The sequence below is a fragment of the Cryptomeria japonica genome, chromosome 11 (genome assembly GCF_030272615.1).
Source record: "Cryptomeria japonica chromosome 11, Sugi_1.0, whole genome shotgun sequence".
Lineage (NCBI taxonomy): Eukaryota > Viridiplantae > Streptophyta > Pinopsida > Cupressales > Cupressaceae > Cryptomeria > Cryptomeria japonica.
In genome coordinates, this window is record NC_081415.1 from 238827228 (window position 1) to 239115585 (window position 288358).

General features: G+C 36.3%; 1 protein-coding gene across 9 annotated transcripts; it reads right to left on the reverse strand.

Moving 5' to 3' along the window:
* Window positions 1–92127: 92127 nt before the first annotated feature.
* LOC131064013 (pentatricopeptide repeat-containing protein At5g67570, chloroplastic) lies at window positions 92128–215423 on the reverse strand. Of its 9 annotated transcripts, XR_009359360.1 has the most exons (11): window positions 214234–215423; window positions 187751–187942; window positions 182740–182821; window positions 182453–182644; window positions 182047–182160; window positions 162975–163068; window positions 162709–162866; window positions 153854–154285; window positions 110793–111025; window positions 110542–110694; window positions 101437–101570 (listed from the first exon to the last, which is right to left on the reverse strand). XR_009359360.1 is itself a non-coding variant. In XM_057998033.2 (10 exons), the coding sequence occupies exons 1-9, from the start codon at window positions 215169–215171 to the stop codon at window positions 100894–100896; spliced, it is 2244 nt and encodes a 747-aa protein (XP_057854016.1). In that variant the 5' UTR covers window positions 215172–215423; the 3' UTR covers window positions 100342–100577; window positions 100850–100893. The 9 variants fall into 9 exon arrangements, 4 of the variants coding, with proteins under 4 accessions (XP_057854016.1, XP_057854013.1, XP_057854011.1 ...); XR_009359357.1 differs by lacking the exons at window positions 101437–101570; window positions 110542–110694; window positions 110793–111025 and adding exons at window positions 92128–92672; window positions 100453–100577; XR_009359359.1 differs by lacking the exons at window positions 101437–101570; window positions 110542–110694; window positions 110793–111025 and adding exons at window positions 93601–93969; window positions 100453–100577.
* Between the last annotated feature and the right edge of the window lie 72935 nt (window positions 215424–288358).

The following is a 288358-nucleotide window of genomic DNA, read 5'->3' on the forward strand; positions in this document are numbered from 1 at the left end:
TGCAGATTAAGTTGGCTTCAATCTTGAACAAAACATAGCACCATACCAAAAGATTATAATCACACACTTCCTAAAGGTCTTCCCAATCACTGAGATCACAAAAGCAATCACCAAAAATACCACAATCATCATAAATCATTCCGGACCAGCACATTACCGAAATGCCCCATTTTACCGATTAATTGCCTACTAATTACCACCAACTTTCGGATAAGATGAATCATGACTGCCAGATCGAATCACCACGAAGAGTTGCCATCAATGGCAACCCTGAACAAACAATCAACCACCAGAAGTCACCTGAAATCACCAGATCAATGTCAATTGCCAACACCACATACATCACTTCTACATTGGGTAAGTTTTGTTCATGGTCACATATTAGATCTCTAATTTATAGAAATGATCTTTGATTGTGGATTCAATCATGATGTTTATATAACTTTTGTACTTGTAAATAAAGTTTTTCTTGGTGTTTGTACCTACAATGGAGCAACTAGGTGAAATTGATGAACGTCGTTTGGAGCTTGTTGAGTGAGGAACTTCTCCTTGGTCAAGCCCTTAAATTCGATTTAATAATTTAAAGAGATTTTGAAGTCAACAAGCAATAGTGCAAATGAAAATTTGCAATATGTAAAAGGGTGAGACAATGAACTAGTATGAAACTAAGGTTTGACAAAAATGTCAAGGCAATATAATAGCTAATGCAAAACATGTAATAACAAAGGTAAAATTGATTATGAGATGTACAATACTAGTAGGGAGTGAATATCAATGTCTAACCTATTTTAATCTACGATAATGAGTAATTCTAGATGATGGATAATAGCCTAGGGGTGAAGTCTTTTATACATTATTACCTAGGCAACCAATTCAAAAAGTTTGGTACAAGAATCGACACATAATCACTAGTTGAAACTAAGTCTACTTGAATTTAGGATGAAACACGAGTTTTGAACATGAAGATCAGATTTACACTACAAATATGATCTATGCTATATTAATCTTGACGTACTCAACCTAGAAAAAACAAATATTCAAAAAGTCAAAAATTGTCTAATAATTATATTTTATTTTCAAAAATCAATTGTAAAAACAACATCAAATCTATCAAAACCATAGAGTATATCTATACACTCAAAACACTTTAGATATTAATATAAAGTAAAAGGCAATAATACTATCATATAAAATTTTCAACTTTACAAATATAAATTTAAAAATATTTGTGCGAGGTGTGGCTTGACTCAATCACGACTAAATTATTTTTTCACTACATACAAAGGATACCTAATTTTCTTGAATTTGCTACATATTTCGTATTCAAATATCTAACCAGATGGCTTTTTCTTTTAAAGTTGAGATGTACGGCGCATTTTAAAATTTAAATTTCACACCGCCTAAAACTTTAAAGTCCTTTTCAAAGTTCAAAAGTCCCCCTCCGTGTGGTTGTGGCTCACGTGCAAGTCTATGTTAGAATTAGTCAAATAAGGAACTTATTAATTATAGTATTTAAAAAATAAATCAATATAGATTATTTTGGTTTCTTAGATGTAATTAAAATTATTTTATTTTGTTTTAATTAAATTTTTTTTTTTAGGTTGTTTTCTGTTTTGTAGGTGTTTATAAAAAATATTTTATTTCAATTAATATTAAAGAGTGGTTCTTTTCAGAAAAAGTAGATGGCGAAAGAAAAATAATGATAATGATTGAATAATGACAATTTTCGTAAGTCAACTTTTAAAGGATCAGTTGAGATGGTCAAGAGCCACAAAATAGTCTTCAAAGATTTTTTATACAAAATATTATCATGTGGGGCTTGTTGTTAGACTTGTTGGAGCAATCGTCTTTGCTTGAAAGTTGTTTGCTCCTTTATATTTTTTAAGAATCTCATAATTGATATTGAGGGTGTCAAATTAAAGAATGATAATGTTGGGAACATGTCAAATTGGAAAATTGATTGGTAGATATTGGCTAGCACTATCTTGACCTAAGGCCACAAGACCTAGTTGCAATAATTGATATATCTTTACAACTTTGAAGAGTCGATCTTATGAGTATGATAGGTGAAAGGAGACAGAGGAAAAAGTATAAGGAATTATACAAAAACGTATTTAGCATCAAAATGAAGAAATTTTTTCCCTAGTTTTTTAATTTCTTACACAAGGATTTTTTGTTGTGCTTGGGATAAATTGACATTTTTCGCATCAAATTTTGAATGTCTAGAAATTTAAACTTACCAAAATTTGTCTTAGAATTCACATCACCATTGAATCAAAATGAGAATCATTTATTAAGACGATCATTACACACCAACCAAATATTAGTTTTAGTTTCAAACCTTGTGTCGTAATGTGATTTATCCTTTGCATAACGCAACATTTGTGACACATATCACATAAGATTTTGTGACAAGGGATGTGCGTTTGGTAGAGGAAAAATTATAAAGAATTATACAAAAACATATTTAGCATTAAAATGAAGAAATTTTTTCCCTTATTTTTTCATTTCTAACACAAGGATTTTTCCTTGTGCCTGGGATAAATTGACATTTTTCACATCAAATCTTCAATGTCTAGAAATCTTAAACCTACCAAAATTTGTGTTAGCATTTGCATCATCATTGAATCAAAATGAGAATCATATATTAAGTTGATCATTATACACAAACCAAATATTAGTTTTAATTTCAAACCTTGTGTCATAATTTGATTTAACCTTTTCTTAAGGCATTATGTGTATCAAATATTACATTAGATTTTGTGACAAGGGACATGTGCATTTGCATGAGGCTTACACTAATATTCACATGAGGTTAATTTTGTCATTTATATATTAGTATTTGCATCTCTCTCTCTCTCTCTCTCACACACACACACACACACACACATCTCTCTCTCTCTCTCTCTCTCACACACACACACACACACACACACACACACACACACACACACACACACACACACACAGACACAGACACACACACACACACACACACACACACACACACACACACACACACACACACACACACACACACACACACACACACACACACACACATATATCAGACATTTTCTACATAATATATTTTTACACATTTATGTCACAATAAAAATATTATAAATGCATATTAAAATCAATGACATTATTTTAATGATAAAGAACAATTTAGTTTTTTACCATCATATTCGTTAATATTTTATCATTTTCTTCCCTTTTTAGTTACAATTGATGATAATAAAGTCGATAATGACAATAACTTTGTCAATAAATCAATAAGCATTCATAAGCTATCAACAAGTTGTAAAATAAACATAACATAAAACATTAATATTTAAGTTGATATATTGATTGATGAGGTAAATATTTAAATTAAGAAAATAGAAATGGAGAAAAAATAAACCAAATTGTATCACAATAATAATTACATCAACACTAACTATTTTACACATATAAATCAATGAATCAATATGTTTTATTAATATCAATAATCATCATGTTCATCCTCACAACTATCATCCTTACCATTATGGTAACAATATTTTTCATCATGATTATTTTCCTATAAAAGATTGTAAGGTCAAATTATAAAATTAGTGTTACAAAAAGTACAAATTTAAATATGCAAAACACTAATGACACTAGGGAAGATGAAGAAAATTTATGTAAACTTAATAATTTATAAAAGGCTTATTCCAGTTAGACAAGTTGAAATGTTAAAATTTGAAAGATTCATAATGGATTCTTGTCTTTAGATCTTAGGAGACATGCAAAAAATGTACAAATTTTAAAATTTGAATTAAATAAATTACCATATTCAACTCTAGATGTAGTGTACCAAATAAAAAAGGCCATGCGCAAGTCTTAGACAAATTTAGCAAAGAAATATTCTTGAATTGTGAATTCAAAGTCAACCCAAAAAATATAGTAAAATTATATGAAAAATTATAAAAGATCAATTATAGTTTCTTTTTCTTGAGATAAAAAATCTCATTACAAGAACATATAAGTAATACCATTGTATCAAATTGAAATGAAATTTATTCTTAACTAAAAATAAACATTCTTGCATATGGTAAAATATATTAGAAATATCTAGAAATTATGTGCATTCCTATTGTTTGTTCTTTTTCTTGCTACCTTTGATTCCAAGAGATAACTCGTACCTTGAACTAGGGATCAAACTGATCCTAGAAAATATTTACCTTATGATTAAAGCAATGACAAGGAAAAGCCAATAAGACAAGACTGGATTTAGTTTTCTACACTTTGAGCTCCATAGGACTTAGGATGGCAATCCTAATGAGGGTTTGAAAGGAGGATGAAAGTAATTTATGAATAATACTATAATGATAAAACCAAGTTCAATTGACATAATTCTTGATACAATTAATTAACAATAATAAAATCATATTGTGTTGGTTTCATATTTATTCATAGCTACAAACCCTAAAATTATGGGTGATTGACACAGTTGCATGTGTATGAAAAAATTATTTTATGTTGAGTAGGTGTAGACACGATCCTTTGTACCTTTACCAACATTGTGAATTAATAATTTATATATATAAAAAAAATTCATTATAATTAGGTAAAGGGATGATATATTTGCAAGGTGTAAAACATAACCCTTTTTACTTTCCATCTATAGGAAGACAAGTAAACCACTTATAACTTACACACTTGAAATATACTCATTATTTTTATAATTGAGTTGCTAGATTAGATGTAGTATACCTAAGACCAACACATAATCCTAGAAACATAGTCAAGCCAACATAAATGCAACAATATAATAAATCCAAGTTGGATGAATTTATATTCTACCTTGCAACCTTGTTGTAACTTTTATCCCACCTTTACCTTTAGATTATGAATATGAATTTTATTCTTAGTTATCCTATCTAAACTTTCATACCCCAAATATTGGATTGAAATTATTTTTGTCGTAAACAATAGGTCAACATAATTTATTATTGCATTTTATGTAAAACTGAGGAAGAATCTATTGACCATCTTTTCATCCATTGCCCCCTTCGTTGGACACTTGTGGACCATTACTCTAAAAAAATGTGGTATTCAATGGGTTTTTCAGGATAACATCCATTAGTTTGTTACTGGATGGACACCTCCCTCCCACCACCCCCTATTTCTTCAGCTATGGAGGCAAATCCCTCCCCAATTCTGCTAGGGTGTCTGGAAAGAAAGAAATAAAAGAATCTTTAGAGAAGTTGAATCCCCCCGGATAAAGTCTTTTACAATTGTTTCAAAATGCTTATGGATAATATATCAGTGACTAGGTGGAACCCCCCCCCCAATCCTCTCAACTTGACTGATAAAAAAAATGTTGAACTATGGAAGCTCCCCACAGAGTTTAAAGTCTTCAACAACAGAGAAAAAATCAACAGAAAAAAAGACCAAATGGTTAGCCCCAAACCCCTCTTGGCACAAACTGAATTTTGATGGGTCAGCCCAAAATACCTGCCAAGTGGGAGGTGGAGTCATCCATGACTATCAGGAGAATACTGTTGCAGCCTATGTAGGTAGCCTGAAGAACCATATTGTCACTCAAGCTAAGGGAATGGCTCTCCTTTGGGGTCCGAGATTTGCTACTGCTATTGGTATTAAACAAATGGAAATTGAAGGTGAATCTAAAGTTATTGTGGAAGTTGTTAGTGGTAGATTTGTTGCTGCTTGGAAAGTGGATTCTATTTGAGGGATGTAGAATGTTTTTGGCTAACTTTGACTATTTTGCCATCTGCCATATCTTTAGAGAAAGGAACACGACTGTTGACTCTATGGCTATGGTGGGTAAGCTGCAAAACAACTTACGATGCTGGAGGAACACTGATTTGTTGCCAATGATCACTAAGGAGATCTTGGAGAAAGAAAAAACCAAGTTTAATGATGAACCCGTATAATTATCATCAGATGAAGAGAACCAATTTTCAAATTTTGAATTTGGAGGGGAAACCCACCCATCATGGGTTGGGCTTGCCACATAGCTACATATGGCCTTGTCATCAGCTACAAGGGGGGTTAGATAATAATGATATTTATCAATGTAGTACCGATATCGGGAAGGGCAATTTTCTAATTATCATCCGAACGAATATCATTGGCGGAGATAAAGGCAACAACTGGGCTCGACCAACTCACATTGGTTGGATTGATTGTTCACATGAGTGTAACAAATTTTGTGATGGCAAAATTTGTTTAAACACTACTTGCAATAATCGCAACATTTATTGCATGATTTTATTACAAAGCTGGCTAATTTTTCTTCTCGACTCTGCCTCTACTCTGGTTCGGCCCTGTTTCTTTACTACCCTGTTTTTCATTTTCTATCCTAAGCTAGAAGAAACAACCATGGGAAGTGACAAACTAAAACTGGAACCCAATGAAACAGATGAATTTAAAGCCAAGTCGACGGTGTGGTTTGTTTGCTCAAAAGGCAAGATAGATTAATTTATGGAGAGCATGAAAGGAGATGATGAGAGACTGTCTAAACAGATCATTGCCTCCTGGGGGCATAGAAGGGTTACCATGGGTGTTATTTCATTCTAAATCAACAAAGAGGTCATTTCTCAGTCGATGGGTCTATCCACGGAGGGTAGGAAATGGAAGAAACAAAGCCGCATTTCAGACACCACCAACCTGAACCAGTTTTTCCATGATGGGGAGAACCCTGTGAAAAGGGTGGGCGAATTCAACTAGGAAGAGCTTTTGCTGCCTTGGGATGAGGTTTTATACATCATAATAAAATATTTCACCCTTGAAGGATGGTATGGGGTCTTCTACTATTATCACCTTCCTTTCCTTAATCATCTTAGGAATAAAGATCTTATCTCCGTTCCTTTTTTTCTGCTGCACTCTATGGACTCTAATGTAAAAGATATTGCGGAAGAAAAGAAGAAAGGCAAGGACTTTCCTATTCTGCACCAAGGCCTTATCCTTCGCCTCTACAATTTCCACCTGGCCCTTTGCCCCCCTCGCACTATTTCTGTCCAGAATGTGCCTGAAAACCAACCCCTAGCTATTACTGCTGATAAACCTGACATAATCCCTCCTCGACTGCCTGAACTTGGCTCCTATAGTAAGAAGAATAAAAAGCACCATTCTGAGGATGCTAAACCCCTTAAGAAAGTTAGAATTCAGGAAATTGACTCTGATGTGGAGATTACGGATGAGGCTAACACTCCCTGCCACTCTGTGAGATTGACCTCCAAACCCCTTAACAAATCCTTAAGGGACCCCTCCTCATCCCATGAAACTAGGAATTCCATCCCTTCTGACAATGTGGCCCTGTTTCTATCCACCTTGACCCCCCACTTTGTCAGCTCCACCCATGCTTCTGAGAGTCCTAAAAATTCCATGAGTTTGGATGTTGGCCCCAAATCCCAGACCAAAGATTCATCCCCTACTCTCAGGTTTGATAAGATGATGGTGGTGGAGGAAGTGAGCAACATAAAGGAGGAAGAGGAATGCAAACTGATGGACTTGGGTAAGAAAGTGGAGGGTATGTTTGAAAAATTGCAGGAAATCACTAGCAGAATGGAGGCCATTGAGAACAAGTTTCAGGACATCTCCAAGTTTTCTCTAAATGTTATGCACTGCTGGACGACCACTCTATGTCTTTTGCAGGAAAGTACAATCAAATGTAAAGGAAAGGAGGACAAAGACTACATGGACCTCTTCAAATACCTCACCAAGGAATGGGCTCGGAAGCTCCTCCCCAAGAGGAGCCATGGAAAAAAGAAATAGATGTTTTCTATAGTTTGGGTTTCTGGTTTTTCATTTGGCCCTAGTGGCCTATCGGCTTATAGTTTTAGTTTCTGGTTATGCTTGGACTTAACTATCTGTTGCCCTGTGTGGCATACTTTAATTAAGACTTTTATTTTCCTGGTTAATATGCGTAGAATGATTAAATTTTTTGATAGAGGAAAGTTTAGGGTGTTGTGATTTTGTTGCTGCTTCGCTGACAGTTGGCTTGCCACTGTTTTTCTTTTTCTGTACCTGGGTCAGCCCCCTTGTTTTGGCTTCTTTTAATATAAAAAATATAATTTATTATTGAATTCTTTAAATGATAAATTGACTAATCATAATCATAAATATAGTTCAAATGTGTACCTAAAACGTTTCTATGGGTTCTTGAAGTATGCAAATGAAATTGGAGAGAAATTGCATGATAAGAACAAGAAATTTCCTAATAATTGTTTTACCAATGGACAATACAATGCTAAATTGTAACAAATAACATTTGAAATTTTATTTTCTAGAGGTATTTATTATAATTCTTAGAGACTAGTCTATGATATTCACCTACATACAAACCCTAATTGGTGTGGAGATTGGTGCAATACTCATAATAGACTAAACCTTTAAAATTCCTAGAGATTCACTTTTGTATCTAATAGAGAAACCTAGATTGGATCTAGAGATGAATTTTTGGGATAGGTTGAGCCATTTTATTTTGCACCAAATGGGCATAAAAGAATATGCCATAGAATATTTCTTATAGGAGAAATAATGAATAGGAAAATTACCAACCATCTTGTAGCTTCACCATATAGGGATTTAGTCAAACAACTTTTCCAAATGCTTTCATCAATAAACTATAAATTCTCCATGAAATTTGAGAATGCTTGAATGTGGTGACCTCCTCATCAAACCACATATGAATCTAATTATAAATTTTTTTTATCATAAACTTGAAATCATAAGTAATCCAAGACAACTCCAATTTCTTATATTATAACATAATATGAGTATTTGAGGGCTTATGCTCATGACTTATGAAGGTTGTAAACTATGACTAAGGAATTGATACATTAGAATCATGAAATTTAGTTGTATGAGAATATTTTTAACCATGAATCCCTTTGTATCTGATGCAAGAGCATCCCCGGTTCACAACAATATTGCATCAACCAAAAACATTTTCCTTTCTATTTTGTTTTCTGTTTGCAATTTGCACTCAGATATTTTGGATGAAGCAAATGTTGAAAGATATCAGAGTTATTCATGATGAGCCTACTCTTATATATTGTGATAATTTCAGTGCTATAAACATGTCAAAGAATCTAGTGCAACATTCAAAGACTAAGCATATATCAATCAAATATAGTTACTTGAGAGAGCAAGTCAGTGAAGAGAAGGTGAAGCTAGAATATGTATCTACAAAGGAAAAAATTGATGATATTTTCACTAAGCCTTTGCTTGCAGATACATTTATCTACTTGAGAGACAAGTTAGGGGTATCCACCCCTCCTGATGAGAACTAGATGCATTGAGTTGCGTCTATCCAGTGGATTTTAGAGCCTTATTCTTTTATCCAGATTGATGAGTTGGTGATGCTCCTTTGTTGGAGTAGTATATGTTTTGGGAGAGATTTCTGAGATTTCTAGTTATGTGTATTAGGGGGGGAGAGTTTCATTTTTTGTTTTGGAGATCTTTGAAATTTTTGTCAAAGGGGGAGAGAGATCATGTGAAAAAATTCTTTATCTATCTTGATCTTAGGGGGAGTTTGTTGGTGATATCTTCTTTCTTTGCATTGACTGTTTTTTACATTCATATGTTGTCATCAATGCCAAAGGGGGAGATTGTTGGATATGTTTTGTCATTCTATATCCACTACCACAAATATAGAATCATTCCCTCTCGGTGTCTTAGGCAATCCAAGTACAAAATCCATACTTATATCCTCCCAAGGTCTTACTGGTACTGTCAAAGGTTTAGACAATCCCACATTCTGACTACTACCTTTTGCAACTTGACAAACTCTACAACACTACACATATCTCTTAACATCTTTTTGAATCTGGGGCCAAAAGTAATGCTCATTCACCAATGCAACTATTTTGTCAATGCTAAAATGTTCGACTAAACCTCCACTATGTTTCTCTTTTATCAGGTTCTCTCTCATGGAACTCTTAGGTATGCACAACTGAATTCCCCTGAATAACATCCCATCCTGAATGAAATAATCCAATCATTTTCTCCTATCAACCATAACCGGTTCTCTACATTCTTTCCAAGGATCTATAAAATCCGAGTCTTCATCATACAAGGTCTTCAAATATTCAAAACCTAATACTGTCACTCTCATCTCTATTAGAAAATTCCTTCTCCTACTCAATACATCAATGACTTTATTAGATTTCCCACTTCTATTCTTCAACACAAAGGTATAACTCCACAAGAATTCTACCCATCTCATATGTCTCTGATTCAACTTACTCTGATTCTTCAAATATTGCAAAGCTTGATGATCTGTATACAACACAAACTCCTTAGGCAACAAGTAATGTCTCCCCTTCTTCAAGGCTTGAACTATGGCATAAAATTCTTGATCATATACTGAATATCTCTTCTGGGTATCATTAAATTTCTCACTGAAATAGCTACTACTCTCCCTTCTTGACTCAAGACTGCTCCTATTGTTGTTCCACTTGCATCACAATCCACTTGAAATACCTTATTGAAATCTGGTAAATCTAAAAAAGGTTGCTTAGTCCCTTTCTGCTTCAACAAATCAAAACTTTTGTTTGCTCCGGTGGTCCACTTGAATTCCTTCCGATATCCTCTCATGGTCTCAGTTATAGGGTTACAAACTGAACTGAAATTTTTGATAAACTTCCAATAAAAACTAGCCAATCCATGAAATGATCTTACCTCTCCAATTCTTTCTGGTGTAGGCCACTCAACAATGGCTTTCACTTTCTCAGGGTCCATCTTCAAACCATCCTTAGAAATCACAAATCCTAAATAGACTAACTCATCCTTTATGAAAGTACACTTCTTGATATTGATCAACAACTTTTCTTATCTCAACCTCTGCAAAACTTGTCTTAACTACAACAAATGCTCCTCTTTTGTTTTACTGAAATTCAAAATGTCATCCAAATACACAATAACAAACTTACACAAGAATTTCTTCAATACCTCATTCATCAGCCTCATGAAAGTACTTGGTGTATTAGTCAACCCAAAAGGCATCACCAACCATTCATGTAGTCCTTCATTTGTCTTAAATGTTGTCTTTCACTCATTGCCTTCTCTAATCCTAATGTGATGATATCCACTCTTCAAATCTATCTTTGTAAATTATTTTTCTCCACTCAAACAATCCATTATGCCATCCATTCTAGGCAAAGGAAACCATTATTTCACTGTGATCTTATTTATTGCTCTTGAATCGATACACATCCTCCATTCTCCATTCTTCTTAGGTTCTAATACTATTGGTACTGCACAAGGGCTCAAACTCTCCCTGATCAAACCTTTCTTCAATAGCTCCTACACTTGTCTATTCAGTTATTCATTCTCTATCGGTGGCAACCAGTGTGAATCTTTGTTAGTCAAACTAGATCCCAAAACCAAGTCCATGCAATGACTAATACTTCTAACAAGTGGAAATCCATCAGGTACATTATCTGAAATGATGTCCTCATATTCTGTCAACAAATCTCTTATCTATTCCGGGTGCTCTCCTTATGGTTCCGGTCTCTCCATCTTCTTAAGAATTAAGGCAAAATACACATTCTCATGTCTCAGTCCATCCATGAATTTTCTTCCATCTACTAAACAGATTCTAGCATTCATGCAAATGTCATTCTTCAAAGGTGCCTCAAAAGGTAACAAGGTTTGCTTCATCCCATTGGCCACAATAGTGTAAGTATTCTTCCTCCCATCATGTATTGCCTGTCTATCAAACTGCCAAGGTCTTACCAACAAAAGATGACAAATATCCATAGGCATAATATCACATAGAACTTCATCATGATAGTTCCCAATTTTTAATTTTACCACACGCTGTTCACTTACTAACAACTTATGTTCATCTTGAATCCATTCTATCTGATAAGGCTTAGGGTGTTTCAATCTCTCCAATTTCAACTTATTCACCATCTCTTCTGAAACAAGATTATTTGAACTACCACTATCAATAACAACTTTACAATACTTACCAGATACCTTACATTTGGTTTTGAACAGATTCTTCCTCTGCAAGGGCTCTTCATCTCCTCCAGTATGACACAAAGCTCTCCTCATCATCAACAATTCTCCATCTTCTGGTTTATTGTTTGATCCGGTGGGGTTTTCTTCCACCACTGTTGCTCTTCCGGTAGCCTATGTCTTTTTACATTCGAATGGACGATGTACTTCTCCTCCACACTTAAAGCGAGTTCCTCTAAATGTCCTCTTATAATGTCTTCCAAAGTTCTCATTCTGGTAACCATCTGGTTCTCTCCTTCGGTAAAAGTTTCTATCACCCTTCCGGTATGAATTGTTTTTGGTTGATGCAAGATTGTTGTGACATTTGGTATGTTGTAACCTAGTTGTTACTGGTTGAGTGTAATCAAATTTCATGTAATAAAACTATTTGTTCTACATTGCCTCCATCATATCTGTGTGTTTTTGTTGTGTTTACTCTTGCTGACCGGTCCAGACTGATCTCCTTGAGGTCCCTCCTCATCGGTGACTACTTCAGTATCCTTCTTCCATTAATTCATCAACCAAGTTGCAATTGAATTCAAAACTTTCTTCATTCTTGGATGTTTCATCTTCAATTTTTTACTCTATATCATACTCTTTTTCTTTAATTTAAAAGACTTATTTAGTCTCACTTTTTTCTTGGAGTTCTTTAGGAATTTAATTATTCTCTAGTCACTTGACTATATTTTCAAAAATTCCCTTGTCATGGTAGTTGCTTTCATTGATAAAAAAATTATTTATAGTTATCAATGCATTTCATTAATAAAATTTAAAAGGTTATTCATCTCTAGCCATAGTATATGTTGTTGGAGTGATGTAGGAAATTAATCCCTAAAAAATAAACTCATCTCTTCATTGAATGCAGCTAAATATAATAGAATATGTATCAAATCATTCGACCTAACATTTTTTAAGAATATTTCTCATAGTATTTATAAACCCCATATTAAAAATAGAAACAAATTCTTCCTAATTCTTTTGAACATGAAAAAGTTCATTGATCAATGAATTGACATATACTCTTTCACCAATCTGATCAATAAACAAAAGTTTCAATTCTCACCATGAAATGATGGAGAGTACTCATAATTTAGAGAGCCAATCCCTTGCATATTATTTTAGGGACAACTTAAATAGATTAATTATGAAAACCTGACTCAATCTCATAGTCTCATATTATATCACTGAATGCCTATAAGTGCTTGTTTTTTTATTTGGAAAATTTACATTGAACCTAGGCAAGTAGTCCTTGACTTCATAAGGAATGGAATTAGGATAATTTATAATACCATTGAAATAAAATATTCTATATATTTCAATAGATAAGGCCTTTCTTTGTAGTCATGAATTATGACTTTGTATACCATGGATCATGACATTTGAATGTAGGGTATGTGCAGGATCATGGGGGGCCAAAAAGTGGCAATGTGAAAAAAATCCATTTTTCATTACCAAAAAATTGTGAAAATTTGTGTTGACATTTTAGTTGGTTTGGGTGATTGTACATGTAGCAATGAAAAACACCTAGGTGAAACAAATATTGGATCAGGTATTAGATATTTGATCTCAAATTGGATTTCGGATTCCAAATTGGATATAAGATATCTGATACCAAATTTGATATTTGTTTATTGAATGATGATCCAAAAAATAAAATATGAATATATATATATATATATATATATATATATATATATATATATATATATATATATATATATATATATATATATATATATATATATATATATATATATATATATATATATATATATATATATATATATATATATATATATATACAAATTTCTCAAAAAAAACTATTTTTTTTGGCTCTTTTTTGGCAAATGCCTATTAGGGTTACTTTTGATTTGGGCGAAATTGTGGCAAAATCTAGTTGTGGAGGCTCAGGTATGAATGTGAGTACTCACCTTCTGTCTACCTCCTCTTGCATGGGCTCAGTGTTGGGTGGTGGTATGTTGTAGGTTATGGATGTGAATCAATTGGGAAATAGAGCTTTATTCTCCCCAACTCATAATTTTGTATCCCATTGCGAGCTATTCACTAGCGTTTGTGCCATTGATCTAGTTGTAAGGGTTGTCTCACTTGCTTCAATGTCAGTCTCTCCTCATAATGAATTATCAACACATTATTCGAAGGATCCCTCTATCGTGTAGTCCAACAATGCTTGGAAGGATGTCAAGACTCTTTCTCCCTACTTGGGGTTGGGAACCCTAATTAAAATCCTTGTCATCGGAGTTTTGCAAAACTTTCTGAGTAGCAATCGATTGAAAGATCATTGGATTTCAAGTAGATATGAACCATGAAACTCATATGGGGCCTCCCTACTTGGGGGATTTCTTAGCTTTCCTTTCACTGTATGACATTCAACTTCAATTCTTGAGGTATGTTTGGATAAATTTTCTCATGATAGAGAAGTATATCTCCAAGACCATGCCATTATCTACAGGTTTATGAAGATCTAGCCAAAGATTTATGATCTTTATTTGTGGATTAGCACAAATTAGAAAGAGTATAGGGAAGATGAAATCAGAGTCTACCCTTGTGCAAAAGGGTTCTTTATTTTGGAATTTGAATCTCTAGATGACAAAGAGTTAATACTCAATGTTGGACCCTAGTTCTTCCAGGGTGATTTCTTATATATGAAGCCTTGGCGTCCTTCCTTTGACTAATGAATATAGACCTTGAATCAAAAGATCTATCTTCTAGGCACAATCTATCCATCTGATTCTCCGATTGAATTCTAATTTATTTCATTCTAAAGCATGATTACAAATATATATATATCAATCTAAAGGATCTAGTCAGCCCAACAGGGATGAAAACCCGAAGAACAAGACCTAACGTGAAAAATAAACAAGGTCGGCCTCCGCCAAGAGATTCCTCTGGAAAATCCAAAGGATGAAACATATATCATGGGAAAAGGTCGGCCACATACCAAGGAACATCGAAATCAACGCTCAAGGCTCTGCAAACTTTGGAATGGGTTCCTATAGATCACCAGAATAGGTCTCAGGTAACCGGTAACAAAGGAACAACCGATAACAAGAAACTGTCATGGAAACTGGTAGAGATATCTTGTCGATAAGTGATCCAAATGAGATGTGGTCTGAAAGAAAGAAAGATGATCAAGTCTTCAAGTATAATCCAACTCCATAGGATCCGGTGAGGCAAAACCGGGACACACAGAAAGGAAAACTAAAACTGCAAACACAAAACAAAATAGAAAGGATAGTGGATATTTGTTGCAGTGGTAGTGGATATGGAATGACAAACCATATCCAACAATCTCCCCCTTTGGCATTGATGACAACATATGAATGTAAAAAACAGTCAATGCAAAATGATCAACAGTCAATGCCAAAATGATCAATTATCAATGATAGTGGATATTTGTGGTAGTGGTAGTGGTAGTGGATATAGAATGACAAACCATATCCAACAATCTCCCCCTTTGGCATTGATGGCAACATATGAATGTAAAAAATAGTCAATGCAAAGAAAGAAGATATCACCAACAAACTCCCCCTAAGATCAAGATAGATAAAGAATTTTTTCACATGATCTCTCTTCCCCTTTGACAACAATTTCAAAGATCTCCAAAACAAAAAACCAAACTCTCCCCCCGTAAAACACATAACTAGAAATCTCATAAATCTCTCCCAAAACACATACTACTCCAACAAAGGAGCATCACCAACTCATCAATCTGGATAAAAGAACAAGTCTCTGAAATCCACTGGATCGATGCAACTCAGTGCATCTAGTTCTCATCAGGAGGGGTGGATACCCCTAACTTGTCTCTCAAGTAGATAAATTTATCTGCAGGCAAAGGCTTAGTGAAAATATCATTAATTTGTTCATTTGTAGATACATATTCTAGCTTCACCTTCTCTCAAGAACATGTTCCTTTGTTGTACAACATAAATCAAAGCATTAAGTTTTTTTTTTGTTTAGTTAGTTCTTGTTGTTTTAGGGTAGTAATTTGAAAGCCAATTATTTATGGCCTTGCAACTCAAGTGACAATTTTCAAGACTTTACTTACCATTGACACCTTCTCAATCAATAAAAATAAGTTATTTTTCCTTCACAAAAGTTATTTTATTGTGTGTTATGTAATGTCCCTCCCTGTTTTGCTTCAGATACATTCTACTTTGATTTATTGGACTATGTTTGACTCATTTTGTGTGGTTCATTTCACTGATGTATGGGAATGGTTGCATTCACGTGATCCTTGTTGATAGGCTATGTTATGTTGCTTATGTATTTCAGGACATGACTATTGCTATATTTTATTGAGTTGGAAATTGATGTTAGAATTGAGATACTTATGACATGGATTCTATTTTGAGTTGGAAATTGATTTTAGAATTGATGGTAGAGTGGTTGGATTGTGATGAGCACATCGGGGATATATTCAGTTTGGTGGAAATGGTTTCGTTCGGTCATTCGATATGTTCAGATTGGTGGAATTGGTTTGGTTCGATCATTCATGTGTGTGTCGCATTCAGATGGTTCGGGATTTGGTGATCCAAAAGCTATCATATGTTCTAGTAAGCCTTTTGGTTACTGATAAGGGTTCTACTGACAAAGATTTGTTGAAGATCTTTTGATGGATTTGATAAGTTGTGTTGGTGCAGCTTCTAGAAGGTTCTTAGGATACTGATGGTTATCGTGTTCATGTTCCAGTTGATCGGTGGTGTTGCATTTAGTACCAAACCTATTCTATGCTATTTTGTTAGGGTATGGACCAATTTATGTAACGTGTTGATGCTCTCGATGTGTTGCCGGTTGGATTTATTGTTTGGTTAATGTTGTTTTGGTCTTAGGATGACTTGTGTTATCATTGGTTTGCGGGTTTATGTAATGGATTTATTGTATTATCTCTTAGGTGGCCGACCTAATTGTTTAGGTCTCGGGTTAGTATAAATATGATGTAAGATCTCTTTGTAGACCATGGGATGGATGGTGATGCAATTATCTGTGTGTGAATAAGGTTGTAATCATATACAGAGGATTTGGTCGATCATAGGTGATCGAATTGGGTTTGTGTAAGAGGTTTAAGACCTCCGGTATTGAGCTTAACCAGAACTGCACTCAAGCATAGGAGATGCTACTCTAGCAGTTCAATCTTCATTTTGGATTGTAGTCTGAAGTTTTCTGTAGTCAGTGAGACTCCTTTTATGATGAGAAGTGCACTCTAGGTTGTTGGCCTTCTTGCATTTGCAAGCCCCTTATATGTAATATTTGTTCATCTGATCAGTGGATAGTTATTGTGGGTCTCGAATCCCACCATGGTTTTTCCTCATTAAGGTTTTCCACGTATAAATCTGTGGTGTTATGGTGTTCATCTTTGTGGTTGCATTATTACTTATTGTTATTTGCTTTTATGTTTACTAGTTGCTAAGTTGTTGTGTTAATAAGGTTAAAATTAATCATTCTGGGAGAGCACTGATTCACCCCCTCCCCCCCCCCTCCCCCCTCTCAGTGTTCTTGGATTCCAATAAGGAATGATTTTGTATTACTCACTTGTGAGCTCCATATCATGTCATGATTTCCTATCACTAGTTGGGGATTATAAATTTATATGCATACATGTATGTTTGTATACAACATGTTTTGGTGCAGGATTGTAGGTACTAGACATCGAATCCACTTGGTTCCACGGGTCTGAGCATGTCTTTATAATTCCCAATGGTGGTAAAAAGGAGATAGTGCAAGACCCAAAATATACCTAACCCTATCCATTGTCCTAATTTGGGGACAATTATCTAATTTTCATGTATCCCATCAAATTTGTCATGTGCACAATATTTGATTACCCTGTTGCTAGTAATAAGTCTTGTTTAGATGTTAGCACTGTTTCATAACTTGTTTGAGTGTGATGCATTTTATGTAATTATTAATATTAATTATAGTTTATGTGTTGTAAATTAAATTAATAATTAATTAATGATTATTATGGCTTTAAATGTAATTTTGATTTATTGTTAGATAATATTTAATAAATGATTTAAGATTGATTGTTTATTGTTTAATTTATTTATTGTTTATTATTTATTATTTATTATTTCTTGCTATGGTTTATTGTTTTTGATATTAGAAGCAACCAAAAAACAAGGGGGCTGACCCATAGGAACAACAAGGAGAACAGTGGCAGAACCACTATCCGCATATAAACAATAGAGTTACAACCCTTTACCTCTATCAAAAACTATGATCATTCCATGTAAGTTTAGTAGATATAAAGCAGTAATAAACAAAGTTTTAGACATATGCCACAGAGGGCAATAAACATAGAAATTTAAATAAAAACATAGGCTAACACTATCAGCTCGCAGACTACTAAGAGTAGACAAAAAACCATCTTTCCACTGCATACAGAGAAATCATTTCTTTTTCCCATGGCTCCTCTTAGGGAGGAGCTTTCTTGCCCATTCCTTGGTGAGGAATTTGAACAGGTTCTTGTAGTCCTCATCGTCCTTGTCTTTACTCTTGGAAGCACTTTCTTGCATGAGGCACAAAGTGGTAGTCGAGCAAAGCATCACATTCAACACGAATTTAGATTCATCATGCATTTTGGAATCCGCCGCCTCCAGTCTGCTGGTGATATCCCGCACATTATCAGCTTTATTGTTATTATTTATATATTGTTTATTATTTATTGGCTATTATTTATTGTTTATTATTATTCATTATTTATGATTTATGATTTATTAATTATTGTTTATTGTTTAATTTTGTATCATTTAATAATAGTTTATTGTTTATTAGTTATTATTTATTATTTATTGTGCAAGTGGTTATTTTGTTATTTATTTGTCTTGCTTTGAGGTGGAACTAATTGTTCTTTCTAGGAGGAGACTAGTTGTCTTATTTTGTGGATAATTATATTTTAATTATTTATTTACTTATTTATTCTATTTCCGATTTTTTTGAGGAATTAACTTTTTATAGAAGATTTGTGATTTATTATTTGTTAATATTATTTTATTATTTAATTGTTTATTTATTTAATATTTTTAGGTTTAGGGTTTTTTTTTCTTTTCTTTTGTGCTTTATTTAGGAAATTGTGTTTTATTGATTAAAGTTGTTTGAGAGGTGATGATTATGATTATTTTCTTTTTCAAGTTTTGGAGAGAAGAATTTAGGGAGAAATTTGAGGATGAGAATTTGTGGTTAAAGATTTTCTTTGAAGCGTGATTGGAATTTCTTGAGCCTGATTACTGATTTGAGAAGATTTGTGTTTACAGAATTTGTCATTGACATTCTCTCCTCTTTTTATTTCACAGGTTTTCAAGTAGGTATTCTTTTTACTCTCAATTTATGTAATTTGATTTTAAATGATTATTAGGGGGAATTGGGGTTTGATTGAATTATAATTGTTGTATGTGGTTGTGTTATAATTGTTGTCTGCAAGATTTGGGTTTGCATGATGTTATAATTTAGTTTTGCAATTATGTTTGATTTTGAGCCTATGTTGGTTCTTTTATTTGTGGATTGAATTTCTGCTAGAACCCTAGGTGATTGGTTTAGCTAGGTACACATAGGGGGGGTGGCTCACTATGGGGGTTAGGGCTCGGAAGTGGCTGTTAGGGTGACTCATAGGTGAGTTTCGTAATAAGTGATAACATTAAAAAAATTTAGGTTGGTTTACACACTAAAAGATAATTATGTTCCCCACTCATGCCTCATGTGGTCGTATAGGCAGAGGGTGAGAATGGGAAGGTTTGTCCGTCTGTTGAGATGTGGAGCGGGCAAGCCTAGTCGTTTGTTGAGATGTTGAGCTGACTAGATCGTGCATTGCCCTTTCCTCATGAAAGGGATGTATGGTTCCGCATGAGTTGTTCAGACTATGTGATGAAACTCTTCCCTTTGTGTGTCCTAGTTTCCTATTGTGTTAGTCTTGTGTGAAAACCTCTGGGAGTTTCTTTAGATGCCTTTGATGGTCTTGTGTTCTGGTATTTTCTGTCTTTTGAAAGTGTGCATGTTATATTTATTTTTCCTAGCTTGTTACTTTGTGTTTGGGGCCTTGTGTCTATCTCCTAGCATGGGGGTGGGCCCACGGGTTCCACATGGTTGGGTGGTGATGCTCTTTCCACCCAATGGGAATAATTCAGAGGACTTGCATGTGAGAAACCAAGTGGACCTATACCGTATGTTTTAGAGTCTTCACATATTGGATTATGAGATGATCTACCTTTATGATGTAAATTGTAATGTATCTTCCAAAATGTTGTAAGAGACATGTAATTTGCATAATTGTAATTGTATTAAAAAGTTGTTGATGATATTTCAAAAGAAAAGGATGGAAAATATTCATGTGTGTCAATGAATGTTTTGCATGTTATGGGTTTATGTGTTTTGCATGTGTTCATACTATTAATATATTCTTATCATAGGAATCTTTATTTTGGTTTTTTAAAATGAGCATAGAATAGATAATTATTTGTTAAGTTAGAAATTTAATTTTTTTTTAAAAATTGTTTATTATGTAAAATTGCATTACTAGTTGTTTAATTTTTAGCTCCCAAGCAGGGGTGTTACATGTTATTAGATGATTGATGTATTTTCCTTGTGATCTATATAAACATATTTGAAACTATCTCATTATCAACATCTTTAAGTAGAAAAATATATGTTTTGCATAGGTTATAGGTTGTGTAAATCATATTAACAGTCAAATTTGTGAACAAATGCTACATTTTCCTTCTAATATAGTGAATATCATGAACTTCTAATTAAGTTCTAATACATGGGCATATAAAACCTTTGAGTTGTGCATAAACTAGCCTTATCACTAGCTAGTTATGTGTATAAAACAATAGTGTAGGTTTGAAATTATTCTGGTGCATCACCCTATGTAGTCTTACGTTTCATTCCAAGTCATCTATTCCTCTTTTCCTAGTAACTAAAGTAGAATAGGTGAGCTCCAAGGGAGCCAAACCTCTTTGGAGATTGGTGTCAATCATCAAAGTCCACACTCTGTGAGACTATCCCTTATTTCACCAGGTTGCTAAATTGAGAGCTCAATAAGGGTGAAAACCTCAACGATCATAGTAATATATACATATATATGTATGTTAGTTTACATGTACATATTTGTGCAAAATAAACATACACATATGTATATGTGCATATACACACACAACATACTAAAAATATATAAAATCTTAAAAAATATTGTGACTAATCATCATAAAAATAAATAATTTCATCTAGTCTAAAATCAAAATTTTCTTTCTTTTCCAAGCATGAAAAATGGTAAAATATCTAAAATTCTCCTTTAAGGAAATTTAAGCAAATCCTTTAAATTTTCTAATATTTGAATGGAGTAAAAATTTAAAATTCTAATAATTCCATTTTGTTTCCAATGAGTCCAACACCACATTTTTAAATAGAATTGGAGAAATAGGATTTTATAAGTTTTTTTCCATAGTCATAGCTCCATTTTAACCATTTTAAAGAAATCAAATGATATGAATTTATGATATGAAATCAAGTTCTCCATTTTATATCAAGGAGGCCATATACAACTACCTAATATTGTAATGCCCCTCTAGTTGCTCTTATTTATTCCTACTTCTGATGTGGATTTGACTGTGCATAGGATTCTTCCATTTTCATTTTGGATGTAACTCGTTATGTGTTGCTTTGATCTTATTATGAATGATTCATTTGTTGTAGTGTATGACCTTGAGTGCTTATTTTATGCCTTGTTTGATATGTGTTTCATGAATGTTTTGGACCTATGACGTGTTGAATTGCATTAATGTGATTTGTGATTACGTTATTGCATTGAGATGCTTGATGATCTATTGTGCCTTTGATAATTATGATGGACTGATGTAGTGATTTAGAACTACCTTATGTGAGATGTTGATATGGATGCCGATTGATTAATAATTGGAATGTAATAAGTGATTCTAACTTGATCGATTGAAATAAAAAATAAAAAATAATGTTTATATTACTTTATTTCGTTAAAAAGATTAAATGCTTATTGACATAATCAGTGATATTCATGTTAGATTCAATAAATGGTTATGAAGAAGATGATGTTATAATGCTAACTGTTCGGAGAATAATTACATGTCTATTGATGCAATGCAATAATATCGATGTTGCAATTTAATATAGTAATTAGATGAGATTATTTTTTATTGTTCTTTAATTGATGATTAGATGTGAAAGGGATGATATTACATCATTTGAATATATCAGAATGCATAAAATGTTAAAATCCCCTTTCAATGATTTTAGTTACTTTGATTATTTTATACATATATATGGATATGCATGAGCAAGTACACTTGACATGTGAATATTGTAGTGACTACATGTACATAGCATCAAATCCACTTGACTCTACAGGTTTAAGTGTGCCCATATCCTCGACAATGGTTATAGGAGATAACACACTGGCCATTAATGTTGCCTAACCGTAGCCATCGTTCCTAATTTGGACAAATTTCCTTAATTTATATGTTTATACCTCCTATTACCATTTTGGTAATGTCCAGTTACCCCAATGCATATTTGTGAATGACCAATAAAGACTGTTTGTGCACAGTCGGACATATGTGAATTGTTGTCAATTATAGTGCATATATTAATGACATTTTAATATTACTATGTTGATTTAATATTTAATTGTAAAATATGCCTTACGAATATTCATTTTAATTGACATTTACCTAATTGAACGTATGAATGAGTTTTTGGGCTTAAATTTGAACTTCTGGAGATTTTTAATTTAATTCTTGATTTAATTTATGTTGATATGTTTAATAGTTATTTGATATTTTTGGAATATTTTTACAGGGCTTATTTATGCTCATTTCATTGTGCAATTTATTGGGGTGAGTTTATGAATGTGGGAATTGGAGTTTTATTTATTTATTTATTTATTTTATCATTTTAATTTCATAAAGCCAATTGGATTTTATATGTAAAAAGTGTTGATTTTGCACACTTAGTTATTTTTCTCTCATTTTGGCTCTCAACAAAAAAAACCCTACACTTGGGATTTTAAATTGATGATGGGGGGAGATTTTCTTAATGGATTTATTATGGGTAGAGACTCAAAATATTTGCGTTAGTGAGCTCTACAAGCTATCCGATTTCCATGGTCTATTTTAGTGTGTTTAGCTTCATTTTAAATTTTCAAGATTTCTTCCATTTGAAGGTAAGTTTCTTAATATTCTCCATTATTTCTCAATTTGAGAGTTTGATTCTTGTTGCAAATGGGGTGTAGATATATTTAGAACATTTCTATGATTCAAATTTAGTCCATTGTTGAGCATTTAAATTTATTGTTTAAATTTTGAAATTTTGAAAACTATGGTTGAAATGGGAAAACTCCACCCAAATTTTTATGGATCAATGAAATGTGAATTTTATTGCGTTTTTGGAGACTTTTGTAGTTATATAGATCATTGAGTTTTTCTAGATTTTTGATTGGTTGAGTTTAAATTTTGAATCTTTTTGGAAGTCCAGCAATGATGGATAGACTCCATGTATAGTTTTAGTCCAAAATGTGATTTGATAAAAAGTTGGAATTTGTGGTTTGAAATATGATTTTATTTTATGGAATTATGATATTATAAAAGTAAATTTTATTATTGGATCAATTCAGATCTGTTTTCTTGACATTATGACTAATTGAGTATATTATGGATATATGTGAAAATAGCAATATAAATATGGTTATTTGATGTGCATTGAGGATTTTTGGGCTCTTGTATGTTGGTATCTTATCATTTGGTTTCATGTATGGATTTCTTGAGCCTAGGGTAGGTAGTAGAGTCAATGACAGGAGTGGCTCCCAACGTGCCCCCGACCCAAAGTGGCTTGCTAGATCTAAATAACAACATGGGGAGTTACTTAATGTAGTACCCCTGCCCTATTCAGATTCTAATCTCGGTTTGACCTTGGTTAGTTTACCATGTTATGATGTTATAGTCAGATGTTATGATTATTGTGCGTACCTATTAATGTGGTCTTCACATCAATTTGTATGTAAGTTTATTAGTTCTCCCGATTCGTGTTATTAATCTCGAGATACCACTTTCATTATATATATGTCTAAGGATTTGAAAATGATTTTTTATCTCAGAGAATTCTGAGTCTGAGACTGCAGATTTGGGGTTTGTTTTTTTAATTTTAATATATTAAACTATATATATATATATATATATATATATATATATATATATATTTGTTTGGGGCTTTGGGGGGAGAGCCATTGTCTCAACCCATGGCTGGGGAGAGCCGTGGCTTCCCCAAGCCATGGGGAGAGCCATGGCGTGGAGACCATGTCATGGTCCCCACAGCCCTTCCCAAAGGGAAAGGGAACCACGTGGTTCCCACATGGTGGGGCCCGTGAGTTTCCCAAAGGGGTTTTTTTTTAAAATATTAAAATTTCTTTTTTTTATTTGTTAAAAGTTCTTTTTTAGTTAATAAATTTTATTTTATTAAAAAAAGTTTTTAATATAGTTTTTAATTATTAATTATTATTTAATATATATTTTATTAATCTAGGATTAATATATATATTAATTAATACTTAATTTATAAATTTTATTATTAATTATTAATTGTATATATTTTATTAATCATGAATTAATATATATATGAATTGATATTTAATTTTGTATTTTTCTACATGTATGCAAGGAAGTATCGGTTTAGTTAGGAAATGAGTATCAATTTAAATTTTCCTTTGTAATGTATATTTCCATTTTTGGAAAGTGTATATTTTTGTTGCAAGAGATGTGATTAGATTATTGCGTTTGACCAAGACTGAAAATGATGTTTTATTTTTGAAAATGAATATCATATTTTTATGCAATTAATGAATAAATAATTTTATATCATTGTGTATATTGCATACATTATAATTATTATCATGTGAATTGGGTTTGAAAACTCAAGATGAAGTATTTAAATTATTGTATGATGCAATTGAACTTTAGTGAGTTAGTAAACCATGAACGACCTGTACCTAGACAAGGTAGACAAACTGTAATCAAACTTAGATCCTTTAGAAAACTGGATCGATTGTTGTGTGTAAACAATAGGAAAGAAGATTGTCTTTTCCAATCTATGCCTATGCATGTTTAATTTTTTGTATTCACATTTTCTTAAGAAATGACAAGTCTTTGATTTTGTTTTGTTGGACACTGTCGTATGATTGATTTGGGTACCTACTTATGTCCTTGATCTTGAGTTTTGACTATTTTCTTGTGATGGTGTTGTAACCAGTCATGTCCTTTATGTAGGTGTTGAATGTTGATTTGTGGTTGACCATAGTTGGTCAGGTCTCTAGTTAGAGTACCGTTAGTCAGTGCACCTCGTATGAAGTTTTGTTTAACCAAGTGGGTGTTCCTACCGTATTGAACTCTGTTTTCTTGACCTTGTGTACTCCTTGGTTTAGGAGTTCGTTTGAGTAGAGTCTAATGTCATTTGGGAAAATGACTTTTGATTGTGGGTTGTGCCCAAAGTGGTTGTTGGGTAACCCATCAAAAGTTTGTCTAAATAAGTGATAACCTAATAGCATATTAGAGAGTTTAGTTATTGAAAACACTAAGTAAGTTAATTGTGCCTCACGTATGGGATGAGTGCTAGTACAGACTCGACATGTAGTGAGAAGGCCTGAAATGGCAAACCATCAACCTTGTCTTCACGAAAGGAAGTGTTGGGTCCACATGAGGCTTGGATGGGCCAGAGGTTCATAATAGGTTGCTAGGGTAACCCAGTGGATGGGGCCGGAACCTACGAAGACCTATCATGGTAACCACACCAAGTTATGTGATGACACTTATCCCTTATGTTCGCTAGTGTGTTGTTGTGTCGTCTTTGATAGGAGCATTGTTGAGGAGTCATCCTGTTGTTTGTGCCCTTGTGAGAAACTGATATTCACATTAGACCATGGTTTGCTTATGATGGGTTGTGAAGATTTGGTTTTGTGGATGCTCCAGTTGATCTTGTATTTGCTTCTTATCATGTTCAGTTGGATCCTTTCTTATTCAGAGATCATTCATGTATTTATTTGACCGATGTGGTCATATGTATTATTGGTTTATGTACGCCTTGATGGCAGGATGTAATGATGTGAACCTTATGTATTCTTCACCCTTTTATTATATCAGAGGGGTCTTCCAGTTGAGCAGACCCGGAGATGTAGCCCACTAGGGGTGAACTCCGATATCATTTCGGTGTTATGTGATGTTTATGTTATTATGTTTCCTTTTTAATCTAGCATGTATGGATGACATTATGTTAGAATGTATAATGTGGATTAGATGAAGTTAATCTTAAATGCATGTATATAGGCATCTTATTAAATGCAGTAATTTGGATTATGAAAGAATGTAGATTTGAATAATGGAATGTATTTAGTTATTGATAATGCAATTAAGTATGCATGGAAAGTATTCATTAGTTTATGATGAAATTAAAGTATGTTATGAAATTAGATGCATGGCATATGTTTTAATGAAAAGTTTGAATGTAATGTATGGTTTAATTTTATTGGATGAACTTAATCTTGTTATCTATACCTTTAACCTCAATGGATGAACTTCATCATGTTATCTATATTTTTATCTTCCAAAAGAATTTATCCTTGTTTAAGTATTATCATGTCATTAAGTTAATAAACTTAATTGGATTAATTAGCGTGAGTCGAGTTAAGTGTCGAATTAAGTAATCACTTTGGGGAACTCTTTAGGTGTTATTTAAGTCTTCTGTTGTGTTATCTGAGCTTATGATATCTCATTGTATCATTGTGTTGTGTTTAATTTAAAAAAAAATTATTTGTACTCTATTCTTGTGTTTTGGCTTTATCCCTTCGAGTTTTCCTGGCGGGGCATTAGATTTGGTATCAGAGCCAGGTTGCAAACACTGGGATCTCTGGTGTTGCTTGTGCCCTTAATTGGTGTGAGGTGTATTGACCTTATGTTGTATGCTTGTCCTCTTTTGTATGTGCATGATTGAGGCATATGATCTTTAAGATCTTAAGGACTCGTGTTATGTTCTTTTGCATATTCTTTTGAGCAAATCTTAATTGTGTGTAATGTGTGTGTTCACACCTTGCTTTCACCTTCTTGATGTTGGTGTTTTTTGAGTGATTATATGTGCTTTGTTTGCTTAATGGGTATCTTGGTCTATGATTACTCTTACTCTGAAAGAGAGTCGTATGTACTTTCCTTATTGATTGTTGTGCTCTTTAGACTAATCCATTGGGTTGGTCAGTGCTTGTTTTGGATCTGAAAGTACGAAATGTGCTTGTTTTAAGATTATGATCTAGCTTAGTGTTGTCCACTTGAAGGACTTGTATGGTAAATGTTGAATGCTTATTTTGTAGCAAATTGAATGATTACCACCCTTCCTACTCTTTCTCTCTAAAAATTAAAATGTTTGTTATACGTGTATTTATCTCTTATGTGAGTTTTCTTATTGCGAGAGAAAGGTTGTGACTTCTTGAACACTTGTGTGAGCCCAATGATGCTTCTGTGCTTCTAGATAATATAAAAGGGCTATGGGTTTAAAAGTTCATTTTGATTATTGGGAGAAAATTGTATGTTTACATTAAAAGAATTCTCCATGTGTATTGTAGGAGTAACATAATTAAATTCTATCTTAAGTAATGTGCATTAATGTGCAAATAGTTGTTATGCGAAACTGCCTGGTGTATAAAAGATGTATAAAAGGGAACATGTTATAGTGGCTAAGAGTGTATTAATGTGTTCCATGAAAGATTGTTTTATGTGTTTCATTATATCGATTTGATTGAGGACCTATTTTAACAATGCTACATTGAACTTTCTTTTGGATATATATAATTGCCTTATTATGATTAGAAAGTGAAAATGAAAAGCTTGTTTGGTGTGCACGCATTAGTATGTATTATTTAGTTGATAACTGCTCTTTTACCTTCTTATCATACCTTGAATTTTCAATAAAAGGTTGCAGATTATGATATGTTTTGTATTAATTAAAATATTGTCTGTCTTGTTCTTTGTTGTTTGGGAAACTAGGACATTCTGTTGCAACCATAATAATTGGAAATTTCATGTTAGGCCGATTGGCATTCTTCTAAAATGATAGTGAAATGAAAACCATACAATTAAGATGATAGGCTTATAGTGAGAAATTTTATAATGTTGTGTGATCTTGTTAAATCTCGTGCTTATGTAAGAAATGGTTTGACTATCAAACTCTCTTTCCCTTCTCTTTGCCTAGATTTTAAGATTTTTAGAAATGCTACTAAAGAATGCATTGATTTAAATAGAATATTTATTAAGCATGTGAAATTGTAATTTTGCATTTTGGCTTCATGTTGAAAGATGGAAGTCTTACGCTTTGGAAAGAAAATTTGCATGGTTAGTGATGTGGATATGAATGCTTAGTGGAATTAGTGAAATATATAGGAATGAGGTTACTTCCTTATGTAATTTTGAATTGTTAAGAATTTCAATACTTATACCTAGAATAAATTTTGTTCAGTTATTCATGTGGTAAGCATAATTAAAACCTTCCCTGAGTAGATGATAGTGTACTGAAAAGTACTCCCCGTAAATGTGACTAAACTAGTACTGGTGCTTTCTTTTTGTATTGTAAGAAACCCGTGCTTGCTATATGTGCCCATGGGTTGGTGAAGTAATCAACCATGGAGGATATGTTTGCTTATGAGTATGGGAAACCATACTGTTTATATGATGTTTCTTATTCGTTACCCTACTGAGTACCAAACCCTAGGTTGTTGGTAATTCAGTATGTTAAGGGGTAGTATTGGAAGTCATCGTTCCTTGAATAGTATGGATCGACGTACGAGTAATGTTGGCGCGAAGCGACTTTAGCTTCTCTATTTCGAGGAAAAATATAGTTATACAATGAAATTGCATTAAAGGTGTACTCAATACTTTCCCTTTTTGATGAACCAATTTATAAGGTTTATGTGTGCTAGCCTATTCCCCTCTTTTATTTGAGCATTTTGATGGCAATTCTTGAGCATAGTGATGGTGTCTTTTGGAGGATCCTTTTCCTTGTCTTCATGAAAGGTAAGTTTATCCACATGAGTTGCCGGTTAGTAGGTGTTGGTAGACATGTGGGTGGACCTTAGCCATGTATACCGCTAGCTACGGCAAGTATCCTGAGAGATACGTCACTATGCGAGACGTGACCTGCACGTGCCTTTTCTGTGTGGTACACTACCATGCGGGATACGTCCATTGTGTGTCTTCTCTGCTTGGAGAATCCATGCCGCGTGACGACGTGATGCGGGGTGATTTCGAGGTGCACACTAGCATGTTGTGTGGTTGTGTGACTAAGCCACACCACATGATGAGCTACTGCAATAGCTAGATGATTATTCCTTTCTTCCTCGTTGGTGGCTAGATGCTAGTCACATAGTGATGTTATGTGCAGTTGTGATACTCTTATTTATTTCTTTGTGGACCAACAATTTATTCTATTTTGACTTTGAAAGTTTAGCCACGATCTTGAAATCTTTTGCTTACTTGATTTGGTGTTGCAAATTCCAGATTATTTTCTTGCCTTACTGTTGAAATTGATGGTTTATTATCTCTATTCATCTGTACTTTGGTGGCTGAACTAGTTTATCCTTTTTGTTTTTGTATGTTGGTCTTGTGTTGAAATGTGAAATTCCTCTCGAAGGACGTATGAGATGGTCTTGGTTGAGTGTGTATGAGGAAGTAGACTTAGGGAACCTTGAGGATGGGGGTATGTGAGGCTACGATGCAGCTAGGATTCACTACCTACCTATGTGTGGTGATTATCTCTTAGAGGCTAACCACCTTACTCAACAAGGGATGTTCACGAAGGTCTTGTATGGAAGGTAGCACCACTATGGTGTGCCCTAGAACCATCAAGCCCTTGAGTGAGATGTTGGATTTTTTTTATCATGTTCATTATTTTGAGATCAGGCATAGAGAGGTTGATCATGCATTTTAGCTATGACCGAGCATTATACATGCTCACATGTTGCCTTTTGAGTTGTGCATTCCAGTTATGTGGATGGTTATTATGTGTAATCATGGAGTAAATTGTGTTAACTTGTCACTATGTTATGGGACATAGTCATTGGAAAGGTTTTTATATGCTTAGCAAGTGTAAACAATTGTGTACTATATGTTGCTCTTATTTATTGAAAGTTAACTTGGTTGTAGAATTTGAATTTTGAAGCTAGTTCTATGCAATAAAATTTTATGATGAGGATGGATTGGTAAAAGAAATTGATCACAATGGCATGTTTACTTGTCATATTTGGTAGATGAGTATGGTAATTGTTGTTTATCTCTTTTAATGTTTTAATCTGGTGTGATGAAAGGAAGAAAATTCTTATTTCTCTGCTATGATTGTAGATAGGTTCTAGAATGTTATAAGAAAGGTATGGATTTAGATGTATCTTACCAATGGATAATGGCATTCGTAGAGGATATAACAATAGTGTTTCATTTATTTGTGAAAAGATTCCTATGGACAATTTGATATTTGTTAAATGAGTTTCAAGGTTGATGCATGCGGCATGTTTTCCATCTAGCCTTATGACTTCCAGGAGTAAGTCAGAACCTAGGGGGAGAATGTAGTACCCCTGCCCTAATCAGATTCTAATCTTGGTTTGACCTTGGTTAGTTTACCATGTTATGATGTTATAGTCAGATGTTATGATTATTGTACGTACTTGTTAATGTGCTTTTCGCATCAATTCTTATGTAACCTCATTAATTCTCCTGATTCGTGTTATTAATCTCGGGCTAACACTTTCATTATATATATGTCCGAGGATTTGAAAATGAAATTTTTTTCTCAGAGAATTCTGAGTTTGATACTGCACATTTGGGGTTTGTTTTTTAATTTTAATATATTAAACAATATATATATATATATATATGTATATATATATATATATAAATAATAAACATTGGTATTTGTTTGGGGCTTTGGGGGGAGAGCCATGGTCTCGACCCATGGATGGGGAGAGTCGTGGCTTCCCCAAACCATGGGGAGAGCCATGATGTGGAGACCATGTCATGGTCCTCACAGCCCTTCCCAAAGGGAAAGGGAACCACGTGGTGGGGCTCGTGGGTTTCCCAAAGGGTTTTTTATAAAAAAAAATATTAAAGTTTCTTTTTTTATTATTTGTTAAAAAGGATTTTTTTTAGTTAATAAATTTTATTTTATTAAAAAAGAAAGTTTTTAATATAGTTTTTTATTTTTATTTTTTTTGATAAGTGCTATCTATTATGGGGATAACACCCTATATTGATAATAAACAGTATTACATATGCATCGGGCCCCTAAAAAGGATATGTCCCAAACTATAAAAACAAGAAATAGTCAGCATCCAGGCACAACCAATGCCACTACACAAGCCTCAAGAATAGTTGCAATGTGATCAACAAAAGTTGCCACCTTTTCAATATTGTTGTCTGACAATCAACCCAGATCCTCAGTCATCATCCTTCGAAATGGGCCCAATTCGCCAGAGGAGATCCCTGTTAGGATTAATGAGAGTTCCAAAGATACTGAGAGGGGAGGGTGAATCAATATCTAACCGGTTAACATAATATTTAACCTTATTAAGCATTTTGCATTCCAAAACAATGTACCGGTCAATAAGAATTAATGCAGTAAATAGGAACAATAAAGACAACATAGCAAACACACCATAACACAAGATGTTTAACGAGGAAACCCGGTGTGGGAAAAACCTCGGTGGGATTAGTGACCCACAATATTCACTCACTGGCCAATGAATAAATATTACTTACAATGAGGGGTCTGCACATGCAGGAAGACCAACTACCTAGAGCTCACTGCTCAATCTACAAAATAGAAGTCTCAATGACTTACAAAATGGATTATAAAAATACAATACAATGTACTATTTCAAATCAACATCAATTATGTCAGGTTCAGTACTGGTTTAAGCTCATACCTTAACCATAAACCTTATACAAAATCTGCCTCATGCATCCGCATATATATCATCCTTCTCTCATTCTTATTACCTTATTATATCATTACAAGATCTCATACATATATGAGTCTATTAAAATATACCATGTCGTCTTTACAAAAGATAATTACAATCAAACAAAAGTTTATTCCTGTCGGCTGGGGTGTCGTTATGCATTGTTACCATTGTCGGTGAAGTGTCTGCTGGTGTATGTAGATATCTATGTCGGTGCCTACCGGTGGTTTACCAGATGAATTCCAGAAGGTTGCCACAGGGTTTCCATCAATGACAATACTATCAATTCTTATTAGAGTGTAGAATACCAACAATCTCCCCCTTTGGCATTGATGGCAACACTCATGAGAAAAATCCAAAAACTGTTCCAAAAAGTGAAGTCCAAAGATTTACCCAAAAATATGTGCTCCCCCTGAGCAGATGATCTCCTCTGAATGATCATTTTTCTCTATCAACTACTCCCCCTTTGACATCAATGACAAAGGTTGTCAAAAATTGTCAAATGAGTGCAAAATTTCACCTTAAGGTTTGTAACTGGTTGGTTACAATCTGAAATATGTCTACCAAAACCAAGTTTAAACTCTACATGAATCTATTGTTTTCATTCATGGTTGCCTCAGTTTGTTGGATCGTGTTGGTGAGATGATGCATATGCTCTTCCGGTAATTTTTTCCCTTGAATTAGTGCCTTAGAGATCTCATTTCTCAGAGGGATAAGGTTATCCAATTTAGGACTAAGTTTATACTTAAGCTCTTTGGCATTTTCTTTGATCCTTGCTTTTCCCTTCTCAAATTTCTCCAACTTTTCCTCAAATCCTGCTATTTCTTCCTCAATAACTAATATAGGCTCGGATGAACCAATAATGTTATCAACTATATCATCTATCTCCTTTTGTACTCTTCTTATTTCCTTTTCAATGTCTTGTGTCAACATATGTGGCTTGCATGTTTCCCTGTATAGTTCCTTATATTCCAAAATTGTTGTATTTAGTGAATTATCCAAAGGAGGTATAACCTATTTCTATTTCTTCTTGGGTGTTAACTTCTTTGCCGGTTGCCTTACCGCCTTTTGTTTCTTTCTCAAGGTTCTTGTTTTCTTGGGTGGAGGAGAGGGTACCAGTGAGGGTTTTCTCTTCCTATCAACTCTCTTGAATTTCGCAAGTATCTCACTATCAGATGATGTGCCAATCGGTGAAATGTGTGCCTCTGGTTGCAGTCCTTCCAGTTCACTTGACTTTATACTAGTAAGGTTCATAACATTTTTTTTATTTCCTTTACCTGTTTAGAAGCATCTCTTATATACTTTTCTCTTCTCTTCCTTTGTTTCATTGTTTGTACACCACTTTCAATTGTTTTAGCACTACCAAAAAATTCTTCTGATGGTTCTCTAGGTGAATCTAACAAAGCTTTCACATAAGTTTCAACAATGTTCAGATCTACCTCATAACCCATTTCTGTTACCCATAGAGTTCTAGGTAATACAACTTCCACCCATGTTTCATCTTTCTTAATTACAAAACGAATTTCCTTATCATATTTATCTACTACACTCTATGGTAGTCTCTCTCTGGTTTTCATTTTGGTTTGGAAAGCTTTGAAATATTCAGTTATGTTGTTTTCCTTAGCAATACCCATGCCAATGAAAGATTCTTGCAATTGTTTTCCTACCAGTATGTCATATCCAAAATCTTTTTGTCCTATACCAGGAATTTCCTTTGTAAAACAAAATATTAAGCATACTAAGAGATTGCCAGAATGAAATGTCCCTTTCTTATCACCTTTTATCTTCTTCAAGTTATCAATTAGTTCATCCTTCAGCCATTCACACACATCTATTTTTGCATCATTATTGACCATTTCATAAGCACTATTAATACAAAGACTAGAAACTGAATTAAGTTTATTTGCATGTGTAGTCTTGTAACCTAAAATCATACTTATGAATCTCACATTGATATCCCTGATGTCATTTAGTCTCAGAGATCTACTATCAGATGTTGCTTCGGTTAAGGTCATGAATTTGTTGTTAGGTACCTTCTTTTTTTTGTCTGGTCTGCTATCGGTTGAGGGTAGACCTGTCACTGCCCCAATTGCTTGCCAGGTGAATTTGCAGACTGAATCTAACCAAAGAAATTCTCCATGTGCCCTACTTAGGACAATTCTCACAACTTCCTCTAGAAATTCAGGGATGTTCAAGATTTCCACAAAGCCTAAAGTCTCAATAATTTTGTGCTTAGGTTTTACAATGCCATTTTCATCACAAATTACGGTTCTAAACATCTTTAACAACTCCTTAGAACCTAATTCTTCAATATTGCAGTGAATATAAATCCTAGGGTCTTCAACATAAGCTACACCTTTAGGAATCTTTGAAAATGCGCCTATGAAATCATCTTGCTTATCTATCTCAGGAATAATTTTGAATAAGGGCCTAGGGCATTTTATATTTTCCACAACAGTAGGGTTTGCAATAAATTCGGGAGAAGAAGAGGAATCCATTTGAAAAATACCTTAAGCCGCCTGATAATGTCCGAATGCTTGAAAGAAATAACTTCACACATTTGCCTTGAATGCCTTTGCTCAGATTTCACACTCTCTGCTAATTTGAATGCTCAGTGAATCAAAAATGAAGGAAAATCTATGATTTATAATGAAATTTCTTTCAACAACCACATTAAATGCTCGCCAATCAAGTGAAGCTTAACACATCTGCTGGTAAAGAAGAGATTTATCTTCTTACCACTGACCGAGGGTAAACTGCATGGTATTCAATTTGCTGCAATACCCCCAAAGGGTTACTTGTCAGTGGGATGAAGAATCTCCTACCAGTGGAGTAATACCCTATTCTACCAGTGAAGGAAGAGTCTCATCAACATTCTGATCTGTCTTTCTAATCCATTGTTTTGAAAATTCTTGCTTTACCTCATCTACTTTCTCTTTGCCTTTCAAACTGGATCCTTTATTATTTGTCAGTAAAGTCTTGCTTCTACAAAATTTTACAATATGTCCAATTTTGTTACAAGCATAACAAGTCACATTATTCTTCTAAATAGCCTTTCCATATCCTATGTCGGTTTGTGTTAGGCATTGATTAGATAAGTGCCCAAATCTTCCACAAACATAACATCTTACATTCATTATGCAGTTTTCTGAATTATGACCAACTTTGTTGCATTTGGAACATTGACCGGTGGGTGCATTAATGTTCTGATTGTTTCTAGATCTACACTGATTTTCTCTATGACCATACTTGTTACAATTAAAACATTTCCCATTAAATTTGTAAGCATTAGGTTATCTTACCAGTTTACTGTGATGATGATTGTTTGCAGTACCAGAACTTTCTCCAGCTTCAAATCCAAGTGCATTAGTATCTCCATTAGGTTTCTGACTTTTCAACATATCATCAAGTTCCTCTGAACTTTTCTTGTATTTCTCTTTATGTTTATTTGCAATAGCCAACTCATTTTCCATAATTCTCATTTGTCTCATAAGTTCAGTTTTATCATATTGCATGTGAATCAGATATGTCTTCAACATATCATTTTCATGACCAAGTATTAGATTTTCATTTCCAGCATCATTGAGTCTCCTAGTCAAGTCATCTTCATTCTTCTTCTTGTCTTCAATGTCTTTACAAAATCTCATAGTCATATCTTGCATCTCATTCTTCATGTTATTGTTTTCTTGCCTCAACTTGTTCAAAAGCTCATTGAGAGTTTCCTTTTCATCATTATCACTCTGCATCTTATCATGAAGTTCTTTTCTTTTATTATGGGCTATAGTAAGATTCTCCTGAAGTCCTTGAATGAATTCTTGTGCAGTCCTCAGATCATCTTCAAGTTTGATATTCTTTAACTTCTCTGAATCATAGTCTACAAGAGCTCCTTCCAACTGTTTCCTTAAGTTCTCCATGTGTACCGGTGTCAAAATCTTCCTCAAGCTGTTAGGCTTTTGAAAATAAAGGACCAAGATCTAATACCAATTGTTAGGATTAATGATAGTCCCAAAGATACTGAGAGAGGGGGTGAATCAATATCTAACCGATTAACATAATATTTAACCTTATTAAGTATTTTTCATTCCAAAACAGTGTACCGGTAAATAAGAATTAATGCAGTAAATAGGAACAATAAAGACAACATAGGAAACACACCATAACACAAGATGTTTAACGAGGAAACCCGATGTGGGAAAAACCTCGGTGGGATTAGTGACCCACAATATTCACTCACTGGCCAATGAATAAATATTACTTACAATGAGGGGCCTGCACATGCAGGAAGGCCAATTGCCTAGAGCTCACTGCTCAATCTAAAAAATAGAAGTCTCACTGACTTACAAAATGGATTATAAAAATCCAATACAATGTACTGTTTCAAATCAGCATCAACTATGCTAGGTTCAGTACCGGTTTAAGCTCATACTATAACCATAAACCTTATACAAAATCTGCCTTATGTATTCGCATATATATCATCCTTCTCTCATTCTTATTACCTTATTACATCATTACAAGATCTCATACATATATGTCTATTACAATATATCATGTCGGATTTACAAAATATAATTACAATTAACAAAAAGTTTATTCCTGTCGGCTGGCGTGCCGGTATGCATTGTTGCCACTGCCAGTGAAGTTTCTGTTGGTGTATGTAGATGTCTATGCTGGTGTCAGTGCCTACCAGTGGTTAACCAGATGAATTCCAGAAAGTTGCCACAGGGTTGCCATCAATGACAACACCATCAATTCTCATTAGTGTAGAATGCCAACAACCCCTACACAAAATACATCCCAAACATTGCCCATAAAATTTTCCTTCTTCGATTATAATTCTCTCGCAGCAACCTGAGTCTCATCATTTGAGTCTAAAACATCCACATCGGAGAGGAAGCACACAGGGTTGAAGAAAGGGCCCAATATGCTCGCCCACTCCTCTTCCAGCTCCATGACAATGTTGCCTACTGCGTTGGCATCTACATCCCTGACAAACCCATCCATTTTCTCAATGCATGCCTCCTTGGAAGGAAGAGTGCCCACTAACAGGCATAGAATGGTCTCATAGATGAATCCATCGCACCAATGTCTTTCTCTGTTGAGTGCCTCCTCAATAATCGCAACGATTGTTGCCTACCCTTCGACATCAATGTCAAACAGGTGGTCAAATTGCTCTGCCAAAGACTCCTCACGATATATACAACTCAGCCTGAACTGATGAACCATGATTCTGTGGAAACTGAGAAGAAGCTTCCTCAAACACAAAACCAATCGTTGCAAATTACTAATCCAAAAACTGCCCTGTGAATCCTCCATACTTCCTAAAATATCCGGTTGGGAAATAAATTTGAGGTTTCTGCCAGAACAAAATCCAAGCAAATTTGCCTCTATTGTTTAAGAAAAGAACAAATAATTACCCCATATCTAGACTCACCTGGATTCCCTTTGCAAGCCCCATCAAAATTCATTTTCAAAAACCTAGAGGGAGGAGGAGTCCACTTAATATTTTTTCTACAAAATTTCGAGTCAGAGAATTTGTAGTCACCGTTCTTCGACAATATCTAATTGTTTTCCATCACCATATCCCATTTTGTATATGTTTTATAAGTTCTACCAAGGGTCTTGACATTAACCACTTCTTCAATGGCATGCTTGATCTTTGGAATGAGGACATCAACTTCCAAAGCCTCATCATTAAAAATATGGTGGTTTCTCTACTTCCAAAGATGCCATGTCAACATAGATGGACTCACAATCCAAAGAATACCCCATTTGGAAGACTTTGCCAAATTTGGCCAAGAATAAAGGAAGTATTTTAGCGACTTATTCCTGACTAAATGACACTGCAAACAATCAAGGAGCCAGTCCCAACACCGCTTTACGTAGGGGCACCAAAAAAGTAAATTCTCGACCGTCTCTCCATCCTCCTTACATAACGTGCAGACGCTGGGTCTTGAGATGCCAATCAACTTTAGTCTCTCCTATATAAGAATACGTATGTGCAACACGATCCACAAAAAAAGCACCTACCTTAGGTAGAACATTTTATGCCAACACAAAGCCCCGGGCCACTCAATGTCTTTCTCTCCATGTCTTTGTAATTAGTAACCTAGTTGCACTTTGTACATTCTTGATTTGGCCACACACCACAACAAATTGTCCTCTTCACAATTGTAGTGAATCTTTTTCTTACTGCAAAGTAATTCCTCCAATTTCTTCCAGTTTTCCTGATTCCATTCTCCCACCTCTTTCCAGTTTATCAGAGAGGTAGAACTAGGCACGTGTTGCATATAGTCTGCAACAAATGGGCTGACTGAGGCTTCCACCTAATTGATCCAATCTTGGTCCTCAAAAGCCTCAGTCAAGGGGGGATCTCCATTCCACGAGTCTCTCCAAAACCTTGCCTTTTTTCCATTGCCAATTTTCCAAGTCCAATGCTTTGTAATAATTCTCCTACTTTCCCAAATAAATCGCCAAACAGGGGATCCTCCATCTGATTTTTCCAAAGTGAAAATTCTTTCTGGGTTTGGGGAATCAAGATATTTTCTAGATAATATTTTGCAACAAATTTTCTGAGGTGCATGTACATTTTCCATGCCAACTTGGCACCAAGTGTCAAATTATGCAAATTCATCTTCCTCAGACCAACCCCTCCCTCATCTTTGATTAAGTAAGTTGTTTCCCAATTAATAAAAGGGATTTTATTCTTATCTTTAGACCCTTCCCACAAGAATTTTTTAAGTAATCCATCTAGATAATTTGCTGCTTTGGAGGATAATATGAAAAATGACATATAATAAATAGGTACAGCCGACAATACTGACTTGATCATTTGGATCTTTCCAACCTGTGTAAGCCATTTGTCTTTCCACATTGCCACTTTGGTGTGACATTTATTGAACACCTCCTCCAAAATCTTATTCTGGGATCTCCCTGCAGATAGTTGCACTCCAAGATATTTGATGGGGAACTCACCAATCTAAAAACCCAATATGTTTGTGATCTTTAGTTGATTTCTCTTGCTAATATTGATGAATTAGACCACAGATTTAGTTTTGTTCATGCTTTTCCCTGAACCAATCTCATACTCCTCCAAGATGGATTTGATTGTCTTTGCTTCCCTCTTCGTGGCTTCTCCAAAAAGAATAGTGTCATCAGTGAATTGGGAATGAGATATAAGATTTAGGTCTTCATGAATTGAAATGCCTCTCCATCTACCCAAAGCTACTAACTTTTTTATATTTCTACCAAGACCTTCTGCCATCAGAACAAATAGGAAGGGTGACAGGGGGTCTCCTTGTCTTAACCTGTCAGTAGCACAAAAAAAGTCATACACCGAGACATTAATAATGATCAAATAGCATATGGAAGAAACACAGTGTTTAATACAATTTATCCAACCTCTTTCAAAACCAATTTTCTCTAGAATAGAAAACAAAAAGGGCTAAATTACTCAGTCATAAGCTTTGCTAACATCAAGCTTCACAATCATTTTGTGCTTCGTGACTCTACTCATGGTATGGATGGTCCCTGCTGCAGTTATAATGCTATCTACGATCTCCCTCCCCGAGATGAAGCCATGTTGTTCAAGATAAATCAATTTATCCAGAATAATCTTCAATTTATTGACCATAGTCTTGGATATGATTTTGTATAGAGAATTGCACAATGAAATTGGTCTGTAATCGGCCATAGTCTCGCAAGTCTTCTTTTTGGGAATTAATGCGATCATAGTATTGTTGATTTCTTTGATAAACTTACCTTTCTTGAGAAATTCTTCAACAACCTTCTAGATGTCTTCTCCCATGAAACACCAACACTTCTGAAAAGAATCCATGATCACCCCGTTCGGGCTTGGTGCCTTGTGGGGATGAAGCCAAAAGTGGCATCCTTGATTTCTTTGATCGTGAATGGGCGCATCAGATATTTGTTGTCCTCCAGAGTTACTTTTGTATCAATAACCTCCAATAGGTTTGAGAAACCACCATGTGTCTGACCATCCACCAATACCAAAATTTGTTTAAAATATTCAACTGCAACTTCCTCAATCTCCTCTTTCTTTGAGGTTTGCATCCCATTCGAATTCTTGATGGAATCAATTTTTTTTTACCGCGTTTGGCCTTACCGATGCGTGAAAAAACTTGGTGTTCGCATCCTGCACTAATCTAGAGTTCCCTTGATTTTTCTCGCCAATAGATTTCCTCTCAAAGCAAAATTTCAGCAAGATCATTTTTTAGCTTTTTTTTTCCTGTTAAGAAGTTGTCTTCCAACATGCCATTAACAATAATTGAACTATTCAGGTTGTCAAGCTCCTCCTCTATTATGATATTCTCAGAAAATATGTTTTTGAAAGAGCTCACATTCCAAAGTTTTATTTTATCTTTGATAAACTTCATCCGCTGAGAGAAACAAAAGCTGGGTGTGCCGACAAAAATATTACTCTCCATCCACCACTTCTCCAGATTTTTGTGAAAATTAGGATCCCTCCACAACATGCTTAAAAACTTAAAATTCCCTTTGACCTTGGCTTCAGAGACGTTGGAACAAATCTGAACCAGGAAGTGATCAGAGAGGGAAAAAGGCAAGATACTTGATTCCAAGTTAAAAGAAGATTCAACCCAGAACAGTCCTACAAAAAATCTATCAAGCCTCTCTAAAATGCTTGTAAACTTTTCTCTTCTATTGGTCCAAGTAAAACATCCATTTTTTGGGACTACATCAAAAAGATGATTGTTGGAAATAAAGTCCCTGAAATCTTGCATGATTTGATTGGATATTCTTAAGCCGCCCTTCTTTTCATCAATATCAAGCAATGCATTGAAATCCCCCGCTACCATCGCTTTCTCCCAATCTGTAGTTTTGATTTGCTCCGTGATTTCAGTCCATACTTTGAGTTTTTCCTCTATTTTGGTAGGCCCATACACATTAAACCATGGAAATTCGATGTCTTCTAATAAAAATTTGACCCAACAGAAGATCCAATTCTTAGATTTTTGAATCAATTTAATTAAAACTTTATCAGGGTCCCATAAAGTTGCCAAACCGCTCGCAGAACCTTTGGCTTCCTGAAAAAAACCATCCCAATTTTTGCATGAAAGAAGAAATTTTGAAGCTTTTTCCATATTTAGCTTGGTCTCCTATAATAGAATAACTTCACTCAATATTCTAGCCAAAGTGTTTGACCAAGCGACTTTTGTCAGGGGCCGAAAGTCTCCTCACATTCCAAGTAGATATTTTAATTTCGCACCAAGGGAGAGTCCATCTCCCTTGGCTTTTTTCATGAAATCCAATACACTAATAATCCCTTTCTCATTGGCCTTGTCTTCTCTCTTCTGGTGATTGTTTTTCCTACCTCTATCACCTTTAGCCTTACCCAGCAAAATGTTTGTTGATTGACTAATGCTTCTGGGATCGATGTTGTCCAATTCATTATCCAAATGAAACTCATCCTCCGATTCCAAGTCATAGTTTATTTTGTTATCTGAAAAACCTTTGTGATTGATATGATCTAGTCTAAAAAGGAGACAATCTAACATTTTCCTCTTTTACATCTCCCGAGCGTGCACCAGTGCAACTTGGGGATGGCGATTTAGATGCCAGAATTGGAATTTTGTCAACTTCATCACCTTTGTTTGCATTTGTAACCGTTAACTGCCTGTTCAACTTCGTAACCCACTTCTTGGCATTCCTTGCGGGTTTGACAAAGACTCTGGAATCTACGCTTTGATGGTTCTTTAAACTACATCTCTCACAAGTTAGATGATATGCTTCAACTTCCACTTGTTGCATCCAAACATTGTTCCCTAACAAAAGTGATAGATTAGAAGGAATCTTTTTCACAACCGCTATCTTAAGCCTTGCATAGAAGTATGAATCACTTTCCATAATTTCATTATCAATATCAATCAGCATGCCCAACAATCTTCCAATTTTTTCAAGGCATGAATCATTCCAATATTCTAAAGGAAGATTGTATAGACGAATCCATACAGGATGATTGTATACTGCCAAGGGTAAAGGATTAAAATTGGGTTGCCAAGGCTGCAAATATAATAGACTCTCCTCCACAAACCAATTTTTTTGAATCAAAATTTTGTTTCTCATTCTTCATCCGTAAAGATTACAATGAAAAAACATTTAGGCATGAATTTGATAACAACTTTGGAATCCCAATTTCTATACATCCATTCTTTAATTTTATTTCTGTTGAATCTGATTCCAATGAACTTGTCAATAATTGCGTGTTTTGCCCATAGATCCAACTCTTCTTCAACTTTATTTGAAATGTCTCTTTCCACATCTACCGCTCTCACCTTTGGTGGCACTTCTTTTTTACCCATATTACTAGGATTCGAAGGTTCTCTCCAGCCATCCTTGTTTGATTTTCTGCCATTTTGAAAATGATGTTGAAACCCTCAAAACCTGCTCCTCACCATCTCTTATTTTATGTAAAAGATGTTGAAAGTATTGCTAACAGTTTTTGGATTTGATTGTGTTAGCAATATTCAAAATTTTAATATAGCTTTTTATTATTAATTATTATTTAATAAATATTTTATTAATCTAGGATTAATATATATTAATTAATACTTAATTTGTAAATTTTATTATTAATTATTAATTATATATATTTTATTAATCGCGGATATATATATATATATATATATATATATATTAATTAATATTTTTTGCATTTTTCTATATGTATGCAAGAAAGTATCAGTTTAGTTAGGAAATGACTATCGATTTTAATTTTTCTTTGTAATGTATATTTTCATTTTTGGAAAGTGTGTATATTTGTGTTGCAAGAGATGAGATTATTGCGTTCGACCAAGGATGAAAATGATGTTTCATTTTTTAAAAATGAATATCATATTTTTATGTGATTAATGAATAATTGATTTTATATCATTGTGTATACTGCATACATTATAATTATTATCATGTGAATTGGGTTTGAAAACTCACGATGAAGTATATAAATTATTGTATGATGTAATTGAAATTTAGTGAGTTAGTAAACCATGAACAACTCGTACCTAGACAAGGTAGACAAACTGCAATCAAACTTAGATCCTTTAGAAAACTGGATCGATTGTTGTGTGTAAACAATAGGAAGGAAGATTCTTTTTTCCAATCTATGCCTATGCATGTTTAATTTTCTGTATTCGTATTTGCTTAAGAAATGGAAAGTCTTTGATTTTGTTTTGTTGGACACTATTGTATGATTTATTTGGGTACCTTCTTATGTCTTTGATCTTGATTTTTGAAGTCTCTAGTTTGACCAAGTGGGTGTTCCTCATATGAAGTCTTGTCTCTAGTTAGAGTACCGTCATTCAGTGCACCTCGTATGAAGTCTTGTTTGACCAAGTGGGTGTTCCTACCGTATTGAACTCCATTTGCTTGACCTTGTGTATTCCTTGGTTTAGTAGTTCGTTTGAGTATAGTCTATTGTCATTTGGGAAAGTGGCTTTCAATTGGGGGTCGCGCCCAAAGTGGTTGTTGGGTAACCCATCAAAATTTTGTCTAAATAAGTGATAACCTAATAGCATATTAGAGAGTTTAGTTATTGAAAACACTAAGTAATTTAATTGTGCCTCACGTATGGGATGAGTGCTAGTACAAACTCGACATGCAATGAAAAGGCCTGAAATGGTAAACCATCAACCTTGTCTTCACGAAAGGAAGTGTTGGGTCCACATGAGGCTTGGATGGGTCGGAGGTTTGGATTAGGTTTCTAGGGTAACCTAGTAGATGGGGCCGGAACCTACGAAGACTTGCCATGGTAACCATACCAAGTTATGTGATGACAATTATCCCTTATGTTCGCTAGTGTGTTGTTATGTCGTCTTTGATAGGAGCATTGTTGAGGAGTCATCTTGTTATTTGTGCCCTTATGAGAAACTGATATTCACGTTAGACCATGGTTTTCTTATGATGGGTTGCGAAGATTTAGTTTTATGGATGCTCCAGTTGATCTTGTATTTGCTTCTTATCATGTTCAGTTGGATCCTTTCCTATTCAGGGATCATTCATGTATTTATTTGACCGATGTGGTTGTATGTATTATTGGTTTATGTACACCTTGATGGGAGGATGTAATGATGTGAACCTTATGTATTGTTCACCCTTTTATTATATCAGAGGGGTCTTGCAGTTGAGCAGACCCAGAGTTGTAGCCCACTAGGGGTGAACTTTGATATCATTTCGGTGTTATGTGATGTTTATGTTCTTATGTTTCCTTTTTAATTTAGCATGTATGGATGACATTATGTTAGAATGTATAATGTGGATTGGATGAAGTTAATCTTAAATGCATGTAAATAGTCATCTTATTAAATGCAGTAATTTGGATTATGAAAGAATGTAGATTTGAATAATGGAATGTACTCAGTTATTGATAGTGCAATTAAGTATGCATGGAAAGTATTCATTAGTTTATGATGAAATTAAAATACGTTATAAAATTAGATACATGGCATATGTTTTAATGAAAAGTTTGAACGTAATGGATGGTTTAATTTTATTGGATGAACTTAATCATGTTATCTATATCTTTAACCTCATTGGATGAACCTCATCACATTATCTATATTTTTATCTTCCGAAAGAATTTATCTTTGTTTAAGTATTATCATGTCATTAAGTTAATAAACTTAATTGGATTAATTAGCATGAGTTGTGTTAAGTGTTGAATTAACTAATCACGTTGGGGAACTCTTTAGGTGTTATTTAAGTCTTCCGTTGTGTTATCTGAGCTTATGATATCTCATTGTATCACTGTGTTGTGTTTACTTTAAAAAAAAATTATTTATACTCTATTCTTTTGTTTTGGCTTTATCCCTTCAGTGTTTCCTGGCGGGGCATTACACTTAATCAAGTGAAAATATTCATTAAAAACTTGGGATGTGTTAGAACATTAAATAAGATAATTTGTGCCCCTTACTTGCCTCGAGTTCTAGTACAAGGCTAAGAAAGTATTGGGAAGGCATGCCTGCACATGTAGGTGTTGGATCTCACTCAGAGTGGCATGCCCACACATGTGGCACCAAATATTGTATGATCACCATTCTCGTCTGTATGAGAGAATGCTCAGTATTGTGTGAGCCATCTCTTTGAGCTACACAATGACACTCCCCTCTCTTGTTCTCTATACACCTAACCCTGTAGATATGAGTAGTACCCAAAAAATAATATGCCTTCCATGTTGTTTATGCTTATTGATGGATTCATGTGATCTCCTTATATGTTGCATATTTGGCCTTATTATCTCTTGGATGATTTATTGATGAGTAGACTCATTCTTGATGCTTTGATTTTGCTCCTTGTTGAAAACATGTTTTTATACATGAGATTGGTTAATTGAGATTATGACTTTATCATCTTTTACCTTGATATTGAATTATGCTTCTTGCATTTGTGATGTGCTTCATGTTTATTGTTGCTCCATGTTTGCACTTGTATGAACTTATTACTCTCCTTGCATGCTTGTATGATTGCCTAGGTCATGTGACCATCTCCACAAACACATGGGGTAGACCTACGAGTTTAACATGATCAAGTGGTGTTGCCAACCATCATTGGGGATCAAAGGACTTAGAGCTGTTGAATATACCAACACACAAGACAACTGAGAGGGGGGGGGGGGTGAATCGATTGTATAAAATCTTAAAACTTATTTCCCAAATTAGATCTGCAACAATTCAAATTTAACATATAATCCATAGAAAGATATGTACTTGAAATATCAAACACACCATGCACAATGAGACACCAAATTTTATGTGGAAAACCCTATTAGGGGAAAAACCATGGAGAAGATATTCTCAATATATAAACACCCATTAGGGTGACATTGATTAAGGTGATTTTTACAAAGAAAGGCTCACTGCCAAAGGGCTCACTTCTGGAGAGAAAGAAAGAAGTGGCTCACTATAGGAGGGACCATTGCCAAAATGGAGAAGAATAAAAGAAAAATAATTCACCACAAATTCACTTATGCAATTGTAAGATTTGTAGATACCTTCATCTCATTGCTTCTAGTAGCTAAGACATGAAAGCTCACATAACTCAACACTTTTTGCCAGCTCAATGTTTGTCAACTTATTAGGAAGATAGATCATCTTTCATACACCTTCATCATATTTATTTCTTTCACCCGTATACACACATCCACACACACACATGCCATTTATAATATCCAAGCATCACTATACATATCTTCCTCTCATATGCAATAACTTCCAATGTTGTCTAAGCAACTTAACCGAACACAATTCAAATTAGGTCAATAATAAACATTCTCGTGGCAGAGAAGAATATAAAGTGGACCACAACACATATTAATCATGACCAAAATAATTATCAAACATGTTATACAAAAGTCCATGATCATCGGAGCAACAATATGAAGTGTAAACACCTAAGGTCGGCCAAACCTAGAGTAAACACCATCAACCTTGAAAATCATTCTTTTGAAGCCCAAGAACATGTGCCAACTAAATAGAATGAAGCTAAGGAAATTATCATTCTAACTAAAAAAATGCAATGCCATAAACCATAATGTGGAGAAATGCAGAGCATGCATTTCATACAAAAACACTATTAAACACTGTCAACCAAACTGGTAAACACAATTTCCTCATCATAGAAATCCGGAGCACCAAATCCAAAATATAGCATCTCCAAAGATATCTTAACCACATATCTAAACTGCAAGAATAGATATGTAACATAGAAGATTTGCAGAGCAAATTACCCCACACAACTACATAGAAAGCTCAGTATCACTAACACCAAGCAGGCACTAATAACAACCAAAACATGTTGACATCAAAATAAAGGTACATTGGCATTAATGAAAAAACATAAGAAACTCATTTTAATTACTTTCAATAGTCTCCCCCTTTGTCATTGATGGCAACACATCATCAACAACAACAACAACTCTCATTCTCTCCCCCTTTGTTGTCAAGGATAAAACCCAGATACAAAAATGTTAGCCCATTCTGCTCAATTCTTCAAAACTTACAACTCCACCAACCTCCCCCTAAGAGTTATCACAAACTCATTAGTCCAAAACAGTAATGTTCATGAAGTTCACTGGACTAATGCATCTCTATATGCATCTAGTTCAAAAAAGGAGGGGCAATGACCCCCAATTTCTTCCAAAGATATTCAAAAGTATCTTTAGCAAGAGGTTTTGTGAATATATTAGCAATTTGTTCCCTTGTAGGCACATAATCAAGTTTCACTTCAATCTCAAAAGCTTTCTCCCTTAAGAAGTGGTACCAAATTGAAATGTGTTTTGCTCTTGAATACAGTACCAAATTCTTAGAAATGTTTATTGCACTGGTATTGTCACAAAGATAGAGATAGGTTCATCAAGTAATATTCTAATGTCCTTCAACGTTTGTTTCATCCATAATACCTAAGTACAACAAGTAGTAGCAACAATATACTCAACTTCAGTAGTAGATAAAGATACTGAATCCTATTTCTTACTTGACCAAGCAACCAACCGAGGTCCAAGGAAAAATGCACGTCCACTAGTACTTTTCCTTTCATCCACACAACTATCCCAATCTACATATGTGTAAGCAATCCGAGTGAATTTATATCTTTAAGGGTACCATAGACGATAGTCTTTTGTTCATTTCAGGTATTTGAAAATTCTTTCACAACAACAACATGTTTCTCTAGGATCTTGCTGAAATCTAGCCACAAGACATACTGCATGCATCATATTTGGTCTAGTAGTAGTCAGATATAACAAACTTCCAAACATTGATCTATATATGTTATGATCAATTTTCGGCGATTCAACATCTTTTCTCAACTTACAACTAGTAGCCATAGGAGTACATACAGGCTTAGCATTTTCTATTCCAAACTTCTTCAACATTTCTTTATCATACTTAGATTGTGAAATAAATATACCATCATCTTTCTAATTAACTTGTAAACCAAGAAAGAAATTCATCTCCCCAATCATAAACATTTCAAACTCTTCTTACATCTCATCAGAAATTTTTTTACACATACCATCATTTCCTCCAAAGATTATATCATCCACACAAACAACTACAATCAAGATGTCATTTTTTACAACCTTAATATAGAGTTTGTTGTCAGTAGTACCTTTTTGAAATATTTGCTTCAGCAAATACCCATCAAGCCTTGCATAGTAAGCTCTTAGAGCTTGCTTTAGTCCATACAATGTCCTCTTTAGTTTGTAGGCCATATCCAAAGTATCTAATAGATTGAATCATTTCATTTGGTCAATGTATACTTCCTCTTTCAGTTATCCATTCATAAATGTAAAGTTCACATCCATTTTATAGACCTTGAAATCCTTGTGTGATGCAAAAGACAAAAACATTCTGATAGCTTCCATTCTTCTTACAGGAGTATAAGTCTTCTTAAAATCTATTCCTTCTACACATGAGTAGACTTTACATACAAGTCTTTCTTTGTTTCTCACAATGTGACCATCCTCATCCAGTTTGTTCCAAAATACCCATTTAGTTCCTATCACATTCTTGTCAATTGGTCTTGGGAAAAGTTCCCATCTGATTCTTCTTAGTTTTTTCCAGTTTGTCTTCCATAGATTTCATCTACATCTGATCATTGCAAGCATCCTGTCGGAATTAGGGATCACTGAGAAGGGGGGTGAATCAGTGATATACCGGTTATAAGATTTTCAAACTTAACTTTAGACCACCGAAAGCATACACTTGAAATTGAAACGCAGAAACTTAAAACAATCAACCACAAAATCATAACACCAAATTTTTACATGGAAACCCAAATGGGAAAAACCACGATGGGAATTGGACCCACAATATTATTCCACTATGGCCAGTAGCAAAACAATATTACAAAATGGGAATGCACGGGCATTCAGACACACTACCTAAAGATCACTGCTCAAATACAATAAGGGCTACAACCCCAGAAGACTCACTACCTTACTGATTAATTACAATGATGAATTACATAAAAATGAACTCTAAGATAGCATCTACAATGGTTGGTTGAGTTCCAATTAAGTGCCAAATATACTGACTAGATCACCTTTGTTGATCTGCTTCTGCCCTATTCACTATCTCAGTCAACTACCAGATCAAGAATGTGCACATGAAATTGTGCCAAAATGGATTCTCGATAACCACTCACTCACATACAATCATACAATACACCAAAAAGACCATCTACACCGGTCTTATATATCTGCAATCACAAAATAGGTCATTTACCATGTCGGCCTACTAGTGTAACGTGTAGTCTCATGTTAGCTTGACCATATCATAAAAGATAAATACGGATCACCAAAACAATAATAAAATGATATTTCTATGTCATCCTAATCATGCCAAACATGATTAAATGCACCACAATCACCGGAAAGCTTCCAGACCCAAAACTGCTATGTTCGTCCTGAAATATCGGTTAGTTGGATATCGGTTGACATCTGCTTCTAGTTAAGATGAATTATGGCTACTGGATCGAATTTCCATGAAGAATTTCCATAAATGACAACCATAAACCAATAATGAACCATCAAAAACCACTAGATGAGTGTCAATTGCCAACACATCCTTCACTATTTTCGGTTCTATTTTTAAAATTAAGCATAATTTTACCCGTTCTTCAGCAGCTTTACTTCTAGTGATAACACCTCTATTCTTGTCTCTGATTATCTATTTCTCTAAGTGATTCTTTTGCACATATCTCAGAGTCTTAGGAGCAATTTTTGGAGCATCTTCCTTATAATCTTGTACTTTTTTTCTTTTGCCTTTTCTTCTTTTGGTTTTCTACTAGAGTCATCAGATTCATATCCTATTTCTCTAACTGTACTTTTCAAAGTGTCTTCATCAACTTTCACATTTTGTCTTTCAACAATTATTCTCAGTCTTTTGTTATAACATCTGTAAGCTTTGCTTTCAGTAGAGTAGCCAGGAAAAATTCCTTCATCAGCTCTTGTGTCAAACTTTCCTAAATTTTCTTCATCTCTCTAGATATAGTATTTACTTTCAAATACTCTGAAATATTTCACAAATGGAGTCCTTCCATACCAAAGTTCATAAGATGTCTTCCCATGATTCCTTCTAATTTGTACTTTGTTAAGAGTGTATATTGCAATGAGTATTGCTTCTTTCCAGTAGATATTTGGTAAACTTGATTCATTCATCATTGTTCAAGCACCCTTTTGAAGTGTTATGTTCATTCTTTCAAAGTTACATCATTCTGCTAAGGTGTCCTAGGAGTAGACTGTTGGTATTATGGATGACTTTCTCATGTGTTGCATTGGTTTTGTCATTGATGTCAACACTTGTCTTCTTGGAGGTTTACATTATGTTCATCGGTATGGTTAATGGCTTATGGACAGTCACCGATATGTGTTCACCAGCAGGTTATATTATTCATTGACAACGACGATGACTTGTTATCATTTGGTTATGTCGAAGACATGGATTGGAAGTTTGGTTTTTGTGTTTTTCTTATTGGTCTAATCGGGTTGACATATTTGCCTTTTCCGACAAATAGGTCTAGGTTATGGACCGGTACATGTTATCTATTCCAGATCAACATGACATGTCATGGACATTATTTATTTATTGGTTATTGTGGTGAATGTATTGAGCCGACATGTTGTATCACATCAAGACATATTTGTAATTTATTTAATTGTAATATCTTTAGTGAGCCGACCTATTCATTTGGACTTAGGTTTTGTATATATGATTGTAAGATCTTATTGAATATCCTCATGTCACGAGTGAGTGTGGATATTGAAGAGCGAAAATAAGTAGATCCTTGTGTGAATCACGTAGACATTATTCGAAGGTTGAAAGAAGGTTGTGAAGGTGTTTTGACACTCATGCTCAGAGCTTAACCGGTATTGAATCCAGCATTGGAGATGCTATTTTGAGCAGTACATTATCATTAGATTTAACCATCCAATTCTGTAGTCAGTGTGACTCCTATTTTGTGATTGAGCATTGAAATCTAAGCAGTTGGCCTTTCTGCATGTGCAGACCCCATTTTGTATACATATACTATTTGCAGTAGTATCATCTGATTGTGGGTAAGGTTTCCCACCACGATTTTTCTCTTACTAGGTTTCCACGTCAAAATCTTTTTGTTATGTGTTGTGGATGTTGTTTCTCTTTATGTTTCATGCATTAAGTTAAACTGGTACTGCTATATCTGTTAATATGTTTTACGACACTTAAGTTTGGTTTACTGACATTAAGGTTAAATTGGAATAACTTGCATTTGGATTACAATTTATTGACAACTGGTTCACAACTGATTCACCCCCCCTCTCAGTTGTCCTTCCTGGGACCTAACAATTGGTATCAGAGCCAAGTCCTCTTTTTGTAGAAGTCTAACAGCTTGAGGAGATCCTATGGCAATAAATATTTTCAGGAAGGACAATCTAAAGTTTTATGGAACTAACTATGGCATATGGAAGATCATAATGGAAACACATCTAAACTAAATTGGAAGAGATATATGGGATGTTACAAAGAATGGCTATGTTGCTCCTATTCTGAATCAACCTCATCCACCAACATTGGCTAAGGACATGGACAATGATCACAAAGCAAGAGAAGCACTTTTGAGTGCATTATTAGATCAACAAATCATGGGATTATCAGACTGATCTACTGCTAAAGCTATTTGGGATAAACTAGAGACACTGAATGAAGGAGATACTACTGTCAAAATTGCAAAACTGGAATGTTACTGGGTCAAGTATGAAAAATTGAAAATGGAAGAAGATGAAAGAATTTATGCATTTATGGAAAGAGTTAATGAAATTGTTTTAGGAATACAATGTTGTGGAGGATCCTTAAGTGAAGATGAAATTGTATCTAAACTTTTAAGAGAATTTCTAGCGGCTTACAAAATGAAAGTAACTGCTATTAATGAAATGAGAACAATACCTAATACTTCAGTTTCTAGAGATACTTTGGTTGGAAAACTTTCAACATTTGAACTTGAGGAATTTGGTCTTGTTGCTATTGTAAAAACTGATTTAGCTTTCAAAGCATCATCATCATCAACATCATCATCATCTAACAAAACTAATTGGAAAGCACTTTATGCAAAAGAACTTGAAGATATGAGGAGAGAAAATGAAGAGCTTGAAGAACTTGAAGCATTATTTATAAGGAAAATGCCTAAAGGTCCAGCAGGAAGTAAGTATGAAGGTAAAGGACCTTTCAAATGTTTTAATTGCAATAAAGTTGGTCATATGACATCTAGATGTCCTGATAGACATGCAAGACTAAGGGAAGAAGCAAAAAGATCATATAAACATAACCCTGAATATCAAAGATATAGATTCAAGAAAAACAGAGATAAATCATGTTACTATGAAGATGAAGGTGTTACAGATGACTCAGATGAAGATCCAATAGATAACAGATGGGCTTTTGTTACAATAAAGGAAGATCAACCGACACCAATTGTCAAACTAGTAGAGCAGGCAATGGCAGCAAAAATTGAAGAAAAAGATGAATGTATTATAGATTCCGGATGCTCACATCATATGATTGGTGATAAAAGAAAATTCTTATCATTTCAAGAAATTCATGGAGGTCTAGTAAGGTTTGGAGATGATAAAGCTTGTTTAATCAAAGGAAAAGGCACTAAATATTTGGATGGTAAGCATAATACTGACAATGTTTATTATGTAGAAGGTTTAAAGCATAATCTTTTGAGTGTTGGTCAGTTAGTGGAAAAATGATTTTAGTTACAGTTCAAGAATGGGAAATGCAAAATCATAAACAGAACTGGATTGGAGATGGCAACTTGTAATCAGACTAAAGGTTATATCTTTCACTTGAATACCAGTGATAAAACATGTTTGATTGCACATATTGATGAAAGTTGGTTATAGCATAAACGAATCTGTCGTGTAAATTTTGATTGCATTGTAAAGATCAGTTCAACTAAGGCATTAAGGGATTTACCTAGGATTGTGAAACCTCATAATCCAGTATGTAAGTAATGCCAAATGGGAAAGCAAGTTAGAACAACATTTAAGAGCATTACTAAGAAATCAAATAATATTATTGATTTAATTCATGCTGATTTGTGTAGTCCTGTAAGAACAAGAAGTCTGCAAGGAGATATATATGTTATGCTAATAATTGATGATTATTCTAGAATATGTTGGGTTACTTTTCTCAAGGAGAAATTAGAATCTTTTGGAAGATTCAAGATATTCAAAGAAATGGTAGAGAATGAAACCTGCAAGAAAATCAAATTTTTGAGATTAGATCAAGGAGAAGAATTTACATCTAGGGAATTTAATGCATTCTATGAAGTGAATGGAATCAAAAGACAACTATCAGCACCTCAGACACCCCAGTAGAATGGAGTTGTGGAAAGGAAGAACAAAACTATTTTGGATGCATCAAGAACAATGTCAATGGAAGAAAATATACCTCATGTGTACTGGAGAGAAGCAGTGAATACAACAATTTATACTTTCAACATAGTTCACATCAAAAGTGAAACTGGTAAGACCCCTTATGAACTATGGTTTGGTCATATTCCTACTCTTAAATATTTCAGAATATTTGGAAGAAAATGTTATATTAGAAGAGATGAGTATATTGACACATTTGATCCTAGAAGTGATGAAGGAATATTTTTTGGTTATTCATCTAAAAGAAAGGCATATAGATGTTATAATAAAAGGTTACAAAAAATCATTGAGAGTACTAATGTGAAGATAGATGAACACTTTAGAGGAGATTCAAGATCTGTAGAACCGGTAGTTGAAATGATCATAGATCAACTGACACAGACTACACCGGTATAGAATGAATTCCTAGTCACACCGACATCATCAGAAAACTCAACAGTGACTGAAGAACAACAACCTTTGAATGTTAATCAGAACAAACCTAGGTATGTAAGATTGAATGATTCAGAGAATCAGATAATTGGAAACAAGAATCAAGGTGTTATGACTAGAGGAAGATTGACAAATCAAGAGGTATGTTTAATTTCTCAAATTGAACCACCATATATTATTGAAGCATGTAAGGATGAACTTTGGATAAAAGCAATGGAAGATGAATTAGAACAAATTGAAAAGAATAATACGTGGACATTGGTTCCCTAGACTAAAGACAAAAATGTAACTGGAACTAAATGGGTATACAGGAATAAACTTAATGAAGATGGAGAAGTTATCAGAAACAAAGCAAGATTAGTTTGTAAAGGTTATTAATAGAAAGAAGGAATAAATTATAATGAAACCTTTGCACCGGTAGCCAGAATTGAGGCAGTTAGACTATTTCTTGCATTTGCAGCTCATAAGAACTATAAAGTTTATCAAATGGATGTAAAATGCGCATTTTTGAATGGAGATCTTGAGGAGGAAGTTTACTTTGAACAACCTGATGGATTTTCTTTGACAAATAATAAGGATATGGTTTGTAGGTTAAGAAAAAATTTATATGGATTGAAGCAAGCTCCTAGAGCTTGGTATGCTAGATTGGATAAATATATTTTGAAGCTTGGTTACACAAAAGGTAATACTAACAACAATTTGTATTAAAAACTTACCAATGATGATATTTTGGTTATTAAAGTCTTTGTAGATGATATCATTTTTGGAGGTGAAGATGGATTATGTAAGGACTTTGCTAATCAGATTAAAAAAAAATTGAAATGTCTATGATTGGAGAGATAAAATTCTTTTTTAGGTTTGCAAAGTTCACAAATAGATAAAGATATATTCATATGTCAAACAAAGTACTTGAAGGAAATTTTGAAGAAATTTGGTATGGAAAATTCCAAACTGGTAAGTACTCCTATGACTACAACTGATAAATTGACATTGAAAGATGATTCAACTCCTATTAATCCAACAAGGTACAAATCTATGATTGGAGGTTTACTGTATTTGACACAAACAAGACCTGATATAATGAATGCAGTATGTATTATTTCAAGATTTCAAAGAAATCCTAAAGAAAATCATGAATCAACAATTAAAAGGATTTTCCAGTACCTACAAGGCACAACAAATATTGGTTTATGGTATCCTAAAGATGAAAATTTTGATTCATGTGCATACATTCATGCAAATTGGGCAGAAGATTTAGATGACAGAAAGAGTACCACTGGCGGTGCATTATTTCTTGGTAGCAGATTGATTTCATGGATCAGTAAGAAGCAGACTTGTACATCATTATCAACAACATAATCAGAATATGTTGCGGCAACAACTAATTGTATTCAGGTATTATGGATTAAGCAAATGTTGAAGGATATAAAGGTAAAATGCAAAGAACCAATAATTATTTATTGTGATAATTCAATAGAAATTGATATATTAAAGAATCCGGTATTTCACTCTAAGACAAAGCATGTTTCTATTAAGTATAATTTTCTAAAAAATAATGTTGAAGCAAATGAAGTGAAATTGGTTTATGTGAATACTAAAGAGCAAATTGCAGATATCTTTACAAAGTCTTTGCCTAAGGAAACATTTGAATATCTCAGAGAGAAGCTTGGGTAATTTCCCCATCAAAAGAGACTTAAATGTTGAAGATTGGCATCAAACTGGCAAGAACTAACAGAAAAATATTTTTTCGGCTTTGATGGAGGAGAGCTACTTCTCAAGGGGAGTAGTTGGCAAAATGTTTAGTTTTGAATTTTTAACTTCTTTGGCATTTGATGTTAAAGGGGGAGAGATATCTATGGAAAAACATTATTCCTTGAGGGAGAGATTATTCATTGAGGGAGGGATATACTCTTTGGATATATGCATTTTGGTTTTGGTTTCTATTTCTATTACAAAAATTTGTATTGATCTATCTTTGGGAGATTGATTGGTTTACTAGTTTTGGCATTCTGTTTTTGGCACTTAGATGTTTTTCCATCTAGTGTTGCCATCAATGCCAATGAGGGAGATTGTTGGTATTATGGATGAATTTTTCATGTGTTGTATTGGTTTTGTCATTGATGTTAACACTTCTCTTCTTGGAGGTTTACATTATGTTCACTGGTATGGTTAATGGCTTATGCACAATCACCAATATGTGTTCACTGGTAACGATGATGACTTATTATCATCTGGAGATCATTTGGTTATGTCAAAGATATGGATTGGAAGTTTGGTTTTGTTGTTTTGCTTATTGGTCTAATCAGGTTGACAGATTCGCCTTTACTGACATATAGGTCTAGGTTATGGACAGGTACATGTTATCTATTCCAGATCAACATGACACGTCATGGATATTGTTTATTGTTTGGTTATTGTGGTAAATGTATTGAGCCAATATGTTGTATCATATCAAGACATATTTGTAATTGATTTAATTGTAATATCTTTAGTGAGCTGACCTATTCATTTGGTCTTAGGTTTTGTGTATATGATTTTAAGTTCTTATTGAAGATCATCATGTCATGAGTGAGTGTGGATATTGAAGAGCAAAAATAAGCAGATCCTTGTGCGAATCACGCAAACATTATTCAAAGGTTGAAGGAAGGTTATGAAGGTGTTTTGACACTCATGTTTAGAGCTTAACCGGTATTGAATCCAACATTGGAGATGCTATTTTGAGCAGTACATTATCATTGGATTTAACCATCCAATTGTGTAGTCAGTGTGAGTCCTATTTTGTGATTGAGCTATGAGCTCTAGGCAGTTGGCCTTTTTGCATGTACAGACCCCATTTTGTATGCATATACTATCTATAGTAGTATCATCTGATTGTGGGTAAGGTTTCCCACCGTGGTTTTTCCCTTACCAGGTTTCCACGTCAAAATATCTATGTTATGTGTTGCGGATGTTGTTTCTCTTTATGTTTCATGCATTAAGTTAAACCAGTGTTGCTATATTTGTTAATCTATTTTACCTGCACTTAAGTTTGGTTTACCGATATTAAGGTTAAATTGAAAGAACTTGCATTTGGATTACAATTAATTGACAACTAGTTCACAACTGATTCACCCCCCCTTCTCAGTTGTCCTTCTCGGGACCTAACATAGACAAGTGTTTCCTTATCCCATGATTCTCACAAAATTTATTGAACTCATCAGAAGTAAACTCTCCACCTTTGTCAGATCTCAAGCACTTGATTCTTCTATCTATCTCATTCTCAACCATTACCTTGAATTTCTTAAACTTTTCTAGAGCTTCATATTTTTCTCTTAAGAAAGTAACCCAAGTCATTCTAGAGTAATCATTAATTAAAAGCATGAAATAATTGTTACCTTGTTGGCTTCTAGTTCTATTCAGTCCACAAAGATCAATGTGCACTAATTCCAACAGTCCAATAGAAGATTGCTATTTAACATTGAAAGTTCTCCTTGTTTGTTTTCCAGCTTGACATTCCTTGCAAATAGTATTAGCAAGTTTTTTGATCCTCGGTAAATCTATCACATCTTGAATTGAATTGATCCTCACCAGATTGTCAAAATTAATGTGACACATCCTCTGATATCATAGCCAACTTTCAAAAATCTACACCATCAAGCAATTTCCACGAACAATATTCAACCGCTATACATTTTCATTTGTCCTCTTCCCAACTGCAATCAGAGTTTCAAATATTTTTTTGATCTCACATCCATCATCCTGAAAAACAAGATTATATCCATTTCCACACATTTGACCAACACTCAAAAGTTTATGATTTCGGCCTTTAACATAGAAAACATTGTCAGTATTGTATATCCCATCAAAGCTAATTGAACCAATTTCAACTATCCTAGTTGTCTAATAATCTCCAAATCTAACAACTCCTCCATAAAATTTCTCAAGCTTTACAGACTTACTCTTATCACCAGGCATATGATTTGAACATCCACTATCAATAATCCACTCATCCTTATCTCTTCTAGCATGAAAAATATATACAACAGTACCTTCTATTTTTGTAGTATCTTCCAAATCTCTTTCCATTTCAACTTTAGTAGAGTTAGTAGAACATGAATCTTCCTTTAAAACCAAGAACAAACATTCACTGTCCTCTTCATAATCAGATTCATCATAAAAAATGTTAGCATCTTCTTTAACATAATAAGCTTTCTTATTGATTTTTCCTTTGAATTCCTTATTCTTTGGATTTACAATTCCTTTAGGACATCTATAAGCATAATGACCAATCTTTCCACAACTAAAACATTTAAAGGGCAATTTACCTTTGTACTTTTTGGTTCCTTTCTTCATCCTTCTAACAGAGTTCTCTTTAGTCTCATCAAATTTCTCTTCATTAGATTCCTCATCTCTTTTAGATCTAGTGGCCTTGAATGTTGTTTCTATTCTCATTCTAGTAGTACCAAATTCTCTCATCTCAAAATAAATAAAGGAGTGATATAAGTATTCTCTAGTGTACTCATTCTTATTCTGATATTCTTCTATTGTAGAAACTTTAGAGTTATAAGGTTTAGTAAGAGTTCTCAATAACTTTTTCACAACTTCTTCTTCCGATAAGTCACCTGCAAGACCTTTAATCTCATTTACAACATCATCTATCTTCTAAAGGTAGCTAGTTATATTGTCTTCTTCTTCCATCTGCATGCATTCATACTTAATCTTAGAATTCTCCAACTTAGCTTCTTTAATAGTATCATCACCTTCATAAGTCTTTTCTAATTTATCCCAAACTTCAAAAGAAGATCCCAAATATACAACATTTATCAATTTTGGTTTAGAAAGAGTACTAAAGATAGCATACCTTGCCTTTTCATTGTCTTCAAAATCTTCAATCTCATCCAGAGTGTTCACCCTAGTTTTCGGTTTAACTTACTTCTTTGTAATAGACTTACATACTTCATATCCAAGAGAAATTAAGAAACCTTGCATCTTCACTTTCCAGAAAGCATAGTCAGATCCATCAAACATAGGGATTATCAATTTGTGCACCATCAGGGTCTTGTTAAGAAGTTAAGCTATTCTCCAAGGAATCAAACCTTTGATACCAATTATTTAATATAAAAACACACAAGAAAATTGAGAGGGGCGAATCAGTTATGTAAAATCTTAAACTTATTTCTAAAATCAGATTTGCAACAATTCAACTTTAACATGAAAAAGAATAAAAGAGAAAGAATCCACCACAAATGCACTTCTAAAATTGCAAGATCTGTAGATATCTACAACTTATTGCTTCCAGTAGCTAACACATGAAAGATCACACAACTCAACACTTTTGAGCAACTCAACACTGTGTCAGCCTGTCAGGAAGATAGATCCTCTTTCATACAACTTCATCACATCTCACTTTCTTTCTTCCATATACACACATCCACACACACACACCATTTATAATATCCAAGCAACACTATATATATCATCCTCTCATATGAAAAAACTCTGAAGGTCGGCTACGCAACTTAATTAAACACAATTCAAGTTAGGTCGACACTAAACATTCCTGTGGCAGAGAAGATTGTAAAGTGGACCACAACACATCTTAATTAGGACCAAAATAATTAAAAAATACGTTATACAAAAGTCCATAATCATCAGAGCAACAATATGAAGTGTAAATAGTCGAGGTCGGCCAAACCTAGAGTAAACACCATCAACCTTGAAAATCATGCTTTGGAAGCCTAAGAACATGTGTCAATTGAATAGAATGAAGCTGGGGATATTATCATCCTAACTCCAAAAATGCAATGCCATAAACCATAACGTGAAGAAATGCAGAGCATACATCTCATATGGAAACACAATCAAACATTGTCAACCAAACTGGTAAAAATAACTTCCTCCTCATATAAATCCAGACCACCAAATCTAGAATATAACATCTCCGAACATATCTTAACAACATGTCCAAACTGCAAAATAGATATGCAACATAGAAGATATGCAGAGCAAATTACCCAACACAACTACACAGAAAGATGAGTAACACTTACACCAAGCAATAAATAATGACAACCAAAGCATGTTGACATAAAAAACAAAGTTTGTTGACAAAAATGACAACACATAAGTAGCTCATTCTGATTAACCTTTCAACAAGAGCGTGAGTGACTTGAAGAGTTCTTCCTCATACCTCAACACTTGTTCTTTCTACTTCTTCACCTTCTTGTTATTTGTAATCATTGTAATCTGTATCAACCATTGTAATCTTCTATGACATGCATTTAGAACACTCCAAGAGGAGATTGTTTTAATTGAGACATTATGTTATGGATTAGTATTGATTTATGTGCTCCAGTGTTGGAATCTGGCATGACCTATGATCTTGTATGTTATTCATTTCTTGATGCATTATGGTTAAATGTTGTAGGAACTCTTCCATTGGTGCTTTAAAATGACCATAGATGTGTCTCTTATAGTTTGACAGGTTGATTTAGTCATCTCGTAGTTTGGTCTTGGGTTTCTTGGTTAGTATTGTATGTGTTTCTTAGGTAGCAATGCCAAGGAACCCTTAGAGGTGACTTGAGTTAATTGAATGGAATTTGAGAGTTTATCCTTTCATATGTGCGCAATTGGTTAATGACTAGTTGACCTTATCATGAGTTTGAACATTACACTTATACATGTTATGCATGATGACTCCTTATTACTTCAAAAAACAAATTCCATGCATTTCATGTGTATTTAGTTCTTATTCTCTAGGGTTTCTTGGCAGGGCATTATAATATAAACACGAAAATGTATTAAATCCATTTATAAATAATTTTAAAATTAAATACAAAGGAGAAAATATACCTCCCAATACACACATATGCAAGAGGATGGATCATGGTGGAAACAAACACATTAAACACACTCTCTTTCCCAAGCCAAGAAATCTCCCTTCCAAAAATATCCTCTCTTACCTTTCATACTTCCAATTTTCCATTGTATCCATGGAGCAAAGATGGATTTCTGGAGAAAAAATTGCAAAAATGTAAAAGTGAATGAAAATACAAGTCATTTTTTGCTTTTATTTCCAAAAAAATTTCACCTTTTTCTGTTATTTCATTTTCAAGTCATTCAATTTTTCTAATTTTCTTTTCTTTTTGTTTAAAATAAAGTTTCAATAACAATTAATAATCCTTAATACATTCAATAAAATAAGTAGCTAGTTTAATTTAATTGATATTTCAAAATTAACTAGGAGTTAAACTTAATTAAATTAAATAATATACAACAACAATTAATCCATATAGCTAATAGTTTCCATTCAAAGGTAATTAAATTCATTATTTAAATTTATTTTTTCAAATATGTTGAAATACTACAAGCCTTCTCAAAATTAATAATTAACATATACAAACATGGTAGACATGCATTTTGTGTTGGATATATTGTTGCAAAGTGTGCACCCTTGGTCTCCTTGTGTTGTGCAATGCCACACTCAAGTTTGTAACATGGCTTAACCGCCTCCTATGGATTCTATAACTCTAGTGGTTGTATCGGGCATTAACATGTCAATCTTTTGGTGCAATGACAACCACACTTGTAACAAGTTCTATCAGAGCTTGGTCATAGGTTCAAACCCCTTGCTTGCACTGGGGGGGATTGTTGCAAGGTGTGCACCCTTGGTCTCCTTGTGTTGTGCAATGCAGCGCTCGGGTTTGTGACATGGCTTAACCACCTCCTATGGATTCTATACACAAACTTTATGGGTTTGTATAACAAGAAAAATCCAAAATTACCATTGATTAAGATTTAGGTTCATGGAGGGATTCACAAAACTCATCTCACACTCGAATAAAGTGAGATAGAAGTTGACTCACAAGTTTAACCCAATAATAACTATCTACAATATATAACCATTATTAGGGAATAACCTTAAACTTGCACTCTCAGGTCAAACATTTTGTGTACCTACTTCACATAATAATAGTTCAAGAAACATAATCCACCCCAATGTATTGTAAATCACAACATGATGTCAAATCAACACCTCTACTATTAATTATCTATGACTAGCATAATAAAATTAAGACGCATAATAAACACTTGTTTAATAATTAATAATCAGTATAAGTATCTGGTAGAATACTGAGAGGGGGGGTGAATCAATAAATTGAAAAACTGACACAAAGTTCCCAAACTCAAACTCAGTCACACAAAGTAAACATATCTCAATCAAGATCAATATTCATAAGAATACTTGACATCAACTGGTTTAACTGTTATGACAACTTAACAGTAAACAACTTCAATCTTGTAAACATCAGCAATGCTTAGTAATAACTCAACATATTCATCTCTAAATGCTTCTAGTTATCATGCCTTATCAGAAGTTAACCAAATCAACAAATAAGATCATAACCACAAAAACATTCACCACTTGACACAAATGTTTATACATGAAAAACCCAACTAGGTAAAAACCATGGTGAGATGAGACTCACAAGGATAGGTATTTGAACTCTTCTGAAGTTCGCCCTGTTAGGAGCCAAGCCTGTTAAAGCTTTACAATAAGTCCTGTTAAGAACTAATTCCAGTTAGGAATCACCCGGTTAAGGGATTTACAAATGTGCCCTGATGAAAAGCACAATACCCTGTTAGGAGTAACCTCTCTCAAGTATTTATTAATCCAAGCTAATGGACCACCTTGTTAGAGGATTTAATAAGTAACCAAGCTTGTTAGAGCTTACCCGGTTAAGGGATTTCACTTCTACTGTAATTGTTAGAAAACAACAGGTTTTCTTGATCTGTCTGAGTAGCACTACATTTGCTTGATCAGATCCTTCTAAACTTCAGTCTGCCTTCACTCAAAGTGCAAATCCATTCACTGGTTAGGCAACTACACACTCAACAGGTTTCTATCAATATTGCCAACAACCTTTACAAACAACTTCATCGATATTAAATACAAATCAATTAGGTCGATAACACAACAAAAACTTAATTCTCATCATCGAGATTACAAACAAGTTGATACAATCTTGACCATTAGAAATCATGACAATCTCTTCACATTCTTCAAGAAAATTCCAACTACTCCATGATCATTGCTTCATCGAACTTTGTAACTCATCACGCGTTGTGCATTAGATGCAGTCCACTTTGCTCCTTCCCTAGACAAAAATAAACACACCAAAACAATTTGAACTTATCCTCATACAATGAACATACATGTCTCCATCATTACTGCTCATTAGATAATAAACCAACAAACTTAATCAGTTAGGGTTTAGCAACTGATAGGGTTTACCAGTTACATTGCATAGAAAGATTTAACCCATTACACTAGTTTACCAGTTCAACTTATAAACTTTACATACCAGTTTACAACATCTTCCATAAAGCTCTTCTTATTGGTTACTAGCCAATATCAAAAACAACAATATCAACAATAACATGAATACCATTACCGATTCAATTGACATAAATGACAACATATCATTAATGCAATCTCTATGCAAAATGCCAACAATCTCAAAATGCCAACACATATGGTATAGTGTTTTGACAACCTTTTTATGGACACTACAAGATATCGTAGATCTAATTATAACTTTATACTAGGAGGAAGGTTGATGCTTCATTTGAAATCAATTTCAACCTTCTCTCAAGATATTTTTGATCAAACGTTTATTTTAGGGGTTGTCTTAATATCATACAAATCTAGTTCCATATTCTAGAGCCCTATATTAGCCATGATAAGAACAACAATGCCCATACCAAATCACTTAAATTATATAATTGATAATCATGAAATTGAGTTCTTTCCTCAATATTAAAATAGTGTGTGGATATGAATTTTTTATTTACTAATACATATCATCAAATTTTGATTTGGTAAACACAAGCAAATATATAAAGGTATGCATAAGGAACTTAGCAACCTAGTTGAAAAAATCCTTCAAATAAATTTTCCAATATTTATAATACTTGATTAAATATTATGATTAATACATATTCATAATACTTGATTACATATTATGATTACATCCCAATAATGCCTTTATAAGTAGCTATAGGAATGAATATTTCAAAAATAAATACTATTTTTGGAAAGCAACAGTATTGATCTATAGAAATAATTTTGAAGATTTTCTTCTATGTAAGCACTTAAATGAACTCCTCTCATGGTGACTAGTCATAAACTCCATGCTCTACTAGCTTTGTCAGAATGTAATCGAACTCCCAATATTTCCATACATTTCCATTACAAGAAAATGTGTACAAAAGGGCCACATGTTTTCTTTCTTTCCTTCTTCCTTTACTTTTATTTTTTCTCCTTTTTCCTTTAGCTTCTCCATGCCTTCACCTATTTCTCTCACTCAATTTGTACTACAAAGTTCTACATAGCACATGTTATTTGCTAAAATGCTATTTTTTATGTCTCTCCCCATCTGCCTCATTTTATTTATCAAATATATATTTATTTTATTTTATTCATTTATCACATCCCTATCTTGGTGATGTTAATGAGCTCAATTATAGATAAGTTAATTTATTAAATATTTTAAATTTATACTTTGCCTATAGTGATGGATGTGACACTACACCCCAAGTACATGTGGTGGAAGAGATTATTTCTTTCATCATTGACATATACTTTCCTCCCTAAGGTTTTGTGTCACAAAAATTATTAATATGTTCAAGGCAATCAAGGTATGAAGTCAATTCTCTAAAAGCCTAAGGTTTTTGTAACAAGGGATTTATCACGTGATTGTTCCAAAGATAGATTGATATGGGCCACTATTGAAGAGGCCTAAGGTGTGGAAACACTCAAATTTTTTACCTTATGAGAAGTAGGATGCAAGTCAAAAGGAAGTAGAGGAATAGAATACACTTCCTACATTAATATATAATAAGAATTATATACAAGTATATTTAATATTTATAATTATAGAGAATAATACATAGGAAAATATACAATAACATGAGTCTTACATGGATAAAACCATTAAAAAAGAATTCCCCACAATTTGGAAAGAAGACCAATTGTGTTATTTCAGAAATAATGGTTACAATACAATATCCAAGCTATGCCTACAAAAGTATCACCAATTTATAAATCTAAATTAATTTTAGCAACACCCATTCAAAGACACCTTTTGACTTGTCATTATGTTGTTCAAGGTTTCAACGGAATTCCCCACTAACTGTGTTCTTACACACATTACAAAATATGTAATAGATAGATAATAATGTCAACACAAAATGGGACACACCATTTTTTTAGTATTGTGAAAAAAATAGATAAGTATAATTAATTAATAAATTGGAATATTAGTTTGCAAGGTTAATACACCTTTTCCAACATTATCCCAATTTTCAAATACCTTGTCAAATATTAAAGGGGAATTCCAACACTAAAACCTAATTGCTAGGTCTTAAAAGGCCCTTAGACTTTCTGTACCATCTAAACTTCTTCGTGCTCATAATATTTGTTAATGCATCTACAAAATTACACAAAGTCTCAATTTTTTATATCATCACCCTCTCATCCTCTACCACATGAAAAAAACTTGACATCAATGTGTTTACTCACATGAAAAGTTGAGTTCTTTATGAAACCTATGGCAAGTTTTTATTATCATAGATAACTATAATACTCTTTTTTTTAGCCCCACATCTAAATACAATCTCGCAAACTAAATAGCTTCCTTACAAGAATGCATAGATGCAATACACTTAGCTTCTATATTGGACAAAGTAACCATAGGCTACCACTTACTCATCCAACTAATAACACCACTAAACAAAGTGAAAATACAACTACTAGTGGATCTCTTTTATCATTTACTACCCAATCTAAACCCATGAAATAACAAAAATCAAATTAGAGCCAATCCCCTATAGTATCACCATGATAACAAATAGACTGATTAGTGTAGGAGTTGATTGTGAACTTTCCACGCCCTAGGATAACCTAAAAAAGAAAAACAACCTTCCATAAGAGAGAATGACAATAATAGCTTGTTTGATTATGGATACAAGATTCAATTAACTAAATATGAAATAAACATATGATACCTTGCTTATAAAGACAAGGTTGAGAGATAGGATTAGACAATATTATGGCATGTGTCTTCATCTTATGCAATGAGACAACTAACTTGATAATTGTTAAATGACCTAGGACTCAAGAATTAAATGTTAAATGATACGATAAGATCTTATGACAACTAAGACTTATAGAAATATTCCCTAGGACCTAAGTAATATTAACGTGCTAATAGGATATACTAGTGAAATAATTAGGTAAAATACCTTATTCACACTAGCACACCCCTTAAGTACAACTTGGAGAGAAGTATATTATTATGCAACCAATGCATAGATGAAGATAATCATGTATCTCGACAACTAGGCCATGTTAGGTACCCATTTACAATGCAATCTCTCACAAATAGAGGAAATGAGAAAAATCAGTGGGACAAAACTAACCTCCAAAAAGAGAAAAGATACAAACAAGTGATGAAAGATGGAATCAATGATATCGTAAAGGATTACGTCCATCACAAATATACAATTAATTATCCATCCATAGGAAGGAATGAAACTTTATAGCCCTCCACAATGGTATAAAATTATTGTAAAGAAACACTAGGAGCTCATCTTGGAGAAAATTTTGGAACCTTAATACAAGCACAAAAACAAGATGATTCTGATGCAAAGAAACACTATAAAATATCAATGGAGCAACTATAAAAATTGATTGAAGCAACAAAAAAAATGTGATTGACTATCTTGCTAGAATGGAACATTAGAAAAATCTCTATAGAGAAACCTAGAATATAATTGAAGCAATGGGAGATTGATTTATGATTTGGAGTTGGAGTGAAGTAATTTGATCAAAATATCACCTTCCCAAATGCCAACATGTCTAATTAATCCTCCAAGATACCTTAAGGCAAAAAATGAACAATATACATCGGGATTGAATCTAGAAAAAGTGCATAGATGGCTTGAAAGAGCTCCATAATAATTTTCAAACACCACAATAATTGCAAAGGTTATGATCTTGGGAGACAAAAATGGTGATAAGAGTGCAAGCAAAAAATATCAGCACAAACATTTAGAAAAAAAAACCTACTCCACTAGAAATTACATTCAACCAACTTTGTGATAATATCTCATTTAAAAAAAATAGACATCAAGGAAAACATATATGATGATTATCCCAATCTTGGTAAAGTTTCAAGAAAAGGAAATCTATTAGCACCCAAGGGCCTAAGACCCTAGGTACCCATAGGGAAATCGTTATTTCCATTAGAAAAAAAAGGTTGACACCTATGATGATGGAGGAAGAAGTAGTGGCAGGGTGGCAACTCTTGAACGTCCCCTATTGGGAAATAAGTGATTGGTGTTGTTAGTGTGACCTTTATTATGGGGACTAGGTGTTGTGATTTTAAAATTAGTGAATAAATAAAAAATGAAATTTTAATTAAAAACACTGATTGTCATACCTTAGAATGCAGACTAATGCACAATGATGCAAGCCTACACAAAATATTGTACAAAAATTATACATTGGGGGAATATTCACCTACAAATATTGAGTATGCCAATGATTGTGTCTTCTAACACCTCATATGGTCCATATTGTACGGATCCATACTATATGGATTCTATATGGATGAAAAGTGATGGTAATGAAAAATATTTCATTTGAGGACCGAGGACAAAAGCCTCCTATTTAAATGATTTAAAAACCAATCTTAGAGTTTGCAGGCCTTTCAAATGCAATGGTAGGGCTTATTTTTCCTAGAGTGCTCTAAAAATTCACCCACCTCCTAGATGTAATAACCATCACCCACATTAAAACCCTCATATATCTAACCTTGTATTTTTTATTTTGAAAAAATTAAAGTCAAATTTGACTTTCTCTAAGACCCTAGATTCAATCCTGAGGTCCTTTTTTCCCCAAAATGCACCCAACAAGAAAATCAAGACGATTTTTCTCCCTTATATCTAGGAAAGAATTAACATGGCTAGAGCTTTGAAACCATGTAGGAGTTGATTGTGAACTCCCCACACCACAATACCACTTGAAAAACAAAAACAACCTTCCACAAGAGAGAATGACAATAATAGCTTGCTTGATTATCAATGCAAGAGCATGCATGGTGTAAGGGCAATCTTGTATCACCAAAAAAAAATTAATTCAAATTTTCTAATGTTTTTGTTGAGTAGTTTTGTAGGATGAATAAATTTGTAATAAAAGACCAATATTTAGTAAATATTTTTGGGCATATTTAATGGGCAAGTTTAGGTAGGAGATTCAAATTTTCATTTTGGCATATTTAACTTCAAATTTGGAACATTCCTTTTTGGGTGTGGGAAATGAAAGTTAAAACTTGCATTTACCCATAGATACTTTTCTTAATGTTAAATATTTAAAAATGGGTGCCCAAGAATGAGTAATTGAGTAGTTTCTATTTCAGGGTCCTATTGGGTGGAGTTGATGGTATTGTGAATTGATATTCTTGGTGAGTATGGAGGTGGAGTTGTTAAGGCATATAATGACATTAAATACAATTTATAAAGTGATAATATGATTCCCTGTTGGTTTTGGTGTATCCTTTTGGAATGTTACCAAACCACAATTCAAGGTAACTCATGTGGAATTTGGCAACTACAAGTTTCAATTTTTCATCTCTAGACTTAGAATTTTGTAGGGTTGGAAGGTGAAGAAGGAGGGAGATGAAGATAACTCATATTGGGAGAGTTTTTGTTATTGTAATATCTTCTTGTAGGTTGTGAAGACATTGTAATCATATTTTATTGTGTTGAATGTGAAGCCAACGGGCGTAGATTTGTAATTAAACTCTGATTTAGTTTTCAATCAATTTATCTATATTTTTCGTTTGCATATCCAAGATCTAATTTATTTATTATTTTTATTATTTATGTTAGTTATATTACAAGGGAGAGAGACCCCTTTGCATAAATTATGGATGCATATTGAATTGATCGAATATGAAAAGCACATATGATGCTTTGCTTACAAAGACAAGGTTAAGAGATAAGACTAGACGAGATTATGACATGTGTCTCAGTCCTATGCAATGAGAAAAATAAAATGATAATAATTAATGACCTAGGACTAAAAAATTAATTTCCAAAAGATAAGATAAGATCTTATGACAATTAAGACTTCTAAAAATATTCTTTAGGACCTAAGTAAACTTAACATGTGAATATGACCTACTAATGAAATAGTTAGTAAAATACCTTATTTAAAACAACATTTGGAGGTACCCAAAAAATATCTAAAGACCCTCTTTACTACATCCTAGTGAAATCATCTAGGATTAGCCCATGAAATGCCTAAGGAATACCACAATTTGGGAAATGCCTAGTAAACTATATACCATGAAATATATTAAACTCCTAATAACACTAACATAAGGCACATAAGTCATGTCCTCCATCTCATAGGTGAAAATTCATTACTATTCTTGGGGCCAATTAGACCTCGGAGCTCACCAACTCTACAAACAACCTTGTCCTTATCATGCATTAAAATCCTAATCTTGTCAACCAAAGAAATGACTTGTCCTTATTGACTAGCCACATAAGTAGTCAAGGGATCAAAGGACTGAGATATATTGGCCAATTGCTTCTCATGCTCCTTAATTTGTTTCTCAATATCCTTAGTAAATTTAGTAATCATTGTTTCCATCTTAGGGCCGATTAGACCTCGATGCTCACCAACTCTACAAACAACCTTGTCCTTATCATGCATTAAAATCCTAATCTTGTCAACCAAAGAAATGACTTGTCCTTATTGACTAGCTACATAAGTAGTCAAGAGATCAAAGGACTGAGATATATTGGCCAATTGCTTCTCATGCTCCTTAATTTGTTTCTCAATATCCTTAGTAAATTTAGACAATGACAAACATGATTTGTAGACACTGCGTCCTTTAGACAAGGCATCTTGAATACTCTTAACACAAGTGTCTAACAAAAAATCTATCATTTGTAATCATTCCCTTGAACTTATTGAATCTATTTGCATCAAACTCATTTTGAACCTTGACCTCATCTGAATTCTCAAGAGATTCAAAATGAGTACTTACGAATTTTATTAGATTCTTCAGCTGGCCGAAGGGAGTATTAGATGAGTCTTTGACAAATGTAAGCATTATCTTCTCCAGACACTGGATGCAAGACTAAGCAACTCATTGTCCTCAATGTGGGATTTCAACATCTCCTCCCTTGCTTTGGCCTGAGAAAATTATGCTAGTTGCAATTTCTAAATGGGGGATAGAGTGGCCAAATTGATAGGACCTTGAACTAATTCTGGATCAAATAGTTCCTTATTGTCCTTCTCCAAAAAATCCTTCACTACCCATGCAGTGTCTCTTGCTTCTAAAATAGGTTCTTTGGCCTCAACCTCCTTCTCTGCTTCTTCATTTGATGGGACTTCATTATTCACATATGTCTTAGCTTGATCTGGAGCATTCTAAGTATCCTCAAATGTATCTTCTTTGAAGGATTCCTCACCACTTTTGTTCAGATTACCTTCTTTCGGAGCAGAAGGGACATTCACCTTAACCTGCTCAACCTTTGAATGAAGTTCTTGAGCTTCCAGAATAGATGAGTCACTACCACCATGAGCTTCTCCTAAAACAACCTCAAATTGGTTCCTAAGAAGGACTGACTTCAAGATCTTCTTCGTTTATTTGATCACTTCTTCAGTCTTCCCAATCATAAGCTTGGTAATCCTTGTTTTGCTTCTAAATTCCTTCTTGGCTTCTTGGAATATCTTATTCATTTCTTCCAGAGATATTACCAGACATAAATTGACTAAGATAAAATCTCTTAGTCTATCATCCTTAACTTGAAAACTAACTCTTTTCATTTCCAAAACATCATATAGACTTGTAGGAATTTCTAACATTATCTCTACAAGAGCCCCATTGAATTTTTCAAATATTTGATAGTGGCTTCTTCAAGAATTCTCTAATCGGCATCATCAAACTTATCATAGAATTCAGAGAGTGGTTTCAAGTTACCTTGCACCGTCAAATCTTTCTCCACATCTCTAATTGCTACACTGGATTTGTCAAAGTTATTCCTCATCTTCTTGCTTATTTTCTCTCCACCAGAGTGCTTGTCCTTAGAGATTTTTGATGTTTTGGTGCCCTTGGACTTCATCTTCTTCACATCTTCATCATAATCATTCTCTTCATCATCATCAATGGAAACATACACCCTTGTGCTCTTATCTTTCTTCCTCTTTTCTTCTTTGTCGGGTAATTTTGCTTCAGATTTCATAGAGTTGGCTAGCTTTTGGGAACCAGAGGAGGGTGCAGAGCTTCTAGATTGTCTTGATTTGATAGAGACTTCCAAACTATTTTTCTCAACCTTGACTTGTTTATCCTCTGCAACTTGCATTGTCCTGTTCCTTGCCTCTCTGACTGCTTTAGCAGTAATGCCAATGCTTTCTGCATATTTCTGTACCTCCTTTCTTACTTTTCTCACAATTTTTGGCTTCTTGAACTGCCTATGCAATTTTAAATCCTTCTCAACGAATGTGCCAAACCTCTCGTCTGAAGCATCAATAGGCTTACTCAACATATATTGAGAATACAACTCCAATATCTTCTCATCTACCTCATACCCCATGAGCATGATCCATATTGTCCTTGGATCCACTGCTTCCATTAGACATTGATCAATCTCTACCATGAAGCATATTGTATCCTTGTATTTCTCCAAAATAGATTTAGGGATCCTTTCCCTAGCCTGCATCATACTCTGGAAGTTATTGAAGTATCCCAAAGTGTAGTTCTCCATGACTTGCTATCATTAATGTTATATAAAATATCTTTGATTTGGACTACCATCGGTCTGTCACTAGCCCATTCTACATTACCAATACCCAGAATCTCATTCATTAAATAAAATAATAGACATAGGATCAAGGTGCCATATTTGAATATATTATTCTTGTCCTTCTTAATTGAAGTTTGATTCTTCATCAACTGGCTCTAGAGTAGCTCACACAGATCATACTCCTTATTCTCCTTTACCATTTGATATGTAGCATAGATAGTAGTATCGGATACCAAATTCTCTTGACTTGAGTGATAGACCTTGTAACCGATAACCATTGAAGAAAATTTCACATCTGACTCAATAATATCATTGATTGTCATGGCCCTTTTGTCAAACTTGGAACCGGTTGCATCAATAACCATCTGATTCTTCATAGATCTTAGTGCAGGTAGACCACTGGATGAGCTTAAACTTGTTACAATCCTGATTACATCCTTCGTGATCTTAAACAGTTGGTTCAACCACATGAATTCATCATGAATTCTGCTTAATACATACCAGACCTACTCATTTTCTTTGAACACGGTAAATTTGATGTGCAAAGTTCTTTTCCTCCAGAACCTTAAATTCATGTTTGATCTTGAAATTATCTCCTAAAATATGATTGGAGTACAAATTTAGCAACTGGGATCCTCCTAACTCCTCAATATTTGCAGAAATGTATGCCCTAATATCCTCAACATGAAGAACATTGTATGCAACAGATGAAAATGCACCTATCGGATCATTTTCTATGGATTTGAAAGGGTGATTTTTGAATTTTGGGCGATATCTCTTAGTGATATCAACTACCAAAGGTGTATCCATTTCTAGAAATATCAAATTCCCAAACTTCATAAGAAAATACCTTTCTTGCCATATTAGGGTTTCACGTGGAATTACCTTCACACTTCGATCAAACATCAATCTTCTTGTAGAGCTCTCTTATCCTCTACTCCTGGCATGCAATGTGACAATTAAGGGAAAAAGTTACCTTTTACCATTCACAAACATAACTTTTTGATGCAATACATGCACTTGCCCTAAACCTTTCGGATACCCTGTTTTCACATACTGCTCCAGAAAAATTCTCCTGCGGATCTTCAATATTGCTCAATCTCTTTCGGAGATCCTTCCAAAACATTTGCAATACCAAAATACAACTTTTGACAATTTGTCGCATTCCAGCACCAACTTCTGGCAGGGGAGAATAGGATCTTCTTGAAAAATCCCCCTAGGGCAGTAGCCTTAAATCAATTCCCAAAGGAATTTCTAGCACCGGATTCGGGTGCGAACCCATTCCCTGCATCTGTCTCTCTTCTTTACCCTTGTCTTCTTCATTTGATTTTTGATCTCCTCCACTTTCACTTTTCCTTTATCATCAGTCTCCACATTCTTATTCTTGTCTGTTGGATTATTCCTATTCACATTCTTGCTTCTGCAGAATCTTGCAATGTGATCGGATTTGTTGCAATGGTAGCACAAAATATTTTGTTAATGCATGATAGCTTCGGTAAGATAAATGATTGAATGAGAGATAAATGAAGTCTCTCATTCAATCATTTATCCTATCGATAAATTATGATGAAAAACTTCAAGCTATTAATCCTTCATTTGATAACCATTCTTCATTTATGTATATGATCAATCTACTTAGTTCGATCAAATGCTTAACTATCGATAATCATCCTATAGCATAGAATCCTGATTAATATCGGTTATATTATTTAACAGTGAATAATAATGATTATCAGATTAACTAAACACCGATTGGTATTGGGTGGCAATGTTAGCTTGCACCGATTGATATTGGGTTAAGTATGCACCAATTGATATCACCGTGGCAAGGTAAATACGCACCGATTGGTATCGGGCTGTTAAGTTAAGCATACACTAATTGGTATTAGTTGTTAATTTAAGCATAAATCAATTGGTATCGGTTTGTTAAATATGCACCGTTTGTAATTACTGCGATAAGCCAAGGGGAACGATCAAGTAATGTCTTGATTGGTCATGTCTAAAAGACATGACGGTCAAGGCATTGCTTGATCGTACCCAGCTCTCGTATACATATCAATTGGCATTTGTGAGAAGGACATCGAAATCAATAAATGCTCCTCTCACCTGCCATACAAAAGAAGATAATCAGATTTATCATATAAATAGATAATACATAGAACAAGAAAATATACACTAGAATATAACTTGCATATTGAATTGAGAATTGAACATCATTTACACATTTCTCTATCCAAACTTGTTATTTCCTTGATTTTCTCTTGATCTTAACTGATTAGAAATGTGTCCAAACCTACCACATTCATAACACCTAATATTCCTTCTATTGAAAGAGTTATTCATCATACTTGTGCTTTCATTTGATTTATGAAAATACTTATTGCAATTGAAACACTGACTGAAGAAAGATGAACCATTTTGATTTATTCTACTTCTGCATTGACTATCCTTATGACCAAATTTATTGCAAAAAAAGCAATTACCATTGAAATTTTGAGCATTAGGTTGTCTTACCAGAGACTTTTTAGCTTTTTCTTTTTGATATTCTGACTTAGGATTACTTTGACTAGATCTAGAGCTTTCACCTTTCTTAGATCCAAGCCCTCGCTTGTCATCTTCATTCTTCTGGCTTTGAAGCAGCATATAAAGTTTAGCTGAGCTAATCTTGAACTTTTCTTTGTACTCATTTGCAGTAGCAAGTTCATCCCTAAGAATGACAATATGCCTTTCAAGCTCTTCTTCATTGTTTTTGGATTGTTATTGCTCAAGCTTTATCCAATCATTCTCACAATTAAGTCTACAACATTCATCAGATCTATATTTCAAGGACTGATTAAGATTCTCTTCATTCTTCTTTCTTCCCTCAATATCCTTGGTTAACCCGATCACTATAGATTCCATCTCATGCTTTAGGACAACATTGTCTTTTGCAAGCTTCTCACATTCTTCTGTCTTCTCCTTCAAGGCTTGACTCAAGTGATCATCATCTATGCTTTGGCTTTCTTTTTGCTTTAGTTGATCACATACTTCCTTTCTCTTTTCCCTGGAATTATTTAGTTTCTCTTTCAATGACTGAATGAAATTTCCAGCATCCTTAAGATTTGATTTCAATTCCCGGACTTCATCTTTGGATTGATCAAGATTGTCAAGTGCAACTAGAATCTATTGATGAAGACCACCAGAATGCATTGAATCACCTTCATAGATCTTCCTCAAGTTGTTATATTTCTTGTGAGGAACTAGGCTCTAATACCGATTGTTGGAATCAAGGAACACTGAGAGGGGGGTGAATCGGTGTTCTGCAAACTTTAACTTTATAAATTTTCTTTTTCAACCACTTAATACATTGAACCAAAATAAAGATGCAAGAACACAAATCAATCAACCACAACACCATAACAAATGATTTTATACGTGGAAAACCTAGTCAAGGGAAAAACCACGGTGGGTTGGATGAGAGTGACAAATGAGTATACTCAAATATAAAGTTTTACAATGAGAATGCACATGTATTCAGGCACACTGCCTAGAGCTCACTACTCAAGAAAGAGAGGTTCACTACCTATAAATGGATTACAACAGATCACTAAAGTACATGAACTAAATAATAGCATCTAAAAATGTCTAATTATAGTTCTGGTTAAGCATATTTTACAAACTTTTTCACACTCTTCCTTATATTGCTCTGATCCATTGTTTTGCAATAATCCGGAGCACAAATCTCTAACCTGCACACGTGAAACTACGCATAATCAATCACCAACACTTTTTGCATACCCGCTGATAACCAAAATTATCATAACAATTGATCTCATATACCCGCAACGAGAAATTAATTCAACTGCATGTTGGCTCAAGAAAACTTAGCATATAATGAAACATGTATGGACTGTCGACTGAATTCAAACTCCAATGCTTATGCACACCTAAATAATTGTCCACACACTTCCCAAATGTCAGCCAAACTTCCAAGAATACAAAATCAATCACTAAAAACTACTCCATCAATTTCACACACCGATCAACTATACAAGTTGGCTAGATATTTACTGTCAGACCAAAAAGCGGTACTCAGGAACTTGTACCATAAACACCAATCACCATCGGAGACCAAAACTTTGGAGTAAGGGTAGTCTAGACATCTATCTACCTTCCTTCAAATCCGCAACACAAAATATTAACTTGAAAATAAATTTGGACCAAAATACTGAAGATTGTCGGATACTCTATTCTAGCTTACCGGACTTGAACTAATCTTCAATTTGCCTTCCGGTACGATCAAATCACACAATGCAGATGAGATTACTAACTTGGGTTCCATTAATGACAACACCTGATGACATGTGCAGTGTCTCTTGCCAACACAAGCTAAAGGCAATTTTGACCTGTAAACAAAGAGTGATGACAATGAAAAATTCATAGTGAAAAGAAGATTACACTCTTCATATCATGATAGAGGGGTATTCATTGTAACTTTGGCACAAACTTAAATATGAAAAATGAACATATCACAATTCAATATTGTACAATCCTTTGTCAAAGGGAGGAAAATCCTTTGTTAAGTTTAATGTTGCAAAGACAGTACTGAGCAATGGTAATGGGTTTGTTAGGAGTGATTTCTAATGACTTGTGAAGTCAAAAGAGAATAACAATAGTATTCATAGAAATTTTAAAAGGAAAGAGAAATAAATGAAAGGATTTCAATATTGTCAAATTGATGTGATGCCAAGGTATCGCCAAGCTATTAGCATAGAAAGAGTGACATTGTATTTGAAAGGATATTTCAAGGAATGGCATATTTGTCCTTGTTGGTGAAAAATTGTAAGAATTAGTCCTTAAGATTAAAAATTTGAGTGCTAAAATGTGATTAGTCCCTTTCAATATGAACAAGCATGCACAATCCAATGACCTTGACAATAATATAGTGACGGTCAATAGAACTATCACAGTAGTAATAATTTAGTCATGTGAAGTTTATGATAGAAAGAAGGGGAATATAGATCTTAAATCTATGAAACATGTAGGGACGGTCTAGAGGATGTTGATAAGAGTCTTGGAGGATAGTGGTTTAGGGTTTATTGGAGCAATACACTATAAAAGGATAAAAGAGAGACCTTGAACATGGTAGTTCATCAAAAAGAAAGAAGAAGCTACAAATATTGCACAAATTGAAATGATGAAAGAGGATTCTTCAAAGTTGTTGAAGACATGTTTGATGGTGGTGAAAGAGTTTGTACAAATCTTTTAGGAATCATTTTTTGGATAGCTCTCGAGATTAGAACTTTTTCTTAATAGAAGAAGAAGATGTAAGGCTATAGAAGATAAGTGGATAGTCACAGGGTGAGAATATGGGCATAAAAGAGTGGTTTGGATCTTTTGAGGGGTTGAAATATATGCATAGAAATGATTGATATCACCGTTCTTTTTTACTAAGCCATTCATATATTTCAATTAAAGGTTGTTACAATGTTTAGAACAACCTTTGGGGTCCTCAAGGAAGTAGACAAGATGTTTGATATTTAATTTGAGATTTAGATAAGATCCATCATGGTTCAAATACAATTTGACCATCATTCATTGCTTCTTCTTTTGCAACTATACCTTATAGGATAGCATGTGGGATTCCATGTGAAATGGATCTATATTCTCAAAGATATTTTCATCCAACACATGCTGAGAATGTCATTGGAAATTGTGAGGCCAAGAGATTAAGAATGGTGAAACTAAGAAAAGAATTGAAACCCATGAAGATAGGGCAACCAAGTTAGAAATGAAATAAGGATGACAATGGGTAGTTAAGAAATATGTCTACAATAAACAAGGTAGTCATGGTTGGAAGATGAAGACAAAGGATCCATATTAAGTGACATTAATGAAAATATTTTTTCACAATGTGATAGTAATTGTGAGGATAGAGTTTATGAATGATAAGAGGATAGAGGCTGGGCATTAAGAGAGTTGTAATAGCTACAAAAGTGTTTACACAAGTGTTTCTTATGAAACCTATACAAAATATTGTGCCTTCTTCAAGCTTCTCACCATGTGTCCTATGAGATTGGATATTGATTTGGGACTTTAAAAGCGAATAATGAAAATTGAGTTCAATTGAGTATATATAGATATAAAGCATGAATATAGGAGCTTGGAGAGAAAATGTACCCAGTAGTTTGGAAAACCTTGAAGCCAGTTTAACTAGTCACTAGTTTGTTGTGTATCTAAAACAACAATATATGTTTGAAATTAGTCTGGTACATCGCCCTAGTAGAAGTAGCTTTATTTCATGTTACTTTGTATCATTTTCCCAATATGCAATAATATCTCAAGCTAGAATAGGTGATATCTTAGGGAACCAACCCTTTATAAAGGTCGGTATCAATCATCAAAGCCAACACTCAATGAGACCATCCCATGTTTCACTAGGTTGTTTCAAGTTGAGATCTCAGTAAGGATGTAATATTTCACTACATTTGTTCTCAAAATTCTAATCTCCCTACCAATCTAGTATTCTACAAGAGCCTACAGGAATTGGGGGAGTGTTGAGAGATCGTAATGGTAGGTTTGTTTCATCGGCGACACTCCCTTTGGGAACACAGACAAACCACTTTGCGGAAGAAAATGTAGCATACATTAGTTTGAAAATGGCTCAAGCCCAAGGATTCAAGAAATTTTGGATAGAGGGTGATTCCCTAAACACTATCAATTGTCTCAAGTAGATTCAATGCCTGAGTTGGACTATCCAAGGGTTGATTATAAACTGCATTTCTATTATTGATTATTTTGATGAAAGTTATATCACTCACATCTACCAAAAGTGTAACTCTATAGCAATTTTTTTTGCCAACCTAAGAGTCATAATGGGTTCTATTCAAAATTGGGGTCCTAACAATCCCCTACCCCTTGATGTTAAAGAAATTATAAGCCATGAAATTCTCAATTACTAAGGTGGTAGTTCCTTATATTTTCATTATGAACCTTTGTCATTTCATAATCAATGTCACAGAGATTTTGGGTCAAGTTTTGGGCCTGATTCTATTTTGGTTCACCATCCTCTATGTTCATTCAGCTTTGTTCTATTTCTACTAATCTTTATTCAAGTAGGCTTGGCTCGCGCACTGTTTCTTAGTGTAGTAAGAGCATGGGAGGTGAAAGAAGCCATCCAGAGTCAAGCTCATGTGACAAATGGAAGAATGATTCCTACGTTTGGGATAAATTGAGTGAAGGGAGAGTTATTTAATGGAGAAGCTCCATGGTGTAGACCCCCAAGCAACTACAGATTTTGTGAAAGGCTGGAAGAACAAGATTATACACGTCTACAAGATGGAATTGGAAATCACTGGAGATTTTATAGCTCAAATTATGTTTACTTGTTGATGGGAGGAATTTTTCTAGGGACCACAAAGCCTTTGAAGCAACCATGAATTAATTCTTCAAAAAGAATGAGAAAGACAAGCTTGTGAGGACTAGGTCTGGAGGCTATGATAGAAGTTCTATCAAACCCTTTTCGGCCAAAGTTGCACATGTCATTACAAGGTAATTTACTCTGGATGAAAGATTTACAAGTCTACTTGGTTATCATTTTATATTATTAACCGACTCCTTTTGCAAGCAAGTTGTCTCATTTCCTTTCTATTTGGCATCTTCTCTTAAAGTTGGAATTAGGGAGCATAAAAGGAATGCTAGGATTTATGTGTTACATGAGGATTTAATTTTGTTGATTATGGAATATAAGTCTATCTCTGTGTCGGTTGATCCTAAACAAACTAAGTCACGCAAGAAATATAATCCTATTTGGGTTCATAGCTTAGGCATGAGTATGAGTGTAGAGGAAAAGGCCTTTGATGATGAAGAGGAGTTGGTTGCAGGTGATTATGGGGAGTTTTAGCATTCCTTTCCCAAGAAAACCCCTAAAAAATGAACTAGAGCCCAAATTTAGTGGTCTAATGGTTGTTTTACTAGCAATGATGGGGATGAGAATGTTTCATCTACGAAGAAAAAGAGAAAATATAGTAAAGGAAAAGTTTCTAGTAAGATTAAGAAAGGGTTCATTAAGAAAGGAAAGGAGATTTTGAAAGAGAAACATAGAACTAATGAGTACAAAGATCTTGACAAGGAAGAGGGGAAGAATGAGATGGAAGGGTTGAATGCTAATCATCCTTATGAGAGTCATGAGACAACAGAGGATGATATCTTTGGCTTCAACAATATGGAACATATTGATGATGTCATTAGTCTTTCTAAAGATGGAGATATGGAGTAGCTTAGCCCACCTCAATGGTTCTTTGCTGAAATTAACCTTATTAATGTAAAATTACACTCTTCAAAACATTTTGGACAAAGTTGAAGGTGAGGTGGATCATGAGAAGAGCAATGATGATAACTCTAAAATGTAGTCCATGTTGGAGGAGGTGCAAAAGGATGTGAATATTATGAGAAGTGATTATGAAGGTAGAGTTATAATGCTTGAGGACACTATCGATAAAGTGCATTATAAACTTGAAATTGTGGTGAAAGTTATCCAAATGAACATCCAAAATAGTGTTGAAGGTCTATGTATTCCTAACAACCATGTTAAGAATCTGAAGACTGTGGAGTGGGATAGGAAAGGTACTTTCATTGGTATTAATATTGTTGATACTAATAAAGAAAGGAAAAGTGACACTGCTAGTATTGATGTTAGTAAAGATAAAGGTAAAAATATTTGTTCTCAGGTGCAAGGGACTTACACCATAACTCATAACCAATCGAAACCAATGAAGGATCACAATCAGGTTATTTATGAGGTGGTCAATCTTCATGACTGCTTGATCCAAAAATATTGAAGTTGCTCATATTTGGAAGGAATTACAATAGTGTTTTTTGGTTCCTTGTCTTTGTATTGTTTTATGTTGTTTTGCTAATCATTGACTATTGGTTCCCTATTGATTATCTTTTAGGCAACATTTTGATATAAAGGGTTTTATGTAGCATTATCTTTTAGGATCCCCTTCAAAACCCGTTTTACCTTTAATCATTTATTTTTTTCCTACAAGAGCCTTAAACTCTCTAGAAAAGTTATAGACTTTAGAATTACTTCTAAGGAAATACATCCATGTTCTAGAATAGCCATCTATAAAAATGCATAATACAAACATTTAGAATGTCATAACCCTCTTTTTGGACCTTGATACTACTACTACTACTACTACGACTACGACTACTACTACGACTACGACTACTACTACGACTACTACTACTATATTAATTTTATGACTAATGTTAGAAAGAAAAGATAAATTGAAATGAGGTTGAAGTTTTTAAATAAAAAAGAATTTAAGTGGTGACACACACATGAGGTCATAATTTATTTGAAAATTGCTTATTTTCTCAATATCCTAATTGCGCACATGGTGTAGGAGAAATAAGAAGATTCTAGAAAAGAAATTTAAAAATTTAAAATATTAAGGAGTAAATGTTATATTTAGAAAATATATGACATGGGAGTTACAAAATTATTCTATGACAAGAATAATTCTATTCATGGCATTTTTATGACAAAAGAGTTACAAAATGTATTTTTGGGGGAGAATTCAAATTTGAATTTTGAATGAATGGTCAAATGTAACCCCCACCATGACAACAATCATTTGTGCATGAAATTAAATTAGAAATTATTTTCTCAATATGCTATTTAGCACATGTTGTCAGAGGAAATGAGAAGGTTCTAGAAGAGAATTTCAAATTCAATTTTTGCATGTAACCCCCACTATGACAATTAATCATTTTGCATGAAATTATTTTGGGAAAAGAATATGGAAGTCAATTAATTTCTTTTGTAGTGGCAAAATGACTCTCTTTTCTATATATTGAATTCTAAATTTTCGAAAAAGGGGGATTCCATTGTTTTTGTGATAAAATAGTCTTTGAAATTCTTATAAGTTTAACTTCAATATCATGTTAGTGGTAGGAGAAATTTCGTAAAAGTATTATAAGATTTTTAGAGGTTTTGGAGAAGGCAAGGAATGAAGGAGAATAGCAGGGAAAACAAGGAGCAAAATCAACAACAAGGGGTTTTCATTCATCTTTTAGAAATCAAGTTACCCTCTTCCTTGCATGTTTTTTTTTTATCAAGAAAACAAAAGAGTAAAGAGGGGAGGGTTTTTTTTTTTTGCATGCTATAATTTCTTGGGGAAAAATCAAGAGGATTAAATTATTTTAAAAGATTTAGTTATTCCGTTTAATTTGGAAGAAGATGAGTTGAGTAGAATAGTCATTTCTTTTCTCGAAAAAAAAGAAAGAGTAATCTTATTTTGTTTCAGATTTTTGATAGAAAAATAGATGTTCATATGTTTATGCCTTATCAATGCATGCATATAACTTCCTTCTTTCCAATTATTAAATTAGTATTTAACTCTTTTAAAAAGAAAAAAAAAGGGTATAATCAAATATACACTTAATAATTATATTCATATTTGTGAGAAAACCCCCTTTCCTTCATTAACCAATTATTTGCTATTTAAAGGTTTTAAAAATATGAATATATATATAAATACATATTTATGTTGGTTCAGAATATATGAATAAAAGTAAATTAAAAAAAATAAAAATTGTTAAATTAAATTTATATTCTAAAACTGGTTTGTAGATTCAAATTTATTTAATATATATTTAAGAATGTTCTGAATATTAAGATATTTAGATATAACAATTACCAAAAACAGAGACTCCATATTAAGCTAGTATCAGAGCGTACAATGATATATTAACAATGCATCTTTATTCCAATCTTGAAACGTTTTCCTAATTTTCTTTTCTGGAGACCATATGTCTTGGAACAACCTGTCATGGAATTTACCAGCCTTGCCAGATGTTTCCACTTTTGCATACATACCTATTGGGTAAATTCTAATGCTAAAATTTGATAACTCATTATCATTAAGCTCTAAAGGATGACCGCACCCCGATTTGTAGCTCCCATTTTGGCTCAGGTAGTGGGGCGACTGGCAAAGAAAGCGCTTTTACATCTTTAAAACGTATGTTTGAAAGTTTCAAAAGACTTTTCAATTAATCCTTTTTCACGAAATTGCAATCGATGGATCAATATGAGATGATATTCCTGTCGGCATTTTGTCAAACAATTATGGTGCTTCATTCCCCATTGTTATGTTTTAATGGACATCGATTTATTATTGCTGATTATCTAAAACCCTGCACATTACAGTAGCACAAGCCTAATTTTCAGAATCGCTTCATTCAACATCACCAGTAATTTTCAGAATGTCTTCCCAAAATTGAGTGTTATTTAATCACTAAGAAATGAATGAATCATAGTGAATAAGTTTCCTTATATCTTAAGTTTCGTTATGTCTTTATGGTCGGTAAGTAATAAAATTATTTCAATTAAAAGAACTAGATTTCCAATTTAATAATGATAGTAGCCAAAATTTTGACTTTTAAATTATCCCTATCTACTAATAAAATTAAACTGTAGGATCCTCATGGGAGGTGGAGCACTTTGCTAATTATGGGAAAGGCTAAGAATCATGCCACGTTTTCCTTTTGCCTTTCATATTAATTTTAAGACTAGACTTTAAGTTTGATTCCTTAGATCAGAAGGAAAGGTACATCTAATATATATATATATATATATTAAACAAAAATTGCCAACTGTAGGTATTCCTTAAAGGGGAAAGAAAAGAAACATAGTAAGCAAATAAAGATAGCAGTTTAAATCTTAAGTTGAGGGGAGTAGGACCCACCCAAAAGAAGAATTCTAATTTATGAAAACTTAACCCTTTTCTTATGAGAGTAAAGGTAATAATATATAAAATGAGGATAAGGGCTTAATAATAATTTTCCTTGAAAATTAGTATTTTTAAGTATCAAATAGATAATTTTCAAATTATCTTAGATTTTTATTTTTATTTTGTTTGAAAAGTAGTGTACTTATTTTATAGAGGTTTTGTTATTAATAGAAGTGGAAGAAATTAAATTTTGTTTTCTTAAATTTTTGAATATGCATATAGATAGATAGATATCTAGAAGCATATATTTAATGTTATTAATATGTATCAATGATTATGAATTTTGAAAAAGTAAATTTGAAATGACAGAAATATGTTTTCTTTTTTTTATTATTAGAAAATAAAAAATAAAAATGAATTGTAAAATGTGGACCATCCTATTTTACTTTCATCTTCTCTGTTTGTAACAATCGTAGAAAATATGGGTTAACATTACTTCAAGTGGAAGGAATAGTAAGTTATCTCTTTATAATCTTGCAAAGGATGAGGAAGGAATAGTAAGTTATCTCTTTATAATCTTTCAAAGGATTTGTATTTAGTTCAAGAGAACAACTAGAAGTAGATTGTTTAGAACTATTTAGGATCCTTATTTATATTGGATAATCAGCAAGTAAATAGACTCCCTTCTAATCTTATTTTCAACATTGGTAATCAAGATTATTGTTAAATAGTTTCCCTTCAAATAAGGAGTATTAAATAATTTATTTCACTCTATTTCTTTCAAGCAATTTAGTGACCTTCAAGTATTAGGATTCATATTTAAAGTAAGGTTATCATTGTAGAAAATAATTAAAGATAAAATTTATGTTACTTCAAATGGAAGAATTAGTTGGTTTAACAATAATGTGGTTATTCTCAAGGTTATTATTAAATAGATTTTCTCTTCAAACAAGTAAGTGTTAAATTCATTCCAAGTCTTGTTGTTTAATTGCTTAATTTTCTTTCAAGAAATTTAGTAGCTTTCGAGCATCATAGTTTACAAGTGATTAGTAATTTCATGTATCTAGATAAAGTGTTAGAATTTTAATTATTATCATAAGTTTTCTTTTAAGAAAATACTATTTCCAAAGTGGATGATTTGTTTAGCATGTATTACTTATATCTTAGTTTTTATTTTCAAGCAGTATTTCCTCGCATATATTATGTACCTTTCATAGTTGTTCTAGAATAATATTTATCTATGATTTCATGAATTTGTAGTTAAATTATTAGATAGACAACTAAACAAGAGGAGTCGAAACCAAAACCTTAGCATCGTTCGGTATCTATGGTGCCTCTAGGTCACGCTTACGGGTAATGTCGTCGTGTTGAACTACTGCACTTAATGCCTAATAAAGCTGCAACAATGATGTCTGTGGCATCACCCCTATAAATCGTCGAGAAGAAATAAGGATCATTTGGAAGTTAAAATACAAGGGGCGGGTAATCCCCCTTGGATCGATAATCTAAAAGGATAATTTTTAAAATAAATATTTTACATCCGCTCAGTTAAACCTTAGAAAACCCCATTAGGGCTTGGTGGTGTGTGGTGATTTAGAATTTATCTATCTTGATGATTTTTTTAGGATCATGATAACGGTTCAAGGGTGATGTTTTTAATAGAAAATAGGTCTTATTTATTTTTAGGACACAAGCAGAAGGCTACCTTGAGCCTTTTTGCTATAGAGCTACCATCGTGGGTAGCAACCGCAGAGAAACTGTCTGGGACATTGACCCTAAAAAGGGTTGCATACCCACCAAACAGTTTACATTAAACCATAGTTAGAAACCAGAACTACATACTTTACACCTTGATCCCGTGCCGAAACGGGTATGTAGGTAGTCTAGGGACAAAGTTGTCCCTTGTACTCGGGTGTTCGGGGATGGGGATTAAGATTTGGTTATGGGTGAGTAGTTGGTTCTTGAAGCTCCTTGGTCTTTTAATCAAATGGTGCAAATACTAATTGAAAGGTTAAAATTAATTCAATGCATACTCAGAAGGAATCTCGTATGGATTCGCTTGACTTCCTGAGGCTTTAGGCCAAATTTCAAGGTGGAACTCAAGCTTGTTTATGTAATTATTTTAATACTCCTAAGGACGGCGACCTCGATGCACTCCTAGTAGGGGAGTGTAGTCTTTAGAGAGTGGCTCATAACCCGGATGGTCCTGATGAGTCTAAAGTCTCTGGCCAGAGCATATCCTATACTTATGAATAGATGCCTATCCCAGATTGGATAGATGAAACCTTTTGTCCCGTATGGACAGATGCCTAACCCATATGGTTAGATGCCCATCTCGGTTGGATGGATGCCTATCTCGTTTGGATAGATGTACTTGAGTATGTGATTGAATAAAAAATAAATAAGTATAAGTAAGAATAAGAAATCAATATTTTTATATATTAAACAAAAAAAATCAGTTGAGTTTTTGGATTAAGTTAAGTGGGTTATTACATAGAAATGGAAGGAACATTAACAAAACCACATACATAAAAATACATTAGATCCAACACATTATAATATTTGTGAGAAATCAAGTAAAACGAAATGCAATTTGTTTATTGTAGATGCAAAGTTCACAAAAATCAAACTCAAGCATAATCAATTAACCCCTCTACATGATTTTTATTTTTCAAGGTCATTAGACTCTTTTCATCTAGTTTTCTTGATAGGTAGTTTGGTCTTTGGAGTAAGAACTCTCTTAAATACTTAGAAAGCACAATCATTGGGAATTGATAGAACACTCATCTTTGTTGATTCTAATGATGAAGATGTAGATTCTACACAACTCTTCACTACAAGAACAAAAGAAATTTTGCATTGAACTATGATGGATCTTGTTGAAAGCAAGTTCCCACATGATCACCCTTGATTATCACCACATCTCCTTGCACAATCTTACACCCTCCATTAGAGAAAACAACCCACACACCCATATCACTAAATTTTCTCATTGACAATAAGTTTTGTGTCAAACCAAGGATATATACTACAACATTGATCCCCTTCACATGTTCATCAAGAAATTGGATCAAGAATCTTCCACACCCAATAATATTTAAACAAGATTCATCTCTAAATCACACATTCCTACCATCACATTCTTCTTAATTTGAAAAATTAACTCTCAGTTTGAGATCATGTGAAAGGAATTTCTTGAGTCTATCAACCAAACACCTTTTGATGTATGTGTTGCCAAGGATATAACAAAACATCACTATCATCTTGAGAACACTTTTTGTACTCATTATAAAAATAATCTCTTTTTATTTTCCTCATCCTTGCAATATTTTCTTAAATACCTACATTTGTCACAATCTTAACACTTAGCCTAGGTTTTTTGAAGAGATTTAGATATACCACAAGATTTGAGAATAGACTTGTCTCTTTTATCCTTCTTTCTTTTTTCTTTGAATCTTCCAAAAATAGTTAGTGTCTCCTTAATTGATTTGGAATTTTTTCTTTGCATCTCTTGTAAAAGTAATAATACTACTTTCATCACCAAGTGATCACATGAATCTAGTAAAGAACATAAATATGTCATGCAACATTTCTTCTCCATCTTCACTCCAAGTGTGCAACTAGGTCATGACCATATTGAAAGCATTTAGGAGCTTAACTATACAACCACCATCATCCATATTGAGGGTATACTTCTTTATCAATTAAGTTTATTTACCAATAATTTAGCATAATGCATCCTTCCCAACTTCTTCCAAAGAGCCAATTCAATGAATTCTTCATGTACATTCAATAGTATGAAGTCTACCAGACGAACCCTAACGAGGCCCTTTTCTTTTATATCCAATATGACATATCTTCATGTTTCATTGCAAATGGTTTGGATCTAGATAGTATAACCCATAAATCATATCTAAGAGTATATCCTTGATCCTAAGCTTCCAAAGTTCAAAAGTAGTGCTCGTGAACTTATCCATCTCGATCCTCAATGTGCTTTTTATTTTTCTTGCACAAATATCTCCTATGTGAAATCCACTCAATCTAAGATTAGCTCAAAAATCGTTCTCTCACCTAAAATATGTGGTGATCAAACTACGATACAAGATGAAAGGAATCAAAAGTGTGAAATATGATTTGTATACTAATTTATGAGAGTTATTTGCAAATGAATTTAATTTTTAAAATTACAAAAAGAATTCACAAGAAAAAATACCATTACACAAGGCTTATACGGGGCAAACCTTTTCACGACAAAACCCACTCCAAAAGCAAGATCAATTATACTATTTAGCAACATTAGTTATGATATAATATGCAAGTTATGCCTTTATAAGAGCATCACCAACATGGAAATGTAGAGTAACTCCAACAATATAACACTTGAAAAATAACCATATAATCCATTATATATTGCATCCTTTAGTAACAAGAAAATGTACAAATATCAAATCAAAAGCCAAGAGTTGTTTTCCAAAACTATGAGGTCAAAAGTAGAACTTAAATGAGTCAATTCCAATACCCAGGTCGATCATAATCTTCTAGACTAATTTTAGAAGATGTTCTTATAGTTATCATAATTTGTTGTAAAACCTATCATATGTAATTGCAATGTTCTTGCAAGATATTAGCTCAAATGCATAATTTTTTTTTTGTGATTACTCAAATCATAGTTCTTTCTAATTATCAAGTTCCCAATATGGGCAAGGTGACATAATACAAAGACTAGAATGAGGACAATAAATCAAACTAAAAGATATTGACAACTAGCTAATCAATTTACAATAGAAGTAAAGCATAGAACCAATCAATGCCAAAATGCTACAATACAAAGAAAATCAATCACAAAATGGTAAATATTGGTTCACAAATTCCAATCAAGCCAAATCGGTTGGATACAAAGGAAAATGTGTCAATGCCAAAATGGTAACTATATCACTCAATTTCGATAAACACAAAGCTAATGAAAAATGATATGAAATTAAAATGGATCTAGGTGATAAATCAACAAGGATATTTCATAATGAAAGCAGAAATTTGATAGTGAACCATCTAGTATCTTCTTACAACATCAAATGCTAATTGTAACTAGCAATGATAAGCATTAATAAATCTTCTAAAACCAAATTTGAGTCTTATGTCAAATAATAATCCAACATTCTAAATGTTGACATCTCATCAAATATTTGGAAAATAAACTACAAGAAATGTAAAATAAACCAAAAGACGCATTGAATAAAAGAAGATAATTGTCACATAAATCCATTGGTTGTGATTTGAGTAAAAGATGCAAATTTTTAGTATAAAATGATGTTGTACACCTAGATGGTCGATGTATTGATTGCAAAATAATTTCTAAAGCATTATGGGTAAAAGTACAAAGCACTATCATACTTTTGTAAAGGAAATGGCAAACATTGACCTAACTTTTTAACTTGAATCGATAAATATATATATATTAAATTTAATATGATGTACACTAATAAAATGTGTATTTTTAAACCGATAAAAAAAATGTGTAGTTTTTATTTTAGTTTATACTTGTATTTTTAAAAAAAAATATTATAATATAGCTTTTTATGAAATTGACACTAATTTAATTGCTTATAAAATGTTGAAAAATGAAGTTACATGGAAAGTCACTCTTTGAATAGTAAAAAAAGTCTTTCAATTTTTTTGTGTATTTATAACCTGAAAGTTCAATGCATAGATTTTATTTTTTTCTAATTTTGACAAATTTATTTTTTAAATAAATATTAAAATGTGTATTAAAAATATTTTTTCCATTGACATCACCTTTTTATTTAACAATTTATCTAAAATAGAAAAAAATATATACTATCTTGACATGGAATCTTTTATCTACTGCATCATATTTTTTTCATTTTTTAATGTATTTAAGTATTTTTACTTTACAAGATAACAAACCTTATATTCTAGTTTTATTAACCTACTTTTAGTTAAATAAAAAATAAAATGTGAATAATAATTAAACAATCAAAAACTATTTTTGAAAACTACACTTATAGATCTACTGAAAAGGTATTTTTATATTTCAAAAAAAAGTTATTTATGTGAGTAAGAGTTATTGAAACATCAAGTTTTTTGAATTGTTTTATTTTATTTTGGTAAATTAGCTTCAAAGTGGTGCTACATATGCATTTAGTGAACAATTTTGATTGGAAAAGTTGTAGACATATCTAACAACTTAAATGAATCTAGTTAGCTCATATGTTGGACCAAACTTGATTTTTAGAACTACTTAAATTCACTTGTGTCGATAAGTTGGTGTAAGAGACACAACTTTGTACTTTAACCCTTACGTTATAACTCAAATTGATTGTATAGATTCCTCTATAGCTCTCCACAAGTTGATGACTCATGCACAATGAGATGATTGTTCTTGTAGGCTCTAAAAGGTTTATAATAATAAAAAAACAATATTTTACTTTTTCTAAATTGTAATTCACCTCACTTACATGTTAGGTTAAATAGTATAGTATATTTTGGACATTGTTATGCTAGAATCTTGGAAATATAAAAAAAATGTTATACATTTGATTGCTTGACAAATGCTAACATTGAAATAAATTTCTTATTGCACATTGTTTTGTCATTCAAGATATAATCTTCAACTCAATAATGAAATCATCACCATATATGACTATTAGAAAAGTGGGAGAAAAAATAAACAATACCAATATGGATATAGCAAGTGTTGAAAACCAAAGCAGTAGTAAAATAGTTATGACTACCTCATACAAGTCATAACATATACAACATTTAACACTTGTAGGATTGAACACAATTCATTAGCATAATTGTTTATCAATTCTAGCATGTGCCACTATCAATCAAGAGGTAAATGCCTATCATTTATTATCTAGTAAATTGAGTAACGACAAGGTACAAAAACATTACAACTAAAATTGTAAAAATAAATCAAACAAAAACAATGATAATGTTTAGTAATGATTGATCTTGATCCATTTGTATAACAACATTCATTATTGAAGAATGATAGTCCATGGAAAAGAGAAACATATACACATGCTACATTATTTTGACCAATATTTACAAGATTGGGATTCTCCTATATTGATAACAAGAAGAGTTCACAAAAGTGCATGATATAAAAGCTGACAATGTCAATCTTAACAAGAGAGAATCTCAATAAATTTAACCTAAAAATATAACCTTCACAAATAGTTGAAAACTTACAAATAGTTGTGAAGTCAAGGAAAATATCTAACACATACCAATATAACAAAGTTGTGTTTCATATTAATATATAATAAACCTTCACAAATAAATTTCCATCGAACAAAAACTTGACACTAAAATTATAAGATCTAGAGAAGCCTTTTAATCCATGTTAGTCCCAAAGACATGATAAAATCAACAATGGGACTTTGACCATATTTGGAAGTTCCTTAAATGTTATCTCCTTCCTTTTAGATTGATATTTGAGCTCCAAGATATGATATTTTTGGAAAATTTACCCCAGGGAATATATTCACCAAACTCACAAAATTGTGTCTCACCTAAGTTAACATAAAAATCATCACAAAACTCATGTTCACCTATGACTACATTGAGTTGATTAATCTTGTTTTTGCTAGGGATGATAACTCCATTAGCTATTATGATATCAAATTCATCAAACTTTATAATGAAGTAATCTCTTAATCATTAAACCCTTATCAATAAAATTATGGGTAGCCCCACTATTAATGAGTGCTATGATTCTACACCTTGTTTATTGCTATATCTAATAAAATAAATACACAAATTAATAATAAAGATGACAATGCATACTAGATAGAGTAAAATATATCTTTATTTAAACATGAAATTATTACAAGAGAAGACTGGAGATAATCAACCAAGGATCGAAGCTGGTCTGACTAGATCATACTACTTTCCTTGACAATACACAATATATGTAAAGGACCCAACAATTGCCAAGAGGAACACAATCATCAACCAACTGACACATACAACTACCCAATGCTCATAACTACCTGAGACTAACACACACTTAATATGAACAATTAATACATAATCAGATAACCAATATTATTGAAACATAATAATAGACATTGTATGCTAAGTACACACCTACATAAGACTCATTGAAAACTAGAAGGATAATACCATAACGTTGTTGAGAGAGAAGTGTACCACTCTTAGTGTCACCATCTTCAAGATTCAAATACCGTTTTTTCTCTCTGGGTAGACTTTTAGGCTCTTTTATTTCTTCCGTCTCATCAAAAGCTACCTCAATATAATGTATTTTTCCCTTGCTAAGATAGTTGTGACTTAATACCCAAGGTTCTTTGTAGTGGAAATAGAAATTCTTCCTTTTGAGATCATTCTTGGATTCATCTTCTTTATTTGTTCTAAGTGGGAGGCTCTTTTGAGGTTGGACATGAAAATATCCTTTATGAAGTGTTAAATTTGATTATTCTAGAGATGGTGCCTTATATTGAAACTAATTCTTGGATATCAAAGTCTTCAAGTCAACATCCCTCTTAATACCATCTTGTAAGGATAGAGGATCAAAAGATTTAACTAAATCTCTAAAACATTTAGATAAATCTTCTGTGAAAAGCATAGTCAGTCTTCTCTCATTGATGTCATGAACCATTATAAAAAGGTTTTGAAAATGAGCAACATAACTCTCCATAGGTCTATATTGTTTGGGTTGTGCCAACTCTCAAAAATGCACTTCAAGTTCTTTTCTATCAAATATTTAAATTAACCTTTTTTAAAATTCCTCATAGGAGTTTATGAGGTTACCTTTCCATAATTATCCCACCGGAACCACCATTCATATGCTACATCTTTGAGATGAAGAGCATTAAACCTAATGGCTTCATCTTCCAACATTGGCTTGCATGACAAACAAGTGTCCAACTTCTATATCCAATTTTGAGTTGTACATTTGTTGGATCTATCAAAATTGAAAAGTGTCAACATTTTCAGAACATGTTGAAAATCCTTCTAATTTGCTTGTGGCATCGATTCAAGTCTTGGGCCATTTCTCGACTTCTTTATATTCATGAAAATTGTGAGTGACATCTCATTTTGGATTTCAACTAGAAGATTTCTAAATTGTACATAGCAAGTAGTGATTGCATCTATCACCAAATTCTGAACCTCCACTTCAAGAATCGCTTCCACCCTACAAAGGAAAGTTGGTTAGAAAGGTCTTGCAATTGAACCAATAATGATTCTTTGACTGCTATTGAGAATGTTAGTGTGATTGTTGACCTCTAATTGCACCCTCCACTATTCTAATTTATAGATACATTCATATTATTATGCATGATATGAAGCAATTCAACCAATAAATTTGTGAAGCACTCTTTCCCTTGAACAAATTTGTTGAACTAAGGTTCAGCGAAATCATCTTCTATCATAGTTCTCCTCTCTATCCATCATATGAAACTATATTGTCTCAATTTCTAAAGATGAAAAATCTACTTCTAGATTTTCTAGAAATTTGATTGATTTCCCTTTGATAATATCTTTATAACCAACTTTCTGGTGTAGGCAAGGTAAGAGCATACAAAGATGAGAATGAAAACAATAAAATTAAACTGAAAGATTTTAGTAGCTAACCGACCAATTTACAATACAAAGTGAAACAAAGTCATATAATCAATCAATATCAAAATGAAAGATAATGATATACAAATTCTGATCAAGCCAAATGGGCTGAATATAAACAGATAAGTGTCACTGCCAAACTGGTAGACCATAGCATTCGATTCTGATATACAACAAGCTAACAAACACTAATAAAAAATTAACATGGATATAAATTGGCCAGGATCTTTTACAATGAAAGAAAGGATTTGGCAGTGAACCATCCAACAAATGATAATTGCGATAAATAAGCATTAACAAATCTTTTAAAACCAAATATGATTGTTATGTCAAACAGTAATCCAACATTCTGAATATTGACATTTTGTCAAACAACTGGAAATAAATTACAAGGTAAAATTATCCAAAAGATGCACCGAACAAAAGGAGAATATTTCAATATAAATCCATTATTTATTGTTAGATTAAATGATGTAAAATATCAATATGGAACAATTTTGGACACCTAGGTGGCTAATGTATCTGTTGCAAGATAATCTCTAAAACACAATGTTACAACCCAAATTGACAGTATGGATTTCTCTGAAGTTCTCCACAAAATAAGCAACTCATGCACAATGGGATGATTGTTGTTGTAAACTATATGAATGGTTTGCGACGGTAAATAAACAATATTTTACTTCTTCCAAACTAAAATTCACCTCACTTGTATGTCAGGCTAAAGGTAAATAGTACAATATTTATTGGATATTATTATGGTAGAATCTTGGAAGTATCACAACCGCTATAAATTTGATTGCTTGGAAAATGATAAATTAAAATAAACTGCTTATTGCAAATTGTTCGGTGGTTCAAGCAGCACTCTCCAGCTCAACAATGAAATTAGCACCATATATGACTATTAGAAAGGGAGTGGCAAAAACAAATGATACCAATATGAATATAGCTAGTAATGAAAACCAAACTGACAGTAGAAAGGTTGCGACTATCCTTAGACAAGTCACGACATGTGCAATGTTTAATAGGCTTTAGGAATATACATGATTCATTAGCATAATTGTTTATCAAATCTAACATGTGATGCTAACAAGCTAAAGGTCAATGCCTATCATTTACTATGTTTAATACACTAGAAGTGATGGCAAGGCACAAAAATATTATCACTAATAAGAAATAATTAAACAACAATGATAATGTTTAGTAGCAATTCGACTGATATTGATCCATTTGTATAACAATATTCATTGTTGCTGAATGACAATCCATGGAAATGAGAACCAAATACAACAGAGTTGATGCTACAATATTTTCTTTGACATTTAAATGGAATACAATTCTAGAAGCCAATAGCCAAGAGTGTTCGCACATTATGCATGAAGATCTAAAAGACTGGGATTCTCCTATATTGATGACAAGAAGAGTAAAGAAAAGCACATGACAAAAAAGCCAACAACGTTAATCTTATCAAGATGGAATCACAATAAATTTAACCTGCAAATAAAATCTTCATAAGCAGTTACACACTTACAAACAATTGTGAAGTCAAGGAAAATATTTGACTAACACCAATATAATAAAATTGTGTTTCAGATTGATATATTATAAATCTTCACAAATAAATTTTCTAAAATGGAAAATTCACACTAAAACTACAAAATCCAGAGATTTTATAATATGCCTACAAACTAAGTAAAAGAAGCCAATAATGAAACCCAAAAATCTTCAACAAACTTGAATCAATCACCCAAATCTAAAACTCTCAAACACCCAAAACTAAAATTCTCAAACCAAAATAACACTGAAAACTGAAAATATGGATCAGCTATAGCACAAAGGCAATTCCAATGGGGAACTACACAAGGTTTTTGTCCTCGTGTGAAAAAGGAACTCACATATATTTGCTATGAAACAAATTCACAAAATGAGCAAGCAACCATTTTTTGAGACAAAACCTCCTATAGCTTTTTGAGGGAAAATTATATTTTATTTTTACTTTCCCCTAAAAATGATAAAATAAGGTGTCTGTTGTCACAAAAGTTGAACCCGCTTGATGAACAACCTTGATCATCAACCTTGTGCAACGTGGAAACAACCTCCCAAGTATGGGACTTGCAGAAGTGAGGTTGAGTCTTCGGAGAAGGCCGGCTTCCTTTCCAATCTAAGATGCAAGTGTTGGACCAACCCAACACACATAAATCCTAATCTATGATCTGACGAAAAGGGAGAAAGAGGGGATGCTTGAAAGGGGGGAAATAAGGTTTGCACCTAGATGGAAATGATCTTCCCTGCCTGTAGTTGCACGAAACACAAATAAAACTGTCGAAGGCATGCACATATTTCTATCCTAATTAGCCTCCTAAGTGCGAGTGAAGATTGGAATTCTATGAGATGAGGAGAGGAACTGAGCTCGGTTCACGATCAACATCCATAGAGTGATCAACACAAACACCTACAGCTAAGGAAAACAAACAAGAATGCATTCAAACAAAGAAGTAAAACATTACACAGGTTGTAAGAGCTGAAAGGAGGCAAGACAGGTGAATTTTATTCATACGAAGGCAAAGCAAATTTTTACAAGTGCAGAGAAGCGTAAGTTTTTTGCGGAAGAAAAGAAAGAAGATCCCTGAACAGGGCTACAAAATTGCCTTTAAAGCTCAAGCATAACTCAAATCGAGTTGTAGTTAAGAAACCCTAACCCTGGGCAAGGTTAGGCTACAAAATATTTGAGAGGAGGAAGATCAAATCAAGGACGATCTGATGGCATGTTGAATTTGGCTTTGAGAGCATCCTCTACCTCTGGAAAAGCAAAAATTTCCCTGCAAGAAAGGTATCTATGCGATTGAATACACTCTGATAGCGTGCAGGGAACAAAAGTCTTCAAACCGCATTGAATGAGCATGGGCAGCATTTGGAATCGACTGCAGGACTCACCTTTGGAGTAATGCTGAAAGAAATCCGGTGGTTGGATGAAATCTGATCCGAAATCAGGCGTCGACTAGGTAGAAAAGGGGCCTTGACCATTGGGTCAACAACCACCTTGCACAGAGGTTTAAATGCCAACGGCCCTTGCAAGTTTGAAAATCGGTTGTCGATTGGAGAGATTTGCGTGAATATGGACACACGAGATCTCTCCACATAGCGCCCCAAAGGGCTCAATCGTTCTTTAAAACATGGTAGTCCAATCGGGCCACTAAGTGAAAATCCACGTCCGCACGCATGCCAGTGGCGGGTCGAGCTCGCTTGTATATGTCACTACTGTATCATCATCGCCCGCCACCCTGCGAAGCAGAAAGCATTTTCCGGAAGACCATGCGAAGAAGTGGGCGAAGCCAAAACCTTCCTTTCGCATGCCCACAAAACAACGCTAGCGGCTAGTAAGAATCATGCAGGGAGGCGGCAGAAAGAGAAACAGTTCCCGCACACCCGCAAAACAGAACTGAGGGAGCAAAAGGACCCTACGGGGGTGCAGGAGCCAAAAGCCTTATCGCCAGCCGGTAAGAAAGAACGCAGAGACCGGCCTGCCAATGATAGGGAACCCTCCAGCTGGTAGCCCTAAGTGAAAGTGACCACCCCGGACGGTCAACTCAGAAACAAAACTAGGACCCCGAAAAGAATGTAAAGGCAAAAAGGCCCCTTTGCACTTTGCTAACATGATACGCATAACACGCAGGTTAACTAGGTGCGCACAACATGAAGGTTATGCGAAAATTTAGATTTCTCAGATAGGTTATAACCATGGCAAGGGTTGATAGAAAAAGGTCAACAGTGTCCTTTTTGTAGTCACCTTTAGGACCTTGTGTCTAGCAAACACACTTTCATCATTTTCTTATAACGAAATTTTTAAATAATTAAATATGAGTCATCTTTTAATATAAAATTACTTTTCAACAACTTAATTTAATTATTTCCATAGTTTCAAAAAAGAGGACATAACAATAACTCCCCAATTTGGGCACCCTATTTTGGCATATTCTGTAATGTCCCCTTCTCATTGACGACCTTCCAGTGGTCCATTAGCCTATTCCTGAGACCCGTAGGCTAGGTGGAATGAAGAATGAGGGTCCAACATTGATAAAACGAGGACTTCATATTTTTAGTAAGTCAGGGAATGGCCATTCTGGTGATATTGTCCTACTGAGATCTCCATGCTTTGCCTCTGGACGCGAAGATCATGCTTTCGGAGCATTAATTCTTGACTTACTATTTTTAGTAAGTGGCAGTGTGGCATAATTCTATTTTTGGCAGTGGACAGGGTTCTGATTCTGCAGTAGTTATGTGGTCGTCCTGGCTCAGTTTCATCCTAGTTTTGATAATAATCAGTACGGGAGTCATATGTGATATAATTAAATATTATTTCCTTATCCTAAGGTTTAATATTTAATTAATCTGTTTAATTGCTACTGATTATCAAATTTGGGATTAATGTCTATATTTTTCCTAAGTTTTTGGCGAATTTCATGTTTATTAAAGAGATGTCGAAATATTTGAGAGGGATATTATTTTTATGACTTATCTCTAAATTTTGCCAAAGTGTAACGTGGGTCCAAGCCTTAATCGTGAGGTTTGACTTGTGGGAAATGGCACCACACTTGGGTCCACATGTAGTGGAATGAAATGCAAATGAAAGGCGTTGAAATTGAAGGAATTTGCATTTGAGTTTGAGGTGTGTGAAGTTATAAATATGAGACTTGGGCTCCCATTTGGATCATCTTGAAAAATTGTAATGTTATGCTGCCCATTTGGCGACAGAACTTGAGGTTTCGGAGTGCGTCTCCCTAGTGCTACCCGGTTTCATACTTGAAATACAGTACCTAGCTGTGCATTGTGTTCTCTTACATTCTCAGAGTTGGCCGTAGACATTTTTGATGCTGAAGTGATTCTGGAGATTGCTGATTTTGCCTGTGGCTGAAGCACATTTTCAATCACACCTCTCTGCTGGAGCGACTGATGGTTATGGGTATCAGCTCTATCCTCCTTCCCAGCAATGGCAATTCATTTTGTGGGTTTTTAGCAATTTTCATTAAGCAATGAATTTCCTAGACAAAATCGAACTTCCTAGGCATCGCGTGGGTTTTTATACTTGCATTGGGATGCGTGCCAAATAAATATGGGGTTGTTTGGATTGGTTGCTGTTGTGAGTGATATATTGTGGGTTTGGGACTGATTTGAGTTGATTCGGGTGAAAAATGAGGGAGTTATGAGCATTTTGGTGTTTCCATAGGCTGCTGATTTGTACTTTCAGCCTGTAGATTGGTTGTAACAGAAATTTATATTCTTGCTGTAGAAATCTGCATTACTCTTCTCATCTTATCTCTATTTTGTAAGGTTGTTTCAATAGTACTGATCATCCATTCTTGCTGTTTTTATTTGTAATCCCCACTGCATAAGTGGAAGAGGCTGGCTTGCCGCCTTCTTGCTTGTAATTCAGTTTATGTACTCAGTCCTCCCACTGAATAAGTGGTCGAGTGATAAGTTTTAATACAATGGTCCTCCCGCTGAAATATGCGGTAGAGTGATTGAGTTTCAGTTCCTTGTTATTTTCCCTTGGCTGATTTACGGCCAAGAGTTTGGTTTCTATCCTACTGGATAAGCATAAGGGGCTGGCTTGCCGCCCGGGCATTGTAATTTTCAGTTTGTTTTATGGTGCTAACGATCCCCGAAACACCGTATGCTCTCACCCTACCATTTTGGGCTCTCAGTGAACAAAAGGTGGAAGGGTTTCCTTTCAGCAGTTTGGATTATTTCTCTAACCTTAACGGGTTGATGTGTTTGCTTGTAACTCTTACTGTTAAAAACAAAAAAAAAATTACTGGGATATTACATATTCAAACCATTTTGGCATATTTTGGTCACCCTATCTTGGCATATTCATATTTGCCTGCATTGATCTGCAACTGTCCATTTTTTACTCCTTGAGCTTTCTATCATCCAGATGATGGATCACAAAGTGTGATTTGAAATGTTGATGCAAATAAACACGCAATCAAAACCAAAAGCGAGCACATTGAATATTCAAACCATTCAAAAATGTCTTTTGAATTGTTGTAATGTTAGTCAAGATTGCAATGTAACTCCTTTATAATATGCTCTTGTGCACTTTTCAAAATATCCTACACATGGCAAACAATGCCAAAACAAAATGGGATGCTCGATTTCCCAATATTAGTCCAAAATGATAAATAAATGCAAAAAAATATAATAAATTGAAACATTAGGATACAAGGTTAAACATTTTTTTCTAGCACAAGTCATCAAGATTGTTTGGTGATTTGTTAATGGTCATTATAGTTTGATGTTTTTGACGGTATATAATGATTAGAAGAAATGAGTTCTATCAATGAGGGGCCATCTTGCATTAGGTTTCCTATTTTCAGCTATTGCTATTATTGAAAGATCATTAGTTGAGATGATCTCCTAGAAAATCTATTCATAAACATTTTATTTCAATCTTTATTGTTTTTAGATTATGTATTTTGGAACACTTGTATTTTTAGCTTACTTGGATCACAAGTGAACTATTTTAGAAATTCCAATATATTATTTATTGCATGCAAAGTATTGTAAACACTTATAAGTTGTTAATACAATGAATGCCATTTTTTCTGGTTTTTCCCAAACAGTTTTCCAGGGAAAAATTTCCTGTTATATTGTAAGTGTGCCATTACTTCTTTCAGCTGCACTTAAAATTCTGTCAACATAGCTTCTCCTATCTAGGTTTATCAGTATTTTTCTCTTCAAGAAATTGTTAGAATTTATAGTGTTTTCAAGTGGAATGGCACACTATTCCAAAAAGGCAAAGAGTACAGGATAAAGGTGGCATGCTGATCACTGAAATAAAAAAGGTTACTACTGTTTCAGGTGCATGGTGGATGTGAGATTTGTTGAGTCAACTTTTCATCAAGGGTACACCACTCATATGCAATCTCATACAAGTAATGATCTCGGTGTTTTCCTGTTAATCGAGCAGAGAATATAGTTGGAGGATGGATGAAGCAAGTGTTTTCACTTACTAGTATTTCTACAGTTATTGTGTATTCTCTTCTCTATAGCATGTAATTCTTCTGATAGGGTATTCTGAATCTTTCTAGTTTTCTTTCTCTTTGGTTTCTTCACTGTTTTGCATCATGGCTTCTTACCAATGTACTAGCCTTTGGGCATTTTGATGAATAAGCCTAATTATCTTGATTAATGCTAATGTTATCCTTCCAATAAAGTAAACTTATACAGGAACTTTGCAAGAAAAGCCAGAACAGAAGTCACTATTAGAAAAGATTCATAGCTGAAAGACTACTACATTCAGGAGTTGCATTGTTTAATGAAAAATTGCACATCAAAAGTCATAGAGCTCTTACCAGATTCATTAGCATGAACCTTAGATCATTACATTATGGAACTCCAAGCTGTACTTTCAAAACATACCCAGCAAATGGAAGAGCATCAAGGTCAAATAAAAAAGTATGTAGCAAGCAAAGGAAAGCTGCAACAGAAAAATAGAGAAATTAGACTACATCGTTGTAAGGACCTTTTAGAGACAGAAGTACTAAATGGAGCATCAATGATTTTAATTTTTCTTATAATCCAGCAAAATTTGATATAATATACAAAAATAATTACATGAAATGCTTACAATGAAGCTAGCTTGCTTAAACAGAAATGAATCAAGCTCACCTTGATATAATATACAAAAATAATTACATGAAATGCTTATAACAAAGCTGGCTTGCTTAGACAGAAATGAATCAAGCTCACCTCTGCATGCAAACTCATCTCCACGTCCTCTCAGTGATTCTTCCTCATTTTATTTGAGAAAAACAATTGCACTTTGATACATCAATCTGTGTAAATGGAAATGAGTAAGTTGCTATTACAGACTTTCAACTAAGCTTGTAAATCTATTGTACACAATCTATTCATCACTCCAATCCTGCAAGACAGAAACATGTCTTGTGGGCCGCTCTTAGATCTTGAAAATCTGCACTAGCAATCCGAAATTAATAGAAATAAACTGGGATCTCATTTCCCCAAGAGATCATCTGAGATCTTATCTTCGCAGAAATCAACTTCAATCTTTCTTTACAACTCAAACTGACTCTCAATTTGTTGTAGCAATGGTTTTGATCTGGATTGTAGAATCTTATTGTGTCCATTGCTCATTCATAAGCTGAAGAGATTTTATAAAAGTTTTATAAAAGAGATTAGTCTGATCATATACTCCACTGGAACTACTCAACTCATTTAATAAGCCTTGCAGATTGTTTTTCCTGATACGATCAGAATTTTTCTCAAATAATTCTATCCATTCACTTTTTCTTATATTCAATTTTGAATATGCCATTCTGCTTAGATATGTCAAAGTCTTGGCATAGTCTCCGACCTGTAGGTTTTGACAGATCAATTCTTTGTACACGGAGACATGAGGGGTTCTTCCTAATTCAAACAATTGCTCATAGACATCCTTCAACAAATGCACCTGGATGTACAGGCCACAAATATGGAATGATACAAAGAAAGGAATTAGTGTAGGTAAGAGAAGAAAAAATTTAATGATTATTGAAAGCATACAGCATCCATTTTGGACATTTGGAATTTCAAAATGCAACATTGCACAATTAAATTGACACTCCATCAGATGTAAAAATGATTATGTAATTAAATTTCTACACCCATTCGGCATATTAATTGCACTAATGGGTGATCACAAGATAGAAAGGAAAACGTGCATTGTATTAAAAGATACAACAAGATTAATATGTGAAGTAATACTAGATGAAAAAGGAAAACATACATTGTATTAAAAGAGGCAGCAAGCTTATAAGTGAAGCACTACTAAATGTTACGAGTCAGATTATTAACCAAGTGTGAGAACAATTTTTGCTTTGATTAAAGATATTATTTAAATAAAATGGCAATGCAAAAACTGGGCTGAGAATGCATCTAGAAACGATAGAGGACAAAACAAGATATCACTAATTTATAGTAAAAGAAGAGAGCATAAATCATAACCTGATCAGACCTTATCATGTACAACATAACATATTACTTATACAGGTAAACAATAATTCCCTACCCCTCCCCATTACCTCCTTATCCAAGTAAAAGAGGAACAGCCATTAAAAGTAAAAATGTGATAAATGAAACAAAAACAAAGCTATAAAACACCTATCGGTACACTTAAAATAAGACAGAATAAACCTGGATACATTTAGCGACATATCCAAGCAAACACATACATTCTTGCAGTGATGCAAGTCAGCCCTAAAATGGAAGAAAAGCAGTAAAGTCAATCAACAACAAAGTAACCAACAAGTTGTCAATTTCTGTCCAGAGATGCAGCAATAAATTATTACTGTTAGACAACTTTATAAATAATTGTTCATTTCAATTATCCAACCAAACTAAACACAAGAAATAATTGATAAATACAATTCATTATTGGTTACACTGTTTATTTCATCATCATTCAATCTATCCAATCACCAATTAGGCTTGTCATTGGTTTGATAAGGAATCATTTTTCTTGTCATTATATCCACTATGGTTCTTAATCTAAAACAGAGGACACAGCCTTTTATTGCTATCTTACTACACACTTCAGTAATAGTAAATATCCAAATTGTCTTACACATTGCATGGATTACAAATTTACCCCCAATGGTATAGTCTCATCGCTCGTGAATTGCACCAAAATCTTACTTCAGAAGTGGGTTACACCAAGGTAACAGTATTACTTAGTTGTGTATTACCTCAAACAGCCTTACAACAATGGTCAGATCGACCTTGATGGTAAGTGTTAGCAAGGGATTGGCTAGAGCCAAAACAGTCATAGAGATCCTATGCAAACCACCACAAAGAGGTTGCGGAGCTCCTAGTTGAATAGACATCCTCCAAGATACTAGTAGAATATAAGGAACACATCCCACCAAATAGATATTTGTATAAGGAAAGATACAATGTAATAGATATAGAAATGTAGATAGAGATAGTTGTAAGATAAGGAATAGCAAGTAATAAGTAGAACAAGGAATTGTAAGGACAGAACATACAGTATATGTACATGATGGGCAAGCTATATATATATATATCGTTACATCTGATATGCATTATTGTTTATGACAAGTAGTTTTTTGTTTATATTTCATTTTTGTTAACTAGTTTCTCACAGTCTGGACTAACACATTATCCCTCTCATATTACTAAATCTTGGATATAAATACAACACAGATAAATTACTTGGGGCTCATTACTTCGATCTATGTTCCCCCATTTTCTTGCTAACATTAGTTTTGTTGCCAAGACAGGTAGTTTGTATAGAGAGTAAGGAGAAAATCTAATTTCAATTTGGACAGGAGAATTAGAGGAGGAGATGAAATTTTTCTTATAACCTGCAACACTATCTCCTATCTCCTTCATGTTAGCCTTGTGAGAGAGGGCTAGGCATCAAGGGGATGGAGAATGGAAAGTGGGGAGGGTCTCTGAAAGGAATCCCTGAAAGAATGTGAACTATAGGAAGAATTTACAAAGTAACTACCATGGGATAAGATAAAGGAGTATGTAACACCAAAGCAAAAACATTCATGGCAAAAGGAGACAATAAGAAAGCAAAAGAGGTTAGAGAAGGAATTGAGTTGACAAATAGAGTTGATATGGCAACCTAAAATAGCAAGGAAAGAGGCAGAATATTTAGAGAGAAGAAAGACATTATAGAAGATTAGAAAACGTGGAGAAGGATTGAGTGCACCAATGTGGATGCTACTGAGCACACCAAGGTGGGTGTTGCCAAAAAAGGGAAAGAGAAAGATATTGAAAAGTAAGAATGGAAAACTATGGAACAACTGAATTCATATTGGGAAAAAAAAATTAACAGATTTGGAGAAAAGTATAGAAGAATATGGGAAGACAAAAAAGTTAGTGGTAGAGGACTGTGGGAGCATTGAGGCTCTGACCCTACCACATCTCTCAAAAAATCCAATGATCATGCCAGAACTACCAAACATCACAATCAAGTTGGATGATAGATTTCTTGAATTCCTAAAAACTTCGGAGAAGATTCTATCCATTGAAGAAGAATATTTGAAAGAATTAGTTAACAAAAGTGTAAAGAAGTTAAGGAAAGAAGATATAGAAAAAGATAACAAAGCCATGTTTAACTTGGGAAAATAATTGTCAACATTAAGTAATGAGATATCATTTACAAATAAGAAAACATCACCAGAAATGAAGAGATGTTATGAAGAGCCACAACCCTTGGACCAGGACCCATCCCTTGTGCCCTATAAAACAAGAAGGGTATTGATTGAAGAGATGCCGCAAAAAGAAAAAAGTAGCCTGCAACAGCAAGATATAGTAGATTGGGAAAATGTTTTGGGGAAAGAGCATTTTGAAATCAAGTAAGAAAGAGATAAAGATAGAGAAAACAAGCTTGCAATGGTAAGAAGTATAAAGTAGGAGAAGAAAGAACCTTAGCCAATCCACAAACTAGAACAACGGAAGGACAAACATAGAATGGAGCCATCAATCAAGCTTCGAGTATTTGGAAAAGGTACTCCGGAAGCGGCAGAGCATATATACCTTTTAGAATCATTATGGCAAAGAAAGGACATTGAGGAAGATAAGATAACTATTGGACATTGTAGCATCCTTGAGGAGAAATATATTAGACTGGTACAGAAAAACATATCCTAAACATGATAAGGATTGGGAAGAAGTCAATAAAGACTTTCTAGCAAACTTTGACACACTAGAAAAAACATTTGAGAGTGTAAGAAAAAGGAGAGAGTTGGTACAAAGGAAAGGAGAATCAGTAAAAGAATATAATAGGAGGTTTAAAGTAGTATCCCACAAATTGGAGGAACCATTAATGGAGAAGCAAAAGGTAGAATGGTTCATCTCCAAATTACGAAAAGATATTAGAGTAGCCTTGGATGGAAGGATATTTGACACATGTTTAGATGTGGCAACCTTGGCCTATCGCATTGAGGTGCAACCATGGAGGAAAGCCAATAAGTAGAAAGAAAGTGAGGTGATAAAGAAGTTACAATTGGCAATTGAATAACTCAACTTACACCAAGATATAATGGCAAAAGAAGGCACCAATAAGGCAAAACAAAACACATGGTACTCTTACTGTTCATGAGAGGGCCACTTAAGAAATGATTGCCCAAGGCACAAGGAGAAAAAAGGGTAGAAGCAATAAATGTAGAGCTTCAAACATTACCACAGAAGCTCCAATTAGTGTTTTGTGGAATATGCATAGAATGGGATGAACATAAGATAGACAATTGTCCATACAAAGCATTCCACTTAAGAAATGCAGAAGATCATTTAGACCCTAGATGTCCCTTAAACCAAGGATATGATAGAGAAGTAGATCGAAACATGGCCTATGTCAAGGGACTTGCAGAGCGACCCTTGTATGCACATGATGCAAGATGTAGATAGCCACCATGGAGAAACAATAGAAATGCCAATGCATTGCAAAATACCACTTTACAAAATTACTGGGAGGACAATAGACAATTCAATTAAAAAGGAGGAGGACGTCAAGGACATGGAAGAGGCAATTGCAAAAGACATGATGCTTATTGTTACAAATGCGGTAAAATTGGCCACTATGCCACAAAATGTTGGTCTAATAAAAGGAAGAGTTGTGCATTCTGCAGTAATGAAGATCATGATTTATACAATTATTAAAGAGAACAATACTTTTAGAATGCTCCACCTAAAATATAAAAGTGATGAGCTACAATGGCTGAAAAGAGGAGCAAGAGTTATTGGGAGAATACCTCTACAAGGTACTAGAGGATGCCAAAGAGTTGACAATTGGTCCTCAAATGCATTCGTTAATCGAGAGTATTTAGGAAAAGAATATCAAAAGGAAATTAAACCTCAAAAAAATAGAAAATCAAATAATCAGAAGAGCAAAGTTGTGATACTCACCCACCGAGAGACTAAGACCACTAAGACCAACAAGAAGATGAATAAGGAGTTTTATGAAGAATCAAGTCTGGAAGAAAATGACTGTGATTACTTCCAGCCCACCAAGCAACAACATGATAGAGCAGTGTAAAGCACCAAACAATCCATTACACAGTAGCAGAACGAAGAAATTGGTTGCTTTTCAAAATAAGTGCTTAGATTGAAGAAATTGGCTTCCCTAGCACAACAAAAGGATTTGCTGCTCAAATTGAAGCAACTAGGCAAATATTGGAATAAATAGACACCCAATCAATTGCAAATTCACAAACTAAAAAAAGACCAGGATTGGATGAATGGACCCCTAATGATATCTGCACATCTAAATCATCACAAAGTAAAACATGTTATGGTAGACTTAGGTGCAGATATTAACATCATACTAGCAACAACTTGGAAACACTTGGGAAAACCTAAACTAGTGAGAACTCCATTCAATATCAGTTTAGTAGTTGAATTTGGAATGTACAGTGGGTACATGGAAGAATGAAGGTTAATGTGCAAGGCATAAAACAAATAGTGGAATTTGAAGTAGTGGAGATGAAAGAACCTTTTAACACATTTTGGAAATTATTAGGTCTGAAATGGTTTGTAAATGTAAATGGAATAGTAGATTCCAAAAAAGAAGAGATTTCATTTGCAAATGACACTAAGGTCATCCACATTCCCTTAGAACATGATGAAGATAGTTCATATGTAGAAGAAATTGCTCAAGAAGAAGGTAAAGAAGATAACTCAAGAATGATACACTCAATTTCTAAATTGCCTATGGCAGATGAAGAGGTAGAAGAACCAAATAGTGAAGGGGGGATAGAACTAGAAAATGAAGATACAAGTACAAATAGTGATAAAGTACTTAGTGCATGGATGTAGGAGGAACAAGAGTTAACATCTCAAAAGGAATATGGGTTCCGAAGAGCCTTTATGATACAAAAACAAACCAAAAACACACTGCATATTACCACACAAAGCTAAGTCACCACGTTCGAACTTGAATTCGAGTTCGGCAACCATAAAATTCGGATGAAGTTAGGCACGGTCCAAAAATTTGAAAAAAAAATTGGCATTAAATTCACCTTATATAATTTTTAAAAAATATAAAATTATATAAGTAAATATATCCAATAAATTATCAAATAGTTTAAGATTGCAAAATAGATTTGAAATCATCATAAAAACTAAAGATATCACATTTATAAAATATAAACCATAAGAAACATGTGAAATCACAATTGCTGAGATGTTTTATTGTCAAAAAGATACAATCAAAAGTCGAGACTTTATAACTTCAAAAGAGTTACAAGTCATCAAGAGTGTGAAGATGTTTTTTAGTCAAAAAGGTACAATCAAAAGTCAAGATTATAGAACTTCAAAAAAAATCCAAGTCATCAAGAGCACATGGTTGAGATGTCATCTTGAGCTCCTTCTATTCCAAACAACCCTTCTCCTTTCTTGTATTTCCAACATTGGTCTCGGATTAGAGTTGCAGTTGTTCGGTCTCGTTAAAACTTGCTAATGGCTTCATAAAGCCCTACCATAATTTCAAAATCACCTTGTCTATCAATATGAAATAACTTAGGCTCCAAGTAGCAAGCTACTGCACGTAAAGTTGTGTGCATCATTTTCCATCTAGAATCAATTGTCTCCCATATCTCCATGTACTCTACTTCTATAGTATTTAGGGCTCTCTAAATAGATTCCTTATAACGGTCCATGCTTTCATAATGCATGTCAAGGCAAGGAGTGTCACTATCCACCATGCAAAGAACATCAATAATCGCCTCACATATATTCAAAACATTTGCTCCACTTTCCCAAAAGTTGTTGTTTAAAATGATTTGCTCTATGTTCTTTCCCTTGGCACTTTCAGAAAGCGTTGAACTTTCCCACTCATTGGAACAAACAACTGATCTCAAAGTTCCTTTCTCTTCAACAAATCTTTTCAAAGTGATATAAAATGAAGCAAACCTTGTGTCACGAGGCCTCAAAAATTCCCTAGATGCATGTTGCCTGTAAAGATTCAATGTGAGACAATGATTTATGATGAAATTTGCAACTACTCTCCCTCGATGAATTTGTTCATGTATCCATGGGAATTTAGCCAAGTCATGAAGCAACAAATCTAGACAATGGACTCCAATATATTTGTGGGTACTTCTTTACAATCAACCTCCCAACTCCCACACAATTTGTTGCATTATTAGTAACCACTTGAACCACATTTTCCACCCCTACTTCAAGATGGCTTCCTCTAATATCTGAAAAATATACTCTGAAGTTTTCTTTTGGTTCATGTTGTCAATCACTTTCAAAAACACAACACCTTCAAGGCAAGCTACTAAAACATTAATCAATGAACTTTGACATCAAAGAAACGAGACTTGGACTCGGCTCAGACTCGGGACTCGGTGTCAGACTCGGCTGGACTCGGGAAAGTGAAAAACTCAAGAAATTTAGAGATTTTTAAAGATTTAAAACTTGTTTCAGACACCCTTTATTGAATACACCTTAAAGACACAAAAACATCATCAAACTTGGCTCATTTGATTACATACACAAGTATACATCAATCACATAAGCATAAATGCAAATTGTAGCTGAAGAAAATAACAAACATAGATATATAAATATTGTCAAATGTATACAATATTACAAAACTCATGGAATAAAAAATCCATGTCATCATATGATCGTCATCAAATGTTTCATACAAATACCAAAGGTAAACAGTAAATACTAAATACAACTACAAGTGTACAAGCCTATGGCTCAGAGGGTCGTGCACCCTCTCGCCCTGGCCCCCTATGAAGGCGTTTAAAGTAGGTCATGGATGATTCAGCAGCCATAGTCGCTCCCTGTGACACCATGCCATACTCACCAACATCAGGAACAACTGTGTCACTCTGAGTCTCAGTATTTCCTGTCTCTGCTCGTGCTCTCTGCTCCTCTGCCATGGCTACAACCTCAGCCTCTATATCTACCTGGTCGATCCAATCAATGTCATCATCACTAAAGACAGTTGTAGGAGTCCCAGGAGTTGTCTGATTCTCATTGGCCCACTTTGCTTCAAGATCAACCTCATCTAGAATGATAGGAGAGATGTCAATTAATGTATTCTTTCTCATTCTCAGGCGGAGGTTGTAGTGAACAAAGATGAGATCATTCATCTTCTCCACAGATAATCTATTGCGCCTCTTGGAGTGTATGTGCTCAAACATACTCCAATTGTGCTCACAACCTGATGCACTGCATGGTTGGCTCAAGATGCGAATGGCCAACTTCTGAATATTTGGTGTCTCTGGGCCAAAAAAGCTCCACCAATGATCTGAGTTTGAAATGAGAAAAATAAATAAAATCAGTCTCACTCATGAACTCATTTAACAAGTTACAATATAGTATTGAATAAAACTAAAATTAAGCCTTACAATTTATTTTTACTTGGCATCATAGTTGTCCTGCCATTTTTGGCGACAGGACGAGAGAAGGTCTCCCCTTGTGCACCTGAGAACAACTGTAGCTCTCAAAACAGGTCTATTTGAGAAGTACCAGCAGGTCCCATCTTCTCCATGATTGCGTATAGCCCACTAAGGACCTCCACATCAGCCTTGAAAGAAGGGATAAAACGGAATGCCGGATTCAGATAACAGGCTGCCACATGGATGGGCCTATGAAGTTGATGATGTCATCTCCTATCAATGATCTCCCAAATGGGACCATACTTGCTCTCATCTCCTCCATAGACGAATCTGATGGCCACCTTCGCCCTATCCATGCCCTCATATATATAGCCCATTGCGGGCTTATCTCCATCCGCAACTCGCAACAAAACCACCAAGGGCTTAACAAATTGCAAAATTGAAAATATTTTGTAATTTAGAAAAATGAGCAAATAAGAGAATACATATAATAAGTTATAAAACATGAAGTTAAAATTTAAATTGTAGAATTTATAAAAAAATTACCTTCACTATCTCATCACAAGGGACCCAAAAGCCTTGCTCATCAAAAATGAAGTTTGCCATATCTTTCCCTGTAGGGGTGGTAGCATAGGATGAGGAAGACCACTCCTCACCAACAATCATACGTCTCAAGGCAGACTTAGACCTAAGCATGGACTGCAATGTGAGGAAGTTTGTGGCAAATCTTGTGATTCCTGGACGAGCTAACTCCTTCTGCTCTGTGTATTGTCTCATAAGAGCCAACACCCATGAATGATTATATACAAATATACATACATTTCTTGCCCTTTCTACACATCTCTTGACCCATGGGATTTTTCCAATATCCTCCAACATGAGGTCAATGCAATGAGCAGCACATGGAGTCCAAACTATAGATGGGTGCCTCTCCATCAATAGTCTACTTGCAGCAACATAATTTGTTGCATTGTAAATTGTAATTAACGGAGGTACAAACTACAAGATAGTAATTAATTTGCAAACAAAATTAGTTTGTAATCAAAAGTTTACCCGCAACAACATAATTTGCTGCATTGTCGGTCACCACCTATACCACGTTCTCCTCACCCACATCTTCAATCACCTCCTCTATCTGCTCACATAGGTAGGTGGCATTCTTGCAATGGGCGGAGGCATCAATGGACTTGATGAAAACGGTGCCCCCTGAAATAAAAAAATAAAGCTAGGTCAATGATCATTCAATAAACCATTAGATAAAACATAAAAAATTAAAGACTATGAAACTAAAATTAATCAATCACCTGCGGAAGAAACAAGAAAATTAAGGAGAGTTCTATTTCTCCTATCCGTCCAACCATCAGTCATGATGGTGCAACCTTTAGTGCTCCATATTTGGCGTTGTTCATCTAAATCCTTCTTCACATCATCCACCATTTGAGACAAAATGGGTCCCCTCAAATCACTCTCACTAGGGGCTTTGAACCCCGCCCCGCATATGGTAATGGCATCAACCATTTGTTGCCTATAAAGAGACCTGTCGCAAAGAAACTCAATGAGATAAGTTAAGTATAAAAATTCAATGAGATAAGTTAAGTATAAAAATTAAAACAATCAAAGTTATCAAACATAAAAGTTAGTAAAACATTCACCTGGCTACAAAGAATGGAATACAGTTGTAGCTCCAAAACCTGCCAACTGCCATTTTAGCAACATCATGGACCTCCTTGTTCCAACCCATGCCCTCAAGCGACAGTTGGGACCCAGGAGTAGTGCGAGGCACAAAGAAGGAATCCAACCTAGATTTACGAATCCTAGGTCCAATGGTAACACTCCCACTACAACTACTAGTGCTAGGAGCATGAGAAGTGGCGGTGGCACTGCCACTTATAGAAGTAGAAGCAGAAACGGAAGCACCAGCAGTAGCAAACTGAGTGGGACGATATGGAGGTAAGGAAGAAGGGCCTCCAACACAACCTAACTGTGTCCCTCTTCCTAAAACTGTCTCTCTCCCAATGGCCGCTTGATCCTCCTTTTGTTTCTTTTTCCTTTCAATCTCCTCAACCATTACATAACATTCACGTACGGCCTCAGGGACTGCTTTTAGGCATGGTTCGGCATCATGTCCACGCACACCAACAATATGGTATTTCAGCCTATATATACCTCCATGGAATATTGTTTTGTAAAACATACATTTTGTTTGCCCCTTTCCTTGCCCTGGAAAATCCTCATGATATTTCCAAGCAGGGTCCTTTCTAATGGGGGGTCTAGAAGTTGAAGTAGACATTTTAGGATAGTTTTGTGAAACTTGAAGTTGAGGCAAATAATAAAGTGAAGTTTGCTGCAATAAAACATTACAAATACAAAATAAAATTAATACATATTACATACATTCAAAAAACTAAAGTAGGGTTTGTCAAACCCTACTTTTAAAAAAAAGAAATTTACAAACCCTTCATAGTACAACACTACAACTACATACTACATGCTACATACAAACATACAAAAGATTTTGAAAGAAAATGTAAAACTTTCAAAATAAATGAATAGAAAATGGAATTTTTGCATACAAGAAACAAACTAATCTTCAAAAAAACAATCTTACCTCTTACAACAAGCTTGAAATGAGCTGCAAAGTCTTCCTATCCAACTCTTGATGCACCAAATCGAAACACAATGCAGCTCCAAGGTGACAAATTGAAGAAAACTTGAGCTTCCTCCTTGCTGGTTTTTCTTCTATGCACCCTTGTTTTTCTTCCCAACTCACTTTACTCCTTTTTTTGCAAGTGAATGAAATGAAAGTCACTTTTAGGGATAGAAGATAATTAACAAAAAAAATGGGACTTAAAAAACATTGCAAAATAATTTTTTTTTGTGTTTTTCTTTTGGCTTGATGTCGGCTGAGTCTGGGGCTCGGGACTCGCCGAGTTTGGCGAGTTTGGGCCAAACTCGCCAACTCGGCGAGTCTAGCGAGTTACTCGCTAGACTCGGACGAGTCCGAGTCCCTGGGACTCGCCGGGCTTGACTCGTACTCGAATCGCCGAGTCTGGGCGAGTCCCGTTTCTATGTTTGACATATATCTGACCATCCATCACTCAATATAGTGCAACCTATCGACTTCCAAGAGGCTTTGACCTCTGCTAATTTTGTTCTCACTCTATCTTTTAACCTCTCTAAAAGAGTTGTCCTAAAAGCCTTTGAACCTAGAGTTGTGTACCCTTTGCCAAATTCTGCAACTTTTTGAATTGCATTATGAAAATGAAGATTTCTTGCCACATTGAATGGAATGGCACTTAAATAAAACATATCAGCTAATGCATCATCCACCTATTGTTTTTCTATTGGTTCCAAAAGTTGTTCAATGTTCCACTTTCTTTTGATGCACCTATAGCCTTGAGTGAACTGGTAGAAAACATAATAGAGGTGAATTTGGACACATCCTCTTCAATTCTTTGTTTTTTTTTGTGTCTTCTTCATCATTCCTACAATTGAAGAGGATTGTTCTCTCTAAAGCACTCTTATTTCTGCAGTCACTTTTGGACATGCTTTAACACCTCCCCCTGAATCCCCAATAACACCAAGCAAGTGGTCCCTTGCCCTTGTTAAACTTCCAATAAAATCTTTCTCATACTTGGTACAATGGAGATCAGCACCATTGCGGGTCACATATTTCCATACTTCTGAATCTAATTTTTTTGGACCCATTAAATTATGATGTGCATAGTCAACAAAAAAAAAATATTTAATATTTAAATCATAAACTACATTTATTTAAAAAGCATTAAAATAAAATATATGAAATTTATATTTTTAACTTTAAAAATCAAAATAAATAATACATTCTATTTTAATAAACATTAAAAAAAATCGATACATTTTTATTTTTAAATTAAAAAGCAAAATAAATACTGATATTATTTTAAAATACTTTACATTTATATACGTATATAATTTTTTTACATTTTTAACTCTAAAAATACAAAAAGAATTTACGAATTTCTATTTTTAAAAACTAATCTTCAAAAACAAAATAAAATTTCTAAACAAGTATTTAAACAGTAAAATTCATTTAAACATGAATATAAATTTTTAACCTTTTTAATTCTAAAAAAAATTTTAAATACTATTTTTTTTTAAAAACTGATCTTTAAAACAAAATGAAATTTACTAATTTATAGTTTATTAAATAGTAAAATAAAATATTTTAATTTTTTTCACTTTACAAAACAAAATTGTAACGCCCCCACCAAGGAACCCCAGAGGACCAAACTAATCTAACTTGAAAAGAGGTGAAATAATTTTTTTTTTAAACATTTAATGTGAACTCTAATGCAATGTTCTAACAAGAAACAACTTTAAAACTCAATTTGCACAAGTGGAAGAATAATTCTAGACTATCCTCTAAGGTTCCTCAACAATGTTACTTTAACAACCCATAAAACATAAAGAAAACTAAATCTAATCATAGATAACATTTTAATCCATTCCTTGAGCATTAATAAGAAAACTAACACAATTAAAGATTCATAAGCATATAACTTTACTGAATTGAGAAAACTAGTTACAATCAATAAACTTCAAGACTGAGTTCATTTTAATACCCAATTCCAAATGTTCCTACAATCCATAAAATTATAAATGATCACCATATACTTAAATCAAACGTCACAATTACTAACATGAATTCTACAAAGTCCTACCACATAAATTACATCACAATTTCATCATTATTACATCATGATTACATCCTATTTACATCATCCGCCTAGAAGGCGTGTCCATAATTCAATTACATTTGATACAACAATATAAGAGAATGAAAGGATCTTCACTTATCCACTAAGCTAACCACATCCAAGAGGAGCAACTGCAGAATGAAGCAACACCAAACCATACAATGAATAGGTCCAAATACCCGATGGAAGAAGGCAACTTCCACCCGACCATGTGGACCCCGAAGGACCACCCCCCCCATGCTAGGAGATAGACATATGGCCCACATTCACACAAGCAAGGGATAAACAAAACAAGGCCACTACTTACATCCACAAGATAGTAACCACAAACACAAAAAACAAAGTTAAACAATCACAAGGACAACTCTAGAGGGTTTACAAGCAACAACACAAGGGTAACACACTAGTGCTCACAAGGGAAGAATGTCATCACATGGCCCCTCCTTGGGTACACATGCGATATCGACAACCTTTCATGAGGACAAGGTGGTTGACTATGCCAGCTCCAAACATACTATGGACAGACAAGCAATGTCAGCTCCAAACGTACTATGGACGGACGAGCAATGCCAACTCCAAACGTCACATAGACGAACAAGCAATGCTAGCTCCAAACGTCACATAGATGGACAAACATCTTCTCAAACCCTTCCAGAGCCTATACAAGCACTCGGGACATGGGCGAGGAAACTTAATTATCTTGATTAATGTGTAATAATACCCAAACCCCTATGTTTATTAATTCAGGTTATCTCTTATTAACTCAATTCTCTCGATGGGTTACCTTGGCGATCACTTAGGATCCTAACCCCCATGGAGAGTCACTCTCCCTTATGACACTATGCCTACCCAAACCCGATCCAAGTAAAAGATGAAACATGGGTCATCACCAAATGAAGAACATAATATATTTTCAATGAGTCTCATAGCAAAAAATTGAGACACCATTACATCCATAAGCTTAAAGCACAATATCTTCCATCAACGAACACAACAGGGCTCAACCTCTTAAGGGAAGCTATATCATAATACCAAAAGACGGATAAGGCACCATAGACATCCATAAATAAAGCCCATACAAAATTCTAAACATAATGTTATTGACAATAGGAACTAAGCTCATAACTCAACCTTTGGAGGCTCCAAAAGATATTCGGGCCAAAATAACATGAAAGGTGTGAACCCTAGCACCTAATGGTTTAGACCACTCTTACTCCTATAGGTCAAGGGTTTGCTTTGGCAACCCTTGACCTATTGTTGCAACTTCCATCCAGATCAACAATCCTCTGCCCAATCCTAGCTCCAGTCTCCTCCCCTTTTCTTCCATTTTCTTTCCCGAACAATGCCCCCCTTCACAGAAAGTTTTCGAGAGATAAAAACCTTCCCCAACCATTCCAAACATGAACGTTATTCACAATTTACCTCTTAACAATAGTTTAGCATAGTTAATTATTTAAATTGTATTTATTTATTGACTTTGATTAATTTTAATTATAACTAGATTAAATTAATAAAAATACAGTTGTAAAGTTTATAATTAAACATTTTCATTCATATATATTATATTATTATTTTAAATAAAATTCAATTTATCAGGTTAACATTTGTAATTAATAATAAAGGCATGACAACCAGTCCTTCGCGCAACCACGCACACATACTCATACAAGGTTATCAGAATTTGCCTTAATGGCAAACCAATTAGAGAGATACAAGACTTAGATCATTGCCCTAATAAAGAGCGAGGGTTTAAGGTTTGGGTAAACGGGCCAATATGATATCTCCCACAACCTCCATTGGGATTATGTAGGCACGCTCAAACCTATGGAACCAGGTGGAGTCGATGCCTCGTACCTACAACCTTGCATCACAGACAAATGCATATACACGAAAAATATATATACACCTAACATATACACACACATTGGTGAAGAGGAATTGTGACATCCTATGTCTCCCCTACGAGAGTGATAGTACATCATCCCCTCGAACCACAATCAAGATCAAACACATAAAACATAATTCAAGTCATAATGCATCTCATAGGCTGAGTAGATGTGTTAGTACATGGGTCAATACCCATAAATCATATATATCATCTAATCATCACTCAATCATAATACACAATCAACACCCATGGCATAAACATCAATAATAACCAACTTAGCATCTTCTCATAAGAGCAATCACCATAGCATGAAATATCATCTAGGCCATATATGAAACTAAATAAATCATCATGAGTCCAACTAAATAGAAACAATGTCTAAACAAGGGAGGGGTATCACAAAAAAATAAAAAAATAAAATAAAATAAAATAATATTAAATTAAATATACTATAGTCTATTAGTTTTGACCTCAAGCATGGAGCTTAAATTTGAAATTCTCCCGGAAGATGTCTTGGAAATTTGCAATTTTTTAACTTTTTCAACACTTAACCAAATTTTATAGAGTTTTGAACCTTTTCAACACTTAGGCATTCCATATGCTTGGGCAAACTTGATGTTGGGTCCAAGAATTTTTTTTATTCCCAAGGCGGAATTAACATTTGGACAAGGAATTTTGACTATCCTTGGGCAAACTTGGCACTTGATTTCAACTTTTCTTTCATCTTTCTTGAACGGATTTGCTTCTTGCTTGAGGAATTTCCTTGACACTGAGCCAAACTTTCTTCCAAGGCATCAACACTTAACCAATTTTCTAAATTTTCTCCCCAAGGCACTTAGTCAATTTTTTTATTTTTCCTTGGGCAAACTATATCTTGTTTTTTGTTTTGACATCTAACAGCCAAAATTCTGAATTTCCTTTCTCAACACTTTTTGCTTTATTTCACTTTTCTTTTCTTTCAATATTTTGCCAAATTTTCAAACTCTCTTCCTTCCATGACTTAGGTGAATTCTTTTGTGCATTTTCTTTTTGTTTTAATTCTCCTTGTCACCAACACTTAGGCGAATTCTTTGTGCTTTAATTCTTTTATCTCCAACTCTTAAGCAAATTTTGTTCTTGCCTTAAGCAAATTTTGTTCTTGCCTTTCTCCCTTGCTTTTCTTGTTTTAATTCATCTTAACCAAATTTCCTTCTCATGTTGGGCGAATTTCTTGCTTTTCTTCATTGCTTAATCCATTTCACCATCAAGAATTTATTTTCTTCATCTAGGGCAGACTTTGCACATGACTAGGAACTATTTCTCACATGGTAGGGCGGACTTGGTGTGAGCATAAGGAACTTATCACTATCCATGGGCGGACTTGGTCTTAAGATAGGGAACATTATCGAGGGGCGGCAGACTTGGTTAGCCAAAATTTCTGACTTTTTCCCTTCAAAGTGCCAACACTTAATCATCTTCTCACCCACTCCTTTGGACGGACTTTGCTAGATGCCAAGGAACTTTTACCTAGCAGAGGGCGGACTTTGTAGTTGGAAAGGGAAGTTTTTCATGCCTTGGAGCGGACTTTGCTTGTGGTTGAGGAAGATTTCACCTTGCTTGGGCAGACTTGGGCATGAGACAAGGAAGATTTCTACCTCCTAAGGTGCACTTTGCTGGTTGACAGGGAACTTTTCTCATCTGGAGGGCGGACTTCACATGCCCTTGGAAATTTTGATGCTTCCCCAAGACAGACTTGGTGTCTAGCCTGGAATTTCTTATATGGATAGGCAATTTTAGTGATTTGAACAAGGAAATCCACAATCCAAGTTCCAGACTTAGTCAATTTTCATGTGATCTACAATTAGCCTTTTGGAAATTTTCCTTTAGATTCGAATTCTCGATGAATCTTCTTGACTTGACTCTTTCCTTGACTTTGAAACCACCTATGATCCCGAAAAAAGAAAAAAAAAGCAACTCCCTATTTTTTGAAAAAAGCAAACCGAAAAAGAAGGTTCTTGGATTGGCCCCAAAATGCCAAAAACAAAACTTTCTAAATTTAGAAAGAAGCAAAAAGCAAAATTTCCGAAAAATAGGATGTCGTTAGAATTGACCCCAAGAAATTGTGATTCTACTCCTTCGACCTATCTGAGTCCATCCGTAGCATCAGAACACTCTTTCAACCATTCTTTCTCCGCACTGATTTTGGTGACTCTTTCAAATTTTGAAACCCTGACTCATTTGCAGAGACGAGAAATCGAAGACAAAATGCTAAAACACCAAAACCCTAACCTAAAAAGAAAAAAAAGGGGGTCCCCATTTGCAATGGGGTGATGCGTGAAAATGTCACAAGAAGATTGTAACAACCTCATTTAATAATTTATCAAAGTTACCCCGAGTTTCCGGGACGGGGACGACAGGGGACGGCCGGACGCGTTTCCGGGACGGCAAATTTTTTTACCAAATTTGGGGATGGCAGGGGACGGCAAAGGGGACGGCTATATAAAATATAGGAAAAATTTAAAATATAAAGGAAAATTTCAAAATTCTAAATGTTCATATGAAAACATGGATAAAGCATGCATACATACATTATATTCATATGAAAACAATAAAACATGGATATAGCATGTGTATGATACTATGAAAAGTTGAAAACATTTTCGAATGTAAATTCTGAACATACAACATTGTTAATACTCAATAGACAATATGCAATTATGCATTCATAAATCAGAATTTCAATTCATTCACATTGTCAATATGCATATCAATAGACTCGGAGGTTAAATTTTCCCTACTTCTATCGACGCAATTTCCCCCCATATTTTTCAACGGGGGTTTGGGGGCAGCGCCCCCAAGTTGGGGTCAGCAATACAAGGCGAGGTCGAGGGGCAGCGCCCCGCGAGGCCAAAAAAACTTATTCTTTAATAAAGGCGTTGGGTGTTATTTTTCTATTGACTCGTCGAGTTTGGAGATTTTCTAATCTCTGTGTCAAAATGCCCAAAGGCTACACTACTGCCATATAGTTTCATTGTCAAAATTATGAATTAAATTAATAAATTTAAAATTTAATTAATGTTATCTTTTAATTTTTTTTATTTTTAATAACAATTTGAATTAATAAGGGGCCTCTATTAGAAAATTTAAATAAAAAATTAAAAATACAACTTTTTAAATTTTTTTAATATTTTTTAAGTGCCTTAGAATGGGGGACGTCTGGCCGTCCCCGGGACAGACTGGGGACGTCCCAGCCGTCCCCAGCCGTACCCGGGACATACGGACATCCCCCAGAGCTAGGGCAGGCGTCCCCTCATTTCAGGGACGTCCCCTCAAAAAACAGGGCAATTTGGGGATGGGGGGAAACGTCCCCTGGCCGTCCCCAAGTCCCCGAAACGTCCCCGGGACGAGGACAGGGGTTTTTAGGTCGGGGACGCATCGCCGGGTAACTCTGTAATTTATACCAAATCCTAACAACCCACTAAAAGACGAAAAGATCACCACTCCCGAGGTACTAAAAGAAGAAAAGGTCACCAGCTAGAGAAGTAACTAACTTTTGGCTTTGGCTTTGTATTTTTATTTTATTTTAGCCAAAAATTTAAATATTTATTTTTACAATAAAAATTCTTCTCCAATCAATTAATTCTCCCATATATCTTTGCTAGTTGTACATTCTTCTTGCACATATTCTTGGAATTTTAATAGGACTAGCCCTAGTTCTTGTTCAAGAGGCATGGAAGTGGTATTGAACCTATACCGATTAACCTCTATCTTGCTGTCCACCTTCATCATCTTCTTATTCCAATCTATTTTCCTGGTATCATACTCATTCATTACAACAACCAATCTACTAGCAGTTTCCATGTCACCTTCAAGGAATGGGACATTTTTATGTAGAAGCTGTTTTTTTCCAAAGATTTATAAGTGTCAATATTCATCTTTGGATTTTTATCACCTATCATACTCCCCAATTGTATGGAACAGCTTTCTCTGACATATGCAATGGCATCTTCACACTCCTCCCATTCACTTCTAATAGTGACAACAATGTACCTTTTGAACATTAATGCCTAATACCATTCCTTGATGGTGCTTAACTCATATGGCTCTATAATCTGCCTGCCAGTAGGAATCCTAGTGAAGGTCTTGACAAAAGCATGCAAAAGAGGAAGTGCACTATTGATTGATTTGTTGATGTTTGCAAAGTGATCTCTAAAACTTTCTATTGATTGGAGATGCTGGTCCATTCCTAGTTGTAGTACCATCAACTCCTTGAGCACGTCACTTCCTTTTGTGGTCAATTTTTCAGACCATGCTTTTGTTACTTTGGCACAAGATCTGATCTCTTCAAACTCAGTTGTTGTCCATTGTGCAAGTATAGTAGGAGGGACCTAGGACTCTTCTACTTGTTGCAACAGTCTGAGCAAGTGCTCTATGTACCTCTCAACTTGTTCAGCTCTAACCTTATACATTTCCTTTTCTTTTGTTTCTTTCGTTGATCTCCTGAGTATTGCATCCAAAGAATCACGAAGTTCTTCAACCTCTTGTTTCATTGCCAACTTCCCCATGCTAAATGATACTAATTTGTAATCTACAGAGGTGACCTCTTTACTTGACTTATCTATAGGTGGAACAGCTATGTGTACAACCAAATTTTGTTCTTCATCCCTGGTGATTTGAGAATAGGTTTTCGGCTTCATCCTTTCTTTTGTCTTGGGCTGTCCTACCCTTGCGAATAGATCATCGAGGCTCAGGGACGTGTTGTGCATTGCACACGCTCCCTGTCGCCGACAAGGTCCCCCTTCCCTTTTTTTTGAGCCTTTCGTCTTCGCCCTGTTGAGTTTCGTGCAAAGTGTCTTGCATCCTTTCGAGCGAGTCCGCGACCGGTCCGTGAAGTGATGATGTTGAGAGAAAAGAGTCGATGATTCCATTAGGCTAGCCTAGCCCTTGGGCACGAATACCAAGAGATTGTTCAAAATTGTGAAATCACCTTGGATAGGCGTAAGATGATAGAGGTTGGCGAAGCCCGCCAAGCAAAGAACAGCACGTTTGAAGGTCGCATGACGACCCAAAATTGTCATTTTTCGCGTAAGAGCGATGAGATAGATTACATGAGGTTTGTTTTTACGGAGTTTATGGGATTTGAACAAACGACGATTTTTTGACAGCCGGAGAAGGAGCGAATTTCGTTGCAAGATGCCAAAGTTTGCAAAATCACCCAGGGGGCCGAATTTCGGACCCTGGGGTTAAAATGAGAGAAATTCATAAAGTTTGCAAAAATCGCCCAAGGGGCCAAATTTCGGACCCTGGGGCCAAAATTTCAAAAAAGCTCTGAAAATTTGCAAAATGTGCCAGAGGTCCAAAAAATCCTTTAAGTTTGCAAAATGTGCCAGAGGTCCGAAAAATACTTTAAATTTGCAAAATGTGCCAGAGGTCCAAAAAATACTTTAAGTTTGCAAAATGTGCCAAAGGTCTGAAATTTGATAAGTTTGCAAACTGTGCCAAAGATCCGAAATTTGATAAGCTTGCAAAAAAGCGTGAAAGGTCCGAAATATGATAAGTTTGCAAAATCGTTGAAAGCTCCGAAAACTGGCAAAAGCGTTCAAAGGTCCGAAATTTCATTTAAAGTTGCCAAAATCACCTTATGGGCCGAATTTTGAACCCTAAGGGCAAAATGGGAGAATTTGTAAAACTGGCAAAAAAGTTCAAAGATCCGAAGTTTGTGTGAAAATCGCCAAAACGTCTGAAAAGTCCGAAAAGATAAAGCGCCGAAGTTCTCCAAGGTAAAAACGCAGTTTAGGTTTCAAAATCCTCCATTCCACCGAAGTCGCGAGCTAGAGGATAGACGCAAAGAAGCAAGGGTCAATTTTGGCGAAAACTCCAAATGGTCCGAAGTTGGCCATCAATATCAAAATCGCGACGCATAGGGCAAAAATGAGGAATTTGAAATTGGTAAAATCCTCCATTCCTCCGAAGATCACAGCGTAGAAAGTGCAGTAAACCTCATAACGCAAAGGCATCCGAAGTTTGCGATTTGGGAGACAAAGTGTGAAGTTTTAAAGTCTGCTAAACCCCCCCCCCATGCCATGTGAAAATTTTCAAAACCCTCATAGCTCCGAAAATCGCATTTTAAGGTAAAGTGCGAAGTGTTTAATTTGGCAAAGCGCCTGAGTGCCGAGAATCGCAATTTAGAGTGAATGCAAAAAATTGATTAAAGTTTTAAATGGTCTCCAGACTCTCCGATTCATCGAAGTTTGCCAGTCGCAGCCCCTATTCAGAATCACGTTCAACTAAATCGCCTAAAGTGAAAATCGCCTAGTTTAAAACTCACCATTGCAAATTCTTTTCCAACCACAGACGCGAAAATTTGAATCAGAGAAATAACCGTTGGAATTCAAAATTTACAAAACTATCCATTCGTTCTTGCACAGCAAATCGGGCAGTTTCTCGCCGTCCATTTTCACCAGGTAAGTACACTCTACCTCTCTTGATCGTCTGAAATATTTATAAATTGGATGCATGCCTGTGCAAAAGTGATTAAAATGCTTAAATCTTCAAATTCGTATCTTTTTTTCGATTATTAAAGCGTCATGCAAAGTAGTCGAAATTAGAATTTGCTCCTAAGGATCAGCTAGAAGTTGCATTTTCAAACTTAGGAGAATTTTTCGAGCTTTGTCCCTTTTGAAAATTATTCCACAAAATGCTTAAATATAACTTCGCAATCATAGCAATATCACTATGTTTCCAATCTAAATTTTGAATTGATCCTTGAATGCTGGCGTATTCTCTATCTAACCCGCCTTACTTCTTTTATATCGCCCCATAATCCGCGTCCGGCTGTGCAGGATAAATGCCTAAATCGGCGGTGGAATCATCAAAAACGCCCGCTACAGCCAAGACATCGCGAGCATCCAAATTAGATATCCCACGCAAAGTTGAAAGGATGAAGTATCAGTATCAAAGAGGGGGATTGAGGGAGTCAAAAGTTCAAAGCGTCTGGGACAATGTCGGTGATACCGACCTAGGCCATATTGATATCCAAGACTTCAGGAATCGGGTCTTCTCCCCTAACGCATATGGCAAGCCCAGACAGATGGTGGAAAGCGGCATCGCCCAAGCGGCGGGATTTCGTCCAGCAGTACAAAACTATGAGTTAGTGGTAGAGGCTGCCCGACATTATCAGCCAGGTTCCAAATTGGTGCTCCTCAAGAATATGACCCTCACCAACTTCACTCCTGAGGCCATTGGCGACGCATTCGACATTCCCTTCCCAAACAATCCCCCGGCCACGACTATAGACGAAGCACAGGGGGCATATGATATGAATCCGGCCAGATGCAGAACAATGATCAACGAAGAGTGGTACAAGGAGAGAAGGCCTCCAAGTGCCAGAATTGGGAAAAAGACCCCAAGAAGTTACTTTCACAATGAGCATGGGGATATGGTCACATTACTCAGCAGGGTTATGGGACTTTCTAAATCCAACTACTTTGAAGAGTGGATGTTTTATTTCACAGAGCAAGTCTTCGCTGGGAAGTCTAAGTTTGACTGGGCCCAGATTATAAGCGACAACATCCACACTCAACTAATTGAGCTCGAGAGCAAAAAGTACTTCACTATGACCTCCTACTTGGTCTACATGTTCACCAAGAACCAGCCACTGCCGGGTTTGATAATGAAAGGTGAAATTGGGAATGGGCCTGGTCAGGTAAAGGTCTATGATTGTTACCCACAGCTTCACTATCACGATATAGCTCAGAGAGAAAAGAACCGCCCAACTTATGCAGTTGGCCAGTATGAGCGAGTCAATGACGCCTTCACGATGTGCCTGGTCAGGCTAATGCAGGGAGGATTACACATAAGGCTCTCAGAGCAAGCTACTATTCTAGTACAGAGATACGGAGCCTGGTTCATCCAGTTCCCAAGGTTCTCCTATATCCGAATAGCAGGCTTTGATGGTGCCCCTCTCCGACTTCCACGATACCCAACCAACAAGATAGTTCTTATGGAGGTCGCAAGGTAGTCAGGTCTGGCCGACATCTTACTCAAAGACAGCAAGCAGGCTGGATTCGCGTTCCCCATGATTATAGGCAACCAGGATGTCCATCTGAAGACCCCCACCCTAGCAGAGGAATCCTTCGCAGAGCTGGCCTCCTATGGCCTACAAGAGCATTTTCCAAGGAAATGCTTTGATCACGATAATCTGGCAAAGAGAGCCTATGGCAGGCAGTACAGAGCAAAGGAATCAATTGAAGATTATTGGAAAAACTACTTTGATGACTATGAGGTCCGGAGGTGTGAATATTCGAGGCTAAGTGTGCAGCAAATGCAACTCTTTGAATACCATCGGGTCCCAGATCAACTCACAGATTCGGGGAATTGTCTGCAAGTCCGGGGATTTGAGGCAGTGAGACATCTTCTGCCAGGCGTTGATTGGTCGCAGGACCCTATCATTGATTTTGAGGCAGTCATGGCAGCCCCAGCAAGATATACAGATCTATGGCTGCATCAGCAGATTAAAAGGCTAATTCATGAGGGAGTCCAGTTCACTTACCACTTAATGAGCAGCCTCGATTCTCAATCTTCCGAAGATGAGGGAACTTCCAGTGCACCCAGAGAAGAAATTGAGAAACCTGAAAAGAGAAAGAAGGCTAAGGCTTGCAGAGGAACTCGGACATCCAAGAGAACAAGAAGGGAAAAGATTCCCATTAGGAGGCCAGAGGTCCCTTCATCGTCAAAGGACCCCAGTTCGTCCGACGATGTAGTAGAATTGGATTATATACCTGCTCCTCCTTCCCAGAGTGACATCGATGCATTTGGAGTTGATGATCCCCCCACACCCGACATGCTAGAAGCCAAGCTAATAGCTATTGAACTAGTCGAGCCGGTTAACCAAATTGAGGAAGGAGAAATTGCATCCATCCAGGAGATCAAAGTGCATGAACCCACCCAACAGAGTCGCCATGAACTGCTGCTCCATAACACTGCCAAAGATGACTCTACCGTTGAAGGAGAGCAAAAGACAGAGGAGACCCGCAAGCTTGAAAAGACTGAAGAGCTACCATCACACGAAGGCATCAGACAATTGTTCAGCGAAGTAGGAGAAAAATCTACTGCAAGCAAAGAGCTTGACACCTCCTCCACCCCTCCGGTAACAGAACAACTACGAATTTGCAATGAGTCGGCTGAAAACATCAAAGAACAAAATGCAAACTTAACCATATCATCAGCCCAGACAGTACCTCAAGAATGGTTGATTGCCAGAGCTCAGCGCAAGGCTGCCACCAAACCACCTATTGATTTGGAGGACATCTTCTCATGCATGGACCAAGTTAAAGCTAAGGGAAAGAAAAAGCCCAAGGCATATTCTAGAATGACTAAAGATGATCAAAGGAACCGCACTCTTCACATTGCCACCCTGCCTGTAGACAAGCCAGCAGATCAAATTACACTGGCAGATTATAGCATCATGACTATCCCCATCGGACGAGCCATTGAGGAACAAGAAAAGGAGGAATTCAAGGATTCAGTACAAAACATGCTCAGGCAACTTGAAGAGATAACAGCTAAAAAGGACATGTATCGAGCTCGTGCTAAGCAGGCCGAGGGATACATCGATCAACTCCTGAGACCATTACACAATGCTTTCGAATCCCACATTCCCCCGACAACATTGGCACAAAGGACCACAACAAAATTTGAAGGAGTATGGGACACTGCAAGGGCCGTTAAGGAATGGATACAAGGCATAAAAGGGAGGGGAGACTGAATCCTCGAAGAAGTAAAAGAGATGGCTCACCATCGAGAGACCACCCTGGTCCGACTATTAGAGGTGAAGAGGGAATCCCTTAGAATGCATGAAGTGGCTGCCACTACCCTTCCCCTCATGAGAGCTCTCTTCTGGACCCATGCACAGATTCCTACATTACCCACCATCCTAGATCCTCATAACATCAGCACTCTTAAGGAATGGTACTGGACTATCACCATGAAGAATGACATGAGAAATCATTGATAAAGAACACGATGCGTGCAAGACAATTCTAAACACCATGCAAGAACTCGGCAAAATGATCCTCCAATCAATGGTCTCGGGATGGCAAAATGCCCTGTCCGATAAAGTGATACGACCAGACTAGGAAGAAAGACTAGGGACGGATAGGATCACCTATTCCGTTAAGGACCTAAGTTTTGCTGGTCAATTCCAGTCAGACATGTTGTGCTTCGAGCGTAATCGTTCCAGCTGGAAAGATGGTTTGAAGCATGTGGACCAATGTCTCGAGGGCATGCAATATAAAATTCGTCATCCTCCTATGCCTCCATTCAATCTGCTATTCCAATTATGCATCAGGTTCCAGGAGTATGTTCGTGAGGAGCCTGCGGCAGGTCGTGATCTTTGGCAGGAATATTTGCATAGTGAAGATGAGTTCTTGGAAAAGGAATCTACAAATGGAAAAGAGAAAGTGTTTTTTCCTTTTAAATCTTGAAAATGCACTTTTTGGCCAAAAGGTCATGTTTGACTTTTTGGATTATTTTTGGATATGTTCTAATTACCTTTTTGGGTAGTTATTACTCCCTTTGGGGTGGTTGTTGATATTTGCCTCCCATTTATGGGTATGGGCAGCCATATTTTATGGATGAATTTGGGCCACTTGTTTAGATAAGATCTTGGCCATTCATCCATTTTTGAAGCCTATTTAAGGGACTGGTTTTCCCTCATTTTATAAGAAGTTCTTGGATTGTTGCGAAAGCTCTGACACAAATTACAGGATTTAATGCAAAGTTAAGACTGTTTTCAAGTTTCCTTGTGAGTGCATGGTCTCCTTCTTCATTAATTTAGAATTTTTCAGTTATGCTTCTTTCCTTCATATAGCATTTTCTAAGTAGACATCTGATAGAATCCTCGTTGTTCATACCATTAGGGAATGGCTGATTGTCTTTCCTTCTACATGGTTAATCTGAACCTTTCACATGCTTAGTTCGGTTATTAAATGCTCACTGAATGAATGTAAAAGTTCTAATGTTGTATTTGATAGTATGAAAATCCTACTTTCCTTTGAAGATCGTACTAGATTGATGCAAGTATTGTGCTTAAATCGTTGGTAATGCTTAATTTAGTTATTTGGAGGTGTCTGTCTGTTTACTGAATCTACTATCTTAGTTAAAATTTATATTTTTATGTATCTCTCTTTCCCTATCCTTCCCTTTTTCCCCTTTTTAATCAAGAGAATCTGCAGTCCTTTTGAAGACAGTATCAACCCAACTCGAACCATTTGATAAGCAAGACCATTAAAGTTTTGGGGAACTCATCCAGCAATCGCCTATCTCACCGTAAGTCCCCCTTGTGTTTCTAGCATAAACACATCAAACCACTAAGCAATCCTGCAGTCAAGACCTGACAAACGAAACCTTGAGGTTGTCCCCTTTGATCAAAAGTAGAAAATAGCACTAGGGATTTCCTTATCTAAAGAGAGGATAGGATACTCAGCAAGTTTATTCTATTCTGCGTTGGCCGTATGGAGTTTGCAGCAATGCGATTTCAGACACGTCAACAGGACGATGTCTCTTCCATTGTTTCATCTTTCATTTTGGTCTACAACCAAGTAGGGGGTGTTAATTGTCTAGTGGTAACCTAACCTTCCTTTCCTTGCTCCTTTGAGACTACAACTGATCCTATGATTACATTTTCTTCTTTATGAATAGGAGGCTAATTTTTAGTAATACCCTGATCTTTTCTTTCAATTAAACTTTCATCACCCTTGTCCAATGGCCTTTGATGTATTTTGGTTTCTTGTTGCTCCACTTCTTTATTTATTTCTTCTTTTCTATTATTTGATCCCATGAGTGGAATTTCTCCTTCCTCGGTCTCATTAGCAAGGTCTTCCTGATCAATAATTTGTACTTCATTATGTTGGAGATCTAGCTCTTCCAAATTGATCACCTCTACGAAAATTGTTTCCATTTACTGTGTAGTGTGAGTGGACATATGCTCAGTATCCACTATAGTTTCCATAAAAGGAGAATCATCCTCGAATGTGGTTGCAGCTGAGGGCCTCCTTATTTTCAACTTCTCACTAGTATGACTATCAGGTGGTGATACCTTTCTTTTTTCTGGACTTTTCAATAGGTCTTTGTTCTATTACAACTTTCTTTCTCTTCTTTGGGAATTCCTCCTCATTGTCCTCTCTTTCCTCGTCTTCTTGAACTGCAGCCCCTGCTTCTTCGTCACTCTCCAAAGAATGCGACTCAAGATCTCTCATTAAGTCATATGTGAATTTCACTCCCTCAAGCCGTAATTTCTTTATTTGTTGGTGTATTGATGCATCTATTATTTCTTGCGTCCTCCCATTATCACATCCAAGCTTTACCGGATCTTGTGACCAATCGATTGAGGATAGTGTCCTATCCTTGATGGACTCATGCACATGATGCTACAAGCAATCCTCGTCATCGTCTACTTCGTCAAGCACCTGAGAAAACTCATATATCCTTATTTGGTTAATATTCAATCGGGAGCATTCTCTTCTTCGAACTTTAAACTCATCACTACAACAAGCCCAATAATGTTCTATATTAGCCTTATGCCTGTTATGCCTCCCATATGCTCTTTGTCCCAATCCGGTGGGATCATAGCCTCTTCTATTTGTGTGCTACTACAGACCATATGATGCTAGCTCTTTTGCTGATTTTTCTGCTTGGGCGAAGGTTTGTACAAAAACATCCCTTTATCCAATCATCATCAAATAAGAAAACCCTACGACATTTCTATCTCTCAACAACTTAGCTGCTACACCCACTTGCCTGGTTACATCCAAGAGGACTAACGTATCAAAAGGATACTTGGGCAGCCTGCATGGGGAGCCCTCAAATCAAGAAATCCTCAAATAAGAGACCCTGGAGACTAAATAAACCATGCCCCATAGTTTGACCAACGTGATTGCCTACTTTGACAACCTGTACTACAACCCCTCTTGCATAATCCCGATAATGCCCATGGTGAAAGCGTCATTCACTCTTTCATATTGTCCTATTGAATAAGTTGCATTGTCTCACTCCCTCTGACCAACGTTTTGAAAACGAAGTTGGGGATAGCATTCATGCACCTTGATTTGTCCTCATCCATTTCCCACTTCACCCAAGCTAATTAGCCCTTTATACCTGAATTGTTGGGCAAACATATAGATCACATAGGATGACATGGTGAATGTCTTTCCCTCAAATAAGTGAACAAGTTGTTCATGATTGTTATCATTTATAATTTGAGCCCTATTTATCATGACCTTTTCTCCAAAGATTTCTTTTGTCTAATAGAACATCCACTCTTTGAACACCTTTGATTGTGGCAGCCCCATCACCCTGCTGAGGAGAGTGACCATGTCTCCAAATTCTTCATTGAAATCACTCCTAAAGATCTTCTTCAATATCTTGGAATGATGAGGCCTATTGTCCTTATACCAATTGTCATTCATTTTGCTCTTACATTTGCTTGGATCCTGATTAAAAAGCCCTTGTGCCTCCTCCATGTGTACGGTCCTCATATGCCCATAAATTGGAATGCCGAATGCCTCTGCAATAGCCTGGGGTGTGAAATCAGCTATGGTCATTTCATTAGCAAAAACTATTCTTGAGTTTATGTAATGTTTACTGCATTCCACAATCAGCTCATAGTTCTGAATGGCCTGAGGAAATCCAACAGCCTGTGCAATGCCATTCTGAATCATCATTTGTGCTCTCCATTTGGGTTGGAACCGTACATCCTCTCCTTTAATTGTTGAATGTCCACATGCCCAAAATCAATATCTCCCACATTTTCCCACTTGCTTTGGATCTTCGATTCTCGCAGCACTCCCTGGTATACATAGTTCATCTTGCTTACTTTGTGATGATCCTCTGCTTTGGGTGCCTTAGGTGCCTTGGATGTGCTTGCTGCCTTCATCTCCTTAGGAGGTATCTACCCTGCACGCATAGACACGAATTACAATTGATTTTTCTTGGGAGTAGGCATGGGTTTAGTCGCCAATGATGTAAACATATATATTGCGTAGGCCATGTATTGCATCTTAACATGGAAAGATTTTACTTTTGATTAGACTTTCATCTAATTTGTCTCTTTCAGTTGATTCCAGGTGCTTAGATCGATACAAGGAAACAAATTCAAACACTTGCTCAATAATTTCAAGCAAAACATAACCTTTTGGCATCAAATTCCAAGTTAGGAAAAATCTTCGATTAAACAAATTTTGGTTTTGATGCACATTGTGAATTTGGGAAAAGCCAACTTTTAGGGTAAAATTCGGTGGTAAGAAGGATTTCTAAATTAAGCTAACCCCTGATTTGGTGTGCCAATACCAAATTTGAAATTGCTAGCGTGATTTCCTTGTGGATCATCATACTTTCTCAGATTGATTTTGACCTGGGCAAAGCATTTGAACAAAGTTTTGGAGGGAATGTATGACTACGTTTTTTTATCCAAGGGTTTTGTAAAACAATTATCAGCAGCATCACAAAAAGAAATCCTTAAAACCTCATACCAACTCCATGATTAATTTGCAAAGATAGCAAGGAAGGAAATGAACCTAATAATAGCATTATTAATTTTCAAATGATGAAAACCTGTTGAGTCCAAGGGGTTGGGCTTAGTTGGTTAAAGCATTGAGTTCTCAATGTGGAGACCCAAGTTCAACTCCCATGAGGGACACCTTTGTGTAGAATTCTAAGTTGTGACTCTTGGTCTTCCATTGTTGTTTAAAGTGGATTTCTAAGTTGTGACCCTTGGTCTTCCAATTGTTGTTTCTAGTTTGGTGCTCAAATGAGCTTTGTGATTCTATGATACTTAATACCAAAAAAAAAAAAACTTGTTGTCTTTGTATCCTTGCACAACATTTTCATTTCTTCCATGCACGGTATGTCTTTCTCCTAGCACGATTTGTCTTTCACCTTACATGATGTCTTTCCCCTTTCCTTGCGTGATGGTTCTTTCCTCTGTGCAATGTGCGGGAACACGTGATAATGGTCTTATGAATTTCACTTAATCCTACTTTATACTCGCCAAACCCTTGCAAAATGATAGAGTCGTTTTGGGAAGTTCCATTGATTAAATTCAAAGTTCAGTATTTGGAATGTTTTAGGATTAAAATTAATCTTTTTTTGCATGTGAATATCGAACTTAAATCATTGCTTTTGAAAGCTCATTTAAAACTTACTTTTATCCTCTTTTTGGAAAAGTCGGGCAAGAATTTGGTAGTAGGAAGGGATTTAGGATTATAGCTAATCCTATTTTGTTGACAAATACCGAGTTTTGTCATTGTGCCAAAAGGTTCACTTAAAATTTGTTTTTAATCTCCTTTTGGCATAATTTCGGTTACAAACTCGATGTTTGGAACTGTTTTCGAACTAAGCTTATTCCAACTAGGGGTGCAAGTACTGAATTTGAATCATTAGCATTGAAAATATGTTTATAATTCGCCTTATGGAGCTTTTTAGGAAGGTTGGGGCCAAACTCGGTATTGGGAAGGCTTTTCGAAATAAGGCAAATTCGGATTTTTTATGCAAATACCAAGTTTGAAGTTATTGGTCAAAACTTCTGTGATAGGAAGGTTTTTCTGAATAAAGACTTAATCCTATTTTGAATGCAAACACCAAATTTGGAGGTGAAAGGCAGATTTAGTCAATTTTGGATTGCAAAGGGTAGTTCCTTGCCCAAGTTTTGAATAAACATTTGATTCATGCTTGCTAAACTCTACTTGAAACTTCCCTTTGATGTATTTTTCCATCCTAGTCTTTGTTTGAAAGCCCCTGATTCATGTTCCATATTGTTCACTCGCTATCCACCAAACGCTACTCACTCCCGGCTGACTCATCTGAGCCAGTCACCTTGACCTAAGCAAATGCAAATTAAGACACTTCCTCCTTCATTTAAAAAAAACCATGATGCAAAACTCTGACTCAAAACCGACAACAACAAAAGCGAAAGGGGGTCCCTGTCACAGACGGAGTTTGTGTGCAAGGCACAACAATTGGTAACATCAAATAACACGCTGGATAAGACAAACACCCACCGAGAAGGTCAGAGCCAACTCCAATGCAAGAGAGCTCTAAAATTGGGACATTACATAGAATGAGCATAAAACTTTGGACCGTTTTCATCAATGGCCAACTATGTTACTGCATATAATTGTAGAGCAAAAGCATACAATTGGAGTGAGAGAATACAATTGTAGAATGAAAAAGTGTGTTACTGCATACATTTGTAGAATGAACATCTACAACTATAGTATGAAAGCACTTAATTGAATAATAATTATCAATTTAGTGGGAGATTATATACTTATTATTGAAAAGACTACATGGTGACTCATAAAAATGTGTCATTGGACAAGCGAATATAAAAAGGGGGAAAAAATTATACAAAAGTAAAGGAGCAAGTTGTGTAGTATTTTGGTAGTATCTTGAGACTTTTATCAGCACTACTAAATGGAGATCAATAAAGTACTCTCATATAATTATGATGGGAAACATGGGGCCCTTATGACTGCTAAAAGTGAGAAAAGTAGCTCCAATATAATCATTGGTTTTGAAACAAATGACTATTGACGTGGAACATGAATCTTTGATTGACTTGGGGATGATAAGAATGAGCCTTGGAATGGGCATTTTCTTTTTATGTATTATTAATATAAGTTGCATGAAACTATTTAATCATGACCAAAAGGAACCTTTTTGACAGAAATTTTAGTTTATGCTAGCATGGGCAAAATTTGGAGTTGCCTATGTCCTTACAATTGATGAGTCTCAAAACGATGCCCATAGAGGTTTGATCCTTAAAACTAATTTTGGGGAAATTCTATACATTTAATTCAGAAAACTAGAAGAATAAGAAAAATGCATGTCCAAAAAAACATTTAATATTGTATATCATGTCTGAGGGATTGTGATGTAATGGTGATAGTGAGCTCTTGTAAGAGCGTGACCCAAGTCCAAATCCCTTTTACCACAAAAAGGTAGTCCATATATGCAACAAAAATGTGGCAGGATTGTGTTGTGTCAATTGAGGGGTAAATTCTAGTGTGACCAATTTTGACAAATTTTATGAATATAGTTTGGACCACAGCAACGAGACTCGTTGGACTCACCAAGACTCAACAAATCCAAGGTGAGCCAAGCTAGCCAAGTCTGGGAGACTTAGCCTCCAAGTCCAACTAGAAGTTTTATTGTATTCCGATCGCACAAATTTCTAAATGACACTACCAGTTTACTAAAGAACAATTTATGTAGTTCCAAATTTATAGATTTAAGCAAACATAGATGTGCATTGAACAGAATTTCTCATAACCATCTTACTTAAGATTTTATCAACAATCTGAACATCATATTTCAAGAATCCTGATTCCTTACTACAACAAAATACCAAGGACAAGAATACAAACTTCTGAGCTTTGTTTGCAATCTGAAAGACTTGACAAGTTATATCATGGCATGATGGAATATGCACTATCTTAAGATAGACTCTTTTGAACAAACTGCAACTTGCAATCCAGACTTTGAGTTTGTTGCTCTGCTCTCCTTCTAATATGGGAATTCTCCATATCAAGTGATGAACTAGTACCGTAATATCCTTCTCAAGTGTTCGTTGTGGTGTACCCAATATCGGGTCCAAATATATAATTGTTGAACGCGATAACCAATGAGGAGATATAATCCACACACAATCACACATCCACAACTAAACTTAACTGAAACAGAAACCCACACCAAAGAAATCCACGTTCAATCCTTGAATGCTCATGAAGAAGGGAATTTAATCCACATCTAGTGTAAAGTCCTTCCGCTAAAACTCTATCAATGCTCCAACATACTTCAAATGCGTCTAGCACACACTACTGTTCAAGAGAGGAATGTTGATAACTTCACTCCATAATGACTGGTGATATCTCAAGCCCAATTATAGTGACCAAAAACGGCGCATATACAGGAAGGAGGAATTGCTTCATTGTTTCTCACAATTACAACAAACTCCAAACCGGATGCACCTGATATCTCTTCCTTGCACGAACACATCATTCAACATACTCAACCAACTCTGCAAGCATCTACGACTACAATGAGAATGGTGAACAACTAACCTACACTCAATAAATAAAATATATATAAGTTGTCTTTGTTCAATTATCAAGAATCGCTAGCTTCATAAGCAATGCCAATACAAACTCCGAGTTCCATACTATTGTTCACCGGTACGAATAAAGAAATCATTGAATTTCCTCCACACTTTAGATGAATACTAAACCATTCTCCAAATAATGCTACCAACCCAAAACGATCTCATTGTTTTGATTCTGATTAATAACAACCACCCAATTTCTTGACTAATTTTCCAATTAAGAATGTGAACACAAAAAATAATGATCTCCACAATTTGCCAAGGAAAATAGGCAGCCAACAATTAATTTGCCAAAATAATTAAATTAGCTCCATGATTTCTGTACAACCCTGTATTATGTTTATTCACCAAATCCTAACAATATTATTCTCTCTATACTACAAATTTGTCTCTAATGGAGACTACAAAAATCTGTACTTCATTGAAACCCAAATTTGAATACCGTCACGAATCCACCTCTAGATTCAGGTTGGGTTTTCGTCTAGCCCTGCAAGTGCGAGGGTTTCCATCCTCCCAATCTATGAAATTCAAAGCTCTCAATATCCACCAATAAAATATTTCCCATATGATATCCTCTTCTCATCCCCACCACCTTTTTAGAAATTATTTTGAACAACTACTTTTGGCAACTACCAATAATAATTATTCCATATTTTAGCCATAAAGTGATTTTATCAATATTTTACTCTCAAACAAAAATCACTTTATTTAAATAATTATTAATTAAATATTAATTGTCTTAAATAATTGAAGACAAATTAATAAATAAATAGATTAATTATTTAAACTCAGCCACCAAAAAGGAACATACAGAGTCTTTCTCAGGCTCATCAAGTTTATAGACTCACCGGACTCACAGAGTCTTAGCGAGTCCTAACTCAGAGACTCGGCAATTTTAATTTTTAAAGAAATTACAAAATTTCAATGCCTGTTTGGTTTATGATGTTGGGTGAAAATTTTGTACACCTGGGAAATGTACAAAATTATGGTTTCAGCCATAGTGTGTGAGTATAAAACTCTCCTAATTTAGGGAAGGTTCCCCCTATCTAAAAACTAAACTAATCTAATATGGGTGATACAACAGTCTTTCTTCTTCTTTCAAGAAAAAACATATTATTTTCTCTTCACAGAAAAGTAACCGCAATTGTAAATGAATAATCAGCAACACTTATAAATAAAATGAGAGAGAGGAAATGAAGTTTCCTGAAAGCACAAACACTTCCGTCACTTCCTTCGAGATGGGAAAACGATATCAAACACAAAGTTTTGAATATCTGAAATCCTATCTACCCTTTTATGATAATAAGAACAAGTACAAGGTACAGCAGCACAAAGTCTAAATATCAATTTCTACTCTAATTTCTTTCAAGAACAAGTGTAGACACAAAGTCCTACAACCTTCCTTGATAAGAACTCTACTTTAATCTATATTAACCTCCAATGTTTGCAGCACAAAGTCTGCAAAACAAATTTGATTAAGCTCTCCAGAATCACATGCAAGAAGTGCAATAATGAACACAAAACTCAAGAGATTCAGCACAAAGTCTAAATCCTTGAATGATTTTCATCTATTCCTTTCAACTTCAACTTACACAAAAAGCACAAAGTCTTTCTTGCTGTAAATTTTGGCAAAGTTTACTTGCTTGCTTTCCAAAAGATAAAGATTACAATAGACCCCCTCAAGTATTAATAGGAGAGGAGCCTTGAGAAAAAGGTGGGAGGATCCCAACTAACTTGAGAAATTCTCTCAACCACCATGACTTATTCCAACTACAGTCCTAATCTAACTCAATTTGTAGTTGCCTTACATGCAATTATATTTTACAAAAGTGCAAGTAAAAGTGACACTGGCAATTACAAAACTTGTTTTTACATGTAACTTGTCAAAACAAAATTACAAATACACAATTGAAACTATTCTATGCGTCCGAAGACACAACTCTAACTACATCATCCTCTGTTTTGAAAATCTTCATGCTGCTACAAGACACTTTGTGATCGAAGTAAATGACATCTTAAACTGGAACAAGAACTTGCACCCTTGATAGTCTTTGTGTCTTTAACCAGCGAACTTCAACCTTTCACATGTTTGGGGTAGTACCATTTCTATAAGAGGGAAAGGGTTGCCTTCCTCTTTTCATGTTATGACCATCTCTGTCTTGAAAGCATTCTATAATTTGCATCCATGAATTGTTGTTGTATCTCTTCTTTTGTTCATTGATGAAGAACCCATAACACCTTATTCAAGATGATATTGTTATAAAACAATGCCCATGCCTTGATTTGTTGGTTTGATAATGTTGTGCATTGCACACGCTCCCTGTCGCCGACAAGGTCCCCTTCTTTTTTTGGTCTTTTCGCCTTCGCCCTGTTGAGTTCTGCGTAGGGTGTCTCGCGTCTTTTTTTGAGCGTGCCCGTAATCAATCCAAAAGATGATGATGTCATGAGCGTAAGCCTGGGAATCCGCAGGGTGAGTTTAACGTTTTGGGCTTTAAAATTCCAAGAGATCGCTTAAACTTGTAAAATCGCCTAAGTTAGGTAACGAATGGCAGAAGCTTGCAAAATCCCCCAAATATAATGTAGCGTCTAAAGGTCACAAAAGGACCCAAAGTGTCGATTTTCGCCAAAAGGAGATTGAAAAGAGGAAAAATATTAGAAGTGTCAAAACTTTTCAAAATACTCCAAAATCCTGAAATTTGCACTAAGGAGGAGAAATGTCAAAGTTTTGAAACTTTGCAAAAAGTCTGAAAATCTCGAAATTCTCTAAGGAGAAAAAATTGTCATAGTGTCAAAACTTCGCAAAAGGCTCTAAAATCGCGAAGTTCATGAAGTTTGCAAAGTGGCCAAAATCTCCGAAGTTTGCAAAGGCCACTAAATCACCGAAGTTCACACTATAGGGTGAAATGTCAAGAGTTTTAAAGTTTGCATAAAACCTGCCAAAACCCCAATTTTTGCTAGCTAAAGGTAAATTGCAAAAGTTTTAGAGTTTGAAAAGAGCCTCTAATTGCCGAAGTCTGCAACTAAGGCGAATTGCGAAATGTTTTAAAGTTTCCAAAAGACTCTATTTCGCCGAGTTTTCAAAAGAGGAAAATCGCGATTTTTTTATAAATCCTTGCAAAGAGACCACGCATCCACAGGAGAATCGCGAAAAGATTTTAAGTTAAATGTTTGCAAACTATCCTAAATTGCCGAAGTTCGGCATCCATAGAAAGATCGCGGAGTTTTTAAGTCTGTATAAAACCTTGCAATCGCTTTCAATCCGCCGAAGTTTGCATGAAGCGAAAATCGCGAACCTATAAACCCTTGCGAAGATCATTCCCCCCCCCCCCATTTTCAACGTCATAGGTAAAATCGCAGGAGTTTGAAGTTTACGGAGAGAGCTATATCGCCCAAGTTTGGCGGCATAAGGAAAACGGCAGAGGTTGAATAGTTTGTTGAAGAAGAACAAAACGCCCAAGCTTGGCATCCAAGGGAAGAACGCAGAAGTTACAGTTTGAAAAACCATCCCATTTCGCCGAAGTTCGGCAATAGCGCAGAGCGAAAGGGCATTAAACATTGCAATCCCTCCAAAAACTCCCGAAGCTTAGCAATATCGCGCGATTTAAGAGGGTTTTCAAAAGATCATAAACCCAAGACGTCATAGGGAAAACGGAGGAGTATAAATAGTTTGTTGAAGGAGAGTAAAACGCCCAAGACGCCATAGGGAAAACCGCAGAGGTTAAATAGTTTGTTAGAAAACAAAACGCCCAAGCTTGGCATCCAAGGGAAGATCGTAGAAGTTAACAGTTTGAAAACCATCCAAAAAACTCTCAAAGTTTGCCATTCTAAAAATCGCAAAGTTAAGAGCTTGCAGCAGAAGTGAAATCGCCGAATTCCAATCAAGGTAAATCGCTAAGTCTAAGTCTTCAAAAACGGCATTCTTCTCCAAACTTAAGCGTGAAGCAAGAAATAGGGAGTTAACCGTTAGAATTTGAAATTGCAGAAACCCTCCCATTCCACAAAATTACAAGCTATGCATTTGTCTTTTCAAAAGCGTAGGGCATAAGAGGGGCATTTTCAAATTTCAAAAGAAATCATTCCTGCAGGCCAGATTGTGCGGATTGACACCATATTTGCCAGGTAAACTTGCTTTGTCTCAGTTAGAATCGTTTAAAATGCATGCAAAATTGATTAAATGATTAAGTCTTTGAACCGCATCTTTTCTCGTTTGAAAGGCATCAGGCAAAGCAATTAAAATCAGAGTTCGTCCTAGAAGTTAACCAAGAATGCATTTTCAGACTTAGGGAATCTTAAACCTCATCCATTTTGAAAACTGATCTTAAAATGACTAAGTGCAAATTTAGCAATCAAAATAGCCTAAGTCCTTGAACCGCAACCGAATAAGTAAATTTTTAATCAAAGAGCTTAATAATGTTCATGTCCAAATTAATCAAGCTCTTTCGCTGAAGTATCATTCTTTCTTCAAATTCGGTTTTCAATTGATCCTTGTGTGCTAACGTATCCTCTTATCTAACTCGTTTTGTTTCCTCCATCTCGTCTCGTAATCCCATCTGATTGTGCTGGATAGATGCCTAAATCTATGGTAGAGTCCTCAAAGACACCTAGTGCAACCAAAACGTCCCGAGCTTCTAAATCAGACATCCCTCACAGAGGCGAAAAGATGAAATATCAGTATCAGAGAGGAGGACTGAGGGAATCAAAGGTTCAAAGCATATGGGAAAACATAGGTGATACTAACCTAGGCCACATTGATATTCAGGATTTCAGAGACAGAGTTTTCTCCCCTAACGCCTATGGCAAGCCAAGGTGAATGATGGAAAGTGGTATCGCCCAGGCAGCAAGATTTCCCTTATCAGTGCAGAATTATGAGCTGGTAGTAGAGGCTACTCGGCATTATCAACCAAATACCATATTAGTGGTCCTTGAGAATATGGTCCTAGCTGACTTCACTCCTGAGGCCATTGGCGACGCATTTAACATCCCCTTCCCGAACAACCCCATAGCAACAACTATAGATGAATCTCAAGTGGCATATGATATGAACCCTACCAAATGCAGAACATTAATAAATGAGGAGTGGTATAAGGAGAGAAGACCTCCAAGCATCAGAATTGGGAAAAAGACCCCCAGAAGCGACTTTCACAATGAGCATGGAGATATGGTCACCTTGCTCAGCCGGGTTATGGGACTCCCCCAATCTAACTTTTTTGAAGAGTGGATGTTCTACTTTACAGAGCAGGTTTTTGCCAGGAAGTCCAAGTTCGACTGGGCCCAAATCACAAGTGACAATATCCATACCCAGTTGGTCGAACTTGAAGAGAAAAGGTATTTCGCCATGACATCTTATCTAGTCTATATGTTCGCCCAACACCAACCACTGCCAGTTTGATCATGAAAGGTGAAATTGGGAACGGGCCCAATCAGGTGAAGGTGTACAATTGCTATCCGCAATTACATTATTAGGACATAGCTTAGAGGGAAAAGAACAGCCCTGCTTATGCAATTGGTCAGTATGAGCGTGTCAATGACGCCTTCACAATACGCCTGGTCAAGCTGATGCAAGGGGGATGGCGCCTGGTTCAATCAATTCCCAAGATTCTCCTATATCCGAATAGCTGGCTTTGAAGGCGCTCCTTTCCGACTTCCACGATATCCAACCGACAAAATAGTTCTTCTAGAAGTTGCAAGGCAGGCCTGTCCGGCGAACAGTTTACTCAGAGACAAGAAGCAATCCGGGTTCGCCTTCCCTATGATTTTAAGTAACCTTGACGTCCATTTAAAGAATCCAGCTCATGTCGAAGAATCTCTTGCTGAGTTAGCCTCTTATGGCCTAAAAGAACATTTCCCAAGGAAATGTTTTGATCATGACAATCTAGCGAAGAGAGCCTACGGCAGGCGCTTCAGAGCAAAGGAATCAATTGAAGATTATTGGAAGAATTGTTCTGATGACTATGAGGTCCGACAACACGAATATTCAAGGTTAAGTGTGCAGCAAATGCGACTTTATGAATACCCTCGGGTCTCGGATCAGTTAACGGATTCTGAAAATTGCTTACAAGTTCGAGAGTTTGAGGTAGTAAGGCATCTCTTGCCAGGCATCGATTGGTCACAGGATAAAATCACTGATTTTGAGGCAGTTATGGCAGCCCCGGGAAGGTACACTGATCGGTGGTTACACCAACAGATTTAGCGGCTAATTCATGAGGGAGTCCAGTTCACCTACCATATGATGGGTAGCCTTGATTCTCAGTCCTTTGAAGATGAGAGAACCTCAAGTGCACCTAAGGAAGAGGTTGAAAAGCCCGAAAAAAGAAAGAAAGCCAAAGCCAGCAGAGGGACTCGAACATCAATAAGGACAAGAAGGGAGAAGATCCCTATTAGGAGGCCAGAGGTCACTTCATCATCAAAAGACCCCAGTTCTGATGATGATGTAATTGAACTAGATTATATACCTGCTTCATCTTCCCAGAGCGATGTTGATGCATTCGGAGCTGATGATCCTCCTGCACAAGACAGGCTAAATACAGAGGTAAGGGTCATTGAGTCTGGCGAACCTGAGAATCAAGTTGAGGAAGGAGAAAGTTCGTCCACTCAAGGGGTTGATGTGCATGAACCCACCCAGGGGAGCCACCATGAATTGCAACTGCATAGTACTGCCAGGGATGACACCACTATTGAAAGAGAGCAAAGGACAAATGAGACCCGCAAGCCTGATAGAAATGAAGAACAACCATCACATGGAGATACCAGACAGTTGTTCAGCGAAGTAGGAGAGAATTCAGCTGCAAGCAAAGGACTAGACACTTCCTCCACTCCTATAACAGATCAGTTGCAGATATGCAATGAACTGGCTGAAAGCATTAAAGAGAAAAGTGGGAATTTAACCATAGCATCCGGGCAGACCATACCTCAAGATTGGTTAGTTGCTCGAGCTCAGCAAAAGGCAGCCACCAAGCCACCCATCGATTTGGAAGACATTTTCTCTCGCATAGGGGAAGCAAAGTCCAAAGGGAAGAAAAAGCCTAAAGCCTATTCCCGAATAACCAAGGATGAACAAAGGAACCGTACCATCCATATTGCCACCCCACCTGTCGATAAGCCAGTAGATGAAGTTACACTGGCTGATTATAGCATCACAAGCATCCCAATCGGACGAGCCATCAAGGAACAGGAAAGGGAGGAGTTCAAAAACTCCGTGCAAAACATGCTCAGGCAACTTGAAGAGATAAATGCTGAGAAAAACATGTATCGAGTTCGTGCTGAGCAGGCCGAGGGGTACATTGATCACCTACTGAGACCATTCCATAATGCCCCCGAATCCCATGTTCCCCCATCAGCATTGGCGCAAAGATCAACCACAGAACTTGAAGGAGTACGAGATACCGCCAAGGCTGTCAAGGAATGGATGCGAAGCATTAAAGAAAGGGATGAGCTAATCATTGAAGAGGTAAAGAAAATGGCCCACCACTGAGAGACCATTTTGGTCAAATTATTCGAGGTAAAGAGGGAATGCCTTAGGGTTCATGAGGTAGTTGTTACAACCCTTCCCCTCGTAGGGGCTCTTTTCTGGAGCCATGCTCAGATTCCTACATTGTCCGCCATCCTGGATCCCTATAACATCAGTACTTTTAAAGAATGGTACTAGACCATCACCATGAAGAGCGAAACAAAAGATACCATTAACAAAGAGCAGGCGAAATGCGAGGAAATCTTGAGGAACATGAGGGACCTCGGTGGCAAGATCCTCCGATCAAAGGTTTTGGGTTGGAAAAATAGTTTGTCCGATGACATAGTGCAACCCGACTGGGAGGATAGATTGAGAATGGATAAGATCGCCTACTCCACGGAGGACCTGGAGTTTGCCACTGGGTTATATTCAGATATTTTGTGTTTTGAGGCTCATCGGTCCGACTGGAAGGATGGGTTAAAGCACATAGATCATCATTTGGAAGGCATATAAGATATGTCATCCTCCTATGCCTCAGTTCATGGTACTGTTCCAGCTGTGCATCAGGTTTCAAGCGTATGTTCGTGCAGAACGTACGGCAGGTCGAGACCTCTGGAAAGAATATTTGCGTAATGAGGATAAATTTCTAGAAAAGGAATTTGCAGCAGAAAAGGAAAAAGCGCCTTCATAAAATACATATTTCTTTTAAAATCTAAAAAAAGGCACTTTTGGCCATAAAGTTCATATCTAACTGCCAAGTCAGCTGTAAATTTTGAGCTTCGTGCATGTGCACTTTTTGAGCTGATATGGATAGTTATTAATTACCTTTTTTAGATAGTTATTGTTCCTTTTTGGGTGGTTGTTGATATTTACCTTCTATTTATAGGTATGGGTACCATTTTGTACAAATGAATCTGGGCCACATATTTTGTTTAGATCTTGGCCATTCATCTAATTATGGAACTCTATTTAAAGGGACTGGTTTTCCCTTATTTTTGTAAGAAATCCAAGATTGTTGCTGAAGCTCTGGCGAAATTTATGCAGGATTAATGGAAAATTAAGGTTGTTTCATTTCTTTGTGAGTGCATAGTCTCCTTCTTCACCATTTAATTATTCTGTTATGTCTTTTATTTTCAGATAGCATTTTTTAGGATAAATATTTGATAGAAGCCTTAGTGTTCATACCATTAAGGACTGACTGATTGTCATTCCCTTTGCATGGTTAATCTGGACCCATCTATATGCTCAGTTCAGTTATTAAACAATAAGTAAATGAATGTTAAAATTCTGAATTTATGTTTAGTAGCATGAAAATCTAGTTCTCCTTGAAGATTGCACTGGATTTTTTTACAGCATTGTGCTTAAAATAGCTAATAATGTTAAATTTGGTTATTTGGAGGATTCTGTCTGTTTTTCCTGAACATGCTATCTTAGTTAATTAATCTGATTTTCTCTATCTCTTTTCTCTCTCTCTTTTTTCCCCTTTTTTTTAACCAAGAAGAAACCACAATCCAGCTGAGTTAGTATCAATCCAACTGAAATCAACCGATACAAGAGTGTTAAACTTTAGGGAACCCACTCGAAAGTTGTTCATCTAACCTTAAGTCCCTTTTGTGTTTCCAGCAAAACACATCAAACCACTAAGTTATCCTGCAATCAAGACCTAACAACCAAAACATTGAGGTAATCCCCTTTGATCAAATAAAAAATAGCATTAGAGATTTCCTTATTTCAAGAGAGGATAGGATTCTTAGTATTCTATTCTGCGTTGGCCAGATGGAACCGTAGCGATGCGATTTCAGACACGTCAACAGATAGATCGTGTGTAAAACAAGATTGAGAAGGGAAGGGATAAATTGATGCAAAAATGGGCTCACAAGTGAATTTCGGGTTTTGAGGACTGCATTACATGTGTGGAAAAACAAGAGCATTGACTTGCAATTGTGGAGAATGCAACTTCATATGTGTAATGGGTAACCACAAGTTTGCACTTGTAATTGGACCTTTAAGACTCATTTTCAAATATTTTTGAGTGCATTTTGGACCAATTTCGAGTTCTGGAAGGCTGACTGCAAGTGTGAAAATGGGAAAAACTCTTGTGAAGATGTAACTATGATCGGGTTTTTAAATTCCGTTTGCAAGTGTGATGAACGAATGCAATGGTGGGAAATGATGGAAAGAATGATTTTGACCAACAATGGCGAACTTGGATGACCATGGATAAATATGGAGGACATCTTCATCTTGGCAACTTGGAAAATGGGAAAAACTCATTTGCAACCAGACTTATAAAACCCGAAATTAGAGCAAATCTCAACATTGTAATTTTTGTAAAAAGAAGGTTAACTCTTTTTACCAAAGGGGAGGTCAACATAACCAATGTTACTTGTAATTGGGTTTTAAAAACCGAATACAAGTAAAGAGGAAAAAAGAAAGGGGGAAAATAATGCACATTTACAATTTGCATTCAAACAACCTATCAATTGGGAAGATCATTTGAAATCCGAATTCAAGCAAGAGCAAGATATTTACAAAACCAAAAAACAACAAAATAAAACTAAAAATCACATACCTCGCTTGAAGAATGCCCTAGACCAAAACAAATGGGCTTTGGAAAAACCAAAATGCTCTATAAATAGATTAAGAAACCAACACGTTGAGATTTCATGCAGCAAGTAAAACGGTTTGCATTTAACTCACTTCACAAACAAACAAACAAAACAGCTTGAAGGAAGAATCCCACTTGGCGCCAAACACTTTTCATTGAATGCTTGATGCAAAACGTGTGCCAAACGTGGCAACAATGACGGAATATGGGTGCCCAACACTCAGAGCACACAGCAGAAATCGAAAGAAAAACACCCCACATTATTATGCAAAACGTGGCAAAAATCATCGAACCCCCAAAATCATGGCAAAGAGGTAAACGGATTCAACCAAGAATACTTCTTCTTGGGTCGGATTTCAGATTGAAAGCCACAAATCGATGCCCTTGGGAAAAACGTGGTCGGGTTTTGGAGATTCAATAGCAAGCAACGGCACAATACTTGGAAAAAGAGATGTAATCCGGTTTTAAAAACCCTCTTACAAGTTTTAAATAAAACTTACTTTTCTTTCATTCTTCCAAAATCAGGTTATAAAGAAGCAAGAGCACATAAAACACTTAAAACACTCGAAATCGGGTTTTAGAATCCCTATTACAAGTTCTCAATAAAGAAAATAGGAACTTTTAAAAGAACTTACAAGTTTTCATTAACTTGTATTTTTTAATTTACTTGTAATTTGACCAAAACGTTCCTACAAAACAACTTAAAAGGCAACAGGGGGAAAATGGAAAAGAAAAAGAAAATTACAAGTTACACAATTTTAATAAACTTTCACTTGTAATTTCTTGAAAAAACCCCTACAACTTAAAAACATAAAGGATCTCTTAACTTGAAAAATAAGGAAAATTTCCCACTCACAATCTAGAGGAAAAAACCCAATTTTGAAGAAAAGATTAAGCAAACGAAATCTGAACATGATGAAATTTGAAACGTGAATCAAGGATGAACCAAAGATTAGTCCAGTTAAGAAAGGAGAAAGAATTTTGCCTTGAAAAGCGTGCCTTAGAGTAAAATCTCCAACTTGCAGTTACTGCTCTAAAACCCGAAATTGCACCCAAAGCTAGGAAAATTAAGGCCAAAACCCACCAAAACTTGGACAGCAATGGCAAAAACACCCCCTGATGATCTAATACTAACAAATGTGAGTTTTTCACCTCGTAAAATGTGCCTTAGAGACAAAAATGACACATTTTGAGCAAAAATTTGTAGGGGTTGTCACATTTTTGAAAATCCAAAAATGAGGACAACATATGACATGCCCATCTAGGATTTTAAAAAACTTGAAATTGTGTGCACCATGAAGGTCTATGTTCTCCAAATTCTACACCCAATTTTTCTAGCCTGCCTAATGTCATAACAGACGAGAATAAAGGAAGAGATGGTTAAGTCAATCCTAACCAGTTTTACAAGAGTTGGCGAGACTCACCTAGACTCGGTGATTCCCAAGGCGAGCCACCTTTAGCGAATCTAGGGGACTCGATAGTGGAGTACTATCTGGACTTGTTAAGTTTGAGAGAGTCTCGACCTAGAGACTCGGCCATTTTAATTAAATTAAACAAAAAAACTTAAAATTTCAATTCTTGCTTACTTTATAACATGCCCATCTAGGATTTAAAAAACATTTGAAGATGGTGTGCTCCATGAAGGTTTGTGTGGTTTTGAAGGCAAGTTGGCATTCTACAATCTTGTATTGCTAAATACAAGTTAAGTCATAGTTGGCAAGAAATGCCATTTTTATAATACAAAATGTATCATTCATGCCTTGCAAAGACAACTCATAGAAGAATCCCATCTATTAGTATCCTAGCTAAGGTAAAAATAGAACATAACCATTTATCCTTTTACTTAACCATTCCTCTTTGTTAATGAGCTTGTTGGGAAAATATGTAGTCTTGAAGGCTTCAAGAAAACTTTAATAATAAATTCCTCACTTGAATATCCAATCATTGAGACACAAGCAAATATCATGGCTACATAATCTAGGACCTATCTATTACGCTAATAGATAGTTTCTATTTATTGTTAATGGTTATCTACTGTAATATTCTGTAAATACTTAGTTAGCTGTTAGCTAGAATAGAATGTTTGTATTCTTCACAATCGTTTCCTAAGGAAACATCGTCTTTCTTCTTGTATATAAAGATCTATTGATCTCTATTAATATCATTCAATTATTTACCAATTACCTGTGTAATATGGTATCAGAGCACGGGTAAATTTTTCGAAATAATTTTTCAAAATTCGTCAGAGATTTTTTGAAAAATTTCGTTCTTCATTTCGAAATTGCTCTTGGTCGTATCTTTTTAAAAATCTGTTTGTGGGCTTTTTCACGCGTGACCTGAAGGAATCCGTCCTTAACCTGCATTCTCGTTTCTTCCTGCATTTTCCGCAGTCGCATTTTTCATTATCACACCTACGCGATTCAATGGTGGCGTTTGGCGGGTTTCTGTAATGTCCCCCCTTTGAAATAGAATTTAATAATAAATAATAATAATAAAATTAAAATATTAAAAATTAAATTATAATATAAAGAATATAATTAATTAAAATTTAATTAAGTTAATGAATGGTTAAAAGACATGGAAGGAAAAGTTGTGACTCCCTCAACAATAAGATATAAAAGGGAGAAGAGAACCTCATTTGGTAGGGGGATAACTTGGAAATCAGAAGTGCAGATCTGATTTAAATAAGAAGTGCAGGTCTGATTGTGAAAGGTTGTGTCCCTTTCAAAGGGCAGAAATAATGAAGAGTTGCACACTTTCAAAGGGTGTTAATGGTGAAAGGGTGTGTCCCTTGCCAAAGGGCATACATGATGAAGAGGTATGACCTCTCCCTCACATTAAGAGATATAAAGAAAAAGGGGGGATAGTGCTAATAGGGATAGCCACGTCGGAAGCAAAAACCGTGGAAGGAGTAGAGCGTACCCAGCATATCCAGGATACACCACTGGCAAGTGAACGGTAAGTGGTTTGCCCTAAACCGTAGGAAATACTTCATGAATAATGCCGTGGAATTCGAATCATACCGCAAGATAAATTAAAGCAGAATAGCCGGTAAATAACAGAGATACATTCTAAATTAATATATCAGAGATGCATTTAGAATCAATATTGCAGAGATACATTCAGAATTAGCATAATAGAGATGCACTCAGAATTGTAATGACACTTCTAGAGACAGAGATACACTCAGGATTATAATATAATAGTGATATATTAGTGATGTTAAATAACAATTACCATAAGATTGTAGAGATACACTCAGAATTAAAACAGAGGAAATAGAGGTTGCTTCAGAGGCAATTTACAGAGCTAGGGATCATTGAGGCATTTCAGAGCAGAATTATATTTAAGTCCCTAATAATGTCTACGATGATTGCTCCTTTTAAAGGAGCCATAGAGACCAAAGGGCATAATTGAATGCCAAGATTCCAAAAGGAATCCAGAGAGAGATTCATAGGGAATCTCTTAGAGACAATATATATTATATTGTAGAGGTTAACCATATGCATATGTTAGAGATAGAGAAGTTTGAGCAGGGGTGGGATCTCTGCCAAGCTTTGAGAACATTAATGATTTCACTCATTAATAGAGATCCCAAATAGAGACCTTGGGAGGACGACATCCTGGGTTGCTCCTAACTGAGAAATATTTCTCAATGGAGGGTTGGGTCAATCCAAGTAAGGTCCAACTGAGTATTGTATCTTTTTTTATAGATACAATAAATCAGTTAACATTATTTGTTAAATATGTAGAATAACGTATAGCATTCTTTCTTGTATAATTGCACAAATAAATATATATGTTTAATTATCTTTCATATTGTTTGTATACTAACGTTTGTTTGCAGGACTTGAACGCCAAATAATCCAATCCCCAACTGGGAACATTACAGTTTCTTTGTGCGTGAAGGTGTTTGCTTGCGATTTTTTTGCGACACCTCTGTGTTATGCCTAGGTGAAATCATTTTTGCATTCGCGCGTCAGTAAAAATCGCATTTTTTCTGCAACCTGCAACTTGGTCAAACCCACGTTTCCTAACTTTCGGCTAGGGTTTTTGACCCTCCAGATTCAGTCGAAAAAAAATTTTGAGCACAGATTCGTGGTGGGTTTTTCGAGAGCTCAACTGGGTTGCCGTCTAATTTTTTGGGTGATTCGATTTTTGAGCCAACGGATCCAGATTCCGACATCTTCTTTCTGGGTTTTTCAAGCTCTCTTTTGGGTGCCTCTTCATTTTTTCTAGGGTCCTCTGACATTTTGCCTTGAAGTACATGCTTTCTTAGTTTTTCACGTTTTTCATAGAAATTCGTGCCATGGCATCTTTGACGAATATTCTGCTCGAGGGAAATCAAAAGTTCAATGGTCGAAACTATAGCACGTGGAAGCAGCGGATGCTAACCATCTTCGAATATCGCGGCAGCGATCAGGTGGTTCTGGGTACTACTTAACGTTCGACTACAACTAGTCCTGATCAGATTGCATATGACCAGCATAATCGGGAGGCAGTGATGCTTCTCAAAATATCTGTAGCTGATGATCAGCTCCCTCAGATTCCATCTGGCAAAACAGCTGCCGAGATATGGGCGCATCTCAAAACCCTACATGAGACTTATGATAAAAGCAGGGCCTTCTTTCTCAAGAACACTCTGTTTTCTATTGTCATGGATGAGCGGAAATCGCTCCAGGATTACCTGAATAGGATTCAGGAAATCCGTGATCAGTTGCTTGCCATTGTACGCAAGATGGAGGAAGAGGACATTGTGGTAATCACCCTTAAAAGTTTACCCAGGTCCTACACGCATTTTATCAAAACTCTCAACATCACCTCTACTGGTGTTGATCCGAAGTTGACAGACCTCTGCACACTTCTCCTTTAGCAAGATCGGTGGACACAGCAGTTCGATAGCAGTTCCAGCTCCACCTCCACAGAACAAGCCTTTGTTGCTAAATCTTTTCACAAGGATAAGGGCAAGTCTCATTCTCAGCAGTCTTCTCAACAGAAACCCTCTGCTCCTGCATCAGAAGGCTTCAAGAAAAAGAACATTCAATGCAACTACTGCCACAAGTATGGTCACATGAAGGTTGAATGTCGGAAGTGCTTAGCTGCCCAAGCTAAGCAATCTAGTTCACAGCCCAAAGTGAACAGTGTAGAGCACACTGAGTAGACAGAATTTGCCTTTTACGCCTTCATGGCTAAAAGACACGCAGATCATGTCAAATCGTCTACCTGGTATATTGATTCAGGTGCCTCTCGTCATTTCACCCACCGTAGAGATTGGTTCACTGACTACCAGCCTTATTCAGATTCTATTATATTTGGCGGCGGGGAAGAATACACGGTTGTCGGCAAAGGCAACATTCAGATTCAGTCTACTGGGAGGAATCTCATTTTCCTCGATGTCTTCCACATTCCAGGGATGGAACTCAATCTACTCTCAGTGAGTCAGATGTTGCGGCACTCCACGATTGAATGTCAGCTTCAATTCACATCAGTGCACCATCACTGATCGAGAGACTCAGTCAGTTGTTGCAGTTGGTCTTGAGGATCATGGTCTTTTTCAGACTTGCAGATTCCGGTGTTTCTCAAGACCTAGCTATGGCTACTCGACCGTCTTCTCTCAGTACACTTTGGCATCAGTGATATGGGCACTTAAATGTGCGTTATCTTGCTTAGCTTGCTCAGGACACACTTGTCCTCGGATTGCCAGAGATTCAGACTCAGTAGCTTGGAGTTTGTGATGCATGCCAGGCTGGGAAGCAACATCGCACACCCTTCAAAAGTGGCGATTCATGGCGGGCTTCTCAAGTACTTCAGCTTGTTCATGTTGATATCTACGGCCCTATGGCTACTCCTTTTGTTCTTGGGTCCAGGTATTTTTTGTTGTTTGTTGATGATTTCAGTAGAAAAATGTGGGTCTATTTTCTTGCAAAGAAATCTGAAGCGTTTACTATATTTCAGAAGTTTAAACCTCTAGTTGAAAAAGAGTATGGGAAATCTATTATTGCTCTTAGATCAGATAATGGGGGGGAATTTTGTTCTAATGAATTCTCTAGCTTCTGTGATATTCATGGCATTAACCGCTAGTTAACCACACCCCAACAAAAGAATATAGTTGAATGTCAGAACAGAACAATCATTGAGATGGCTAGATCCATGCTCAACCACAGACATGTTCCGAAGCAGTTAACATAGCAGTCTACTTTTTGAACCACTGTGGCAGTCAAAGGCAAGACTCCGGAAGAGGCCTGGTCAGGTTGCAAGCCCAAAATCAGTCATCTGAAAGTTTTCAGCTCCCTTGCTTATGTTTGGATCCTTGATGCTTCACGCACCAAGTTGGATGCCAAGAGCCAAAAACTTATGCTTACTGGACACGGTAGTCTTCACAAAGCCTACCGCTTGATCGACATTGAGACATCTCGTCTCCTATGTAGTCGTGATGTAGTCTTTGATGAGCAGCGAGGACCCTTCATGCCTGTCTCTCATGTTCCTGATTCAGCTAACCAGCCTATGAAGGCTCATGATTTGGGAGTTAGACTTCCATTAGGTCCACCTGATGGGAGGGCTCCTGTAGCTCCAGTTATCCCGGTGATTCCTGTACATATACCTCTGGCTTCTCCTGCAGGATCACCCAGATTTGCAGATGCTTCACCTGATTTTGATCCGGATTCTTCTGATGAGGAACCTAATCATAGAGCATCTCTTGATGCTAATGTTGGTCCTTCTCCTCTCCGGCCTAAATGGTGGGCCAAGACACTTGCTGATCTTCGGGATGATGAACTCATCGATGGGAGAACTGCTCGAAAAAAGAGCAAACCTGCAGGGACAGTTAATTTTGCTCTCATGGCCAACATTCATAGTGTGTTTGAACCTCAGACATACTCTGAGGCCAAAGGTATTCCAGAGTGGGAACAAGCTATGCAATCTGAACACCAAAGCCTATTGAAGAATCACACCTGGGAACTTTTTGATCTTCCACCAGAGAAGAAACCCATTGGCTGCAAATGGGTCTACAAAATCAAATACAAGTCTGATGGTACTTTGGATAAGTACAAAGCTCGTTTAGTTGCAAAGGGCTTTTCTCAGCGTCAGGGCATTGATTATGAGGAGACCTTTGCTCCTATAGCAAAGATGAGCACTATCAGATTAGCCCTAGCCATGGCAACACAGTTTGGCTAGAAGGTCCATCAGATGGACGTCAAGAGTGCTTTCCTGAATGGTGACCTACAAGAAGAGGTCTACATGACGCAGCCTCCAGGTTTCAAGGTTGCAGGTAAAGAACACCAGGTTCTCAGATTGGTGAAAGCTCTCTATGGTTTGAAGCAGGCTCCTAGGGCATGGTACATGGAAATTGATAAGTACCTCAGTGATCAAGGCTTCAAGAGGAGTTCTTCAGACTCAAACTTGTACATCAAGAATATTGATAGTGATATCATCCTTCTGGTCATTTATGTGGATGATTTGATCATCACTGGCAGTTCGGCATCTTTGATTCAAGGAATCAAACAGAGTTTATACCAGTCTTTTGACATGACTGACCTTGGGCTCATGCATTATTGCCTAGGTGTTGAGGTTTGGCAGCAACCTTTTGCTATATTCATTTCTTAGTCTAAATATGCAAGGGCTCTGTTAGACAAGTTTTGTATGCAGGATTGCAAGACTGCATCTACACCCATGGAGAAAGGTCTGAAGTTATCAGCCCAGTCTGATTCTCCTCTCGCTGATGATACTACATACAACCAACTCATAGGTAGTCTCATCTACCTCTCTGCTACTAGACCTGATATCAGCTTCGCAGTCAGCTACATTTCACGCTTTATGACAGCTCCCAAGGTTGATCATTGGATAGCCGCAAAGCGTGTGCTTCGTTATGTGAAGGGCACTATTAATTATGGAATTCTTTACTCTCGGAGTTCTAATCCTAGACTCAATGGATTCACAGATTCAGATTGGGCAGGCTCTGTTGACGATAAAAAGTCAACTTCTAGATATGTGTTTAGTTTGGGATCTGGTGCCGTCACATGGACTAGTAAGAAGCAACAAATTGTTTCTCTCTCCTCTACAGAGGCCGAATACAGAGGGACAATTAAGGCAGGTTGTGAAACTATTTGGCTTCATCGGATGCTTGGGGATATGCAGATGTCACCAGCAAGACCAACCACCTTGTTTGTTGATAACGATGGCATTATCAAGTTAGCACGAAATCCAGTCTTCCATGAACGGACCAAGCATGTAGATGTTCATTGTCATTACATACGGCAGCTAGTTGAAGACAGGATCATAGACTTGCAGTATGTTCCTACAACGGATCAGACTGCAAACATTTTCACCAAGCCACTTGGTCCAAATAAGTTTGTCAAATTCAGAGGACAGCTTGGTGTAGTGGATAGATTAACCATTAAGGGAGGGTATTATGACAATAGATAGTTTCTATTCATTGTTAATGGTTATCTACTATAATATTATGTAAATACTTAGTTAGCTGTTAGCTAGAATAGAATGTTTCTATTCTTCACGGTTGTTTCCTAAGGAAACATCGTCTTTCTTCTTGTATATAAAGATCTATTGATCTCTGTTAATATCATTCAATTATTTACCAATTACCTGTGTAATACTATCTTAAACGCCAACGCATGACTTGTTGTGATGTTGGGATGAGTAATGCAACCTCCTCTGAGCCATAGACTTATAATTATATTTTTGATATTTGTTTTGATGCCATGTATTTCATATTCCATGAGTTTTGTAATTGTATACATTTGACAATATTTATATATCTAAATTTGTTATTTCCTTCAACTAAAATTTGCATTTGTAATTATGTGATCGATGTATACTTGCGTATGTAATCAAATTAGCTTCTATTTGATGATGTTATCGTGTCTTCAAGGTTTATTTATTAAAGGGTGCATGAAACAAGTTTTAAATCCTTAAATCTTCGAATTTCTTGGGTTTTTCAATTTTCGAGGTTTTGTCGAGTCCGAGTCTGAATCCAAAATCAGCTTGTGAATCCGAGCTGAGTCTGAGTCTTGTAACTATGATCTGGACTATATATTGACTACACACCAAATTAAAAGTGGCCCATAACCTCTCCAAAAATTTACCAAGCACATAGAAAAACATAGAAGAAAAAAAGATCTAGCTTCAAATTCTTTTAGACGATCCTAATACAGGATCACCTCAAAATGTAAGTAAATCAACAAGGTTACTTTTACAGAATGGAATATAACAATATAAGTAAGTCCCAGCAGTGGATTATGATGAGGTAAATATTGAACATCTGGAAATGGCAGCAACAATTAAGAAAAAAACATTTACAAACAACAAGAAAGGCAATAACTTTAATTCCAAATATCTATGAGAATCATAATAAAAAAAATCCATTGACCCATGCAATCTACAGAAGCTTTTATAAATATAAAACTCCGTGTCCATTTCTTTTACTTGTTTTCTTGTTAATCACATGCTTCCATTTCATCTCATTTCAATTTTCTTTTATTCCATTTATATTTGTATTTCATTTGAGGATAGTCTATGTTGATGAAAAGAATACCTTTCCAGCTCTGGATGCTGCCACAATGAGTGATGAGTGTTGTCTTTTATCAAGTTGGTAACCTTTGAGTAACATATCCTGGTACACATTCTCAAAATAGTCCCACTCTTGAACCACCATACATGCCTCTAGCATCGCAATGTATGTTGTAATGTCTGGAATAAGTGTTGGATCACCATCAGAGAATTTTTGAGGCCAAATTTTCCCTCTTTTAATGCCCTCAAATAGAGATGTGGCTTCCTTAAACATATGATGCTGTCCATATAATTTTAACATCATATTGCAAGTGATTATATTTGGGGCACAAAATTTCTGCATATGATCAAAAATAGTTATGCAGTCTTGCAAGTGCCCAGAATCCATAGAAGCCTTAATAAGGCCCGTGTATGTTACATAAAGAGGTTTTTTAGCAACCCTTCGTATCTTCTCAACCTGCATAAAAGATAGATTAGGAAATTTAAAAGATGCCACAACTCTGACAATCTGAAAAGGGTTTTGCAGAACACCAACCCTTGAAATGTCCTTGTTCTTGTTATTAAAATAAAAACAAATTTGGTCACAAACTCAAACAAAGGCCCAAAAATGTTATCTCTAAAACACGCTACAGGATTTCATCAGGTGTAATATTAAGCTGAAACTTGCAAAAAAACATATATTGCATGTACGCGTTTTCTTTTCTGTTTCTTGTTTCCTCATTTTTTTTTCTTAGAATCTTGATTATTTCTCTACTCCATTATTTCCTTTGACAATCTGAAAATAACACATTTTCTTGTACTAATGTTGAGAAGAAATGCATTGGTCGAACCAGAGTACCCCACTCAGAACTTCTAAAATAGTGAAGCAAAGGAATATTTAATATCAACAAATAGCATATGAGATAAAACAAGGAGAAAAAATTATAAACAAAGGATCTAACAAATTATAATTAAACTATTAGTCTTGCTCTGAGAAAGATCATGCTGCAAGTCTGATTTGGGATAATAAGAGTTTTATCAAAGAAAAAACTTAAAAGTGATAAACCCGGTACTACATTAAAATTTAAATACATAATAACATATATGATGGAACAAAAACCCTAAGGCAAATAAGGCAACTACCTATAACTTAAAAGACTAGAAGGGCAGCACATGGCTGCAATTTGAAGACTACTTGGGCTTCAGCTATACAACTTTTTGTTGATCATTTGCCATCATTTAGACCTACAAAATCATAAAATGGCTATATAATCAGTACTTTTAAAGCTTGGATAGTAAAATGGACAGTGAGGAAAAACTCTTCTGAAGGTTAAACCCATAATTACCAGACTCGGACTTAGCAGACTAATTTTGGACTCGGATTCAACACCCAGACTCAGCAAATTGAAAAACCCATGAAATATAAAGATTTTTTAATAAATTAAAGATTTTCTGTGCACTCTTCTCTAAATCCTATTTAAAGACACAGAAAACTAATCAATTACAAGCTACTTTGATCATATATACAAGTATATATCAAACAAATGAGTACGAGTGTAGATTTGAGCTGAAGAAAACATTTATAAATATATATCCTGAAGTGTTATTTCAAGTTCAAAACTCATGGTTTACAATATCCATGAAATCAAAAGCAAAAATCACAGCATGGAGTAACTATGATGGAGAGAAGCTTCTATCACTCAGTCTAACATCACTAGCTCTATGTGAGGTCCTATACTTGTATCTCAGACAAGGTCACAATGCTACAAAAACCATAATAGCACATACCGGCATTATTCGGAATCAGATTGACACAAAAATCAAAAGTATAATTGTAATTCAATTATACTGGACGTAAATGGGAAAAAATTGAGAGAATTAAAGACCATTAGTTTCCATCCAGAATGACCCAAAATGATTTTTATGTTTTTCTTTTAAAAAAAAAAGAGAGGGTTTTAGATGGGCAGCCTCCAGTGGGGTTGAGGGGCAGTGCCCCATGCAGTAACCAAATGCAGTGCCCATTGTGCATTCCCTATCACAGTACAGGACTGGTTCGATAGGCAAAACCCCCACCACCAAGCCCAAATTAAGGCATTTTAGGCCACAAAGACTTTCATAGCACATGCCATTTTTTATGTTTTATTGCTTTTAACCATGCCCCAAGAGTCTTAGACTTCAAAGTTTCAAAACATAAAACGTGTGTTAAAAACAGAGCACGAATTAGACTTTGACTGTGTTTTTTTTTCTTTTTAGGTTTTAAAAATTATTTTTCCTTTTTTATATATATTTAAGTGTTTTTTGTGCACCCAAGTTTGACCCCAGGACTTGCAAGTCTCACAAATTTGCCAGACTCGTAGATGAGTATATACTTTATAGGCCTTGAATACCCTGGCTAAGCCCAAGACTCAACAAGTCTACCAATTACCTAGTTAAGTCTGGGTACACAGATTAAAATAGTTATTATTCTACTATCATAATTTCCTAGTGATACGATTATTTCACAATTTAAATGTTTGTCAAATTATTCATTGGTTGAACCTTTATGAAACTGGAGCTGTTATATTTCTTCAGACACCAAGGGTTATGTAGGTTGGTGACTTGTCCCCTATTCAACTGAAAAAAACTAGACAACATTAAACTTAAGAGTGTTATATAACTGAAAATTCAAGACAGAATGCAAGGGTTATATATAATTTGCAGAAATTGTACAAAAACAAATACAAAACTGAGAACACAGTTGAAACTTGAATCTATAACTCAAAGTTGATTTTTCAAATGTTAAAGATAATCAAAATGGTTTGCATTATATTTAGTGCAATTGCACATGGAAAATTAACACACATCATTGTATTGCTCTTCATGAGCATCAATGTCATCAGCTGGCTCATTGGAACCACAAGCAACACCAGTGCAATCCTCAATAGCTTCACCATGCAAGTTATATATAGCAACCTCGTACTCTTCATCCTTGATTGAGACTAATAAAAGTTAAGCAACTGAATCATCCAATTCAAGATGCTCAATTACTATATCCCAGTTCCTCATTGCTCACTCCTTGTACCTGATTTGCTTTTGTGATGAGCTGCAAGTTAGAATGTAATGTCCCCCTTCTTCTACTTAGGAATCTGATAGTATTCTATTAACCTATTTTATTCCCATAGGCTTATTCGGAGAATTAAAAAGTCAATATTTTAATTAATCAAATTAAGTTGCCTTAAGCTAAGGTTGCAGGTGACTAAATTTAATTAATTTTTATAGACTTATCTCAAAAGTAGAAATAAATAAATCACTTTATGTGGGCCAAAAAGTTATTATTTTAATAAAAGTGAATTTAAAATAATAACTTTTCAAAAGTTCCCAGAGAAGTTATAAAAGAGGAATGAAGGAGCTAATTTTCATATCTTGAACATTTTATTTCTCTCATTTACAAGTGTGGACTATGAGTTCAACTTCAAAACCCTAGGATGAAAACCCTAGAGGTATTTGACTTCAGGGATGAAACATTTCTTCCTAGTCAAATCTTTGGTGGATTCACTCAAGATTCATAGTTGTGCTTAATTAGAGATTTGAGGGTTCGTGTCCACCTTGTTAAGGGTGTCCGTAAAACTTTAAGGGGGTAAATGGAGACTTTTATTGGAGTGTTGACTTGGTCCAAAATACAGGTCAGCATTATTGCATTTAAATATTGATTTTAATTAATGATATTCTGTGTGTAATTTGCTGAATATATATATTCATGTAACAGCAATACTTAGAGGCTAGAGCTATCAAAAAATACATATGCAATATTTTTGTATGCAAATGAAAAGTTGTAAATACTTGGAGTTGAGAACTCAATGCTATCTTGATTATTTATAATACCAATTCAAAAAATCATGAAAAAAATATCAGACCAGCTTGATGCAAACTGCTTGACAAAATACCTACTTAGTAAAACTGTGGAAAAATTGCAAAATTTTGGTTTGAAAAATTTGATCCAGCTTATTACAGTGGTCCTAAGTTGACAAATCAGGTATGGGAAAGGGCACGAAACGCCGGTATGGCAGAAATTTTTTGGGGGTTCGGGTACGTTTTGGGTACATTCATACAAATATATATATATATATATATATATATATATATATAGCTAAAAACAAGAAATAAATTTAGAATGTCATGTATCAATACATATGCTAAACAAAACCATTACAAATTTCAAAATTTGAAACATAACATACTAAATTCAGTTTTCAATAACATCTTTTGATATCTTGATTTTAAATATGCTATTTAACAAATTTCTTAAACTATATTAATATAATTAGAATATAATATAAACTATAGATATTTAATATTTAAAATTAATAAGATTTATCAATACTAAATATAATATTTAAATTTTACTAGACCAAAACAGGGAAATAAATTAGTTTTAGAATTCATTTATCATTAAAAAATTTAAAATATATATTTGAAATCCTCAATAAAAAATATTTAATAATTTAATATTTAATAGTGATACTAGTAGAGGCATTTGAATGGAAAAAAATGAAAATCTATAAACACATTAATATTAGGATTTTGTTTTTATTTTTATAAGTTCTGCATTTTTTTTTCAATATTCATACATACACAAAACACTATGCAGAAGGAACGAACACTATGTAGAACACAGAGGCACAAAATCTATTAAAATGTGGGAAACCAACTTGTAAACTGTTGCCCCAGTCATGAAACCAACCTGTAATCCCTTCGCTCTTTGCGTCGATGGCTTGAGAAATGCATACGGAATGAAATTGAAATGATTGCGTTGCATTTTTATTATTAGGGCTTTTTCAACTTTTTCACCTTTTACCACATTGAAATGTCTTGGATTCGAAACAGAATCACCATGTTAGCGACGGATCCATCTAGAAATGCAAGGACACACCCAGAAATGGTTTGGTGCAGTCCAAAACTTGTGCAAATCCACAGGCGATTCATGCCTGAATCCGATTTCGGGACGTTTCATACCCGGAATTGACAAGGTAACCTGTGCAATTCGGTAACTTAGCAGTGGTCTTATAGATATTACTTTAGGAGAATGTCAAACAATCCACCAAAGCAACCACAGATTGAAAAGGAAGTTTCTATTGCAGATTTCTTTGGGGAAGGAGCACTAGTAACATGGGTGATAGAAGAGAAAACAATGTGGGCAGTACCATGCAAATTTTGAATGATCTTGCTAGATGACAAAATTAGAAAATGCAACTAATGACACAAATGATTCAACATGTGAGCACAAATCAAAACAATGGGGGCAATAATGGAACTCAAGCAAACAATGGAGAAGGTAGTCATACAAACGTACATGTTAACCACCATCCTAAGCTACCAGTGGACCTACTTCTAGACCCTTGATGCCTACTTTCTTGTGAAATGATGTTGCAATAGGAGGAATGTAGCAGGACATAGAAGTGGGTTTTATGGATTGGTTACATGAGTATGAGGCATTAGATGATAAGTTTCATGTTGCTATGTCACTACATGATTTTTGTCAACTGAAGTTAAGGAATAGACCTAGGAGAGATAGAGGCCGTAATAGCCAGAACTTACAATAGAGGTTAGGTAAGCTCTCTATTCCCACTTTCGATAGCTCCAGTAAATGTACAACTAGATCATGGGTTCAAAAACTGGATAATTTTCATTAAATCTTATGTTCAAGAATGAGGTCGTCAAGTATGCTACTTTGCACTTAGACAATGAGGTTCATGAATGGTGGTACCATGGATAAGTAACACCAGGACATAATCTAATTAACTCCAATGTCAAGTTCAGCCCAAAACTATAGACATATTTGATAAGAGAGATCTGAAGCTATAGTTTAGGGAGTTGGCATAGCTGAAGCAAAGTGGTACCATTGATCCTACCACTCTTCAAGATGCTATTAAGAAGGCAAGGAACATGTAGTTTTCTACTGCAGACACAAAATTTCAGTCTAAGTTTCCCCCATCTAAGAAAGACAAAAGATCCTTATAGAAGTAGTGACCTAAAAAGACAAGTTTATCAACTGAGGCTAGGAACAAGTTAAGGAAGAAGCTTTGTTTTTCTTGTAAGGAGCCATGGGAATCAAGGCACGAGTGCCTTGGAAAAGGAAAAGTTCATTATATTGAGGTGTTCTTTGATAGTGAGGAAGAGGCAATTTGTAATGGATCAAACAATGAACAAAGTGATTCGGAGGAGGAATAGTTGCTTCACAAAGAGCACCACTCAGGGAGTGAAGGAAGGTACCATTGCTACACTTTCAAGCACTCCTAGGCAAATTTTGAGGACTTGGACGTGAACTCAACTTAGCAGCACAAAAATTTGACTTAGACTTGAGACTTGACACGAAATTGGATGAGACTCGATAAGGAATATGCAAAAAAAAGAACCGTAGAATTACACAAAAAAAAAAGAAATCAGTTGACAACTTTAACCTCATTTGTGTAATTCCACTTCCAGAGCCCCTCATTGTAATCAAAATTCTTATATGACAAGAAATCCCAATAACTAGTGTGAGGGTTTGGGAGTGGATACACTAATGGGTTTGAGGGACATCAATGATAAGCTGCACAAGGTGGTGGATGTAAGAAAAACCCAGCAATAGAGGGTGTGCAATTCTAGGGAAAAGTCGTGACTTTTTTTACTATTTTTTCCATCTTTTTTTAGCCTAACACCCTTTCATTCTTGCTCAAATGTTTGTCTTTTTCGCTCCCAGACAAACCCAAGAGTCCAACCCTAGGACTCGTGAGTCCGAGCCTAGAACTCAGCAATTCCTTGCATAAGACTTGACCGAGTACTCACCAGGACTGTCTGGGACACAGCTCACAAGTCCTTGGCAAGTCAACTTGATGAGCTATTGGACTTGCAAGTCCCGTGAGTCGTATCGAGTACTCAATGAGTCGTCATACTATGCTCCCAGGTATAACTGTTTAAAGGTTAGAGGAGTCTTACAAGAGCTGTGAGTTATAGTTTCAATAGATAGTGGGGCAACCCACAATTTCATAGATGAGGCTTTGGTGGCTAAGAGGGGATTATAGGTAGAGAACTTTGAGGGCTTTAGCGTAATGATGGCAGATAGGTTTACCATGATTTGCACAAAGAGGATTCCCCAATTGAACATTGCCTTAGATAATTGCACAATGACAAATGATTTTTGTGGTATTCATTGGGGAAACTAATGTTGTTTTGGGAGGCTAGTGGTTGCATTCATTAGAAAGTATTCTTAAAACTTTTAAAACATGGAGCTGAAATTCAAAGGTAATGAGAAGAAAGTAGTTATTTTGGCATATCAAGTGATGCACCCAAGATCATCACAGCGAAGAGGATGGAAATCATTTTTTGACATGGTGATGTTGCTTCGGCAGCTCACTGTTTCATTTCTTCTAATGATCCTTCAAAAAAAGTAATATCCAGTCTACTTTGGATAAGCATAGTGTGATTTTCAGCTATATTCCTCTAGGTAGACCACTAGAAAGAAAAATTGAGCGTGTAATTGAGCTCGGGGAGAGGGTTAAACAAGTGATTACCACTCCTTATCATCACCCAAAGAGACTCAAAGAGGAGATAGAAAAGGCAATTCCAGAGCTGCTTGATGTGGGGCAAATTAGGCCTAGTTTGAGTCCTTTTGCTTCTTCTGTAGTGTTGGCCAAGAAGAAGGATGGGCCAATGAGGATGTGCATTGATTATTGGGCACTCAATAAGCAAACAATTAAAAATCGGTATCCAATTCCCAAGATACACGAGCCCATCGATGAGCTGCATGGGCCAGTCTACTTCTCTAAGATTAATCTTCAATCTAAGTATCATGGATTAGTGCGGGATGAGGATATACATAAGACAACTTTCAAATGTCACTATGCACACTACGAAGTTTTGGTTATGCCCTTTGGACTGACTAATGCTCCTAATACATTCCAGTCTTGCACGAACCATGTGTTCAACAAACAGCTGTAGAAGTTTGTAGTAATGTTCTTTGATGATATTTTGATACACAACAAAAATTGGGAAGACCACCTTCGACATATTGATGAGGTTCTAGATATCATGGAGGCACAATCCTTGCTTGCTAAGGCATCTAAATGTGAATTTAGGATGATAGAGGTGTTATACTTGGGTCACATGATTGGTATCAATGGAATTAAGGTGGATTAGGATAAGATTCAAGCCATCCTTGATTGGTCTCATCTTGGCACTTATACCAAAAGCATGCAACAGTTACTCTTATGTTTGGTCCATTTCACTATTTTGGCAATTTTTTAACTATAATCAACTATCAACTCAACAAAGCAATCGATACATCCAGAGATGAAAAAGGGATAACCATTAAGCTTGACAACTTTCTAATTTAGGTGGGCAAGAAAATTTATAAATTTCGCAAAACGGACAATAAATACACAAAATTTTGTATGTGTACAACCAGGCGACAACTGTTAATGGGCTTATATATTGTGGCTTCTGTATTTCCTATTATATACCCATTTCTTCTTTCATTGTGGTGTAAAGAAGAAGTATGCACTAGCTGGTGCAGGGGAACTGTCTTATAAAAGGAAATACAGAAATGGCTACAAGAAAATTGTTTATCAGTATATGCAAGCATTATTAGCTATAAATTCCTTCTCTCAAGCACAACATTAGATAAAACTTAATAGCATCGTTGAATTCTAAGCATATACTACATTGGTGTTGTGTGTGGTGATATTTCATCAGTGTGGCCCAATCTGCTAATAAATGGTGAGACATTCTATACAATATATCACAAAGTTAAACACAATTCCCATACCCCATCACTTACCTGGAGAATTTGAATAACAATAGAATCCATATATGCCACCTTTAACTTAAAATAAGTTATGTGTTGACCAGTGAAGATAATGATGAGAAACAGGGAAATAAAAGGACCTGCAATAGCGCCTCTTGTGTTCTACCAGCACTACAGAGGTAGCATGCAAATTCATAGTACACACTTGCTGTACCAACTATCCCCCTACTTTCCATGTCTTCAATTATGACCACAGCTTCATCAATTTTATCTTCTTTCCAGCATGCTTGCACAAGGGCTGCAAACCAACATGTAGTCAATAAAATCATAAAAAATAAGGAATAGCAATGCCATTAAAAGCAATAAAATGAAGAACACACCAGCATGGAAGATAATAACTCATTACCTTTGTAAGTTAAGGCATTTGGAATCACACCAGACCTCTCCATTTTTCCAAATATCTCATGTACCAAATCAGATTTCCCAGACTTGAGCATAACCTTGATAGAAAATTAGTTAGTTACTAGTGTATTTCAATCATTTGGAATTTCTTATCCGTGCAGTACAATCAGTGAATGCAAATAATAGTTGTCAAGCACATTAGAAAAACATGTAGACTAAACTCAGAGCGAGACAAAAATACAAATTTCTAATTCATTTTTGAATATACTAAGAAATGGCACCATACTCTACAGGGAAAAATAACGCAAAAGCAAACAACTGAAGTAACCCCATAAACATTGAAGGCACAGCACAATAAAATTTGAGGTTACATTTTGATGTGATTATGGAACCCCCCTTAAGATCTGCTTCGATTTACCCTTTATGGTACACTTAAAAGCGTGACATTAACATAGAAGTTAATTCATCCATCTAAATTCTAAACTGCTCAAAGTGACCCTTTATGAGCTTAGTTCCTAATAGCCAATTGGAATTGGCACTAGTGAACAATGGGTGCCTGGTGCCAATTTGAGTCTACCATCTATAAACTCTGCCAGTGCTGGACATTAGACCCCATAGACCAGCATAAATATAAACTCTATCCCCCACCAAAACCTAATAATACTCCTATTAAATATCATTTCAAGATTAAAAATATGATACTTCTCCATGTATTTCTACAACTTTCCCTGAGTCTATTTCCAAACCTATTTCTCCATGTGTTACACTATTTAGATTGAGAACTAGAATCTAGAGGAGCAATTACTGCTTTCATGTGATGACCATTATTCTACATATCCTCTATGATGCTCTTGCCAACTTAAGTATTAACACTATCATTATTAAAAAATCAAACCCCATAGGCCAAATCAAATTAGACTCGATCCCCCACCCAAGCCTATTAATACTCCTATTAAATAATTTTTCAAAATTAATTCAAAAGTACTATGGAAATTGAACACATAAAGATAACCAAAATATTCATTACTTTGATTTGTTATCACTATTATCCTCTTTGCTGTCATCTTTTTTTGTTTTCCACTTCCCTCGAAAAGAATTTTTATCTTCACTTTTGATGTCCATAGCCCAATTACAAGCATCGGCATAGGAGGATGGTGGCAGAAATTTCATCTTCTTTCATAGTGATGGAATCAACCCTTCAATAAACCAACTCTTCTAAAACCCGTCTGCAGGTTGATTTTCTAGTTTCACCAACAATTTCTTGAGTCTATGATTATAGGTTCTTACGTTTTCATGCTTACCTTGTTTCGTATTATATATTTCCACTATAATTTCAATAGCATCCTGAAGTAATTATTCACATGGAATAATTTGCTGTCCAAGGACTTTCTTGAGTTGAGATACGTGAAAGATGTTGTGAATTCTGTTGTTTCCGAGCAATTCCAATTCATAAGCTACCTCTCCTATCTTCCTTAAGATCTTGTATGGCCCATAGGAACGGGGCTTAAGCTTTTTGGCTCCACTAACCTTGATTGAAGACTGCTTATATATGGTTGTAGCCTTAAGAAGACCAAATCTCCAACTTCAAATGTTCTTTCTGTGCAATTCTGATTGGCATTAATCTTTTTCTGGTTTTGAGCATGGTGAAGATTGTCCTTAAGACTGTTCATGATATCCACACTTTGTTGTACGAAATCCTTGGCTCCTAGTACTCTGCTCTCTTGAAGAGCCAAACTTCCAAAAGAAGTCGCCTCGTAGCCATATAAGGCCTTAAATGGACTCAACCCAATTGACATGTGAAGAGTGTTATTGTAACAATATTCACCAAGCTGCAACCATTTTATCCATGCATTTTGTTGACCCATGACATAATTCCTCAAGTATCCCTCGATCCACTTATTCACAATTCATGTCTGACCATCGGTTTGGGGGTGATAGCTTGTGCTAAGTGTCAACTCGGTTCCATGTAATCTGAACACTTACTTGAAGAAGACTTCAGCTATCTGAGGTGCCTTGTATCTGTAGATATGGACATGAAATGAGTGTACTTGGTTAGTCGATACACTACTACATATATACAATCTTTCCCTTGAACTTTATGAAGCCCTGTTATGAAATCCATAGAGATACTATCCCACTTCTGATCCGATATAGGAAGAGTTTGAAGGAGGCTGGCAAGATGTGTTTGATCAGTTTTGTTCTTCTGACATGTCATGCACGCTTGGACATATTTAAGTATATCTTTCTTAAGTCCCTTCCAAGAATATTTTTCCCTCACTTGTTTATAGTCTTGTAATAACCTTGATGTCTTGCTAGAGGATTATCATAGTATTCTTTAATGATTTGTGTCTTCATCTTTGACCCTGGTGTAAGTTACATCATATCTTTATAAAAGATAAGTTCTACTAGTTTATATTCTTCATTTGGTATGTTTCCCTTACCATGATATCATTTGCATGTGGGTCTTTGGCATATTCAGCAATAATGGACTTCTTCCAATCTGTTGCAATACCCATTATGGTACACAAGTCGGGTTTGCAAGATAATGAATCTGCTACGATATTGTTCTTCGCCTTCACGTATTCTATATCAAAGTTCTAAGCTTGTATTTTACTAACCCATTTTTGTTGGCAGTCATTTAGACCTTTTTGTCTTAGAAAAAATTGCAAGTTGTTGTGGTCTATTTTTACCACAAATTTTCTACAAACCAAGTATTGCCTAAATTTGGCCAATGCATGTATAATGGCCAACATTTCTTTATCATATACAAAGTAAAGTTTCTCAATTGTAGTGAGTGTGCAGCTCTCGAACGCAATTGGATGTTTATTTTGCATGAGAACTACTCCAATGCCTTCTCCGGATGCATCACACTCCAACTCGAATGGTAGTACAAAATCAAGGATGGCTAGCATAGGACAAGAACTCATTATCTCTTTAAGTTTTTCAAAGGCTTGTTGAGCTGCATCATTCCAAACAAAAACTCCTTTTATTAGGTTTGTGAGGGGGGCTGCAATTTTTGAGAATCCTCTTACAAATCATCTGTAATAGCTACATAAGCCCACAAATCCCCTTAAATGAGTTAAGGTTCTAGGTTTGGGCCATTCTTCAATAGCCTTGATTTTCTCTTCGTCCACACTTAGTCCTTGTGCGCTGATTTTATGCCCAAGATAGAGGATCTCATCCAATCCAAATTCGCATTTTGAAGCTTTAGCATACAATAATTCTTGCTCAAGAATCTCTTAGACTTCATTGCTCTACTTAAGGTGTTCATCCCAAGTTTTTCTATAAATTAAGATATCATCAAAGAATATTAATAGGAATTTCCCTAATTGTTTTCTGAAAGTATGGTTCATGCAGGATTGTAATGTAGTTGGAGCATTTGTTAACCCGAAGGGAAGAACCAAGAATTTGAAATGTCCATAATGGCATCTAAAAGCTGTTTTTAGAATGTCCTTTTTAACAAGTACCACTGAGGATGCAAAAGGGCTTGAACTATAACTAGACCGCAAATCAATCTTTGAGAAGTATTTAGCCCCGTGAAGTTCATCAACTCCTGGGATAGGGTACCGGTTCCTTATTGTCTTCTTGTTCAAAGCTTGGTAATCTATGCACATCCTCATCATATCGTCCTTCTTTTTAACAAGTACCACTGAGGATGCAAAAGGGCTTGAACTGGGTTGGATATGGCCCATCTCTAGAAGTTCATTAATAGTTTTCTCTATCTCTTCTTTAAATTTTTTAGGGTGTCTATATGTAGTGATTACTAGTTTTGCCACCTCTTTTAATTCTATAATGTGTTCAAATCCTCTTTTGGGGGATAAACCCGATGGAATGTCATCAAATACCTTTTTATGTTTCCGAAGGATGGGTTGTACATCAATGTGTATAGTTGGACCTTGTGGAGTAGACTTCTCCAAGATCATACATTGAGCAACCCATTCACCTTGTCCCCAGTTAAGAATCCTTTCAATTCTTTTGCAAGAGACTACTTTTGGGGACCCATTGGGCAAACCCTTCAACGTAACCTCTTGTCCTTCATGTTGAAAACGAATTGTCAAGTTAGGAAGGTTGAACATGAAACATCCTAGTGAGTATATCCAAGGGGTGCCCAATATCACATCGGCATCTAATGGAACCACATAAAAGTCTTCTTTTATGGGATACTCCACTAAGGTCATTTTTAGTTGGGGAACTATTTTAGTTCATTGAACCATTGCTCCTGTGGTAGTAGCTGCTAAAAACCCTTTGAAGTCCTTGGTTTTCAACTTCCTTCTTGTTGATGTGTTTTTAGGCACATACGAACACAAAATAAAATACCCAAAAGTGTCTTATCCTCTCTTGAACAAAGTTACTCAAATGTTGAAGATTGGCTTAAGGATCACTTGAGACAACTAAGGTTCTAGTATGTCGGCTCACGACGTGTGGATAAGCTCGTTGGTTTGATGTGATTATGCTGGGATCACAAGGGAGACTTACCTTGAATTGCTGGAACTTGATCATCTGATGTTGCAATATTGTGATGCCTTTTATCCTAAACTAGCTTGAGTTTGAAAAAAGGGCAAAAGGGAAAGGGTTTAGGAAGCCTATTTTAAAGCCTAGAATGCAAGAATATGAGTGAATGATTAGATGGAATCCTACTGGGCGAGGTCTCACCATGAAACTGAACAATTTGACACGAGCTCAGTGCAATCTTCTAAGGGATAATTCAAAGATGTTCAAATCATTACCATCAAACATTGATCACCATTCAAGTCAATGCATAGACAATGGATATATAGCGATTTGAAGTTAAGCACGTATCATTCCAGTTGACCACGCAACGCACACTTACAATCAGCAAGAAGCTAGTGGTATGGACTAAACGGATTCCACGAAAATGCAATCAACAATTTCTTCCACTCAATCTAATCAACATGAAATAAATTGAGAAGTAAAGACCATGCAAGTTGTTGAAGTAACAAATCAAATTCACCATAACTTCAATGAAATCAATTGCTCTTTACAACAAGGTTTGGCAACAATCTTTGCCTTCTCCTAATTTAACTTCTATTCTAATCGCTATCTGCTATGGAACTATTATCTATTATATTCTTCTAAGACTATCTATTATTCTTCTATTCACTATTATCTCCCTATTAACCTTTACAAATGAAGAGCTTGAGCCTTTGAAGAGTGAAGTCTGTACGAATGCTAGAATTTGTTTGGTGGATGGAAGGAAATTCTTAGATGGAATGCGACATGAATATGTGTGTTTTGCTTTAGTTCCTAAGAAGATTGAGAACCTAGAACATGAAGAAGAACAACGGGAGGAGATAAAAGAATTACTGACAGAATATGAACACATCATTTCAGATAATGTGCCCGATGGATTACCACCTATGAGGAGTATCAGTCATTGCATGGACCCGATTCCCGAAGCTAGTTTGCCTAACAAAACTGCACATCGGATGACACCGGCAGAGGATGAGGAATTGAATAGACAAGTGCAAAAAATGTTGAAGAAAGGTTTGATCAAAGAAAGTTTGAGTCTCTGTGCAGTACTAGTAGTGTTAGCACCTAAGGAGAATGGAGAATGGAGGATGTGTACCGATTCCAGAGCAATAAACAAGATCAAAGTGAAGTACCGGTTTCCTTTACCGAGGACGGATGACATAAAGGATTGTTTGAGTGGAGCCAAATACTATACAAAGATAGACCTGAAGAGTGGATGTCATTAGATCAGAATCAGAGAAGGAGATGAGTGGAAGACAGCATTCAAGACAAATGAAGGAATGTATGAATGGTTGGTGATGCCTTTTGGGTTGACTAATGCACCAAGTACTTTCATGAGGTTGATGAATGAGGCATTGAAGAAATTCTTGGGTAAATTTGTTATTGTATATTTGGATGACATTTTGATTTTCAATAAGACAAAAGAGGAGCATTTGTTGCATTTAAGACAAGTTTTGCAGAGGTTGAGAGAAGAAAAGTTGTTGATAAACCTTAAGAAGTGCAGTTTCATGAAAGAAGAGTTAGTCTATTTGGGATTTGTCATATATGCGGATGGATTGAAGATGGACCCTGAGAAGGTAAGAGCAATTGTTGAATGGCCTACACCGGAAAGCATTGGGGAGGTTAGATCATTTCATGGATTGGCTAGTTTCTACCGGAAGTTTATCAGAAATTTCATTTCAATTTGTAGCCCTATGACTGAGACAATGAGAGGAGATAGGAAGGAATTCAAGTGGACCACTGGAGCAAATAAAAGTTTTGAATTGCTGAAGCAGGTCACTGAATAGCCTATGTTAGCTTTACCAGATTTCAACAAAGTATTTCAAGTGGAGTGTGATGCAAATGGGAATGCAATTGGAGCAATATTGAGTCGAGAAGGGAGAGCAGTAGCTTATTTCAGTGAAAAGTTGAATGATGCCATGAGGAGATATTCAGTGTATGATCAAGAATTTTATGCCATAGTTCAAGCCTTGAAGAAATGGAGACATTACCTGTTGCCTAAGGAATTTGTGTTGTATACTGAGCATCAAGCCTTACAGTATTTGAGCAGTCAGAGTAAGTTGAATCAGAGACACATGAGATGGGTAGAATTTTTGCAAAGTTACACCTTTGTGTTGAAGCATAGGAGTGGGAAATCAAACAAAGTTGCTGATGCATTAAGTAGAAGGAGGAATTTGTTGATGAGAGATGAGAGTGACAGTATTAGGATTTGAAGAGTTAAAGATCTTGTATGATGGTGACCCAAATTTTGCAGAACCTTGGAAAGCATGTAGAGAACCGATTATGGTGGACAGAAGCAAATGGTTGGATTATTTCATTCAGGATGGGATGTTATTCAGAGGAGTTCAGTTGTGTATACCTAAGAGTTCTATGAGGGAGAATCTGATAAAGGAGGAGCATAGTGGAGGATTAGCCGGACACTTTGGTGTTGACAAAACAGTAGCATTGGTGAGTGAACATTACTTTTGGCCTCAGATTCATAAGGATGTCAGGAAATTTGTGCAGAGTTGTAGAATTTGTCAAGTTGCAAAAGGTAGTAGTCAGAATGTGGGATTGTATAAACCTTTGACAGTACCGAAGAGACCTTGGGAAAACATAAGCATGGATTTCATAATTGGATTACCTAAGACACAGAGAGGAAATGATTCTATATTTGTGGTGGTGGATAGATTCTCGAAGATGGCTCATTTCATACCTTGTAAGAAGACATCTGACGCAGTGCCTGTAGCTTACTTATTTTTCAGGGAGGTAGTGAGATTGCATGGATTACCTAAGAGCATAGTTTCAGACAGAGACACTAAGTTTTTTGGTTATTTTTGGAGAACACTTTGGAAGAAGATGAAGACAAACTTGAAGTTCAGTTCTATTTTTCACCCACAGACTGATGGACAGACAGAGGTAGTAAACACGAGCTTGGGAAATTTGTTGAGATGCTTAGTTGGAGAAAAAACCGGAAGTTGGGATTTCATTCTTGCACAAGCAGAGTTTGCCTACAATAATTCAGTGAATAGAAGTACCGGAAGAACACCTTTTGAGATTGTTACCGGAACACACCCTATAGGTATATCAGAATTGAGAGATATCAGTACTGAAGACAAGAAGAGTGCAGAAGCAGAAGAATTTGCAGATCACATGAAGGCCTTGCATATTCAGGTTAAGCAACATTTGGAGGATATGAACAACAAGTATAAGGAGAAAGCAAATGAGAAGAGGAGACATAGGGAATTTGAAGTTAGCGATGAAGTGATGGTATATCTGAGAAAAGAAAGATTTCCAGTTGGAACCTATAACAAGTTGCAGATGAGGAAGTTTGGACCTTGTAAGATCTTGAGGAAGTTCAGTTCCGGAAATGCATATGAAGTGGAGCTACCGAATAGTTTGAGTATTTCACCTATATTCAACATTGCAGATCTACATCAGTATCATGAATCAGAATTCAGTGAAGACAGTATTGCAGACTTGGAGAAACAGTTGCCCCAGAAGAAACCAGAGCAGATTGAAGACATTTTGGACAGTAGGATTAGGCGTAGTACCCGAAGCAGTCAGTACGTGGAGTATCTTGTGAAATGGAAGGACGGACCAGTTGAAGATTCATCTTGGATTTCTCAGGCAAAGGTAAACAGCCTTGGTTTTCCTCTGACCCCAGCAAAGTGAGAGACTCACTTTTTTCAACAACCCCGAATGTCTGATGCAGGAGCGTCCCCGGTTCTTGGCAATCTTGCATCAACCAAAATCATTTCCTTTCCAGTTTGTTTTTTGTTTTGCAGTTTCAGCATTTCTTTCTGCATTTTCTTGCATTGGCTCACCGGATCTTTCGGAGCTAGATTTTGCTTGAGGACATGATCATCTTCCTTATTCCTAAACCGCAGAGCGTTTGGATCATTTACCGGTAAGTTATCGATTCCAGATTCCGAGACAGTTTTCTGGCCCCAAAACCGCTTGGACCTATTTGCATTGGCGAATCTTGCAGACCCTTTCCGTAGCTTGCGAAGCCTCAGTTCGTTGACCCCAATGTTCCTTGGTGTGTGGCCGACCTTCCCTTTGATCCGCACTTCATCCTTTGGATTTTCCGGAGGAATCTCTTTGGCGGAGGCCGACGTGTTGGTATTACACGTTTGATCTTGTTCTTCAGCATTTGATCTCTCTTGGGCCGACCAGATCCCTCTAGACCATATAAATCAACGTAATTAAGCATCATAATTCAGTTGGATAGAACATAGAAGATAGATCTTAAGAATTAGAGGTCCGGAGTTGACCGATTCTGTAATTGAGCATGTATGTGGTAGGCCAGTGAGCCGAATCATGTAACCCGGATGTTACCGGTTATCTGTAATTAGTTTTCATGATCTAATTCATTCAATTCTGCATTGCCTCCATCACATCCTCTTGTTTCCATTGTGTTTATTCTTGCTGCTTGGTCCGGATTGATCTCTTTGAGGTCCCTCCTAACCGATGACTGCACCAAAGAAACAGCAGGCAATGGCTCTTTCCTTGACAGAAGCTGAGTATCAAGGAACAATTAAGGCATTTTGTGAGGCAGTTTGGCTTCAATGGATGTTTTCAAAATGCAAATGTCTCAAGCAGGTCCTACTCCCCTTTACTATGACAATCAGGGGGTGCTCAAACTGGCCAAAAATCTGGTCTTCCACGAGAGAACCAAGCATGTTGAACTTCATTGTCATTTCATCCGAAAGCTGGTTGAAGACGGATCAGTTCAGTTGTTGTATGTTCCGACGGAGGATCAAACAACAAATATCCTCACCAAGTCTCTGAGCCTGGACAAGTTTGTAAAATTTAGGGAGCAACTTGGTGTAGTTGATAGACTGACCATTAAGGGAGGGTATTAGAATAATATCTTATTATTAATTAATGGTCAATTATGTAAACTATTGTACATAGTAGGTAGTTTCTATTTTTCTTCAATTTACGATTGTTTCTAATAGAAACATCGTCTTCATGAATGCTATATGTACATCTCAATTCTTTTAATAAAATCATTGCATTTCATGAACAATTTGCATAATAGAGATAAAAGTGTTATCATGTGAAGATTATCGTTAACACCAGTTGTTGTATTTATGGTTTTGAATGAGTAATGTTAATGGGAATTAATGTAGTATATATGTGGACACCTTGAAGGGTAAAGAGATTTTGTCTAACTACCTATGTGTGTCTAAGTGGATGCAGGGAATCATATCACCCTCAGAGAAGAGAGAGAGAGAGAGAGAGAGAGAGAGAGTATCATCAAGGAGAGGGGCGTAGACATAGGAAGAGATCGAAATTGCCATCAAAAGCCAAAAACCTTGAGACAAGTCATCCTTGGGGGTTGTTTAGTCTGCCTTAGAGTCATAGAGTGGTGTTGGTATAGTTTTCGTGGCCTTGTCAAACAGTTAGGCAGGTCATGGTCTTATTCATTATATCTTTTGAGATAAATTTATAGTAGGACTTAAAATCTTATTATAATGAGTTAATGAACTTAAGTATGATGATATCTTTTCTATTATTCAAACAAAACTTTAATCATTAATTTTATTATATATATATATAATGAGTACAATATGTGTGTGTGTGTGTGTACTTATCAATGTAGGCATATATATATAATGATTAAGCTCATATACATATATACGTATTTATATATATTAATAACAATACGAATTATCAAATAGAAGTATTCAAATTTATGAATGGAAACAATGTTTCAATGGCTTATGGAGCCAAGCTCTTATGTTACATACATAATAACTTCGAGCCATTAAAGAGAAGTTGGGGGGGAAAGCTGGTGTTACCACTAGCACATCCACACCAGCGGGAGTTACCAAGAATGTAACTCCCCGAAGAATTATAATAACTAGTGATCAGAGCAAAAAAGCTCTCTAGCAAATATTGATGTTAATTTCATGCATTTGCTCTGTTCGGCCGAGATTTCTCAGGCCTATTTTCATTGTTGATTCTTGATCAGAATAAGAAGTAAGATAAAGAAGGTCAAGATGACTATCAGTTGTAGCGTCAACATTTAAAGCTCTTAAGCCATAGTCAGGCATGTTTTGATTCCATAATATCTCTGTCTAAATTGATTTATGATTTCTTCATTTCTTTTGATTCGAATGAAATAGCAAATGATTTAATCATTGATATTATTCAGTTACAATAATGAAGACTTGATTTTCATTAATACTCATTAAGAAACCCGAAATAGAATCTGAGCATTGAAAGGAAATGATCTTTAAATATATTCTGTTCTTTTCTTGAACATGAGCTAATAGACTTCGTCTCTATTATTACTGTAGCATAGTATATGCAGAATCAAATCCAAGGCTGTAAGTTCCCAGAGATCACAATCATAATCACTTATAACAATAGTTCTTTTTACATCATTTAATGGGCCAGGAAAGGCATTCTTATGATCTGTTTACATAATAAGAAGATAAGAAGATCCTGAATTGGGTCGAACTGTGATCAAGTGGAAGATAACCTCTGATTTGTTTAACAACTTCTACATTAAAACGTATAGTCTGACAGATGTCCAACCTAAGCACACCTATACTACAGTTGGTCAATAAGGCTTGTTTTGTATATAATTAATAATGTATCATCATGTTTCATATATGATTAATAATGTATCACCATTAGAAATCAATCTGAGTAAATCAATAATGGAAGACTGAATTCAAAATGTTAGAATCGGTTAAAAAGGTAACCTGCTCACATGAATGCATGCAAGTGCAAGACATGCATTCATGCTGCGATTCATTGGAATCTATTGTAAATCCAAATATCATTTTGTTAAATCTTTAGGATCATAAGGGTATAGAATCTCAATAGCTGTCAAGTATTCTGTTTTAATCCTTGGAATAGAGGTAGTAGGGAGTCCTGATCAACTGAAAGGGATAATTACCTTATAACTATAATAACTATGACTGGTCTTGTTAAGAAATCATCCTTGTGGGACCTTGTGCTAGTTATTGTCAGTTGACAAAAAGGTTAGTCTCTATTTGAAGTAAATCATTATTATGTGAGTTGAACAAGTCAAGTAGGGTGGTGAATTCTGATAGCGCGTATAAACGTGCTTGCAACTTATTAAACCTTGGTCAAGGTGGCGCAATCCAATGCATGCATATGTCAAATCACATGAATCAGATACACTTCCTAGTCAAATGGTCATACTAGTTAGGAGGTACCTATAGTGTGTGACAGACTAGAGTCATATAGATTCTAAACACTAGGCTCAGATGGCAATCAGACCTAGTTCCGTGTCTGCACCCTTATGAAGGGTAGCGCCACTTTTGAAAGGAAGGTGTGAGGGGGACTGCCAGGTCTGTGGTTGGACGTAAAGCACCCAATGATGCTCTCCCTCTCATAGACAATGTCGTGACTTGTATGAGATTCTAGATTGGGAAAACTTCAATAAAATCTATTCCTTTCTCATTTAATATTTTAGTTAATTCATGTTGATGAATAATTCTTTTTTAAATTACATTTACATATAATTTCATTTCGTAATGATCTGTTTAAATGCAACTCTGAATTTAAATATTACAAAGATTTTTCTAATTCGGTTTCTAGCAAGTTATTTAATATCTATTCCAATGAAGTTTTTAGAAATTATTTTTCCTAAATATCTTTAAGTTAGATTAGCTTGTTACAATCAACACAGAGTTTAGCGTTCTTTTGAGGTAAATGACATGGTATATTTGAGTTTGCAACCCTAAATACAATCTACAATTAAAAAGAGTGGTGCAGAGTAGCTTAATCTATGATTCTATGATCCATTCAAGGTCATATAGAGAGTTGGGGAATTATCGTATAAATTGTGTTGTAACGTTTTCACACATCGCCCCATTGCAAATGGGGACCCCAATTTTTGCTTTTAGCTTATGTGTTTTAGTTGTCCTAGCTTGGTAGTGGTCCTAGTTGTTAACCTTTGCTTGTGAGAAAAGGTAAGTTTTGTCAGTTCAAGATTGAGAAGATTGCTGATGTTGTCAAGTGTTGTCGAAAGATGCAAATGTTGTCATTGTTGCTAAAGTTGCTATGTCATTAATGTTGTCAACATTGAAAAAGTGGTCGATGTTGTTAGAGTGCAAGATGCCATTAGCAATAGGTTGAAGGGAAAGGAGTGGTAAGTTGCTTGTAGTTCCATCAGGAACTGCAAGCACAACACCTAAGGTCAAGAATTATAAGTTTGCCTAATACATGACCCAAGGGGGGAAAAATGTGAAAATTTGGCTATGTAAAGGATCAACCACCTCATTTCCTATATAAAGTTGTGCAAGGTCAGCGGGGGTAAAGTGTGCATTAGTATCAAGATTGCCCTCATGCATTCTTGTGCAAGGGCATCATTCATATGCACTCCAAGGGAGGCTTTGTGTATGCACATCCTTCAAAATGCACTCCATCAATCGCACTTGTGCAAGTCACCTCTCTATGTGTGCCCTACCTTGTGTCATGACCCATATCATATGTGCTCACAAAGTTGGATGTTCTGCAATGGACCCCCTTTAAGCCTGCTTAACGTCATGGGAAAATTCTCTAAGTATTGGTTCTAGTGGGCTTCAACAAGTTTGTTTTGTGCAGGTTGACCCCTCTTCTCCGCCTAACTTTACCTGTGACTGCACCCCACCTAGATGTGCTCAACCATCATCTTTGTGTAGCTCAACCCTTAGGATGCACTCACCTAACTTTGTGTAAGTACACCCTTGTTTGTGCAGGACCACTCTTGAAATGCGCTTAAGCTTTATTTTGTGCGAACAAGGCTTCAAATCCCGCCTTACCTTTTGTGCTTCTACACATCCAATATGCGCCCTTGCACAATAATTAGTGAAACTCAATCCCAAAACCTGCTCTCAGGGAAGATTATGCAAGTCCCTACTTCATTTGCGCACAAGACATGAGGAAGAATAAGAAATTTTCTAAGTTTGAGTTTTGTTCAAGCTCACCATTGCACATGCGCTCTACTTGACTTATGCAAACATGGTTCCCAAATGCGCTCTAAGGAGTTAACTTGTGCATACTACCCTTCAATATGTGCCCTCAACCTGCACCTAAGTTGTACATGCTTGCACCTTGAATTTGCTAAGATTGCTTTGTGCATGCATGGGTCTAAAATGTGCTCTATCTTCAATAACAAGACACTTATCTATTTGCATTCAAGGTGATGTTTGTACAAGATAGGCCTTAAAACCTGCCGATCCTTGTGTAGTAAAGGGTCTCAAAGCCGCTCAAAGTGATGTGTTATGCAAGGCAACAAGTGAATTCTGCCTCAAACTTGTGCACATATACCCTTGAAACCCGCTCTCATTTGTGCAGCCATCCCTATCATATGTGCCCCTTTGTCTATGCATGGTAACCTCCCAAATGCGCTCTCTCATCACTTTGTGCATACCTAGATGCTAGATGCGCTCAAGGGATATTATTGTGCAACCCTGCTTCTTAAATGCGCTCAGCATTTTTTTTATGCATTCACACCCCTTGAATGCGCCTAAACAATTTGTGCATCCAGCATACCTAAACCCACTCTAGCCTCATTTAGTGCATGTATGATCTTTATATGCGCCCTTAAGAAGCATGGTGATCAGACTTAAAAACATGAAACTCGGACCTTGAAATGTGAAATCGGACCTAAAACTTGAACTCAGATCCTAAGGATTAAAATCAGACCTATAAACATAATGATCAGATTTGGAAAACATGAAAACTAAGACCTAAAATCAGTATCCTAAGGCAGGTATGGCAGAGCAGAGGCAGGGGCCCAAACCCACTCAAAGATAGGTGTGTCAGGTCGGCCCTAGTTAAGGGAGCAAAATTAAAATTTGATAAACAAGACTTGGGGCAAATCAACCTGAGGAAATATGATGAAATCAAGGGGTAAGGAGGCATATAAGATGGGTGACTGAGTGCTTCATTTCAAACAATTAATTACTCACATTTTAGGTGCAGTGGCAGGGGCAGATCAGACTGATTTGCAGAGAAGCAAACCTACGAATATAAGAGGCAGACCAGCTTCACCAGCAGAACGCATTTTTTAGATTCTCACCAGCAGAATGCATTTTTTAGATTCTCATTGCTTGATTTGTCCTTGATATTTTTCCAGATTGAAATGGAGTTTTGAAGCCAGATTTGTTTGGTGATTGATCTTATTTTCCATTCAATTCATGGTACATGATGTATGATTTATTTGCTTTTCATGTTTCAGGTTAAGAAAGGATACAACATGGAGAAGGCTAATATCAGGATTGCTCTACAAGCATGAAGGTGAATGAAGGAGGTATCATCAATACTCAATCATATGAAAGACGCCTCAATGCAAGGATCACAATGCAAAAGAAGTCAATTCTTGAAAAGCAAAGGAAGGAACCAATCTAAATCGCATCAAGGCAAGGGCTCAAGTGTCAAGGATCAAAGACACAATCAACACATGGAGGATGCCTTACAAGGTTTAGATATTCGAGACATCACAGTGAAGATGGAAGAAGCAACAACAATCTTGAATTTCCTTCAGAAATCCAAGAATAAGGGTCAGTATATGGAGATAATCTTGGTTCAAAGCTAGTGCGCCATGAAGATACCCCTACATCATACACAAGGAAGGTCTACATCAAACATCATCAAGGTGGAAATGCAACAAAGAGGTGGATTCCCGAATGTCAATTATGGAGATGAAAATGCAAGTATGATCAAGGAGAGATAGTTTCAAAAGAGTTAAGCAAAGTTAGAAGGTCAACTTGATCACCCAGAGATGATACAATGTAATGTCTCCACTTTGAAATAGAATTTAACAATAAATAATAATAATAAAATTAAAATTTACAAGAATAAAAATTAAAATATAAAAAAATATTATTAATTATAATTAAATTTAATTAAGTTAATGAATGTTCAAAAGACATGGAATGAAAAGTTGGGACTCCCTCAAACATGAGATATAAAGGGAAAAGATTACCTCATTTGAGGGGAGAATTGTGGAATAAGAAGTGCAGATCAGATTTAATAAGAAGTGCAGATCTGATTGTGAAAGGTTGTGTCCCTTTCAAAGGGCAGAAATAATGAATAGTCGCACTCTTTCAAAGGGTGCTAATGGTGAAAGGGTGTGTCTCTTGCCAAAGGGCATACATGATGAAGAGGTGTGACCCCTCCCTCACATTGAGAGATATAAAGGAAAGGAATCAAAAGCCTCTTGTGGACATCATCATCGATCAGATCAGATCAGAACTGTTGCTAACTTACAGGCAGTAACATCCTTGTTCTTGGTGTCATACTTAAAGAAAGACTAATAGGAGATAATAAACAAGGATTGGGTGTTATCAAGAGAAAAAGGCAGGCACCGTGAGATGTAGCTGGCACACACAGGTCTTTATTCCTAGAGAGATAAAGGTACTTTCCCTCTAACCCTCTTCCTATTGGTTAAAAATCATATCTAAGGCAAATCTAGGGTGAAACTAAGGTCTCTTATAAAGGGGACATTACATATAATTTGAGAATATGTCCCATCATCATCAGGCAGTTGGATAATGTTGAGTATCAAGAGATATGGCTCAATCACAAACGCTTCTTTGTGATGATCTACAAGGAGTGATGAGGTGGCATCCAATCATCATTCAACCAATCAAGAGACTCCACATCAACTTGTCCAAGTTCAATGTACTTGATTCATCCAAGGAAGGAGCAAGTGACACATGGCATCACATTGGAGATTGTTCAACATACCTAACCTCATTTCTAATTGGTGCACATTCAAAGAAGGACATGTGTCCTAAACATGTAATTTTATCATTGGTCAAATGGAGTTTGTTGTAACTAACCCTAATTAGGGTTTCATTTTGTAACCTCAGCCATTGAGCTTGCATCAATTTGAGTCGTTGAATTGTAATGAGACCTCTATATAAGGCTCAATTCTCTCATTTGTAAAGGTAAATAGTTAACCGTTGATCAAGAGTTGATAGTAGCAGCTAGAAGTAGCAGTAGAGTAGGAGGAAGGGAGATTGTTGCCAAGGTTCATTGTAATAAACATACTATTTTCATTGAAGAGATGGTGGATTTTGTGTGCTATTTCGACACATTGCATGGTCTCTACTTCTCATAGTCTAGATGTGTTAGATGAATGGAAGATCTTATTGTTGATGAATGGTGAAACCTAATGTTCATACCACTTGGAATTTGTTGATTGCAAGTTGCAATACGTGGTTAGACTAAACTTATCTAAAAGCTTAACTTCAATTACTTTATGCTCATTGTTTGTAATTTTGGTGTGCATGGGTGATATGAAAATCATTCACTTATCCTTAGGAGATTGCACCATCTTTGAGTAGTTATTTCCTCATGGCAAAGCAAAGCTTGGTTTGGTTGCACCGAGTCAACAATCATTTCTTACATTGTTAGGAGTAGCATAGACTTTCTCAACCCTTCATCTATTTTATGTTTATTTTTCCAAGTTGAGTAAGATTCCATGTTCCAGTTGTGTTCATTAGTGTAAGTCCCTTTGTGATTACCAGCATTATCACATCAAACACATTGAGTCTATCCCGAGCACAAAGTCAACTATTCACATTGTAAACCTTGGAGTTGTCTCATTTGATCACATCATATAGCATATGAGGTTTCTTTGTTCAGGAGACAATAGAATACCTAGTATTTTATTCTATGTTCGGGGTGTCCTAAAAAACACATCAGCAAATTGGAGGTACCCAATGATAGTAAAGTGCATAATATGTTTCATGCTTCATGCCTTAAGAGGGGATAGGGTAACAATGTAATTGCTTCTGTTGAATTACCTCCCCTAGATGAAGAGGGGAAACACGTTTTAAATCCTACGGCAGTGATAGATTTTAGAGAACGCAAGTTGAGAAATAGGAGAATAAAGGAATAAATTGGTGGAGGAATCTTTCAGTTGAGAATGCTACATTGGAAAGAGAGTGAATTTTGGAGCTCCAAATTCGCAATTGCTTGGGGCCAAGCAATTTGGAGAGAGAGGAATATAGTGTCCCCTTCTTGTACGTAAGAAAATTCATGGCCATTAGCTTATTTACTATATTTTTTTTTAAGATAATTGGTGTCAAAAAAGGGAAAAGTAACATAAAAATTAAGTTGTCAAAAGTAATATTTCTTATATCATAGTTGGGAAACTTGAACTTGACAACTTAAAAAATTGCTTAAATTTCTTTAGAAACACTTTTTTTTTGGCAAAATTCAATGACAAGATGTATCTAATAAGTCCATAAATGACTGCAAAAGTCTTTTCTATTAAATTTGATTAATTTGAATACAAATTGAGTACAAAATTGCATTATCATGTGGAATTCTGATGGCTGGTACAATAGATAGCTTAAAACTATTATGAATTTATGATGACTACCTTTGAAAATCATCATAATTCATCAATTACAAATTACAAAATACATTTTACATCTTCCTTTTCCCTAATCTAGCGAAAACTTGGGGACAGGTTGAGCTTCTAATCCTTGGAGTCTATTGTGGCTCCTCACTTGGCATAGAAGGTTGTGCTTGTGGTTCTAGCTCAACCTCCATCCTGCTAATAAATGTTGATGACTTCTGCTCAGCCTCATCAATGTCATTCAATCCTATATGTCTTGCTCCACCCATACCCTCCAATGCCTACCTCTCAAAATCAAGAATCTCATCTTCACAATCTTTGTAGCTCTTTGTGCAAAATAATTGTCAAAGACTATGCTTGCAAGTTGCAATCCTCTACCCTTCAAGCTTCTTTGAATATGATAGGTCTGACCATGCTTGACTCAAAAATATTTGTTTCAAAGAAGTCAACAAACCAATAATACTTTGCAACATTATGAAAATTGTTGCAAACCTTATGACACCTGATCACACCAACTCTTTTCCTTGGGTGTGATCTCCTCAAATTAAGAACCCAAGGGTGATTGTAGATAAAAAATAAAGCATACTCCTTGATCTACAACCGGTATCACCCAATCAAGTTTTCCTAAGTCCTCCCAAAGAAGGTCAAGACAATGTGCTGCACAACGAGCCCAAAAAAGTGACCAATGCTTATCTTGGAGCAATCTCCTAGCCACCACATATGCTGCTACATTGTCAGTTATGATTTGAACCACATTCCCTACGCCCACCTCCATGACAACTTCCTCCAGCATTAAACTCAATGTTGCTGCATTTTTAACTTCATTAAAGCCATCAACCTATTTCAAAAAAATCATCTCACCATTGGAAGCAAATGATTTATGTTCCTACCTAGGTGGTCTTCATCCACTTCCACTACTTTGCAAGGCCATCCCCTCACATATCCATTTATGCGTGTACTTTTTTGAGGGCTACTTTTTTAGGTTAACACCCATGTGTCTATTTCCTTGTTTTTTATGGTTATCTTGCTTCATTCCTTTTTCTTTCAGTCCAAGGCCCCCTTTTTGCCCTAGTTCTTTGCAATTGCAATTGTTGTATGTTCTAGTCCCTTTGACTTGACCCTTTCTTGGTCATTCACAGACATTAATATAATTTATTTCTTTGTTTCTAGATTTAAATGTGAACTTTTAAAACTATGATAGTGCCCTAAGAACCTAAATAGAAAACACTTAATATTTAAGGTATCAATTATCACTCACCTCCATAATGAGGCCATAAGTTGCACTATTAGGCTTGATTCCCTTGTGCCTCATTTGTTGTAAAACCCAAACTGCACCTTGCCACTCTTTGTGAGGAATGCAAGCATTTACAAGCTGCGGCACAAGAAAAATATTAGTACTCAGGTAAAATGCATTCAATAAAGAAATTGGAAACTTGACATAAAATACTAAAATCTACCCTATCAGGATCAAAAAAGAGCCTGATTTACAATGCAGCAACCGCTAGTATACTAAGGGATCTATTCTGTAAATTTCAATTCTAAATCCAGATCATAGCCACCCCTTATTTTTCGAGTTCAACATGGGGAAGACAAAGCATACAAATAAAAATGTACTATATTACATTGTTAATTGTGTCAAAATTAAAAAAAGCTTATGAACTCACAGCATTGTAGATGACCAAGTCAGGTCGCAGACAAGGATTCCAATGTCTCAGAGGAACATTCTCCAGTTTCTTATCCGGCCCAGATTGCATGCAATCCATCACATCCAAAAGCTCCTTGATATAACCAGCTTGACCAAGAGTTACAGCGATGCTATGATATGCAGGCATGTCAGGGTATGTTGAAAACTCTTCCTGCAAATGAATGAATTATTATATTAGTTGTGGCATTTTGATATGGGATGTGTCAATAATTACTCCTATAAGTGGAATTAATGGAAAAACATTACCCGCATTATGTGGAACATATTCAATGCCTCAGCAGGTCTCCCAGCTTTTCCAAGAATGGAAAGAACAGTTGTATAAATATATCTGCAAAATATTAAGATATTCATAATGTTAAGAAATATTGTAACACCAGAGCTAACAATATTGTATCACCAGGACTAACAATTTCCTTATAATTACAAACAAAAAGACCACTAGCACATTTATTCCACCATAAATGACATTCATGTCCAAAAGCATTTGTAGCTAGAAGAATAATATGACAATAAGATCTCAGAGGAAATATATATATTATTATATACAAAAAATTGGTAAATGTAAGCAGATAAAAAGAACAAGAAAAGATCAGAACAGAAAGAAAGAAAAAAAACTCAAAATCAAAGGCACCTGAGAAAACAAAAGAGAAGACGAATAACCTAAAGCTCAACAAGCGGACATCAACAAGGGTAAATGGAGGAAACAAAAACCAAGAATTGAAAACCGAACCCAGAGATTACAGTATTTCAGGTTCCATAATCCCATCAGGAAATCATGACAAATATTGAATCCTCAATCCTTTACCAGATACTTGAATAAGTCCATAGGAAGCTTCATTGGAAAGGTACAACACTAACAAGATTAACCATCTCTACTTAGGGCCTTAAATTACTTTCTTGCAGGAGGTATAAATATCCAACCTTCAATATTGACTGTTCCAAAGGGATTTTCAAGTATGAACCATAAAGAAAAGTATGTTAAGGATGTTTAAGCTTTTGCACCATGTTTGTCCCCTTTTGTTGCTGACAGGGGAATGTAAAATTGGAAGGTGGTATTGGAGAAAAATCATGTTAAGAGCCTTTTTGTGAGGTTTTCACACAAGTTATGCTCAAAATGATTCAGTTGACAGATCGTAGTCAGATAAATGGATACAGGTAGAAGACTTTAATGATGAATGGCACAGTGATAGAACAAAAGGTCATGACTCTATACTTGAGCCCATATAAATGCAAATTTACAAAGGTCAAAGATTACTAGAGTTTTAGATAAAGCAAGGGGGATAAAATAATTTGGCAACTAAAGGTTGAATCCAACAGACAAAAAGTAAGGACAGTAAAAAGCTATACAGATTTGACATAAAGCTTCGCTGGCTACATCTGTTTCTTGATAGGTTCTGTAGAATGGAAACCAATCATCCACCTGAAAAGACATATTAACAGAACTTATTTCAGTGATATTGGAATTGGAGAAGAGACCCCAACAGAAGAAAGAGAGTGAGTTATAGAAATTGAAAGACAAGAAAGAAGCATCTAGATGACACACTGAGGTGAATCTTCAGGCATGTACATGCACTTTGAACAATGGAAGTATCTGTTCTTGGTGTTCTTCCAAAATTGGTTAACTTAAGATATTGTTGCTTTGGCCTATGAATCATAGTGAAGTGATAAGGTGATTGAGAAAGTGTAAGAGCAGATTAAGAAAATGTATGGTGTTTGAAGTTTGAACATTGCTAACCTTGGAAGGAGAAATCCCAAACCAAGTTGGAAGTCCCTCTACCCTTCATGAAACACCTAAACATCTCTAAATTGTGCTAAAAGAGACACCCACAATACAGCTTCCAAATGAGCCAAACATCTCAAGGGCATCCGTATCAAGATTCCAAGTGGTCAGTGTAATGTCCCCTTCTCAGCGATGTGCATTTAGTGGCCCATTGGCCTATTCCGGAGACCCATAGGCTATTTAGAAAGGAGAATTAGGGTTTCCAACTTTTGTGGAGTTCTGCACGAGCTTCTTAGGGTCTGTCAGGAGGGAATTCTTCAGTTCTGCTTATGGTTTCCTTCTGGGTTTTCCATGAACTCCAAGGTGGCATAACATGCATTTGATTCTTTGGTGAAGTGAGAACTTACTATTTTTAGTAAGTTAGGGTTTCGCTGTTTGGATGATGCAGTTCTACTAATCTTTCCAAGCTCTTTCTCTGGATGCGAATATCATGTTTTTCGGAGCAGTATTTCTTGACTTACTATTTTTAGTAAGTGGTTGTGTTGAGCATTTCTATTTTTAGCAGTCTCGGACAGGGTCCTGATTCAGCACAGTTCAGTGGTCTTCATCGCACAACTTCATCCTTGATTTTGGTGTTGATCAGTATTGGAGTTATAAGTTATTTAATTAAATATTATTTCCTTATCCTAAGGTTTAATATTTAATTATTTTTATTACTGATTATTTGTATTTTGGGCAACTTTAGGGAAAATATTTATCTATCATCTATATTGCTATTTTTCCTAAGTCAGTGGCGTCAAAAAGGAAGCATATTTCATGTGCTAACTTCATTTTTATGTTGCAAGCCTTCACCGAGGAAAACTATCGAATTACTTGCCTAAGAAGGGGACGCCAAACACATGAGGCGAGATGATTTTGGGGGGAATTTCGATCAAGTTGAATTTGAATTTGGAGAGGGAAGTGTTATAAATAAGAGCCTTGGGCTCTCATTTGGATCTTGTGAAATTGCATCGTTATGTTGTCGGTTTGGCGATTAAAATCTGAGCTTCGAAGTGTGGCTTCCTAGCTAAGTCTTAGTTTCGTACTTGGGAGATAGTACCTAGCTGTTTTTCTTGTATTTCCAGAGCTGTTAGAGAGTGTTTTGCAGATTGTGGAGTGATTTTGTGTGGATTTGGTGTGTTTTCTTGTTGCTGGTCGCGGAGTTGCTGAAACTGAATTTCATTCATACCTCCTGGCCGAGTGAACTAATCATTCTGGGTATTGGCTGTATCAAATCGTGGTACAGAGGCGATAGTGTCTACAAATTTATAGTTGTTGGTTTGGAGAGATGGAATTTTAAGAGCAAATCGTACCACCTAGCTGGCCGTACCATTCCAGAGGTGCAATGGGATGTGTGCTGCTGTTTTGAGGCGACTAGATTGCAGTTTTTGTGTTCTAGAATCATCGTCCAGGTTATATCTTCCATTTGCATTTGATTTGGTGTGTTTCAGTCTTCGTTTGAGTGAGTTATGATCATTTTGCTGTTGCCGGTTGAGAATAGTTATGTGTGTATTGACTTCAGATTTTCAGTTCAGCAGTAGTGGCTTATTTGAGTTATTTTGATGGTTGTTATTCGCTGTAATCTGTATTTGATATCATCTCTAATCTTCTCCTCTATCTTGTAAGGTTAACTAGTAGTACCACTAACTATTTCTGGAATGTTGCTTGCCCACTGCATAAGTGGAAGAGGTTGGCTTAGCCACCTTCTTGCTCTGTAATTCAGTTATGAAGTTTTGTCCTCCCACTGAGTGAGTGGTTGAGTGATTTTATGTTTGTAATGGTCCTCCCGCTGAATAAGCGGTCGAGTTGAGCTTTTGTTGTGATTCAGTCCTCCTGTTGAAACATTGCGGTTGAGTGATTTGTGTCTTGGTGTGTTGTTCTCTTGGCTGGTTTACCGCCAAGTTTCTTGCTTACCCACTGGATAAGCGGAAGGGGCTAGCTTGCCGCCCATTTTTGTATTCATCTTTCAATTGATTTATGGTGCTAACAATCCCCGGAACACTGTATGCTCTCACCCTCCCAAATTGGGCTCTCGGTGAACAAAAGGTGGAAGGGTTCCTTTCAGTTATTCTGGGTTATTTCTCTAACCTTAACGGGTTACTGTGTTTACTTTGTAAAACTTACTGCAAAATCAAAAAAAAATTATTGGGTTACATTTTTCATTCCCATCCCTAATATAAGGGGATTCCTAGAGAAACCCCTAAATGATAGGAGATGTCCCAATGGAACACTTATTTTTAATTTTACATGTATTGTCATATTGCATCTTAATGCTTTTCAATCTTGCTTCTTGCCAAAATTTACAAGGAAGAAAACAGAATTTGACCCAAACTAGCACCATACTTGATAATGCCTCCATAAGTCAATGTGTAATCCTCACAAATAATCTTGATGCTTTCATAAACTAGGGATTCCCTCAAGAAAGCATATTTCTCTACTTTTGTAGAAAAAATAATCATGAAATACCCTTAGAGAATTAACATCATTTTTGTATGGCTTATTACTTTTTGATGTGTCTTTGACCCTAGATAAATACCCTTAAATTTACAAATTAAAACTTAATCCCGTAGATTATATTCACACATAATTCTTCATAAATTTTACATCCCTTTACCATCATTTTTTAGGAAGTTCAACTAAATAATTGGGTTGACCATAGTTTTATTCATGTTTCGTGGGAGAAATCTAAGATCATCTCTTGAAATTTGTTGTGGTTCTTGCATTGTTGGTATGGCCTTGTCTTTTGGGGAGTTCTTGATGGCCAATTAGTCCAATTTCAATTCCAAATTTATTGTATTTGATTGTAGTGGATTTGAGAGGAAAATTGTCTACCAATATGTGCATTTATACACTTGTGCATGTGTGTGAATGCATTCATGTGTCTATGTACATATATGGGCATATGTTTGTGTCTGTGCATCTACTTCCAGTGGAAATGAAAGAAAAAATTTGTGTTATCCTCTATGGTTGTGTGTATGTATATACATGTGTGCATGCAGCTCTGTGCGTATGCATGTGTACATCTATGTATATGTTTATGTGCATGCATGTTTCTAGGTGCACATGTGCATGCATGTTTCTGGGTGCACATGTGCATGCAAAATGTATTTGTGTAATATACATGTAGTGATGGATATGTAAAAGCCGAATTGATTGATGTTCTAAATTAATGAACCTAATTCTCAATGATGTGTTTGGTAATGGCCATACTCCAATCCAAACCCTAATAATTTGATTATAGTAACTTGCATACCAATACCCTTCAGTGCTTGAGTAATATTATGGATCTAACAAGTGTACAAGCAAAGTGAATCCGCACAAAGCAACAAATGCATATGAATCAAGATTAACCATACCCATAGATATGTTCATGAGACACTACCATCACCAATTGAAACTATAAAAAAATAAGGACGGTACCTGATTCTATGTGTGATTTCAAAATCTCATTAGCCTACTTAGATTGTGTTTAAAAAAATATATAGATATAAGCCTCACCTGCAATGAATGGACTTGTACCGCTCATGGCTGCGAAGCCACTCAATTACTTGCAAAGCTCGTCTCCAATTACCCTTATGCCCTAGGATTTGGACAAGATGGTTTAAAAAATTATCTGTAAACTTTATCTTTGAACTGTACATCAACTTGGACAACCTCCACATTGTCATATTTATATGTGGATCGTTCAACCTTTTTAACACAAAGCAGAAATAATAAAGTTTGTATCAGTCCATATTTGTACCTAAAAATGTGAACATCAAGAGTAGGCTAGTGAATAGGAAGAGTGACCAAAATAAATTTGACAATCGAAACACCCATTTAAATATAAAAGTGATATACATTATCAGTGTGTACATGTCAGTCACAGGAGGAGCAGACCAAAAAAGAAATTAAACCTTCTCTGTTAAATATGTAAATATTGTGAACATTGCAGTGCTCCCTGCAAAGAATTCTCTACTCACTAGAGCCATTATAAAGCAGATTTAACAGTCAACAGTCAATACCCATGGCTGCCACTGCTGTCTCTGTCAGGACAAAATAAGATCAATGCTTATTCGATAAAGATATACAATGACATATAAGTTTCACAACCGGAAGAAAATGTTCATGAACTGGTAGAAGAGCAACCCGAACCACCATGATGTAGTAAATCAATGGACAAGAACAGCAACATAAGTGGCAGTATCAATGAATTTTTTACCAGGTTTCCATGTCTACAAAGCTAGGCACATCGGGTAGTGATAATCACTGAGACTTAACAAAACAGCAAAATACTTTTCGTCTTGGTTGAGTCTTTAAATAGTGAATGTCATAATTTTTAATGTTATGTGTCCAAATTTTTAATGTCATTTGTGTCCAATAACTACAAGTACGCCATTTCAATTATTAATTACAGAGAAAAGATAATGAAAATCACTAGTACATTTTGAAGCCATAGTTTCGAATGGATTCCAAAAAAGTTCGATTTGAGTTAGTGAAATCATCAGCAAAGTACTATATTAGGCTATACTAGGAGATGGATTGTTATACACCTAGGTACATGATATTATGATTTATATGCGAGGCAATGGAGTTGCTAACTTGTCACACACATAATCCATGGGGAGACATATTGGATTTGATGAGTAACATGCAGAGTAAACTATAGGGTGAACCAAAGTGTAACCTACAGTTTAAGGCTATACCCCTCCCCAGCTATGATTAAACAAATAGCTATATATAGGAGATTGATAATGTTGTAACTGAATCATGGAGTAGGGAATGGTTGTGCTAAGTTAGCGAAGACAAAGTAGTGTAGCAAGTATATCTCTCATAAGCGAAGATCTCTTGAAGTGATTCCTTCAGGAGAAAAGCACAAGCTAAAGTTTTAAATATTATGGCACATTGGCCCACTATACATCTATTGTGCACATTTTTCCTATTATTTATTAGCATTATTATGTGTTTTAGATACTCAATTTTTAACATGATAAGCAGACTAGAAGATTTAATTAAGTTCTATATCCTGGAAGTTGTGACAAGAGGACATGCATGTAGTTTGGCCAAAGTCAGACAAATTGTTACCTCTTGCCTGATTCTCCTACAATAATTACATTCATTTAGCTATTAGTGATTGCAAAATAACTCATCCCTTAAAATTTGCAACCGGTCCCCCTGAACAAGAAATTACAGCTGGCTACAGCTCAGCATATCCAATTCAAGGATTGTTAATGCACTAGGTTTGAAATTTGAAAAATCAGTTAGTCCTTTCGATACACATGGACAATAAGAATAATTATAGATTTGGATTTCCTCATAATGGCACATAATGTTTACCTTTGTCATCTAAATTATATCAATTAAAGTCTGAAACTTTTGAAGGATTAACAATCCTCATATGCACCATTTTTTTTCTTATCTTAACACTGGCATATAAATATACCAAATACTGCCAGCATGACAACCAAAATTTGCAAGCTGCAAGTGTCTTGAGATTGGACCTTGGTGAGCAACCAGCCAAAATATCAATTAAATATCTATAACACTAACTAGAACAGAACCATAGTAACATCACTCTTAGTCCTGAGACCAAGTGAAGGTTTTCAAGTCTGGCCCAAAAAGAAAGAATCAGGACTCTTGTGGCAGGAAAAAAGACTAACGGGCTATAAACAATACCCTATTAATCATTAAAATTCTGATACTTGCATCAATTATTGCCAATTTACATCATAGAAAAAACTTCTAAACAATTACAGCTCTACTTGCTTCAAAATTTTATTCATGGAGAAGGTTTATGATTAAGGATCAAATAGGTTTTGAGGGGACCCGAAACCCCTTACAATAGGTTTCGAAGGGACCTAAAACCTCGGATTTCACATGGATCCAGAACCCAAAGAAAGAAAGCTACAAAAAGATACAACAACAACAACAACCAGCAGCCCAACCACAGCCTAACATCAAATACTAAACATTGACGAACCAGCTATAAGACAAGAAGGCCAAAGCCAACAGAAAAGACAGCTCAAACAAACATGATCATAGGGATTTCCTAGGCTCCCTCAACCATACCAGTCAGTTTTAACAAGGTTCACATAACCTTAACCTTGAAAAGTTCCAACACGAAGACCTCCTTTCCAATCAACATCTCCACCTCAATAGGAGATACAAGAAAGAGGATAGAGAAAAGGACAGCAACAGCTCCCCCACAGCCAATAAACAAGGTACCAACAACCCCCAAGCAACACATCCCATCATCTCCAACACAATCCATCTCCACCTCAATAGAAGATAGTACCACCTCAATAGGAAGATCTAAAGAGAACCAAAGATGCTGAAACTGAAACAAAAAGCAGCCCAACCAAGCCAACTCCACCTCAATAGGAGAGACCAAGGCAAAGACGACAGAAAGGGTAAAAAGGCCCCTTTATGTAGCACCACTTCAAAGAAGAGACAATAACCAAAATAACATTGGGCGCAACATAAACCTTACCCTCAAGGCTCTTTGCCACAAAAGGAAAACCAAAGGAAGCCTGCAAAGATAAGAACATGAAGTCCTCCAAGCCCTAGCCAAAAAAAGAAAAGTTCCCACCCGAACCCACAAAAAGAAGAGCCACAAAATCTGCAGCCGCAAATAACCCTGCAGACACAAGCTCCACATACATCCCAAAAGACCCGAAAACAGCAAGGATACTGACCATGGCCACCACAAAGGGATCACCTGAGATCAAAAGAGTGCCCAAACTAAAACCCCCCACCTCAATAGGAAAAGTAATAGAAGAGCACCTCCCAGACAACCCAGAATAAGGCATGGAAAACAACAAAGGAGGGCACACCCGGGAAAGAAAACCATCAAGTCTCCCATAGGCAGCAGAAAACACCTTCCAGCCACAAAAAGTAGCAAGAGCCTGTTGTGCGTTGCACACGCTCCCTGTCGCCGATAGGGTCCCCTTTCCTTTTTGAGGGCCTTTCCGTCTTCGCCCTGTTGAGTTCCGCACAGAGTGTCTCACGTCCTTTCGAGCGAACCCACGATTAGTCCGTAAGATGATGATGTTGAACGGAGGAGCCTGTGATTCCATGCGGTCAGTTGAGCCCTTGGGAACGAATTCCAAGAGATGATCTAAACTTGTAAAATTGCCTTAAATAGGCGTGGGATGATAGAAGTTGGCGAAATCCGCCAAGTAAAGGATAAAGCATCTGAAGGTCGCATGAGGACCCAAAGATGTTGATTTTCGCATAAGAATAATGAGAGAGATTACATGATGTTTTTGGAAGTTTGCGAGATTTGTATGAATGCCGATTTTCGCCAGCTGAAAGGTAAAAGGGGGGGGGGCAAAAGCCTTAAAGTGCCCCAAGTGCCAAAATTGGCAAAACTCACCCAAGTGCCGAAACTCGCACTTTTTGGTGAAAACGCAGTAAAATTTGAAAATTGACAAAGTGACCAAAAGGTCCGAAATTGGCAAAGTTGTCCAAAGGTCCGAAATTTTCAAAGTGACTAAAAGTCCAAAGTTGGCAAAATGCCTCAAAAGGCCGAAATTCGGACCTGTAAGTGAAAATGTTAAAAAGTGAAAGTTGGTAAAATGCCTCAAAAGGCCGAAATTCGGACCTTTAAGTGAAAATGTTAAAAAGTGAAAGTTGGCAAAATGCCTCAAAAGGCCGAAATTTGGACCTTTAAGTGAAAATGTTAAACATCCCTTCCATTCATAGAGCCAGCAACATAGCCAGCAGCAGTAGCAGCTAGAGCTAAAGGTCCAGAAGCAGCCACTGCTACCATAGCCAGTTCTCGTTCTCGGCACCCACCACCATCTCACTAGCCAACTTCCATTCTAAGGTTGCTTCTACCCAAAGCCCCTATCAACAGATCCGAATCCAGTTGCAGCGGCCGGTTCTATCCGCATCAGAGCCAGAAGCAAAGCCAGGCCAGTGAAAATTGGCAAAATGCCTCAAAAGGCCGAAATTTGGACCTTTAAGTGAAAATGTTAAAAAGTGAAAGTTGGCAAAATGCTTCAAAAGGCCGAAATTCGGACCTTAAGTGAAAATGTTAAAAAGAGTAAAGTTGGCCAAAGCCACCAAAGGTCCGAAGTTTGGCAAACCATGCCCAACTGCCGAAAATCGCGACTTAGAGGAAAATCGTGATTTCTTCAAAAGTTTGAAAATCAGCAAAAGGGTCAAAGTGCCGCACTTCGCAAAACCCTCCAAAGCTTCGAAATTCGCCATGCAAGGGTGCAGTGCGTGGAAGGTAAAAGTTTAAAAAACTCTTCAAATTGCCGAGGGCGCATTGTGAAGAGAGGTGTGTGAAAATGAAGCCCACAAAACCCTCCAAGGCTCCGAAATTCGCATAATGAGGGATAAACGTCAAAAATCCAAAGTTTACAAACTACCTTAAGAACCCGAAGTTAGGGTAAGGTGCGTAAAAAAATGAAATTTGCAAACTCCTCCCAATCGCCGAAAATCGCGATTTCTTCAGAAGTTTGAAAGGGCAGCTCGAAAACCCGAAGTTTGCATTATAGGAGAAGATCGCGTTTTTCATAAAACTCCCGATATCCGCAAACTCCCGAAAATCGTGACCTAGAGGGATAAGTGAAGAGTGTTTAGAGTTCGCAAAGACTCCCCAGATTGCGCGGTGAATAATTTGAAAAACCCCTCCGTTTGCTAAAAGTTCGCATAGGGTAAAATCGCCCAAGTTTGAAGCCGTAAAAGAGAAAACGCACAAGGTAAAATCATGCTGAAATAAATCGCCAAAATTGCCAAGGTAATCAAATTGCTAAGTCTGAGTGTAAAATTGCATGTTCTTTTCAAACCATAGGCGCCGAAAATAGGAAGTTAACCGTTAAAATTCAAAATTGCAGATTTCCCCCATTCAAATTTACAAGTTGTGCAAATTCACGCCTTTCATTTTCGCCAGGTAAGTGTGCTTCACCTCTCTTAAAATTGTTTGAAATATTTGCAAAATTGGATAGACGCGTGTGCAAAATTGATTAAAATGATTAAGTCTTGAAAATCGCATCTTTTTTCCGTTTATAGGGCGTCATGCAAAGCAATTGAAATCAGAATTTACTCCTAAGAATCAGCTAGAAAATGCATTTTCAGACTTAGGAAAATTTCTCAAGCTTTATCCATTTTGAAAATTGATCCTAACAAGTGCCTAAGTATAAATCCGTGATCAAAAAGCTTCATAAATATTTATGTTTAAATCAATCAAGCTTTTAGCTAACAATATCATGTTGTTCCTTCAATTCGGTTTTTGAATTGATCCTTGTATGCTGGCATATTCTTTATCTAACCCGCTTGACTTCCTTTATATCTCCTCGTAATCCGCATCCGGCTATGCAGGATAAATGCCTAAATCGGCAGTAGAATCATCAAAGACACCTGCTACAGCCAAGACATCGCGAGCATCCAAATCAGATATCCCTCGCAAAGTCGAAAGGATGAAGTATCAATATCAGAGAGGGGGATTGAGGGAGTCAAAAGTTCAGAGTATCTGGGACAGTGTCGGTGATACTGACTTGGGCCATATTGGTATCCAAGATTTTAGGAACCGAGTCTTCTCCCCTAGTGCCTATGGTAGGCCTAGGCAAATGATGGAAAGTGGCATCGCCCAAGCGGCAAGATTTCCCCTAACGGTGCAAAACTATGAGTTAGTAGTAGAGGTTGCCCGACATTACCAGCCAGGTTCCAGATTGGTGCTCCTCGAGGACATGGTCCTCGCTAACTTCACTCCTGAGGCCATTGGCGACGCAATTGACATTCCCTTCCCAAACAACCCTATAGCAACAACTATGGACGAAGCATAGGGGGTGTATGATATGAACCCCGCAAGGTGCAGAACACTAATGAATGAAGAGTGGTACAAGGAGAGAAGACCTCCAAGCGTCGGGATTGGGAAAAAGACCCCTAGAAGCGACTTTCACAACGGGCATGGGGACATGGTCACATTGCTCAGCAGGATTATGGGACTTCCCCAATCCAACTACTTTGAAGAATGGATGTTTTACTTCACAGAACAGGTCTTCGCTGGGAAATCCAAGTTTGACTAGGCCGAGATCATAAGTGACAACATCCACACTCAGCTGATCGAGTTGAGACAAAGAAGTACTTCACTATGACCTCCTATTTGGTCTACATGTTCGCCAAAAACCAGCCACTGCCAAGTTTGATCATGAAGGGCGAAATTGGGAATGGACTTGATCAGGTAAAAGTATATATTGTTACCCATAGCTACACTATTAGGATATAGCTCAAAGAGAAAAGAACAGCCCGGCCTATGTCATTGGTCAATATGAGCGCGTCAACGATGCCTTCACAATGTGCCTAGTCAGGCTAATGCAGGGAGGATTACACATAAGGCTCTCAGAGCAAGCCACTATTCTAGTATAGAGATATGGTGCCTGGTTCATCCAGTTCCCAAGGTTCTCCTACATCCGGATAGTTGGCTTTGATGGTGCCCCTCTCCGAATTCCACGGTACCCAACCGACAAGATAGTTCTTATGGAGGTCGCAAGGCAATCACGTCCGGCAGGCAACTTACTCAGGAACAGGAAGCAGACTGGATTCGCATCCCCCATGATATTGGCATTTTCAAAGAGTGGTACGGGACCATCACCATGAAGAATGACACAAGAGAAAACATTGATAAAGAACACAATGCATGCGAGGCAATTTTGAAAGACATGCAAGAACTCGGCAAGACGATCCTCCGATCAATGGTCTCAGGATGGCGAAATGACCTGTCCGATGATGTGATATAGCCGGACTGGGAGGAAAGACTAGGAACGGATAGGATCACCTATTCCGCTAGGGACCTGAGTTTTGCTGGTCAATTCCATTCAGACATGTTGTGCTTCGAGCGTAATCGTTCCAGCTAGAAAGACAGTTTGAAGCACGTAGACCAATACCTTGAGGGCATGCAATATAAAATTCGTCATCCTCCTATGCCTCCATTCAGTTTGCTATTCCAATTGTGCCTCAGGTTCCAGGAATATGTTCGTAAAGAACGTGCAGCAAGTCAAGACCTTTGGCAAGAATATTTGCATGGTGAGGATGAATTCCTGGAAAAGGGATGTGAAGCTGAAAAAGAAAAAGTGCTCTCCTAAAGTGCTTTTTCTTTTGAATTTTGAAAAGTGCACTTTTTGGCCAAAGGGTCATATTTGACTTCCAAGTCAACTAAATTTAAACTTTATGTGTGTGCACCTTTTTGGATTATTCTAAATAAGTTTTAATTACCTTTTTTGGTAGTTATTGCTCCCTTTGGCTAGTTGCTGATATTTACCCTCCATTTATGGGTATGGGTACTCTTTTGTAAGGATGAATCTGGGCCACTTGTTTAGATTAGATCTTGGCCATTCATCCATTTTTGAGGCCTATTTAAGGGGACTGGTTTTCCCTCATTTTGTAAGAAGTTTGTGGATTGTTGCTGAAGCTCTGGCGAAATTTACAGGATTTAATGCAAAGTTAAGACTGTTTCAAGTTTCCTTGTGAGTGCATGGTCTCCTTCTTCATTAATTTAGAATTTTCAGTTATGTTTCTTTCATTTATATAGCATTTTCTAGATAAACATCTGATAGAATCCTCGCTGTTCATACCATTAGGGGATGACTAATTGTCTTTTCTTCTGTATGGTTAATCTGAACATTTCATATGCTTAGTTCGGTTATTGAATGCTCACTGAATGAATGTTAAAGTTCTGATGTTGTATTTAGTAGCATGAAAACTCAATTTTCCCTTGAAGATCGCACTAGATTGATGCAAGTATTGTGCTTAAATGGCTGGTAATGCTTAGTCTAGTTATTTGGAGGTGTCTGTCTATTTTCTGAATATGCTATCCTAGTTAAATAACTTAGACTTTTTGTACCTCTCTCTCTCTATCCCTCTTTTTTCCTTTTTTTACCAAGAAGAATCCGTAGTCTTGCTGAAAATAGTATCATGCAACCGAAATCAATCGATAAACGAGACTATTAAAGTTTCAGGGAACTCATCCAGCAATTGCCTATTTTACCGTAAGTCCCCTTGTGCTCCCAGAAAATCACATCAACCACTGAGTAATCCCACAGTCAAGACCTGACAAACGAAACCTTGAGGTCGTCCCCTTTGATCAAACGTGAGAAACAGCATTAGGGATTTCCTTATCTCAAGAGAGGATAGGATACTTAGTGAGTACATTCTATTCTGCGTTGGCCGTATGGAGTTTGCAGCAATGCGACTTTAGACACGTCAACAGAGCCCCAGAGGAAGAAAGAATCGAACCTCCATCCAACCACATGCAAGCCCCAAAAATAGATAACCTAGTCTCGAAGCTCACCTCCGCCACAAATCTGAGAACAACTACATCAAACAAGAAAGCATGCCACGAAAGGTAGGACAAACATAGTAGAGGGACAACCAAAAGAAGTTGCACCCATGAAAAAATCTTTAGACGAACTAAAAAAACCCTAGGCGCCCCGATGCAAGTAGAAAACACTTGGAAAATACCCATGAATTTGTTAAAAAATCATTCAAAAACTAGAAAAAAAAAGGCACACGGCCTTGCAGATTAAAAACACACCGTCGCGCGCAATGAAAAAAACCAAAAGACCCACGATTTTAATAAAAATTATCAAAAAAACAGGGCTCAAAAAGATCAAACAATTTTTAGCTCAGAAAACCAATGTTTTCTAGCTCAAGAAGCCCAAGAGAAAAAAAATGTGATTTGCAGATGAAACAAACCCTCGATTTTAAGCAGCACAAGACGTGATTTTTAGAGAAAAACAGCCACGATTTCTAGCAAAAAAATCTGCACAATTTTTAGCAAAGAAATAACCCACAAATTTATTTTTTTATTTTAAATTGCCCAAAAATCTTTGTACACTTTCATACAGAAAACTTATGAAGAATCCTCTATCGCATTGTACAATTTGTCACTGTCGCGGTCTATGGAATTGACACGCTCACTGATCTTGAGGTTTTGCAAACCTAACCTTTGATACCACAAAATGATAAAAATAGAGAATGACTGAAATATTCAATATTAAACCAAGGAGCAAAAGTCTCCTTAAATAAGAGATTACGAAAGATCTTTCCATAATGGAAACAATCAACAACTAAGAAAAGAAAACTTAACTGAAGAATAAAAGAATGTTTCTAAAAACTGTCCTAATAACATAATTGACCATTATAAACTAAATATAACAATATTATTTTAATAGTCATACCCAAAATCTTTAGTGCAAAAGACCAAACTCTATTCCAAGACATCCTCTACCAGCCAACAAAAAAAAAGTTTTCCCATTGCAAGGGAGAGTGATGGTAGCAAGAAAGAACTCAGAAGAAGAAATATTTGTTTCTTGTACAAGGAAACCTAGGAGTCTAGCCACCGATGAAAGAATAAAGAAGTGAAGGAAGGATTAGAAGTCACAAAAGGAGAGGCAAAAAAAGAGAAGATGGAACAAGAGGAAAGTTAGTACTTGAGTTGCACTGAATATGATGAGTTAAAGGCAGATGAATGCATGAACTTCTCCAATAATGAGGAGAATGCTACTAAACAAGAGGATTGTCAAATCGCCCTTCTAGACATTTAAATAAAGGAACATGCTAATTTTCAACCTACAGAAAATTTCAAATCAGCAACTATTGGTAAACAATTTTACAATAACTATGGTTTCAAAATTGGAGGTATGAAGTGTCTTGATGATTGTATGTTTGGGCATAGTGCTTTCATGCCATCTCTTTAGAAAGTTTGCAAGGAAACACAGAAAGAGGAATCCAGTCTTGAAGGTTATGTTGCTTCTACAAATGAGGATTAAGCTAATTTTTCAATTGCATCTACAAGTGAGTATATCGGTCTTCATAACAGTGCTAAAATAATGCCGATTTGGACTTTACTAAAACAGCAACTATTGATAAGTCATATGAAGGTATGGACGTTTTTGATGATTCATTGATGGAGTATAATGTTGTCCTACCATCTATTCAAAGCAATTTCAATGCAACACTTAGAGAGGTAGCTTATTCTAGAAGTACAAATGAGAAAAAAATCAGAAATTTGGTTGTGTGAAGGGCCATATCCCTTAGCTGATTTTTATCAAGGCCTAGTGAATTACAAGTTTTGAAGAACCGATTGTTGGTCACAGAAGAAAAGGTTTTGCAAACCTTAACACATTTTGATAGCACACACCAATTCATTGAAGACCTCCTTTGAAAGGCTCAAGTAGCAGAGAGACAAAAAGGTTTAAAGGTTGGAGCCACTTTTATCAAATCTGCAAACTATTAGATGTGCTTTAGAAATAATGAAATCAAATTACTTACATTTGCTTTCAGACAGACCATGCCATCAATTTTGCAGAAGAGACTTATAGAGCATTCACAGAAAGGAGAAAGAAGTTCATGAGCTTAAGCTTGAGTTAAGTTTTATTCACTATTTGCTCTAGAAAGCAGAAAATAGGTCACTTGTTGCAGCCACATCAAAAACAAGAATATGATACAAGGACTATGGAGGTCAAACAAGGAATTGAATGAATTAACGAACTCCAAAAGGACTGCCATTTGGAGTCAAGCTACCCTTGGAGATATCAAGAAGGATTTGTGAGTGATGAAAAATTGCTCAATGATTTCAGTAGCCCCAATACCATGGAGATTCAACACGATGATAGCACTCTGGAAAAGCATCAAGAGTGCAATTTCATTGGGCTTGGTAAGTAAATTTTGCATGATAATACATCTAATTTTTATGCAAAATTATCCATAGATTAACTAATTTATGAGAAACCCCCTTATTCAAGAAACAGATAACAACAGCATTATTCAGCATACACCCCTGTTTAGTAGCTATCATTAACTGTGTAAGCATTGTGAATCAATTGTAGTAGTCAGAAGAAAGGACAAGAGTGAAGAGTAATTGTGATAGTTCAATAGTAATTGGGAAGAATTCAGAACAGAGTACAAGAAGAACAAGCTCCTAAACAGAAAGATGGGTGGAGATATCACTCGCAGGGAGCCATCAAATCATGCATTGCAATTGACAGATGAGGATTGCCTACCCTTTTTTGAAAAAGCAAGTTGGATACACTATTTCCTGAGGCTGACAGATTACAATGAGGCAATGACCCGACAATTTGCATGAACATTAACATAGCCATAGTCAAGGTATTGAGAGTTGGTGCTTCGGAAGCTGCAATTGCAGAAGTTTCAGGGTTGCCCTTGACAAGGAAGAATTTCCAGTTGCAGCCAATTCAGTGGTTGCTCAAGCTGAGTTTGCAAGGCCAGGAGAAAGGTTTGACTTGTTGTCACAAGGTACTAAATGTCTATCTCTACCCTAGTTATGGGTGGTCATCGTTGTGCACATCATCAAGTATTTAACATGTGACAATAGACAATCCTTGCTTTACACAATGCATTTCAAATTGTTGATTCATTTGCATCATAATAGACTAGTTAATGTTCCAAACTATCTATATAATATGCTAAAGAGGATATCAGTTCAACATAGAAGAAAAGGGAATCAATCATCCCTGTCCCACCATTGTCTAGTAGTTCTATTAATCAAAATAAGTTTGACTACTCAACTTTTAAATGTCTCCCAGGAAGACTCTTGTGCACGTAATGACATTAACGATAAACCTTTGAGGCCTCCTAAATGAAGTTAGGGCATGTGAAGACATTAACCCACCTGAGGGTGATGAGCCACCTAAGGAGAATGCACCACCAGAGGAAGAAGTAGAAGAAAATGTACCTTCTCCACCTGCAACCTCACCTACCTGCAACCTCACCTACCTGCAACCCTCATGAGTAGATAGACACAAAAGTACAAGAAGATCAGCTCGTAGCTTCTAGGAAGCAACCCATAGCATTAGAGCCAGAAAACCTTGTTTCCCAAGAAAAACCCTTTGTCTCAGAGCCACGAAAAAGAAAAAATACCTCTTCTTCCTCCTTGGCTAGAAAGAAACCAAAAAGAAATAAGCAGCCAAGGCAGCACTCACATCGCCTCAATGCAAGAGAAGACAAATGCCTTCTAGACAAAAGGATGTTTTTGATGTTGAAACAAACCCAGAGAGGGAGAACATGTTTGAAGATAGCAAGCAAGAAGCAAATAAACAGACAGAAAACATACAACAATTGTATATAGAATCAAGCCTAGAACGAGATTCTGAGGAAGATATGTACACAACAAAGAAAAAGGTTGAACCTCCCCATAGCCTTGGGTAGCAAAAGGAACCGACTTCCCATGTTGAGTCCAAGGAAGGCATACGAATGAGGGATGAAAGGGATGTGTTTTTGAAGAGAGAAGAAGAAAATAGTGAGTTACGAAAAGCACTCCAAAGAATCAAGGAATTGGAGGAGCGGTTAAAAGAATACCAGCAAAAAGAGTTGGGATTGGAGGCTAAAGTTAAGGATTTGGAGAGTCAAATGCAGGTTTGTCAACAACAAGGAACAGGACTGGATCAGTTGGCACAATTGGCCATTAATTAGGATAAATAAGAAAGCACCAACCCCTGTTCAAATGAGTGACCCTCCTGTGGAACTCCCAATTCCAACAACATTAACTCTTGGATTACCATTGTGCAATAAAATGGAGGAGATTGCTCAAATGAAACGAGAATGGGATAAAGAAAGAAAAGACATCAAAGTAAAACGCAAAAAATGAAATTGCAAAAAGAACTTGGAAATTATGAAATTGATGGTTGGAATTGAGAAGATAGTTGATATGACAACTCAGCTCATGAGTTGTGGACCTCCTGCTAGAGTTTATGCTAAATTTCTACAAGATAGATTTCTAAGTTTCCAGTTTAATCAATTAATAATTGATCTTCCCAATTCCTTAATCACACCAAGATCATTTCTATCTACCTACCTCAGAGCCAACCTTGAGATGCAAGATCAGCTTTGTGAATTCTATTTGCATGACTTGGCCATTCCTTACAACGCTACATGGAATCCATTGATGTTTGTAGGAGATGTTCAGATTAAGGAACTTGCATCATTTATTAGAAATGAACATCAAAGGAATCTACTACCATGAGAGGGAGAAGTCAGTTACCCTCAAAGTCAGGGTAGAGGCTAGGGATCCAAATAATGCGGTAGAAGAATGGATTATGCTTATCAATAACCCAAGGGTACAAAGTAAAATCCTAAATTGGAGAGAAGAAGATTACAAAAAATTCAAGAAATTGGTTTCAGGACCAAGCAGAGAAGCACTAGGATTTTCTCATGGTAAATGGAATGAGCTCACACAAGAGCTAAAGAAAAAGGAACCTCACTCCATCTTCAACTACATAGCATCAACTTCTAGAGAAAAATGGTACATCAGGGCATCTCTTGACACTGAAATCACTTGGCTCTCACTCACATTCCATCCTCCTCTTCTCCTATACCCAATTCCTCATTGGTCAAGAGCAAAGGTTGCCGATGCAACAACGAAAAGGGGAAGATGGGAGAAAACATCTAAACAAAAAGGATTCTGTCTAAAATGGGGTGAAGGAGTGACTAACCCAATGGATTACAAGCTTACAGCATTGCAATATAGCCTAATACCTTGATTTGCTTGAGGACAAGCAAGATGTTTAGTTAGGGGATGTGATGAGTCCCATAATTGTCATTAATTCCTTGCTTTAACTTAAATTTTCCATGACATTCCTCATGTTCTTATGACAATATCTGGAATTTTAATACCTATTTTAAGTAATTAAAGTATAATGGATGATGTATATGTCACATTGACAAATAAATGTGATTTTGTGGATGTTTATGGAATGTTATAGGTTTTGATGTTGGTAATGATAGTTAATATGATAAGATGCTTTTGAAGAACTAACTTGCAGCAGCAAAGCTCAACAATCAACCCACAACCAAAGGTTAGTTACCCACAACACGTCCATCCTCTGCACTCGTGGAGGTAGCGCTCATAAAAGCAGCGGTCATGGAGCAGCAGCCAAAGAATGTCAAATGGATCTTGCCATCTTTTATCGATGTTGTTAATAAAGAATAATTGCAATCATAGAACAAGGAGAGATTTATGGCACGACAGAACATGGTTCATAATCATGTTGCCTTGTTCTTGCATGTCTTCAGCTTTAATGGTGCATGAGTTCAAAGATGATTGTGACACTCTCAGTTCCATTTAATTAGGTCTTTATTGTTGTTTATGGAAGAATAAGTCTTCTCTCTATGATCATCGGAGCTGTCCTTACTTGGGCTCATCATGCTCTACTCGCGGGGAAGGAGGGACAAGCAGTTTATGCTTTAGTACCCACCGTTTCACTGGCTCTAGTACTCATTGGGCTCTAGGGAATGGAGTATTCTCAAGCACCTTAACATTTGTTAGGGTAGTTGTTTAGAGTCTAAAAACAATCCAACTCTCAAGATTTTCGGATCCTATCAAAGTTGATGGGAGTTACAAGTTAGTAGTTATCCAAAGTTACCAAGATTTCCAATTAGTCATTAGATTATGTTGTAGTATCTTTGTCGATCAACAAGTCTATCATCAGTTTTATGTATCCCTTTTGAATCTACAATAAATGATGAATGTTGATAATGAAGCTTTGAGTTGAAGATTGAATATCTCAGTTACCGGTTCGGGTTCGGATTCGCGGATTCGGCAAAAAAAAAAAATTCTTGGGTACGGGTACGGGTTCCGTATATATATATATATATATGTTCAATATATACAATCCATACAAAAATAAAATATACAATTTGACTTTCCATACATAAATCATAAATCCATAATTATTAATTGCCAATGCCAATAAATATTCATATATCGCAAATGTAATCAGTAAACTAATAACTAAAGTCTAATATCATATTCATAATTTGCAAAAAAGATAATATTCAAGTTTCAAGTCTTTTTTAAAAAGTCATAAAGGGGCGAATTAGAGTTTTATTATAAAAAAACTATTTTAAAAAGTCTTTTTTTATTGTTTTTTTGACCCATGGCCCTATTTTTTGGAAACCACGTGCCTGGGTTCACGCGGGTCCTCCTGGGTTCACCTGGGTCCTCCTGGGTTCGACCTGGGTTCCACCCGGGTCCTTCCCAGGTGGTCGAGTTCCTTGTGGGTCCTGCAATGCAGGACCCACAGGGAACCCGACCACCTGGGAAGGACCCGAGAGGAACCCAAGGAGAACCCGGGGAGAACCAGGACCATGCAGGACCCACAGGGAACCCGACCACCTGGGAAGGACCCGAGAGGAACCCAAGGAGAACCCGGGGAGAACCAGGACCGGGCAAGAACCAGAACCCGAACCCAAGCCAAAAGGGGAAGAACCGGTAACTTAGGTGAATATTGATAGTTGAGGATGCAGGACCCACAGGGAACCCAACCACCTGGGAAGGACCCGAGAGGAACCCAAGGAGAACCCGGGGAGAACCAGGACCGGGCAAGAACCAGAACCCGAACCCAAGCCAAAAGGGGAAGAACCGGTAACTTAGGTGAATATTGATAGTTGAGGTTATAGCACTCAAGCAAGGACCACTTGAAGTATTGTAATTCTCTTAGTAGCATAGATTATTGTTGTTAATGATAGTTAGATTTGTTCATGAATTGGTAGGATAAATTATCTCTATTCTATATGATATTGATGTGGGTTTGAATCTTTCAATTATTTGAGATTGGAGCACTAACTATGTATTTCTCTTTTGAGATGTCATATATGTGCTGAACTTGTAAATTGTCTGATGAGGATTCGGATTGGTAGGCCTTGTTGATAGCCACCATTATTATATTCATATGCTGATTGCAATGAGAAAAGGATTTTTGGGGATACAGTTCTTCAGTTGAATCTTAACAGTAAATTATGGTGCATGAGAAGTTCTGTTCACTTTCAGTGGAGTTTTAGTAATGATGTTGTTCATGACACCATGTATGACTCGGTATCACTTTTAGTGGGAGCTGTAAGTAGTTACATAACGCGTTCTATCTTCTTTGTTTCGATATTTTGATTCTAAAATGTTGTTGTTATAGTGTTTAATCAGCCATGGACAATCTTTGATTACATGATGGATGATCTTTTGCAATGGTTGTTGATGTCATGTGGAGCTCTTGGATTCTGCCTTCAGATTGTAGTGAAAGTTTGACATCTTCGGTTCTATTGACAAAGGATGTGCAGTTGTATCTTCTTGGTTTGGAGATTGTGGTTTTACTCTTCCCTTTGAGAGCTCTTGGTGTTGAGTTCTTTGATCATGTTGGGGCCATGGAGGATCTTCAATTGGAAGATGGTTATCACGATGCCTAGACAGCTTGGTTACACAATTCAGTGGGAGCTTTGGCAGTCATGCGGATTCATCATTTGACGATGGATGGTTATCTTCATTTGGTTTGGAGATGGTGACATCTTGGTTTTCCATGGAGGACTTATGAGTCTTTAGTGAGGTGTCGGTTTAGGATATGTTCTTTGGAGCATATGATCTTCCTTTGAGGAGATATTCGATCATGATGTCATGATATGTTCCTAATCATATTATTGGAACTTTGACAATGGTCTTGTTGGTTCTCTTTGGATTTGAGTATTAATCATTTGCTTGGAGCTTCATGATTTTGCAAGGTTGCATTTAAAGTTGGCATGGATTGATTGGTGGATGCTCATGGAGACTAGAGAAACTTGGATGAGGCTATGAGATCTCATGTTTTTTGGGATCGAGTGTTGAGATTGGTATTCTTTGATGAGGGTTTCAGCAAAAAGACCAAGGATCCTACACCTAGTTATAGATGTGAATCCATTATGGACCTGAAGAGAAGATGATCATTCATTATAAGCTTTGATTGCTTGGTGTTGCATGCTCATGACAATCATATTTCCAACTCTTGGTCTACTTAGCAAGAGAATGATCTAAGAGATAGATCTAAGAGATATCGCCCGCCTAGTTATTAGATGCATTCTTTATTTTGTATCTTGTCTTCTCATGTGAACTAGTCTTGAATATAATAGTTTTGAGGACTTGTTGAGAAAAAGATGCATGGTTTTATGAATTTCCATTTTTCTGCTTGTTGGTCTTGAGCTACGGATCTAGTTCTGAGGACTTATTTGGATAAGGTATAGAATATAGTTTGTGGCTTTGGGCATATTCCCTTTATTGTGGGAATGGTTGATCTGTTTGATCTACCTTCAAAATGAGAGGTTTACAATTTGTTTCATTTGATTTGAACATTAGATGTTGATATACTTTCACTTTGGGAATGGTGAAGGAGATCTTACATTACACGGCTTGGTACATGTTAGTGTGAAAAAAGGATATGATTTGACTTGAAGGTTCTCTCTTTGATCTTGTTCTTCTTCCTAGATGTATGTATTAACATGGTTGAGTGTGAATAACTTGGGAGAGCTATGGAGACTAGTGCTAGGAGAGGTATTGCATGTTTTTTGGTTGCAAGATTTGCAAATCACTGTATGTTTCCTTGACACTATGTGACAAAGGAATTAGCCACATCCTCTATGTGAAGTACTATAGATAGACTTGATATGCTTTGATCTATTTTCAGATTTGACATTACTCGTGCAATGGGAGTTTTTGGGTATATGTCTAATTATCAGTGTTCCACGGGCGTTGGGGACGGGGGGACGCGGGGACGTGTTTCCGGGACGGGGGGACCAAGGGCCTAATTTGGGGACGGCGGGGGGACGGCAGCGGAGGGGTGGCGGGGTGGTGGTGCTCATATACTTATACATATACATATAGTGCTTGAAAAACTAGTTTTGAAAAGATGTATAACAGTATAACAGTATAAGAATTAGATTTCAAATGAAACTATAGGAAATACCAAGATTACTTAGATTAGTAATACTAATTGCTAAATGCTAAATAAAATTTGACAAATGAAATTGTCAAATTGGAGATTTCTCATTTCTATCATATGAATATCGAAAAAGGAAAACAAAAGTACGAATATTTGATGCCATTGCAAAGTCTATAATAATAAAGATGATTACACGATTCATCATTGCAATGAGTAGCCAAATACAAATACCGAAATACGTGTAGCAATAGCATTACAAAAGAGACTAGAGTCAAAGACAAAATGACAAAACTCAAAATGTAGCTAATGGAGGCCTCTAATCATCTACGAACTCCTCCTCACTGGAACTGCTAGACTCCTGAAGATCAAGGTCCCTCAAGCTCACACCAACTAGCCCTGCATCTAAAGTGGTAGGATCATCCTCATCAATCTGTGAAGGCTCCTCTGGCTCTACATCCCATCGTGCCGCTGGACTCTCCTTGTACACAAGTGTCTTGCGGTCCATGAGACGCAAAGCACTGTGTACAGCCACAAGCTTCTCTGCTCTCTTAGAGGTAAGTTTGTTCCTCTTAAGAGAGTGGATGAAGCTATATGTAGACCAGTTCCTCTCAACAGCTGAAGAACTGGAAACCTGGGATAGCAGACGGATGGCTAGAGTGGTGGTCAAAGATTTTGGGCCATGACAATTCCACCATAAAAGTGGGTCCTCCTGTGCCATAGTGTCTATATCCATCTTTGCCACATCTGAATAACCTCTAAGAGTGGCAAATCTTCCCCACTCAGTGCGCATTGTGTCGGAATCTCTGGAATCAAACATCTTCTCTATGCACCTAAAGAAACCCACCTTCACCTCATCATCCTGAATCGGTGTCAGTCTACCTAGTCTAGCCTTGTACCACTTAGGATTCAAGGCAAAGGCAGCCATATGCAAAGGAGTGTTCAACTTGTCCCATCTACGCTAAATGATAGGCTGGATTTGCTCATTGTAGAATGTTAAAGAGGGGTCCTTCACTTGCACAGCAACCCTCATCTGGTCAAGCATAGAGTCAATGCACTCATACACCTCTCCAAGGTTAGGTGCATCCCCATCCCCATATCTGATCACCTGGAATACTGGAGAAATGATGGAGACAACGTAATTCGCATCAGTCCAAAACACATCACTCTTCACTATCTCCTTCACCCTTCTCCCTTGCTCTTTCTTGGCCTCGGCCCACCTATTCCACTCATTAGTCATAACCATGAGTTGCAATGCCTCTTGCAACTCAATCATTCTCTCCAAGAGAATGAAATAGGATGCATATCTAGTCTCAACTGGTTTCAAGAACTCCTTCTTCGCGAAGGTCCTGAAGAGTGCATGTGAAGCGTGGTGGTTGCAAATAAACATCTGCACATCTCTCGCATCGGTGACCACTCCTCTAATCCAGTCTATCTTCCCCATGTCCTTGAGTGCATTGTTCATGGCATGCACACAACATGGGGTCCACCAAATGTGTCTATAGGCTGCCTCAACGAGTCTCCCTGCTGCTCTACACACATGGGCTGCATTTGTCACTACTTGGACCACATTTTGTGGCCCAACCTCCTCAATAGCCTCCCTGAGGACCTGAAACTGGAAATCAACATCTTTACGATGCCCTATACAATCAACTGCTCTAAGGAAGTATGGACCCTCTGCACATGTGACCATGACGTTGATGAGTGGACGATGGCTAATGTTCGTCCACCCATCCATAACTATGTTGCACCCCGATGCCACCCAACATGCCTTCATCTTCTCCATCAAAATATTGATCTTGGAATAGCATTTATCCAAGATCGAGGTCCTCATTTTCATCTCCCCTGGTGGCACACAAGATGGTCCTCCCTTAGCCACCATAGCCATCATCTCCCTATAATAAGGAGACCATGTAACATGAAATGGAATACCATTGGCAAAGAAGAACTTGCCAATGGATTCATCTATCTCATCTCTAAGCTGCACATTAAACATATCAACAATGGGGTTGCTCTGTGGTGTCTGCAACCTACGTTTCCCAGCCCTAGCGACAGTAGAAGTGGAAGTGGATGGAAATCCAAACATCATTCCTCCCGTCTGCGAAGCATGAGAAGTATGTGGCACATTCTGGTTGCCCTGAAGTGCTGCCCTAGCAGACAAAGTAGTAGGCATTGAAATATTTGTGTCATCTGGAACCCCCCAAAGCCTGTTAAACTCAATTATGTACTGTATATTTTTGGCTTCCTCCAAAAACTTACAATGTTTCACGCCTTTTCCTCTCCAAAACAGAAAGTGTGCATTCACCCTACTCATGCTACCGAACCATTCTGTGTCACAAATATTGCACTTCCACTTCCTTGTTCCCCCACTTGAATGTGATGTGCCTTGTACTGATATTCATGAAGCAAACTGTTTTAGAGGAGACTTAGGATCAAAATGACCCCTAGCATATGGTGCCAACAACTCTGAAGGGCAACCTGTATTAGCTGGTGCACTCGCCATAGAACTAGATTGGGCTCCAGGATCAGCCCCATGGTCACCCCCCTCATTTTCAGGTTCATATTCTGAATCATTCTCACTATGAGAATGGATTTCCATGTCATCTTCACTCATGCCTTGGGAGCTCATTGTGAAATTGACACTGCATTTCACAAAATAAAAATAAAAATAAAATCAGCCTAGTTTAACAATATATTTTTAAATTTTTTTCCTATTCATCTCAAAATGAGATTTGATGTTGAATCTTGATCAAGATTCAACATCAAATCTCATTTTGAGTCATCATTTTGCTCTCAAGATTCAACATCAAATCTCATTTTGAGTCTTGAGATGAATAGGGAAAAAAAATCCAAAAATGACATAGAACAATGAAAATCAGAAAATAAAACAAAAAAAAAAAAAAAAAAAAGTTGAAAAACCCTACCTTTTGCTTGAAAAAGCTCTCCAAAATGTAGAAGAATCTTCTTCTTCCTCTTTTTCTTGCTTCTAGCAGCTCCTATCACGCTTGCAATCACTTTTCTCACCCCTTCAATCACTCTTCTTCAAGTTTTTCCTCCTCTTCAGCTTGCTGGAAAAAAAATCAGTTTTCCAAAATGAGAGTGAAGTCTAAAAGAAACATGCTTTTGTGTTGTTTTGGGGGGTAGGGTGGGGCCCACATCCAATTAGGGTTACCCCTTAACCCCCCCAAAAGGCACATGTTTTTTAAAAATTGCTTTTTCCAGGTGCTTTTGATGTGGGAACGCGGGAGACGCCCAGACGTCTCCCAGGAGACGTATCCACGTCTCCCTGGGAGACGCGAAGACGCGAAGACGTCTCCACGTCCCGACGGCATTTGGGTGGCGGTGGCGGGACGGCGGGGGACGTCGCGTCCCCGTCCCCCCATCCCCGAGACATTTCTAACGGGGGGACACGTCCCCGTGGAAAGTAATTATCCTCTTTGATATCTTGGTTTGCTAATTATTGATGTGATAATGAGTTTGCATGTTTCAATGTTTGGTTCTACAAGTTATGCAGTTGTGTGGGCTGATCACCTATTCAATTGCAATGGGGTGACTCGGATGTGAACTGTCTATATCCACGAGATTGGTTTAGTGTGTAATGTCCCCTATTTGGGTCCCAAAGATTTTTGCCTAAATTCTTAAATTGCAAGAAACTTCTTTCTATTTTGGTGATTAGTGTTGACAATTTTCTAAGGATTATATTGCCAAACAAGATTCAGATATAGAATGAATGTTATTTTAGATCTACAATATCATCTAAATGGAATAATATAACTACACTGTAATATATTAGATATCAATCTGCAAGTTTAGATAGATATTGATCTTATAGATATATGGATGCACTACTATGATGTCCGGCTTGGTCGGGGTTCTAATGATATTGATTTGATATTAATTACAGCAATTATAACTTCAAGTGAGTAGCGAGTATTACCGCTGTATGCTAGTATTTAAATATAACTGTACATTGTTCTGGAAGTAAGATGATGGTGCGATGTTACCAGATATCTCTTCTTATGTATATATGCGAAGTATCTGTTATTGATCGATCTGATTCATATCTGATGGGTATCGTCTTAAGTGGTGATGATCCACGATGGCTGTTTTTATAAATTCCCAAAATTGATCCCTAAATGGAATGAGCTCGATTTCCTTATATATCTTGTTAGATGAAGGGAACGCACCCCTTGATCTGTGATGAGACACACCTTCTCCTTCCAACATTCCTTTTCATAGTGCTAATGATTATTTGTCCTCTCTCAAACATTTCCTTAGAGCATAACGTAATCTCCTTAATTGTCGCTAATATTTTACATTTACCAATATAGACTAATCGTTAGTCTCTTTACTCTAATGAATCTTGACTTAACCGATATCCTTGAATTTGCATATCGATCTTCATAGCGATAATGTTATTTGGGATTGACTGAGTCTTCCGTTCTGCTCATACTGTTTCTTATCCGTCAGATACTTACCCCGTAAAAACTTAAGTCAAACCTTTTTGTATTAATATTATGCATCAACCCTTGTTAACATATCACAGTAGTATGTATCTATCACCAATAGCCTCAATACTCCAGCTACTAACGATACTCAGCAGTCTCACTTGAACCGTCTATAATATGACAATTGCTATTATTAGGTGTTAGCATAGGCTAACGTTGATCCCGATAGTCTCTATTAATTTAATTATTCATAATAAACAACGGTGTGGAGTCTTTGACTGCGCTATGGTTTTTACTCCTAACGATTCTTGGATTATAACTTTATGCTTGAAGATATAGATCGCTATCTTCTTAAGGACATAGTGTTAATGTAGACTTTGTTAGTTGTTCTTGTAAGTGGTCATTTGTGCATTGGTGGATATAAAGAGACTTGATTGGAGATTTAGAGTTGATATGTTGATGGCATGAAGTTCTATCTATGTCGGTATATCTTGGTTTGAGGTATAGTTAGCTTGGATGAATTTCAATTTGTTGTGGTTGTTGTTCCAGGTGGTATAAGGCAGATACTCAGAGTCTTTGTCATCATTTGGATTTGATGCTTATGTTCATGTACAGATTGGTGCAGGTTTCAGTGACAATTGATATGATTCACCTTGGCATGTTCCTTTTCTTTCATATGTGGCATGTTGGAGGATGTGAGGAGTTTTTTTGCCTGATAGAGGTTACCATGGTTGCTTTTGTAGGTATCTTGTTGGATCATGAGAGCATAGTGAAGATTCAAATGATAAATGAATGTTTAAGAGATATTTTTCACTTGTTTATGATTCCTATGGGTGTATTTACAATATAAAATGTCAAGTGGGAGAATGTTAGGATTAAGGTGCCATCTACCTTGCAAACCCTATGACATGGTTCCAACATCCTTGGAAAGTATCCTAAGGCACTTAGGGTGTATTGGAAAAATATTTTGTAATATTTATTCTCGCTATTGTTTATAATGCATTCACATAAGGGGTTGATGGGTTTCAAAAGCACTAGTAAAGGTGGGTTGTGAACACAATTATTTAATATTGTTTTTCCCACATGTGGACACCTAAAATGAGATAATTAATGACTTAGGAAGTGGACAAATGAGTGACCTTTGGACTTTTCCAAGTGGAGGCTTGGAAGAGGCAACAAGTGTGTCTTGGTATTCTGCCATAATTACATTTAATGTAATGTTAATCTTGCAAGTTTGGGTGCCCAAGTTGGATGGAAAGTATTGGAGCCAAAACCGGTGTCCTTTTAGCTTCCATCGAGGCATTCCAAGGGTTGTGGTCGTTTTGGAGCTCATGCCATTCTATAAATACAGCTCTTTGGATGTAGAAAAAATGAAGAACAGTTGAATGGAGTTATTTTGCAGGAACAAGGATAGGTGGGAGGCATAAGGAGGTTGTTCATGAATCACAGGTACACAAGTGCTGCTACGTTTGAGAAAAAGAGGAGAATGGAAGTGAATGTATTGTAATCACATTTATTGTTGATAATACACACTTGGCCTCTCTTCTTGGTGGAGTTTTTTCCCACAAGGGTTTATCCAGGTAAATTTTGTGTTATGTGGTGTTCTTATGTTGCTGATTTATATCTAATTGCTGCTATCTTATGGTGATGTTATTCTTTATTCTTTGCTGTTATAAGTTCACATATGATAGGGTTATCAAACATGATATGTACGCTGATTTTTGACATCATTAAGAAAAAGGATCTAAGAATGGTTTTCTACATTAAGGCAACTTAATATTCAGATTTTCATGTTGTAATTGTCCAAGCCTTGTATCTCATCCATTGATCTTCACAATCTTTGGTATTGAAACTGTTTACCAACAGTCTATCTTACATTCAAATATCTATGTCACAACCAAATATCAGTTTTCACTTTGACCAATAGGAACTTGAGTTCATCATCTGTGCTTGGTAGTTGTCGACAATCTGATGCTTGCACCCAGAACTTTAAAAAGTCAAATTTGTTATATCCCTTTATGCAAAACCCCTTTTAAATCTTGTAGTGTGTATGGTTCTAAATTCTATTAATTTCAAGTGAGTAAATCTCAGGGAGCTTCCTGAAAGATCCCTGATGGATCCCTTTTACTAATCTGCTGTAATTTTTTATTAATTTAAATTGATTTTTCCTGCTTATTAATATTTTCTTTCAGAAATAGACAGAAGTTGCAGAAGGGTTGGATTCTTTTTGTATTTTGATGATTTTTCAACAAGTAATAAATGAAGTACAAGTACATGAACAAAGTACTGAAAATGAAGTTCATACACAGCCAAAACAAATTCGATTCAAGGCAGATTTCTGAATATAAAATCAAATATTTGACCAGACGAAGATTTCAAAAAATTTCAGGAAGATTACAATCATGAATAATCCCAACCTGAATGCTGAAAGAGTAACATAACCAGGAATGAAGCTGAAGCAAGATTCCAGCCCACCAAGTGCTGCACGTGGGAAAGAAAGTGGCTACCAGGTACAGCCGTACGGCTGCCAAGTACACCCAACTGGTTAGAAACCCCAAACCCCACGCTAAACTCTGTCAGAATCGCTGAACCTCCAGAAAGAATGTCGTACAATCTCCAAGATGCTAATAGCTGCAAGCAAATCCAAACCACTGTATTGGGGGCTACGTCCCAAACAGGCAAGGCATTGGGGTTGGCGTCCCAGATGCTGAAAAGCTCTTCCAGAGCCAAATCTCAAATCCAAGATGTAAATTGTGTAAAAGATAATGAGAATTAGGTCTCAACTTCCTTATAACACCTTCCCACTTAGCTCGAACCCTAAAAGTGTCTCAATGGGGCGTTTAGGGTTAAAATGTTATATTTCTCATTTTAAGTTGCCAAGTGCCTAGAAAATGACCCTTTTTCAAATATAAAGAAATCCGTTCACCAAAAGGGTCTGAGACAAAAGAGAAATATTTAGAAAAGTCCAAGACCTTTCCAACGAGCTATTACACCAAGGGATACGCATCCAGATGAGACCAAAAACCCCTTATTACTCCAAAATGGCTATAAACATAGCCTTATTTAAATAATAAACGCTAACTTAGGAAATATTAAAAATATAACCCAAATAGCTGCAAACTGCACAAATGACACCACAAACCAGAAAGTCAACCTGCCACTTGTCTAGGACTGAAGTCGGAAATCAAGGATCCACTGGCAGTCTCATCCCTAAAATCTAGGGATGCTCCTAGAAACTAGGAAACAAACCCAAATCCTCTGAAACTGAACCCAAAAAATAATCTCAAGGAGACCCAACCCTGGGTATGGTCATAACCCCCTAAATAGTAGGGATATCCTCCATAAATGTAGGAACTGTCTCCTAAAAATAAGGAACTGCTCCAAACTGATCAACTACTGCCAGAACACCAAGTCTCAGACACTGTATAACCACACTGAGTCTCTATCCATCGCTGTCAGCCTACAAGACCCCATAATAAGCTGACTCACATGTCTCTGCTAGACAGAGCTAAAGAGGGGACATGACACTTCCTCGTATTATTTGAAAAACAGTTCCACCATACACAAATTCATTTTGTGCTGTCCTAAAAAGGATAACTAAAACACTAACTCGGATTAGCTTATATTCATTTTAATTCAGGAAACGTTGACAAAACTAATTTGAAGACACAATTAACTTTTGGAAACTCTTCTACAATACTACATTGAGTAAACTTCAACATAAGACTAAAAAAATCATATAACTGTTTTTCAGATGCAACTTTTGTTCAGTTCATGTAACTATCACACTCTTTGGTGTACTATAAGAAGCATTGTTTTAGACAACAATAGAAGACATAAAGGAGAAGGGACCTACTGTTCTGCAAGTCGCTGAGCTCGTTCCTCTGTTTTCGCCCAGGGGCCCGTCTCTGCACAGAACTGGAAAGCTTTGTTCTCTGTCTTACTCCCACCCACCATATGAGAATGCTCAAATTTGCTATTACTGTACTCCTTTTCACTTAATTTACTTAATGCTACTTCATTCACCATTGCATTTTTCTTCAACTCTCTTCCTACTTCCCCTGTTTTAACGCCGCGCTCCGCCTTTGCCATGAGCCCAACCTTTGCATTCAAATCAAGAGAATCCTTAACAAGTTCTCTCATATTGTCCCTGCTAACCCTAAAGCCGGGTTTCATACTAAAATCTTCATCACTTACAGTATCTGTCATCTTCCCATTCATTTTTTTTAGAGTCTTCATATTCAACTCTTTAAAACGTGCTCTACTCTGAAAATCTACCAATTCCGTTTTTTGTTTTCTCTTTGCCTTCAAACTAATTCCCTCGGATTTCGCTTCCAAACGAGCACTTCCATACACACCTGTCTCCTTCTGCTCAGATTTCTTGTACAAATTAACATTCTTTTCTGCAATTAATTCCTTGTGTTGTTCTTCTTCGCCGCTTTTATTCACCTCCCGACTACGCCTGACATCGTCCATTACTTTAATGTAATCCTCAAAAGCGGCTTCGAATGGAGAATCCTCTGCGGAAAAATCTAGTTTCGCATTATCTCTCGTCTTGGATTCTATGTTTCTAAAATCCGAAATCTCTTTTCTACGGAGCCTTTTAACAGGTGGAGAATTGCGTGGACTCCCCTTGACGTTAAGCAAACGCTTAATTTTTTCGGCATCTACATTGATTGTACTGCAACATACTTTACCAGAGGAAAGGCGTGACGAATTGATACGTTTACTGAAATCTGAGTTTCTTATCCAAACTGTAAACAATACGGGATTCGAACTCGCGACCGTAGACATTGTAATTCAATGCCGCGCACTTGCGATTCCAAGCGATTTCTCCAAACAAACAAAAAAAATTGCTGTTTTGACCAGATGAGAAGAGGATGTGTTGGAAATGTAAGGAAACATTAGAATTCCAAAACCAAAGAAATGGGAGCAGATAGTAACGCAGATCCTGATCACATTATGTATGCCGACGAGATCCGGAGCTACTTACACGGTGTTTACCTAATCTCTCTCTTTTCGATTAATTGAATTTTTTAAACACTTCATATCCATAGATTATCAAACTTCTAAAAATTTGCAAAATGAAGTGTATGGAATTTTTAGCAAATGTCATTTAGTGGCCATTGTTGTTGCTAGTATTTAATCTCATACAAAATGGTGTTGTTAAAAAACTTTCAGATTTACAAATTATAGTGTTTTTTTGTCTGATTTTTTGTGGTTTTATAGTAATGGGGATGTAGATCATAAAGATTTAGCTACTAAAAATTGTGCTGAAATCTGTTGTGTTTTTTTTTTCAAAATGACCCCACACACTCCTTAAAACTCAATGGGGATGTAGATCATAAAGATTTAGCTACTAAAAATTGTGGGGAAATCTGTTGTGTTTTTTTTTTCAAAATGACCCCACACACTCCTTAAAACTCCTTGTTAGGTGTGATTGGTAATGACCCTTGATCTTTATGATCCACTTAATACTAAAAGTTTATTTTGTAGACACCTATTTTTGTCCACCTAATTAAATGAATTTTACATTTAATTTACCCAACTATTAATCAAATTCAATATTTGATTAATTAATTCATTTTCACCTTTCTACTATTAATTAAATAAATTATTCAATTTATTTGATTCACCTAACCAATTTTTTCTATTAATTAAATAAATCATATTTATTTGATTAAATCTCTTTTCCCACATTTAATTAAATTTACATTTGATTAAATCAATTCTTCCATATAAATAAATCTAATTTATTTATAAATCTCCAACCCACTCGTGTTCTCATGCAAATGCAAGTTGCATCATTTAATTGAAAAAAATGATTTTATTTTAATTGAAAATCCAAAAATCTCTCCCACTTGCAGTCTCCTACAAAACCCACTTGCATGCTAGTCATTCTTCTAGAACCTCCAAAATCTCTCTTAATTAACCAAATTCTATCATAATATTTGTCACATTCCTAAATAATAAGAGGTCACTTCTCAAAAGCCTCCAAAGTCTTCAATAACCATTAAAGGCTTTATGTTTTCAAATGGTTAACCTCTAAAGTCTTCCAAACCATTAAAGGCTCTTACATAACCATTAATGGTTAACTCAAGCTCAAACCTGGGTTAGAGACTTTCTCTCTAACTTAACCATCATTTTAACCTAGGGGTCTCTTCAAGCATTCATTGCTTTGACCATGGTTATCCTTTAACTCTTGCACAAAAGTTTATCATTTGGATAAAAGCTTTATCCACTAACTGTTTTTATCCACTAATTGTTTTTATCCACTAACTCGACCCTAACCAAACCCTCCTAGGGTGACCCTCATGTCTCCTCAAGCATTTAACGCATCTTCTCTCCCCTCTCAAGTCTTCTCATATTGACACTTGTCAACATGGGATTGGTTTGAAAGTATCACATGGATTGAGGATCATTCAATCCTAGCCCTTGTTAAGACAATTGAATCTTAACCATCCAATTGCCCATTTCTTCCATAAATAGGTCCCATTTCTTCATTATCAGGGTCCCATGTTTTTATCTAATTTTTTGCATACAGGTTATCAAGAAGTCTCATTTGCCTCTCTTTGCAAGCTTAAGCATTTAGGAGCATTCTTGTATTAGAATTATCATGTGAAGATAGCATATCATTTTATCATAACACTTCATTTTCATGTCATCATCTTTATCGTATCATAGCTTATCAATATCATATCAATAGATCTTAGTTGCACTTACATTTAGATCTTTATCAATTCATCCATCATTTTTACGTAGTCATTCTAAAGATCAAGTGCTCATATAATTTGAGACCAATCTTGATTTGAATAATCCTTGGAGATAGAGAACAATGGAACAGTTCTAGGAGACTAATGATTTAACTTGTTTTGTTCATTTGATCTCTATCATATAATATTTTAATGGTATGTAGGTTGTTTGTGCTCTTGATTGATTAACCCCTCTTTCTTTGCATACATTTTTGGCACCCACCGTGGGGCAACCCACTGTTTTTAACATTTTTTTCGCAGGTTTCACGCAAGCCTAGAACACAGAAGTTTTAGCGCATTCGACAATTCTTCTAGTGCATCTTGTATGTCTTATGGCGTATTTGATTCATCTTGTAGCGCTTCTAACACATTATGTAGCACATTTAATCTATTATGTGGCGCATTTAATCTGTCCTATGGCATATTTAATCTATTAAATGGCACATTTAATAATTATGGTAGTGCATTTGATCTCTGTTCTAGCGCATTTAACACAAACAAAAAGTTGAAAATTGTAATCTCAATAGAAAATCTTAGGCTTGTCAGCCCACAATCTGGACTAATCTCTTACAAGGTTTTGTAGGTACTAACATTGTGTGCAGGGTCTAAAGGAGGTAGAATAGAATTTTTTTTACTTTACTTTTTCAAGTTGGTAAAAAGAATTCACATTTCCTTTCTTGCAAAACTAAAAAGAACTCCACATTTTATTTTGGTGCAAGTAAAAAAAGAACAATACTTTCTTTTGGGCTTTAAAATGGACCTCACTTTACTTTCTTGCAAAGTTAAAAAGAACAACAAATCAAACATTTGTCTTCTTGCAAGTTAGTTCAAATTGTCCTTTGGTGTATCCTAAAAAGAACAAGACGATTTTCTTTTTTTTCAAAGGGATGAAAGAACAAGCCATCTTTCGATTTTGCAAGGTAACAAAGAACAATCCATATCAAGTTGTGAGTTTACTTTCTCAAAAGTTCATCATTGTAATTTATCATTTGTGATTTTTCTTTTGTTGACCAGGTTTCTTTCCACAAAAGTTCAAAAATTGAGATCTTCTCATCATTGCTATCTTGGGTAAAATGAACACCAGGTTTGTTGGAACAAAATTTCCAAGTAGCAATTAGATCATTTTGCAATATTGGGATAAAAAGAATAAGTGTTCATTGTGACTCAAAAGTGATAGGTATATACTCTCCCCTTAATTGGGTGATCAAAAAGTCAAACTCACTCTTTTTGTTTTCTTTTCATTTGTTGCAAATAGGATACAACCTTTAACAAGTCTGCCCTCCCAAGAAGCCCATAACGTTGGCGAGAGGGGAATGACCTAAGTGGGGAATGGCTAACGCCAAGTATTCCAACTCACTATAATCAAATGTGGATGTGATGAAAACCATGTTCAACGGTTTTGTCCGACGATTAGTCTTCCCCCAGTATCCTTGAGATGCATAAAGTCTTTGTTCTAAAGGTTGGGAAGCCTCCCGAGGGATTTTATCACTAAAGACTAAACAGAAGCCTTACTAAGAGCTTTAAGAGTAGAAGTCTCGCCGAATCAGCTATCTAAACATCCTTAATATCATAGTGCAAGGGTGGGGAAGAATCCACCCCAAGACACTCACCATATATCTCCCAAGGAAACAATCCAATTGAGAAGCAATTCTCTTTGGTTCAACTTCTGTCAAAAGGCAAAAAAATGGGTGCACCTTAGGGTGTGACAGAGTTGTTTGAGCTGGCGGAGTATCAAGTGTGGGTTATGGCATTATTGATGACCCTTGAGATTAGTGAGTTTGATTGATGTGCATTCTTGTTCAAAACCAGTAAAAATAAAAAAGGATTTGAAAAGATCCTTAAGAACATACACTTCATGTTTAGATTAACGATAAATATGCTATTGTGTTCATGAGTGTTTTATGTGTTCTTGTTAGATATCACACAAACATCTTGCAAAACAAAATAATCCAACAAGTCAAAAATCACTTCAAAATTTGCAAAAATAAAAAAATCCCACAGATTGGCACATTTGACCATTTTTGTAGCGCATTTAAGGATTCCTTTGGTACATTTGATTTATTTGTTGGCGCGTTCAACCAAAAATATAGCACATTTGATCAGGATAGTGGCACATTTGACATCTTAAGTAGTGCATTCAACAACAGTGTAGCGCATATACTTTGGCACATTTGCAATAGAGAGTGTTTCTAGGCCAAATCTCAGAGATCTAAAACTTGATTCAGATACCCTTTTAGGTTTTCTTTCAGATCCAATTGTCACAGACAAAATTTCTATAAACAAAATCAAAGGATAACAACTAGTGATCTAAGTTTCACAGTTTTAACCAATATAAACATCAAATACTTAGCCAGTTATCCAAGTTAGTCAAATCAATCTAGTTTCCAATATCAGGATAAATCATCCTTCATCAGGGAACTTCATTACATTATTTGACACACTTAGTCATATCAATAGGGGATATATTGAACCCTCTATTCGAATTAGTAAGCTTGGGTGTCAAAGCAAGGTATTTTATTCTCAAATCAACCTATTCAAAACTAAAACTTTGATCACTCATGTGACCACCCCTCAACACTTAAAGAAGAAGAATCTTCGTCAAAAGACTCCGTTAAAGAGGAAAGATCCTAGTCAAAAGAAGATCTTGAAGAAAATGAAGTTTCTCTACATAAACCGCAAACGTTTTTTGAAACATCACACATTCCTACACCGATTCCAGAATCATTCACGTGGTTGTGGAACTGAATTTGATGAAGAGTCTCTAAAAACTCTTGTTTTTGAACAAATATATGCATTAGCACAACGTCCCCATAAAGGAAGAAAGATCAACTTGGCTTATTTGCCTTAACAAATAATCACTTATTGAGTTGCAAACTAATCTTTCACATGTCTATTGTAACTCGAGCTCAAAAGCATAGAGAACAAGAAAGACAATCACAACTGATCATGGGACATAGAACAAACCCCTTCTACATATTTTGATTCTAGTGAAGATGAAATAATTGAGGACCTAATTCAAGAGGCCCAACAAAACCACGGTTTCCAAAAACTAGTGCAAAAACTCATAGAATCCTAAAAGGGAAAATACTTTCTCATGCTAGCAAGCAAAGGCATTAAGATTCTTGCAGATTTCGATATGGACCAGCTGACACAATAAAATAATGAAACAAGTGAAGATCCAAGAACACACAACTATAATACCAATTACCATGATAATAACGATGAATCAAGGAACAATGATAATGAGCCCTTGGATGCATTAACACAACAAATCCAAGCTCTTCAACAACAGATACAAGACATGCAACAAGGGACAACAAGAAGATACTCCATAGAGGATATTTGCCACTACCCATTTGATAGAAGCTTGAACATGATGCCATTTCCACCCAGTTACGAAATTCCTAAATATGACAAGTATAATGGCAAAACTGACCCCCAAGATCATGTAAGGGAGTTTTGTACCATGAGTTTGGAATTCACACATAATGACACTTGTATGATGAGATTGTTTCCAAGAAGTCTAAGTGGACAAACTATGGAATGGCTCTCAAAACTCACATCGGCCCTAAGATCATTTGAATACTTAGTGAACAAATTTGTGTCACAATACTCTTACAATATCCAATATGAGATAACCATGCTCGATCTTTGCAATACCAAATAGAAAAATAATGAGTCATTCATGACATTCCTACAAAGATGGAGATGATTGATTTCTAGATACCCTGTCCAGTACCTGAAAAGGCAAAGATGGATATCTTTATGGACAATCTTAGTAGCGAAATGAGTTATCGACTCCAATTACAATGCCCACCTAGCTTCCAAAAATTGATCGATAATGGTATCAAAATAGAAGAAACCTTGATTAAATGGGGAATCTTAAAATTCTCTAAGGAAGGTACCAATTTTTTAAACAACTACAACAACAATAACAATAACACCAACAACAATGCAAACAAGTCCAAATTCTGGACAAGAAACAAGAATATCGGTAATGATGGTGTGGTTGACACCCATAATGTAAAAGAAAAACAACCAGTATTGAATTTGTCAGGTACTACACCAACCAACAATCAAGGAAACAATAACACAAAACCAGCTCCTATGCCATATTGAAGGAAATTCACACCTTTGGGGCAATCACCTGAATCAACATTCAAAGAACTTTTGGCAAACAAACTCATCGCATTTCCAAACACAAGAGATTTTGAATCACAAGTCAAACCATCATGGTGGAATGATGCAATCATTGTGAGTATCATATAAGTAAAATTCATTGGACCAATGATTGCCTAAGATTGAAGAACTTGGTTCAAGATCTATTAGACAAAGGTGATATAACCGTAGATGGACAAAAAAACAATGATAATCATGAAGCATTTAAGAATCCCCTCCCCGATTATGACAAAGGGACAACATCATCCTCAAACAACAGGGGGGCCCGCATCAATCATGTGTACAATAATTTCATCAATCACGCATTGGTATGTGACAATCAAGTCAATATCATTAAGATCAAGGAAAAGCAAGAGCAAGTACCGGTAGATGTGACTAAACGAACCCAATCCAAGTATGTATTGAAAGGAAACACCTCCAAAGCATCCACTCCTTCAAAAAATCAATACAGCTTGGTAGATCAATTACAGAAAACACTAGCCCAAATATCAATACTAGAGCTTCTCAAAATCTTGCCAACGCACAAAGATATTCTAAAGAGAGCTCTTGTAGACACTACAGTTCCAAACAAATTGGATATTGATCAATTCCAAGCCATGGTGGGGCATTTAACTGTGCCTCATAATCTATCATTTTCTGAGCATGATGATGTCTCTTTGAGTCATCCGCATAATACCCCGCTCCATATTGAAGTTTTGGTCCATAAACATCGAGTAAAACGTGTACTAATAGATGGAGGAGTCAGCCTAAATATTTGTACTTTAAAACTTGTATATGCATCAGGCTTCTCAGAAAAAGCTATTGATCCAAAGAAAAAGATAACCATAAAAGTATATGATGACGAAGAAAGGTCATCAGAAGGATTAGTGGTGCTACCCATCCAAGTGGGACCAGTTCAGAAAGATACCATTTGTCAAGTCTTGGATATATAGTTGTCTTACAACATACTCTTGGGTCATCCTTAGATCCATGAGATGAAAGCGGTACCATCTACATACCACCAGTGCCTAAAATTTCCTTGCAATGGATAGGAAATATCAATATCAACAAACTCTCATCCCTTTCAGTACTGCAACAACCTTAAAATAGTTCAATATGTTCTAGTACCACACAACAGGGAAGCTCTTGCTTCCACATCATCAAGCAGTGAAAACCAACTCAAATCTCTATCCCTATATTTTGAGAAAAATGTGCAATTAAAGGACAAAGGCATAGGAGAATACTCTTTTGAACCATCTTTATGTCTATCAAAGTTGCCAATTTCACCAAGATCTCATGGACAACCATCAACATCCAAGCAAAAATATTCACAACCCATCAAACTCTTTGATGGCGCGTTTATCCAAGCAGGAACATTAGCAGATGAAACAAAGGATAAAGATGTCTTAAACTAGTTATACAAGGATGAAGAGGACACAAGATCAACATCGTTAAGTATCACAATCTCAATAGAAGAATATGACAACGAGTTCAGGATCATGAAAAGGATGGGATACACAGGAAAAGGTCCTATTGGTAAAAGAAAAGAAGGTATTCTAAAACTCATACACCTTCCTACTCAAAGTGGTAAATAAAAATCAGGACTAGGCTTTGGTCAGGATATTCCAGTTCGTAGACAACAACACACTCAACAACAAGAATCAATAGAGTAGCCACAACAACAACAAGAATCTGCAAGGTGACAATGACAATAATAGGAAGTAACACAAGAAGAAGAAGAAGAAGAAGAAGAAGAAGAAGCATTATGAACACAGTACGAAGAGGAGGATGAACAAAAATAAGAGGAACTTGCCATCAAAAGGGAGGAAGCTACTCACAACCTCTACGAGCAAATCCATAAACTGCAAGCCAGTTCTAAAACAGACTCAAATGAGTGGGATTGGGATTCTTTTTCTGAGGAAACTTGTGACATTGATATAGATGTGGTTCATACATATACACCCACACTTGATGAAGGACAAATCTCGGGGTCTGGAACATTTGAATTTGGACCACTAGTTATCTATGAGGCTAGCGAGAATGAGCAAATTTGATACGAGGTGGGCAATCTCGAGGAGAGTATTATCATAGACCTTGATATTATCATTAAGAACTTTGACAATGTCTCTATCATGACCCTTACAACATCAGACCTTAATCTACCTAACGATTCCTTACCCCTCATGCATCCTAAACTCATAGACTGGGAACAACCTGAACAACTCAATATACCTATCTTCCCTGATGATGACGCTATTGTCCATTACCTCTGTTCAGCAAACCCTGAAACATGCTCCACCAACGAATCTCATAACAATATCTTCAACCAGGGGAGTGCCAAGTCTTTCAGTCACAAAACAAATAAAACACAAAAAGATATAATGGTGAAAACCATCTAATGACAGTATTAGATCACAAAAAAGTAAAAAGAAAGGACATATCCAATGGTGAAAATCTCCTTGAGGCATTGATGGATGGAAGACTTGGCACTCTTCCTAAGCACTATCAGGAGATATCAACAATATTTATTGAGCCAACACAATCAATAAATATCAGCACAACAGAGATAGCAAAGACTTTACATCTGGTTGCATCCTTAACAAATCAAGAGAAACCAAGTTTCACAAGGTTTTTCAAAGAAAATCAAATCAACTTTACTTGGTCATATGTAGATATGTCGGGAGTAGACCCAAATTTGATCATGCACCATTTATCCATAGCTCCAGGAGCTAAGCCTATCAAACAAAAGCTGAGGAAAATGAATCCACATGTGGCATTGCTAGTCAAACCAAAACTAAAGAAACTACTGGATGTTGGTTTCATTTGGCTAGTCGACTATGCAGAGTGGATCTCCAATATAGTACCTATTTCAAAATTGGACAAAAGTATCAGGATATGCACCAACTTCAAAGATCTGAATAAGGCTTGCCCTAAGGATGATTTTCCTTTACCCAACATTGACACAATTGTAGATTTAACAGCAAGACATGCCATGTTATCACTTATGGACGGTTTCTCAAGCTATAATCAAATAAAAATAGCACTATAAGACCAAGATAAAACAACATTTACATGTCCATGGGGTACCTACTACTAGAATGTCATGCCTTTTGGCTTAAATAATGCAGGAGTGACCTATCAATGAGCAATGACCATGATATTTCATGATATGATGCACACATTCATAGAAGACTATGTAGATGACCTATTAGCCAAATCATTTACAAGAGAAGGACATATGTAGATTCTTGACAAAATCTTTCAAAGGCTAGAACAATTCAATGTGCGACTAAACCCAAAAAAGTGTCTTCGGTGTAACATCCAACAAACTATTGGGATACATAGTATTAGAAAAGGGCATCGAGGTGGATCTCACAAAAGTACAAGCAATCATGGAGATGCCACCTCCTAGAAATATCAATAAGTTAAGATCTCTACAGGGATGGCTACAATCCATCAGAAGATTCATCACTCAACTAGTCGACAAATATCTCCCTTTCACTCACCTACTCCACAAGAATGTGTCTCTGATGTGTAGAATCATTCCACCAAATAAAGCAGTACCTAATGAATCCACCCATATTGGTGTCACCAATAGCATGCAAACCTCTACTTCTCTACATATCAGCCATAGAGGTTGTCTACCCCAACTATAGTGACAATAATAATACCTCTAATTGAAATCTCAATCCAAAGTTTGGACATTCATATGGTAGAGTTTACTATTTTTATGGCTGGTGTTCATTTAGTTGTCAATCTAGGAACGTAAAACTTGAAATGGGTCTACAATATATATGCACCAAGCTCCTTAAATGATTATTCTGGATTACTGCAGTGACTAACATTATGTAGAAAGGAAAGGTAGGAATGGAAATCATAAAAGGCTAAATGAAAGCTTCACAAAACACTGCTGAAATGATCTAATGAAAATAATAGAAATCACACCATTCTGTCTTGGTTGCAGGAACAGTCAATGGATCTATTTCCAGTGGCTGCAAGAACAATCCAGTCATGAACTTCTACTGCAACTAAGTAAAAACTAACTTCAATGATCTTAAACACATGATCACTCACCAAGTGGGCCCCCTTGGATGAGTGATATCAAACTCTCAACAAAGAACTATTAATAGATCAGAACAACATATTCTCATTCATTTCTTCCTGAAAAATGATTACATATTCTAAAAGAGAAAAATTCAAAATGCTTCACAAAACTCTGCTCAATTCCTTTTCATTCTATCTAACTCTCAGAAAGAAGGAAGAGCTTATTATAAAGAAAGATCAACTACAATGGACAACCCCAGTTACGCCCAGAAGAAGAGGTGGATAATTGTTAGATGAAGGAGATAACTAAGAGCTTGGCTGCAGGAACCGTGGATATGAAACCGAACCACAATCTTTGCACGCCAAAGCGATATTTTACAAATTCAATATGCACTAGAGTTAAACTCCCATGGTGAAGTACAACTGCTCTGATTATGCCATACATTGCGCTTGCTTGAATCTCCTTTAGTTTGACCTCCAGCTATCTGAACGTGATTCTCCAGTCCTTAGGCGCAAAAGAAAATCATCCACCGCAGGATCAATTATTATCTGCACTAAAACAAAAACAACATACAAGGACATGCATATGTATCTTACTTAATTAATACCTTCATTAACTCACATATGACATTATCCTAAATAATCCGCATATCACAGGGACAAATCATTTGGCTGCAGGAATAAATCGGCATGGCTGGAGGAATTAACTGACAAAGTACAAACATGATTTCTTAAGTTTAGTTTTAAAACATGGATTACATATAGTCAATTCACAATACTTTACTATCACAATGCAACCCAAAAGATACCAAAAACCTAAGAGTCCTGATAAAAAACATGTTAAAGCATCGACTTATCATGCCCCCCAACTTTAAGGGTTTGTTGCTCCTGCAACAAAAGGAAAATTTCTGATTTTTGCTGAAACTCTGAAATCACCAACAGTGTCCTATCCGGTTCCCTTCGAAGGCAAATTCCAATAAAATCCTTTCATTTTCTCCAACCTGGACCATCTAGTTGTTTCTTCCACAACTGCATCATAATTATGTTCTGTTGGTTGGCATGCCAAAAGTGGCCACATAAGGATCAAAGGCTGAAAGATTAATGGCAACCAGTTATTGGATTTCTCCCTGCCTAGTTGTATGTATCTAGAGGCTCTCTGTATAGCTGCATGAAAATTCTGTAATGAGTAAGGTTCTCCCAGTTTTAAATGATCTGGTAGTTGATTTAAGCGTTTAGTTAGCCCTTCTAGTGCGGTTTTCCTGTGGGTCTGAACCAATTGCTCATACGCTTGATAGACTTCCTCTCTCATTGGAAGTACTATCTTACTAACATCATCTCTTATTAGCAACTTTTGCCAATCATAATACAAAACCCTGGGTGCTTCTGATTCCCTCCCCAATGGCAATAGACAGTCAAGTTCCAATTTTTCAAACTCCCTGGCTTGTGGTCCTATAATCATCTCATTTTGGATCCACGACATTAGAGCTCTGAGATGGATATCCCTAATGTACAACAAAGGATTCCATTCTCTGTCTTGGGGTACAACATAGTTATGTAAATATAATTCACATAACAAATTCCTTACAGCATGTGGGGAGGTTTGATAAGCATGATAGAATTCCTCAGATGTTTCCAAGGATGGATTAAGGTCCCTAACAATGCGGTTTAATCTGAAATTCAGATACCGCTCTTTCAAATATACTGCATAAATTCTTGGGGGTGCCCTACACTGCATTATCTCAAGAAACATACCATAAATCTCTTCTACCTTGGCTTCCAATTCTTTAATTCTATTATGTTTCTTTTCAATCTCTTTTTGCTACTTATTAATTATCCCTTGCAACCTATCCTTCTCTATTTCCCATTGCCTAAAAAATGTTAAAGCAATTGATAAACTAGTTAGGGATGAAGGAGGTCTAATAGGTCCTACCTTAGACCGTGGGATTTCTTCAACAAACTCCTCATTCTGAGTTGACATATCTCCCACATTTTCTTCAGGTTGTTGTAGAACATCATCAACAAACTCTTCACATTGCAATGCCACTGAAGCAAGATTTGCTAGCTTATCCATTACAACTTCTTCCTGAATTTCTTCTTGCATTTCTTCCTCTGCAAGGTTTTCTTGAATTTCCACTTCCATAGGGTTTTCTTGCATTTCCACTTCCACAGGGTTTTCTTGCATTTCCTTCTTTGTAGCATCTTCTTCTTCTGAAGTTTCTACTGCAATAACCTCTGCTAGATTACTCACAGATTGAGTCTTCTGTGTCCTCCTTCTTGTTCCCTTTACATACACTTTTGAAACAGATGCAAGAGTTTTTGTTTTTGTTCTATGCCTCTTGGCTGCAGGAGGAATATGCGCTTCCTGTGGCTGGATAACAAATTCTTCATCTGATTCATCCTTTTCCAATTCTTTTCCTTCCCTTTGCAAAACAGGTGAATCTCTTTGAACAGAGGTAGAGGTTTGTCCTTCGATTGACTCTGCTTCAATATTTCCTTCCATAATAATTGTGGCTCCTTCAGCCACCAGTAAACCCTCATCTTCACCAGAAAGATCTTCTGTAACAATCTCTTCTTGAGCCGGCGAATTATTTTCAATAAGGGCTTCAACAACCCTAAATTGCAGAATATCCTCAAACACACCCCATTCCATTTGTGAAACATCTCTCAGGGACCGTTGTACGAGCAACTTCACCAGTCCATGATGCCTAACAGAGCGATTTCCATATTTTTTAGTCTCCTTAGCACTTATAGAAATGAGATGATACAAGAAATTTGGGATATTAACTCGTCGATCATGACGTAGATGACTAAGTAACTTGAAATAAGGTGAATGTAGATTTGAATACCGTCCTTCACATGTAATATATTTCACAATATACAGAGCTACCTGAGGCCAATGTGCTGACAAAGAAACCCTTCTAGTCCCTTGTCTATCCACCATTAAGGGTCTGTCAGTAGAAATTGTGAACTCTGCCCTGGCACTCCTTGCATCCTTTGATTCTGGAAAGAGTTCTCCTTCCTGCAGCAACCTTGTGACCTCTGCAATTCGCTGCTCCATAGCAATTAGCCTCAACCCTTTAACTGCAGCTTCTCCTTCATCAAAGGAATGCATAAATTCCACAGCTATTTCGTCGTTGAAATCCCTAATTTTCAAGAAATAATCCAGCTAGCCGTGGTTTTGGAAATAATGCATACAGACAACATCCTGCAACAACCCTTCATGGACCGTTGGTTCATGACGAATTAGATCACCACCCATCTTTTACTTTGATAATTCCGTAGCTTCACCAAAATGTTTGACAGTTTCACAAAAACTAAAATCTACATATCTTAATTTTGGTGGCAGACTTTATTATTCACTCGCGTGAAATAATAATCATCATAAGTAATGTCAGTTAGGAAATCAATTCGGGATATCAAAAAAACTGATAATAAATCTTATTGGAAAAAAGGACCATCAAGTACCCCCCCCCCAACTGAACCTAGCATGTGTCCACACAGGCTGATGAGATATCGGGTTTGGAGCGAATTTAAACAGGATAAAAATCATAATGAACTAATAAATGCATAATTAAAATAAAGTACAATATACACGTACCTGCAATTGGGCGAAAATGATGTGAAATGAAATGAAGTGACAGGTAAGAAAGTGGGATGGAATGTAGTGGATGGAACTTTATGTAAGGAGAACAATATTCCCATGGAAATATTTTATTATGATACGGTGAATAAGTTCACCACAGAGGCCGCAGGAACATCACCTTTATCAACATGCTCAAGTGCAACAGGAAGCTCATGAATTGATACTGAATCATTGGCAGTTGCTACAGGAACTTTGTCATTTGCTGCAGGAACTTGTATTTCATTTTGGGGAGCAAACTGCTATAGGAACTCTTCTCTAGTAGCTGGCTTGTGATAAAGTCATAGTCAGTGTCCATTCACTAAGAGTTTAAATCGAACAGGATCCATTGTGGACAACCGGATTGCTCCATTCTAAAAAACTTCTTCTACCTTATAAGGACCCAACCACCTTGTTTGGAGTTTTCCCATAGCATCCTTATATCTAGAATCATACAGGAGTGCCTAGTCACCAAATTTGAATTTCTTTTCTTTGATATATTTATCATGCCATTTGGCTCTTTGGTTTTGAATCAATTCTATCTGTTGAACAACTATCTTTCTCCATTCATCAAGAGCATTTAACTGATGAATGCATTCCTTTTGTGCTTCAGACAATGTCATATTCAGTTGTAGAGTTGTTCTCAAGGTTTTATGCTCAAATTCAATAGGCATCATTGTTGTTTTTCCATAAACCATCTCAAAAGGTGTGAATCCAATTGGTGTTTTCCATGTTGTTCTATATGCCCAAATTGCCTCTGAAAGCTGATGAGACCAATCTTTCGTGTGGATAGACACTATTTTGGTAAGAATAGCTTCAAGCTCTCTATTGGTAACTTCTACTTGGCCATTTGGTGCAGGAGCACCCTTCCAAACTCTCCCTCCTTCTTGTTTTGTTGGTATTATGCTTCTTATGAAGCCATTGTATATAAAATAACGAGCCAAGTGCTCATAGGTCCTAGGTAGAGTCCTAGAGGAGATGGTAGGGGTCATGAGTCAAAATGGTGATGGCTTTGAAAATGGAGGTTGTGTGTGTCTTGGAGCTATTTAGGGGTCCTTCATATCATGGTGGTGTCCTTAGGTGGGCCCATTGTGGGTCTAGGAGTCATGAAGAGCAACATTGGGAAAGTTGCTGAAAAGTTGCAAAAGTTGCATGACAACTTTTTAAAGTTGTCAAGCAACTTTTCCACCATGTTGTCAAAATCATTAGGTTGGCATGGACAACCCTAAATGTGGCACACTGACCGAGGTATGGGTAGTATAAAATGTTTTAAACCCTAAGTTAAAGGGTTGGTTGTTAGAGATTGTATGACTCGAGCAAATTGTACTGACTGTGACTGTTTTTGAGTTACCAGTCTGTTTGTATGAAGTTACCGAGAAAACAAATGGATTGATTTGTGATCAAACCTGTGTGGAATGTCTTTTTGGATGTATATATCTTCATTGTGAGTGATAGATTATTTTTTTGTTTACCGATAGAGTGTGTTTGTAAATAGTTTGTGAATTGCAGTTTTACTGTCCAGTTTTGGACCGGTTTGAGTAAATGAAGTCTTGACTCCATTCCCCATTGTGGAACCACCATGAAACCATGGGGAATGGATGTGGAGACCTTGTACCATAGTCCCAAGCAAGAAGGGCCCTTGGAAATTCAAGGAGGCCAAGCAAATACCCATTCCTAGGTGAGACTGGACAGTGCCTGGTTAGGAATGGCTATTGGTGCAGAGGTCTTGGAGAGTAAGGTTGTATAGTGGGAAGTGCATCCTTTGGAGGAAGTGTAGAGGAGTGAGTGAAGCATCATTGGTGTGAAGGAGGAGCCTCCACCAATCCAAAAAAGGTGGCTAGGATACAAAACCTTCACTGTGACCTTGACAGACTCTAAAAACCCTCACAAAAACCCTCAAAACCCTTAAAATCCACCAAGGACAGGGTACAGACACTAGGGGGCCTAAAACCTAGAAAATCCTTGAGTCTTTGCCAAATGAATGGCAGTCCTTTTTGGGAGATTGGGTTGTTTGTGCATCGTTTGGGAGAGGGAGCCCTAGAAGACCGGTTAGGAGACCTAATTGGTCCTAATCCTTGTAGCCCTTTTTGAAGGCAAAAACACTAAATTGTGAAATCGGTAAGGGGTTAAAGGCCTGAAACCTCTTGAGGGCTCATGAATGGGTAGAAAAACCTTGGAAAAGACCTGATACAACCTTGCTAAGACCTTGGAAGGCGTAGAACAAGATTAGCCCTTATTAGCCATAGTAAGGGAACTTGAAGTCTCATGAGTAGGTGAGACTTTTGGAACAACATTGCAACTCATTGGTGGGTGGATTGGGCAAGGTCAGGGGTTTCCTCAAACAAAGGGAAGTCCTAGAGACCCTAGGGTGTGTAGAGAACACCAGGTGATCCAAGGAAAGGATCCAAGAGCATAGACTAGGCTAGTCTATCCCAAACCCCATCCCATCACCATTAGATTGTGGATGATATGGGGTAGATTTCCTGTGTCTTATATTGTATTCATTGACCAAAGATTTTATCAATGTTGATGTAAATTGAGGTCCCTGATCTGAGACAATTTCCCTTGGTACTCCATACCTTGTAAATATTTCTTCATAGAGAAACTCAACCACCTTATTATCTCTTACATGTTGCATAGCTCTAGCCTCTACCCATTTTGTCACATAGTCTATACATACTAAGATATAAGATTTTCCATTAGAAGGTGGATCAATGGGGCCAACAAAATCTAATCCCCACTTGTCAAATGGTGTAACAGATATTTGAGGATATAGTGGTATCTCATCAGATTTTGTAGGTCTACCCATTCGCTGACATTTATCACACTTCCTTGTGTACTGAGCTGCATCCTTGTGTAATGTAGGCCAATAGTAACCGGTATTGAGTATTTTCATTGTTGTCCTTTTGGCAACAAAATGACCTCCACATGGCTCATCATGACATGCATGCAATATGTCATATGTTTCATCCTCTCTGACACATCTTCGCATGACTTGATCAGGTCCAGTATAAAATAGACAATCAACAATCCATGAAAAATTAAAACTTTTTTCGACTAGTAACCTTCTTTCCTTAGGAGAAAAAGAAATTGGCATCTTAGCTGCAGCTAAATAGTTGGCAATATCAGCATACCAAGGAGTATGAGCCTGTATGATAAACAAATGCTCATCTGGAAAAGTGTCATCTATCATTGTAGAATCTTTCTGCAATTGCAGACGTGAAAGATAATCTGCAACAACATTAGACTTCCCTAGCTTATCAACAACTGTGATATCAAATTCCTGCATAAACAATAACCAGCGAGCCAGTCTACTGGTGATTGATGGCTTATTCATGAGATATCTAATTGCAGTATGATCTGTATGCACAAATATGGGATACCCTGTAATATAGTGTCTAAACTTGTTAAGAGCATATATGACAGCTAGCATTTCCTTTTCAGTAACTGTATAATTCAATTCAAGTCCTTGCAAATTCTTGCTGATATAATATATTGCATTTTCCAGCTTGTCAACTTTTTGTCCCAGCGTTGCTCCTATGGCATAATCAGATGCATCAATATGGATTTGGAATGGTAGAGACCAATTAGGTCCTTTTAGAACTGGTGCTTGAGTCAAAGCATGCTTAAGCTTTAAAAAAGCTTCATTGCATGCTGAGGTCCATTTAAATTCTGCATCTTTAGTAAGCAGTGTATATAAGGGACTTGCAATTTTGCTGAAATCTTTGATAAACCTTATGTAGTATCCAGCATGGCCAAGAAAACTTCTCACATCTTTCTGCTTCACAGGGTCATTAATATGCTGAATAACCTCAATCTTTGTTGCATCCATTTGTATGCCTTGTACAGATATATGATGACCAAGGACTATTCCTTCTTCCATCATAATGAAACACTTCTCACTGTTTAGAGACAATTTGTAGTCTTCACACCGCTGCAAAACTTTCTTCAAATTACCTAATGCTTGATCAAATTCAGAACCATAAGTTGTAAAGTCATCCACATAAATTTTCATAATATCTTGAGAAATATCAGAAAAAATACTAATCACTACCCTTTGAAAAGTGGCTGGAGCATTACACAACCCAAAAGGAAGAACAAAATATGCATAAGTGCCCCATGGGCAAGTAAATGTTGTTTTCTCCTGATCCTCAGTAGCTATTTGTATCTCATTATAGCCACTAAATCCATCCAGGAATGAAAAATATCTCTTACCAGTAAGAAAATCCAATACCTGATACACAAATGGTAGTGGAAAATGATCCTTCCTTGTGGCTAAGTTCAAGGCTCTATAATCAACACATACTCTCCATTTGCCTCCCTTTTTAGGAACTGTCACCAAAGGTGATACCCATTGACTGTTAGAGATAGGATAGATAAACCCAGCTTTCAACAATTTCTGTAGTTCTTCTTTAACTATCTCCTTCAAGGCAGGATTGACTCTTCTTTGAGGTTGTCTGAAGGGGCAACACTCATCCTTTATGTAAATGAGATGAGTACAAACTGTTGAATCAATTACATTCATATCCTTATAATCCCATGCAAAAGCATTTCTATGGAGTTTCAGCAAGTCCACTAGGCTATCCTTTTGAGTATCTGCTATATTCTTATTGATGTTCAAATATTTATTCAATTCAACCTCTATCTTGATAGTAAGATCAATCTGATTTATATCAGAAAAATGAGAATATGACAATTCTTGCTGCAACAAGGTATGCAAGATATCAGTGGCTGCAGGAAAGTCCAACCCTGCAATATTCGGAACCAATTCCTGTAATTCTTGGTCTTCTATTAATTCATTTGTAAAGACCTTATAAAGGATTGATTCTTCATCATATAACTACATGAGTGGCACTCGATTAATCATCATAAGGTGATTAATAGAGTCAATTTCTTCAGATTCCTCTCCCAAAATAGGCCAAACAGCCTGCTGCTACTCAAGCTGAGGTTGTGCAGGGGAATACAAGGCCAATGTTTTTGTGGAACTACCATCTGAAATAGTCATGTCTCTTGATCTACACCCAATATATGCATGAGCTGTTGCAAGCCATGGTCTTCCCAAAATGATTGGATATCCCCCCAATGTTGCTTTTGGAGATAAAATCATAAAGTCTGCAGGATATTCCCAAGAATCTAGAATAACTATTATATCCTCTATGATACCATCATGTCTTACTACAGAGCCATCAGCAAGTTGGAGAACTGTGGGTGTAGCCTCTAAACTATCTATCTCTAGATGTTTCATTACTTCCCTTGTCATTACATTAATGGCTGCCCCTAGATCAACTAGAACATTTTTTATTTGACTACCATTAATGACTATACTCACAACAAGACCACCTGGATCAGAATACTTTGGAATAGCAATTTTTCCTAACATAATATTAGCCAATTGACCCATAACATGAATTGTTTGTGGATCCTTTTTCTTTTTGCCAAGTTTCTTTAGGCATGCTTCTCTCAATGCCTTACCATATATTGGGACATCCTTTATTGCTTGCAACAATGGAATTTTAATACAAATATGCTTCAGTTGATCAAGAATATCAAAGCTTTGTTGTTGTTCAGTAGAAACTTCTTTGTCTTTCAGTCTATGGGGAAATGGTGGTAATATTTGATTATGAGGTATTACATCTTTAGGATTAGAGATTGGCTGCTCTTCTTGTACCTCAGTAATAACTGATTGAGATGGATTAGGTAGAGTTGTGCCAGATCGAAGGTGAATATCATCTAGTGATAAAGAATAGGCTGGGTATTGATTAACATCAGCTGAATAAGCTTGTTGTTGTTGCTGAGATTTGATATTTGGATTAGGCAATGGTTGAGTAGGTAGCTGTGGTGGCTTAGGAGGTGGTGTTGTAGCTGCAGGAGGTGGCATTAAAGCAGGAGGTTGTGGTTGCTGAGCAGGGGGCTGATATCCAGAAGATTGGGATGACCATGATGGGTTTCCCCTCCATTGAGAGGTAGGTTGCCAATTCCCTTGAAACTGGTTCCCTGAACCCTGAGGTGGATACCAGTTTCCCTGTGGCTGCTGCCACTAGGGGATTTGATTAGCAAATTGTTGTCCTTGGCCTTGTGATCCATACCAATGTGGATAATTACCAAAATTTTGAGAATATTGTGGTTGTCATTGGTTATTTGGTGCATAAGAATTACCACTATAACCAGAAAAGGAAAGTGGATCAGGTGGCATACCTTATCTTTGAAAATTTGGTCTTCTTTGAGCAACATAGAAGACTTGTTCATCCTCACCTTGAATTGGTTTGAAATCAGGTAGTTCAACATTTGCAACCATCTTACATCTGCAATCTTTCTTTTGCTGCTTACAATGAGGACATAATTCTGCAAGAAATGCATCAGCTTCCTCATGCTTCTTCTTAGCTATCAATGTATCCAACTGAGTAGCCATATTGTTTATAATGTCCTCCTTGAAATCTTTTAACAAATGGCTAAGTTCCAATCTAGAAACTCCAGTTCCAGATGATGATGATGCCTCTGGCTTAAATATCCTATTCTTCTTAGAAGTAGATCTGGAATACTTATTGCAAATTTGTCCTATTTCGGCCCAAGTAGATTGTGTAATGTTACCTCCCCCCATGAGATCTAACGAATCGATGCATTCATCACTGATACCCCTCAAAAATATCAATTTAAGGGGATCTTCATTCAAAGTACTATGCTTGGACTTCTTGACACTAAACAAAAACCTTTCTAGATAATCCTCAAGGCTCTCATCCTCAGTTTGTGTCATTCTAAAGATATCATCCCCATGACGATCAATGCCTCTACAATAATCTTTGTATTTTGCAAGAAACAACCGTTTCATCTCATCCCATGTATTGATTGTGCTACTACCCAAGCTCATAAACCATCTCAAGGATGACTCCTTCAAAGTGGTTGGAAATTTTTTGAGTCTATGGACATCTATAGTATAGTCAAAACTCCTACAGAGAACATCAAACTCAAACAGAAATGTATCCAGATCCTCTGTCACCAACCCATAGAATTTAGGAAGTGAAGATGTTGGAATGTTCTCGAGGTTAGCATTATCATGCTGGTCAGAGATGGGAAACTCAAATGTTGGACCAGGTGGTGGTGGTGGTGGATTATTTCCAATAGCAGGTGGGTTCCCTTGCATTGGACTTGTGGGGGTTATTACAATAGGCAATTCTTCTTCTTGTGGACCAAAAAGGAATTGAAGACTACCTTCTGGAAATTCAGACTTAGGATGATTCAAATTTTGTGGGACTTGATACAGTTAAGAAAAAGGGTTTATATTTGGAAAATTATCTTCTGCATGAGTAGTATGAGTGGGCAGAAATATACCTCTGGCATCTCTTCTTCTATTATGCATGCAAATTCATGAAATTTCTAACAATTAACTAGAAACTATAATAATCATAAAAGGTTCTTAGCTTGACACCATCCCCGGCAACGGCGCCAAAAATGTCTACCCCAACTATAGTGACAATAATAATACCTCTAATTGAAATCTCAATCCGAAGTTTGGACATTCATATGGAAGAGTTTACTATTTTCATGGCTAGTGTTCATTTAGTTGTCAATCCAGGAACGTAAAACTTAAAATGGGTCTGCAATATATATGCACTAAGCTCCTTAAATGATTATTTTGGATTACTACAGTGACTAACATTATGCAGATAGGAAAGGTAGGAATGGAAATCATAAAAGGCTAAATGAAAGCTTCACAAAACATTGCTAAAATGATCTAATGAAAATAACAGAAATCATACCATTCTATAATAACAGAAATCACACCGTTCTGTCTTGGCTACAGGAATAGTCAACAGATCTATTTCCAGTGGTTGCAGGAACAATCCAGTCATGAACTTCTACTGCAACTAAGTAAAAACTAACTTCAATGATTTGAAACACATGATCACTCACCAAGTGGTCCCCCTTGGATGAATGATATCAAACTCTCAGCAAAGAACTATTAATAGATCAGAACAACATATTCTCATTCATTTCTTCCTGAAAAATGATTACATATTCTAAAAGAGAAAAATTCAAAATGCTTCACAAAACTCTGCTCAATTCCTTTTCATTCTATCTAACTCTCAGAAAGAAGGAAGAGCTTATTATAAAGAAAGATCAACTACAATGGACAACCCCAGTTACGCCCAGAAGAAGAGGTGGATAATTGTTAGATGAAGGAGATAACTAAGAGCTTGGCTGCAGGAACTGTGGATCTGAAACCGAATCATAGTCTTTGCACGCCAAAGAGATATTTTGCGAATTCAATATGCACCAAAGTTAAACTCCCATGGTGAAGTACAACTGCTCTGATTATGCCATACATTGCGCTTGCTTGAATCTCCTTCAGTTTGACCTCCAGCTATTTGAACATGATTCTCCAGTCCTTAGGCGCAAAAGAAAATCATCCACCACAACATCAATTATTATCTGCACTAAAATAAAAACAACATACAAGGACATGCATATGTATCTTTCTTAATTAATACCTTCATTAACTCACATATGATATTATCCTAAATAATCTGCATATCATAGGGACAAATCATTTGGCTGCAGGAATAAATTGGCATGGCTGCAGGAATTAACAGACAAAGTTCAAACATGATTTCTTAAGTTTAGTTTTAAAACATGGATTACATATAGTCAATTCACAATACTTTACTATCACAATGCAACCCAAAAGATACCAAAAACCTAAGAGTCCTGATAAAAAACATGTTAAAGCATCGACTTATCAGAGGTATCTTTAGGAGCTTTATTAGCACATGAAAATTTAATGAGAAAAGAAAGAGTGATCTACTACATCAATAGAACATTGAATGGATATGAGCTCAACTACAACTTCATTAAAAAAGCTTATTTAGTTGTGGTGTTTGCTTCCCAAATTTTTTGACACTATATGATAACTCACACATTCAAGCTAATAGCAAAAATAGACCCATTAAAGTATCTACTCAGCAAAGCTACTTTAGACTCGCTAAATGGGTGATGATTTTGAATGAGTTTGACATTCAGTACACAAATAGAAGAGCAATCAAAGGTCAAGCTATAGCAGATCAGTTGGCAGAGGCACCATTACAAGACAATCATCTACTGCATGTTGAATTTCTCGACATGGATGTTCTCATAGTCATGACACAATCATAGGTTTTGTACTTTGATGGATCATACACACAACTTGGATCAGGTGGCGACATCCTATTCATCATTCTACAAGGACACACCATCCCAAGATCTTACAGATTAATGTTCCCTTGCACGAACAACATAGCTGAGTATGAAGCCTCGGTTACAGGAATCAAAGTGGTAGTAGAATGGAAGATCACAGAGTTACAGGTCTTTGGAGACTCCCAATAGATCATCAATCAAGTCAATAATGACTATCAAACAAAGGATGACAAGTTGATGCCATACAAAAGAATGGTAGACGGCTTAAAGAAATACTTTGTTGATATCAAATTTGCACAAATCCCACGGGGGCTTCACTGAAATACTAGGCAATATTATATCACGTGTGTTCATATTGGGGGGTTTAATATCCCAAAAATGAGGGTACAATATAATGCCTATTGGTAAAAATAGGGGGGTTTTTAGTTTGGGCTAAGAAAAAAATGCAATATTTGGTGAAAATAAGGGGGCTTTTAATTCAGGTCGTGTATTGGGAGGGGGTGACAAAAAAGAAGTTTAGCGCAATATTTTTTGAAAATAGTGGGATTCTTTAGTATGCCATGAATGCATATGATATAACCCAGGTTCACTAAGTAAATCCCCCATGACAAATCCCAAGGTTGGATAACAAAACTGCAGATGTCATGGAAATCATCACCTCACTCTTGCAAATACCAGAAAAACAGAATCGTTATGAGTTCCTGGTGGAGCAATCATTTTCCCATGCCTATGACAATCCTGAATCCCAAGTCATATGCCACCTAGTTGATGCCGACTCACCACTCTATGGAAAAATCTATGCCTACCTAAAGGATAATACCCTTCCACCATATCTATCTACAAACCAAAAATGCAATTTTATACATCAGGCATCCCATTATACCCTAACCATTGATACACTTTATAGACGAGGTCTTGATGGTACTTCCCTTTGGTGACTTGATCATAACGAATCTGAAACTGCCTTGCAAGAACTTTACGAAGGTATTTGTGGCACACATTCAAGTTGTCTTACTCTAGCTAAGAAAATTTTAAGGATGGGGTATTATTGTCCAACCATGGAAAAGGAATCCTACCAATTTGCTAGAAAATGCTCGAAATGCCAAATACATGGCAATCTTATGCATGCACCAACATAGGAGCTACAACCATTCACTACATCATGGCCATTTTGTTGGTGGGGACTTGACCTCGTGGGTAAGATCCATCCCTCTTCATCCAATGGACACAAATTTATAATTACGGCCACTGAGTATTTTACAAAGTGGATTGAAGTTGTTCCATTGACTACATTTGTCGGTATGGCATCCCCAACTCCATTATCACTAATAATGGTAGACCCTTCAAAAATCAAGATGTGCAAGAACCTTGCAAAAGATTTCATATCCAACATCACTTCTCCACACCTTATTATCCTCAATGGAATGGCCAAGTGAAAACTTCAAACAAAACCATTCTAAAAATCCTAAAGAAAACAATGAATGATGTTGGTCATGATTGGCATATTCAATTGAATCCCGCCTTATGGGTATACCAAACCGGCATCCCCACAACAATAGGAGCCATGACATACTTAGCGGTATATGGATTAGAGGCCATTTTACCCATTGAGGTCAAAATTCCATCACTTAGAGTATCACTAAAAGGACTCATTCTAGATGAGGAGTACAATGTAAACCGACTACAAGAATTAGAGTTGCTAGATGAAACTTATCAACATGCTTTTGATCACCTCAAAGCATACCAGCAACACATGTGAAGGAGCTACAACCATAGAGTAAAACCAAGGGCATTTCAAATCGGTGACTTAGTATTGAAGAAAAATCCCCGTAATCAACAAGATCGAGAAAAGAAAGGCAAGTTTGAACCAAATTGGCTAGGTCCTTTCGTCATCATGTCAGCCTATGGATTGAGGACATATCATCTATCTACATCAGAATGAGACATGTTGGATGAGCCTATCAACAATATACATCTCAAGAAGTTTTACACCTGAGTCGTCGAATGCATGGTGAAAGATCAAACAAAAAAAATAAAAAAGATATTAAAAATCGTCACTATGGTGAAAACCTGGCAAACAGGCGCTTTGTGGCACACAAAAAAGCAAAAAAAGGGAATCATAAAAATTAAAAAGTGCAATAAAAGAAAGTGGTGAAAACTTGGCAACAATTTCTATTTGTGATAGATCAACTCTTCTATCTATCAGTACATATATCATACCTTTTACATCCACACCATTGGCAAGTATGCACAACTCTTTAACACATTACAATCTTGGACACACTTAGTGTAGTCACTATCCTTCATTGTCTACAATAGTTTATCTATATAATATCTCACCATGGCTTGTAATCAGTGTATATATCCATATTGATAGTTGTGTCTAGGGATAGGGACAAAATCCTAACCTCACTGGGGGCAATTCACCTTTTTGGGTTTAAACAAGCAAACAACCGCACAAATAGAGATATATCTCGCAAAACAAAGATCCTGAAACTCAATTATGAACATCAAAACAAGATATGAATACACTAAGTGATATCCACAACAAAACCAAACAAATATCTATCTGGCAAGATGTTTTTATTTGACAAGTAACATGGGTAAGCATATGCGATTTAGAATTCAAGTTTTCATTTGCAAGTTTAACTTCCAGGTGAATTTTAAATTAAGAGGTTGATTTCACTAAAATCCTAATTTTTAAATTTAAAATTGAGCTTATGAATTGCTTAGTTAACTGCTCCTGTAAAAGGGTCAGCTCCCAAATCTCCCAAGAGACATAGAAAATAATCTAAAGGAGAGTCATCGGCTCAAGAAAAGCAACCAGAAATAGTGCCAACTACCCCTCTTACTCTTGAGATGACAACAAAAATTGCAGCATGAAGTTGAAAAGAAGTTAGAGGAGGCTACAAAGAGGTCAACTAGATAAACAAGAAGCCTCGATTAGGACCCATTGGAGTTGTTTGAAAGATCCTCCATGAATGAAAGCATCAAAATTGCCTTCAATGACAAAGAGGTAGGATGCAGAGATGTGTTCACAAAGGAGAGAGGGTGGGATGGAATTTATTCCTTTTATGGCAATAGAGACAAACCTGTTTGAGTGTTGAATCCTTGGACATTGAACTTGGGGAAGCTGGTAGTGCTGAATGTTTTTATAGAACCAATGTTAATACGAGATCTAGTTGTTTCCTATGAGCCCCCAAGAAGAATTGTAAGATCTGAAGATGGCTATGTCCTATTGGACATTTCGCATAGGGATATTGTAGAATTTTTTGGTTTGGACAGGTCTGCCCTCAAATAAATCAATAGAAATAATTTGGAAAGGAATTACCAGTATAAAAAGTACAGGTATAGAAAGGAATTTGTTCCTCATTTTATGAAGAAACTTTTCAAAAATTCACAGAATTATGTCCTGTCATTTGAGAGGGAGCCTTTCAGAATAGAGTACTTTGAGCCCTATTTTGTTAAGACCTACTATTCATTAGGGAAGGTTCTTGGGGTAGACTGTTGGCTTACTCAAATTCCCACAAATTTCATGATGATTGCCATCAATATCCAACACCCCTCAATAAATGAGTTGTATGATTTTGCAGTTATTATTCATGATAAGCTTCATGAGGGGTTAATGGGAGTAAGAAATAAAAAAGAGAAGCTAGAATTTAGGCACTATTCTTTATTGTGTCATTTGATTCTTTATCAGAACAAGGCTTATTGGGGTCCAAAATTGACAAGATGGACAAATGATCCACACACAGGTCTTCCATGGCCAGTATAGTGATGGACCCAAGTGTGGGACAAGGGGTCTAGGTTTGGAAATTATTTTGTGTTATTTTATCATTTTGTAATGAAAATTTGGATAAGGCTTGGAGTCAAGCTGCTCAGGCTGCCAAAGAATATTATTAAAATTTTGAGGATAAGGAGTTGAAGGGATGAAGGAATGGTATATCCAGAGGGAGCTTTCATCCACAGTTTTGGGGAATTATTTTTGTATGGCAACTGCACTATCATTAGGGTATATGGGTGTGAGTAAGCACCCCATGTTTTGTCACTTTTTGTCTCTCCTAGGCTACCATTCATTGAATTAATCTGGCAATTAATGTGGATGGAGAGGGCACAAATTACAACAGATAAGAAAGGGAGACTCCTCCACAGGGTGATCAATTTTGAAGAATTCATTGAAGGATGTGATACCCTAGAAAAGGTGTAGGATTTCTTAGTAAAGAATTACAGGTTGAAGGTTACCCAAGCTCGACATTTTGACCCTGAGAGATGTGTAAATGACCTCAGAGTGTACAAGATAAAGGAGAAGGGCTATTTTAATTCTTTTGATGAGAATGAGGATTTAATAAGAAATGCTCACTCTACTGAAGTAGAACAACATAGGAAGAAATGGGAGCTCATGAAGAATCTTGAGTGGGAAAGGAAGCAAGAGGATCCCAATTTTGAAGGTTTTTACAAGGAATTCCAGAATGATTTTGCCAGGATTTCTTTCATGATTAGAAAGGTAGATGATATAATAAAAATGGAAATGGAGAGAAGGGATGCCTAGGATAAAGGGGTTAAATTTGAGACAAGGACTATTGACCCTACCCCTACAGTATGCAAGGTGAAGGGGCATACAGTAATAATTGAAAAGACATCTCTTGGCACCTTTGGACAGGCAATTGAATAGGTCAAGAGAGTTGAAAAGGGAAAGGAAAAAATGTCTGATTTTGTAGATGTCCAGATGGATTTTGATACAAATGTGCCACCCCCTTCTCTCCCTTGAGAAACATTCCATGAAGATGAGGCTATTGAGATCCTAAATGACTCAAATAGAGCCATTATCCTGAGTATAATCCTCGTTGAGGAGGTGGATGATAAAAGGATCATTGCCTCAAAAAACTTCATAGCAAATGACTGCTTTGTGAACTCTCTCGAGTTCAAATCTTTTTGGCTTAGGGAAAAGTTGAAGGATTTATCTGATGAGAAAATCAAAATTTTTGATAGGATAGCTTCAGATGCACCCCTAAGGAAGGCTGGGAGATGATTAGAAATATCAGAATGCTTCTTGTCCTTAGCTGGGATTTTGAGAAAAAACTTTAGTTAGATCATATTATGAGGCAAAAGGACCCCAATTTTGCAAAAGAGTTCAAAGATCATGGGTCTGGGGTGAGTGTAGGCATACATGATTTTTCTCTATGGTTAAAGGCCTCTAATGTCTAGAAGCCTATGATTCTACAAGGTGGACAACAAAAGACAGGGGATGCAATAATTAGGACCCTTGAAGACACCACTACATCAGAGGTTGTAGCAATCACTTCACATGCGGTCCAATTTGCTCAATTAGCAGTGGATGACCTTGAGCAAAAGCATTTGAGATTAAGGGATATGTATGTAGCTTTCAATGCAATTACAACAAATTATACATTAAAAATCATGCATTGAAGGAGAAAATAAAGAAGGTGACTACAAATTCTTTAGGAGGAATTAGGCCCTAAGAATGAGAAAAAATGAATAAAGAAATACAGAAAGTCAAGGATGAAGATGAGAACAATTATTTTGAAATCAGAAAGGCTTCAATTTTGAAGTTGGCAAATAAAGTTATTGAGAAATTAAGCGAGGTGCACACCTCATATTCTTTGACTTCACAACTCCTCCACCAGCTGGAGGAAATTATTTCATTCTTTCAGCCAATTAGGGCTACTTGGATGCCGAAAGGTCAAGACTTAAAAGAAGTCATGGTAGCAGTCAAGAACGTGGCCTTTCTACCCCTCAGATCTTATCCAAGGAGGACAATTTATACAAGAGGAAACTAAAAGAGGCCATTGAAATCACCAACCACCCCAACAACCTCAATCATGATGAGGGTTGGGATTTAATTCCTTCATGGAATCAGTTGCTTTTCACCCTTAGTAGCCTCGATCGTACCCCTGCTTGACACCCTCTTTCCCCCCTGTTTTGACCTTTTCACATATCACCCCATTGAGAATGGGGACCCTCCCTTTTTCCCACTTTCTAGGGTTTTTGTTAGATCCTTGTGATCTTCCTTCATCGGTATTGCTAAGTTGTCAGTTTTGAATGGTCTTAATTCTTAAAGTCACGAGTCAGTTTGTGCAATTCAAGGATGTCTTGAAACTAGAGAAGCAAGGAAGAAGTTTGATATTTTCATTTGTATATTGTTTGCGAGTGAATCCTTAATACTATGCAAATTTGTCTCAAGAAATTATTAAGAACTTATCATTGAGGACTTTCAGATTTGCATAGGATGAAGGTTAACTCTTTCTTGTTTTACACAAGCAATACTCAGGTCATCTTGGTTCAATTATACCTCGACGCTTGTGTCATCTTGAAATATCAAAATCCATGTAAGTTATACTCAGGTCAACATGGTTCAATTATACCATTGATGTTTATATTAACTTTCAACATTTTAAAAGTTCAATGATGATAAAAGGGGCACACTAATTTGATCAACAAAATGACTATCTTTATATCATTGCATTTAGTTGCATATCATTTAACATTACAATTAGTTTCATATCATTTTTAAATCATCACCTTAGGTTATGTATCATTTAATCATTGCATTTAGTTGCATATCATCATTTAATCATTACCTTTAGTTGCATATCATTTTAAATCATTATATATCAGTGCATATCATTTTAAATAATTGAATTTAATACATTTAATTGCATTTGTCATAATCATTTACATCATTCTCACATCATTCAAATTCCATTTAACTGCATTTATCATTCTCCTTCTAAACACATATGCATCAAAATAGGTGCATGTCCATCATCACAGTAGCACACAAGCATCATTTATCCATACCATTAGGGGCATTTGCATTATAACATCATCACATCAAATAATATAAGCATTCATCCATGGATAAATGCATTACATTATATTATACCATCATTGGGAATCACATACATATAAATGTCTATCCATCACAGCATAGAACATTATCATATATATAAATCAATGCATCACATCACAACAAATCATCATATAGGCATCTATCACCTTCAAAACATATAGCTCACATCCTCATTAATCAATGCATTACATCATATAAGCATAATCACATGGCATTCATCCATAAAATTATAAATAATCATATCATAGAACATTATCCACATTCATATGCATTAGCATCATCATACATAAGTATAAGCATCACATCACAACAAATCATCATATAGGCATATATCACCTTCAAAACATATAGATCACATCATCGTAAAATCATAATAGACATCATCTGCATCAATAAACATAAAATCATATATACATGCATATAGACATATATATCATAAAGCAAAAACGTTCATCATATATCATAGTATCCATCACATGTATGAGCATATCCAACATCATATCATAATGCATAAGTGACACATATGGATCCAAAGGAAAATCATTGTTTCCATCTCATAAACATCAAAGAGGAATAACTATCAAGTGTCCAGATATCACATCAAAATAAAATGTACAAAGGATCAGAATCATCACTATAAAAGTACATCAATGTATACATCAAATGATCAAAATACAACACAGAGGGGAAAAACTATGAGTGACTCCCTCCTGAATCTATAGGTGTATAACCTAGCCCACCAGTTGTACCTAAGGGACCTACACATGCGCCAGCTCCACTTGGATCTCTCCTAGGTCCTGTAACCCCTCACCTCTCTATCTATCATTGAGAATCCCCATGCTTTGAGCTCTAAACATATGACTATGCTTTCCTGTTTGAGGGCACAACCTAGAAATATAGGGCCCTATAGTATTCAACCCTCCCCGTCTGATGGAGTAGCTCCCTCAAGGTGTCTCCACCCAACCCCTTCCCTGTTGCTTGTTGCAAGGTTTGGACAAGAGTCTTTGCTCGACCATATCACTTTATCATTGTGTCCCACTCTGTAGTGAGTTGGGTGACCTGTCCTTGTAGTTGCGCAATCTATGCATGAGCCTATGCCAATTGTCCTTGTAAACCCTACACCATAGATTGCAAGGCAACTATCTATACCTGTTGCTGATGAGGGGACACTAAAATCTATACTGTCGGCCACTATGGAGGCTGGATCTGGTGCGACCTATCCTGGAATAACTTGTACTAGGGTTGCTGGTGGTGGTATCTCTACTCTCCTCCTCTTGCCAGTGGCTTCTCCTCCTCGTCCTCCTTATCAAAATCCCCCATCTCACCTCCCTCCTCTTCATCCTCATCATCATTTGTCTCCTCAAAGTCAGACTCATCTCCCCCAACCCCGCCAATATCCTCCCCCATCTATAGAGGTTTACCCTGGCCTACACCTCCTCTCCACCTATCCTAATCACTCATTTCCTCTAGCCTACAATCAATCCACCACCCCTCCCTCTCACCATCCTGCCCCTACCTCTCCCCCGATCGTGACCACCAACTGTTCTCTGTCCTCCAGGACCCGAATGATGATGATCATCATCCACCTCCTCTTGTGATGGTATTGGCTTTGCTAGCCTTGTCAAGTGTGGAAAAGGATGCTCTGCCATATACTGAGCATATTGTAGTGTAATCCCAGCATCCACCATCCCCAACGCCATATCCCACCACACCAATGGAAGTGCATGAAAATTTGCACGTGCTATATCAAAATCCAGTGTAGGCCCCCAATTTGCCTCATCCTTGTGCGTACGAGCATATAAGGTAGAACCCTGAGGCATCCCTTAGGTCCGACCAAACTACGGATACACACGAGTCAAAATTAATCTCTCAACCACATAGGGGGTCCTCTCTATCAAATATCTTCTATGCAGTAAGACAAGAATCTTAGTCACATCCTTCTGCCATACCTCACAGTCTAGGTACGACCTCCAAACCACTGTATCCAGGTCATCAAGGACCCACCTCCAATACTCTAGCTTCCCAAGCATGGGTTGGGAAACAGTGTGTCTACAAGAAAACATGTAGGGTTTCCCTAGTGCTCGAGATATCTCTACAACTGGTAAGGTCACTGCTATGTGCTCCCACGCTCAGATCTGTAATAGTGTCACCCCTGCAGATAGGCTGGTCGCCCTGTCATATACCACCTGATGCAAATCATGGTAGAGGTGGGCTTGAATACAAATCCCCCAAGCATATCAGGTCCTTTGTGTCACCATCTGCTCCAACACAAAACTCCATCCCACCACAAACCCATGTGACCTCCTGTCGGGACAAAGGAAGCCTCATATCAAACCTACCAATTATACTGATGACAATGGGAAATACATCTTTACCATGTACTCCCAGTAGATATCTAACCTGTCAATCTCCTCATCACCGAATACCCATCGCAGTGTCACTACCCTTACTACTAATTGGTGATCGTACCATACCAACTCCCCTATTATAGGAATCTGCAATATCTGGTATACATCCTCCAGAGTCACTTTCATCTCTCCAGTGGGAAGGTGAAAGGTGTTTTGTTCACTATGCCACCTTTTAGCTAGTGCAGTCAGTAGAGTCTTGTTTGTTTGATAATTAGGCATGAACAGGATGCGAGATAATCTACATGAATCAATTATCGCACGATCCGCATTCGAAAGGTCTCCCCTCATGGAAAAGGTCTTCAGGTATCACTCCCAAGACATCATTACACACAAAGGCTCCTACATCAAGATATCAACACAATGCCAACTCTATCTATCCAATTAATCAAATATCATCACTCAGTCAATCAGTATCCTATCGGCTCAACGTGAGCTTAATCAATGTCCATGCACACCTATTAGTGACAGAAGTCATGATATTAATTTGGGAGTTTCTATCACAAACTCTTATCAATCAAGTGGGTTCATCTTAACCTATCTTATCAATGACGCAAGTCACGATATTAATTCGAGAGTTTCTAGATCATAAACTCTTATCAATCAGGTGGGTTCATCTTAACCTAACCTATCAGTGATGCAAGTCATGATATTAATTCGGGAGTTTCTATCACAAACTCTCATCAATCAGGTGGGTTCATCTTAACCTAACCTATCAATGACGCAAGCCACACTATCATTCAGGAGTTTCTATCATGAACTCTTATCAATCAAGTGGGTAAATCTCACCTATTCTATCAGTGATGCAAGTCAAGCTATAATTCGCGAGTTTCAATCATAAACTCTTATCAACTCAGGTAGGTCAATCTAACATATCCTATCAAGTGACTTCAGTCACAAATCTATTAAAATACTTAGATTTTCGATCATAAACTCTTATAAAATCAAATCACCATATTAGTGAACGCAATCAGGCAATTCAACAGTCCTATCGAGATCAAATTTTAATTTTTTGCAAATATTTGAATCATCAAGTTCTAATCAATCATCGAAACAAGTATCAAACATCATCAAAAACATCAACATCAAATTTGCCTACTTCAAAAATTGGAAAAATCTATCAAAAATCCCCATTATCTCAAATGCGCTAAAGAAATAATCACAGGTGCTAAAACATGTTTATCAAATGCACTATCAGACATTTTATCTGTGCTACAATTTTAATCAAATGTGCCATAACTCTAATCAAACATGCTAATCTATTATCTACCCTAATAGGCAAAACCCTACAATCAAATGCGCTACACAAACAATCAAATGGGCTACAAAAAAATTCAAATGCACTATGATAATAAACAAATGCGCTAGCTAAAAAATCAAAGGCACTATTTAAAATTTTAAATGTGCTAAAACATGCAAAAAAAATAGGGCACGTCGAAAATATGAAAAAACACACAAAAATCAACAAAAATCTAACAATTTAGCTTTGAAATCACATGAGAGAGGTAGCAAAATTCACTAACCAGTGGTTCATATGCGACTAGCCTCTCGAATCAAAAAACTCTCTCAAATTGGTGAAGATGATAGGGTGGCACCATTTTGCTCTCCTCTCTTCTCTCCAAATATCCAAATGACAAGTGAACAAATGAGCTCGAAAGTGAGCTTTAGGGGTTTATATAGTGGGTGGTGATGTCAGCATGGTGTGCCACCTAGATGGACATATGGGGCATGTGTGTTATGCTCACATCGTAATTTTGCAAATCATATCATTTTTTTAATAGGGAGATGAAAATCAATTTTTTTTTAAAAATCCCCAAAATTGTAAATTTTTTAAAAATAAAAATAAAATAAAAAAATCTTAAAAATCAAAGAAACCAGCATGATTGTCAATTTTTTCTCAATTCATCTCCTGAGGGGGCAACATTATCATACCAGTATCCAACAATCAGTATCAGTACCCGACAACCAGTATCCGGGGCAAGAATCGAAAATTTTAGCAACATCATCAAAATTGAGAATTTTGGCAGCATCATCAGGCAATTTTTCAACGTGTGGTCACACATCGCTTCAAAGAGGGGAAAAATATAGACACCTATTTCTATCCACTTAATTAAATGAATTTTACATTTAATTTACCCAACTATTAATCAAATTTGATATTTGATTAATTAATCCCTTTTCACCTTTCTACTATTAATTAAACAAACTATTCAATTTATTTGATTCACCCAGCCAAATTCTTCTATTAATTGAATAAATCATATTTATTTGATTAAATCCCCTTTCCCACATTTGATTAAATTTACATTTGATTAAATCAATTCTTCCATATAAATAAATCAATATTTATTTATAAATCCCCAACCCACTTGTGTTTTCATGCAAATGCAAGTTGCATCATTTAATTGAAATAAATGATTTTATTTTAATTGAAAATTCAAAAATCCCTCCCACTTGCATTCTCCTAAAAAACCCACTTGCATGCTAATCATTCTTCTAGAACCTCCAAAACCCCTCTTAATTAACCAAATTCTATCCTAATCATTGTCACATTCCTAAATAATAAGATGTCACTTCTCAAAAGCCTCCAAAGTCTTCAATAACCATTAAAGGCTTTATGTCTTCAAATGGTTAACCTCTAAAGTCTTCCAAACCATTAAAGGCTCTTACATAACCATTAATGGTTAACTTAAGCTCAAACCTAGGTTAGAGACTTTCTCTCTAACTTAACCATCCTTGTAACCTAGGGGTCTCTTCAAGCATTCATTGCTTTGACCATGGTTATTCGGTAACTCTTGCACAAGAGTTTATCCTTTGGATAAAAGCTTTATCCACTAACTCAACCATAACCAAACCCTCCTAGGGTGACCCACATGTCTCCTCGGGCATTTAATGCCTCTTCTCTCCCCTCTCAAGCCTTCTCATATTGACACTTGTTAACATGGGATTGGTTTGAAAGTATCACATGGATTGAGGATCATTCAATCCTAGCCCTTGTTAAGACAATTGAATCTTAACCATCCAATTGCCCATTTCTTCTATAAATAGGCTTCATTTCTTCATTACTAGGATCCCATGTTTTTATCTAATTTCTTGCATATAGGTTATCAAGAAGTCCCATTTGCCTCTCTTTGCAAGTTTAAGCATTTAGGAGCATTCTAGTATTAGAATTATCATGTTAGCATTATAATTATCATGTTAAGATAGCATATCATTTTATCATAGCACTTCATTTTCATGTCATCATCTTTATCATATCATAGCTTATCAATATCATATCAATAGATCTTAGTTGCACTTGCATTTGGATCTTTATCAATTCATACCTCATTCTTTAGGTAGTCATTCTAAAGATCAAGTGCTCATATAATCTGAGAGCAATCTTGATTTGAAGAATCCTTGGAGATAGAGAACAATGGAACAATTTTAGGAGACTAATGATTTAAATTGTTTTGTTCATTTGATCTGTATCATATAATGTTCCATTGATATGCAGGTTGTTTGTGCTCTTAATTGATTAACCCCCCTTTCCTTGCATGCAACTTTAACCAAAATTGACTAATTAACAATATTTTTTTTTTGGTTAAAGTAACTTTTAGTAATAAGTAGATCATAAAGAACAAGGGTCATTACCAATCACACCTAACAAGGAGTTTTAAGGAGTGTGTGGGGTCATTTTGGAAAAAAATGTCATCATTGTGGATTCTATATATTATTATTTTAAGACATGGTGGTAGCAAATGTGTTTCTACTTGTACAAGTTCTTAATTGTATATTAGGTATTCATCAAAATATTTAACAATTTGCTTAGTAATTCAATTATAAATATTTGTGTGTTGATTCTCAATCACCTCATTCTTAGCATGATCATGTATTAAAAGTTTGATAACTATATTAAGTTTAGTATCATGAAATCTCTTATGTTGAAATAAAAATTGTAAATACAAGGAAAAGTGCATCTGGTCCAATGCAAACCAATAAATATGAATTGTTATACCAATTTTTAAACATTAGGTATTGTGACAAGCTTGTTTAAAAATGAAAAAGAAAATTATATAGGAATACAAAGGCATTGATTTGGAGGAGGCTCCAAAGAAAAATATCGGTTAACAAATAAAATTATTAGGAGATAAAGATAAAGGAAAATGAATTTTAGAAGATACGGAAGAATGTGCCTCTATTATTATATGGCAGGACCTTTCTCACAACACGTGAAATTAGGTGGCCCACATCGTTGTATTGTTTTTCTACTTGACAATTTGACTTGTTGTTTTAAATGCTCATTTTTCCTTCACCTTAACTTTGTGAGAAATGAGTATGGGATTTTTTGTACACTAGATGTTTATTTTGCAATCATCCTGCATAACTATCAAATGTCTTGCATGTAAAATAAAGCGTATTCACTTCCACCACAACTCCAAGCTTGTTAAGCTCTAAAAATTGTTAATAGTCATGCTAAATGAAACCTTTACAAAGTGTCATCCATCTAAACCATAAGGGAATCCTTGTTTTTTTAATAAAAAACAAAGCTTTCAATGCATAGCTTCCATTTTCTAATTTCTCCATAAATATTTTAGCTTCTTTTGGGTTCTAAAATTGCATTGTAGTGATGCTTGATAGAGGTACTTGAACACATTTACTTGAATAGTTTTAAACTCATGCACATGCTCCTCCACACAAAATATTTACCTAAATCAAAAAGTTTTCAAAAAAAATTACTCACATGATTATGTTTAAGTTTAAAAGAAGAAGGACACTAGGAGAGGGGCCACTAAGTGAGGAAGACTAATAGTTTTGGTTTAGAGGGCAAGAGGCATCATGACATTTATCTACTACCAGTGCCCATCCCACAAGATTTATTTTTTATTGTATTTTTTTTTCACAAATCTACATGATAGCTTCTAAGGATGTATGTTATACAAACAAAATAAGTATGATGGGTAATAATATATCAAAAAATAACTATTAAGGCTTGGGAAGTTCTTGGTACCACAAAATCCTTTGACAAGTTCCCATTACACCTCGTGTCTTTGACTAATGCTAATACCCCTTTTTGAAGTTTCCATTTAGGTGCAGAATATGGAGGATATTGTAAGAAGATATGGAATTCGACTTTACAACTATTAATTGCATTCACTTGAAAGCTCCCATTTTGTACATACACCACAATCATGGAATACCTTAAAACCACATTTCTTTAAGTCATCTATGACAAACAACATGTGATAAGACCATGTATTTAACAATGAATTTAACTTTATGTGTGTGTGTGTGCATCAAACATTTAAACTAGCCTAAGAGAAGGAAATTATTTGTATTTAACCAAAGTCGCTAATGTGTTTGTACCCTTTAAGGTGGATGTTAGTCGTAAGTTGGACTTGGATATTTTGTATCTTCAAAGTGTATGTTATTGATGGACAATCATAGTTAGGAATACAAGGAGGAAACTCTAGCTAAACTAAAGGTAAACTGGTTGGTTAGGTAGCTCAACTTTTTCAATTCAATCTTCCTTAAGGTAAAGCTATATTTTATTATGATTGCATAAAAATATTAACTAGGTGGATCGTTTACAAATAAATTATGGATTTTCAACTAGTAACTGATGTGATTTACTATTTTGATCTGACTATAATTTTTTCATATTAGATAATTGTGTTGGTTAATGTACAGGAAAATAATTGTGCCAATAGGAGAGGGGAGAACTATCTAGACCAAATTAAACACTTTTTTTTGCGAATTTATAAGTTTAACCCTCTTTTACTTAGAAATTAATTAGGGTTATTATTTTGGGTAATTGTGTTTACGATCTTTAATATTATGGGTCAAGTTTAATTGTGACTTGTTGGGGTATTTAATTATTGAGTCTTGTAATCAAGTATGTTGGGAGTTAAGGTTTCAGGGATCCTTAAGTAAGTTTAAAACTTTGGATTGAACTTTGAGTGAATCTTTAAGAAGTGTTGTTTGGTCGGTTCTCTTAGTTTAAGGACAAAAAGAGACCCTTAGATTCCATACGCTTGAGATAGTGACCTATTAGACATGTAATAAGGTCTCTCATGAATGATTTGACCATTCAAAATCCCCCATTAATGAAAGTGATGAGCTTGAAGATTTGGTGGGGGTAGAAGAACTATTGGTACCAACCCCATCCCCAAAACTTATTTATGAGTGGATACTTTTGGGATGGAGTGTCCTAGTGCATTTCCCTCTCTTTAATGAGGAAAATACTCTCTTGGTTAGAGTGGAGTATAATCCACACCTCCCCAAGGTCTCACACTTATGGGATAGTGTTGGAGGAGTGTATGGGAAGGTGACATTCCATCAAAGGGTTTCAAGTTTGAAACTCCTAAAATATCTTGTTTGTGAATGAGGAGTGGAGTGTTACCTACTTATCATTTTGGAGAATTATTGTTTGATATTTGAGAGGAGAGGAGAGATTTGGGAGAATGAAGGAGCCCTCACATATGGATATGGTGATAAATATGCATAGTTTTTATTGATATAAGTTCTAATTTCATTGTTGTTATCAAGTTAAACCTTGGTAGGAAACTTTTTTATCATGTTAAGATTGTTTTATTTATTTTTAAAACATGTTGAGGTGATTTCATTTGAGTTTTTGGAGGTCAAGTAGGAAAAATGAGTTGGGGAGAAATGCTTGAGTGTTGATCTTTTAAGAAATGGGTAAATAGGTTCCTTTGAGTAGGCTATTTATATTGAAAGAATGTTTAATAATGATTTCTCCTTGATTGAGGTATGAATAGAATCTACTATGGATTAATGATGTCATTATGGTAAGGTGGAGAGAAAGTTACCATTTTGATCTTTTCTCATTGGCATACCTTTATTGAGGGTGACACAGTCATTTTGAAGATGGTAGTTTAAGAGGTACTTCATTATATTTTGATTGAAAGTTTCATCGTGTATTAAAAGAACACGTATTTTTTTTGGCATGTTGTTGTTGGATACTTCTATCATCATTGAAGGTGGATGTTTAATAGTTACATTTTTTTAATATTCTAGCAAAGCCAAAGCTATGTTTGTATTTATTATTTGATATTTCTTTTTAACAATCTATAAGTATATGGTTTTCTATAAAGATCTTTGTATTTTTTTTGCATTGTTTTTCTCAGAAGCATTGCATGGTCTACAAGTTTGACTTCTTTTATGGATCTGGAAGGATAATTTTTTATCAACTTTTGGAGCAAAATGGGCCTCACCATTGCATTTGTAGCATCCCAAAACCTATAGATCAACTATTGTTTTGTTGAAATATGGAATATTGTATTTTGGACAAGTTTTTTTTGTGGGCACTCTCTTTGAGGCAAGTTCTGGAGGTTAGCAAAAATTTTGGTCACATTGGGATGAAACAGATCTTGCCATCACATTCGTAGTGACCAAAAACCCATACAAATTTTCAATTAATTTTTACGTACAAAAAAAGGTAAGGATTTTAATTTTTTTGACCAAGGCAAATTTTTCTTAAAAAAGGGGACATGTTTTTTTTGGGTTGCAGCCTATATGCTCATACCTACACTTGTAGGTCCTTTCTTGATGACCCCTCTATCTTTTCAGTCCCATTGCTACTGTTGACCGCTATGTTTTCTGTATCAATCATCATGCTTACTCTATCATCAAATGACACTTCTTTGGCCACCACATGCCATGGCACACACTGCCCTTACGTAGTGCACAACGCTAGTGCTCTTCGCTTTCATGCCCTTTGTGCACACTTCACAACCACACCCATCTTTCCCACCACTATTAAAGCTCTGCTTGCACTCTGCTAGAGTGTTTCCCTCCTGGTATCAACCCATCTCCACCCAATGGTCTATCATATGACTAGTGACTCTTTTTTTAGCCCCAGGTATCATTTTAAGGCCTACTGGAGAAATTTCATATAAATAGGCATAACTTGTACATACAGTGTCTATTTTTTTACTTCTATATACCATTGGAAAGATGGTTTAAATTTTTTGTCTTATTTTGTTCCTAGTGATTTCTACATGTCATTGAAGTTAGAATATTTTTACACTCTTGTGGCCATAAATTGATAAAAAAGACTCTATTTTGTGCAAATGAGATATCACTAGAAAGGTGTTTCAGTGTTCTATCTAGATCTACAAGTATTTTTTCAAATTTTCACTTAGATACATAGTTCTTTTAGTTGAAGTGATTTCTTATTTTTTGCTTCCTCATCATTCCAATTGCACTAGGGTTTGTGTTTTCTAGTTGTAGGGGTGGTCAATTTTGTATTTTTTCAGGTCCTCATAATGTCTCAACCTTATGGTAGATTATGTTGTTCATCTTATGCCCCATGATTATCATATCTAAAAGGATCAATGACCAAATTACTCATTTCCAAAGGTTTGTGGTCTACCTTGGATGAGAACCAACCCAACTTCACACATCTATGTGAGATTTTTCAACACAGAAACAAGATGGACGAGGCTATGTGATTGATTTACATTCATGTTTCTAACAGTTTCCTATTTCACCTTGATTCATGCACTACTCAGGTCAAGCCATGTGGACTAAGTTCATGGATCTTTTTGGGATAGTTAACGAGTTTAGTAAAATACAACTGGAGATGGATTTGACCACATTGGTACCTCATTCCTTTCCTACCATTAAGAACTTTATGGAAAAAATCAATTCACTCAAATCTTTGTTACATGGTTGTGGAAAGGATAAAACTAATAAAGAGTGCATCTTCATATTTTTGCCTAAGCTTTGCGAGCCTTTCTAGGCCTTTTCTTCATTTTACTCCACCATGGATATTAAGGGATCTTCCTTCACTTTCCCTTCTTTTGCTTAGTCTTTTGTGAGTGTTTGACGTGGGAAAAGGCTTTGTTGAATTAGCATGATTCACTTTCCAGTTTCAACTCCCAGACCTTGCTTGTACAATCCTCTAAGGGAAAGAAGAAGAACTTGAAGCCTAAGAAATATTCTTCATCAAGTAGTGAGAGTTCTTCTAATTCCCCTCAATAGGTAGATCAGAGATCCAAATCCACTTCACCACCTACTAATTCTTCTAATGCTGGTATCTTCCTCCAAGATGAAGAAGAAGAAGAAGTCAGGCGAGCCTTACAATTTTTGTGGAAAGAAGGGGCATTCAGTCACCAGGTGTTGGAAGAACTAGAAGATTTAGAAGAGGTCATACAACAACATCACATTTCAACTCCTAAGTCTTCTTTCTCTCACACAAGAAAATATCAAGCTCTTTTTGCACAAGCCTTGTCTTCAACAACTACTTGGATACTTAATTCTGGTGCGGCTCACATATGACATACTCTCAAGGCCTAGTATCATCTCTTTTAGATTGTAGTACTTCACATATTGTAGTGGGGGATTCTACTTAGCTTTTAGTTATTGGTTTAGGCCTTATTCAACTCAAAGATGGCTTTATTCAAGGTGTTATTGTTGTTCTTGACATATCCACCAATCTTCTCTCAGTGTATTAGATTTATCATTCTATCATGGGTGGGTAAGATAGTTGAGTTTACACCACATGTAGTTCTCAAAGACCTCCATGATCCTGATGTTATTATGGCTAACTAGGGTGTTGATCCCACATCTCGTTTATACCACTTTGATGGCTTTGGGAGTATAGTTCATGTTGGTTCTTCTTTCATAGATCATGCATATTTAGTGAGTAAGATTTGGCATGCATGATTTGTTCATGTCAACTATAGGTATCTACATTAGATGAGCACTTAGTCTTTGGTGCTTGGCCTACGTAAGATTTCTTGCATAAATGGTGGCTGTTGAGGTTGTGTTCTTTGTAAGCATCACCAAGATTCTTTTCCTTCAAGTAGAGTCCACTATGCAAAGGCACACTTTGAGTTAGTTCAAAGTGGCCTCATGTATTTTTTGACACCATCTATTTTGGGGGTCAAGTATGTGCTCACATTCATTGATGATTTCTCTAGTCATACATGGGTGACATTTCTTATGTACAAGAGTGATGTTTTTAATTCCTTCAGGAGGTACAAGGCATTTGTGGAGAAGCAATCTAGTCTTTTTATTAGGCTAATATACATAGTTAATGGGGGGGGAGTATGTCAATTAGGTATTTCAAGACTTTTGCACTGAGCATGGCATCCTACATCAACTTATAATTCCTTATAACCCTCAGCAAAATGGTGTTGCCAAGAGGAATAATGTAACACTATGAGAGATGGTTAATTGCATGATTTAGTCTTAGGACATGGATGCTACATTTTTGGCTGACGTAATGAATTATGTTAATTACATTCAAAACTGGATGCCTCACAAGGCATTGCAACATTTAACTCTTAAGGAGGCTTGGTCCCATCTCAAGCTTTATGTGTCTGCATACAATGTTTTTGGGAGTGCGACTTGGACATTTATTCTAGATGCTTAGAGGAAAGCCATGGAGAGGAAGAGCCAACCACTTATTTTTATTGGCTACTATGAGGATTATAAGTTGTACAAGTTGTTTGATCCTATTTCCAAAGAGGTATTGTTTCAGTGAGATGTCTAGTTTGATTAGTATTATCCTCTGATGGACTCTCCATCACTAGCTTCTCTATCACTTCCTACTCCTCGTTCTTCATCTCTTGAGGATTCGTTGCCTTCTAAGGTTGAGGAAGTTGTTCTAGTTCAACATCCATTGCCTTCACTTCCCAAGTGGGCTTGTGGTACTGCTGATGTAGCTAGAGATTGGATAACTGATCCTTCAGATTCTTATCACACTCATTCACAATGTTTCTGAGTTTCTCTTGTGAGTTAGGCCATTTCGATTGATCCTCAAAAAATTTTAAGTATGATTTAAGGTATTCCCTAGTGGGATATGTCTATGGTAGAGGATTATTCTTCATTGATGAAGAATCACATTGGGATTTTGTTCCTCTTTGTAAGGGAAGAAATTTGGTGCGGTGAAAGTGGGTGTATCGTACCAAGTATGTTGTAGATGGTTTCATTGATAAGTATAAGGCTCATCTTATTTCTAAGTGGTTTTCACAGATCAAAGGAATTGACATTTCAAGATATTTTTCCTTGTTGCCAAGATGGATTCTATTCGCTTTTTACTTACTCTTGCAACTTCACAAAAAAAGGTTAGTATATCATATGGATGTGAAGAGTGTCTTCTTGCATGATGATCTTCATGAGGAGATCTATATGGAGAAACCACATGGTTGTTTGCAAGACTCTTAACTTGTTTGTAGGCTTCAACATTCATTGTATGGTCTCAAACAAGTCCCCCAGGCTTGGTATGAGAAGATGGACACTTTTCTTCTATCTATTGATTTGTGACGTTTCCCTTCCAATCCCATAATTTACACTCAACAATAAGAGAGAGATCTTTTGATATTGGTATTATATGTGGATGATTTGATTTGTATAAACAGTTCTTCTTCCATGTTTCAAAGTGTTCGAAGAGCATTGATCAGGGAAAACTTTAAGAAACCCCCCCTCGGACAAGGTGTAAAAACCTGGCGAAAGGTGTATAATTGAAGAGGAAAATTTTAATTTTACTGGCAAAATTTTGCGATTTACAGAGAAAAAATAATAATCCCCATTGGTGAATCATTCATGATCGCTCAAAGTTTGTGAAAAATCCAGGCAAATTGTAATGTTTTTAAAACCAAAATTATATTTACATGGGTGAATTGTAATGATTTTAAAACCAGAAAAAATATTTGCATTGGTGATTTCAACCTATTTTCAAACCATAAAAAATGTTGGCGATTTCAACCTATTTTCAAACCATAAAAAAATATATTGGCGATTTCAAGATATTTTTAAACCATAAAAAAAATGTATTGGCGATTTCAACCTTTTTTCCAAAACGTAAAAAAAATATATTGGCACCTCAACAGTCCCCGTCAAGTCATTAAAACACGTGGCACACAGTTGTCAACTCTCTGCTTGAACGACTGCCCATTAGAAAATCTTACGACCTAGCGACAAGCCCTTACGACTCTATCTCCAACTCGCAAGCTAAAAATGCTAAGCCTTCATAACCTCAAGATCTAGCTACTGAGGGAAACTGAACCGCCACTCCCTAATTCTCTACCACAAAATGTTGTCCTCGTCACCGCAACAAATTGGAGATAGTGGTAACTTTAACCCTTGTCATGTACTCACCAACATAAAACTGTTTATCTCTTAACCGCTAGAACTTCACTTGCAAGCTCGCAACTTGATCAGGTCTTCAAACATTTAACTTCGCGAGCTAGGGATAACCATAAAACTTAACCATAAATTGTCTAGTTGCTAGCTCGCGACCTAAAAATGCTAACATTAAACAAACATGAGAGCTAGCGATAACTGTGTGAAATGAGTTACTCGCTAACTCTCGCGTCTTTAATTTCATTAACAATCTCCAGCTCGCTAACATAAAACGCGAACACCCAAAGAGCTAGAGACCTCGTGATGTAAACCCAAACCAACTTGTCACCAACTCATGGCTTGATCATGTCTTCAAACATTTTACCTTGCGAGCAAGCTCGGAATTGAACGTTTTAAATTTAATTAAATATAATTAAGTCTATAAAGCTCTTTTTCGGGCGGAAGTTTAAAATGATTAAACAGACAAAAAACAGACTTGAAAAGTGACACGAGTATGGTCATTGGTGACATTCTCGAAAAATGGCAGAAGTCATGAGACCCACGACATCTAACAAGAGGTACCATCATCCGTTGGATGAGCAAAGATCAACGACTTAGGTGGATTTCGGCCCGAATGTGGGAAGTGAACACATTTGTGAGAACTTCACCCAAAATTGAACCTTTGTATTTGTCATAATCCTTTGAAATCCGCTCCAAATCTATATATGTACATGCAACACTAGTAATCTGGAAAGCTTCAACAAAGCTAGCTCTGTTAATTGAAACTAGGGTAGACTGGTTCTTTCTTCTGATTACCCTAGATATTGGGCAATAACGTTTGGCCAACTCTTTGACCAAATCCACATCAACATACACATCTAGCACAATTAACTTTGCCATATTTAAATCCCAAGGGTTTGACATCGAGACACCCTTAACCCTATTATTCTAGAAATAATGAAATAGAGCATAACCAATCATATGAAACGTGGTTGGGTTTTTGCATTGGCTCCATAAATCTTTCCATGCCAAATCATTTGTATTCGAAGCAACGAAAGTCCCTGGCAGCAAATCTAAAAATTCTTCTTTGTATTCTTATCCTTCTTTTCCTAAATGGCCTTGGGCTTGGAACCTCCAGTTCCACTCGTCACCTTGCTCATTTTAGTTGCAGGAGAAAAACTTAACCAATTTCTAAATTTTTCCCACACCTAACACTCTAAATTCTCCAACATTGTTGCAGAGCTCAATTCATTGGATTACCTCAAAAATAGAATGCATTAATGCAATTATACAAAATCTCGGCTTGATCATGAAATTTATGGTATTTGGGCGCCGTCACTTCTCTCAAGTCTCATTAATTGCCACACTAGCATGAACTAGCTATTGTGGCATTAATTCAAAGCTGAAGTACTCGAGCGAAATTTGAATTCATGCCCTTCTATTTGATTGGCGATTGCCATTCAAAACTTTTATAGAACCCGACAAACAAGTCCACGTGTCAATCCCCATCTTTAATCGCACACTCGCAACCGATTATAACAATTTGGAAATGTAACCAATGAGTTAGCGACAATGCTACCAAACCCTCTTAATCGCAAGCTCACAACCCCTTTTACAAATCCTCAAAGAATCTCACGAGTGAGCGACAACCGTTGATCTTCATCAATCCATTCAGTCGCAACCTCGCAACAACATTTGTAATATTCTTTCTTTACCTGCGAGCTGGCGACCACTACAAATTTAACAAAACATTTTATTTCATCACAAGCTCGCAACTCGAAACTTGACTTAAACCCTTGCGATCTTGTGACAACAAGACACTTAACTGCCATCACATGCTCGCAACACTTTTTGACTTAAGACTTACAAACCCGCGAGCATGCAATGACCACAAAATCAGACCAAAACTTACCTGTCGCCAGATCACAACATAAAATGCTAAACAACTTCAAAACCTGCGAGCAAGTGATGAAACCAACTAAGCTGCGATACCAACCACATCGCATGATCACAAATTAAAATAACTTAACCATGAACACCTCGTGACCTTGCGATAACATAAAATCACACGCAATCGCAACCTCGCAACATAAAATGGTCAAGTGTAAAACATCTTGCGAGGTAGTGACAACTAAAATCTCCCAGTACTCGCAAGCTCGCGACTTAAACTGACTTGATGATAAAGGACCTATGAGCTAGTGATAACCATTAAATCTCAAAACTATTTATCTCTTGACCGCAGGGACCCAACGAGTACCAACAAAAATCGATGTTTTATGTTAATTACCTTCATAAACAGGCGTGAGCAGTGGCACATAGACCATTAATGACTTACTTGTTAACTCTCGCGGTTATAATGCATGGCATCAAACCAATTCGAGACCTCAGGACCAAAGCAATTTCATTAACAATCTCCATCTCGCTAACATAAAATGCTAACACCCAAAAAACTAGAGACCTCGCGATTTAAACCCAAACCAACACTCGCTAACTCGCCACTTAAATTGTTAAACATGAAATTTATCTGCAAATTAGAGATGAAACATTAAACATGTCTCGTTGTCTAACCAACTGTTTGACCATACTTGACATTGACATGGACAAATAAAGAGAGGACAACTCAGATTTTCAATGCATGGCAACTTCGGTTTACTAGCCAACTAAGACAAAAAACAAACACAAAACCCTAATTGCCATGAACATCATGTTAAGAATTTAATGTAGAACAATAGAAAGGTTCTAACAGTTATGCAATATGAATAATTTTATGGATCTTGTGACACAAATTGTTGCATTTCATGGTCAACATAATGTGGAACCAATTTACTAATAATTCAATTGTTTACTAATAATTCAGAAAATAAATTCTAATAGTTTACTAATAATTCAAATTCACAATTAAAAATATGAAATAAGTATCCATTCTGATTGACAAATTCAAGGAATACAATATCAAAAATCATCAATGACAACTATAGTATTGCAAATTGAAATTGTAATATGAATCAAGAATTGTAGTATAATTATAAATACCTATAAACTGACTATTAAATCACTTCAGTGACTCAGTCTAAGGCTTCTATATCCCAAATGGACTCAAGATCCAAAAACTAACTAGTATTAATAGGTTCATCTTCATTCTCAGTTGGGTATTCGAAAATTTCTTCATCTTCATGCTAACTCTGAGTCTGCGATCCATCATTTGTCTCAGCACTAGCACTAGCAGTAGCACCACCAAATTTTAAAGTGTTGCACAACCCTCATCTTTCATGCATGGAATTCCAGATTGCCAGTGCCCTATCATATGGAAAATCTCTAACATTATACTAAGTTACAAACAACCTCAAGCAAGCTTCCAAAGTTTTGTCTAATTTGTTTGTGATCTTTGATTTCAAAAGCCCTAATGTACTGAAAACTCTCTCATCTTCCACCGACCCCAATATCATTGTTTGACATAAATTAGCAAGTTTCAAATATTCTGGTATTGCAATACACAATACTTAACTTTGATCTATCCTTTTCCAAAGCCTTGTGATTGATCCAGGTTCAAATGGATTCTCCAAGTCAACCAACTGTTGTTTCATAGTCAATGCAAAGCGTTTACATTGTTTTTTAAAATGACCTAAATTTAAAATTCCTTCTATTGGTTGTCCACTGCAATATGCATCTTTTGAAAACGTCCTCTAGTTTTTTATGAAACACCTTTGCGTCATTTGGATTATCTCCAATTGAATGCCAAAATTGAGGATACACACAACCCATGGCTTCAAGTATTCCTTCTCAAGGGAATCTTTCACAAATCTCAGTAGAAAGTTTATATGCAATAGACTTCAAATTATCACTAAAAAATTTAACGATCCTATCAAAATCTTCCTTTTCAACTGGTAGTGCTCTTCCTCGCTTGCCCATCTTAGATTGGTGCATTGGTATCTGAAATCCTTTTACAAAGACACATAATTCATTTTTTGGTATCTGCCACCTAAAAAAATTTAGGCTTCGCCCTCTTAGATCTGAATATAGACCGTCTAGGCCCAAGCATGTCATTTTATGTAGAGTGCTACACTGATTGATATACATAGTTATGTCTTGGGATTTCTTAACAAGTTTGTTCATTGAATCCAACATGGGGAGAAGACTAGCTAAAGTTAACAGAGTCTCTATATCACTTAACTTATGTAAGAGATTAGGAGCTTTGTCTACTATGAGGTGTTTCTCATACATTAGTCGATCAAGGATTGATATTCTGTTAGAACTCGTTCCGCTAGTCCATGAAAGGAGATCCATTTGGTCTCAACATCCCTATGAAGCTTGTTTCCTATTGTTACTCAACAAAAATTTGAAATTCTGCAAAATGTTTAGGACTTCGGCAGAAGTATGAGTGGAGCTCGTGGACCAGATCTTCAACTTTTGACACTATAGGGAAATTGCTTACAATTCTATATACTAAATTCATTCGATGGGCTATGCAGTGAATACCAACCATGTATGGTGCAATACTAGTTTGTAATCTTGCGCAAAGACTGGTCCTTTGACCTTGTATTACTGCAGCTCCATCAGCTCCAACACACACCAACTTCTTGGCAATTGTCAAGTCATCCATACCAGCAATTTCATTCAAAGCTTTCTTAACTTCCAAATATAATTTTTCTATTGTAGAATTGCCCCTCATTTTATGAACATAGAGTTGATGAGCTCAGCGGACGTGTTCTTTTATGGTATACACATGTATACAAACCCAAACAATGTTATCTACCGCAGTAACTTCATCTATGGATAATGAAATGAAATTTGACTCTTTTACACTCTCTTGTTAATTTTGCTTTTCCACCTCAGCGAGACAGTTTGCCATTTCCCATCCAGTGTTTATTGACCAATGTGACATAAGATAGTGAGAAACATTCAAAAAAGATAATAAATGACTATATTCTGGGAAATCTTTCATAGGACGCCCTCTCGACAGAATATGAAAAATAACACTCATCTGAACAGTCTTTGCCAGGTTTGCATCTTTCGCTGCATGTTCAAGCCCAACCTTGATTGTATTTCCAAATCCACTATTACCAATCAGTGTCATTTGTGGTTATTCTCTTCATATTCCATGACATACTTAACATGAAGACATTCTCCCTTTGATTTCCATCTTACTACTGGTGTTTCCTTTCCGTCTATGATCTTTTTTTCATAAACCTTACCAATATGCTTTTCTATGGTGTCAAATTTAGCTGCATCTTCTTCTCTCTTTTAGTTTTCCAGCTACAAATCTTACACCTGCATTCTGTTGGTTGTTCATCATTGTTTGGGACTAGTTCAATGAATGGGTACTTTTCTACCCAATCAATCTTAAAACTCCTTGTCATCTCCCACTCTCACCCCAGTTTTACTTTCCTTTTTCTTTTCTTCCTACCAACATCATCTTCGGTACTAGCATTTGCATCCAAATGAATTATCTCAATGTGTGTATCCCTTAGAACATCTTCTGCCGTGTCGGTATTATCATCCTCATTTGATGCATTTAACTCAATGACAATCCCACCTTGTGGTGGTGGTGAGTTACTGTGAATGGCATCTGCAACTGCAGAAGTTGATGGACCAGAAACTTTGCCAATTCCAAAGAAAGACTTAATGGTAGTGTTGGGACTATTTAAAACTGAGTCAAGTTTATAGGCCCATTTCAAAATTTTGCCCTGCATTTCCAAATGATTAAAATAAGTCAGTTTGAATGGCCTAGTTTGCGAGAGGGTAAATGGAGCCAATTGATTTTCAGAGGGTAAGGCTCGGGATTCATGTCCCACACCTTTAATTTGGCCTATTCAGTGATGTGCAACTTTCAGAATTCAGTTTGGATAAGTTTACTAGGTACCCATTTCGAGGGGTGAGCTGAAAGTGCATTCTAGGCACAAGTGCAAATTTTATTAAGTAGCCTACTTTGGGTGTTTATATCTTTTGCCATGTTTATTATCATGAAGAATTTCAAAATGGATTGAATTTTATGCATAAATGTGAGTCAACATGCAAAATTTCAAGTCCTTATGAATCCGTTTGCTCAATTTTCAAAGCTCAATCCGTTTGTAGTTTGTGATGTTTGCACAAGTGTAAAAATGTCCTGGTGAGCGTCATGTCAGAATGTTTGTTCCGGGCTAATGTTGGTATAAATGGTGAGCTACATTTCAAATTTCAAGGCTCTACCAATCCGTTTGATTGGTTTTCAAAAGAGCTCATTTTGCCATCAAATTCAGTTATCCGCACTTCCAGTGTTATATCAGTTAATAGAGCTATTTTTGTGAGCGCACCATTTGCATCCTGTCAGTCTGGTGATCGAACTGAGAATTCAAAGATTTAATATGTACTTTAAGGTACCTATGTTCTGAATTTGAGGACCTACGGAGGTCGTTTGATATTTTTGAGAAAGGCATCATGTGTTGCTAGAACATTGACTTCATCAGGTCCGCAGTGTCGACAAAGCCAGTTGGCCGTTTTCAGAAATTAATATCTCTTCACTCGGGACTCATCTTGAGAAACCATTTGGTAGATGTCATCCTTGTATATCAAAGTACATTCCTGTCAGATGGCGAGCTCCAGAAAGGTGTTTTGATAGGTTTGAAAATTACGTCTTCGCGATTAAATGCGAAAAATTGTGGCGTAATTGCCTGAAGGTTGTAAAATGCGGATTAATGATCCGAAAACGATGCCGATCATTTCCGGAGGTATGTTTGAGGTCCGTGAAGCATTCCAAGGGTCAGTTGCATGAAAACAAAAATTTTTATAGTCGGACCCACTTTGGGGCCCGACCTGGATCATGCCTGTGCCTTATTATTTTTATTGGCGACTTTGTTCACTGAGAGATTTTGAGAGTATCTAAATTTTGATTTTGATTTTGAAACATGTTATGAGAGTGATGATGATAAAATCCATCTCCTGTGCAGTCGAAATACAAAGGCACATTTATTAAACCAAATTGCAAATTGGTAGTTAACGAATGAGGCATTATAAGTTTTCAATGCAAATGTTGGTAGGTGTAATTCCAAATTTACAAGGCAGCCAATAATCCTTTCTTTGCGTGGCAAGTGAAAGAGTACAACTTCCAATCCAATGCAAATTAGTAAACATGCCAATGTCCTCCTGTGTGTGGTGTTGAAAGGAGGTTTTAAGCAAATTTCAAAGAAAATGTGGCAACAAGTTCAATCGCCAGCCAATCCTTCCATGTATGAGTAGCAATTAAAACTTTCAAGCAAATGCACACAGGCAGTGTTGAAACCAAGTGGTTAAGAATTGGAGTTTGTAAACAACAACAGTAGCATTGGTCTTCAAGTGCAAACAGACAGCAGCTCCAACCAAACTATTCCCTTCCTCACATGGCATATGAAAAACTCCAATGCCAAATTCCCCCCTCTGTTGTGGAGTTTGGAGGCTATTTTAACTTTCAAGCAAACACATTTGGAAGTGTTGGAGAGGGCAGCTTTGAAGTTTATTAAAATGCAACACTTGAATGGCTTCCCTTCCTCCCACATACAGCAGCCCCATGGTGAAATTCCAAGCAAAAGCCAAATTCTCCAACCTTCCCAACATTCTCCTTGCTGTGTGTGATGGCTGGGAGTGCAATTTAAACTTTCAAACAAATGCAATTTGCAGCAGTACCCTCCTTTTGCGTGGCACATGTTATGGTGTTGTAAGTTTGAAAGATTTTCAAACATGTGCCAATCCTCTCTGCCGTGTGCTGTAGCTGGGAGAAAGTTTTGTTTTTTTTAAAAATGTTTTAAAGCATAATGCAAACAAGGTAACAATAGTCTCCTCCCTATGTGGACCATGAAATCATCCAAGTAAATAAAATGGAAGGGGGTATTAAAATCCCATACAAAATGAATGGGCAGCGCCATTAAAAACTCAGAGAAAAGCTCCAAAATCGCAGTCCCAGGCATAATGCATTATCCCACATTGGCTGGGAAGTGGACTTTTTTGATGTTTATAAACAAAAACGCACTATAGTAATATGTCTAAGCCATAAAGGCTTTTGACAGATGGTGCCTATGGGTGCCCAAGGTAGGCCCACGTGCGAGCATGCTTCCCGAGGTGATAGAGGAGTTGACTGGATGGTGACTAGGTGGACCCCACGCAAGCACGCTTCTCGAGGGAGACAGGCAAAATTTTGCAGAGAAAGGTCGGGTTAATGAGTGAACAAGTTCGAAATGGATTGACGATGCGCGCTATTTCGCGAAAGGAAGATGCACACGAGTTACACCCTACGAAATAGCGAAAGTGAACGAGAGCCATCCACGTGTCGTGATAGGTGGCAGTCCAGTGGCGATGACGTGGTGCTAAGGTGGTGTACACATGGCGGCCAAGTGGCAGTGACAAAGCAGATGACATGGTAGTGATGAGGTGTCATCCCAGGTGGCGTCCGGTCAACCCCATCGACCAATAGGAGGCCGCCATGTGGCAAGGCGTCAGAGCACAAATGGAGGCAAAAATCAGAATTAAAATGAATAAATGATATAGTTCTGACTATATTAAAATTCAAAATATTTAAATGACTGAGCACAAATGGGAATTAATTCGCCCAGGGTCTAAATTTTGGCCAAAATATAAAGTATTATATATCGCCGGAAAGATCTCGGAGTGAGGAATCTGATTATGAGGTTAATTTTGACAAATGTGGGATATTTTGGAGGCAGTTTCCATGAGAACAAAATTCAGTTAGAGAGGAGACACTTGGCAATTCAGTTGCAGATTTGATTTGGTTCCCTCTCCCTTTTATTCCCAATTCTTCTCAGTTGTAAGGGTTCCAGAAATTTGGAAAATGCTCTAGATTTGATGGCTTCCACTTTCTGAATATCATGACCCAGATTTGTGAATGCTTCTGTTTGGTTTTAGGGTACAGAGATTGCAGTGCATTGTTGTAAATGTGATTTTAGTTGCAGGTCTTGCTTGTGTCAGGCATGAGTAAATTCCTCACAGTATTGTCTCTAAGTATGCATTTCATTATCATAAATTGAATCCTCAAGGAGGATGAAGATTTGTCAATTTTAAGGAAATTGTGTGACTGTTTATAGGTATCCTTCAAGGAAGGTTTTAAATTCTGTAGTCAGTCATGAATGATGAAATGTGTATCCAGATCTGATAAATTTGTGAATGAATCAAATAGTGCATTAATATAAGGTATTGGTGCATGAATATTTTGTTTAAGGAAAATAAGCTTGCATCTATGATTCATATTTGTAGTTCTGTCTGTGACTCTGTTGCCCAATGAACAAGGCACTAGTCTTTGATAGATTGGGGAATGGTCTCAGATATACATTTTAAAGACAAATCTATTTCCCTTTATGTTTAGGGGTTAATGTTCTATCCTTGCAAAACTCTATTTCACCTATTATTTGTATAAGATCCAGCCCATCTGTACATGTTACCTAATTTGGTGAGCTTGTGGAATGGTTTGTCTGCTCATTGTTGATGTAGTCTTATGTTTGTGATTGTTGTATTCAATGCATCAAAAGGTGTCCCCCCCTAGGTCTAGCAGAACTTGAAGTGCAGGAGGATCATTAGGATCCTATGTTATGTTGTCCCAGCCCTGAGGTGTTTCATTGATTGAGATTGGCTATCTCATAGATAGATTTACAGGTGTCTTGGGTTATCACTTTTGGTGAACAACAGGTAGCATCTTTAAGTTTAAGTTTTGGGTGTTTTGATGGCCTCCCAATCCCTTTAGTGTTACTTCTCTTAGGAGTCTTACCCTTGTCTGACATCCCAATCCCTTCACTACCCTGAGGAGTCTCAGTCTCACCCTTGTTTGACATCTCAATCCCTTCACCACCCTAAGGAGTCTCACCCATATCTGACTATGACATCTTGAGTCTTGACCTCTCACTATGAATTAAAAGTTAAAACTAATACTATCAAGTATGAAGAAATGATTACTCACCTTTATGCCTTCTCAATTATCTGAATCAGAAATCAGGAATGCCTGGGCCTATGTTGCAGGATTGTAACTCTGGCCCTCCACCCTACAATGAACTTCGACGTTCCAACTCAAATTGCGGAATGCGAATTGAGAGCTCCCAAATTTACTAATCAGACACGAACAAATCGTAAGAAAGAGTGTATTTATATCAATCCATGATTGCATTTTTGGCGAATTGCGCGGGCGTTTCAAAATGCATCTTGATTTAAGAGGGGCAAAATGGGTCCTCGAATTCTTATAATGTTTTAATTGATATTTGCGAATTAGGCCGACATGTGCAATGAACATTTAATTTACCATTGGTGAATTAGGTCCTGGGTACGTGGTCATTTTACTATTTTTGGCGAATAACAAAGGTGATCTAATACCCACGTCCGAGTGATTCCAGGCGAATATTACGGGCATGCATGTCGAATGGTGTGTGGTTAATGGTGAAGCCAAAATACAGTGTACTGTTAACCCCAAAATTTCGGGCGATTTGACCACTATGTTGCCCCAAACTATTCACCATTTCCTTAAAAAAAAATACGTAGAATTCATCAATTGGTGAAGATTCGCCAGTAAAAAACTCTCTTGCATTGATGTAGCAGTTCAACATGACAAGTCTTGGTCTTCTACATTACTTGGTCTTCAGGTTATTTAGTCTTTAGATGGGATTTCCATTTGTCACCAAAAGTATGCTCTTGATATGCTTTATTAATATGGCATGCTTGGTTGTAAGCATGCCCCCACACCATTTTAGTCAAATGTTGTGTTGTCTTCTAATTGATCTACTCCTTCAATTGATGTTACCTTGTACAGGTAGCTGGTTGATAGTCTTTTGTACTTGTCACACACTCATCTTGATCTTTCCTTTGTGGTTCATCTAGTCTCTCATATCTCTCATGATCCACATGAAAGTCACTAGAAGGATACCAAACTTATCTTGAGGTATATTTCAGGCACATCACACTTTGGCATTCATTATACATAAGGGGGCTCTTAAGTTGTTGGCTTGACTGACTCAGATTGGGCTGGTGATGTTGATAATCAAAAGCCTACTTCTGGATTTGTTTTTTGTCTTGGTTCTAATCCTATTGCATGGTCTTGCAAGAAGCAATTTACTATTTCATTATCATCTATTAAAGTTAAGTATCGAGCAACTATTCTTTCTAGCCAAGAGATTTTACGCCTTCATTAATTGTTGACAAAGTTTAGTTTTCCTCTCGATGGTCCCACTATTCTTTGGTGTGACAATCAAAGTTATCTTCAGATTTATCACAACCCACTGGAGCACCGGAGGACTAAGCACATTGATATTCAAATGCACTTCATTTGGTAGTTGATTGAGGATGGTCTTCTCACCTTGGATTACATACTTATAGAGGATCAGGTTGCAAACATCTTCACTAAAACTTTGGCATCCCCATGTTACCTTTAGTTTGGTCGATGCTTGGGGTGAAGGAGGTTGTCCTTTGGGGGTCTTTATGAGGCCTTCCTTCCTTCTATAGTTAATTTTTTTTCATGCATTGCATCTCACTTTTTGGAGAGGGTTTTTTTTCCCACACTTGGTTTTTCTCCTTTCCTTTGCTTTGAGAGACCTCTTTTTTTGTACATGGGTACCTCATCATGCCTTATTGTTGGGACCCATTCTTTCATTTCATACATTTAGAGGATTTATACTTCTCCCTAAGCTTCACTTAAGGGTGTGGTGGGGGTGGGGAGGACGCGTGGAGTGAAGTGTTAGATAATTTTTAACTTCAACTATGCTTTTTTAGCTTATGTTCACTTGGTGGTTCTTTAGTTTAGCTTTATTTGAGCTTAATTTAGCTCCTCATGCTTTTTCTTTAGTTGTCCTAAATTTATCTTAGGCATCTTTTTTCTTTCTATAAAGCATGCTTGTATGCATTGTAATCTTCATTCTATAATATTTTCTTTTGAGAAATATAGCATTTATTTTGTTGCTTGAACGTTTGTGGAAAGTGTTCTTCAATTGTTATTTGATCTTGTAAGTGCTTGTGTTGCAAAATGCAACAAATATGTGTATATTGGTATATGCATGCATGCATATACATCTATATATTTTCATATATATGCATGTGTATATACAATTATCCCTATAATTTAGATTAATATGTATGCATCTATAAATATGTAGTTTGGAAACACTAACAAATTATCGATACATTATTTTATTGTTATGATTGTTTAAGTGTACAAAAGGGTTGATACATTCTTCATCGGTGGGTAGTTGAAGTTCCCAAAACTACCAAACACACAGTGCCTTGACATCATCGAATAAGTTATTAGTACTTGTCATTAGGCTAGTACTATTGCAATCGATTGCCATTGTTTTTTGTTAACTCGTTATTATTCAAATATTTCTCCACCAATTAAAAATATGATTTTTTTGTTTTGATATATGTTTTTATTTTTTATAAAGTTAAGATACATGAATTTTAAGTTTCTAAATTATAGAAGTTATTTTTCTCCAATCTAGTTGGCTTGGAAAATTTACATCTTATTAGCGGATTTTCAAAATCCACTATCTGAATGAATTTTTTTAGGCATGTTAAACTAATATTTACCATGTTTAAACTTTCTTATCAAATTTATTTTACACATCCACCAAACAAATATTTAACAAATTCTAAATCTTTTAAAACTTTATATAAATAAATAAACATATATAATATAAATTTGTTTTAATAATACAGTACTAATATTTATAATAATAAATTAATAAACAAAAACAACATAATAATAGATATATAAAAATTTATGCAATAATATTATAATATAATTATAATAATTAAAATACAATATTATAAGAATCTTAATTATTATCTATATGACTCCAACCCTAACTTAATATTAAACATAATAATATATGTGAGTGAAATTTAACATATTTAACCTAAGCCTAACCTAACACCAACTTTAAACATAACTCTAAATTAACTATAATCCAAATTTAATTTTTGAATTGTATTTAATATATCGTGTATTTATTAGTATATAATTAACATATATTAATTTATTTATTAGTATATAATTAACATAGATTAATATTATAATAATTATAAATACAATAATATAAGAATCCTAATGCTTATCTAGAGAAGAAATTTTTTCCTAATTAAATAAGATTATTTTTTAAATAATTAAAAAAATATAATAGCAAGAATAACAATACATTATTTATAAACAATCATAAAAATAGTGCCTCTAAGCTTTGCAACTCTCCCGCCTCCATCACGTTTGAATCTTTTCCCCCTGGATGACCCCCCCTGGGGAGGTCCCTCCCTCCCTGCAACCGGACCCCATACTCGATACCACGGTCGGATCACATGCTGTTGTTCCGACTGTGGAGACCCCACGGTTTGTGGGTCATACGGAAGAAAACGCCAAGTTTGACACCCCTTCCACCACGCCAGTTCTGACTGACTCTGGCCTGGACGTTGAAGGGAAGAATATACCACATCCCGGACCGAAAACTTCTGCCGAATAGGGGGATGTGGAGAATGGAAAGAAGGATCCTAAGTCTATTTGGAAGAACGCCCTCCTTGGGTCCACAAATTTGACCTTAGAAGCAACTTTGGCCAAATTTACCCAAACGGAGGAAGGAACGGAGATCAAGCTCTCGAACAATCTCATGGACAAAATCGTCTCTTCCCTTCACTTGACAATCATTGGTTGGTTCTTCTCCTTCCGACCATCTATCGACATGATCAGGTGATGGGAAAAATCTCGATGGAAGCTCAAAGGTAGCCTTGACATCTCAGCAATGTTTGGGGGACTCTTCCTGTTCAAGTTCAATACTGAGGAAGATCTGATCTATGTCTTGTCGGGTTCCTTGGCTTATGGCAAGCATTTTCTAACTCTAGCTAAATGGAAGCCTGGTTTTGGCCCCTCAACCGAACTCAACTGCATGGCACCTATCTGGGTTAGGCTTCCTGGCCTTCCACTAGAGTTCTGGGATGAGAAAATCTTCTGCTGGATAGGGAACTCATTTGGCAGCTCTGTTGCAGCAGACTCGACCACTCTCAATAAATCCAGGTTGGTTTTGCTCGCTTTTGTGTCAATGTTATGATTAACAAGGCTCTCCCAAATTTTGTTTCCCTAAAATCTGTTGGTATTTTGGTATGGTTTTGTCATTGATGTCAACACCTACTAAACACTTATCAACTTTGGCACTTTGGAGAATCAACAACATTCACCGGCAAGCAAATGACTCATACACAGTCACCAGTATCTGGTACACCGGCAAGATATAATGGTCACCGACACTTGGAATTACATAGAAAACACATGGTTATGTCGAAGACATCATGTGGACACTTTGTCTTGGAGTTTTGTTTATTGGTATATTCATATTTGCATATTTGTTGTTACCGGCAAATAGGTCCAGGGTTACACCGGCAGGTTTATCTTTTCCAGATCAACACGACATGCTATGGAGATGATTAATTATTGTTGTAAATGTATTAAGCTGACATGTTCAATCAATTATTGCATCGGATATAGTATTGTTTGTAAAATGTTTTTATTGTAATATCTTGGAGAGCCGACCTACTAAAATTGGTCTTAGGTTATGGTATAAATGTAAGATCTTATTTGTAAGATCAAATGTGGAATATGAAAAAGGATTGTGTGAAGGTATATGTGAGAATAAGCAAAGCTATACACACAAACATCATTTGAAGATTGAAGGAGGGTTTTTGTGAAGACAATCAGAACTACACCGGTACTGAATCCAACATATGAAGATGCTATTTTGTGCAGTACATTCTTATTGGATTTAACCATCCAACTGTAGTCAGTGTGACTCCCATTTTGTGATTGAGCAGTGAGCTCTAGGCGCTTGGCCTTTCTGCATGTGCAGACCCCATTTATGTACACTTACTATCTGCAGTAGTATCATCTAATTGTGGGTAAGGTTTTCCACCGTGGTTTTTCGCCTTACAGGGTTTCCACGTACAAATATTGGTGTTATGTGTTGTGGATGACTTTGTCTTTATGTTTCATGCACTAATCCTTACCGGTATAACAATTAACTGTTAAAACTATCTACCGACATATTGAACTGGTTTACTGGTATTAAGCATTAAGTTGGTTAAGCTGTTTTTGGTTTGAATTTATTTGATAACTGATTCACCCCCCCCTCTTAGTTGTCTTTGGGACCTAACAATTGGTATCAGAGCTTAGTCCTCTTTTGCAAAAGTTTAACGGCTTGAGGAGATCCAATGTCTACTAACTATTTCAGGAAGGACAGTCCTAAACTTGATGGAACCAACTATGGCATATGGAAGATTAGAATGGAGACACATCTAAATTGCATTGGAAAGGACATCTGGGATGTTACAAAGAATGGTTATACTCCTCCTACTCAGAGTCAGCCCACTCCACCCAACTTGACTAAAGATGAGGAAAATGATTGCAAAGCAAGAGAAGCACTTTTGAGCGCATTATCAGATCAACAAATCATGGGACTATCAAATAGTTCTACTGCTAAAGCTATTTGGGATCATTTGGAAACACTGAATGAAGGAGATTCCATAGTCAAAATTGCAAAACTTGAAAGCTTCCGGGTCAGGTATGAACATCTGAAAATGGAAGAAGATGAAAGGATTTCTGCTTTTATGGAAAGAGTAAATGAGATTGTTTTGGGTATTAAATGTTGTGGATGAACCTTAAGTGAGGATGAAATTGTTTCAAAAGTTTTAAGAGGATTGCCACTGGCATATAAAATGAAAGTCACTGCTATAAATGAGTTAAGAACAATGCCTAATACATCAGTAACTAGGGATACATTGATTGGGAAACTTTCAGCTTTTGAAATTGAAGAATTTGGTCCCGTTGCTACTATAAAGATAGATTTGGCCTTTAAAGCATCAACATCATCTGCTCCATCATTTGACAAATCTGATTGGAAAGCCTTTTATGCAAGAGAACTTGAAGAAAGCAGGAAAGAAAATGAAGAACTTGAAGAACTTGAAGCACTATTTGCAAGGAAAATGCCTAAAGGTCCAGTTGGAAGTAAGTATGAAGGTAAAGCACCCTTCAAATGTTTTAACTACAATAAGATTGGTCATATGGCTTTGAGATGCCCTGATAGACATGCTAGACTAAGAGAAGAAGCTAGAAGAACATACAAGCCTAACCCTGAATATCAAAGATACAGATTTAAGAAGAATAAAGACAAATCTTGTTACATTGCTGATGAAGGTGTGACTGATGATTCTGATGAGGATCCAATAGACAATGGATGGGTTTTTGTTGCTATAACAGAAGATCAACCGGAACCTACTGCTCAACTGATAGAACAGGCCTTGGCAACTAAAGTTGAAGTAAAGGATGGATGGATCATTGATTCAGGATGCTCACATCATATGACAGGAGACAAAGGTAAATTCTTGAACTTTCAAGAATATAATGGAGGCCTAGTGAGATTTGGAGATGACAAAGCTTGTTTAATCAAAGGTAAGGGTACAATATCTCTTGATGGTAAGCATAACACTGACAATGTTTACTATGTTGAAGGATTAAAGCATAATCTTTTGAGTGTTGGTCAATTAGTTGAGAAAGGATTTCAGTTACAATTTAAAAATGGAAAATGCAAAATCATGAATAGAACTGGTTTGGAAATTGCAACCGGTAATCGGACTAGAGGTAATATCTTTCATTTGAATAATAGTGAAAAGGCATGCTTGATTGCACATATAGATGAAAGTTGGTTATGGCATAAGAGACTCTATCATGTAAACTTTGATTGCATGGTGAAAATCAGTACTACTAAGGCAGTTAGAGATTTACCTAAAATTGTCAAACCTCAAAATACAGTATGTAAGGAATGTCAATTTGGAAAACAAGTTAGAGCTAGTTTCAAAAGTATTCCAGAAAAATCCAATAATGCTCTTGATTTAATTCACACTGATTTATGTGGTCCAGCTAGAACTAAAATCTTACAAGGTGATAGATATTTCATGCTAATCATTGATGACTATTCTAGAATGTGTTGGGTTACTTTTCTTAGAGAGAAATCAGAAGCACTTGGAAAGTTTAAATTGTTCAAAGCAATGGTAGAAAATGAAACTGGTAAGAAAATCAAATGTCTAAGATCAGATCAAGGAGGAGAATTTACATCTAAGGAGTTTAATACATTCTGTGAAGTGAATGGAATCAGAAGACAGCTATTAGCACCTCAGACACCACAACAGAATGGAGTTGTTGAAAGGAAAAACAAAACTATCTTGGATGCATCAAGAAGTATGTTATCAGAAGAAAACCTACCACATGTATATTGGAGAGAGGTAGTCAGTATAATGATCTATACATTCAACAAAGTTCACATCAAAGGTGAAACCGGTAAGACCCCTCTTGAACTATGGTTTGGTAATATTCCTACTCTTAAATATTTCAGAATATTTGGAAGCAAATGTTACATTAGAAGAGATGAGTATATTGGGAAATTTGATCCTAGAAGTGATGAAAGAATATTTCTTGGTTATTCATCTAAGAGCAAGGCATATAGATGTTTTAACAAAAGGTTGCAGAAAATTGTTGAAAGTACAAATGTAAAGATTGATGAACAATTTAGAGGAACTTCAAGGTATATAGACTTTGAACCGGCAACATAAATTTTGACAAATGAACCTACTCTAAATCCACCGGTATAGAATGAAGATCCAGTTACCCCGGTATCATCTGAGGATTCCATAGTAACTGAGGAACAACAGAAAACAAAGACACCCCGGTATGTAAGACTGAATCATTTTGAAGATCAGATAATTGGAAACAAGTTTAAAGGAGTTATGACAAGAGGAAGATTGGAAAATGAAGAGGTATGTCTTATTTCTCAAATTGAACCATCATTAATTAATGAGGCATGTGAAGATAAATTTTGGATTAAAGCTATGGAAGAAGAATTAGAACAAATTGAGAAAAATAACACTTGGACATTAGTTCCCCGACCTAAAGATAAAAATGTAATTGGAACCAAATGGGTATTCAGAAACAAACTTAATGAAGATGGTAAGGTTGTCAAAAATAAAGCAAGACTAGTGTGTAAGGGATATTCTCAGAAGGAAGGAGTTGATTACAATGAAACCTTTGCACCGGTAGCTAGAATTGAGGCAGTCAGATTATTTTTGGCTTTTGCAGCACATAAGAACTACAAAGTATATCAAATGGATATTAAATGTGCATTTTTGAATGGAGATCTTGAAGAGGAAGTCTACATTGAACAACCTGATGGATTTTGTTTGACAGATGACAATGATATGGTTTGCAGGCTAAGAAAAGCTTTGTATGGATTGAAGCAAGCTCCAAGAGCTTGGTATGCAAGATTGGATAAGTATCTTTTGAAGATTGGTTTTACCAAAGGAAATGCAGACAACAATTTATATTATAAAGTGACTAATGATGATATCTTGATTATAGAAGTATTCGTTGATGATATAATCTTTGGAGGAGAAGATGGATTATGTAAAGAATTTTCTATTAAGATGCAGCAAAAATTTGAAATGTCTATGATTGGAGAAATAAAATTCTTTTTAGGATTGCAGATTTCATAGACTGATAAAGGTATATTCTTGAGTCAATCCAAGTACTTAAAAGAGTTACTAAAGAAATTTGGGATGGAAAACTCTAAACCGGTAAGCACACCTATGACAACAAATGACAAATTATCACAAAGAGATGAATCTACACCTGTTAATCCAACTAGATACAAATCTATGATAGGAGGTTTACTGTATTGAACACAAACCAGACCTGATATTATGAATGCAGTATGTATTGTTTCAAGATTTCAAAGTAATCCTAGAGAAAATCATGAATCAATAGTAAAAATGATTTTTTGGTACTTACAAGGCACTATAAATCTTGGATTATGGTATCCTAGAGATGAAAACTTTGAATTATGTGCATACACAAATGTAAATTGGGTAGGAGATGTGGATGATAGAAAAAGCACCACCGGTGGATCATTCTTTCTTGGAAACAGACTAGTTTCTTGGTTGAGTAAGAAACAAAGTTGTACATCTTTATCAATAGCAGAATCAGAATATGTTGCAGCAGCAACTAACTGCACACAGGTACTATGGATTAATAAAATGTTGAAAGACATAAAGGTAAAATGAAAGGAACCTATTACTATCTATTGTGATAACACTGCAGCAATTGATATATCTAAGAATCTGGTATTACATTCTAAAACCAAACATGTTTCTATCAAACTGAATTTTCTAAGGGAAAATGTTGAAGCAAAGGAAATAAAACTGGTTTATGTGAATACTAAAGAGCAGATTGCAGATATCTTTACTAAACCTTTGCCTAAGGAGACTTTTGAATATCTCAAAGATCAGCTTGGGGTCATACCCCCATCGGTAGAGACTTAGGAAGTCGATGATTGTCATCAACCGACAAAATTAATAGAGAAATCTTTTTTCTGGCTTTGATGGGAAGCTACTTCTCAGGAGGAGTAGTTGGTATACTAAATTGATTGGTATTTTGTATATGAACTTGGTTTTTGTAACTTTGGCATTTGGTGTCAAAGGGGGAGAGATTGGTATGGAAAAACACAAGAAAAACACATGTTTCTCCTAGGGGGAGAGATTGTTGTTTGGGAGAGATTATTACTCTCTGTATATGTATTTTGATTTCTAGTTATGATCTCTTTTTGGAGATTATTGGTTTTTGGTATTTGGCATTTCTGTTTTGGCACTTTGATGGTTTTTCCATCTTGTGTTGCCATCAATGCCAAAGGGGGAGATTGTTGGTATTTTGGTATGGTTTTGTCATTGATGTCAACACCTACTAAACACTTATCAACTCTGGCACTTTGGAGAATCAGCAACATTCACCGGCAAGAAAATGACTCATGCACAGTCACCAACAAGATATAATGATCACCGACACTTGGAATAATATGGAAAACACATGGTTATGTTGAAGACATCGTGTGTACACTTTGTCTTGGGGTTTTGTTTATTGGTATATTCATATTTGCATATTTGTTGTTACTGGAAAATAGGTCCAGGGTTAGACCGATAGGTTTATCTTTTCCAGATCAACATGGCACGCTATGGAGATGATTAATTATTGTTGTAAATGCATTAAGCCAACATGTTCAATCAGTTATTGTATCGGATATAGTATTGTTTGTAAAATGTTTTTATTGTAATATCTTGTAAAGCCGACCTACTAATATTGGTCTTAGGTTATGGTATAAATGTAAGATCTTATTTGTAAGATCAAATGTGGAATGCAAAAAAGGATTGTGTGCAGGTATATGCGAGAATAAGCAGATCTATACACGCAGACATCATTTGAAGATTGAAGGAAGGTTTTTATGAAGACAATCAGAACTACACCGGTACTGAATCCAGCATATGAAGATGTTATTTTGTGCAGTACATTCTTATTGGATTTAACCATCCAACTGTAGTCAGTGTGACTCCCATTTTGTGATTGAGCAGTGAGCTCTAGGCGCTTGGCCTTTTTGCATGTGCAGACCCCATTTATGTACACTTACTATCTGCAGTAGTATCATCTAATTGTGGGTAAGGTTTCCCACTGTGGTTTTTCCCCTTACACGGTTTCCATGTACAAATATTGGTGTTATGTGTTGTGGATGACTTTGTCTTTATGTTTCATGCACTAATCCTTACCGGTATAGAAATTAACTGTTAAAACTATCTACTGGCATATTGAACTGGTTTACCGGTATTAAGCATTAAGTTGGTTAAGTAGTTTTTGGTTTGAATTTATTTGACAACTGATTCACCCCCCCCTCTTAGTTGTCTTCGGGACCTAACAAAATCAAAGTGGGGAAAATGGTCCCAGGCTATTGTGTATGAAAATGCTACCCTCTTTTGCCAGAAGTGTAATAAACAAGGCCATACCTACACTGAGTGTAAGTCCCCAATGGTTGCTGAACCCAAGCTCAAAGAAAAGGCTATCTGGGTTGAGCCCATCAACCTAAGTGCTCCCTCATCATCTTCTCCCTTGGAGCTGACCAGTATGAATGAAATCCCTGAGGACTATCCCCACACGGACAAGATCCTTGAAATCTTAAAATCCCCAGTGGACCCTATTAAGATTGTTAATCTGGTCATTCTCTTGGAAGAAGGTGAAATTCCACCGGTGATAAATCTTAGCCTTTCCCCTAAACCCCATCCACCCCTAGGTTTGTTGTCGGATGGCATCCCCCTCATGCCCTCTACTACCCCCACCCCCTCATCCCTTCAAGCTTCCATTTCAGATGAAGTTATGTTTCCTGTGGGTGAGGTTAAGTTTTTTACCTCAACCCCCCCTTTCTCCCCTGGTAAGGTTGAAAGGAATGCTCTACCAGGGAACTCCTTGACAATGCCCCCTCCTTTGAAACTTTCACCTCCAGGATCTCCTCAGACAGGTAATGAAGAATGGATAACCGAGAAGAAGAAAGCTAAGGCCAAGAAAGAGGATGTGGGGGGTACTGAAAATAAAGTTGGCAGACCCTCGGAAAGGAACCCGAGACACAAAGTTATGGCCAGGGACATTGCAAAGGGCAGACAACTGACCCTTGATGGAATCAACATAAGTAAGCAATGAAGTTCCTCTCCTGGAACATAAGGGGTCTGAATAGCCCCTAGAAGTAGTTCGCTATAAAATAACTCATTTTGGATATGAAAATTGATATTTGCCTTCTTCAGGAAGTCAAAATGTCCTACCAAACCTTTGCTACTGTTGCTGGCAAACCCTGGCTGGGGGCAAATTTCCTATATGTTGATGCTTTGGGGGCATCTGGGGGTATTGCCACCCTCTGGGACCCCATTAATTTTAAAGGTAAGTTTTTTGCTAGCTCCTAGAACTTGCTAGCAGTTACTCTTCAACAAGGTGAACACTGTTGGAAGATGTTCAACATCTATGCCCCCAACTCCAAGATGGGAAGACGACTACTATGGGAGGAAATTTTTGATCTCATCTTGGCTAACCAGAAGGCTCAGTATATGGTTGCGAGAGATTTTAATTCTCCCCTCTACCCCTCTGAGAAGTGTGGAGGTCTTGATGATTTTACTGATAGTATGAGAGATCTTGCCAGCTTCATCAATGCTTCTAGCCTTATGGATATTGACCTCCAAGGTTCTCCCTTCACATGGTCGAACAATAGTAAAGGCAAACATCTAATTCAAGTCAGACTAGATAGATTCCTAGTCTCCACTAACTAGGACATTAGCCATAACTCCTTCCTAAAAACACTCCCAAGGACTGCTTCTGATCATAACCCCCTTCTTTTCCATTGGAAGGATAGAGCCTACCAGGGTCCCCCCCTTTTCGCTATGAGATTATGTGGGCCTCTCACCCCGACTTCAAAGACCTAGTTAGAAATTGATGGGCTACCCCAGTCTAAGGGACAACTATGTTCAAAATTGTGGAGAAACTAAAGCTCATTAGCAAGGAAGTCAAAGGCTGGAATAGGACTACCTTCGGGGATATCTTAGAAAAAAAAAGAAGGATTTGGGCTCCAGACTGGAACAACTTCAGAATATTATGGCTACTGGTAACCCCCCATACCCTATTTTGATGGAGGAAGAGGACTGCCAAGAGAACTGGAAGGATATCCTCTCTAAGGAGGAAGTGTACTAGAAGCAAAGATCTAGAATTCAGTGGCTGAAGGAAGGGGACAAAAATTCAGCCTTGTTCCATAGATCGGCTTGCATTCACAAGAGAAGGAACTATATCAAAAGTATCAAGGATGAATCTAACCAGGAGATCACTGGAGATTCCCTAATTGGACAGAGTGCTTCTGATTTTTTCATAAGGTTATACACAGAGGCTGGAGGAAGGGATGTTTCTCTTCAAGATAGCCTTGTGAGTAAACTTCCGACTGTCATTGAGGAGGATGATAACTGTCAACTAACTGCCCCTATCTCTGCAGAAGAAGTCAGCCTGGTTGTCTTTGCAATGGTAGCTTATAAGACCCCAGGTTTGGATGGTTTCCCCCGGTGTTCTTTCAGGATTACTGAGACATTGTTAGTTATGATGTTACCAAAGTTGTGCAAGATTTCTTTAAGACTGGGAGATTACTGAAAAAAATCAACAACACTTACATTTTTCTTGTCCCTAAGACTGCAAATCCTAGTTGCATGAAGGAGTTTCGACCCATAAGTCTATGCAATACCATATACAAGATAATCTCCAAGGTCCTTGTGAATATAATTAAACCCCTCCTAGTGAAATTTATTAGCCCGTCCCAAAAAGGTTTTATCCTGGGTCGCCCAATTTTGGATGCTGCCATTGCCACTCATGAAATAATCCACTCCATGGATAGGAGCAAAATACCAGGTATGGTTTTCAAACTGGATATCTCAAAAGCATATGACAAAGTTAATTGGTGTTTTCTTTTCAAATCTCTCTTAAAGCTGAGCTTCAACCAAAAGGTGGTGGATATGATTCAGGAATGTGCTACCATGGTCTAGTTCTCAGTTTTGATTAATGGGACTCCTAGGGGTTGCTTCAAAGTGAAAAAAGGTATCTGACACGGTGACCCTCCATCCCCTTACTTTTTGATCATGATTGCTGAAGTCTTGAGCAGAAATGTGGCTGACCTGGTTACCAATGGAAGACTTCAAGGATTCAAAGCTACTTCCACGCTCCCCCCCTCTAATATTCAACAATTCATGGATGACACCTTTCTTTTTGGAAAGTCTTCTGTCATGGAGGCTAATGTTGGTATTAGGTGAATCGGCATATGGTTATGGGAACCGACACATAACATAATGACATTGTATGTTGTCATTGATGTCAATATGTTGCAGAGGTGTGAACCGACATTTGTGCCAAAGTGAGTGTGCTTGTTCAAAGGTGAACCGGCATATGGTTATGGGAACCGACACATGGGTTCGTAGTCTCAACTTTAGGGTTTCCAGTTGAAGTGCTTCAAGCCTGTGTGGCCCAACCGGTGACTTTGTGCGATGAGTTAGCATGATAACAAAGAACAAGATTGTGTTTCCAAGTAAGCCTAGTGTACATGAAGGATCGTGCATGAATAAGATCTTGCCTATCTACCTTGGGAATATGAGAAGACTGTAAAATGATGATAACGTGTGATGGGTTATCAGCCGCCATGGAAACGACAAAAAACAAATGATGGAGATTTATGCAGTATGCTCAACGGTCAGGATTGAACCATTTGAATTCCTTAACCTATTAGGTTTAGGGTTTAGGGTTTATGCTTCCGACCTAACTGTTTTCTATAAGGTCGATGTTGTGACTCTTTCTAGGGTTGTTGGTAAAAGTTGTGTGTGAGTATCCAAGAGAAAGGATACGTGTTTCTTGCTAGACCAAAAGGAGAGAAGTGATACCTGCAGAGTGTAAGTGCAGAAGGAGAAGAGGAGCTTAAGCAGATCTGCATTGGCACTGAGTGTTGTTACTAGATAATAGTAATACCTGTTGATCTCTAACCACCTCAACAGTTGGAAAATCCCTTAACAGGGTAGCCTTAATCGACTTGCTGTAAATCCTTTAATAGGGTAACTCTAAGCTACTGAGTTTGAAGTCCTTTAACTATTGAGTTCTTGAAATCCTCTAACAAGGTAACCTTTAATAGGGTTTAACCCTTAATCGGGTATTGTAGCCATCCCTTAACCGGGTGATCTCTAATAGGATCGGTTCCTAGTAGAACCTATTGTAATGTCTTTAACCGGATAAGGCTCCTAACAGAGCGGACTTCCAAAGAGTTCAAAAATAACTTGTGGGTATTCATCCCCACCGTGGTTTTTCCCAGTTGGGTTTTCGCATGAAAAATATGTGTGTCATGTGTGATGTTTTTATCTTGTGATGCTTTGCTATTGTTTGTCAAGCATATGATGGTTTTGTGTTTTATGCCTATCAATAAAACATGTTGAACTAGCTGCTATTATGATCCGATGATAGATTACCTGTTTATGCATAAGAGTGAACTGGTAGTGTAGTCTCAAGTTGAGTGAAAGGCTAAGTAAGTAACCAGTTAATGCTTGCCTCAAACATTCTTAGCTTTACCGGTTGCACTCTGTTTCAAACTAGTGTCACTGTCTGCTAGTCTTCTGAAGTGTTTGCTATCAAATCGGTTTAAGAGAAATTGTATTGTATGTACTGATTCACCCCCCCTCTCAGTATCGGTTTGGTACTATATGCTCATCATTGAGTTATCAATTGGTATCAGAGCATCCTCTAGGTCCTCTGTGTTATAAGCTTAACCACTTGAGGTAAAGATCCCAGTCAAATGATGAAGAGGGAAGGTCCAAAGTTTAACAGGGAAAATTTCGGTATATGGAAAGATAGGATGAAGATATTCATTAGCAGCATGGGTGCTCAAAACTGGAGCTATGTTGAGAATGTCTATGTTGCCCCTACCGGTACTCTCACCGATGACCAAAAGAGAGAGATACAAGAAAATGGGCAAGTCATGGAAGACTTTTTAGTAGTCTATTTGACATTGAGTTTATTGATGTTCAGGACAAGGTAAATCCCAAAGAGGTATGGGATGCTCTTGAAAATATCTATGGTGGTGAATAACATGTAAAATAGGCTAAGGAAGAAAGCCTAAGAGGGAAGTTTGAAGATATGCGGATGGTTGAAGGTGAGACCATTCAGCAGTATGGAATAAGAATCAAAATAGTTGTTGGAGATATCAAGAGTGCAGGTGGTAAAATAGAAGATTCCACTATGGTAAGAAAATTCCTAAGATCCCTATTGCCGGTCTATGCAATAAGGGTTGCTGCTATTCAGGAGCTGAGATCAATAGACAAGACTAAGGTATCCTTGGACTCCATCATAGCCAAGTTGATAGCCTATGAGCTAAATAGTTTTGATGACAGTGTTCAAAAGACTGAATCAACATTTAAAGCCTCTGCTATACCATCCAGAAAAGGAAAAGAAGCTAGCACTAGTGGTGAACCTAGACAGAGTAGAGAAATGGATGATGAGGAGATTCTGATGGCATTTGAAGCTCTCCTTGCCAGTAAGCTTCCTAAAGGAACTGGTAAATACAAAGGTAAGCTACCTTTGAAATGCTTTTTATAACCGGTTAAGACATATTGCTATAAACTATCTTAATGGCGATAACAAGGACAAACCGGAAAGGTTCAAGAAATTCAAAGGAGGAAACCAGAGAAACTGTTTTGTGGCAGTTGATGAAGGTGTCACAGATGAAGAATCAGAGGATGAAGAAAATGAAGATATTGTGTTTGTTGTTGTCAAAGAAGATGTGTCAGACAAGAAGGCTCTTGTCTCCTGGTTTGATAATTCCAATGAGTGGATCATTGACAGTGGTTGTTCTCACCATATGACTGGTGACCAGAGCAAGTTTCTATCCTTGGAGGAGTATGATGGTGGTGTGGTTCGCTTTGGAAATGATGCACCATGCATGGTCAAAGACAGAGGGTCCATATCTCTGAATGGAAAGAGTAGTGCTGACAATGTGTACTGGGTTGATGGTCTTAGACACAACCTTCTGAGTGTTTCCCAGATGAATGACAGTGGCCTCACTCTGGAATTCAAGAATAGAGTTTGCAGAATCAAAGGAAAAGATGGTGAATTGGTGGCCACCGACATGTAGACCAAAGGTAACCTATTTCATCTGAATGCAAATATAAGTACATGTCTTATGGCTAAATTTGATGATAGCTGGATATGGCATAGGAGACTTTGCCATGCAAACTTTAATAATATTGTAAAGGCCAGTAAGATCAAGGCAGTTAGAGGGTTGCCGTTGCTAAGCAAACTGGATAATACCTTGTGCAGAGAATGTCAATTGGGGAAAATGTCTTCCTCAACCTTTAAAGGTAAATCTTTCACTGTTGACAACTTGCTTGATCTTGTGCATACTGATTTGTGTGGTCTTGTGAAAACTAGGAGTGTGTAGGGTGATAGGTACTTCATGATTCTCACTGATGACTGCTCAAGAATGATGTGGGTCACATTCTTGAAAGACAAGTTTGAAGCCTTTGTAAAGTTTAAAGCTTTCAAATCATTAGTGGAGAAGGAAAGCGGTAAAAGGATCAAGTGCTTGAGAACTGATCAAGGAGGGGAATTCACTTCTGGTGAATTCAACAAGTACTATGAAGAACATGGCATCAAGAGGCAATTATCTGCCCTCAGACTCCACAATAGAATGGCCTAGTAGAGAGGAATAACCAGACTGTGGTTGAAGCAACCAGAACCATGTTGATTCATTGAAAGGTAGCTCACACCTTTTGGAGAGAAGCGGTGAGCACTATAGTCTACACAATGAACCGGGTACTCATCAAGAAAGGTAAGGATAAAACTCCTTATGAGTATTGGACCGGTAAGACACCTGTGGTTAGCTACTTTAGAATGTTTGGTAGCAAATGTTACATCAAGAGAAGTGAACACTAGAGCAAATTTGATGCGAAATGTGATGAGGGAATATTCCTAGGATATTCCACCAAGAGCAAAGCTCTCAAGTGTTTCAACAACAGGACTCAGAGAATTGTGGAAAGCATCAATGTAAGAGTTGGTGAAACCTCTAAGAAAACTGAGGAAACCGACAGTGTGCAAGCGATAAGTGAACCGGTTGCAACCTTCTGGGAACCAGTTGTCAGTCAACCGAGTCCTAGCAACAGTGGTCCTACACCGGAAGATGTAGATACTGATACTGATGGAGATGAGGATGAAGAAGAAAAGCAAGAGGAATCTATCAAGACCATTCCTCAGTATGTCAAGCTAAATCATGATCCTAAGCAAATCTTAGGAGATAAGGATGCAGGAATCCTTACAAGAAGAAAAGTAAGAGAAAACTCATGTATGATCTCTGAATTCGAGCCTAAAACATTCAAAGAGGCACATAAGGATGAAGACTGGATCAAGGCAATGGAAGAGGAACTTGACTAGATAGAGAAAAATGGTACATGGTCCTTGGTACCCAGACCAGAGCACAAAAATGTCATTGGTACCAAATGGGTCTTTAGAAATAAGCTGAATGAGGATGGCATAGTGATTAGAAACAAAGCCAGACTGGTGTGCAAAGGATATGCCCAAGAAGAAGGAGAAGACTATGGAGAAACCTTTGCTCCTATAGCCAGATTGGAAGGAGTTCGTATGCTTCTTGTATATTCAACTTTTAAAGGCTTCAAAGTATATCAAATGGATGTAAAATCTGCATTCCTAAATGGTGTACTTGAAGAGGAGGTGTATATTGAGCAACCAGATGGGTTTGCCCTATCTGAAGACAGTGACATGGTATGTAGGCTACATAAAGCCTTATATGGTCTAAAGTAAGCACCTAGGGCATGGTATGAGCGCCTACATTCCTATCTTGCGAAGATTGGATTTGAGAGAACAAGTGAAGATAGCAATATCTACTTGAAGTTTGAAGGAGATCAGATGCTGATCTGTGAGGTATTTGTTGATGACATTATCTTTGGTGGAGATGACAAGATGAGTCATGAGTTTGTAGATGAGATGAAGAAAGAGTTTGAAGTGTCACTCATAGGGGAGATTAAGTTCTTCATTGGACTGCAGATCCAGCAGATGAAGGATGGAATCTTTATCACTCAGTCCAAGTATGTCAAAGAGGTGTTGAAGACCTTTGGCATGGAAGATAGCAAACCGGTTGGTACACCGATGGTGACCGGTTGTAAACTATCCAAAGAGGATGACTCAACATTGGTTGATGAGAAGGAATACCGATCAATGATTGGTAAATTACATTATGTAGTGCATAGCAGACCGGATATTGCACATGCAGTTGGCATTACTGCAAGGTTCCAGAAAAGTCTAAGAGAATCCCACTTGGTTGCAGTCAAGCAAATTCTTAGCTATCTAAAGGGAACTGTTGAGTATGGATTGTGGTATCCATATAGCAAGGACTTCAACTTGAAAGTGTTCATAGATGCTGATTGGGCTGGTAATGTAGATGACCGGAAGAGCACAACTGGTGGTGCATTCTTCCTTGGTGGTAGACCCCAAAATTACA

Coding starts and splice junctions, on each gene's coding strand:
- LOC131064013 (XM_059213842.1), bottom strand. CDS start 215,171: ATGTCTACGGTCGCGAGTTCGAATCCCGTATTGTTTACAGTTTGGATA. Junction 187,943..214,233: donor GCTCAGCGACTTGCAGAACA/GTAGGTCCCTTC, acceptor TGTGTTAAAAAG/GTTGAACGATCCACATATAA. Junction 182,645..182,739: donor ATATGTTCCACATAATGCGG/GTAATGTTTTTC, acceptor ATTCATTTGCAG/GAAGAGTTTTCAACATACCC.